The sequence below is a fragment of the Pipistrellus hanaki genome (assembly GCF_964339955.1).
Source record: "Pipistrellus hanaki genome assembly, chromosome: 7".
Classification (NCBI taxonomy): domain Eukaryota; kingdom Metazoa; phylum Chordata; class Mammalia; order Chiroptera; family Vespertilionidae; genus Pipistrellus; species Pipistrellus hanaki.
The window spans coordinates 48,573,811-48,862,168 of NC_140509.1; the positions used below are offsets into that span (position 1 = coordinate 48,573,811).

At 41.2% G+C, this 288,358-nt stretch overlaps 7 protein-coding genes across 25 annotated transcripts; 2 read left to right on the plus strand and 5 right to left on the minus strand.

The window, feature by feature from the left end:
- Nucleotides 1-24,397: 24,397 nt before the first annotated feature.
- FAXC (failed axon connections homolog, metaxin like GST domain containing) lies at nt 24,398-83,896 on the minus strand. Of its 3 annotated transcripts, none has more exons than XM_084889384.1 (8): nt 83,874-83,896; nt 83,019-83,140; nt 77,281-77,416; nt 68,723-68,919; nt 58,548-58,771; nt 47,232-47,348; nt 29,804-31,696; nt 24,398-29,057 (listed from the first exon to the last, which is right to left on the minus strand). In XM_084889384.1, exons 2-7 carry the CDS (start codon nt 83,123-83,125, stop codon nt 31,407-31,409), a joined length of 1,071 nt encoding a protein of 356 aa, XP_084745510.1. In that variant the 5' UTR covers nt 83,126-83,140; nt 83,874-83,896; the 3' UTR covers nt 24,398-29,057; nt 29,804-31,406. The 3 variants fall into 3 exon arrangements, with proteins under 3 accessions (XP_084745510.1, XP_084745509.1, XP_084745508.1); XM_084889383.1 differs by lacking the exon at nt 83,874-83,896 and adding an exon at nt 83,597-83,808; XM_084889382.1 differs by lacking the exon at nt 83,874-83,896 and having other exon boundaries at nt 24,404-29,057; nt 83,019-83,810.
- A 6,084-nt stretch (nt 83,897-89,980) lies between these two features.
- COQ3 (coenzyme Q3, methyltransferase) lies at nt 89,981-109,897 on the minus strand. Its single transcript, XM_084889385.1, has 7 exons — nt 109,742-109,897; nt 103,025-103,142; nt 100,245-100,397; nt 97,819-97,918; nt 96,318-96,560; nt 91,818-91,977; nt 89,981-90,320 (listed from the first exon to the last, which is right to left on the minus strand). Exons 1-7 carry the CDS (start codon nt 109,848-109,850, stop codon nt 90,157-90,159), a joined length of 1,047 nt encoding a protein of 348 aa, XP_084745511.1. The 5' UTR covers nt 109,851-109,897; the 3' UTR covers nt 89,981-90,156.
- A 2,648-nt stretch (nt 109,898-112,545) lies between these two features.
- PNISR (PNN interacting serine and arginine rich protein) lies at nt 112,546-143,024 on the minus strand. Of its 12 annotated transcripts, none has more exons than XR_014795466.1 (14): nt 142,901-143,024; nt 137,614-137,693; nt 135,852-135,966; nt 133,416-133,604; nt 131,837-132,060; nt 130,269-130,440; nt 128,456-128,646; nt 123,936-124,073; nt 118,606-118,705; nt 117,812-117,865; nt 116,582-116,752; nt 115,003-115,647; nt 114,206-114,323; nt 112,546-112,727 (listed from the first exon to the last, which is right to left on the minus strand). XR_014795466.1 is itself a non-coding variant. In XM_084889375.1 (13 exons), exons 3-13 carry the CDS (start codon nt 135,937-135,939, stop codon nt 114,293-114,295), a joined length of 2,445 nt encoding a protein of 814 aa, XP_084745501.1. In that variant the 5' UTR covers nt 135,940-135,944; nt 137,614-137,693; nt 142,905-143,024; the 3' UTR covers nt 113,984-114,292. The 12 variants fall into 12 exon arrangements, 10 of the variants coding, with proteins under 10 accessions (XP_084745501.1, XP_084745498.1, XP_084745499.1 ...); XR_014795467.1 differs by having other exon boundaries at nt 114,561-115,647; XM_084889375.1 differs by lacking the exon at nt 112,546-112,727 and having other exon boundaries at nt 113,984-114,323; nt 114,561-115,647; nt 135,852-135,944; nt 142,905-143,024.
- A 6,147-nt stretch (nt 143,025-149,171) lies between these two features.
- Nucleotides 149,172-203,511, minus strand: USP45 (ubiquitin specific peptidase 45). 5 transcript variants are annotated; one of them, XM_084889366.1, is made up of 18 exons: nt 203,173-203,511; nt 198,172-198,281; nt 196,624-196,793; nt 196,155-196,258; nt 193,661-193,761; nt 179,419-179,561; nt 178,928-179,023; nt 175,483-175,613; nt 173,127-173,214; nt 170,202-170,283; nt 167,771-167,862; nt 166,219-166,275; nt 165,752-165,844; nt 164,369-165,038; nt 161,603-161,700; nt 157,657-157,743; nt 154,262-154,415; nt 149,176-153,092 (listed from the first exon to the last, which is right to left on the minus strand). In XM_084889366.1, the coding sequence occupies exons 2-18, from the start codon at nt 198,269-198,271 to the stop codon at nt 152,962-152,964; spliced, it is 2,397 nt and encodes a 798-aa protein (XP_084745492.1). In that variant the 5' UTR covers nt 198,272-198,281; nt 203,173-203,511; the 3' UTR covers nt 149,176-152,961. The 5 variants fall into 5 exon arrangements, 3 of the variants coding, with proteins under 3 accessions (XP_084745493.1, XP_084745492.1, XP_084745491.1); XM_084889365.1 differs by having other exon boundaries at nt 165,752-165,895; XR_014795465.1 differs by lacking the exon at nt 161,603-161,700 and having other exon boundaries at nt 149,173-153,092; nt 165,752-165,895.
- Nucleotides 203,512-208,958: 5,447 nt separating this feature from the next.
- Nucleotides 208,959-214,509, plus strand: TSTD1 (thiosulfate sulfurtransferase like domain containing 1). Its single transcript, XM_084889388.1, is given in 6 exon segments — nt 208,959-209,027; nt 209,029-209,059; nt 212,859-213,032; nt 213,125-213,161; nt 213,163-213,282; nt 213,553-214,509. Coding segments are annotated over 6 exon segments (477 nt in total). The 5' UTR covers nt 208,959-208,985; the 3' UTR covers nt 213,626-214,509.
- A 1,887-nt stretch (nt 214,510-216,396) lies between these two features.
- CCNC (cyclin C) lies at nt 216,397-238,396 on the minus strand. Of its 2 annotated transcripts, XM_084889387.1 has the most exons (13): nt 238,134-238,396; nt 231,018-231,124; nt 230,096-230,180; nt 229,875-229,944; nt 225,552-225,603; nt 224,764-224,819; nt 223,883-223,918; nt 222,999-223,090; nt 222,318-222,385; nt 220,601-220,680; nt 219,023-219,141; nt 218,173-218,267; nt 216,397-217,629 (listed from the first exon to the last, which is right to left on the minus strand). In XM_084889387.1, the coding sequence occupies exons 1-12, from the start codon at nt 238,163-238,165 to the stop codon at nt 218,216-218,218; spliced, it is 849 nt and encodes a 282-aa protein (XP_084745513.1). In that variant the 5' UTR covers nt 238,166-238,396; the 3' UTR covers nt 216,397-217,629; nt 218,173-218,215. The 2 variants fall into 2 exon arrangements, with proteins under 2 accessions (XP_084745513.1, XP_084745512.1); XM_084889386.1 differs by lacking the exon at nt 218,173-218,267 and having other exon boundaries at nt 238,134-238,389.
- A 21,860-nt stretch (nt 238,397-260,256) lies between these two features.
- On the plus strand, nt 260,257-268,000 carry PRDM13 (PR/SET domain 13; the record flags this gene model as incomplete). Its single annotated transcript, XM_084890873.1, has 4 exons — nt 260,257-260,400; nt 261,806-261,937; nt 262,210-262,330; nt 266,226-268,000. 4 exons carry the CDS (start codon nt 260,257-260,259, stop codon nt 267,998-268,000), a joined length of 2,172 nt encoding a protein of 723 aa, XP_084746999.1.
- Between the last annotated feature and the right edge of the window lie 20,358 nt (nt 268,001-288,358).

Below are 288,358 nucleotides of genomic sequence, written 5' to 3' on the forward strand. Positions count from 1 at the left end.
GGTTGAACCCTTTTGATATAGTTAGCCTGCCCAAGCCTCAATTTCCTCATAAAATAATGCTCAAATACCACTTGGCCAGGCAGTGATGAATTTAAGCTGTGCGCAGAGCCCAGCACATTGCAGAGGGTAATAAATTGTTAATGACTGAAGGTCTCGAGAGGCTTAGCAGAGCGTCCATTGGTGCTTCCGAAATTTTAAAGCACATCTGGAAGCATCTTGGAATCCTGAGAAAATGCAGATTCTGGTTCAGTAAGTCTGGAATGGGGCCTAAGAGTCCCAACAAACTCGCAGTTGATACCGATATTGCTGGTACACTGACCAGCCTTGGAGTAGCAATGCTTTCCAGCTCTGGTTCTCAAACCTGAGTGCACCTTGCCAAGGAACTTTACAAAATCCTGGTGACCAGGTCTCACCCTGAGATGCTCATTTCGTTGATCTGGGGGTGTGGTCTGAGAAGTGGGTTGTTGTTTTTTAAGTTCCTTAGGTAATTCTGAGGTGCACCCATTTGAAAGCCACTATTTTATATAATACTAGAGGCCCAGGGCACAGATTCATGCACTGGTAGGGTCCCTCAGCCTGGCCTGCGGGGATTGGACCAAAACTCTCCAACATCCCCTGAGGGGTCCCAGATTGCAAGAGAGTGGTTCTCAGGTGATGTACCCTGGAATTGGGCTCCCATGTGCAACACCAGAGAACTGCAACTGCCAATTTGGCAGTTCCTGCATTGAGTGTCTGCCTCCTGGTGGTCAGTGCGCATCACAGCTACCAGTTGGATGGTCAAACAGTTGGCTGGTTGGCCAGTGAGTTAGGCTTTTATATATATATAGATGTGCTTAGTAAGCAGGACTTATTATAATATAAATTTGATGAGGGTCCAGATGATTATGACCATGCTTGAGTAACATATAACAGACTGTAATACTATTCCATAATAAGTAATATATACCATGTTGTAATAAAGAGCAGAGGAATCCATATAATTTAGCAGGTAGGTCTTAACAATTTTCAAAAAAAAAAAGCAGAAAATGAACCAACCAAAGTCTATGCAGATGTAGAATTTTCTGAACTTTAAATTTAATACTTTGAATGAATTATATGCAATACTTTTAAAAAGGTCCTTTTTTGTTGAAGGGTATCTGTACTCCAGTGCCAGGCGCGCCGAGCAAGGTTTCCGTCCTATCTTGTTAAGTAAAATGTTTGGGTTTCTTTTAACTGTGTTCTCATTTCCAACAGAGAGTGGAAGCACAAGACATATGATACAATAGGGAAAATGTCGAGGCAGCGTTTTCAAACGATCATCCAAATGTGAAGGGACATGCAGTTCAGAAGAAACAGAGTAAGATGATATTGCAAGGAGACAAGAGAGCAGGTGACGCAATCCGATGTGACGCTGACACGCCAGATCAAAGACTCTGGCGGGAGAGAAACATTTCATTTGGGAATCCAGTGGATTGTTATACAGTTGAGAGGAGGAGGACTGTGGAGATAATAGGCCTGGCTTTCAGCCACCACATCTAAGGACTTTGCCCAGAGGAACTATTCAAGTGCTCGCTCAGAACACACTGTCTGGACGCTTAAATGAAAGTGTCCGGGATTCCAGTGGCATCTTCTTGTCTTTAAATGTCACCACCTGAATGCTGGGACTTCCGACCTCCCAGAGAGCAGCACCCAGAGTCCAACAATCTTCCTCAGATGGACCAACCCCCAGTCCCGCGATGTTCATGCATTCTACCAGTTCACTGAGTGGAGCACTTAATTTGCAGTTTACACTTGCCTTTGTAATAACTTTCTATACATGCCACTAATTTTTTTATTATTTAAATTCTTTATTGTTGAAAGTATTACATATGTCTCCTTTTCCCCCCATTGACCTCTCGCCACCTGTCCCACTCCCCATACATGCCACTAATTTTTAAGTTAAAAAAAAAAATTTTCTTTTACCATATTTTCAGATTATTCAATGCCTTTTCATACTCTTTTAAATCAAATGATATTTAATGTCTTTTTAATTATTTAACTCTTTTATACCATTTTACTGTTTTGCAGAACAAATGTTCTACTTCAAAGGAAATCATGTTAAACAATTATTTGCAAAGCAGAACAATAATCACCTATTGAGTTCTGAAGAGAGGGTATGAAAGGCTTTCTCTCTTGTCTGGTCACTCTCAGAGGTTGCAAGACATTTTTTCTTTGCCACCATGACTTCTCCATCCATAAGTGTCTTAAAAATGTGAGTTTTTTTATAGCATGGTGCAAAAGTTCTCAGAAGAACACAACATTGAAATTTACCAAGACAAAAGCAAGAGTGGAATTACTATGAACTTAACTGTACAACTCGGAAGGACTTTGAATATATCTGGAACAATAGAATCATGTTTGCACTGAGCAGATCCTGAGTCTCATAAACGCTGTCCAAGGAATACCATGAAGTTAATAATTGAATTTAAAATGTTAAACTAATGGTGATCAGAATCATAAAAGAAAAAATGAAAAAATTGAATTGAATATTCTCTTGCATGCAGGCAAATAAGAAATCTCAATAAAGTACAACTAGGCAGAGCAGCTAGAAGGACCTAACATCAGGAAAGAATGGCCTGTGCCTGGATTCACTCTGTGGAGTTGAGTGATAGACATGGTTATAAGTGCTGAAAGAAAACACAAACTCCAAGGTGCAACATGGCCTCTAAGGGTACAGTCATAGGAGACAATGCCTGGCATATAGTAGGTACTCAGTAACTCCTGGAAGGAAAGATGAATGGGTAGGTGGATGGGTGGATGGATGGATGGATGGACGGACGGATAGATGGACGGACAGATGGATGTGTGAGTGGATGGATAGGTGGGTGGAGGGTGGATGAACGGCCATTCAGAATCAGGATCTAAAAAGAGATAGCATGTTATTAATACTTCTAAAGGCAGCAAATCAGGGGACATGAAGACAGATGAGAAATTCAGCAGCCATTTGCATCAGACATACCTATCAGTAGGTGGCAGGTATTCAGGGGCAGAGAACAGGAGAAATCTAAGTAGAGTAGAGCCTCCATCCATGAGACACCAAAATAAAAAGAAGATGGTTGAAACAAGAATTTATAACAGGAAAATAACACAAAAACTAAACTCACCAATGAGAAAACAATTGGGTCTTGAGTACTAGACAGAAGCTCAATTTTTCAGACTTAAGGCACGGAGTGAGATGGCTCAGGACTGGCACACAACTTCAACTGTCAGAACTGGGACATGAGGTCAAGACTGTCCTAGCACCAAAGGCCACTTGATGCTGCAGTTTGTAACTCCTTAAGCCCCTCCTACCTGGAAATGGGGCTAGTCCTTGAGCCCAGGACAGAGCTGAGACTACAGCTGCTCAGGAAGGCTCAGGCCTGGGAGAGGAGACAACAATGGCTGGAAATGGGATAACTTGGGAAGCAAACAGGACCTTAATGACTCTGGTAAAGAGAGAAGACTTGGGATTCCAGAAAAAATGCAAACATCAAATCCCATCAACCATTCCAACAATAGTGAAAACACCTCCTCTATGCAGAACAATAGCTCCATGGTTAAGAAGCTTGAATCTCATGTGGCCCCACTTCGATGTGATCCAATTACATGAGTAACCTCATGGTACTAATAAGCTAGTAACACAAGGCCACCAGCCATCAGCATCCCCTTACATAATTCCCATGCAAAAAGTCCCATCCCAGTCTTCCATCAGGAAAGGGAATCCCTGTGATTTAGAACAAACTGCTGACAAGAATATCAAGATTGAGCCTAGCCTGTTTGGCTTAATGGATAGCGTGTCGGCCTGAGGACTGAAGGTTCCCAGGTTTGATTCTGGCCAAGGGCACATGCCTGGGTTGTAGGCTTGATTCTCATTAGGGGGCATGCAAGAACCAGCTGATCAATGATTCTCTCTCATCATTGATGTTTCTATCTCTCTATCCCTCTCCTGTCCTCTCTGAAATCAATAAAAATATTTTTTAATAGATTGGCAAGGATGATGTGAAAAATATGCAAGGGTTTTCTTTTCCAAAATTAAAGCATAGACCATTCACTTGATTAGCAGAGCTTGTGCCATCCATTGAAAGGGATGGGCAGTGGTCCATCAGACTCACAGGAGTAAGGTTTCCCTTTCCAGCTCAGACCCATGTTGGCCTCAGCGGCTGAGCCTGTCTCTAACCAGAAAGACAAAGCAGAAGAGCTGAAGCCCTGACTCGGTGTGAGCAGTTTGCTTCTGCTGCTCATCAGCCTGCTGGTTCCGAAGCGCCTGCCCCACATCAGTATTCTGAAGGGGCCTCCGCTGCCTGGCATTGAGGTTGAGCAGTTGTTTTGGTTTCAGTCCATTCAATATTTTTAGCCCCCAGCATTGCCTCCAGCCACTTGCACTTGCTTAAGAGGATCATTTGCTACTGATGTTTGCTGGAAGCATCAGCAAGATGAGATGGCGTTGCCTTTGCTTAGCAAATAACCCCCGTTTCAAAGAACAGAGGCAGCTGCCTTGCAAACCCAGAGCCTCCATGGAGGATTCCGGAAGAAAGAATCGCCTCTCCAGAACCAGGGTCCATGGTGCCTCATCCCATAGAGCTGTGAAGCCCCATCCTGAAAGGAGGTGCTTCTCCCAAAGGCTGACTCACTGTCCTGGGAAAAACACCTCTCTGAATTCTGATCCTTCATAGCACAGCAGCCCCTGGCCTGTCTTTAAAGAATAGGGCTGCTTCCCCCACACCAGGAAGGTTCCTGTACCTTCCACACCAGGGCACCATGGTGCAGGCATGATGCCTGAAAGAGTACGACCCAGGGAGCTTGTCTTCTGCCGCACCCTCTACATTTTTCAAAGAAGAATTTATCTGGACAACTCAAGTCTCTTTCAGTGAAAAAACACCCACGGGTGTGAGGGCCCAGAGGATCGAGACCGAGCACCCTTATTCCATTCACCTGCACTTTGGGAGTCTGCACAGTCCTTTTCCTAACGTGAACCTCTAATGTAGCCCTCTTTTTCTGCTCTTTCTCCTTCTTTCCTTCATATCCTTCCTGTATTCCCAAATGGGAAAAGCAGGGCTTGGGGTAGGAAAAAGAGGCTAAAGAGATGGGTGAGGCTGGAAGGAGAGACCAATCCGATGAACTCTCTGCCGCTATGAGAGGCTAGCTGTGTCGGCAGGTCCTTCTAATTGTCACCCCGGCTGAACTTAGTAGGTGGTCTCTCCTCTGTAAGCTGTGGTTCCTCCGCTGGGAAACGGAAATGGTGCTGCCCATCTCACAGGGCTATGGAAGGAGTTAAACAATGCGATGTCCTCACAGAGCCCAAGCAGACAATAAACGCCAGCAGTTATCGCTGTTTAGGCCCGACAAGTCAGGCACAGCATCCTGTACAGTACCCCGCCACTACCTTCTCTGTAACCGGCGGCCACACACAGTACCACACACAGCTCAATGTCCTCAGACCAGGCAGACACAGCATTACCCCAACCTGGTGGCCTTTACCTGAGGCCCCTGGAGAGCAGGCAAACTGTTTCTATCAAGGCTGGTGAGCCCCAGAGGACCTACTAAGCTTTACCATGGGAGAAGACGGGCCTTTCAGCTAGCATGGAAATGAAACAAACATCCTTTTCAGGGTTCAAAACAACCAAGGACCTCTCCTTCCCATCTCATAACACCGCCCGGTTTTTGCAATTATGGGCGGGCTTCCAGGCGATGCTATAATTCTAAGGACAGACCGCATCAATATTTCTGATCCACCTAAAACCATGTAAGTGCCCAAGAAAATCCCTGCCCTTGTAAGATTTACAGACCAATTTTCTAAACCAAAGTGGTTTGCATAGGCTCTGGATAAGAATCTGAAATCATGTTTCCTTATCTACACTGGGCCACTTTAAAAGAAGGAGAAGATACAATATTAGCTTTCCAGGGAGTGGTTTGCAGCAATACAAGACCCAGGAAAACAATTATCTGGAAAATTAGTATTACAAATCAACAGTTCCTACACAAATAAAGACACGACACTGTTTCATAGAGTGTGGGAGTGTTCACCTGAAATAAGCATTATGATACAAAAAGCATCAATGGAACTCGAGTGGTATCATTTATTTGGACCCTGACTGCAATCTCCCAGGTTAGGACAGAAGGGATGTGCTAAAGGGAGATATTGTCTATCTGAACAGTGTCTGGGGTTGGCTGGGAGTCATAAATCTACAGGGGTGTTAACCTCCCATTACGGTCTGTATACAGTTCTCACCATGGAAGTGATGGTGGCCCTGGGTCCATCTATCTCAGATGAGATGGAGACATGGGCCTCCATACAGCTACAGTGGAGGCCATTGGTTTCTTGGGTATAATCTCCCCCTTAGTCAGCCAGGGTCGAGTGCCCCTAGGATTAATAGGATTTTATTGGGGGACTAGATATTCGTGGGATCAGAAGTAATTTCGCACTATGTAGAATGGTCACCATATTGAACAGAGAAAATAAAAGTCTTGCCATGTAAGAAAAAAATGAGAATAAGTGAGAAATAGTCTTTAGATAATTTTTTCCAAGTATTTCTCAGTTTCATTGACCATCCAAAGTCTTCAAACATCACCTTGATCTTTGAATGAATATTGGGCTATCATAGCACCTGTCCATAATCTCGAAGCAGTTTCAAAATTAACAAATTCCCTCTCCCATCCCCACCCTCTCCACTCCCCCCCCCCCACCACCACCCAAAGAATGAATCTCTGAGACCATTTTACAAGTCATGCTAGAAAAATAGAATTCCAATGCATGGGGAGAAGGGAAGTGTTGAACGAACAATATTTTAGAAAACATCTGAATTCATCTTGCCAAATTGCACCAAATAAACAGGCTAACTTGGGATATTTCCTTCCCACACAACTGCCTTCTGGAAGGGCATTGCCTCACCACCCTCCGTAGACCTGCTAGAGAAATGTTGGTAGGGCCACTCAGAGAAAAGTGACTTATTTAATATTTGCACCACCTAAAAGCCTCACCTGTTTTTCTTCATCCTGAAAATTTGTCTTTTTGCTCCTTTTCATTTGATCTTCCTTGGACAGGCAACATCAGCAATGCCTGGGGACTTGTTAGAATTGCAGACTCTCAGAGCCCACCCTACACTTCTAAATAGGAATCTGCATTTTATAGGGACCTCTATGTCATTTCCTTGCACATAAAGTTTGAGAAGCCTGTGCTACCTTATCCCCTCCCTATGTCTAAACCTACTAGGCCCTATTGAGTCCTTCCTCTTTTTGTTACTATTCCTAAAGTTTTTCTTTGTGGTCCTGATTCTGATTTTAGTCTCAATCTTTCCTCTGGTTCTATTCTGCATAGGTGTCAATGGGTATTTGCAATGAAAAGGGTTGGATCTCCCAGAATCAAAAAGCCCCAGTAACTTTTTCCTGATCACCCAATGTGCTCACATCTCGGGTCATAAAATTCCACTCACTTCCCAAAGCTGAAGGAAAAGCAGCACACTGCAGACTGATTTACTCTGCAACCATTGGCCATTAGGTCTCTGAGAGCAGCTGGGAGAGGCAGAGGAAAGGCCTGATTTGAGCTGATGGTTGAGAGATGATGGGTGATAAAACCAGCCAAGTGCAGCCAGTCAGCATCCCACCACCCACATAGCTCAACATAAAGCAGCGCAAAAAGAGAAAGCTCTACAAGAGGCCTGCCATGTCCCAGCATCTACTCCACATAAGACACATGGAGAATCAGTGGGGATGACTTAGCAGAATTATTGGCTGTAAAATACTCAGCACACAGTGTATGGTTGGCAATGCCCTGGGAAAAGTCACATATAAAAACCTACATCAAGATATAATCAACTAAAATTGGAGGAGTAATTAAAGCAATTAGAGTGTATTTATATGAAACTTAATGCTGCCATTAAAAATTATGTTTAGGAAGAATATTGATGGCACAGTAACTGCTCATAATGGCTCCTAGCTGAGTGATCTCGGACACATTACTTAAGCTTTCTTTGCTTCTGTTTCCTCGTCTGTAAGTGGAAATGACACCACTGTATTTTATTCATTTTAAGATGTATGGTTTCTCACATTTTAACATCTGGGGTGGGGATAGGGGAAAAAATCACAATTAGTTGGTAGTGATTTTTTTTCTTTATTTCTTAACATACGTAAAATGATGATGTATCGTAGAATCCATAGCCTCTTAGACTTGATGAAAACATAGCACCCACTGCATTAGATTGTTGTGAGGATTAAGAGTTCATATCGGTGAAAATTAAAACTACCCCACAAAGGGAAAGCACTCAACAAATGTTAGTGATAATTGCTACCAAGTGGGAGCACCTTCTGCACAGAGGCACAGAGGTGCTCAATGTGCTGGGAATGGTCAACTATCAGCTGCTGGAGAGGGCGAGCAGCACTGACAGGTGATCCCACCCAAAGCCAGTGCACTCCTCTCTTCATTTTGGTGCTTGGACTTCACATCATGCATCCCTTCTCCTCCTCAACAGCAGGCACCCTCAGCTCTGGCTGCCCAGAGGAATCACCTGGAGGGCTTTCTAAAATGTCAATGCCCGGGACAGCACCATATCCCCAAACACACACACAGACACCCACACACACACACACACACACACACACACACACACACACTGCTTTAGCTGGCCTGGGGAAAGCCCCTGGCATGGGGTTTTGTAAAGCTCCCTAGGTGATTCTGATGTGCAGCCACGTTGGAAAACTACTGCAAGGTCTTTGAGACTAAAGGCCTTTTTGGAAGAAAACCAATGTAACAGCACAGTTCAGGTCCTAGGGTCAGCCAAGCCTGGGTTTCTCTTCCTGTTCCTCTCCCTTGACAGAGTGAAAAATTACTTAACTTCTCCCAGCCTCGATTTCTTCATCTGCAAATTGGGAATAGTAGCTAATTCAAAGGGTCATTTACAGGACTCTGGAAATGAGCTGAGCATACACACTTAATTAATAAATTATTGTTATTAGTGCCATCTGATGGTCATTTGAGCATCTGCTTGCTAGTGGAGGTGTTTAATAAACATCTGATGATTTGAGTTGGAGGCCATAAAAATCCCCTCCCACAAGAGAAAGGGGCACAGAGAGGTGATCAGATGATCCCACATTAGGGCCGATCTCACCATGGAGCCGAGGCCTATGTGCGCCTCAATCCGTGGGAACACAGGAGTCATCCATCCCCTTCCTCACCAGCAAGAGAAAGTCTCTGCCCTGGAGGCACCCCAACCACGGTCAGTCTTCCGGGTCCGAAAATTGGCAACTGCACAGCATTTGCTGATTTGGTTAGAGGTGTAACCTGAAGAATCTTTCTGAACAGGGGAAGTTGAAACAAATATATATTTTCTTGAATTTTTATTTTTATAAAAGTAAAATGCAGGATTGGGATGTTCCTCTCCTCAGAAATAAATCCTGACCCTGAAAGGAGAGAAGGCCTAATCCCCACAGGCCTCCCTCCTCGTCCCACAAGCCTGGGCCTCGGAGCCACCAGCCAGGACTTGCCACACTCCAGCGATAAGCCGTGCTAACAAGGATACCTGGGAATTGTGCACCAGAAAGCTGCACAGGGGAATGAAACCCAGATCCCATTCCTCCCATCCGCATCAAGTATTTATTTCTTGCCTAAATAGAAGCTCTGTGGAAGAGAAACAAAGCTAGACTTGGAAGTCATTTGCTGCCCTCTTGTGGTGACTTGGTATCTTTCCCCACCAGATTCCAAGACAAGATGGTTTTAAGTGTGGGAAGTGGAGGGGTGTATACAAGGTGTCCAAAGCCCAGCTCACCTCAGCAAAGAACCTGGAAAATGTACACCTTTGCTTGCTCCTGACCATCCCATGTGTGTCCAAAAATCCACCTAGTTCTTCCGGGGGCTTGGTGTAGTCAAAGGAAGTCTGGGTAAGTCCTCAGCCTTGTAAGAAAAGAATGGAGAAAAAAAACAACAAAAGGTCTGACTTGCCATAGTCCTTATAACTTTCCAATGGCACAAATCTGGATTTGAACTGCTAGCTAACCCTGGACCAGCCAAGGGTGGTGGGGGTGGGAAGAGCTAGTAAAGATGGGTATTCAGGACTCCTCCTTGGGGTTATATCTTCTCTAGAGGAGCTAAACCCCTCATGAAATCCTGAACTAGATCAACCGTGAAAACAAGCCAGACTTTAGGGGGCAGGGAAGTGGGGATGAATCCACACGGAGTAGCCAGGAAGGAAGCAGATGCTGAGCCCCCAGCCAGCAGCCCGAGTCGCATCCCCCCTGGGCCAAACAAGACAGCCCTTTGCGAGCTAAAAGGACTACTTTTGTTTTTAGCAATGTTGGAAGATATCTTTCCTAGCTTGGAACATATCCAAGCTGTGTGTTGAAGTCAGTTTCTCTGGAGACCACCCTGTGCTAATGAAAGATTTACGATTTCCCTGTTAGCCGCCACATCATTTGCAACTTAGCTAGTGAAAGATAAATGAGCCAGGGTGGGGTTTTTTAATGATTGCATTCTTTTTTTTTTTTCTTTTTTTTTTTTTTTTTTAAATATATTTTATTGATTTTACACAGAGAGGAACTGAGAGGGACAGAGAGTTAGAAACGTCGATGAGAGAGAAACACCGACCAGCTGCCTCTTGCACACCCCCCACTGGGGATGTGCCCGCAACCAAGGTACATGCCCTTGACCGGAATCGAACCCGGGACCTTTCAGTCCGCAGGCCGACGCTCTATCCACTGAGCCAAACCGGTCCCGGCTGCATTCTTAATATATAGACAAAATTTCAGAAATCTTACAGGAACGCAGCAGAATAACCTAAGGAAATAGGGGAGCCTTACTAAAACAGTGTCTCATTTGTGATCCTTTTGTTGTCACATCATAATACAAAAGCTGCTAATACCATTGCTAAAGTAGAGGTTTTAAAGCAGCATTCATTCTGATCCCATGAGTATCCATGCTAGGAAAGCCTGTGTGATGAGCATCCTCCACCCCCAGGACCACTGTTGCTTTATTTCTAAGGCTGGTCCATGCAGAAATTAATCAATAATTTTTTTTTTCTCACTTGACTGATGGTCCTAGTATTGCAGAGATACCGCTCCATATTAATGATTCCTCCTCTTGAGGAATCGTTAAACATACATCTAATTGCATCACTTACCTACCTAGAATCTCTTGTGGCCCCACATATTCTAAAGCTAAACTAGTCAATATTGAGAGAAACCAAGATGGCGGCATAGGTAAACACCTAACTGTATCCTCACACAACAATTTCAATAAAATACAACTAAAATACAAAATGGACATTACCCAGAACTACAGGAAAGTCGACTGACTGGAAATTCTACGAGAAGGAAAGAGAAAACCAGAAGGAAAATCAGAGGAGCTGTAAAAGCCTAAAGTACAGAGACACGTTGCACACACAGAGAGGATGGAGCCAGAGGGGAGAAGAAGGCTGAGTGCCTGGCTGGCATTTCATAGAGGGAAGGAGATAAAAGCTCCGGACTGTGCTGAACCCCAGATCCGACAGCACTGAACCCCAGTTCTAGGCCAGACCCTGGGGACCCAGGCTCATAAAGAGGGAGCCTGGACTGTAAGGCGAAATCTTAGGGGAGCGGCGAAAGGCAGTCCCGGAGACATGCACATCATGTGCAAAGGATGGACCGTTGACTGCTGCTAGATTGCCCTGGCTGGAAGGAAACAAAAGCTCTGGACTGTGCTGAGCCCCAGTTCCAACTGCACTGAACCTCAGTTCTAGGCCAGACCTTGGAGACCCAGGCTCATACAAAGGGAGCCTGGGCTGTAAGGCAGAAACCCAGGGGAGAGGCGAAAGGAAGTCCTAGAAGCGGGCATATTGTGCACAGAGAACAAACAGTTGACTGTGCTGCTGGATTGCCCTAGCGGGAAGGAGACAAAAGCTCCAGACTGCTCAGAACCCCACTTCCAACCCCACTTCCAACTGAACTGAACCCCAGTTCCGGACTCATTAGGGGAGAGCCTAGACTGTTTGGTAGCAGGCGAACTTGCGGGCACCTTTCTCTCAGAGGTGCTTGCAGCGAGTACCAAAGGACACTGAGGAACACTGAGACTCAGGAGCCTCATAGGGCAGAGCTGACTGAAGCCAAGGCTGTAGGCTCCACCCTGAAACTCCACCCCATCCAAGCTGAACACAAAGACTTTTAAGGCTACCAATTCAGGGAAACAGTGAAAATGCCCAGACAAGAAAACAGATCACAAACGAAAGAAATGGAGGACAAAAAGCGACTGGATATAGAGTTCAAAACCACGCTTATAAGGTTTTTCAAGAATTTCCTAGAAAAGGCCGAAACCAGTTTGGCTCAATGGATAGAGCGTTGGCCTGCAGACTGAAAGGTCCCAGGTTCGATTCCGGTCAAGGGCATGTACCTTGGCTGCGGGCACATCCCCAGTAGGGGGTGTGCAAGAGGCAGCTGATCGATGATTCTCTCTCATCGATGTTTCTAACTCTCTATCCCTCTCTCTTCCTCTCTGTAAAAAATCAATAAAATATATTTAAAAAAAAAAAAAAAAAAAAAAGAATTTCCTAGAAAAGGCTGATAAAATAAATGAGACCTATGAGGATGTAAAAAGGGATCAACAAGAAATAAAGAATACATTGTCTGAAATAAAAAATATTATACAGAGTCCTAAAAACAGAATGGAAGATCGTGAGAATCAAGTCAAAAATTTGGAACATAAAGAGCCAGAAGACACTCCTCCACAGAAGCAAGAAGACAAGAGAATCCAGAAAGTTGAAGATAATGTAAGAAACCTCTGGGACAACTTCAAGCGAACCAACATCAGAATTATGGGGGTCCCAGAAGATGAGAGAGAGCAAGATACTGAAAACATACTGAAAGAAATAGTGACAGAAAACTTCCCCCACCTGGTGAAAGAATTAGACTTACAAGTCCAGGAAGTGCACAGAACCCCAAACAAAAGGAATCCAAAGAGGACCACACCAAGACACATCATAATTAAAATTCCAAGAGCAAAAGATAAAGAAAGAATATTAAAAGCAGCAAGAGAAAAGCAGGTAGTTACCTATAAAAGAGCACCCATACAATTGTCAGCTGATTTCTCAACAGAAACTATGCAGGCCAGACGGGAATGGCAAGAAATATTCAAGGTGATGAATAGCAAGAACCTACAGCCAAAAATAATCTACCCAACAAAGCTATCACTCAGAATCGAAGGCCAGATAAAGTGCTTCACAAATGAAAAAAAGCTAAAGGAGTTCATCACCACCAAACCAGAATTATATGAATTGCTGAAGGGGGTTCTTTCGGAAGAGAAAGAAAATAAAGACAAAAAGTATGAACAACAAATACGTAACTATCAATAAGTGAATCTAAAAACCAAGGAAATTAAAAAAATCGGATGAACAAAATTAACTGGTGAATATAATAGAATCAGAGTATGGAAGGGGGGTGAACTGATGATTTTCAGGGAAAAGGGGAGTGGGGTGTGTGAAAAGAGAATGAACATAAACTGTGCACCTATGGATGAGGACAATGGGGGATGGGGAAAGGCCAGAGGGTGGGGTGGGAACCTGGTGGAGGGGAGCAATGAAGGGGGGGGGGCGGGGAAATGAGGAACATTTGTAATAATCTGAACAATAAAGATTTATTTAAAAAAAAACAATAAAGCTAAACTAGCCAATATGGTCACCACCAGCCATGTGTGTCTATTTAAAACTTACATTTTAATTCATTAAAATGAAAGTCCCTCCATTGTACTAGCCATGTTTCAAGTGTTCAGTAGCCAAATGGCACATTCACCATGGTTTCTCCAGCTCCTATGATAATGACTCACACTTAGTAAACACATAAGTATTTGGTGACTAGTTAATGAGCAAATGAGGTCAGCCAAATTGTGGCAGAATCACTCCTACAATATAACTACGTTCTGCAGTGTCCTTAAACATCCCTCTAGTCCTGTGGTTACCCTTCAGCACTGTGTGGCTGAGACAATCCTGATCTTGCTCTCTTTGTGTAGCAATGAGGCTGCATTCTCACATGTTCCAGTAAACACTCTTCATTTGGCATCCTTTTTACACTTCACTATTCCCTTAGTCATTGAGGCTCACTAGCTTACATTTCTTCTTCGCTAGGAAGCCCAGGGCACAGGATCGTGGTGACTCTGTGTTTTATGTAACAAAACTTTGCATCACTGACTACATGACCCAGAGCAAAGTGATATATTTTGAGTGGGAAATTAGAACCAGGGATCTCAGAGGCACCAGAGTTGAATTAATTAGATTTTTTCACCAAAAATTTTAAAAGCTGAGTGGCCTTCTCTGGGTTTATTTTTAAGGAGAGGAACATCACAGCCCTGCACTTAGTACATATATATAAATAGTTAGTTAGTTAGTTAGTTAGTTAGTTAGTTAGTTTAGAGTTCCCTTGTTCTGAAAGATCCTTCAACTTGTGCATCTGACCCTAAGACTGGGAGAAACAATCTCTGAAAACATCATGAACAGCTCCCATAGAATTGCCCTTCCTGAGGTTTGCCTGTCCTGTTCTTTCTTTAGCTGTGTGAGACACAAAAGTTCTTCCAATTAATTCCTATTGCTTGCAATCAAACAAACTGATATAAGCTGAGGTATCCTCCATTCCACTCTATACCACGTGTCTCATCCCCTAACATTCTACCTGGCAGAGATCACTGGAACAATGTGGGCCCTGAGTCACAGCCAAAATAAAGGTACACGTTGGTCTAAGTTGGCTGCTGACCAGCAGAAGCTGTCGGTGCGTAAAGCCCAGGACCATGGGTGAATGTTACCACCTGGAAGAGCTAGATTGCTGGGGAGAAAATGCTCCAAAACCAAAATGATCAAATACTAATGGAACAGTGAGATTTAGACCTAAATAAATGTTCTAATCATCTACATAATCACATAGGAGCTGGGAATATCTGGATTCTTGGCTGTTCCATTGGGAAATGCATGAGGGTTTCAGCTGCATCTAATATCAAGATAAACTAACATTATATGAGCACAAGGGGGTGAGCACTAAGAAACTGACCAAGTTTCCAGATCATGATAGGTAATATCATGTCTGCGGGCATTAAATATTATGTGAAATGTTGTGGCTAAATCCATTGTCATCCAATAAGAATGGCTAGAGATCATGGAGAAGTGTCTAAAGTGGCGAGAAAAGTGTAAACCATGTGACATGGAGAACCATGAGCAGAACTGGGGATGACTGGTGTAGGGAACAAGAGGTTTAAGAGAGTCCAGTTGCCTTGTCACGTGTGTAAAATCAAGCACGTGAAAGAATGCCTTTCTTATAACTCCAGTGGAGAGAAGCAGGAACAGAGGCTGACAGTTACAGGGAGCAGGAGTCCATCTAAAGACGAGCTTTCTATAAGATTCTCCAATATAATAATGCACCTCACCAAGAAGTGGGAGATCCTCCCTGGGAGTGTTCTCCAACAGGCTAAATACTTCTGGATGTTTTAGAAAATGCTCTGCACTGGATGGGTGGCACCTCCATTCCTTTCAATACTAGGCTATGAGGTGTCTTGGGTGGACCCTATTCATCGCTGCCTGGTGCCTTGAGTGGGTAAGTTAATTTCCTTCAGTCTCACCTGTGAAAAGATGAGACTAAATTAGATGGTCTCCTGGTCTCTCGCACTGCAAGACTCTGTAACTTCCAGCAGAGCGGGAATATGACTCACGGAGAGTAGGGAAGAGGGTGGAGAGGAGAAAGGACTTCGAATTAGAGAAAGGAAGTAAAAGTTTCCATGAGGAAAGAAAAAGCATAAACTGAGTCATGTAACAGGAGAGAAAAGAGGGAATCAAAAAAGAAGAAAGAGAATGGGAAAGTTGTTCCTTCCCACCCCTCAACCCCCACCACCACCACCACCACCACCGTTCTTCCTCCATCTATTCAATAGCTCTTTCTATACCTTTTTTTATAGTTCAGCTATTCTGAGAGATTTTAACTGACATTGATGTAAAGCATTTGGCTAATAACATCGTTTTAACTCTCAAATCGATTTTATTTCTAAAGGTGTCTTTCCCCACACACACCCCCACACACACACACACACACACACACAAACAAACAAGGACTTCTCTGAGACCCACTGCGTTTTCCCTTTATAATCATCACATATTAAAGGTTTCCTGGAGCCTCCAAATTTTCTATTTATGCAGATTCTCCCATTCTGGATGCTAAAGGGACTTCCTGGCCATTAGGTGAGAATGAGCTACAACAGTGTTGCAGCAGGCTCAGCAAACAGCTCTGACTTTCAGGTGTCGTTACATGCAAGTTAAACTAAATGGATGAATTTTTAGCAGGAATAATGCAGTTCATGTTGACATTATTCACAGCTTTCCCAAGAAGACAGGTATTAATCAGACAACACTCATGTAGGTCTCAGTATATAAATATTTGGGCGTCTGGCTAAACAGTGCCCTAACCTTTAAAAGGCATATAGACCTTATGCTTTAAATAGGATCATTAGTATAAAGGGCAATTTAGGACAAATAAAAGGAAGAATTTGTTTGCACAAGAGTATGGATGCATACAAAACCCATTATTTCAAGAGTTTGAATAGCATGCAAATAACAATAAATCCCCAAGAATGATTTATTCTTTATTATTATTAGATAAGGCAGTAATAGCAAAGTCTGTGAATGCTTTCTCATACATATGTCTCCCCCCGCTCTATTTTCACTGTCCCCACCTGGGACAGCACACATTTATCCAAGCCTCAGAGAAAATTTTAAAAATATAGGAACTCAGGTGTTGTTTCTGAAAGTTTATCATCTAGAAAGTAAGACAGGACATGAACAGAAAAGCATATAAGCACATGCGTGGTGTTAAGAAACAGATGAGTAATGATTGCTTCAGAAATGAAGAAATGGGACCATTTCTCAGAGCAGGGAGACTTCCTGGAGAAGAATGAATTTGCTGTGGCCATAATGCACGGGATAGCACATAAGCCAACAGGATGGAACCCCACAAACCAAGACATGAAAGTGACCAGGACATGACAGAGTGCTGAGGAAGTCAGCTGTCTGGGGAGGGCACAGTTCTGCGAGGAAGCTCTACCAAGGACAGCAGAACAACGAGATGTTAAGGAACCAAATCTGAAAGCCCTTGACAAAGAGTTGAGACTATTCTGTAGAAGGTGAGGAGCCATCAGAGATATTTGAGCAAGTTCTAACAAGAAACAATAAGGACCCAAATTGAAATCAACAATGTGAATAGCAAAAGTAAATCAGGAGGGCAGCGTCAGCATTGAACATAATTCAGAAATTCTTATTACAATTGACTGCATGGAGTAATAACAGAACTGCAGCTGTTTTGAGGGGCTAAGGAGATATTCAGCTTCTCTCTCATTATGAGTAAGCAGGTAAACAATGAGGCTTACCTAAAACTTCATCCAACACTAGGAAAAAACTGCTCCACCGAGTAATTTTTCAGGAGCAGTTATATAAAAGTAACAAATTTCTAATTGTACTTGACATTGTAGTGTCTGCTATTAAGGTACTAAGAATCCTATATAATAAAACCCTAATATGCAAATTGACCAGACAGTAGAATGACCGGTTGCTGTGATGCACACTGACCACCAGGGAGCAGACACTCAATGCAGGACCTGCCCCCTGGTGGTCAGTGTGTGCTCCCACAGGGGGAGCTCTGCTCAGCCAGAAGCCAGGCTCATGGCTGGCGGGCCCAGACTGGGCTAAGGGACCCCCACTCCCTCCCCCAGTGCACCAATGTATATACGTGACAAAATAGGAGAGAGGGCTAAAAACAATAACATATTACTATGGATTCAAACTCCTAATGTCAGGAAAGAGTTGAAGCAGGCAGTAGAAAAGGTGAAAGAAGAAGACTTATCTCCTAGCTGTCAAATTTTCCTCCTCTTTTTGTGTGCAGAGGTCACGCTAACTCAGTACTGAAGAAAGTGCATCACTAACATCTCTTTGCTTCCTGTATGATGTGAAACTGATACTACAAGGAATAAACTTCCAAGACCCCAAAATAAAGTTACCCACAATGTTTTAAAGCACATAGTTTCATTAATAAGTTAAATATCCTGCAACACATAGAAACAATATAAGACGAAGAATAGGTGAATATACCTAACACGAGAGGCTCAAACAAAAGAACTTATTGGGCAGCATAAGAGCACAGGGTGGGGAAAACACAGTGCCAACGATTAGCAGGATTCGGGATTCAGATCCATGGGACATGTGTGTCAAAGAAACAAGAGCTATCTCAGCTACAGGGCTACAATTCCATCAAGGGATCTGAGGACAGCATGAACCACATGAGCCTCCAGAAATTACTACTCCATCCTTCAGCCACCTGTGGTTTGCTCCTTCGCATAGGCCCTATCTTGTCAAACTTTGGATATTTCTTTGCAATTTGACTTACATTTTACCCGAGAATCTGCCCATTCCTGTAACCAATCTTTATTGACCATTTACTACATGGACATGCCGTGATGTGGGGAGAAGTGGATACAGTCCTGGCCTCCAGCTGCTGCAGGCTTTATCCCCTGAAAGTTGTCCAACACCAGAAAGCAGACATCCCACATGTGCCAACTAGAATAAACACCCATCAAAAACAACAACAAAATACCATAGCCAGTTTAACTCAGTGGATAGAGCATTGGCCTGAGGACCAAAGGGCCCCGGGTTCGATTCCAGTCAAGGGCATGTACCTTGGTTGCAGGCTCCTCCCTGGCCTGGGCTCTAGTTGGAGCTTGTGCAGGAGGCAACCAATCGATGTGTTTCTCTCACATTGGTGTTTTTCTCTGTCTTTCCCTCTCTATTCCACTCTCCCTAAAAATCAATGGAAAAAAAATATTCTCGGGTGAGGACTAACAAAACAAAACAAAAACAAAAACAAAAACAAAAAAACACCTAAAACAAATGTCTAATGGAGATACAACCAGGGGCTTTGTTGGGGGCATGTGGTTCCCATAGTGCCCCATCCTTGTTGTACTGACTATACAGTTTCCAGGGCTCTACTCACAGGGAAAAGCAACTGCACAGTGACTTGGGGAAGTTGCTTTTAAGGAGAAAAGGGGCCCTAACCGGTTTGGCTCAGTGGATAGAGCGCTGGCCTGTGGACTGAGGGTCCCAGGTTCGATTCCAGTCAAGGGCATGTGCCTTGGTTGCGGCCACATCCCCAGTAGGGGGTGTGCAGGAGGCAGCTGATTGATGTTTCTAACTCTATCCCTCTCCCTTTCTGTAAAAAAATCAATAAAAAATATATATATATATATATATTTTTTTTAAAGGAGAAAAGGGTTGGTTTAGCTGATGCTAAGACATGAGGTAATACACCCAATCAACCCACACCTGCCTCCAAGAAGCTGATATAATGCCTCCCAGCCTTAACCCTTTTATAACACCTCTTTGTGTTCTTTATCCCTTGAAAGGAGTACAGCCGGTGGTATACAGTAGAGAAAAGCTAGACTCTTAAACTCAGACTCTCTGCATTTAAACCACTGCTCCTCGGTTCACTGAGCAGAGATCCCAGCAAGTGACTTCATCACTCTTTGCCTCAGTTTCCCCATCTGTAAACTGAGGATGAGGATGAGGATGAGGATGATGGTGATGAAGGTGGTGATGGTGGTAAAGATGATGGTGACGATGACAGTACCTATCTCACAGGTCGTCATGAGGAATAAATGAGTTAATAAGTGCAGGTTGCTTAGAACGGTAGTTAATATGTAGATGTTAGAGATTACTGGTTATATTGGTCAATAAACTCCTCTCTTCAGCACAATGAGAATCAACAAAGCAGGAGGTGGAATCTGGGTCTATAGGGAAGCAGTTTCAGCCTCAGGGCAAGAAGGAAGGACATCTGAGCTGGGAGGGATCTTAAAGATTAGCCTGCAAGGACTGCCCGTTTACATATGGGGCTACGAGGCGCATGGCACAGGCCTCATTGCCTCTAACAGGATCTTAAAGGCGAGTGATACACAAAAGCAAGGCACTGCTGAATTCTGTCCTCTCTCCAGCTTACTTCCTCAGTGGTGCCCTCAGGGCCCGTGGCTTCACAAGTTCCAGTCCTGCATCTCCACTACTGGATCCTCAAATTCAGTGTAACCCCCTCCTCATTTCCTACCTCTGGCAGGCATAGGGCCATGTCCCCATCTCCCAGGGTTACCTTCTTCATCTCTCTCCCAGCCCCCTTGTGCTCCCACATCCAGGAGTCCCAGTGTGCTCAATGGCTGCTCTTTCCCTCTCCCCATTCCCACCACCCAACTCCACCCCACCCCATGCCACCCTCACCCCCACCTTACCACCCAGCTTCCCCCTGAGACACTGAGGTCAGGTCCAGCGGCCGAGCTGCACCTCTCCTCTGACCAGCCCTGCATCCAGATTGCCGCCAGATGAGCCTCACTTACTCCCTCTTTCCACCTGCTCGTCCGCTGCTCAAAAGCCCTCCTCACCCCAAAGGGATGACTTCCCAACGGTGTGCCAGCGCCTCCGCCCCCTTCCTCCGCCTGCCATGCTTGTGCCGCAGCACAGCTGGACTGTTGGACATCCCTGAGCGTCCTTAAATTTTCTGCTCTTTTTTTTTTTTTTTTTTTTTTTTTTTTTTGTCGAATGCACGGCTAAAGTGGAGGCAGGCCTGCGAGGGTACAGACGGAAGCAGCTGGCTTCACGCAAAGAACACGTGGTTCCAAGAAGGTTGGGGCCGGGGCTGGGACTGCTCCCTTCCACGCGCAGCCCTTCCCCTACTCTCCTCCCTTTCAAGATGCCTGCGATGTGTTGTAACCGGGGCTTACCTGGCGGCATGGTGAGCACAGTGACCCAGGGTGCTGGCCCCGCCAGGTGGGCGAATCTCCAGCCCTAATGGCCCTCAACTGGAGAGGACCCTCAGTGCTCCCACAGGAGCAGTCCCCGAACTAGACCGCGTGCCTACCTTTTAGGTGTGCAGGGCAACAGCACAGGAACTGTCTCTTCGTTCCCAGAGTCCCCGCTCCTGCAGAGGCTTGGCTGCTCCCCTGGCGGGATTTACAAGAAAGGCCTGTGCCGAGGAGCAGCAGCCCCTCTGGTAAGGGTTCCATGGGTGCCCACAGCGCACCATCTACACACAGCCGGGCAGCCCCGGCAAACAAGGAGATTCCCTGTTTGCCTCTCCTTCAAGGACAGAAGGACAACAGCGTGGAAAATGAGGGCCTAGGGCAGCAAACATTTGTCTTAACAGCGCTGGAAAGGCAAATGGCCCCCTTCCCTGTGCCGCCCCCTTCTCCTCCCTCCACCCCCAACCCCGAGACCTGGGAGAACAATGCTTCCCGAGGGCCGGAGGCGTGGCTGGAGGGTCTGGAGCCACTTCAGCTGAAGGAGACATCGCTTTGTCCCAGAGCACTTCCAGTCGGGACCTGTGTTAATAAGCAGGACTGAATGGTTGGGATTTATTAGGTCAAGCGAGAAAGGGGATATAAAAAGGATTAAAAAAAAAAAACACCAAACTTGTATCTCTAGAATATAGGGTTAAGGGGCTCTCATTTTACACTTAATAGCTATTGCTATGGTTTGGGCAGTTGGTCATTCTGGGTGTTACCTTATCGTAATTTGCTCTAAATGGTAAGAAGCTAATATTCGAATAATAGCTGGTCCAAGTTGTAAATAGGATTTCAAACATACAGAATGCCTCAATCCCCACAGGCCCTATGCCCAGCTACCTTTGCGGTTCATGCATATATGTGTGAAATACTTAGTAATGAGATTCATATTTCCCAAACCTCTCTCTAACTCTCTAAACCCAAGATATTACTTGAGTATATTTTAGCCACGTTACTCTAATTGACCTCCCCAAGCCTCTCTCCTTATCTATAAAATGGGAATCGTAATCACTTGATTGAAGAGATGAGAAAACTAAGGGAGATAATATTTTTAGAATGGGAACTTGGTCTATTATCAGGCCTAGCTACCATGGGGAGTCTTAAAAACGTGGCCTGAACTCTCCTTCTCCTTTTCTTCCCTCTGCCATATCGCTCCTCAGAGAGCTTTGAGGGCAGCACGCTGGGCAGAGAGGGTAGGACAGCTTATTCAAAGTGCTTTTCCACTTTAAAAATATGTACTTGAAATTCTCTCAGGAAGTTATATGCCTAAAAAATTCATCACCTCTGTTCCACTTACACAAGAGCCTCATAACTAAAATATTCTCCCAATCATCTAAGAGACCATCATTTAACAGTATGTTTGATGCAGAAGTTTTATAGTTTCCTCCTGAGTGTAAAGTTTAAACATTCCAATTTGCAAAAGAGAAGTGAATTGGAATAAAGACACTCACAGAAAGCTATTTCATATCCATTAGTTATCATCTACACATCAAACACATACAACATGAAGACCAAATATACAGCATTTCCACATCTATATATAGTAATCAATGGAGTGCACAGTACAAATCTATCTTACAATAAAGTGTACAAGTTTAGGTATGGCTTTATAAATACTAACAGTAACTGTGCTAAAGGGACTCACAGGTCCAGAAGCAGACCCTGGGATGCCACCTCCACGTGAGACCCTCCTTCAGCAGATGCTAGTCATTGTGTTTGTGAAACAGATGGCGCAGGTCAATGGTTCTGGGCAGCGTCCACCCACCCGCCCACAAGCCGCTGAAATGTGGCTCCAGTACACCCGCAGTGGTCTTTCGGCCTCAGAGATCAGAAAATAAATCTGTCCATCTCCTACACATTTGAATACATGAGACTATAAACAAATAGAAAACAAACATATCAATGAGCTAATTTTGACCAGGGATTATCCAAATGTTTTTCACATTGGCACTCAAATTCTCAGGCAATACATCCAGCATTTGCATTATTTGTTTTCCCCCCTCCTTTCTTTTCTTGTTTTGCTTAAATCAGTGGATTGTGAAATCTTTCAGGAATTTTCAAGACATTCTAGAACAAGTGATCCCCAAAAAGAGAACTAAAATGAGATCTTGTAAAGGCAACATCTAATTTTTCTGGCTTCTCTTCCCCTGACCACAAATGCCTGTGTTAAGTAAAAATAATAAATGCCTTAACTAAAAGCATGCATCCACGTTTATTTTACATCCACTCTGCCACAAATGTTACATGCACACTCTTTATTCAGTTGCAGCCTTCCAGGTGCTACCTACATGCTTATCCTGCGTCTTTCTCTAAACTTTATGGCCGAGCACAGGAGAATATTCTTTGTAAATTTCTGTGTTCGCCGTGGCTTTCAGTGTACACAATATGTCAGTACAGCAGTATGGGCACATGTGTGCTTATGAGTAACTATGCGGAGGGACATGCTCAGGAAGTTTTACTGATGAGGTGAGTGAGCACAAGGATTCGGAGACCACTGGCTGCCTAGGGATGACTTGGGGTATCTCCAAACATTTTGGAGGATTCTTATATAAAAATCTACATGGCTTTGTACGTTTTATATTTATAAAATGGAAACTATGCCACAAACATTTTTGAAGACTAGAAGGAAGTGAACACTCTGGGGCAGGCCACTCAGCTGCTCCCCTGGTTTCTGGGAGTCGCTTCAGGTAGAATGATCTAAATATAACAAGACAAAGATCAGGTTGCTTCAATGCTCCCTGCCCCAGCCACCTGTATATCCATAGGCCCTCCTTCCTAAAGATTGCATTTGTTTTTTTATTTAAAGCCTGCCCTTTAGTAAGATGTCTCCATCTGGAAAACTTCAGTGTGCCTGACACACCTCTAGCCCAGCCATACCACCTGGTTGCATGAAGCCCCAGGATCTGTCATTTTCTTTGTCTCCTTCTATGCAGTGAAATTTGAATACAACCAAAGGAAAGACTGGGATCCTCACCTTCCCAACCAACACTGTCAAGAAGCCATCACCTTCTTCATCAACATTTGAGCTGTCAGACACCCTGTGTGATGCTGATCACTGGGAAAAACATATGTTTACAATAAGCATAATCCCATGAGACTGATTACGTGAAGTAAAATCACTTTGACAAGAGTCATACAAACATGTCACCCATGAAGCAGAAATCCCTCAAAATTTTGAGCACTGTCTTTAGTTTTATTGCTGCAAAATAATTTCAGATATAACTTGTTAAAGACAAAAATACAACTGTTTGGATATGGTGTATATTTTAATAAGCCAGATGTGAGATCTTGTTGAGGGACAGTGCAAGTATGAGAGAGTTCTTCCAATTCTGAATAACTATGAGAGGGGAAAAGTCGATAGATTGGGTTTTTGTTTTTGTTTTTTAAGAGGAGGGAGGTAGTACTAATGAATATCCAAAGCATTTCTCTTCTCTAGCCCTCCAGTGGGCAATTATATTATGTTCCCCTTTGCCATCTGTTTAGCCAATGCTCATTAACATGGCAATTCAGGAGCTGTTTTCAAAGCCATGGGGTAATTTTTAAAAATACTAAAAAAAAAAAAAAAAAAAAAAAAAGGGGGGGGGGTGTTAAATAAGTAAAAGTTACTCAATTGCAAAGCCATGGGGGAGGGGGGAAATGCTTGCCAATGGGGGGTGGGAGGTGAATCAGTCACAGTAACACTACTTTTCATAAATTAACTATTATCATAAATATATATTGCCCTACAATTATTAACTTGTTTCAAAAATATTTAAAGCTATAATTAGGGACAGCAGCAGTTTTTAAATATTCAAAAAGGACAGCAAGCTCATTGCTGAAATATTTAATTGTGTGCAGAACACCAAAGCACTGTGTCCATCTCTCGCTCGGGAAAACTTGTTTCCCCACTGGAATGACAGGGAGGGTTGGTACTGGCGAGACCACATCCACATTATTTGCTTTATTGTTGCAATGATCTCCTTTATTTGTGTACAAATTTATGATCTGAGGCAACAGTCCATCCATTTGAAATTTGAGCGCCTTAATTTGTCATGGTCCAGCCAATAGCAGTTTCAGAGAGCATTGGTTTGGGGACAAGTTCTCTGCTTTGGCAAGAGCCAGGATGATTGAAGTGGTCACAGTCAACCCCAAATCAGCTTTCCTTCCAGCTGCTTTTCCGTATTCTCTGTGACCACCTCTAAGGGGCGTGGCCCATATGTGGCTGGCTCCTAAATTTCTGGTGAAGAATTCAAATGTCAAAAATCCTGTCACTGGCAGGAGTTCTGCAGGCAAGGGGCACCTCCTGCTCCTCTCACCAAGGACCCTTTTGAACTTTGAGTTTCACCCAGACCACTGGAAGCAACGGAATAAAAGTCAAGCACTCCACAATCCCACACAATTGACCCCTAGACCTACTAAACTGAGTGGCCAGAGCTCAGCATTTAGACTCAGATGTATTTGCCATTGAATGTATTACCATCAGTTCTTATTTAACTTAAACAGCACTGCATGTAAAGGAGGACAAGCTGGATCATAGTCAGGAACAAATAAGTAACTTCACCCTGTAAAAAAGCAGAAAAAGAAGGAAGGAGGAAGAAGGAAAAAGAAAGAAGAAAAAGGAAGAGAAAAGAGAGAAGAGAGGAGGAGAGGGAGGAACCTAAGTCACCATCCTTTTATTGAAAATACACTCAACAATTGTCATAAGAATGGATGAATGAATGAATGAATGAATGAATGAATGAATGAACAAATGAATACAGGAAAGCCTGCGTGTGTAGACCTTTTTCCTGTGAGGAAAAAATCCAGCCGCTTCCCTCCACCTCAGCCCCTGCCAGTCAGCCTGCCCATGCAGAAGTGATGGGTTTCAGGGTTTAAATGAAGCTCGCCTGGCCCTGAACTGATTTTGATAAGTAGACCTTTTAGATGATTAAAAAATACATGACAATGGTGACAACAAAATCCTGTCACTTTCAAAATGCCTAATCTGTCAAAACAAAGATATTCTCTCAATTAATGTAAGCCAACTCTTCCTCCTTCCTGCCTTACCACTCAGAACATAATCAATGGGAATAATAATAGAGATTACTGTTTTATTTTTTGCTAATTCTCACCTGAGAATCCCCTCCCCCGCAATGATATTTAGAGAGTGGAACGGAGGGGTGGAGGAGAGAAACATTGATGCAAGAGAGACACATCAATTAGTTGCCTCCTACATGCACCCTGACCAGGACCAAGGATCAAACCCACAATCCAGGTACATGCCCTTGACCAGAGATCAAACCTCGACCCCTCAGTGAATGGGCCAACACTACCCACTGAGCACATGGGCCAGGGTGAGATTACTTTTGCTTGCATATCCCATTCCTATTTTTCTCCTCTCGGGATGTGTTTAAGGCAAGAAAGAACGAACACTAACAAGTTTTAAAAACTCTTTAGAAGAAAGCTTCTTCAGCTGGGGTCATTTGAACCCCTTAAGAAATCCACAGGTAATTTAAAAAGGTTTCTGGCCCTGACTGTTTTGTCTCAGTGGATAGAGTGTCAGCCTGTGGACTGAAGGGTCCAGGGTTTGATTCCGGTCAAGGGTATGTACCTTGGTTGTGGGCACATCCCCAGTGGGAGGTGTGCAGGAGGCAGCTGATTGATGTTTCTCTCTCACTGATGTTTCTGGTTCTCTATCCCTCTCCCTTCCTCTCTGTAAAAAAATCAATAAAACATATATTTAAAAATAAATAAATAAATAAATAAATAAAAATGTTTCTGAATCTCCTAAACTTATTATATAAATTACATATATTTACACGTGTGTATTTTTTTGGGAAAAGGGTATAGGACTTTCATTAGGTTAGCGATGGAGTGAGTCCCTGACACAAACATTCACTTGAAAGTACTACCTCCTAGCAGGGGCCCCTTTCTGAGCATACCTTCCCCCTGCAGCCTTCCAGGGAGGAAATGATGAATGTCGTGTTTCTAGATTATGAGCTGAGATGCCTTCTTGCAGAACCAAAAAAGCTGGGCCTTGACAAGTGGATATAGGTTTGGCCAGTGGAGAGGAAGGGCAGGCATTTCATGGCTTATAGGAAGGAGCCCCAGGAGACAAAGTGAATAAAGACCAAGCCAGTTTGGCTCAGTGGATAGAGAGTCAGCCTGCGGACCAAAGGGTCCTGGGTTTGATTCCGGTCAAGGGCACATACCTTGGTTGCAGGCTCCTCCCCGCCCCTAGCCTTAGGCAGGGTGTGTGCAGGAGGCAGCCAATCGATGTGTTTCTCTTACATCAATGTTTCTCTCCCTTTCCCTCTCTCATCCACTCTCTCTAAAAGATCAATGGAAAAATATCCTCTGGTGAGGATTAACAACAAAAAAAGAGGTGAGCAGACCAAGCCCTAAGGACTGACCCTCATACGGAAGCAGTATGGCACCCCACAAGGGCCAGAGCTTTTTACAAAGATTGACCTAGTGGGGATAGGGGGACTGGAGCAGGGAAGTGGCCCAGCACGTGCAAGAGGCTACTGCAGAGGTCTAGCCAGAAGAGAATGCCCTGACATGAAGGTGCCATGACCGTTCTGTTCACTACTCTAAATCCAGTGTGCATCCCAGGGTCAGGACAGGGCAGGTGTTCAGTGGATAGTGAGCATATGGGTGTGGATGCTTTAAAAGATGCATAACAAAGAATGAGGAGTACTGGTGACTTGGGTTCCATCTTGGTATCATTCAGAGCCTAGCGGTGCCTTGCACAGAGTGGATACTGAAGAAAGGTCTCCTGAATTGGCCTGGACCAGATTGAACAGACAGACCTGGGGAACAAGGGTGGGGGAGGAGTCCCGGCCCTCTCCAAGAGGCTGGGATGAGCTAGTTCTAGGGACATCTAGGAGTGACCTCTCAGAGAGTGTGTATTTAAAAGGAAATCAAGTCAAAGTGGTTAATGCCAAGAACCATCAAAGGCAAGGTGAAAGATCTGTTTCTGGTCCTGCCCTGCAAGTATTTGTGACACTGAGCCAATAATGCCCTCAGGGCTCTCTTGGAAGGAGCTTTCTAGAGATCATCCATGCCTAGCTATACATTTCTGTGATCCAACACTCACTCTCAAATAATCCAAGCAAGACAATGAGGCTAATCCTCAAGACTTCCTTTCTTGAACTCTAGCATATCCTATTACCCCGGTACCCATAGGAGGGGTTCACTGAGGACCAGACAGCTGCTGTGATTCATGACCCAGTTGCTCTAAGTCTGTGATCAGTCTTCTGGGTAGCCCGTGGCCTTGGTAATGTCACCATTCACAATTCATTATGTTACAACAGAATGTTAAACTCTAACAATATAGTTCAATTCTGCAATAAATTTATATTGTCCTTGTATCTACTCTGATTTGTACAAAACATACTACTGCTGCTCATTAATCCTGATGAGTCAGAACAGGGAGGGTGAAGAGATGTGGATAGACAGAACTTATGTTCACAATGAGAGGTGACACAGGACTGGTGGCCTCTGGGTCTTCTGTCCAACCAACACCATGTTAGCATTAAAGAGCCACTTCCTTAAGTTACCGTCCAGTAAAAAGAAACACAGAAGTTGAACAAGTGAGCCAGATGACCAAAATGTCCCCTAATTTTTTATGTTAATTTTTGTAATAAATAGCACCTGTTCATCAAATTGGAAACACTTCAAATCTGGATAGTTTAAGAATGAACCACATAAAATTAAAGCCCTCCCAATAAAAACTAAGTCATTACCCACCACAGTGATTTTGTCTTGGTTATTTCGTTGCCATAACATATACTGAGGGTAATGGGGGAGAGGGGGTTGGGGGGAGACCTTCTAGGATTCCAAATCAAATTACACCCACAAAATTGTTGATGCCCTAGTCATGAGCTGTCACGGCAGCACCCAAGCCTCCAGTACAATGTCCATTCAAGCTCCTATGGGAGTTACCTGGATAGACTAACTGTGACATAACTTCACTCTGAATGTTGGCTCTCCATGTACTTGCCCTCCAAGTACAAGACAATAAAGAACATATGTGCATCTACAGACTTGTAACTTAATCATTCTTGGAGTGAAGGTACATCCAACAATGCTATACAGAAAGGATAAATTATAGACAAAATTTCAAACACAAGTCTTTCCAGCTGAGGATGGAGAAAGGGCGACAGTCTTGGTGGAGCCAGGCCCACAGTCCACCTGTTCATCACATTCACATTTCCAGTAGCTTCCCTTGTCACACAGAACTGCCTCCAGCTGGCTTGAAGACATACTTGCTAGAGAAAAGAGAGGCAAACAGTCCTCCCAAATGATGCTGGAGACCGGAAAAAAAAACACACCAAACATAGGCTTATCCATTCTTATCTTCACCACATTCTCATTAGGCATCAAACAGTCCTCTCAAAAATGAATCATTTTGATAAGATATGAGCGACAAAGTTATCTGTAGAATAAGAATTTCTAACAGGCCGAAACCGGTTTGGCTCAGTGGTAGAGCGTCGGTCTGTGGACTGAAAGGTCCCAGGTTCAATTCTGGCCAAGGACATGTATATACATTGGTTGCAGGCACATCCCCGGTAGGGAGTATGCAAGAGGCAGCTGGTCGATGTTTCTCTCTCATCGACGTTTCTAGCTCTCTATCTTTCTCCCTTCCTCTCTGTAAAAAAAAAAAAAAAAAAAAAAAAAAAAAAAAAAAAAAAAAATCAATAAAAAAAATATTAAAAAAAAAAAAAAAATGAATTTCTAACAGGTATTTCAACATTTCTTCCTTGTTCCATATCTCCTAAACCAAGCATGTCAAACTCAAAGGCCAACACGGGCCAAATACAATAAATGAGGCCTGAGGGCTGAGACTGACATGCTTGCCCTACATAGTTGCTTAAATGGTAAACAGCTTCAAAACCTCGCCCTCTTTACCTCTGTGCATCCTCGGTATTTGAAGATTGTTTTTGCAAAAGCTATATTCAGAGAGTCCTTTTGAAGTAAAGTACATGAACTTCTCAGATGAAATTGCTGTCTTTCAAGAAGTGCCTCTTCCACCCCATAATGAATAGTCCTTACCTCACCAGTTGGTTGTGATCAGAAGCCAAGCAGTTTAGTTTCCAGCTGCAAATCTTAACACTGACTCTATTCGCCCAAATCCATGGCTGCCGCCCCAGGATCTTCACCCCAGATATCACTGGAAATGTCTTAAGTCAACATAGACTGTGTCTTCCAAGATGGAGGGCCTCCATAAATACAGAATTCATGGGCTCTCTGGGGAGGGCGGGAGTAGGGGAGGGAATGAATGGAAGATTCCTAAGAAACATTAAAATTTGTCCTCAGCACTGCGTTCCTCTCACTGGACAACAACCGAGAACACCAGAAAGGGTGCATTAACAAAAGTGCATAAAGTCTACACTGCACAAAGTGCTTTGACGCTTGTAACATGATCCTCTTTCTCCTTCCCCTTTTCAATACCTCTTGCGAGGTTTGTTTTCAAACAGACATCACAAGTTGGCTAGCTTCCGCTTACAAAAATCAATCAAATACGTTCCCTTCCCCTCCATTAAGCCCATCATATTCCTGAACTTTACCCCCGCCAAATAAATCAAACTCCTAATATTCAGGAATCAGCCAAGGGCACATCCCAGGGTGCGTTCAGGCAATGGAAGGAAGATGTTTCTGCAAACAGACAGAATTAAAGACCACCTGTAGCTGTGGATGATTTGTAAAAATGTGTCCAAGTTTTTCCTTCAACAAAAGATTTCAATTCAAGCAACGTCACCAAGAGGCACGATGACAGGGGCCTGGCTGTGTCTTGGTGTGTGTCATCGGATCGGCTTTTTGGAGGGACTGCAGTGGCTACTGCCTGGGTGTGGAATTCCTTTGCCCTCAAATCTTCAAATGTATGAAGAGCACAATAAAGAATAAAATGTTGTGTTTATGTCACACCTCTTCCAAGAGGTTTAGAGCGCCACATGGAACCCCACGAATCCTCACAACACCCCCGTGAGGTAGGTAGGTGGAGAGTATTGTTATCCCCACTTTACAGGTGGGGGGAAAGAGGCACACAAGAATAAGAGATTTGCCCCAAATCACACAGCTGGTCACTGGCAGGGCTTAGGATACAACGTATACTGATTAGCACCTGGCACAGTGCTTCGCACATAGTAGGTGTTCGCTGAATATCTATGGATTTTATTTGACTTATACCTCAACATACAATATACACACATAGAATACCGCCACAGAACATTCATCTCCTACAGCTTTCTTCTGACGACATCTCTCATTCCTTCAAGCCCTGGTGGATGGAGGATGTTCAAGAATTCATCTCACAACGAGGCCCTCAGGCTGGAGAGGATCGACCTACACTATCGGAGGGAAACCTGCCCTTGCACACCCGGTCCACCTCACAATATTAGTTTTCTAATGAAAACAAAAATGGATTTCAGGAGCCATGCTGACATTTTGTTTGCCTGTTAGTTTGCGAGGGAGCCATCTGAGCGGCTCTGTGTTCTGTGTGTACAAAAGAGAAGTAGGCTGCCCTCGGCCAGTTGCTTGTGAGAAGGGTGCCGGGCACGGAGACCTCCTCCCGGCCCCGGTGGCTCTCTCCCTGGGCACCCAGCCCGACTCAGGCGGCGGCGGCGGCAGCTCCAGCAGAACGGCCCGTGAAGCTGTGTCACTTGCAAGGTTCGTGCTCTATGTAGTCATCCATGTCCACGTCGGAATCAAAGAGCGAGTGTCCGGTGAAATCCGTGTCTGGGGTTCTGGAAAAACTGTTCTCTGCGCCCTCGTCCTCGAAGGTCTCTGTCCTTGAGTAAAGGCTGAAATCCAGCAGAGGCGTGTGGGTCTTGCTGCCCTCGCTGCTCTCCTCCGACTCGTAGATGGTGTTGTCGTCGTCGTGGTGCCACTCGGGCCAGAACTTCCTCCGGATCCTCTCGCAGTACATGGCCAGGTTGATGAGCTCACCTGCAGGGCGGCAAGGACAGCCAGGGTTAGCTCTCAGGGCCAGCCATCTGCCTGCGCTGGGCTTTCTGGGGAATGTGGGAGAATGGGGTGGGGTAGACATTAAAAATGTTTTCAAGCCCGGCCTGCATGGTTCAGTGGTTGGATGTTGACCCGTAGACCAGGAGATCACAGTTCAGTCACAGATCAATTGCCAGTCTGAGCCCAAACTCTGGGTTTGGGGCTCAGATCCCCGGTAGGGGGCATGCAGGAAGCAGCCGATCAAATGATTCCTTCTCATCAGTGTTGTTTCCGTCTCCCTCTCCCCCTCTCCCTCTTCCTCCCCCTCCTTTTTCTTCTCTCCCTCCCTCTTCCTCTCTCTCTCTCTAAAATCAATCAAATATGGTAGGAGGATCCAAGATGGCTGCTCGGGTATACACCTAGCCGCAGCAGCTCACAACAATTTCAAAGGAATACAACTAAAATGTAGAGTGGACATTGCCCAGAGCTACAGGTAGTCGACTGACTGAAAACTCTACAATAGGAAGGAGGGAGAAAACCAGAAGGAAAATCAGAGGAGCTGAAAAAAAGCCTAAGGTACGGAGACATGCTGCGCGCTCGCACGCACGCGCGCGCGGAGAGGTCGCAGCCGGAGAGGAGGAGAGGGCTGGGTGCTGCCTGGCGTTCCCTAGCAGGAAGGAAATAGAACCCCCAGCCTGGGCTGAACCCCCGAACCGGCAGCGCTGAGCCCCAAGTTATGTGCCAGACCCTGGGGACCCAGGCTCCGGCAGGGGGAGACAATCCCGGGGGATGGCGAAATGCGGGGCCCCCGGAGTCGCGCGCACATGGCGCGCAGAGGACTGAATGTTGACTCTGATGCTGGATTACCCTAGCCGGAAGAAACAAAGCCTCCGGCGGCAGCTCTGAGCCTCAGTCCAGACCTCCCCGAACTCCAGGTCTGGGCCAGTCCCTGGGGACCCAGGCTCGGGCAGGGGGAGACGGGGCTGTGAGGTGGAGTCCTGGGAGCGCGGCGAAAGGCCGAGCCCCCGGAGCCACGCACACTGTGCGCAGAGGACAGTCTGTTGACTCTGATCCTGGACTCCCCTAGTGGGAGGGAGAAAGAAAGCTCCAGACTGGAGGAACGCCACGAGGAGCAGGAGCCCCTGCCGGACACCGGCCAGCTGGGCGCCAGCAAGGAGCCGGGCGACGGGGCCCCCAGTGGGGGGGGTGCCCCTGAGCCTTCGACTGCTGAGCGCCGGCAACGGAGCCAAGGACGGGGGCTGCTTCCTGGGCGGCGCCGACCCCGGCAACAGGCTGGAGCAGCGCCGGAGCCCGCGGAGAACAAAGGGGTGCCACAGGCCAACCTGCTGAGCTCCCAGGACAAGGAGGAAGAAACCAAAGAAGTTCTCAATGTGAAGAAATCAAGTGAGAGCAAATGATAGTAAAATTACTTAAGAAAGAATACAAAGAAGATCTTGAAAAATCAAAGACTAAGTCAGAACTCAACGCACCAGCCAACATTGCAACATAAATGCGTTTTGTTGTTTTTTTTAAAAAAAAGAAAAAAAAAAAGAAGAGAAAAAAGGGACAGAATGTTGGAACAGCGGCGACCAGGCCTAGAGTGGCCAGGCACAAGGCAGTGGCAGCTGGGCCCGGAGCAGCAGTGGCCAGGCCCCAGAACAGCAGCAGCCAGAACAAGAGCATCAACGGCCAGCACTGGAGCAGCCAGACCTGGGGCAGTGGCAGCCAGGCCTGAGGCAGAGGCGGCCAAGCCCAGGGTGGCCAGTCCAGGAACACCCAGACACGGAGTGGCTGGGCCCGGAGAAGCCCGGCCCAGAGCAGCCGGGTTGGGAGCAGCCAGGCCCAGAACAGCAGTAGACAACCACGAAGAATCCAGGCTGGGAGCGGCCAGGCCCGGAGCAGCCGGGTCTTGTACGGCCAGGCCCGGAGCAACAGCTGCCAGGCTGGGAGCGGCCAGGCCCGGAGCAGCCGGGTCTGGTGCGACCAGGCCAGGAGCAGCGGCTGCCAGGCTGGGAGCGGCCAGGCCCGGAGCAGCCGGGTCTGGTGCGGCCAGGCCAGGAGCAGCGGCTGCCAGGCTGGGAGCGGCCAGGCCCGGAGCAGCCGGGTCTGGTGCGGCCAGGCCAGGAGCAATGGCTGCCAGGCTGGGAGCGGCCAGGCCCGGAGCGGCCCGGAGCGGCCGGGACCGGAGCAACCGGTCCCAGAGCAGCCGGGTCGGGTGCGGCCAGGCCTGTAGCAGCAACAGCCAAGTCCAGAGCAACTAGGTCGGGAGCGGCAGTGACCAGACCCGGAGCAGCTGGTTGTGGAACGAACCAGAGCAACAGAGGCCAGGCCCGGAGCAGCCAGGCCCGAAACAGCTCGCTCCTCGCCTGTACCTGCCCACGGCTGCCTCTCAGACATGGCTGGAAACTTTTGCGGGAACTTGAGGGTCTGCTGAATCAAGTGATGAAGGCTTAGATCTGGATGTGTTGAGTTAGTATAGCGCTGGGGTGTTGATCTGTAAGTGCCTTGGGTGGGGCCTGGATGAGGCTGGTTGACCTATTTGGAAATGTCTTTTGTGTGAAGTGTATCATTGGGCATGTGGAGGTATTATTGATATGAGATAATGCTAAGTAACAGATTTACTATCTGAAAAGGGATTTACTATCGGGGAAAGGGAGGGAGGAAGAGACTGAACATAAACTGTGCACCTATGGATGAGGACAATGGGGGATGGGGAGGGGGCGGAGGGTGGGGTGGGAACCTGGTGGAGGGGGGAAGAAATGAGGAACCTTTGTAATAATATGAACAATAAAGATTGATTTGAAAATAAATAAATAAAAAAAATAAATAAAAAAAATAAAAAATAAAAAAAATAAAAATCAATCAAATATACTTTAAAAAAATTTTCCCACAGAGGAACTGTCAAAATGTTTAGACTTTCTACACATAATAAGAAAGGTGAGTGGGGAAAGGTAAATTCAGCGAGGGGCTAGATGAAATTTAGGAGTGAGTTTAATGGTGATGAGAAATTGGGAATGGGTAGTTTATCTGAAATAGCAGCTAAACTACCATCATTTGGCTTTGTGAGGCATTTTATTATTTTATGTTTGCTTCAACTGGTTCATATGTAAATTAATTTATAGTCCATGAAAATATACCAACTGTCAATTGGATTAAACCAGCCAGAAGTAATCATTCATTCTATAAATATTTGTAGAGTTATTACAGGCTGAGCATCATGCCAAGTACCAAGTGGTTAACAAATGTTATGTTAGGAGGGAAACTTTGCTCTAAATAACCATCAAAAGGATAACTCAGAATTGTCTCTATGGATTTTTTTTTCATTTTTTAAATTACATTCCACAGCTGCACCCACGATTGGGTTCTCATTCAGTGACTGGACTACTTCTTCTCCACGTGAATCAAAGGAACATGGTTAAACTGCTAAAATCATCCAGGGATTTGTCTGAAACACAAGATAATATTTGGCTTTCCTTTTCTAATTTCAAGTAAGGAAGGAAGAGGGTGAGTTTTTGCCTTCAATCCACCAGGTGGCAACATTGCTTATAAACATGTAATTTGTCACTGTCTTATAGAACTTCATTGCCCTAAAAATATTCTTAGGATGTTTAGTTTTTAAAAGTTATATAATAAAGCCCAGCCAGCATGGCTCAGTGGTTGAGTGTTGAGCTATGATCCCAGGAGGTCATGGTTCAATTCCTGGTCAGGGTACATGTTAGGATTGTAGGCTCAATCCCCAGTGGGGTGTGCAGGAAGCACCTGATCAATGATTCCCCTTCATCACTGTTTTTATCTAGCTCTCCCTCAATTTACACTAATAAAAGAGAAACATGCAAATTACCATCACTCCACTACTCCCAACAGCCACTCAGAGTGAGTATGCATATTGACCTGAAAAGATGGCAGCAGTCCCACCCCCCCCAGATACTCCAGGCCTGTGGGAGTCGGAGAAGTTGGGTGCCAGTGCCTGAGGCTGACTGCAGCCAGGGAGACAAAGAATCCGCCTGCCCCGTGGTCCCAGGCCGCAGCCAGCTGGAGAAGTTGCCCACACTGCATCCCAGGGAAGACAGAGAAGCCGCCTGCCTGAGGTCCAGTGCCAGCCAGCATCTACGGCTGGCTACAGCCAGGTAGACAGAGCAGCCGCCCACCCTGCAGTCCGGGCACCAGTACCTACGGCTAGCTGTGGCCCAGAAGATAGAGAAGCTGCCCACCCTGCAGTCCCAGGCACCAGCACTTGCGGCTGTAGCCCAGGTGAAGCCACCTGCCCACCATCCCCTGTGGCTGCAGCCGGGCTGGGCACCTATGGCTGACCAGAGGGAGGGAAGCCCAAATCCCGGGTGCTTCTGGTCGGCTGGAGGAGGGAATCCTGGGTCCCGGATGCAGGGCCAAGGCAGAGGTGGTTAAGGCCAATCAAGCCAGCAGGGGAGCAGTTAGGGACAATCAGGCTGGCAGGTAGAAGCAGTTAAGTTATTGCCCTAACCTGTCTGCCTGATTGTCCCCAGTTAGGGACAATCAGGCAGACAGGTGAGCGGTTAAGAGCCAGCAGTTCTGGATTGTGAGAGGGATGTCTGACAGGGTGCAGGCCAACCAAAGGACTTGTATGCATGCAAATGAGCATAACCAATAGACACAGGATGGGGTGGGGTGGGTGGGAGGGCTTGTGCAAGGGGGTGGGGGCAGCTGAGGAGAGGTCAGTGGTGGGGGGGAGAGACTTATGTAATACATTTTTGACAATAAAGAATTTAAATTAAAAAATATATATTTAAAAGTTATATAAATATTAACTTATTGTGTAGATGGGTAATCCATATTTCATTGTAGAAAAATAGACAATATAAACAAAAAAATAAAAGAATTATCAATAATCCCATTTTCCATAATATTTTCATTTACATTCTTCCAGAATTATATATAGTATTTATATATATTTACATTTGCTGTATAACATTTACTACATATTTTGTTACCTAGCCTACTTTTTTCCACTTAACAAAGTACAATTAAAATCCCTCAATTTCACACTATCACCACCTTGATAATTGCATAGTATTTCATTATACAGATGTACCATAGTTTCACTTTGCTATTACCAATCTCCTATCACAGGCCAATTAGGTTGTTTCTGTATAAATAGTCTATTAATTATAGTCTATAACAACTCTATTTTATTTTCTATCAAAAAATAGCATATTCCCATTTTGGAAAATTAGAACTCTGTATTGAGGAACTATAAATCATAAAAAGGAAAACACAAAAGATATATAATCTTATCAATCCAAGATAACCACAATTAACATTTTGGTGTCATTTCCCTCAGTATTTTTTCCTATGTACTTATTGGCATTATTATTATGACTTAACTGTTACTTTCTGTTAGTATTAATCCAAACATTTTCCAATGTCATTAAAAATTTTCCAAAAAATTATTTATATATATATCAATTTCAGAGAGGAAGGTAAAGGGAGAAAGAAACATCAATGATGAGAGAGAATCATCTATCAGCTGCCTCCTGCATGCCTCACACTGGGGATCGAGCCTGAAACCTGGGTATGAGCCCTGACCGGGAATCAAACAATGATCTCTTGGTTCATAGGTCAATGAACTGAGCTGTGGCACCAACTGGGCGAAATTTTTCAAATCTTGATTGCTGTTCTGCTTAAATAAACACATATCCTCTACAAAGCACAATAAATCAAATCTCCCTGCTTCATGAAGCCTATAAACCAACTAGAGGCTCGATGCAAGAAATCTGTGCATGGGTAGGGTCCCTAGGCCTGGCCGGTGATCAGGGCCGATCTGTGGGCCCCCTGACCCCAGTGGCATCCACTCTGGCTGACTGGGGGCCTGTGGGCTGGGGGCAGCTCCTGCACTGAGCATCTGCCCCCTAGTGGTCAGTGCGCATCATAGTGACCAGTCATTCCACCTCTTGTTCCACCATTTGGTTGATTTGCATATTAGGCTTTTATTATTGTATATAGGATTTCTTGTATTGGTTCCAGGGTACCATTTTCAGTCCTATCAGATCATAATAGCTCAATTCACACTATATGAGTCCCTTCGGATTGCTCCCTACTCAAAGAATGTTATGGACACACTAAAGAGCCAGAAGCAGAAAAGCCAATCTCACTGTCCCCTTTGGAAAGACATACAAAACCTTCACCTATTTTCTCCCTCAAAGAAGCAGTCCTGAGACACACCTCACCAGGTACTGCTGCCAGTCACAGGTAATCAAGGGTTGGATAGAGATGGGGAAGCATCAGCAAGGAGGTGGTGGGGAGACATCACAAATGACTTACAGTCACTTCACAGCAGGCCCTGGGGGCAGCCCTGTGTGCCTTAATCAAGTGCATTCCCTAGGAGCTGAGAGAAAGTCATAATCTGGTCACAAGAGCCATAGGATCTACACCATCCCTGAGCATGTCCACTTCTTTGTGGCTATTCTTTCTACAGCCTTTTTCTTTACCTTCCTTCCCGAGACCTTCCCCTTCATGACTACAACATTAATAGCACTTCACGGTGCAATAATAAAAGTTATTAAGAATAGAAAATACAGCTGAAACCGGTTTGGCTCAGTGGATAGAGCATCAGCCTGCGTGGACTGAAGGGTCCCGGGTTCGATTCTGGTCAAGGGCATGTACCTTGGTTGCAGGCACATCCCCAGTAGGGGGCGTGCAAGAGGCAGCTGATCAATGACTCTCATCGATGTTTCTAACTCTCCATCTCTCTCCTTTCCTCTCTGCAAAAAATCAATAAAATATATATATTTTAAAGAATAGAAAATAAATATATAGTCCTTACTGTGTATCAGGCATTGTTTGATGTGCTTTTTTCATTTGTTGAAGTCATATTGACTCTTTTAGTCCTTGCAAAAAACGCTGTGTGAGGTAGGAAGCATTATTATCCCTATCTGTAATGGGAAAACTGCAACAGAGAGGTTAATTAACTTGACTTAGGTCAAGTTCTAGGTAGTGGCAGAGCCAGAATTCAAACTCAAGCATTCCCCAGGCTCTGAGCCCTTCCCTATGACTCTACTCTGCCCTTCTACTGGGGAGCTGACAGCCTGGCCTGGGAATTAACAGCTTTGCACCATCTGTCACAGAATATTTTTCTGTAATTCTTTCTGAGGTCTCAAAGAATTACAAGATGCTGCCTTCAAAATGACTTGTCAAGAACGAAGCGATTATTCTATCATGAAGTTAAGAAAGGGTTTGCTTTGATAAGCAAGGACTGGGAGCTCACACACCAATCCTGATAAAAAGAGTGAAAATCTGTAATTAAGTTCTACCTTTATCTCTCTTTGCCAATCCTTCCTGTGCCCAGATTTTCCATCAGTGGACCCACTCAACATGCCTACCAGCCAAAAGAATAGAAAAACTTGGCAGTATAAAAAGGTTCTGTATAGTGTGTGTGGAAGGGAAGGAAGAAAGGAGGGGAGGAGGGGCGGAGGGAGGGAGGAATGAAAATGTAAACTTTGTGAGACAATAGGAAAAGTACATTTTCAAAGTGTACGCAACAATCAAATAACAATTTCATCCACTGGTAAAAATTAAAGTCTGAACATCAAGGTAGAGATCAGGCATTGTACTACAAGGCTGGTGGAAGTCTAAACTGCCAAAACCTTTTTTGGAATGTAATCTGATGCTATCTGTTGAAATTTTAAACGAACATAGCAGACCATCTTTAGTACTCTATTCTACTAAAATAAGAGCATCAGTATGTAATGCTACACGTATTTGGATATTGAATACAGAATTGTGTCAATAAAAAAAGAAAGATGAAAAGAGTTTGAGTGTCCATCAATAGGAATTGATTGATAAAGTATAGTGTATAAATTCTATGGAATAATGTACAAATGTTAAAGAGACATGATAGTGTATTAAATTAAAAAATCAAGTTATAAAGTAATATGTGCAATGTAATGTCATTGTTTTAAAATAGTAAAAAGCAAATCAAATCAAATATATACATGTATATAAGTTTGTAGATTAAAAAGAAAGAAAGAAAGAAAGAAAGAAAGATAGAAAGAAAGAAAGAAAGAAAGAAAGAAAGAAAGAAAGACAGACAGAAAGAAAGAAAGAAAGAAAGAAAGAAAGAAAGAAAGACAGACAGACAGAAAGAAAGAAAGAAAGAAAGAAAGAAAGAAAGAAAGAAAGAAAGAAAGAAAGAAAGAAAGGCAGACAGAGAGGATTGACTCCAAATCCTTAATGCTGGTTATCCTGGGGCAGGGGGAGGGGAGGGCGGTATTGGATATGGATGAGGGAAAGTCAAAAATCTTTGGAAATATACCTGTATTTTTTTCAATGTATTATGCCAATCATGCATTACATTTTTAATTTAAAAATGAATAAAATAAATCAGTAAACTACTAATGAGTGATCAGCGATACTCTCAAACACCGAGACAGGACATTCAGCAGAAAGCCAAATGGCCCTCTAACCAGACAGAGCAAAAAAGAGCTCTTCTCTGGGCGTTTCTCAAACGGAACTGTCCCCCACCATTCTTTGAAAAAAGCGACTCCTTTTATTTTCCCGTGTCACTCCGATGTCTCTAATATTCAGAAACATTCTGTGCAATCTGATACTGAAGAGACTGGCAACCGCCCCCGAGCCCAAGCCTCGGTTTCCCCGGGCTGCCAATCCTGCATGGCAGGAGGGCAAGTGAGGAGAAGCCTGCCCATGTCTCCCAGCACCACCTGCCCAGCCCCGGGTCACTCACTAGCAAACAGCTGGAAAGCGTGGAGCCAGTGCCCACACACACTCAGCTGGTCTCCAGATATCTGCTCAGCATCGCCCGGGGCCACACCTGTGCAAGGTGCTGGCTGTGCTCTGGGTTGCTCCCATTAGCATTCTGTCACATGGGCAGGAAGGGCACTGAGATATCCTCCCAGAAAAGCCCTTAGCAAACTCGGATGCCCCAATGAGGACACTCCCGAATGAGGACAGCCCCTTGCCTCATCTCCTTGAAGCGAAAGGGAACTGATTCATATATTTCAAAATCCAAAAAAGTCCACGCAAGTCTTCTGAGCCAGCCCTTTGCTGGGACCTGAATGCCCCCACCTTTTCTGAACACTTCCGGATGGAGCACAGCGAGAGTGTGGACTCCTTTGTTTCTCAAGCATATCCATAACTTTTCCTACCTTTTAACCTGCCAGAGAATAAGCAAAAAACTAATGTCCACGTGCAATAAGTAACTGTTGGCAAAAGACTTGCTGATCAAGTCTTAGAACTTTTCTTAGAACCCAGAGTTGTATTTCTTACAGATTCAGAAAACCGGTGTTAGGTTGTGTGGTTTGGATATGGCTCTGCAGGGTGAGCAGAGGCATCGCAGAACCCATTCCCTTCTGTGGCTCCCCTTCCACTTTCCTGGGCGGCTCTCCAGTCTCTGTGTCTGTTTAAACAGGGCCCAAGCCCACACGCAATTCCCTAGTAAGTATACTCTGATCAATATATCAAATGTGACTCCTCATTAAGAGGGTTGCTGATAATAAAACAGAATTCTTGCCGAAACTGGTTTGGCTCAGTGGATAGAGCATCAGCCTGCGGACTCAAGGATCCCAGCATGTACCTTGGTTGCGGGCACATCCCCAGTAGGGGGTGTGCAGGAGGCAACTGACTGATGTTTCTCTCTCATCGATGTTTCTAACTCTCTATCCCTCTCCCTTCCTCTCTGAAAAATCAATAAAATATATTTAAAAATAAATAAAACTGAGAATTCTTTTTTGACTATAAAAATGGCAAGAATTTAAAAATAAACTATATGCAACTCTAATTGAGGAACAAAATTTGAAGTGTTTTCAAACATTTGTGAGAATATAAACTCCTAAGGTCTTTCTAGAAAGCAATTTAGCCATATAGACCAAGAGCTTATACCCTTTGAAACAGTAATTCCCCAACTTAAAATGTAAGGAAGTAGGCAGTGATAAGCAGGAGTATATATTTATATATTATTCACTATAAAATATTAGTAAAAATTATTTGAAATAAGCCACAAGTCAAAAAAAAAAAAAAAAAAGATTAATCAGGCTGGAATCCAAGATGGCTGCTCGGGTAGGCACCTAGCCGCAGCCGCACGCAACAATTTCAATAAAATACAACTAAAATATAAAATGGACATTACCCAGAACTACAGGAAAGTCAACTGACTGGAAATTCTACAACGAGAAGCAAGGAGAAAACCAGAAGGAAGCGCGGAAGAGCTGTAAAAGCCCAAGGTACAGAGACACGCGGCGCGCTGAGAGGACGGAGCCTGAGAGGAGGGAGGCCGAGTGCCTGGCTGGCGTTCCCTAGCGGGAAGGAGATAAACACTCCGACTGTGCTGGGCCCCCAACTGCTCTGAACCCCCGTTCTAGGCCAGACCCCGGGGACCCAGGCTCACACAGAGGGAGCCGGGCTGTAAGGCGGAACCCGGGGAAGCCGCGAAAGGAGGTCCCAGAGGCGCGCACACAGCGCGCAGAGAAGGGACGCTCAGCTGTGCCGTAGGACTGCCCTGGCGGGAAGGAGACAGGGGCTCCAGACTGCTCTGAACACCATCTCCAACTCCACTTCCAACTGAACTGAACCCCAGTTTCGGGCGCATTGCGGGAGAGCTTACACTGTTTGGTAGCAGGCGAAAATCGAGGGCACCTTTCTCTCAGAGGTGCTCGCAACAAGTACTGAAGGACCCTGAGTCTCAGCAGTCGCATAGGGCGGGGCTGACGGAAGCCGAGGCTGTAGGCTCCACCCTGAAACCCCGCCCCATCAGGAAAGCTGCCTGTGAAAATGCCTAAACCAAACAGATCACAAACGAAAGAAATGGAGGACAAAAAGCGACTGGATATAGAGTTCAAAAACACACTTATAAGGTTTTTCAAGAGACTCCTAGAAAAGGCCGATAAAATAAATGAGACCTATGAGGATATGAAAAGGGATCAACAAGAAATAAAGAATACATTGTCTGAAATAAAAAATATTATACAGAGTCCTAAAAACAGAAGGGAAGATCGCAAGAATCAAGTCAAAGATTTGGAACATAAAGAGCCAGAAGACACTCCTCTGCAGAAGCTAGAAGGCAAGAGAATCCAGAAAATTGAAGATAATGTAAGAAACCTCTGGGACAACTTCAAACTATCCAACATCAGAATCATGGGGGTCCCAGAAGATGAGAGAGAGCAAGATATCGAAAACATACTGAAAGAAATAGTGACAGAAAACTTCCCCCACCTGGGGAAAGAATTGGACTTACAAGTCCAGGAAGCACACAGAACTCCAAATAAGAGGAATCCAAAGAGGACCACACCAAGACAAATCATAATTAAGATTCCAAGAGCAAAGGACAAAGAGAGAATATTAAAAGCAGCAAGAGCTAAGCAGGTGGTTACCTATAAAGGAGCACCTATACGATTGTCAGCTGATTTCTCAACAGAAACCATGCAGGCCAGACGGGAATGGCAAGAAATATTCAAGGTGATGAATAGCAAGAACCTACAGCCAAAAATACTCTACCCAGCAAAGCTATCACTCAGAATCGAAGGTCAGATAAAGAGCTTCACTAATAAAAAAAAGCTAAAGGAGTTCATCACCACCAAACCAGAATTATATGAATTGCTGAAGGGGGTTCTTTCAGAAGAGAAAGTAAACAAAGATAAAAATTATGAACAACAAATACGTAACTATCAACAAGTGAATCTAAAAACCAAGGAAATTAAAAAAAAAAATCTGATGAACAATATTAACTGTTGAATATAATAGAATCAGAGGTATGGAAGGGGAGTGAACTGATGATTCTTGGGGAAAAGGGGAGAGGGGAATGTGGGAAGAGACTGAACATAAACTGTGCATCTATGGATGAGGACAATGGGGAGTGGGGAAAGGGCAGAGGGTGGGGTGGGAAGGGGGGGAAAGGAACACTTGTAATAATATGAACAATAAAAATTTATTTAAAAAAATAATAAAATAAAAATTGAAAAAAAAAAAAAGATTAATCACATACATTACAATGTAATCATAGGATAGGGTATTATACAACTACTAAATATATTGTTTTGAAGAATATGTAATAGCAACTTACATAGATAATTTAAAACTGCAGGTTATAATTGTATCTTATGATCTCAATTGTAATTATGATCTCAATTTTTTAAAATATGGACATACATGTACTTGATATAAGATGAGGACATATACTACAGCGTTAATAGCAGTTCTCTGTGAATGATAGGGTCACAAGCTGTTTTTTTATCTTTTTAACTTTCCTATCTTGTCTACATTTTCTCCAGTAAAAAAAAAAAAATAACATTTCATATCTTTATATCTAAAGAGATCTAGCTATATAAACAAATACATAAATATTTTAAGAATTGATGAATATTCATAATCTGTCCCTTTACTCACCTAAATTAAGAAACATTTCTCATTAGATGGTTCCAGAAGTAGCTTCTATAGCTAGGTATTGTCAATAATATCTAAAACCAAAAAGCTAATATGTATGCACTCACACACATGGGTGTTTCAAAGCTAAGGCAGAACACTGTCTGACCCAAACCATTCACACTGTGAGTTTGAGCCAGTTCTACATTATCCAGGCTCGACTGTTTCTAGATCTCCTTTCTCTCGTTACTTCTTGGGAAAGTCTCCATCATGGAAGAAGAAAAAAGAAAAAAAAAAGGCAGAGAAAGAAATTAAGACCAAATCAGCAGTGTGCCTGCATGTGCTTGGGTCCAAAGGCTTTGAAATGACCTAAATCTAATGACTAAACTGGGATTTGGAAACAAATTCTCTGCACTTGAATAATTCATGCTACACCCATCCCTGGGGAAAGCTGAAAGCTACTAACTTGTTTTAAGAATCGAAGTGCATGCAGCAGGGTGCCAGAAGTCCCTTGCAGATGATGGTGTAAGGTTCCCCCAAATGTATGTGTCACAGGGTAGGTGTCAAAATCAACCCTCCAGAAAAGGCTGATAAGTCCTCTAAAAAGAATACTAAATGCAGCAAGTCCTTCCAGAAAGGAATAGAGAGAGGAAAGGGCCAAGTCATAAATAAATTACAAAAGACACTTCATTTCTGCAAGAAGGGACAGACACTACAGGATCTGAGAACTCCACTGATGATGGATTCCTGAGTGCTTCTGACTAAATAATAGGTCTCTGCAACAGATGTGCATGGGCATATGCATAAGATGTGTGTCTGTGCGTGTGCATTTGTGCATGTGTGCATGGGTGAATATGCTTGGCTAGAAGTGTAAGTGTACTAGTATGTGTACAAGTGAGTGTGTACGGGGCATGTGGCGTGTGTGTATAGAAGTAAGTAGATGTGGGGGCTGTGCTAGTGGGTGCGTAAGGATGGTGTGATAGGGAATCAGAGGTAGGGAGTGGAAAATAATAATAAAAAAAAGTAAATGTTCTAATAAAACACACTCGTAAGTGAACTAAAAGGAATCAATACATTTTAGACCACTGTAGAAATTCTGATTAAAAAAGGGAAACTGATATTATAAAAGCTATAAATAACACCAATATGATAACATTCAAATTAGGTAAGTTCCAACACATCACAAAATAAGGACCATCTCTACGTTGATCATTTAGGAAATTTGATACCAATCCATACTCTCCCTAGCTCCACTCAGCTGAAGCCCAGAAGATCTTCAATCAGGCCTGAACCATTCCAGCCAAGCCTGGTCACGTGCCTGGAGCCCAAGCCTCACCAATAGCAGGATCTGGAGAGTGACTCCTATTACCAATAGCCTGGCCTGAACTTCTGCACATGCACATGAGTGCACATGAGTGTATGTGAGTACACACACACACACACACACACACACACAGCGACAGCCTTCACCAGCCACTCTCCCCACCCACCCACCCATGATCACTACACATGGCTGCTCTCCTGCCTCATGTTCATGTACAGTTGTGCCTCGCTTGGTTTCTTCCATCCTTCCACCCACACATCCAAAAATAATTGAGAGCATTCTATATACTACTCACTGGTGACCTCATCTACATGCCCAGCCTGCTCAGTTGGAGCATACACACCTGGATTAACTCTTGTCTACCTCCTTCCCCAAACCTAAATAGTGAACCTTGATCCCCACATCCCCAGCTCTCAGGTACTGCTTCAAACTGGAGATGTCTCTAAATAGTTCCCACTCAGCAATGCAAGGGAAGCCTCTCCCAGAGGCCCCCATTACCTTGTTTATCTCACCACCCCACTCCACCACACACAAACCACATGCACAAACACACATACACACATGTGCCAAGATTTGGTTTCTTGACATCAACCCAAGTTAAGCTGATGTTCCCTGCCCCCTTGCCAACATGAAATTTACTCCTGGCACCATCCCCACCCCCACCTCCACCCCCACAATGTATGTTCATCTCTAGCTCAGGTCCCACTCATCTCCACTTCTACCAGTCCAGTCTAGAATTATAATTCTGACAGGTATTACAGCCAAGATCATACAACAAAAATAAAAGACTGTGTTTCTTTAGTCAAAATGTACACATAATTATATATATATATATATATATATATATATAAGCCTAAGCAACTGTTATGACCGAACAACCAGAATGACTGTCAACCAGTCACTATGACACACACTGACCACCAGGAGGCAGACGCTCAACACAGGAACTGCCCCCTGGTGGTCAGTGTGCTCCCACGGCCAACCTCCCATGGCCCCTCCCCCTGGCTGGCCGGCCCCCATAGAACCCTGGTGCTAAGCCATGCCCAAAAACCATAGCCTCTTCTCCCAACCCTGTCAGAGCCTTCGGGCTGGGCTGGGACAGGGAACCGGGGGTGGATGGCAACAAACACGGCCCCTTTCCTGGGGGTTGGGGGGACAAGGGCCAGCTCCCTCCTCAGGGCCAACAGCCAACCTCCCAAGGTCCCTCCCCCGCAGCTGGCCAACCTCCCGCGGTTTCCCCCCACCATGCACAAATTAGTGCACAGGGCCTCTAGTATTAATATAAAACTTTGCATAGCACCAGACTCACAAACATTTATTGACACTTTCCTCATTGTCTGTCTGGATCTACAGACACTACTAAAATAGAAGAAAGGAGCACTTTGAACTCAAACGACACGGAATAGAGTACTTTCACCTACATGTGAAAAATCTAAGGTCAGGTGAGACAAGAGGAGCAGTGAGTCCATCAGCCCACTGTGCTCACTGCAGCAGTGGGCACACCAGAAAGTGGTAAACTACCACCGTCCCAAGGCAAATAATGAAGAGCAACAAGGCAAGGGCACGAGGCAGAAATCAAGCCCTATTTCAGCAGCACGTGTTAAGTCCCTTCATAGGGAGCTGGGAGAAAAGCCCCGATGTAGATATGGCAAGATTTTTGCCAGCTTTGCCAGAACACAACATGAACAAGACGGCAGATGAGAAGCCCAGCGTCTCCTCCACCCGTACAGAAAAGACCCTGGCCCTGGACACCCCCGCCTGGTGTCTCCATCCAGCCCCCAGGCATCAGCCTAGAATTCGCCACTGCATTACCCCTACCCTGCCCCCGCCCAGCAACTCCCAAAACCTGAAGAGGCTCGTAGTGCTTGCCTTTGATCAACCGCTCAGGCCTCGTCCCGGGTAAGGTCCACATTGCCTGTGCCAAGTGTCCGAAGACAGTGGCGTCGAGAGTGGAGAACTTGGGCCCCATGATGTACTTCTTATCACCTGCAGCAGACAGAACAGAGAGGTCACTGCTGGCCAGCGCTGCCCCACGCAGTCACAGGCACTCAGCACACTTGCATTATGTGCTCATTTAACTGTGAATCAAAAGCTCTGCATAGTCCAAATGCATGCACCCCTCTTTCCTTCAAAAAATGAGAAACAAAAGTAAAACGAATAGAACAATTGTGTGATATATCAACCCATACAATTGCAAAGCAGGGAAGTAACTGGCAAGATGTCAAGATAAACAGATTAGGGAGGAGGTTCATGGGGGGAAAAGGACAACAGATCACTCTCAGACCTCTTCTCCAACTCTAGTGACTGAAGCTTGAGAAACACCTGGAAGCTTGCTTAAACCATTTCAAAAGTAACCCAAGCCAAGCACACCAAGCTCATCACTCGCTTTATTAATTTAATACATTTCCTTGGGGACAATAAGAGGCCTAAGTTAAGAAGTTTGGAGGCAAGGTTTTCCATGATGCCTCCTTGGTGTTGGCAAGGTTCTCTCCACTAAGCACCAGCTCCATGGGAAACACCACAGAAGGAAAAGCTAGAAAACTACAGGCCCCGCCCAGTTTCACACTGCTGCTCCCACCTCTTTTTCCGCCCCTCCTGACCTAGGTCAGGCCTTGTCACCTTGACTATCACATCTGGCCTAGTTTGTCTCCTGGGCCACCGTGAGGTGCTGTAACATATAGAGGCAGCACAGGTGAACGTGATCCACCTAGTTCACTGTGGGAGACTGGTCTTTAACCTCTTAAAGCCTCCGTTTTCCCATCTGGGAAATGGAGATGATATTAGTGGTGCCCATTTCTCAGAGCTGCTGTGAGGAGTAAATACATAATGCACGTAGAGCACATAGCACCATAGCTGGGTGACTCAGTAAACATTAGCTCGATCGGCAGTCCATCCCATACTCCTGAACGTAACTCTAAGACACTCTTTCATTATATCCCTCCCTTTCACATATACCTTTAACGGTTTACAAAATGGGTTATAAAGTAAAAGTCCAAACTTAACTATGAATTCAAGCTCATTATACTCTGCCTTCAACCCATGTCTCAGTTTATTCCACATTCCTCCCTTTCTCTAATAAATCTAAGGAGCACCCCGCAGTCCCCAGGACACTTTATGCTTCCTACTGCTCATGCTGCACTTTCCCCTTTTCTGCTCCCCTAAAACCTATGTGCTCCCCACTTCCCTCCATATGATAAAGACTATCATCTTATGAGGTTCAGCTTCAAAGCTTTCTGTGATCACGTTATCTGGTGGCAACAGTAAATTTTAGTTCAGACAGCCCTGTGTTCAAATCTCACTTTTACACGTACAGCCTTATAGAATCTCATGTCATTTAATGCCAATTAACCTTAATTTCTTAAACCGTATATTGGTTGTTTTCATTTGTTCATTTTATCTTTCCAACTAAATGGTGAGCTCTTTGAAAGTAAGCTCTTATTTTTATTTAGCAAACTCTAGTACGGTGTTTCCTACCCACCAGGCATTGTTCTGCATGCCGTACTCTACAAATACCTGCCTGTTTCTCTGATCCTGAGTGGCAAGCTGAGAAAATTAAATACCCGATGACAACACATAGGCAAGCTAGGAGGGGAATGCAAGCTAACAGATCGATGCTATTATAAAGGTGTTGGTGAACCCTACGGTGGTAATCATATTGCAATATATACATATATCAAATCAACTAGGTGTATGGTCCAACTTACACAATATTATATATACATCAATTATATCTCAATTTCAAAAAACTAAAACAACAAGGAGCTGCAGGCTATTTTTAAAATTTTTATTTCTACTCTATTTTCCACAGGGACCAGGGAATAACCTACACTAGTACAACATGCTGAACCAACCGAATTGTCTTTTCTGGTGAAGACAAGCAAGTTGTCCGTGCTAGAGCCCTTTGCTCTGCCTAATATACCTCGTGGGCCATCATCTCGGCAATAAAGACCCCATGGAGCAACAGGAGGGCTGAACTGTGGACGTTTACAAAAAGATGCTTTTCCATGCGGAATACAGAATATAGAGGGAGCAGAAGTTTCAGGTTTTTAAAAGCCCAGCCAGAGTGGTTCAGTGGCTGAGCGTCAACCTATGAACCAAGAGGTCACAGTTCAATTCCTGATTAGGGCATATGCCTGGATTGCGGGCTCCATCTCCAGTGTGGGACATGCAGAAAGCAGCCAATCAGTGATTCTCTCTCATTGTTGATGTTTCTATCTCTCCCTCTCCATTCCTCTCTGAAATCAATAAAAATATTTTTTTAAACGTGCTAGCAAACAAAACCGATGAAATTTATCATTTGTGGGAATAGTGAATGGTAGATAGAAAATATGTGTATACACATACAACATTTATAAATTTAAAGACTATAAAAATATCCTGTTACTTAAAAAGTCCTTAAAGTACCCAATGGCAGGTAGCATTATAAAAACATTTTATTTTAAATAATTTTAGACTCACAGAAAAGTTATAAAGATAGCCGATGTGCTGTACACTTTTCAACCACCGTTTTCAAATATTAACATTTTATATAACCACAGTACATTTATCAAAACTAGGAAATTGACATTACTACAACATTATTAACTGCACTATAGACATCATTCAAATTTTATTAGTTTTTCAACTAATGTTCTTTTCCATTCTGGGATCCAGTCCATGAGCTCACATTGCATTTAGTTGTCATGCCTCCTTTCTCCTCGACCTGTGAAATTGCTCAGTCTTCCCTTCTTTTTCATAACCTTGAACTTTTAAAGAATACTGGTCAGTTCTTTTGTAAAAATGTTCATCAATCTGAGTTTGTCTAGACTTTTTATGATTAGACTAGAGGCCCAGTGCATGAAAATTCATGCACTGGAGGGGGGGTTCCCTCAGCCCAGCCTGCTGCCTCCCACAGTCTGGGAGCCCTCGGGGGCAGGAGGTCACCTGGTGATCAGGGAAAGGTGACACTCGCCGAAACCGGTTTGGCTCAGTGAATAGAGCGTCAGCCTGTGGACTGAAAGGTCCCGGGTTCAATTCCGGTCAAGGGCATGTACCTTAGTTGTGGACACATCCCCAGTAGGGGGTGTGCAAGAGGCAGCTGATCGATGATTCTCTCTCATCGATGTTTCTAACTCTCTATCCCTCTCATCCTCTCTGTAAAAAATCAATAAAATATAAAAATAAAAAAGAAAGGTGACACTCAATCACACCTCTGCTGCTGCCACTGCTGGCAGCACAAGTCTCGACCGGTCCAAGTTACCTGAGCCTCGGGTGGCCCTGGGCAGCTGGGCAGCCACCATTTGAGGCTTGCCTGCACCTCAGGCCAGCCCTGGGGGACTGGGGGACTGAAGGGACTGGGGAACTCCAGAGGCAAGTATGCAGAGTGGCTGGGCCCGCTTGGGGGTGACTACCACCCCAGCAGGGCTGAGGGGACTGGGCACCACCATCTTGTGGCTGTGGGTGCCGCCATCTCTGAGGGCATGGCAGTCAATTAGCATATTTCCTCCTTATTGGCTGTGGGTGCCACCATCTTTGTGACAGTGTGAGGTCAATTAGCATATTCCCTCTTTATTAGATAGGACTAGGTCATGTATTTTTTTTTATTGTTTAAAGTATTACAAATAGTTATACATATGTCTTCTTTTTTTCCCATTGACCTTCCCCTGGCCTCCCCTATCCCCCCTAGGTCATGTGTTTTGGATCAGATATCAAAGAAGCATTATTATACCCTTCTGTGGTGGTTAATGTTTTTTTTTTTTTTGTCAATTTGACTAGGCTATGAAGTGCTCAGTTCTTTGGTCAAACATTATTCTGGGTGCTTTTGTGAGGGTGTCTTGGATGAGATGAACATTTAAGTGGTAGACTGAGTAAAACAGATTTCCCTCTAATGTGGGTGGGCCTTGTCTGATGAGTTGAAGGTCTGACTAGAACAGAAAGGCTGACTCTCTTCCAAGCAAGAAAGAACCCGAACTGGGACGTGGGTTTTTCCTGCCTTCAGACTCAAACCACACCATCAGCTATCCTGGGTCCATGCTTGCCAACTCACCCTGCAGACCTTTGGACTGTCAGCTTCCATAATTGCATGAGCCAATTCCTTATACTAAATCTTTATACTAAATTTATTTTCTTGTAATCTATTAGTCTGTTTCTCTGGGAACCCTGACTAATACACCTTCTCAGAGCATCAAATCAGAGAGTCCATAATGTCCATGTCTTGTCACTGAAGATGTTAACCTTGACCATGTCATAAAGATAGTGTCTGTGAGGTTTCTTCACTGTCATGATACTATTTTTCCTTTTGCAATTAACAATCTTAGGAGAGATATTTTGAGACTGTATAAACCTCCTGTTTCTCCACAAACTTTAGCCCTTTGATGTTTTAACACCCATTGGTGGATGTTATCTGAAACAATTACTTCCGTAGTGTTTGCCTAATCAAGATTTTCTATTTATCTCTTTCCTTCTACAGGTATTGATTAAATGTCTACTGTTCACTTCATTCCTCATTTACTAATGTATTCAATTATTTATTTATGTTAAGTATGCACTTACAGATAATTATTTTATCCTGTGACTCATAATCCAGTACTCTTATTATTTATTTTGTTGCTCAAATTGTTCCAGCTTTGGCCTTCTGGACCTTGGCAGGAAGTGTTTTTAAGAGAGAACCTGCATTTAGATTTGACTGTTTAGAGACAGCCAAGCCAAGCTAAAGTCTCAAGTCTGAGCACACCAGGTTTTCCCAGTAGTTGTAGATCTCACAATCTGAGGGTTTTAGCAAAACCAAAGCATTAAGGGCACTTCCAAAGGGTTCTGAAAAAGCAGGCATGTCAAAGAATGTATGGCCATATTTCCTTTTCCTAGGAGCAGTAGCTGAACCACCCACTGGCTTCTGGAGGGATGAACAGAAGCAGCTGAGGAGAATCTGAGTACCTGTAACTCCCTGTCAGTCTCCAGGTTGGAAGTGTGGACTGGAACCTCTAGTGAGGGCAAATGAAGGCTGAATAAACCAGAAACACTGGTAGGTGAGGAACTCAGGATACATCAGGGGGATACCCTGAGGGATGGCTGAAGATGCAAGCCCAACTGAGAACAAGCAAGGTAAAGAGTTGATACACGCTGGGTTTGCTAAGCAGGGGAACCAAGGGAAGAAGAGGAGAAAAGCAAAGAGCAATATGTGCCTTAAAAGTCCCACTAGAGCCCTGGCTGGTGTGGCTCATTGGTTGAGCAGCATCCCATGCACCAAAAGACTGCCCATTTGATTCCCAGAAAAGGCACATACCTAGGTTGTGGATTTGATCCCCTGTTGGGACTGGAGTGCGTGGGGGGGGAGGGGCAACCAATTGATGTTTATTGCTCACATCAATCTCTCTCTCTAAAATCAAGAAACATCCTTAGGTGAGGATTTAAATATCCCATATAAGAAAGAGCTAATATGCTAATTAGACCATATAGCAGAACGAACGCCAGGATGACCTTCCGGACAAAGCCAGGGCTGCGAGGGCCAGCTGAGGCAGCCAGGACATTGAGGGCCAAGCCCCTGGCACAAATTTCATGCATCGGGCCTCTAGTATACATAATAATGTGAAAATGTGAAAGCATTTTGCAAGCTAGAAGGTGCTATTTTAATTTAGAGAATTATTGCATACTCATCACCAATAATCAGAACAGGTACTGCCTGTGGACAAAAGCAGTCCAACATCTCTCACAGTGTAGAAATCCCTTTTCCCACTTCCCTACCCCACATTCCTCAACCCCAGCCCACTAGGAACATCTCCATCACTTCGTGGGCAGGGCAAACTATTCTATGGTTAGATAGCTCCTGATACTGAGACAAAAACGTATCTTCTTAGAACTTTCACCATTGTGTGATCCTTTGGAATCACACAAAGAATGTATGGCCATATTTCCTATTCCTAGGAAAGTAAATCTCTACTAACATAGTTCTAAGTAAAAGTTGATTACTTGTTTTCACATATGTCACTGTGGAATAGTGGGTAAAACGCTTCTTTCCAAACACTGAAAATTGCTATAGAAATGAACCTCTGCATCGCATCTGCTTCCTCCATTATGAATTCTGTGCCCAGAATTTGTCACCATCAACTAATGGTCACTATCAGCTTCACTTAACACCATTTAGCTAAATTTTCAAGTTCTGTACATATAAAAGATTAAAAAAAAAAAAACTGGCTTTGCTAGAAAATATAAGTTCAAGAGAGAAATTAAAGAGAATAGTCATATTTTCAAGCACTCATTTTCTGTTAGTCTAAGAAACAAAGAGTAATTGTGTCTTTCACCTACACAGAGTCCCCTATACTAGAGCATGAATATGATTTTTAAACAGATAGTTTCAGTGAAGTTAATGTGGATACCATTCATATTTTAATTGTTCCTCTAATCTTTAATTAACTGGGAATTTTAGAAAAATTGACAAACAAAGGTTTTAAGTATTTTCCCCAATGACAGTACAGGGCACAGCAATCTTGCCAACCAACCTTCAAAGAACACACTCATTCATTAAGCTCTTATTCTACATGTGACTCTCTCAAAGCTACAGAAAAAAATAAAACCTACTTTCTATTCTCGCTTATACTCCTGATCAAACTCTCTTTATCAGAAATAATGTGACTGGCCACTTCCTTTAAAGAGCTCCTGTTCATATTCCCAGCATAGTCTAAAATCACTAAGTATGTCATTCTTTCAGCTGGGTAGGGGGGAGGAGGGAGTAATGGTAAGTAGTATCTTATATGTGAGGTTATTCATGGTCCTATGAATAAATCTCAGAATTAAAATCATTAACTTTGACAACTTTCTGCCATCTACTAGTTGCACCAATTGGCTCACACTCTGGGAAAGATAAAAGTGGGTGAGGGGGACAACAGAAGAAGACCCTAAATTTAACCTCTCTTCGGAGTTCATTATGGATGCAATTAGATATTCCTGCAATTTCCTATAAGATTCTCTAAAAGAACACACAAGAGAGAATTTTTTTTCAGCTTATATGAACTATCCTGATCCATTTCCCATCAAAACCAATCATCTCACCTCTTCCTCCCAGTCTTCTCTTTGACATCCCGGTTCTTACAATCCCCCTCTGATGAAACTCAGAAATACATACATTCCCCACTGCAAGGAACTGGTTGCCCTTGCTTCTCTGCACTTCAGTTCTCATGGCCACCTCCTGAAGTCCACTCAAATCCTCCAGGGGCATATATTATAATTTTAGAAAACTTTGCAACAAGTTGTGGAAAATGCACACAGGAAATCTAAATTAGGAAAGTATTTCTCAGGAGGAGGCAAATGTCTGCTCAGACTCACTTATTAATATAATTTAATAATATTAAACAACAGTTCCTGGCAGACTTAGAGAACATGTCTAATGATGACACAGTGTTACTGACCATTGACGATCAGCCTTCTTTTTTTATTTTTTAAAATTTTTATTGACTTTTAGAGAGAGAGGGAGAAAGAAACATCCTACCCGCAGTGGGGATTGAGCATGCAACCCAGGCATGTGTCCTGTCTAGGATTCAATTAAGCAACCTCTTGTTCTCAACCAACTGTGAGCTGGGAGAGCTATTTGTCGCTCTTCGTTAAGTTGATGCAATATTGTTATTTCTGTGTCTGACTACATATTTGACTGAAATGGTGAGATTTAAGGGTCTAAGTGTTATATGGGGGCTCATGGAATAGAGCATCTGGTCCATGGACTGATGGTTCATGGGTTCAATTCCAGTGAAGGGCATGTACCTCAGTTGCAGGCTTGATCCCTGGTGCCCTGAGCATGGCAGAGGCAACTAATCTACAATATATGTGTATCTCTCTCTGTCTTTCTCCCTCTTTTCCAAGCTCTCTAAAAATCAATGGGAAAATATCCTCAGGTGAATATTTGCAATAGCAAAAGTTATATAGAGCTCCCCTGTTTCATTTTCCCAAATACACCTCCTGAGAATAAAGAATGCAGAGCACTCAACTCAAACTACATGCCAGGAGAAGTTTTCCCCTTAATCTCATTTCTGCCTTGGCTGTCCTGTATTTGGGCAATCAGCTATTCTCTCTCTTTATCCAATAAAGACTATCTGGTAGTCCCCCAAAGTCTGGTATAGTTCATAAAACAACACATCAGACAGAACTCAATGTCATGTTGAAATTTAAGTTCAAACCCTTTTATAAGAAATGTATCCTTCCTTTAAGAAAGCTGAGTAGTAATATATTCTAATGGAAGGTGTGGGGTTTGGCCATCAGGGTCATGCAAACAGACTCCACATTTCCAAAGGATTTTTCTTTATTTTATGGATCCCAGGATCCTCATCCACTTTCAAACTTCTGAGCAGTTATCAAACCTGGTAAAGAACACTAGCTGGTTTGGCTTAGTGGATATAGCATCAGCCTGTGGGTTCCAGGTTCGATTTCAGTTAAGGATCAGTAGAGGGCGTGCAGAAGGCAATGATGCCTGGGTTGCAGGCTCGATCCTTAGTAGGGGGCGTGCAGGAAGCAATGATTCTTTTATCATTGATGTTTCTATCTCTCTTTTCCTCTCTGAAACCAATAAAAATATATATTTTTTGCCGAGACCGGTTTGGCTCAATGGATAGAGCGTCGGCTTGGGGACTGAAAGGTCCCGGGTTCGATTCCGGTCAAGGGCATGTACCTTGGTTGCGGGCATATCCCCAGTAGGGGGTGTGCAAGAGGCGGCTGATCGATGACTCTCTCATCGATGTTTCTAGCTCTCTATCTCTCTCTCCCTTCCTCTTTGTACAAAATCAATAAAATATATTTTAAATATATATATATATATATATATTTAAAAAAAAAAAAAAAAAAAAACAGGTAAAGATTTTTAATCATCAAAACTGTTTAGGACCTGCCCAGAGTGGTGAACCTTACTTATTTACTCAAGAGACACAGGCCTCTTGGGAAGAAATCAAATTGCTATCGACCTCATTACTTAACATGGAAGTCCTACACTTTCTCAAATCATATACCCATGAGTTTGCTGGGCATCAAATCAAAATTCTGTATGATTCTTCAAGTGTAGGACTTTTTTATCACCTACTGTGGGAGGCCTTATTTCCCTACTGAAAGCTATTATCCAAGTATTTGACTACTAAGTGGTTAAGAATGTTCTCTATAACTTTCCCCAGAGCAGGCTGCTTCCTCAAAGATTAGTGAATCCAGAAACAGAAAACTGTGTGCCACACTCCATAATCTTGAATAGATTCAGGTTTCTTCACAGCTAAGCTGAGAATAGTCCTGCCAGAACAGAATAGGTAGTAATATTTGTCTCTTGAGAGACTGAATGATAATATTCTACTTCTAAGTGATGTAAAAACTTTCATCTAAATAACGTGAGGCAAATGAAATCTGGTGCCCACCACCCACCTTGTGTGTGTGTGTGTGTGTGTGTGTGTGTGTGTGTGTATAATTGATTTCAGAAACGAAGGAATAGAAGGATAGAAACATCAATGATGACAGAGAATCACTAATCAGCTACCTCCTGCACCCCCCACACACTGGGGACTGAGCCCACAATCCAGGCATGTGTCCTGACCAGGAATTGAGCTGTGACCTCCTGGTTCATAGGTCAACGCTCAACCACTGAGCTATGCCAGCTGGGCAATTTCCCCAACTCTTGAACAATCCCAACAAAAAGTCATTTTGCATTTTGAGTCTCTTAGGCATTGGGCATTAAAAGCAATCTCTGTTCCTGGTGTAGGGAGAAGTAGATGATTTTTGCCTCATTTAGTAAGAAAAGCCATGATGTTCAGCCAAAGAGCCTCTCCCTTCCCAATGCAGAAAAAAAGTGCTTCTGTGGGAGAGTTCAGTTGGACCCCATACAGCACCTGACTCCAGCTCACTCAGCTTCTGAGCAGCCAGTTTCTCTTTGCAGAAGATAATCTAGATTGGTGATATCGTCTTGAATACTTGCCAGGTATTCAACCTAGCTATTAGCAATTCATTCACCTCCCATCTCCCCACAACTGGGGTGAGCATTTCCAAGTCATACATGCCAGAGAAACATTGACAGTCATCACTATTACAGCTAGCACCCTGCCCCCTGGTTCTCCCAACCAGAAATGCTCCAGAAAGGTCATGACCACCCCTCTCTGGTTAAGGAACCCCACTGTTACAATGTGAGCGATGAGCAGGATGTCACTGGCATAATCTCAATCTTAACTTCAAGGCTCCATGCCTGGCTTGTGAGGAAGGGAGGAAGCCAGGAGTGGACAGAACCATTGCTGAGGAGGAAACGGCCCTCGGCACACCTGCTCTGTGAGGCTGGGCGTCCAGTCTACCATTCCAATGGAACTCCAAGCTGAAGACTAATTCCACTCATATCTACATCAAGCAGGCCCATCTGGCTCAGGGAGGAAAAGCACCAAAAGATCTAGACAGTATCAATCTTGAAGCCAGGCGGTGCTTTTGAATGCCTGTTTAGAGTAGGAGCCCAGCCAGGCCCACCCCCACCCCGCACCACCATGTAACACAGCTGCCGAGAACCAGTGTGAGGGCTGAATGTGCCATTGGGATCCGCCCCTGCAGCTGGGGCTCAGGGGAGGATTCCAGGTCCAATAAGCATCTGGAATGTGGAGCAGGAAAGAGCCAGAGTGGATCACTCTGCAGGGATCAGATCACACCCAGCACAGCTCCCAGTTCCTAGGGCACCAGGAAGGGTTCAACAAAACAAACCCCAAACCCCACTTCCTAGAGATGAGGTCTCTAAGTTGCTCCAGAATGGAGATGAGGGTGCTGAGAGAGGGCCAGTGAACCCCATCCTCCCCAAACAAAACCAGTAGCCCGAAGGACCAGGTCCTACGACTAGTCACACAGAGAGCTTGGCTCCCTGTGCATGAGCTGTCCCCAGGAGAGGCCAGCATTTCACACGTAGAAGCTCCCAAGTTGAAATCATATTTACAAATCTTTATAGCTAAGACTCAAGTTCTGCCCAGTACAGAATCACATCCGCCCAGCCACCTGCAGCCAACAGGTGATTGAGGGTGGGTCACCCTGCTCTCAGCATCCTCACCCGCCCGTGGACACACACCGCTCTTCCCTTTTCCTAAGCCCGCGGTGGGACTGACACCTGCACGTGGAAGCAAAGGAACCAACCAGCATCAAGCTTTAAATCAGTAAGCCAACAGTGCTTTACCAATCATGCAAAAAAGTAAGGATAGAAAATATGGAATAGAAGGTGTGGTACGTTACCCAAAAGCCCCGCTAAAGACCGCATGTCCTTCTCCATCAGCATGTAAATCTCTTCCTCTGAGAAGCGGCCAATGCCGTGGCCGTGCATCTCGCGCTTCACAATTCCTTTCGTTATGTGGCACACGACCCACCTCAGCAGGTTGCTGAAGGGACCACCACCACTAAGGGAGAGCATCTTCCGGGTCTCATTGAGATTGTCCACCCACTGGCAATAAGCTAAAGTCCTGGAAGTGTGTGGAAACAAGTTACTACTGTGCATTAGATACATAGCAGCTCCACGGGTCTACTCCCCACGCATGGGTCAGGGTTTGGCACACTCTGGAGGAACCGAATCATTGCAGCTTTTCTGAAAAAGCATGGCAGGTGTTACACAGGCCCCGGTGGATGCTTGGACTCGGGGGCGCATTGGGAGACAGTAACAAACTCAGATAACAATGCCATGCTGCCATTCCACCAAACTCTCCTGCCTCCCCGCCAGCAGACCGTCCCTCTTGCCCACCCCAAGGCCATGCTTCTGCTTTCTCTTAGGCAACCCCACAGAAAACAAATAGAAACCCACTTTACAAGGTTTCTAGGCAGCACAGAGCGTATCTATGGGGGGCAATGGGAGGAGGTGGCAATGACTGGGGTGCTGGCTTCGTTCTCTTTCTTGATCAAAGCAATGGTTACACGGGTTATGTTCGGTTAATTAATCAAACTGCAAGTTTTTGTTTTGTATTCTTTGTGTATGTGCTTTATATTTCATGATAGCAAAGAATTGTTATTTTAAAGAAACCTTTTGCCTTTGCAACAGGATTAGGGAGTAGGTAAACCCGGTCATGTTCATAATAAACTATATAAATTATAAGTATTACATTAACAACTCGCTCTCCAAAAAGTTAACTCTGCTTCAGTCTGTTCTCTAGGACTCTGATGTGGATACAAATGCCAAAGGAACTTGGTGGAATCCTTTTCCACCTGCCCATGTGTTCTTATGTAACAGGTGGCTATTCACTGTTCATGTGTTATGCTGGCTGACACCCAGGCCTTGCTGATCTTGCTCTCTGTACTTGTGCAACTGCAGGAATGTCTTTATGGTTAACAGTGTTGGTAGACAGAAATTAAAGATTCCCACGAACCAGGAGATTGTGGTTCGATTCCTGGTCAAGGCACATGACTGGGTTGTGGGCTCCATCCCCAGTGTGGGGTGTGCAGGAGGCAGCCAATCAATGATTCTCTCTCATAGTTGATGTTTCTCTCTCTCCCTCTCCCTTCCTCTCTCTGAAATCAATATAAATATGTGTGTTGGGGGGTGGGGAGGTGTTAAAGAAATTAAAGGGTTTCCTACTGAAGACTGAGAAAAATATAGCTGTGGGCTACAGGCATAAGATATTTAGTTCTTCCTCAAAATGTGCAATAAAAGATGCATTAGCAGTCATCTCTACTCCTATGTTGGTTGATAATGCAGTAATTATTACTTAAAGATAATTAGAAGAGTAAAAAATATTTTTACAGAGAGAACACAAGGGATGATAGTAAATTGTAGCTACTTTCCACCTCAAGAAAAAAAAAATACATCTGAAAATAGGTCCTGAAATTCTGATCACTTTATATTGTTCTTCTTTATTTTTTTATTTTAGGGTTTGCTCTTCTACAAAATAAAGATTAGGGGGGGGAAACAAAAGCAAAAGATTTTTCTAAAAATTTTTAAGCATTCCTGATCTTTATTGAAAGGCCCTACAACCAATTTCAACATATTCTCTGTACTGCAACCATTTATTAACTGTTTGTTCATTTGTTTGTTTAATCCTCACCCAAGGATATTTTTCCATTGACTTTTAGAAGGAGTGGAAGAGAGAGGGAAAGACAGAGAGAAATATCAATGTGAGAGAAACTCATTGGTTGGTTGCCTCTGCAACACAGGTACATGCCCTTAACCAGAATCAAACCCGGGACCCTTCATTCTATAAGCCGACACTCTATCCACTGAGCCAAACTGGCTAGGGCTTTATTACCATTTTAAAGGAATGTTTAAAAATCTAGTTAGAAGGGTTTGTGTACCTCTTCTTTAAAAGTCTCTCAAAATAAACTATTGAGGAGTCAAGCAATGGACTTTGGTGAGAAAAGGAAAAAGTATATGGCAATGGTGACTAATCAATGAGTGCAGTCAGAAGAATCAATGGAGCTTCTATTATGAAAGAGCTCACATTTACTCAAGTACATTCTTTAAAACCATTCAAGCTAAATGCTTTTGCATTTGCTCTTCTTTGTACACCTGCAATTAAGTAATTAAGATGTCAATGTTCACGTTCTCTTAGAATAATTCGGCACATTCATTCTAATTGTACTACATCTAAATAAACGGGCTATATCATCCTTCATTATTTCGGAAGTCAGTGATCTGAGAATAAAATTAAATTATCCTTAATAAAAAAATGAGGGGAAAACACACACAAAACTAAATTATCCTAAATTAAGTTTGGCCAGATAATAATAGCAACCAGGAAGCACCTAAAGTGTCAAAATGAAGAATACTGTAGCTCTAAGCTGATAGGTTGACGTGGGGGGAATGCATTTTTTGTAGGCAAATTATATAGGTTTTGTCATAAGCAGAACGGTCCTAAAGGATGAGCAGAAGCTCCAAGCAGAGCAGAGGGAGAAGGTGGGTGCAGCAAGAGCCTTGGCTGGTGGGTGAGGCGAGAACTTCAGGGTGGGTTTGGGGCACAGGATGCCTGAGGAAGCGTGTAAGTGTTTGGGGGCTTGAAGGGGGGGCAGGGATCAGATAGGGATGGATCTGACGCGAAGGAGGCTAAGTTTGATGTTGAAAGCCAAGTTTAAACACGTAAAAGGTTTTAAGCAGACAAGAAACATGATCAGATTGATGGTGAAGGAAGGGGTGAAGGTAGAGAAATTGGCAGAGGAAGGCTGGCTAGAAGACCACGGCAAGACCAGACATGAAATGATGCACTGAACTAAGACAATGTCAAGGGGGTGGTGAACAGGGCACGCATAGGAAAATGCTGAGATATGAGGAAAAGGCCAATGGATATACAGGATGAGGTATAAGGAGGAACTAGGCCTCTTCTCCCAGGCTGATGGTTTTAGTGGAAGATATTGCTATTAGCCAATACTAGCGATACACGAGGTGGAATAGATGTCATTGATGAAAGATAAGCTAACTTGTTGCATCTGAAGGTTCCATGGAACCCCCTGAGTGAGGAGTCAAGCAGGTTGAGAACTCAGGAGACAGGTTTAGGTCCAGATAGAGAATCCGTGGGCACGGGCATCGGTGGCAGTTTAAAGCTGTGAGAGGAAATGAGGTTGCCTAAGGAAGTTTCCAGAGTAAGGAGTGGGGAAACCGCAGTTCAAGGGCAAGTGAGAAGAGGAGACACCCGGGCTGGAAGGGCCAGCTGGAGAGAAGCAGGGGCACCGCTTTCTCTGATTTAAACAGAAGTAGGGACACTGCCTGCAAGAGATGGGAAGCTGCAGAGAGGTTCAAGGCTCCTTCCTGATGACTTCCATCTCCTTTGTTGAGCAGGAGAGGAGGGCAGGTGCAGAAGATGAGGATGCAGCAATGGGGAAAGAGTTTTTGCAGACCAATGGGCAGAGCAGCTGGTGGGGGGTGGGACGGGCACCTGTCTGGACCACACAGCTGGGCAGGCAGGAGCTCCACCAATGCAAGGAAGACTGTAAGGTCAAATGCAGGAACACTAGGTTAATTCAGAATTTTATGGTTAAAAGTAACTTTAGAAACTGGTCTTTCCTGCCCTACTCTTGATTTCTTTCCTCTCTTTCATTCCCGGGGCCCCATATTATAGATGTGTGTTAGGGAAGAGAAGGCAATGAGGGCCAGGAAGGCTCTTTTAGGGTCAAGCCCTGTGACCTGTGTATGAACTTTAACTTCATGGATTCCTAAAGCAATTACTACAGGTCCAAGACATCACTGACACATGCTTCCATACCACAACCACGAATCCACCTCCTCTTACAACCATACTTCCTGGAAACTCTGTCCACATGGCAGGGCTCCCACTCCTTACACTCCACTGAAACCACCCTGCCCAAGTCCACAGCCCCTTCTTTTTTTTTTTTTTTTAATATATTTTATTGATTTTTTACAGAAAGGAAGGGAGAGGGATAGAGAGTTAGAAACATCGATGAGAGAGAATCATCGATCAGCTGCTTTTTGCATACCCCCCACTGGAGATGTGCCTACAACCAAGGTACATGCCCTTGCCCGGAATCGAACCCGGGACCCTTCAGTCCGCAGGCCGACGCTCTATCCACTGAGCCAAACCAGTTTCAGCCACAACCCCTTCTTCTTGCAAAATCCAAATCAAAATTCTTCCATATTTATCTTTAATTCTCTATCGATCCAACAATATTGGCACATTTCTTAGAATTCTTCCTTAACCTAGTATGTCTCCATTCCTTTTCCTTCCACCTCCTACATGTTCCCAAGATTTTACCTTTACTCCTATCTTTCTCACTCATGGAGCGATCTACTTCCCACCCATGATTTCAAACTGATGACTCCCAACTCCTGTCCTGAGATCCAGGGGCCCTCGGGAGGGATCCTCAGGAACCCAAAACCAACACTTCCACACTGGACTCATCATCTTCCTTCCTTTCCAATCTGCTTCTCCGCACCTGAGCCGGAAAGAAGCTCGGGAGCTCTTCCTCACTGCTCCCATCCCTCATTCCCGACAGCCAATCACCCTGGGAATTCGCCCTTTCCTCCAACTCAGTGATCACTGGAGTTCAGCCCTTCATCATTCTCAACCCTGAGGACAGAACCCTCCTAGCAGGTCTCCTGACATCCCCTCAAGGCCCTCCAGAAATCCCTTTACCACAAAGAGCTTCCTAAAACACAAACCGATCATGTATTAAAATGGCAATGCTTCTCAGAGTTACTCACTAAATCCCCATAGACCTTTGCTTGACACACCAGCCCCCTCCCACAGTCTGACCCACCCCCTGCATTGCCTCCCATGGGCCACCATACAGAATTACATGTGCCTCCCAAACCCCGCTTTTGTGCCTCTAAACTATTGCAGAGGCTGTTCCCTCTACCCGGATATCCTAATCTTTCCCCATCACCCAGCTTTTCTCCTGCCACTCTGACTGTCCCTAGATTCTGTTGTGACACCGGCTCTTCTGGGGAGCCTTCCTCTCATCCTCCAGCAGGTGCTGGCTGCCTTTCCTTGCTTGGTTCTTCAAACTCTTCCCGGCATTGACCATCACAAAGGCTCCCAGTCACCCGCCAGCCTGGGAGCCACTGGAGGACAGAGACACATCTCTTCACCTCACTCCCCCACCCCCGCCCACCCCCGCCTCTGGCATGGTGCCTGCCCATTGGATGAAAAAAGGCTTCGCTCCTGAGCCAGCCACTGCTCCGCAGTGTTTCTAAGGGATGACAGTATTTAAGTAGAAAAATGGAGAGCTGCAGAGCTATGGAGGATGAAGAAGAGGCTGCCACTGCTCTCTTCCGAGACCTGTGTCACTCTCCACTGGAGAGAGGGCGCTGCACAAGGAGCCATGAATTCTTAACTGGAGAGGCCGAGGGCAGCCAATCTGGAAAGGAGACCAGGCTAAGCAATTAAAGTAATTCATCATTGTCAGTGCCTCTTTCAGGAAGCTGATGCTCATGTTCTTTAGTGCAACTGATGGATCTGATCTGTTCTGCAAAATGGGGTCAAAGAGGTGTGTCCTTAAAAAAAATGATTATCTTAGAAGAATAAACCAGACTCTGACATTTTTTAAGGAGAGCAAGAGGACAGGAAAGAAAAACTGATCCTGGCTGTTTGAATGAAGATTTCTCTTGTTATAACCAAACGTGAGGCCTGGCCCACAGCAGAAACAAATTTCAGTATGTGGAAAACTACAAACCACTGTTTCGTGAGGAGTCCTTGCACGTGGCCTTCCTGACCATGAGTGAGGACGCCTTTCTTCAGATTGTGCTCTCCTTGCTGTAGTTTGCTTGTACCCTAAATGCTCATGGGTGCAGGAGCAGATTATAAGCTTCTATATTTTCACCCAAGTTTCACAGGCGTGAGATTAGCTCCTCCAAACAGGAGCCCTCACAACATCTAAAACTGGGAGGGAGGATATCAGAGAACACATCACTCGAGGTGTAATCAGGAGAGAGAATCTCTGGCTTTTAGAGAAGATCCTGGTTATAAATCATTTGATTAAAGCTTCCCACACACATACTCCCATTCATTTACAAATGCAAAATTGTAAAATTATGGCCAACCTAGAGTCAAACTTGGATTCCCTGTTCTAATGCCCATATACCAGTATTTATAGTTGATAATGTTATGACTAGATAGTTTGACAACCATACCCTACACACTTCCCTATGGAGTTGGAAGATTCTTAAGACACTAGCTGGTGTCCACAAGGGGGCAGTATGTCACACAGAAGAAGCCATGGTGTCTGTTACCAAAAATCAATTTCATTCCTGTAATTGGAACCCTGGGTCTCCCAGACTTCCCCTTCTATGGAATTGGGTCTGACTTTAGCATTCTATGGAACAAGGAAGATAAAAACCTGTCATCTTCCTTTATAAAGCCAGTGGAACATGATATGGGTTTTTTTTCAAGTGCAAGAAAAAAGCCACTTTCTAGCTGAACGGGCTTATTTGAGCAGACCTAAAACAGAGCTTCAGAATTATGTGATGTTACATAACAATAACAGCTTTCCACTGTCCTTGCTCTTCAGAAAAACCATACCTAGAGCATTTTTAAAGCTTCAGACCAAAGTAAACATATCTGAAAACTCCAGATAATTGAATCACATTAGTCAAACAACTGGCTCCACCTCTTCCACCAGGGTAAGTGCAGACACAGCCTGGGAGCTTATGGACTGCTAGAACTGAACAGGCTCTTGTGGAAAGCTCATACTTACACTGCTTTCCTACATACTGTAGTCCCCTATGCTGGCCCTAGTTTCTATGGGTGCACGTTTGGTGTTTTGCCTCTGAGACTACAAAATGGGAAGGAGGAGAGGAGCCCAACAGTGCAGAATCCATGGACTCTCGGTGTCACACATTTTCTCATCATGAGTGGGACAGGGTCTTTTTCTCCACTGGATTTAGAGCTTTCGGGAAAGGCTGCTCAACATCTCCCAAAGCAAGAAGTTGGCTACAGGTCTGGAAAGCTTATGAAACAGAGGAAGGTCTGTTTTTTCTTCTGCTACTAGGGACTTAAGGGAATTAGAGGAATTAGGATTTTCCTTTTTGAAAATTCACTGTATATTCGCATCTCAATCAAGACATGGCCTTCCACCTTAACTATTTCTTCCTCAAATTAACCTTTGAGGAGACACAAATGAGAAATATTGCCTAACCCAAAAAAAGTATTTTTCTAATTAAAAAGAGAAAAGAGTCTATGGATGATTCAAGCATTTGGAAGTTTGTGATCAGTAAAATTAAAATAGTTTCCTACCAGGATAGCACCTCCATACTCTCCCTCCCATCCCTTCCACAAGCACCCTTCCCTCCCCCACCTCACTACCCCCAGCAAGTATTAGCAGGGGCCCTTGTAGAGAGGTGGGGGAGGGAAGAGCAGAAGATGAACTTCTACCATGTAAATACGTACAAAACGTCCATACACACATAGCAAGAAGCAGTGACAAGTGGTACTTGGGAATCTTTCTGGATAAAAGCCTTTCTAACCCTCACCAGCGTGGCTCAGTGGATAGAGGGTCAGCCTGCACACCGAAGGCTCTTGGGTCCAATGCCCAGTCAAGGGCACAAACATACCTGGGTGCAGGTTAGCTCCCCTGCCCAGATGGGGCTGTGCAGAAGGCAACTGATGTGTCTCTCTCCTATCATTGTTTCTCTCTCTACCTTTCTCTTTCTCTTCCCTCTCTCTCCTCCCTCCTTTTCACTTAAAAAAAAAAATCAATGGAAAAAAATATCCTCAGGTGAATATTAACAAAACAAAAATATATATATTTTTTCTAACCCAGATATAAATTTTATGAACCACTACAGAAATCAAAGAGTTGTAACAAAATTACCAACCAATGTAAGGCTTCCCGCTTCTTTTCAGGCAGCTAACAGTGCTAGCTCTCCTAGGGCCCATCGGTCAAATGAATTAGGCTTGGGAGGGCCACATCAAAGGACCGCAGAGGGGCCTGGTGGCCCTGTGCTGCTGCTTCATTTCCCTCAAAGTAGGGACTGGAACCTGGCAAGCAGGCAAGACAGGCTCTGTCTACAGGCTATTCCTTGGGGCTAAGCATGGCATGCGTTTTGGTCCTGACTGCAGAACCCTGCACTCTGAGGTGGGAAGTCCAGCCGTTCTGGACAGATAGGTGTTCCTAAGGAAAGGCCTGGGTTCGTTCTGGAACCCAGCCTGTGCTTACTCCCACGCCGACCTGCACGGCTGCTGCCTCCCTCCTTGCTCTCTCCCCTTCTGACGTGGGGATCAGCCCTCCAGGAACTAAGAGCAGAAAGAGGAAAAGGAAAATAGAAGGGCACTTCAAACCCAAGAGATAGAACAACAAGTTTTCTAGTCAGAAAGAGAGCTGAATGGATGAAATAGGAAGGTGATGAGGAAGAGCCTTCCAGAGTCAACTCCACACTGAGGGTATCTCCCAGTGCAGGAGGGAAAAGCTACTGGGTGAGCTACTGGCCCAGAATAACAACTAATGCCAAAAAGTGGGCTTAACGATGCTTAATTAAATCTTAAATCTTTGGAACAGGATAACATTTGCAGAAATCAGAGAGAAAACTTATCTACTGGGGTAGGGAAAGGTGCTCCGACTTCCAAAAAATGGACGAAAGAAAAAGGATTTTTTAAAAACCCAGATGACAATAAAGCAAGAGGAACTGGGTCTGTTTAATTGGCTCAGTGTCACAGCCAGCACAAGGCCATGTGCAGAACGAGCCAGCACACAGCACGGTGTGTGTGATGCTCCGGACTCCGGAACACAAGCTAGCAGTCAGGCAGTCGGGCAGAGAGCGGTAGCATGCTTCCCTACTGAACACAGAGACACTCTTGTCCTCTGAGGAAAACGGACAACAATCCTACAATGCTTGTGTAATTTATTTCTCCTAAGACTTGTGCCCTGACTTCATTTTCTGTCTCCTGCCCTGGGTATCTGATGAATGTTATTTTAATGCAGCTGTTTGTATTGGTGAACAGCCCAGTCTATTAAAATATCTCCCTCACCTTAGTAAGTTCCAATCTAGATAAGAGGTCAGACAACGATAGCCCATAGGCTAAGAAATTTACATTTTAAAATAGTTGAGGCAAAATAATAATATTTTGCATTAAATGAAATTCAAATTTCAGTGCTTTTTCTGAGACAGAGTCATGCTGATCATTTGCATATCATCTATGGCCACTTTTCCACTCCAACATCAGGGCACAGTTCAGTACAGTTGACCCTTGAACAACATAGTTTTGAACTGCATGGGTCCACTTTTACGTGGATTTTTTGTTCAATAAATATGTACAATATTATAAATATATTTTCTTTTTCCCTTATGATTTTCTTAATACATTTTCTTTTCTCTAGCTTACTTTATTGTAAAAATGCAGTATATAATACATATAACATACAAAATATGTGTTAACTGGCTGTTCATGGTATCGGTAAGGCTTCCATCAACAGTAGGCTCGTAGTTGTAGTTTTTTAAGGTTTTTTTTTTAACATATTTTATTGATTTTTTTACAGAGAGGAAGGGAGAGAGATAGAGAACTAGAAACATCGATGAGAGAGAAACATCGATCAGCTGCCTCCTGCACACCAGCCACTGGGGATGTGCCAGAAACCAAGGTACATGCCCTTGACCGGAATCGAACCTGGGACCCTTCAGTCCGCAGGCCAACGCTCCATCCACTGAGCCAAACCGGCTTCGGCTGTAGTTAAGTTTTGAGGGAGTCAACCGTTACATGCAGATTTGGAACTCTATAGGGCATTGGTACCTCTAATCCCCACGTTGTTCAAAGGTCAACTGTAGTTTCTACGGAGACATATGGCACACAACGCCTAAGAAAGGTACTAGCTGGGCATCTACAGAAAATGTTTTAGAAACTTCACAGCCATAAGTTTGTCCCCTAAGTCAGCCAGAATGCAGAAAACTTTCACAAAGTTTTCTTTTCAAAAGGAAAGGCTTGGGGAGTATCTGAAAAGTAACCGAGAACTTGGCTTACTGGAAGGGTGGGGACAGGCCGGGCACTCACCAGTAGAAGTGCTCCTCCACCATCTTGGTCACCGCCCTGGAGATGGCTCTTTCCTGAGGCCCCAGGTTCTTGTTTAAGTTCACTCCAAGCTTCTCCTCCAGAAAGTCAATGATGAATTCTGTGCCAGAAACTTTTTCATGATTATATTCAATCCAAGGCATTTTCCCTTGAGCAGAGAGTTTTCCACCAAAATAATTCTAAGCAGAGTAAAGTTTAAAAGGAGAAAAGCAATGTTTTATTTACATTTCACTGTGTGATTAACAGAAGCAAATATCTCAACCATATATTTGATAGTAACTATACTACTCAAGTGAATATACTCAGCGTATAAAATCTTAAAGAGAATAAGTGGTTACTCTTTGGAAAAAAACACACCCAAGATTTACTGCACATGAAGATATTGCTCTTCTCCAATTAATTTTATCACGGGCTCTAGCTAATTGTTTAGAGAGAGAGAGACAAAAGAAAATAAAGCATATATCCATGCAAAGGCATGTACACAAATGTTCATAGAGGCTTTATTCGCAACTGTCAAACACCAGGCCGGGGGCGGGGGGGGGGGGGGGGGGGGGGTGTAGACAGCTCATCAAGAGGTAAATGAATAAGCAAATTCTGATATAAACTTGCAATAAAAAGGAATGAACTACTGATATACACATAAACACAGGTAAAGCTCAGTGTAAGAGGTAAAAAAAAAATAAAAGAGTACTTACTATAGGATTCCATTTGATAAAACTCTAAAGAATTTACACTGATCTATAGTGACAGAAAGCTGATCAGTGTTTACTCAGGAGGATAAGGGACGGAAAGTGGCAGGACAACAGAATTATAACAAGGCAAAAATAAATTTTTGGGTAATGGATACATCGCTATCTAGATTAGTTTTCATGAATATTTTCATATGCCAAAATTTGCCAAAGTATACATTTTAATATGTGCAATTTATAGCATGCCAATTATATCTCAACTAGAGGCTCGGTGCACAAATTCATGCACCAGTGGGGTCCCTTGGCCTAGCCTGTAGGATCAGGCTGAAACAGGCTCTCTGACATCTCCTGAGGGGTTCCAGATTGTGAGAGGGTGCAGGCCAGGCCAAGGGACCCCACTGGTGCATGATCAGGGCTGGGAAGGGACATGGTAGGTTGCCCATTGGGGGAGGGAACACAGAAGAGTCCCAGGGCATGTTTGGCCTGTCTCACTCAGTCCCAATCGGCTGGACCCCAGCAGCAAGCTTACCTACCAATCAGAGTGTCTTCCCCCTGGTGGTCAGTGCACCTCACAGCAAGTGGTTGAGCAGCCTTAGCATATCATTAGCATATTACGCTTTGATTGGTTGAATGACCAACCAGACACTTAGCATAGTAGGCTTTTATTATATAGGATAATGCTATTTATTTATTTTAAAATGTTGCATTTGATAAATTTTAAATATATTGGACTCTACATCTTTAAACTGTTTCTCTAAAGAAGGGGTCAGCAAACTTTTTTCTGTAAAGGGCTCAATAGTAAATTTTAGGCAGCCCATACGGTCTCTGTCACAACTCAACATTGCAGTTGTAGCTTGAAAGCAGCCATAGACAACACATAAATGAATATGAGTAGCAATAAAAAGTTGTTCACTGAAATGTGCATGTAATGTAATACAAAATATTCTTCCTCCTTTGACTTTGGCCCACAGACCTGCATGCTGTCCACCTCTGCTTTAGGAGAAGCTGCTTACCCTCATCACCACCTAGAGAAACAGCGTTAAACCTCTGTCACCACACCCATCAAGCCCCCGCACAGGAAGATCCTTCCTTGTACAGGTGCTTGATGACAGCAAACTCTGGGAGGGCCTCCTTCTAGGAGACCCCGGCCAAATCTCAAACTAGAAACAAAATTTTCCAAGAAAAAAAAAATTACCATTTGAGGTTTGTGTGAGAAGTTATTGGGATTAACGAAGATGATGATTGCTCTAATTGTTCTTACCTGGATCCTGCCAAGATTTGTGCGTGCCTTTCCCAAAAACCAAAGAGCACATCTCACCACAAGGGATAAAAAATATAGAATGTTACAAGATGTCTAAGTCAAGTCTCTCCGTGCCTAAGAATGATGCTTGTATGTTGAATATGGTATGTATGACCATTTACTTGGCCTCCAGTGAGATAACAGGGTTATGGCTAGAAATCATGAATCTCAAAGGCAGCTGTCCATTTGTGTCCATAAGGACTGGGTTTGGACTACGTTTGAGGGTCACAGGCTTCTCAGACCTCTGAGGAAATGTCACCTTTTTGGAAGGCTAAAAACCAGAGCGGGTGCTAGCTAATGGTGCTTCCTGCTAGCTTTAATGGAACGTATTGGAAACTAACTGGTCTCTGCCTCTTGGTATCAATACTTTATCCATTGCTTATTCTAAAGAACTTCATTCTGGGCCCAGCCTAGAAAAGGGGAGGTGATGGGGCTGCTGATAGCCATATTGCTTTTGGGCAACTAGGAAAACAAAACCTCCTCTGGAGGATACTGACTATGCCAGGGTTCACAGCCTGGCAAGTCCTCCCTGCCCCCACTCCTTCGCCAGGCACTGCTGTGGATAGATGTGCAAGACTATGGATAGATGCAGGGTCTTTTCCATGTACTTCAAATTTCTAAATATGATTATATTACTTTTAAAATAATTTCCTTAACTTCCATAAATATGTTAAAGAACACCTGGCCTAATCTTATTTAAGCAATTGGAGTCTGATTGACCCACTGAGGATAGTTTCTGAAAGCAATTTTGGGAAGTAAATCCTCTATATTTTTCTCAAGCTGATGTTTCCACTGTAAGTCTGTCCCTGGTGCGGTTAATATATCTACATTCACACTGCATAATTAGCACAGCAGTGAAAGCTATAGACTCCATCATCAATGTGTGACCTTGGACCTCCCTGAGTCTCCCTAATCCTCCATGGGCCTCAATTTCCTCCTCTAAAAAATAAGGAAAATATTATAACAGTTGCTAGAACCGAATGCACATTAAGTGTCTGACAAAGTGCCTTCATCATAAGGACTAACATCACCATTACCATTCTGTGATGGAGAATCTGAAACCTTAAAAGAAATCTCCAAGTTTTGGCATTCTGATTTGCTACACAGTCATGATGCCCCAAATTTTCAACTAAATTTACATCTATATATTTCAAAGCCTAATATGCAAAGTGTCCCCTTGGGAGTTCTATGAACTAGAAGTTGGATCGATCACTATGATGTGTGCTGACCAGCAGGGGGTGGCATGGAATGAAGGGAGGCCCTGGCCAGCAGCCAGCAGCTGATAGGGACCCTACCTGTGCACAAATTTCATGCACTGGGCCTCTATTCTATTATATTCCTTGAAGCTTTGCAACTATCTTGAAAGGTCTTCCATCAACTAAATTTGAAGTAACTTGAGCAACTTTTGTGGGTTACAACTCACTGAAAACAATCCATGCAGCTATTATTATATTATATATTATACAAAAATGTAATATTATAGTTTTATAGCATAATATCCTCATTTTTTGGATGTACACACTGAAATAGTGAGGGATTAGGTGTTATGATTTCTGCTGCCTATTCTTAAATGTTGCATTAAAAATATTGTCCATAAAGCTATGTTTTAACAGAATGGGGTTATGTTTGTTATAAGATATGTGTAGGCTAAGGTTTGTTAGCTTTGTGGTCTAAAGCAGCAGTCGCCAACCTTTCGGACCTCACAGACCACCAGTGGTGCTCGGACCACTGGTTGGCGACCGCTGGTCTAAAGTGTTTATCTCTCAAGTGGATTACTAAGTAGACCAAATCTTTTATTGCTGAAGTGTTCTGAGATACATGCTTAAAACAACTTTCATTCCCTAGGATCTACTTTTTAAGCATAACATCCCCTGTAGTTATCAACTGCATGCACAGTCTCTAGAAATCAGTGTGCTAAGCTGACCAACTTGGTGAGAGTAACTATCCACAGGGTTTGTCTCCAAATAAAAGTATTGTTTAGCGTGGCAAAATTATAGGCCACCCTAGGGATGTTGTAAAGCCGTTTGAAAGTAACTCAGAGCAAGTTAGAAATGTAGTGCTTAAGTCTCGTTCTGTTTTAAAAGACTGTGGCAAATACAGACAAATTAAAAAGAAAAAAAGATTATCCATAAGATATGTATAAAGAGAAATAAAGCAAAAAAGTCACCAACTGGTGAATCCAGGTGAAGGGCATATGGGTGTTCACTCTATTACTCTTTTAATTTGTCTGTAGCTTAGACAAAATTTTAAAGATTGGGATGCCACCCCAATAATTGCAATTTTAAAAAGTTAAAATAGATAGATAGATGATAGATAGATAGATAGATAGATAGATAGATAGATAGATAATCGATAAATAGATAGATAGAAAAAAAGGCAAGAGCAGCAAATAAACAGAACATCAAAAGTTAAAACTGATAGCCAGAGCAGTGAGTTCCAAAGAAGTCATTATCTCTTTAAAAAGAATTACTGTGTAAAATACATGCTTCATATACAATCAGCTATGTCAAATGATGTAAGTGTTTTCATGTATGTCTAGAGAAATGAATGGAAGGATGGTCCAAAATATCAGTGACAGCAACCTCTAGCTAGTAGGATGGCAGATTTTCCTTTTCCACTTATTGTTTTTTGTGCTGCTTGAAATCCTTATAAGGACTGTCCTATATCAAATACATGTAATCAGAAAAAATACAAAAGCTGTTTTCTTTCTTTTATTACCCATATCTGTGGGATCTCCCTATACATGTTTTGCAACTTCCTGTGAATCTTTAATTATTGCAAAATGAACACTTTTTTTAAAATGACCTATTGATATTTATATCTTGATTTTAAAAAGATAATAACTATGACCAACACATCAAGTTAAAAAAAAAAAAAAGCTTTGTGAGTGCCTACTGATGGTCATCAAATATTTATTCCAGTCTCACTTAGGTTAAAAAATAGAAACGTTTCAAATATAAAGCCATGCTCTTAGGAACATGGTATCCAAATACATTTCAAAAAGGCATAGGGCAAAGAAGGGGCCGAGGGTGGAGCCCCCTGGGAATAGGACAAACCTCTCTACTGATCCTCTGAGACATGGGCGCCTCCCACCATCACTTTCCAGGCACCACATCATCACAAACCCTTGCTGATGGCCCTTGGGCCTCGAGGCACTCGGGCAGGCACACCCTCTTCTAACACACAGAACCACTTTCCTTCCACCCAGATCTCTGCCCCAGGCCGAACACCCCTCCATTTATTTCCCAGAGAGACCTCACAGAAGAAAAAAACACTCCTATATCATTCCTTTTAAAACATGTAGCTATACTGAACAAGGAACAATAATTTTGGAAGTGGCTAAGTGTGGCCCTTCTCAAAGGCCTCGGTAAGAGCTCCAGGCTTCACAGTGAGGCATGTGTCCTGCTGATTCCATTATATGAACTGAAAAGCAGCGGCTCCAAAAAATGAACCAGGGTAGGCAGGTACGTAGGCTGCTGGTAAAGATGGGGCAGAGGCAGGAAAGAAAGGGCAGCCAGCCAGGCAGTGGCTGCCAACAGCAGGATCACTTCCTGGGTGGAGGCACACATGATCTTGGAAGCAGCCAGAAACTTGGAGCACAAGATTCAGGCTCTGACCCTCACTGCCATGGCTTAAGGGGGGAGCTTGTCTAGAGTGATGATGGAGCGGAGACAGGCAGCTGCAGGATAGCGTTCTCCTCCAATCAGCACCCCTCAGTGACACACATCTTTAGTGCCAACTGCCAACACCAGGCTGAACAGCGATCTTCAAACCTGATCCGCTGCATTTAGAGAATCCAAGCCTGGTCTGTTTCTATGGCTATTTTCTCCTCCATCGCTGGCTTAGAAAGTCCTGAGTACTTTTCTCCCTGCCTCTGTCTCCAGACTCACCCTTGCTTTTTGCCCCCAGTCATAAAGACCCCACACTTTCCCATATCCCCCAGAGTCCAGATTCGGTGCCACTCCACCATATTCCCAGGGAACCTCCAAAACAGCACTACCAAGCTGAGAGCATGACACTCCATCTCATCCCAGTGCAGGTGAGAAGGGTCCCCATCCCCTCCTCCGTAGAGAAACTGGCTCAGAAAGCACAGACCATGGGGAGTCAGGAGGCAGCCAACAGCTTGGCTGGGTGAGCTCTCTCTCCAACCTCCCTGCTGGTCTGTTTCCAGCCAATGACACCACCTCCTCTCAATGCGGCTACCTAGTAAGAGCTTAAAGGTGAATCCTGACCTGTGGGAGCCATGTGGAGGTGTGGCAGCAAACCAGAGGGACCACACTGGTCTGGAGAATGCCTGGGGTTCACCTCCTTCCCTTTCTTTAACCCCCTCCTAGGTACACAGCCTGCAGCCTGAGCTTTAGCCCTTGCTCAGTATAAATTCCCAGGCAAGGAAGCCGACATCTCCAGTGAAAGGAGATCTCAAACTAAAATAACTAGGCACCAGAGGAGTACAACCACGGTGCGAGAAGGGCAACAGACTCGGTATCTACAAGGTGAGGCAGACTTATTGGGACAGACCAAACATTTTTAATTAGCATAATAAATGTCCTCTAAGAGATAATGAAAGAGATTAGTAATACAAACCAAGGGGAACTATTAAGAAGAAAAAATGTAAAAGTTGAACACAATAGGATGAGAGGAATAGCACAATCGATTCAAGGAGAGAATAGAGTAATGGGACCCCAGAGAGGAATTATCCCAGAAGGAAGAAGAAGAGAATGAAGGGATACATTCTGAGATGCAGAAAATAAAAGCGGAGCCTTCAGTATTCAGAAAACACGAATAGGAAAGGATAAAGGGAAAATAAATAAAAAAGAAAAGAAATACTAGAAAACTAGTAATTCCCCAGAATTAAAAAGATTAAATACTTCAAATTAAATATTTGTAAAGGACCAAACAAGACACTAAAGACCCACACCAAGGCACATTGCAGTGAAATTTAAGAATGTCAAAATTAAACAAATACTCTAAAAGTTTCCAGAGGAAAATGAAAGAAAAGAGTCAGATTAACATCAGATTTTCCAATAGCAAACCGATGCAAAAAATAAAAGGCAACTGAGTTATATTGTCAAATTTTTATATAAAAAGGAAAATACAATTTTTAAACCACTGAAGGAAAAAAAAAAACTTTGATCACAGAATCATCCAATGCGGGGGCATAATGAAGCTCTCAAGCATGCAAAGCCACAGACTGCCACTGAAAGGATCACTCTGAAAATACTCATCAAGGAAGTACTCCATTAAAACGATAAACAAATCCTGTAGGATCAGAGATGGGAAATTAGGCTAGTCAAATAACTTAGTAAGGCCTGCTGTAAGGACTAAAACAAACAAACAAAAGAGATAATATTTCAAAACTTCTGCAAGTAGCAACACAGATGGGATGAGGGCTGGGAAGGAAGAGACCCAAGGTTCATGTGAACCTGCTAACACACTTGTATCATTAGAGGGCACATACAATGGGATACATTTAAGAAATAAATAGGGATAAATAGATAAAATTAGGATCTTAAGAGCAGCCACTATAGCAACAAAAATAGAATTTGTTTTAAATGACAAGGAAAAAAAAAATTATCCAATTGAAAGCAGGAAATGAGAAAAAGTAAAAATGAAGTAATAGTAAGGAGACAAGTATTAAATAAGATGTTAGAAATAAGTCTTAACAGCCCAACTGACGTGGCTCAGTGGTTGAGGGTGGACCTATGAACCAGGAGGTCACGATTCAGTTCCCGGTCTGGGAACATGCCCTGGTTGCGGGCTCAATCCCCTGTCTGGGGCACATAGGAGGCAGCTGGCCAATGATTCTCTCTCATCACTGATGTTTATCTCTCTCTCTTTCTCTCTCTCTCTTCCCCTTCATTTCGGAAATCAATAAAAATATATATATATTTTAAAGTAGCCATACACTAGACTAAAGGGTCAGTAATGTCACTAAAACTACCTGCTCTGACCATAAAATTGAAAAACAGCAACAAAAAATCAAAACCTTAAAAAAGTTGCAATTGGCTAGACCTTAGGTGAAAAGGAAAAACTTCAGGGAATTTTTTTTAAAAAATACACAGAATTGAATGACAATGAAAACACAACCTGTCAAATCTGTGAGACACAGCTCCAGCACTGAGAACAAAGTATGCCCTTAAACACACGCCTATGTTCCCTCTCCAATGCTGAAATGAGGCAGTGTTTCCCTGAAAGTCACCCAAACAAAACATGGAACCTGTGAAGAAATTCATTTCCCGGGTGCCTGCTGGGTGCTCTGCCCCCAGGATTCATGAGACAAAATGTAATGCTGTCAATAAATAGAAGTCTGAAGGATAAAACCACATCAGGCAATGAATGGTACACCCACCTGTATTAACAGCCTACCCAAACTATTAGCCAAATTATACTCTATTCAGGAAAAAAAAAAAAAAACATGGCCCTGACCCCTACAACAGTTCATGCTCGCCCCCTCTAGCAAAGAGTGCCAGCCCTTCCCACCACGTGAGATTGGGGACCGTGTCTAACAGATTTTGCTGTTACGAGAATAAAACGTATTTGCACACAAGTACCTGATAGGGTAAGTCAGCCATCCTTAAGTAAGTTTCCATCTTCAAACAGAAAGGAGACAAACTGGGGACACCATTGTTAGGTCTTGCAAACTGATGCAAAATGATAGCGTCTTTCGAGTCAATCTCTTGCTGTTTCCTGTTAAAACCAAAACAGAAATAAAGAACAATCCACGTGTTATACACTCAGTTCTCTTCGTTCCTCAGAGACGCCCTGCTGGGCTGTTGCTCCTCAAGAACAAGCAGATGTTTGTCTTGGGGCTTCCCTCACCCAGAGGCATGGAGCCACGGAAGAACCTTACAAGCTCCGATTTTACCGCGACCTCCAGGGCCCAGAAAAGTAACTACATATCAACCTCCTTCTGGTCCCTGTAGCTTACGGACAGGAAGAGAACTTTTGGGGACAGGTCCCCCTTCCCCCCTTACTGGCTATCTTTACCTGCCAGGAGACACAATGGATAAAGTTATATTCTGGGCTTATTATGTGCCAGGCATGGTTCTGAGGGCTTCACAGGCATCATCTCCTTTAACCTTCACAGTAACCCTATGAAGTAGATGCTTTTGTGATCCATAGAATGTTATGGATGAGGAAACTGAGGCACAGAGGATGAACTTGCCCAAAGCCACATCACTATGGCAGACGATAGACTGACCCAGGTAGTCAGAGCCTGTGTTCTTGAGGCTCTTCTTCGGCAAGGCCCTGGATAAACAAGCAGATTTCCTCGGCCCTGACCCACATCCGCAAGAGAGTCTGAGACGCCAAGCACTCTGATCCCTCTTCCAAACTAGCTGCCCCTCCCCTGGCCCTTCACCTGTGGAGCAGAGGGACTGGCTTCTGGGCTCTCTCATACTCTCCACCTTCCCAGGGTCCCTACTTTCACCACACAGCACCTATCTCAGTGCGCCTACCTTTGTCCCTTCTTCTGTCTCAGCCACACATCACCTATGTTTTCTTTGGCCACTTTTTTGGGTGGGGAGGACTTCCCTGGTACGGTTTTTCAATAGCCGCCATGAAGTAAAACAAATACTGGATTCCAAGTCTGGGCACGTGGGGTCAAGTCCACGTTCTGCTTCCTACTGACCTCTCCTCTTCTCCTCTCTCACAGAGATAGTGAGGAAAGTACCTATTCTGTATTGATTATCTTGAGAATTAAATAAGCTAATATCTATAAATATTTGGTGAGCTATCAAGCATATGTAGGAGGGATGGACATTACTCTTATTCAAAGAGATATGGTCCTATCCCCTTACACTACAAAACTTCATCATTTCACAGTTTCCCTCATACACCACAGGAACCTTCTGCAATTTCCATCTTTCACTCCACCTAACCACTTCCCACTCTTCCCCTTGGCCTTCCCTGAGCTTTGGTTCCATCACCTTATTCCTAGCTGGGTCCCTCAAGTACATTTATCCACCTAAGCAAGCAAGGACAAGCTCTTCGTATCACCATCACACAGATGGTCACCTACTTCGGCATCTCCGCTCAATATAACAACTGTTTTGGAGAAGTTTACCACTGAAATGCCCATTCCAGTTAGAAAGGTAAGAATGGCTCCTTTTTAAAACATTGGTCAAATGAATAAAAATGTTTGCTGCTTCCTGGCAATTTTTGCTATGAAACAAAGGTTTTCATTTAAAATGTATTTTTTACTGATTTTGTACAGAGAGGAAGGGCGAGAGATACAGAGTTAGAAACATCGATGAGAGAGAGTCATCGATCAGCTGCCTCTTGCACACCCCCTACTGGGGATATGCCCGCAACCAAGTACATGCCCTTGACCGGTCAAGGGCATGTACTTGGTTGCGGGCCCTTTCAGTCCCCAAGCCGACGCTCTATCCATTGAGCCAAACCAGTTTTGGCAAAAAGGTTTTCATTTAGATGAAACGTTTGGGAGGTCAGATATCAAAATTAAGGAGCCATTTAGACTATATTCCTAGAAAGTGCAAACTATAGATTTGACAACTAATTGATTTTGCCCACTCAAATAATTCAAATCATGGAGTGGTATTTTTATGTAAATTAGCTGGGCAAAAATATAAGGACTGAAAGGTTAAGAGGTAAATATAAAATCCCCTGAGCCAGAACAATCTAATTGTAATGGTTAACTTGGGCCATGTCATAAGAAGAATGGAAGTTAACTATGTGACAAGCATATATGCCAATGACTTTGTATACATGTATATCACATGATTTCAATAACACTTCAGAATGGATATTGCTACAGTTTAAATTTAGTTTCTTATACGATATTTATATTTTATAGTGGACAGGAAAACTGAAGCTCCGAGAGATTAATCACATGCCAAAGGACTACCAACTTGAGATCAAGTTGTTAACAGCTCCAGTCCCCAAGCTCTTAAGCACTTCAACCACACCAAAATGAACAATTCCTCACTTAGTAATATGAAACAGCCAGTTTGACTCAGACACTCAAGCCTAACTTTCTGATGAAAGTCTATAACGACTAATGTCCAACTTTTACTGTCCGCTCAACTATATGTCAAACATGATGCTAACTCACTTCATCAGCTCTAGGGAGAAGGCTACTATCATCATCTCTGTTTACAGATGAGAAAACCCAGCAGCCAAGAAGCCCACTCTCCAATCCAAGGTCACATGACTGATGAAAGCAGAGTAAATCTGAACCCACGCAGGCCCAGAGCCCGCCCTCCACACATCAGGAACCTCTCCTAACAGGATCAGAGAAGCAGGTGGCCTGTTTCCCAGAAGCTATATTTTATAAAGTGCCCTTATGACGAGGGTTTTATCAGAGAACACTTGTACAGCAGCAAGACTGGCCCCTACTCCCACAGTGAGCATGCCTCTGTGGACGGCTGCTGAGCTCTATAGGGAGATCAGAGTCTGACCTATGGGTTTCTCTGACTGCCTAAGTTTTCCAGGACAGGCTGAACAGTGGGCCTTACATGCAAATGAGCTACCAATAACAGTCATTATTTAGTCACTCAACTTACAAACAATACATTTCCAAATGCCACATTGAATTTAAGATAGCTGCTGGGCTGAAACCGGTTTGGCTCAGTGGATAGAGCATCGACCTGCAGACGGAAGGGTCCAAGGTTCAATTCCAGTCAGGGGCATGTGCCTTGATTGCGGGCACATCCCCAGTAGGAGGTGTGCAAGAGGCAGTTGATCAATGTTTCTCTCTCACTGATGTTTCTAACTTTCTCGATTCCTCTCTCTAAAAAATCAATAAAATATATATTTTTTTAAAAAAAAGATAGCTGCTGGGCTACCTCCACTGGGAGAAAGAAAAACACAGGGTTGGGACTATATTTGTTTAAAAATATTGTGGTGGGGAAAAATTCAAAACACCTACTTGGGTTATACTCATTAATGAAATTTTGTAAATAATTCTCACCCATCAACTTAACTTTCTGCTCTGGAGACACAGCCATGAATTAAGGTTAAGTCTATGCAGCAGCAAATCCAAGCAGGTGGTGACGACTATATGATTGCCAGTGAACTCAGACAGTATAGCCATTTCAAGGCATATTGTCCACTCACATATTTCATATTGTTTAGAGTTTTCCCTATAATACACAGACAGCTAACAATTTCCCTGTAAGCAGAGGTCTCTTTCATGTAACCTCTGAACCTCAGTCCCAGACCTCAGTTTTTCCCCCACTATCCCTCCATGCCCCAGAAGCTGTCAAAAATTCAGGTGCTTCCACAGGTATGTCTTCCCTGAGCTATGCCCCAATTCTCTACATTTCTCTTCCTCTCCCCCCATCAAAATCTACTTCACAATTGGTACTCTCTAAGGAGGCCATGGTAAATAAAAAAGTTCAGGCTCAACCCACACACATTCCCAGATTTGAATCTGGATCCTACTATTCTTACTGTGTGATCCAGGGCAAGCTGCTTACCCATCCTGGGCCACCATTTTGTTACCTATACAATGGGGATCAAGCATCCAATGCCAGTTGTGAGGAGGAGTAAATCTAATCACACAAGGAAAGCACTGCTATGCAAAGCCCCTACTGAGGACTCAGAAATGGGCAGCCACTTTTATTACTAGCATTAGAACAGGATTTTCCAACTCAATTTAAGTATCTGTCAAGAAACAAAAGTGAGTCAACCGAGGATTAAACACGCCTCAACTAAAAAGTATCCAGGCAGTCTCCTAAGCAGGGGAAGGACACACTTCTGTGCAAAGGCCTCTTCTTTGTCCAGCGACCACACCCACCAGGGCGTGGCCTGCTCCCAGGGTGAGCTCCCCGCTCCGCTATTTCTGCAAGGTCATTTAAGCGAAGGTTAGACTCCGTCCTGTGAAATGTGCCTTCACTCCCTTCACAAAGTGGGCGACTGGTGAGAAACCACGTGGTGTAGGGTCCTGAAAAGAGGGCTGGAGTATCATTGAGAAACAATGGGGTTACCGTTTAAATTACTGCACAAATGTTTCCGTTTTTCATACAGCTTGAAATAGAGTTCTAAAAGTAGCAAAAAACATAAAATAACCTAGAGAGATCATTTCACTTTACTTTTTTATTATTATTATTATTTCAACTAGACTAGATTCAAATACTGTGCTAAGTGAGAGCATTTAAGGTGCAAGATGGAAATAAAACTTCTCCATCATGACTAACTAATATGGACATACATTTCCCCAGACCTAAATGATTTCCCACCCTCTCGGAGACTAGAAGTATTCACAGGACCTGAGCTGGTCTGTCACAGTGTCCTCCTGGAATGCCTGCAGGCCTATGAAAGGTCACTGCCGCTGCCTCTGTTTACAACCTACTGTGTAGGACTCCCCCACGGGAAAAAGGCAGCGAGGGCACATTTCTCAGTGTTTAAAAGATACTGGCCGAGAGAGACATGCTGAGCTACTGAACATTGCTTGCTTCTGGTCATCTCCCAGTGATATGGGGTCCAGCACAGAGAAATGTTAAAGGTAAATTAAAGTAGCAATTACCCAAGCGACCCTCTCAGCAGTCTGTGGTTGTTATCCTACTCAAAGATCTCGTGTGGGGCAGGACGTGCCAACGGCAGGGCCTCCATTTTCTGCTCATTCCAAGTGAATCCTGTCCACATTCTGCGGCAGGCAGCCGGGCAACCGTCTGTGGCACTGGCTGACCCTCCTGTTCTTGACAAACACGCCCATGTGCTAGTCCTCTGTCTCCTATGGCTCACACAACAATAGCGTGTACACCCGAAGACGGCGCTTCGCTTTCACTAACAGATTAGCAGAGAACCGAGTGAAGGTTGCATCAAAGCTGCACAGCACTAGGCCTGGCCCTGCAGCCTTCACAGGAGCCCAGAGGTCTCCGGACCCTTTGCAATTTCAGCCTTTTCGGGATGTTAACATTGGGGCGGAAGGGGGGGGGGGGGGGGAGGAGCGGGGGAGTGTAGCATGGAAAACTAACCTCTAAGTAAAGCATAAGATTAGTGGTTAATGTTCCAGCATTATTATCTATAAATAAATAAGGTCTTTCATAAAAGTGTAGCTTCGTATTTCCACAGGGCCTAATTCTGTTGCTGTAAAACATTGCACTTAGGATCTTGCCAAAGACTCTTTGCTTTCAAGCACCGAAAAATCGGGAGACGAATGTTTTTTCCCTCCCAATACCAGTTCAATTCCATCAGCTCTGCACTGCCCCTCCAGGCCATGGTCACCTGAGCACCTGAGCGGCCAGCCGGAGGGTCCCCCCTCGCGCCAGCCCTGCCCAGGCCGGGGGCCCCTCTGCGCCCCGCGGGGGCCCTCTCGCCGGCTCACCTAATGACCAGCAGTTCGTGGAGCACATACGCAGCTGCGGCCAGCAAAGCGCCCCCGGTCAAGTAAAGTGTTTTCTTCCACCAGGGGTCGGAGCCCAGCCCCGCCATGATCCCACCGTAGTCCTGCAAAGGGAAAGCGACGATGTCCCCATCAAAGGAGAAGGGCTCCTCGGACCCGGCCCACCAGCCGAAGAAGGAGACGCTCTGGTTCCAGCTCAGATCCACCGCGCACGGCCGGGGCGAGGCAAAGCCCACCCCCCAGTGCATGCTGCGCGGCGGGCGGCGGGGCCCCTCCCGGGCGCATGGGAAGGGCCGCGCGGCCGGGCGGGCTCAGCGGCGGGCTGCGGGCGGCGGCGACCCGGGCGGAGGCTGCAGAGGAGGAGGAGGTGGAGAAGGAGGAGTTGAGAGGGCTCCGGCCGCGCCAGGAGGTCCCGATCGGCGGCACCCCAAGGCCCAGGGCGGCCGCCGGGCTCCCCCGCGCCGGCCTCTCCGAGCCTCCCTTTGTGTCGGCGCCGGGAGAAGGCCGCGTGATGTCATTGCTCCCCGGGGCAGGGAAACGGGCGGGATACAGTCACCTACCCCGCGCCCTGCCCCCGCCCCGCATCCCCGCGGCCCGGCGGCCTCCGCCCCGGCCCGAGCTGCAGGGCTGGGGCGCGCCGGACCGGCTCCGCGCCCTGCGCCCCGCGCCCCAGCCCCGGGAAGGCTCCGCCCGGGCAGGGCTGCGGGGGTGGCCGCAAACGCGGCTCCGCCCGGAGGAAGCTGCAGTCCGAGCCCGATCTCAGTCCCCCTCCATCCGCGCCTCCGCCTCCGCCCCCGCCCCTCCCGAGGGCCGAGCGCGGGGAGCGCAGGGACTCACCTGGGGCCGCGGGAGCGGGAACGCCCCCCTCTCCCCGCCCCTCCACTCCCCACCCCGCGGGGCCGGGCACCAAAGCCCGGAGCGAGGCGGGGAGTTAGATGGTGCTGGCGCTGTGCACTTGCACAGTTTGTAAAAACCCTCTCGTGGCGTTACACCGGCACTGAGGTCTTGTCCGTGTGCTCCTGGAAAGGTGTCTGGTGTCACAAATTAGAAAAATGTGCCCCAGAGATGTTCCTTCTGTGAGACGCAGCTTAAGCCTTTCTCTTGGAAATCATTATCAGGTAACTTGCTGGTGTGGGGTGTTTTCCCCTTCCCTTGGTACAGAAAAATCTGTCAAATTGTGTGTATGCTCAATTCTTTTCTTTGAACTTCATTTTTTTTTTTTAAGGCCTGTAAGTACAAATGATAGAATTGTGTTTCGTGGAAGTTTATGATATACACGCAAATTTTAGCACGAGCATGGGTCATTTAAAATTGTTTAGAGGAACTGGAAAAACCCAGAAGGAGTGTTATCTCTCAAGTAAGGAGAAAGGAGGGATATTACCTTCAGGCTTCTCATGAGGGCAGAGATTGTGGTGAAGGGAGTCCCTTTCCTTTCTAATGTGTATTCCCTACCACACCAGTCCTTAAAACGGGCAGTGAGAGGGGTCATACTGTTCAGAGTGGGCTTATTGCCAGCCCCAACGTGATAAAGGGAGGGGCTAGCCAGGCCGGTACCCAAGTGCCAGCACACGGGGGTCCCTAACACACTGTGTATGCATATATGATCTCTGGGGAACGAGCAGTGCATGGCTGGAAGCGAACCTTCCGTGGGCAGGTGGTAAGGAGTGGGACCCAAGGGCCTGCCAAGGAGGCTGCGAGGCCTGTCCATCAGAGGCAGAGGGGACAAGTTTGGGATGGGAGCAGAGGCACTCTGTGCTGAGAGGGGACAAAGCGCGCAGGCACCAGTGTTTCTCCATGCTTCTTCTTCTCCCACATAGCACTCAGCCTTTGCTCTCGTTAAATGCTGAGCCAATATCTATAGATATCAGTTTGCTATTTGGTACCGAATCATTTGCCTGAGTGTCTAGGTCCAGTCCTGGGAATTGGGCATAAATCCCCTTGAGCCTCTAGACTCCATTCTGGACACCGTTCCTTCTTTACACATTCTGAACTGTACAAAATCCAATGGCTACAAAGCCTCAAATGCCTCCCAGTTATACTGTCACCTTTTGAGAAACATAGATTCAGACATTTCCTCATACAGATATTGCTGTGCCCATACCACATGACTATGCAGCCTGGTCATGACAATATGAGAATCAGGAACATGGAAAGCAAAAAGGAGAATTCATAGTGGTAAACCCTATGCCCAGGAAACAAGGTAGAAACCTATCAGAGGAAGGTTGATATTTTAATCCCAGAGAGCCCCTGAAGGCAGAGGCCGTGGCCCACAGCTGCATCCTAGGATTATCAGACAGTCTTTGAGCAGTCCCTAGTCTTTGGTTCAAATATGGTTTCCATTTTCAGAGACACCCAAAAGTGAATGCCTGTAAGATACAAGTGTAGGTAAAAATAAACTCCCATAAGAGAAGCTAAACTATAGTCTTAAGCAATCCGATGCAGGCTAACAGTTAGCTTTTATATCATATCCATGGCATAGAATAGAGAAGATTATTAGAACTCGGGCTTGTAGAAAGGGGAAAGGAGGCAGAAGAGAAGACCTAAGAGTTGGGCAAAAGTTTGGTATGAGAATGTCAGGACAAAATTTAGAGAACAAAGAAAGCAGCTACCACTGTGAAGTCAAAGTAGTGATGCAAGCTCTAGCCAACTCTACGAAAGATCAGACTGAGCCCTGCATTGGAGCAGCTGCTCCACAAAGAGGTACAATGCAGCCTCAGAAAGAAAGAAGAGGAGTTCCAGTGGCACAGTCGGTTAGCGGGTTAGTGCGGTACTTACAGGAAAGAAGGAAGGCTGTGGCTCCAGCGGGGACTCAGCAGCAGGCCAGGGCTAGTGGTGTAATTAATAGCCAGATGAAACTCAACAGAACCGGGTTAGCAGAGGGTCTGAGGAGTCCAGCTCTTCAAAGAATTGCTCCTTAGAACCCCATGTAGAGTCAGATCCCAGGCCCAATCCCCTGGGTTCCTGTAGAGCGGCTGTGCAGGACCCTGCCCTGCAGGGTGAAGGGGAGGGAGCTGAGCATGTCTGTCATCCAGCTCCTCTCCTGGGTACCCACAGCTCGTGAGATGGAATGAGGACCTTGGGAGCCAGAGTGGACATCTTTACTCCCCACTTCACCCTCCTACCACTGCCACCATCTCTGGCAGCCTTGGTATCATGCCATTAGCTCAAAGCTAGAGGCATCTTTTTATTTTTTATTTTTCAAAGACTTTGTTTCACTAACTTTAATTGAGGTGTTACCAGACAAGAAAATGGAAGTCCTGTCTAGTGATTTTTCTTCAGTAACTTTTCAAAACAATCTGTATTAAATAAGTAGTATTGTCAACTCCACTTTACAAGTGAGGAAACTGAGGCTCAGAAGGTAAATTAGCAAGTTTACTTCCCAGAGCTACATAATGATAGAGCCAGCATTCAAACCCTATGTGTCTCCTCCAACAGCCTTAGTAGCTAAGATAGTTCTCGCACCAAGTTCTACAGTTGTGCTGGAGCGCTGTCCATGGTATTCTTTCTTTACACCATTCCTTCTTTACACATTCTGAACTGTGCAAAATCCAATGGCTATAAAGCCTCAAATGCCTACTGGTTATACTGTCACCTTTTGAGAAACATAGATTCAGACATTTCATCATACAGGTACATGCTATGCCTGTACCATGTGATTGTGCAGCCTGGTCATGACAATAGAACAAGAAACAACTAAATCAGTGCTTCCCAAACTCTAAAGAGCATAGGTATCAACTAGGGTCTGCTATGATGCTCAAACAATGGACAATTAGATGGGCACTTCTCAAACATTACGGTGCATGTTAGCCACTGGGGATCGTTATAAGGTGCAAATTCTGACTCGATAGTTCTGGGATGGGCTCTGAGATTCTGCATTTCTAACAAGCTTCCAGGTGAGATCAGACTACACTTTGATTAACAATAGTCTAGACCACTGGCTTATGAGGAGAATCAAAGACTCTACCCAAAGGGACCCCGCATGTTAGTTTTTAAGACAAATTATGGTTCTTATAAGTTTAGAATACAGACAGACAGATGAAAACATTGACTTGGTAGTAGAATCAGACATGGAAAGAAAATTAATCAAGACTCAAGAAGAGCAATTATAATAGACAGGAATGCGTATCACTTCTGAGAGGTCCTAGTCCTAGTGATAGATAGGAGCTGAGAGAGGAAAAGGAGATGGTGTGGTGTGTGTGTGTGTGTGTGGTGTTGTGTTTTTTTTTTTTTTGGGGGGGGGGGCGTGGTGTAAAGGAGAGGAGAGAAGACATAGAATCCTGGGGAATTAGTAAAATCATGGCACCTTTTCCAGATGCCAACACAACATAAATAAATAACACTGCTTTATAAATTTCATTGATCTTGGGAAAACATCTTTCACAAGAATGTATTCATGTTTCAAAATATAGCTTAAGAGTTTTAAATCCTTGGTGCTATGGTAATAAGTGGATGTGATGTTGGCACTATTGCTTGTTTTACATAATGAAATTTAAGATGCTATTTTATTCAAATCTCTCAATATTTTAAAAATAAACAATGTACTTGGTAATGCTACCCTGAATTTTATTGTAAAGTTTCTGCTTTCTTGACTTGACTTATGGAGAAGGGATCTAATATTTCCCTCTCCATGTATCCTGAATCCTAATTATGAATCCAGAGGTGACCTTGCCTATCTGCTTTCTGATTCACTGAACCTGGGCATTTTATAAATCATTATATAACCCTCAGTAAACATTTCCTACAAGACTGACTTCAGGCTAAGAAAAGGGATGCAAACAATAACCAGGCTGAGATGAGTGAGGGGCAATTGAAAAGGTGGGTAACAATTTGACATTTTGAGCTTCTGTAGTGTATTTGTTTGCTTGCACTGCCATAACAAAGTAGAACAGACTGGGTGGCGAAACAACAGAGATTTCCTCACTGTTCTGGAGGTCAGAAATCTAAGATCAAGGTGTTAGGAGCAGTGATTTCTTCTGGGCTTGTTGGTGGATATTTTTTTCTGTCTCTTCACATGGTTTTTGTCTGTGTCCTAATCGCCTCTTCTTATAAAGACACTACACTAATCATATTGGTTAAGGACTATCCTAATGACCTCATTGTACCTTCATTAGCTTTTTAAAGACACTATCTCCAAGTAAAGTAACATATTGAGGTACTGGGGATTAGGACTTCAAAATATGCATTTTAGGGAGACACAATTCAGCCCATAGCAGACAACCTATATAATGCCCAAGTGGAGATGCCCAGTGGCAACTGAGAATGTGAATTAGAAGAGATATGGGCCTGAGATTGAGATGGCTGGGGGTCATTAAAGCTATGGGACAGCCCTGCCAGCATGGCTCAGATGCCAGAGTTGTGAGCTGGACCCCCACTGTGGGGTGTGCAGGAAGCAGCCAATCAATGATTCTCTCTCATCAATGATGTTTCTATCTCTCTCCCTTTCCCTTTCCCTCTGAAATCAATAAAAATATACATGTTTTTAAAAGCTATGGGACATTCTCAGCAAAAAAAAAAATGTATTTTTTTCTTATTTCGGGGGCAGGAGTCCTGGAACCTTGGAAGCCTTTCTGTGCACCCCAGGTACAGTCTGCTTTAGTTAGGAAAAACCAGTGGAGATCTTGTGTTGTCAGTGAGTTCTGTGTCCATTAGATCCTGCCCGTCAACAAGAAACAAGGATTCAAAGCTAGCAAAGTGGAAACACCTGCTGTCCATATTGACCTTGGAACTCCCCACCCCCACTCTCAGTTCTGCCCACATCATCTTGAGAACATATCCTTTTCTTGGGTCCAACTGATGCCTTCTAGTTTCTAGATAGTGGATCATTTATTATTAGCATTGCATCTTTTTCTTGCTAGAATACAAGAAGTTTCTTGATCTCACAGTAAATTCCTTTGCTTGAATTTCATGCAAACCATCAGTGTCAGGGTGTTTTTTGGTTTGTCTTGTGTGTGTTTTTGACACAGAGAAGGCTTACATGCAATTTGCATCTTATTAATAATAGTCATATAAGAATTAACCAATGTCACCCCAATAGATTTAATAAAAGTATATAGTCAAATAAGAATTTCCTTCCTAATAAAGTCACACTGTAAGTTAAAAGCAATTGTGTGACTGTACTAACGCTTTCTTTTATTTAGTCTTGTTTCCTCATTATTTCCTATATCGACATTTACTTAGGAGTCTTAGATCTTCAGACCTACTTCTGTAAGCCTATAACAATGCAAGTATTTTTATGGAATTGCAGACACCTCACTAGTCCAGGTTTTAAAAACTTCCAGTGAAAAAATAAAAATAAAGTAAAAAATAAAATAAAAAATAAAAACTTCCAGTGAGCATGGCTTGACCCTCGTTACCCAGCAGTATCAGTATACCTCTACTTAATGCTCTCAGTGCTGTTTGTATTCCAGATCAGGTGGCTCAGAAGTCCTGTAGGTGCCCCTAGCACACATCAAAAAGACATTTCAAATACTGCCAATATTTTTTACTGTTTTGCTTGCCTGAGATATTTTTGATGTAGTATTTGAACTCAATACTTTTCTTCAATTTATCATTAATATGCAGGCAGGCAGGCAGGCAGGCGAGCAGTTAGGAGCCAGTGGTCCTGGATTGCAAGATGCAGTCGGACATTCCCCGAGGAGCCTTGGATTGGAGAGGGTGCAGACTGGGCTGAGGAGAAACACCCCCCACCCCCACCTGCACCTGGGCTTTTAATATACACACACACACACACACACACACACACACACACACACACACTCATGCACAGGGCTTCTAGTATATATATAATCTGTAAGATGGAGTGAATTCCTATAAATATGCCTAACCTATTTATTTAAGAAAGGCTAAGGAACCTAAACTCCTAAAGAACACAATACCAGGACAAAACTTTTTTATCCATAGAATAATTCCTTAAAAATAGCTGTTAGATAAAACAACAAAAACTGTTTTCCAAGGTTTTAGCTCATTTTATTGATTTTCTTTTCTGCATAACCTCTCTCAAAAATTAAACGCTGTATCTGTTGTTTTTGTAAACATCAGGCTTTCAGTCATGTTCCTAAGGTCCTTGGAAATATTCATTTCTTCAGCTCATCATGCACACTGGGTTGGTGGCGGCATCAGCTCAGAGCTTTTCTGCATCCCCCTTTAAAACAAGGTCAGAGGGCACCGGGTGCTCCTGCTTCACAGCGTGAGCGGCATAGTTAAGGCTGGTATTTCCACTCCAATGCCAATGGCCTGAGAAGGGGTTGTAGATCATTCCTGCCACAGTTTGAACTGACAGACCATCTGAAAAACATATCACAAAGAGTAGATTTAGTAAATATTTACCTTTCAAGAGCAGAGTCTCATGCAACTCTCCATGTTAAACAAAGACGTCTAACTCAGCAGGCAAAAACACTTGGTCACCACGTGCCGATCACTCCTTACTGCAGCACAGAACAGAAACCCCAAAGCTGACTGCCTGGCCTCAGGCCCAGCTCTGGCACCTAACAGATGATCCTGGGTAATTCATTTCACCTTTCTCAATGTCAGTTTTCTCACATGAACAGAACATATAACACAGAGTTGTCAGAATTAGATGAGATATGTGTATAAAGTAGCACAGCACTTGGAATTTGGTAAGTACTCAAACATTAACTGTTTTTGGAAAATACATACCTGCCAACAAGTGATTGTTCCTATAAAGCATCTTTAAAATATTTTTTCTACTCTGTTTTCAACAAAGTTACTTGCAAAAATCTTTAGAACTTACTATATTGCATTGGACTGACAATATTCCAAGTAAAATCAAGTTTATTGATATATTGTTTATGAACAAAAAACATGAGATGAGTCTAAGTACTTGACAGGAATATTAATTGCCAAATAAATGAACTAATAAACATTATTACTTAACAGCAATGTAACACATAAGTCTAATGTTCATTATGAGTAAAGCAGACCTAGGCATTGCAGGAAGTACAAAAAAGAGAGAGTTTAAAAAAAAAAAAAAAAAAAAAAAGGCCTAGTTTGACTTCAAGGACCTTACAGGCCAGAAAGGATCATAAAAACACCAAAATAAGTATAATATAAGGCATGCTATAAAAAGCATAAAATACATAAAACTTCACAAGGAAGTTCAAAATATATCTGAGTGTGGCACAGTGGTTGATCATTGACCTATGAGTCACTGGTTCGATTCCTGGTCAGGGCATATGCCTGGGTTATAGGCTTGATCCCCAATGTAAGGGGCATGCAGGAGGCAGCCGATAGATAGTTCTCTCTCATCACTGATGTTTCTCTCTCTTTCCCTCTTCCTTCCTCTCTAAAATCAATAAAAATATTTTAAAAAATTATATATATTAAATATTTTATAAATATTAAATATATAAAATTTTTAAATATATAATTAAATACACACACACACACACACATAGAAATCAGGAAAAATAATATGTACGATAAGCTAATTCAAGGAGGGCCTCATCAGGACAAACTGAGGATGTGTAAATAACAGATATTTGTACCTCATTCTTAAACACGTGAGGACTAAACAGCCAAAAGGCATTCACTGATCACCTATGATTTGCTTGGTTTTGGGTTAGGTGCCCCAGGTGAGAGAAAATGGTATCTAATACTTAATCCTAACTTCGAGGAGTTTATGGTCTAGTTGAGGAAATGAAACCAACATCCAAAGAACTGTGGCCTATTGAAGTGCTAGGTTGTGTGATTATTAATTATAGGTACATTAAACATTTAGCTAGGCCTTGAAAATTCTTAATTGGAAAAATTCTTAATACTTACTTGGTTCCAGAATGCTCTCTAGCTTTTCAGGTGAAACGAACTTCTCCCACGTATGAGTACCTTTTGGTACAATACCTGCAATTTGCTCTGAAAAAACAATTCCCAAGGCATAGGATAGCTGTGTTTTGTTGATTGTAGTAATAAATAAAGAACCACCAGGCTAAAAAGTAGAGAGAAAGAGAAGTAAAATTTTAAATGTCAGGAACATCAGTTAGGTAAAGGTTTCCCTTCCCCACCCTCTTCCTTTCTTCCAAATAATAATTTGCTTCTGTTGTTGTTAATCCTCACCTGAGGTTATTTTTTTCTTTGCTTTTCAGAGAGAGTAGAAGGGAGGGAGGGAGAGAGAGAAACATCGATGTGAGAGAGACATATTGACTGGTTGATCCCCCATGTGGGGATCAAACCTGCAACCCAAGTATGTGCCCTTAATTGGTTCAGTGAGCAGGCCAAAACTTTAACCACTGAGTCAGGGCCCTTCCAAATAATTTAAGTGCAGTTAAGATACATAAGCATGAATACAATATAATTTACTAAAATAGTATTTTTTCCCTTTGGAAATTCATTAATAAAGGCAGTCCACTGCCAATTCAGTCACTGAGTTTATGCAACAGTGCTTATAACTCTTAAAATCATATGATTTTATGTTTATATTATACTAGAGTCCAGATGCACAAGATTCATGCATGGGCGGGTATGTCCCTCAGCCCATCCTGCACCTTCTCCAATCTGGGACCCCACAAGGGATGTCCAACTGCCCGTTTAGGGATAGGGCCTAATCAGGCAGTTGGACATCCCTCTCACAATCCAGTACTGCTGGTCCCCAACTGTTTGCCTGCCTGCCTTCCTGATTGCCCCTAACTGCTTCTGCCTGCCAGCTTGATCATCCCCTAACCACTCCCCTGCCAACCTGATTGATGCCTAACTGCTCCCCTGCCAGCCTGTTTGCCCCTAACTGCCCTCCCCTGCAGGCCTGGTCACCCCCAACTGCTCTCCTGTACAGGCCTGGTCACCCCCAACTTCCCTCCTCTGCCAGCCTGGTCCCTCCTAACTGCCCTCCCCTGCTGGCCTGATTTCCCACAACTGCCCTCCCTTACAGACCTGGTCCCTCCCAACTGCCCTCCCCTGCTGGCTTGATTTCCCACAACTGCCCTCCTTTGTAGGCCTGGTCCCTCCAAACTGCCCTCTTTTGCGGGCCATCTTGTGTCCACACGGAGGCAGCCATCTTTGACCAAATGGGGCAGCCCATCTTTGACCACATGGGAGCAGCCAGCTTGTGTGTTGGAGTGATGGTCAATCTGCATATTACTCTTTTATTAGATAAGATAGAGGCCTGTGCATGGGTGGGGGCCAGCTGGTTTGCCCTGAAGGGTGTCCCAGATTAGGTTGGGGGTTCCCTTGGGGCATGGGGCAGCCTGGGCGAGGGGCCTGTGGTGGTTTGCAGACCAGCCACGCCCCCCAGCGGCCCAAGAAGAGGCCCTGGTATCTGGGATTTATTTATCTTCTATAATTGAAACTTTGTAGCCTTGAACGGAGCCAAGCCTCCTGCTTGCTCCATGGCCACAGCCATTTTTGTTGGGATTTATCTTCTATAATTGAAACTTTGTAACCTTGAGCAAAGGCCTAGGCTGGCAAGGGTATACTGAAAGTTGGCTTCCACTACTACCAGGGAAATCCAAGCCTTGCTCTGTGGCCACAGCCATCTTAGTTGGGTTAATTTGCATTCCCACTCCTGATTGGCTGGTGGGCGTGACTTGTGGGTGTGGCAGAGACACAGTCAATTTGCATATTACTCTTTTATTAGATAGGAGAATACATTGCTTTGTGTATATCAACTACTTAATAATAAAAATATAGAAATGAGCCGAGACCGGTTTGGCTCAGTGGATAGAGCATCGGCCTACAGACAGAAGGGTCCTGGATTCAATTCCGGTCACGGGCATGTGCCTTGGTTGCGGGCATATCCCCAGTGGGGAGTGTGCAAGAGGCAGCTGATTGGTGACTCTCTCTCATCGATGTTTCTAACAATCTCTCTCCCTTCCTCTCTGTAAAAAAATCAATAAAATATATATTTTAAAAATAAATAAATAAATATATAGAAATGAGATCAGGCTGCTCTTCCTTGTTACATGTCCACATTTATGTTTTAACATGTGTCAATACTGCTTTCCCTCCAGCTGCGTATTCTGTCCAACTTGTTTGGTACAGCTGACAGCTCCACATCTTGTGCAGGCAAGCAACGCCAGAAAGTGTTCTTTGAAAAGAACATTAATGATTAAGGCTTGGAAATTTTTCATTTTTATTTTCTTTCATTAGGATTAAGCAGTGATTTTCAACTGGTGTGCTGCAAGAATTTTTAAAACATGCAATTCCTGACTATGTAGTCAGGGGGACTGACTTCTTTTCCCTTCTAGGGGTGTCGAACTCAATCAGAGAAGGGGCCAAAATCTAAAATCCAGCCTAAATCGCTGGCCGAATGGTTTACTGAACAGTCATAAACTGACAATGTCATAAACTGACAGCGGAGTGCAGTGATGACAGCGCGGTGCGGGCCACATTGCAAGGCCTGGCGGGCTGGATTTGGCCCGCGGGCCTTGTGTTTGACACATGTGCCTTAGACTGTCAAATAGAAAAATGACAACAACCAACACAACAAGAGCCATCTGGTATGAATTAATCCAAAGTATCCCTTTTTTGTCAGATCAGCAAAAAAATATATTTTCTGGTGCACCATGAATTTTAGTAATTAGTCTATGTGTGCCATGAGATAAAAAAGATTAAAAATTGTTGGTATAGCCGAAACCGGTTTGGCTCAGTGGTAGAGTGTCGGTCTGCGGACTGAAAGGCCCCGGGTTCGATTCCGGTCAAGGGCATGTACCTTGGTTGCGGGCACATCCCCGGTAGGGGGTGTGCAAGAGGCAACTGGTCGATGTTTCTCTCTCATTGACGTTTCTAGCTCTCTATCTCTCTCCCTTCCTCTCTGTAAAAAATCAATAAAATATATTTTTTTAAAACATTGCTGGTATAAAGAATATGAAGAGGTCAAGATAAGCACTTAAGATAAATACAAGCCATTTATTAAACTGCTCAGTCTGCCATGTTTTAGTGACTATACTGATAGTGTTTCCTGTATTTATTCCCACGAATAGCAAGGACATTACCATCTCCTTCCTCCTTTATGCACTCTCAGTAGCCTGGTGAGGACAAAATGCCAAGAGTCTCTCCAAAATAATCATATGACTATATATGGGGTGGGACAAAGGTAAGTTTACAGTTATTGATATGTGAAAAATAATCCCAATGATTAATAAATAATAATACAATAATAAACTGTGTTTTGAAAACTCACAACTGTAAATCCACTTTCCCCCTACCTCATATGTACATGTATAAGAGAAAGAAAATATATCTCAAATACCACCCCAAACCAAAAATAGAAAAAAGAAGGTCCTGAAATATTGCCCAGTCCATTTAAATGAAAAACTGAAATATCAAACACTATTTTATCACACATTGTAACTTTTCTCTGTAAAACTCCAGTATTCTAAAACATATTCTTAAGAAGCACTTATATGTCAATTATATCTTAATAGAGCTAAAGGGGAAAACTGCTAAAAATAAGGGAAACTGGGTAAAATGTATATGGGAACACTTTACTATTTTTGCATCTCTTCTATAAATCTAAAATTATTCCAAAGAAAAACCATTTTTAAAAAGCTCTATTTAGGTAAGGGCTAAAACTAAGCATTGTATTCTTTTAGCTTTTGACCTCAGGGTGTTACCTCCTGAATATGTACATAACAGAGTCAATATAATAATAATAAAAATAAAAATAAAAATACTTTAGGGAAATTTATTAAAAGAAAATGTGAAATCATTTTCAGAGGACTAAGGCTGTGGAGAATTATAGAACAATAATAATAAGGGGAAAAAACAGATTTGGAATCAAAAGATGTAGCTTTAAACTGTACTTCAGTACCTAGTGACCTCCCAAATCCTGATCTTCACTGGTCAAAGGAACTCATAACAATGCCTGCTTACCTTCCTAACTTAGTTGGTCAGATCAAGTGAGGCCATCTGCATGAAGATTCTTTTAGAAGCTGAAAACTTAAACTTGTCACATATAGAGTGCCTAACAAATGCTATGTCAATTTATGCTGATAATGATGTTAATTGATTTTTAAATGTTAATCCAAACAAATTTTTTAGTAATTGTCATTCAATGTCTATTAGGTATTTAACTAGACTATATCAATGGGAAAATATCACTATAAATCTATTGGTTGTATTACAATGTTCAGCACCAACATTGTTCAAGCTCACTGGACATCAAGACGCTGGATCTGGAAAACCCTGGCACTGAGGGCGGGCTGAGAGGCAGAAGTAACCTCCAGCAGAAACACTGCCCCTAGTTCTGGTTCCCAGTATTATAAGCACTTATTGCTATGGCTACATATACACACTGAAAAGCAAAAGCAAACAAGTAAACTCCAAAAGTCTTACTTTTAACACTTGATAGCAGCACTGGATAAATGTTTCTAGGTCAATCACATGCTCTACAACTTCAGAAGCTACGACAGCATCAAATGCTTCTGCAGTCTCTTCCACAATCTCTTCCAGGGAACACGCTCTGTATTCCACCCTCTGATCCAGAACTGGATCAAATGATTTATGGCGCTGTGCTGTCTTAATGTTCTCATCCACAGGATCGATTCCAAGAACGGAAGCCCCTAGCCGCCCTAGAGGCTGACGGTATAAAAAAAAGTTACCCTCAGGAAGAATATGAAACAATGTTAGCAATAAAAAGCATATAAAAAAGGCAACAAGATTAACTATGAGGGGATAAATATTAGATATTTTTTATGGGAACATGGAAATTCATTATACTATTTTCTCTAGCTTGTACACGTTTGAAAATTTCCATAATAAAAAGCTTAAACATGGGAACAGTAATCACAACATAAAACTCATGAAGAACTACTTTCAAATAGTGAAAAAATCATCTGTATTTTCTAGGTACATTTAATATACAAACAGTACAGTGCTGATATATTTAAAGTGCAATAAACGTAACATATAAAAACAGCAAATCTGTATGATATTCAAACTGCCTAAGAAACAATTTTTTCTTGATAGCTTTTTTCTGTGACTAGAAATCATTCTTCATAGCTAAGTCTTCTTTCAACTTTTATATTCAATCACTTCCCAAGAAATGCTCACTTTTAAGCATACCCTTAATATTAATCAAAACTTGTATAGCTTTTACAACTCTTTAGTCAATAAGTCAAAAGTATAAATCAAATTATTTTAACTTTAGAGACATAAGACTTGCACTAACACACCGAGAAGATTGTAGAATACATATAGTAAAGTCTTACTCATTTATAACTTGGAATACCACCTATTCTTGAGTCTAATGGATGTATTTTCACATATTTTACATTTCCTGAAATTTTATAATTTATGTCAGAGAGAGCAGCCCACTGCCACATGAAGAACATGTTTTCTATGCATGTGGAACTTAGCTATGCATCTAAGGCCTGTCAGGCTCACTCCCAACTTGCTGTTAAGGACCTCGACAGACCACATCCCATTGATCCTTCTCTTAGATTTATATCCTATACAGTTGCTTAAAATATCTTTCAGAAATCAGATTATGATGCAGCATTGATAGGAGAATACAAAATAAAGCTTCAGTGCATAAATTTACAATAAGCTAAAGCAAATCTTCACAGACAGAATGAGTATTCTTCCAAGTACTCTAAAGCACCCGAGGAGGAAAAAGCCCTACCAGCAGGCAAAACTCTATTAGTTTTTAATATGGAAGCAAAGGCAAAGGATGGCTTATTATAGCACCCAAACAGTGGAAACTGCCTAATATCTTGGGATAGAAGAGACACCAAAATTTCAAAGCTTTTCTGAAAGAAAAGAAAAAAAAAATCCTCACTATATATAATTTTCTGAAATTTTTATATTTTTAAAGAAAACGTTGTGAATCACTTACTTCAGTTAACAATCCACCACCACAGCCAACATCAAGAATCTTCATCCCAGACAAAGGTTTTCCTGGCTGGTGATTAGCAATTGTTTTTAAAAGATTGTCTCTTTTTAAAAAATTCAAAACATATAAAATTATTGATCTTTATCAATCAAATTTTAAAAGTGCACATTTTTTCAATGACATTAAATTCTCATTTTAAAATGAATTATTCATTTTTTGGATAAACAGGTCTTTTGTTTTCAGAATTAAATAACTTTAATTTACAAGATATTTTTGTTTTTGTTTTAATATGTCTTTATTGAATTTTTTTAAGAGAGAGTAAGGAAGAGGGATAGAGATAAAACCTTGATAAGAGAGAGATATTGATTGGTTGCCTTCTACACACACCCCTTCCCTACCCAACCCCTACCTAGGGCTAGAGCTTGCAATCCAGGCAAGTGCCCTGACCAGGAATCAAACTGGGGACCTCTTGGTTCATTGGTCGATGCCCAACCACTGAGCACTACAGCCTGAGTTAATTTATAAGATATTTTTAATAATCAAAAGCCGGGGGTTTAAAGTAAAGTTCTTGAAATAGCATAGTATGCAAATTGTCCCCTTGATTGAGAGTTGTCTGAGAGTTTGACCAGGGTGTGGGGCCAGCCCAGGGAAGGGAGAGAGTACCCGGCTGGCAGCCACATATATTTCGTGCACTGGACCCCTAGTATAGCAATAATTATGACTTAATTGTTAGTTTAAACACTCATGATCTAAAGAAAAACTTTTAAAATAATCTAGTTTAGATTAACCTAATTTATTTGCTTGAGATATTATGTCACCTATTAACTACACTGTCAGTACTTGCTACATCCATTTCATGTCTGCAACAAATAGGTTATTTACAGGGCTTAGGAAAAGCAGATTTTCAGAATTGGCCTATATTACCTTCTATTATAAATTGAGTGTCTTTTAATCTTCTAACTTAATGATGTTTTCATGATCATGTAAATAGGCATCTAAATCAGATAAACTTAGAATTTAATACTTTTATCATACTTAGTCATACTTTTATCATACTTAGTCATACTTTACCACATATGCAAACATAAGCCCATGCACACTCTCGCACACACACACTCACACACTGATAATTATATACTTAACAGTATTGAAAACTAAACTTTTAAGTTGTGTTATACATAATAAAGATACCTTAGGATATCTGTTATTGCTATTAAAATTAATTGACTCCTAAGAATAACCTTGATAGTGGTCAAATAGATAACTTCAGAATGTTATAACATATTAAAAGGACCCATTTCAAATGAAATTCAATCTATTCTTCACACATCACCCAAAATGACTACCTTACACCATAATTTTGATCATATAATTCCCCTTTGTTGGCTTCTAATTATGCTCAGAATAAAATCTAAACTTCTAACCATAACTTGTACTACTGTGGGCGATCTTTTTTAGAATGGTCTAAATGATGGTGTCACGGTAGCCTGAATACAGTAGTTCTCAAGCTGAGAATATATGAGAATTATCTGACCCATCCCTGCAACCAAAGCAATAGGTCCAGGGTAAGAATTTTGCTTTTCTAACAAGTTCCCAGGTGATACTGATGTTGCTAGTCCAGGGCCTACACTTTTGAGAACCTCTGATCTAACCTAAAAACGACATACTGCTTCTCCCTGCATTAGTGTTTCCAAAAATTCAGTAATAATGAAAAGATGCCCACATTTCCCTTTGTGCTGCAATGATGAACCAGCAAAAGCCAATCAAGTCCCTGAGGGCAGTATGAGTCCGACATTCTGTATCTATCACAGTGCCCTGCCCACCTCAGCTGCTCAGAAATGTTTAATGAACAAATAAATGAATAAACATAAGAATGAATGAACAATTTCTTTATAAATGGAGTCTAATGAACCCTGGCCTTTACCTCTGACAGCAAACTAGAAGTTCCTAAAGTACGTGGACTATGTTTCAAATGATGAATGTCTTAGTAGCTTTTATAGTGTCTAGCCCCCAAGCTCTACCCAAGGTAAGTTCTTAATAAATATTTGTTGAATTGAACTATTTTAGGAGTAGTCCCTTTATCAGAACTGACTAATGGTCAAAGTTGTTATAAAATGATCTTGATTCCCTAGGACCCTACTTTCTTTTCAAGAGGATTTAATTCTAATAAACAAAATAATGTCTAAATATGCTTCAAGTTAATTTCCAAAAGCACCCTAGATCTTGGATGTTATTTAAAAATTAATGGTTTCAAATAATGGACATTGAAGAGAATCTCCCTAATTTCTAAATAATTTAAAATACAGCATTTTTGAACCTAGATATAAACCAAGAGAAAAATGAACTGAAAAAAAAAAAAAGAACTGAAAAGAAGATGAATTATTAAAAAGACTTGCATGTTAAAAGACTTAGAATTTCTGTAACGTTACCTAATAAATGGCACCCTTAGGTCATTCATAGAATGAAGAGGTGCATATACTCCTTGCTCATCCCACCACTTGTGAGCCAGGGCCAGGAAGGTTTTCATCTCATTGCTGTCTACAGTAGTTCGAGAAGTACTGTACAGTCTTGTCCAAGGGTATCTAAGAGGTCAAAAAGAAGAGCCAGGCAAAAACTGCTGGTTTTAAAAATGTAACATGAGTATAGTATATACAAAGATATTCTAATTTATAATTTATTAGATTCTAAATACATGTATTACTCATTTTTTATACTTCAAAACCAAGTTTCCTTATAATCACACTGCTTAAAATACATTTTATTCACAGATGAAACAATTAATTTGCTTTTGAAGTAAGTTACACTGAAAATGAAACCACAAAACTTGGCCTTCTGGGTCACATCCTATGTAATAAAAGCCCAGCGATCGAACAGTGGAACAACCAGAACAGGTCGACCAGTTGCTATGATGAGCACTGACCACCAGGGGGCAGACGCTCAACACAGGAGCTGCCCCTGGTGGTCAGTTGGCTCTCAGAGTGGGAGCAACGGTTGGCTGATTCCCCAACCAGTGGACGAATCCTGTGCATCTGGCCTCTAATTTAATAATAATATTAGTAGTAGTAATGATAGCAATAATCACTTATTGAGTACTTACTAAATGTTACTATTTAAGAATTCAACATATGTCAGATCATCTCACCTAATCTTCCCAGCAACTTTACAAGTAGATACATACTACTATAATTATCTCACTAGTAGATATTCTGCACTTGGGGGCTCCCTCAGTCCAGCCTGTGCCCTCTCACAGTCTGAGAGCCCTTGGGGAATGTCCAAGTGACGGCTTAGGCCTGCTCCCGCATCAGTCAGATATCCTTAATGCTCCCGACACTGCCACTGCACTCACCAGCCATGAGCCTGGCTTCTGGCTGAGCAGTGTTCCCCCTGTGGGAGCGCACTGACCACCAGGGGGCAACTCCTGCATTGAGCAACTGCCCCCTGGTGGTCAGTGCATGTCAAAACAACTGGTTATTCACCATCGGGCAGAAACAGTGCTGCTCTTTAAACTGGGAAATACAAGCTTCTGCTTGTTCTGAACTCCAGTTTCAGGTAAGACTCTGGGGACTCAGGCACATATGAGGTGAAACTGGACTGTCTGGCATCGGGACAGGAACATGAGGGCAGCTTACTCTTAAGGGTGCTCACAGAGATCACTGTTCCTGCCCAGGGGCACGGGACACAGAGAACCTGGGACTTCTCCGTTCAGGGCAGCCATTGCTGTTTGCTCCACCCTGGTGATTCCCAGAGACCCAGCCCCACACAATTTACAACCCCACCCACACTGTGAGCATTGGCTTTTGCATATGAATGGCCTGTCCTTTTGCCTAAAACAAACTTCAGCTGTGTCAGAGATTCCAAAAGAAGGCCCAATAGATCTTGCTTCACAACTAGGTCTCATCTGGGCACTTTCAAACACCATACAAAGAGGAGAAATCTACAGATGTCTCTGTAGCTCCTGCGGGGCAGCCCCAGACAGTGGCTGACCTTGCACCTCCTTGGAGATCCAAGAGCCAGTGTACCCAGTGGTGAGAGTGAGACCATACCAGATTACAACTGTTCACATCCATAAGAGACACACTCAAGGGGCAGACTCAGTGATCACCAAAGCCCTATTATAGCAAGTCCTGCCCCATAAGGGTGTCTCCTATGCAACAGATCTTTCAGCGTAGACACTGCTGGTCATCACAGCCAATTGGCCTGGGAGTCAATTCCTACCAGTGGTACCAACAGTAATCAAGGGTTAACTACAACAAGACTGAGCAAACAGCCCACAAAGAGGTTCACCAAAAGTGTTTACCTCTGGTGACTGGGGAGGCTGGGCCACTGGGCTCTATAGGACACCTACCACACAAGGCCACTCTATCAACTCAAGGAGACATAGCAACTACCCAGTACATAGAAACAAACACGGAATGCCAAAGGCAAAAGACAAAGAGAGAATATTTAAAGCAGCAAGAGAAAAACAGTTAGTTACCTACAAGGGAGTACCCATTCGACTGTCAGCTGATTTCTCAACAGAAACTATGCAGGCCAGGCGGGAACAGTAAGAAATGATGATGAATAGCAAGTGATGAAGAGCAAGAACCTACAACCAAGATTACTCTACCCAGCAAAGCTATCATTCAGAATTGAAGGTCAGGTAAAGAGCTTCACAGATAAGAAAAAACTAAAGGAGTTCATCACCACCACATCAGTATTATATGAAAGCTGAAGGGTATTCTCTAAGAAGAGGGGGAAAAAAGATAAAGATAAAAATTATGAACAACAAAGTGACAACAAATACAACAAGTGAATCTAAAAATCAAGTGAATAAAAAATCTGAAGAACAGAATAAATTGGTGAATATAATAGAATCAGGGGCATAAAAAGGGATTGGACTGACAATTCTTGGAGGGGGAGAGGAAGTGTGGGGGTAGGGTAAGAGATTGGACAAAAATATTACACCTATGGATGAGGACAATGGGAGGGGTAAGAGCATGGGGTGGGGTGGGAACTGGGTGGAGGGGAGCTATGGGGGGGAAAAAGAGGAACAACTGTAATAATCTGAACAATAAAGATTTATTTAAAAAACACAAGAATATGTAGATACATAAAAGTATCTTAAATCATGTGAGCTATTAAATACTGATTGTGTTATTAAACACAACCAATATAAAACTAATATTTACATAATTATGTAAATATTTGTCACAGTAATGAATAAACTTACCTGTAACTTTTCATTGTATTCAAGCAGGTAAAAGTCATTCTATAGGATTTGAACCACATGATCCTGTATTTACTGAAAACCCATGGTTTAATTTGTAGAGTCCAACTGAGCTGATTCTCTAGATTGGAAAAAAAAAAAAATGTTCAGAGAAAGCACAGTATGAATCCTTAATATACATGTACTTGAAGAAACTAAAAGGTTTTATTAATTTTGGATTTTATTCTAAAATATAAAATAAAGGTCTTGCATTCCACCATCTAACTCTAATCAGACATTTCTGAAATGATAGTATGCATATGTAAAAGTTTTTTCACACAATTAGTTTGTGCATCCACATTACATTGCACAAAATTATAAAAAAATGATATTCAAATTAAAACTATATTACATTTTAAGAGGAGACATGAAGACATCTGTATTTGTGTCAACTTTTAAATAGGGTCAAAAAACTACATTACCTTTTAAATTAAGGTAATACTTATTCTGAGATTATATGTCAAAACTAATTCAAATTCTGTCACTTCCATGTTAACTACAAAAAACGGACATATACATATGCTCAACACCCTTTACAGAAGATAAAACTGTTGTATAAAACATTTTAAAATAGCACTCATTGCCGAAAACAGTTTGGTTCAGTGGATAGAGCATTGGCCTGTGGACTCAAAGGCCCCAGGTTTGATTCCGGTAAAAGGCATGTACATTGGTTGTGGGCACATCCCCAGTAGGGTGTGTGCAGGAGGCAGCTGATTGATGTTTCTCTCTCATAGATGTTTCTGACTCTCTATCACCGTCCCTTACTCTCTGTAAAAAAATCAATAAAACGTATTTATAAATAAATAAATAAATAAATAAATAAATAAATAAATGGACTTATTTGAAAACAACAACAACAAACATTCCACCCAAACAAAAATAAAATGTATACTCTTTCAACTATGTATGGAGCATTCATAATAATAGACCATATCCTGGGATATAAAAGAAATGTTCACACCTTTAAGAGAAGTGAAATCATATAAACTATGTTCTCTGACTGTACTGGACTCAAACTAGAAATAAATAACAGAAAGATAACATGAAAGGAACAAAAACACTTAGGAATTAAACAACACAATTTTAAACAATCCATGTCAAGACAAAGTCTCAGGGAAACAAAAGTGAAATAAATTAAAAGACACAATATATAAAAATCTATAGACATAGTTAAAGCAGTATTTAAAGGGAAACTTATAGCACTAAATATGCATATTAGAAAAAAGGAAAGGTCTCAACAATCGAAATTACCACCTCAACAAACTAGAAAAAAGAAAGTAAAATAAACCCAAAGCAAGCAGACAAAAGAAAATAATGATAAAAGTAGATATTAATGCCCTAGCTGGTTTGGCTCAGTGGACAGAGCGTTGGCCTGTGGACTGAAGGGTCCCGGGCTGGATTCTGGTCAAGGGCACATGCTTGGGATTGTGGGCTTGATCCCCAGTAGGGGGTGTGCAGGAAGCAGCCAATCAATGATTCTCTCTCATCATTGATGTTTCCATCTTTCTGTCCCTTTCCCTTCCTCTCTGAAATCAATAAAAATGCATTTTTTAAAAAGGTACATACTGTACAATTCCATTTATATAACACTGTTGAAATGACAAAATTCTAGTAATAAAGAACAGATCAGGGATTGCCAAGGGTTAAGGTTGGAGTTAGGGTCTGACTGTAAAGGAGTGGTACCTCGAAATTTATTTGTGATTATGAAAGAGCTCTGTATCCTGATTATGGTAGTTGATACACAAATTTCTACATGTGGTTACACACAACCCCCCCCCCACACACACACACAAATGTAAATGTGGCAAAATCCAAATTAGTTTTGTACTTTAGTTAATTGTTTTATATTAATGTCAATTGTCATTTTAACCTAACAATGTATTATACAATAGTTAGATTAAGATGTTATCACTAAGAAATTGGTATAAGGCATATGGAAATTCTACTATCTTTGCAACTTCTTGTCTTAAATTATTTCAAAATAAAAATTTTATTGATTGATTTTAGAGAGAGAGAGGGGAAGAGGGAGAGAGGAATGTTGGGGAGAAAAAGAGGAAGGAAGAAATCATTTGCTGTTCCACAAATTTATGCATTCATTGGTTGAGTGTTCGTTTGTTTGTTGGTTGGTTGGTTGGTTTTTTAGTAATCCTCACCTGAGGATATTTTTCCATTGACTTTTAGAAAGAATGGAAAGGAGGGGGTTGGGGAAGGAAAGAAACATCTATGTGAGAGAGACACATTGGTTGCCTCCTGCACATGCCCAACTGGCACTAGGCAACAAGCCTGCAAACCAGCTATGTGCCCTTGACCAGTAACCAAACCCATGATCTTTGGATGCAGGTGGATGCTCTAACCACTGAGAAACAAGGGTCAGGGCCCATTGGTTGATTCTTGTATGTGCCCTGACAGGGGATTAAGCCCACAATCTTGGTGTGTAGGGATGATGCTCTAATCTGGCTGGGGCCAAGGTCAAAATAAAAAGTTTTAAATTAAAAGTACAAACCCTAGCTGGTTTGGCTCAGTGGATAGAGTGTTGGCCTGCAGACTGAAGGGTCCCGGTTAAAGGCCACATGCCCAGTTTACAGGCTCGATTCCCCAGTAAAGGGTTGTGCAGACAGTAGCCAATCAATGTTTCTTTCTCATCATTGATGTTTCTATATCTCTCTCCCTCTCCCTTCCTCTCTGAAATAAAAGTATATATTTAAAAAAAGTACAAAGACTCACTACAAAGCATCCTTCTTATCCCCTGACTCCAGTTATCCAGTCTCGATATCTGGAAGCAACCTGTTACTAATTTGTATGTAGGCTTCCAGCGATATTTTACACATATATAATTTTTATCAGTTTCTCTATTTTAATACAAAATATAAAACAGTACACACATTCTTCTACACCTTACTTCTTTTAACCTAACAATGTATTTTAGGAGGTTTTTTTCATAACAAAGAACATCCTTTTTGTAGGGCTGCATGGTAACCCATTACATGCGTGTCTCATAATTTAGTTGCACAGTCCCCTATTGATGGACATTTGTTTAGGTTATTTCTAATTTCTTGCTATTCCAAAAACATAAGACTGAATTACATAAGTAATTTCATATATGTATGCATGTATGTATATATGTACATAAGTAATTTCATATATGTATGCATAAGTACCCAGGAATCGTGTCAAATGGCATGTGCACTTACTCATTAGTAATTGCCACTGACAGATGTTTAAACCCAGATGAGAATTTCTAATGTTGGTTTCCCCGGTGATAACACATTGATAGTTCCCATGCACGGTATTATCAAACCTTTTTATCTTTGTTAATCTAATAGATGAAAATGGTGTCTCCAAGTAGTGCTAATTTATCATGAGTTTATGTCTTAAGTATAAGGGTGTGATGGTCTGAATGTTTGTGTCTTAACACCCCCCTCCCCCCAAGTTCATATTGTAACCCCCAAGGTGATGGCATTTGATGGGGCTTTTGCAAGGGGATTAGCTCATGAGGGTGGGGCCCTCATAACTGGTTTGGTGGCCTTATAAAAGAAATCCAAGAGGACAGAGCAAAGAGGCTCCATCTCTGAACCAGAAAGTGGGCTCTCACCAGACACAAAACCTTAGATTTCCTAGTCTTCAGAACTATTAAAAAAAAAATCTATAATTGCTAAGTCAGCCAGCCTGTGGTATTTTATTACAGCATTTCTAAGACAAATGGTTATTTGTATTTCATGTCTTGTCTTTATCTGCACTACCTACCTACCTGACCACCTTTTAAGACCCAGTTCAAATACAACCTCCTTTATGACTTTATGTAGATAAATGAGATATTAGATAATTATGTAAACTGTAACATATAGGTAAGGAATAAGGTATTATCATGAAACTGAGCCTTAGAGCCTTCCTGTTCTCTACTCAGTCATCACCCCTATCTCTTCCTCACCTCCCCTCTTACCTCATATCTGGCAAATTAGTTCCTCAGTCATTAGTATTGCCAGAATTCTCAAGGGCTTTAAAAAAACACCTCATCATAATTGAGAGAAACAATTCAGTTTGTATTAATAAGTAGGATGTTACCGTGTTTCCCCGAAAATAAGACATCCTCCGAAAATAAGACCTAGCGCATGGAAAGATAAGACATCTTCTGAAAATAAGACCTAGCGCAACTTTGGGAGAAAAAATTAATATAAGACACTGTCTTATTTTCGGGGAAACAGGATACCAATTCTTTCTCTACCAGAATCTGTGATTATTCTTGTATTTGAGATTTTAAAGTAATGGAGGGAAATTTCATTTACTTCAAAAGTCATTTATCCAGCACCTGTAAGGAATTGATAGTGAACAAAACCCATACTCTGCCAATATGTTAGGCCAGCAATCATCATTTATTATCTGGACTACTCTAAGGCCTCATGGAGCCTAGTCTTGCCTGTCTCTGTGCCACTACAACTGCCAAGGGTTAGTTCTTAATTTTTTAAAAAAAATATATATATTTTATTGATTCCAGAGAGGAAGAGAAAGGGAAAGATAGAAACATCAATAAGGGGAGAGAATCATCAACTGGCTGCCTCCTGCACAGTCCCCACTGGGGATCAAGCCTGCAACCCAGGCATGTGCCTTGAGTGGGGATCGATCTGTGACCTTCTGGTTCATAAGTCAACACTCAACCACTGAGCCACACCAGCTAGGCCAAGTGTTATTTCTTAAAAACAAGCCTAATTATGTTGCTTCTTCTGTCATTTCCCACTGTCCTCAAAATACTCAACCAAGGAGGTACACCTGGCCTTTCAGGACTTGTCATGGCCTAAAATGTCTCCTCTCTCATCTCTTATCACTCTCTGCCCATTTGCAGTCCTCCATCTGCACTACTTTTTAAGAAACACTTGGCCATTTCCCAGAAACCTCCTCACAGATATTCAAGCTGGTGCCTTTGGCCACTCTACCTGCTTCTAAAACTGGCCATCTCCTTCAAGACAACTCCCTACACACCTCTTTAAGAGGATTACCTGATCCCAAATATGTATTAGGTGCTCCTTCTATGTTCACTCCCAATATTTGGAAATAGTTATATTGTATTTTTTCTAAATTTCTGGTTATAAAAAATATTTTTACTGAAAAAAAAAAAAACAAAAAAAAACTTCCAAAAAGTATATGATTAAATGACAGGTCACCAGTCCACCAGATAGTAACTATTGATATTAACATTTTTATGTATCTTTATTCTCTATCTCCATCTACATAGCTCTAAGTTCATAATACACACTGATTTATAAGACTTTAATACTATATCCTAATAACTTTGCCAGGTGGATACACATTGACTTAAATCATTCCTTTTTATTTTTTAATCCTCACCCAAAAATATGGTTTTACTAGAGGCCTGGTGCACAAAATTCGTGCACTGGAGGCAGGGGCGGGGGTGGAGAATGGGGGTCCCTCAGCCCAGCCTGCACCTTCTCACAGTCTGGGACCCCTGGTTCCTTACCACCAGCCTGCAGTAGAGGCAGGAGACTCCCGCCACCACTGCTACACTCGCCAGCCAGGCTCCGGCTGCACTCAACAGCCATGAGCCCCTGGTGCCCGGCTTCTAGCTGAGCGGTGCTCCCGCTGTGGGATCACACTGACCACCAGGGGGCAGCTCCTGTGTTGAGCTTCTGGCCTTGGTGGTCAGTGCACATCAGAGCCACAGGACATCCCGATGGGTCAATTTGCATATTAGGGTTTTATTATATAGAATTGATTGGAGAGAGGAGGGGGGCGGGCAAGAGACAGAAATAGGGAGAGAGCTCCATTGGTTGCTTCCAATAGATGCCCCCACCAGGGATTGAGCCCAAAATCTAGGTATGTGCCCTGACCAGGAATCCAACCTGCAATCCTTTTGGGGTATAGGACTACACTTCAACCAAGCCACCCGGCCAGGGCTCAATCACCCTTTTTGTTGGCTAGACTAGTTTTCACTGTATGAGAGGACCAACGTTAACTCTATCGGTGGGCCTTTAAGTTTCCTTTTTTTGTTCATTATATCCTAATCTTAGTTGTATCCTAACATTTTTAGAGCCCCTTGAGCTATCATTCATTTTAAAATCCCCCGTGCCTGGCATACAGTATTTATTAAATGAGCTTCCTTAAAGAATGAACTTAGCTTTCTGGTTAACTTTGGGAGCAAATAATCTGTTTTCTACAAACATCAAGTGCGGTGCATTATTTTCTTAATCTCTGCCAGTAGTCTGTTGAATTAACCTATTAATCAAAAAGTGGTACAGCTGCCTTAAATTATTCCTGACGAGTGTAAGATAAGTGCAAACAGGACACCGTACAACGTTACTGTGTTCGATCACAGTAACGGAGCTGGCGTCCCTTCCCGCCGGGGGAGGAAGGCGCTCACCACGACCTTGGGGCTCCGCAGGGCAGCCCGGCTCCTAAGGAACTCCCACAACCGAGCGGAGGCCAAAGCCGCCGGCCCGCGCGGAGGCCGCGGCTGCGCTCCCCGCGGCAGGACGAGTCCTCGCTATTCCTCCCGGCCTCCGGGAAGGGAGGGCGGCAGCCGGCCGGCCACTCCGCGAACAGCGGGCCGGGCGGCAGGAAAGGGTCTCCCGGAGCCGCGCGGCCCAGCGCCGCCGGCCGCCCCCCGCGCCTGCGCACAACGGCGGGTCCGCGCGGTGGGCCAATGTTGGGGGGACCTCGGCACCTACTCACCCGCTGACGGGGCTAAGCGAGAAGAGGCGGCCTGTGCACCCCGGCACCCAGACTTAAACACTCCGAAAGGACGGCTCCCGCTGGAGCTCAGCTTGCGGACTACCCACATCGCCACAGAGGTTCCACGTCCTTTCCGGTCCCTCCGGTACAAGATCCCCAACAGAAAGGTTCCGAGATCCACTCTCGCGCAGTCAGGAGTCCATCTAATCACGGTTGCTCTTAGTGGATGTTTTATATAGCTATATTCACCCTCAACGGGTCAAATTGTGTATGCCATTAAACTATAGAATGTTTCTATTATCATAAACGAACTTAAAGACCTTTCTATTATACCTGTCCCTATATGACATCATAGCCAAAGTAGCCATCCATCATGTTACTACTTCGTGCTACGTCCTAACTTTTCTTTTATTCCCTGGTAGCTCTACTTCATATTTAACAGATGTCTCCTAGAGGATTTTTATACCCATTAGACATCTTAGAATCATGAAAGCATGGGAACACTTCTCTAAAGAAATAATTGTCAAGGTCAATGTCAGAGGGCCTCAAGTCTAAATTGAGTATTTCCTACAAGTGACCTGATAATATTCTAGACAAGGGCATACATTATATAGCAGGAGACTGTTAATTACCCAGGCTAGGCAAACTTCATTTAGATCAAGAATGGTGATTTGTAACATTACACCTCTAATTACATAAAAGCCTTTCCTTGGGTAAGAAAAATAAATTTCCAGCATTAAAGGTAAAAAAAAAAAAATCATTGTACATTTTCAAAGGGCTTTTTGAATTAGTGGAATTTACATAACTCAGTAATGGCCTTTCACTTATGGCTTCTTAGTAAAATATTGACCTCATTCTAAGAGTGGTTATGGACCTCAGCCATCTCTTCACAACTCCTCTCTCAAGATGGCAGAAAGCTCTGCATAAAAGATCCTTTAGCATGTGTTATTTGCTGGAGTAATAGACCAAGGGAAAAAAAACAAAGTGCATGATTAAGTTCTGAGCTTTATTTAAATGTACTTGCTTTTAATAACCACCTCACTGAGTTTCAGAAACCTTCCCATATTTTCAGTTCAACAAAAGCAATCAGTAATTTGTCAATCAAAAGCTTATTGAATACTCGCTAGTTTGACTTAGATAAGCAAAACTAGCTCATGTGGTTTTTCTCTACAAATGCAAAAGGCTTTCCCAGACACCTAAACCTGAGTTATTCTGAAAGGATTTGCAGTCGTTATATGGTACATAGCGATTGTTGGAGCTATGGTATCGCCCATAAATGTGTTGTCAACTAGTCTACAATTTTACTATAAAACTAAAAATCCTTAATAAACTTGAAATTCAATTTTATATAAACTCTTTTCATTCGTGTTAAGGGTAATGTGCTCCCTTACAGCTAAGTTTTATTCCTTTAAATTATATATTCCTTTAAAATGATATTTACCAGAGTTTAACTGGTAAATTTTAACATTTATAAAACTTCACCTAAATTGGTTAACTAGAATAATTTTTACTTACCATAATCAGAATGTGGCAGATTTAACCTGTGCATTTAGAGAACTCTATACCTGGTAAACCTTTATGGTATAAATGTAACTCAGACATGCCATGTTAGCCCTGGCTGTGTATTTCAGTGGATAGAGCTCCAGCCTACATACGGGTCTGAGAAGGGTCTTGAGGCATGCCCCTGGTCAAAAGCATGTACCTTGGTTGTGGGTTCAATCGCAGTTGGGCCCAATCAGACAAGCAATCGATGTTGATTTTTCTCTATCTGTCCTCCTCTCCTCCCCCTCCCTCCCACTCTGTCTGAAAATCAATGGGGAAAGTATCCTTTGGTGAGGATTTTAAAAAATTAAAAATAAAACTGATACAAACCTGCATAATACAGCATGAGCTACTTTAGGACTAATAAAAAGCTCATTTTTTTTTTCATTTTGGTTTAGACTTTGCAACCAAATTCTACTTAATATTGAAGAACTTAAGGGCTTTAAGTGTTAAAGATCTTGTAAATAATCTAATTCCACTCTTATATAGTTGAAGAAATTAAGGCCCATATTAAGTGATTTGCTCAAAATACATCAAGTATTAGAGCTAGGATAATCCAATATATTGCTATTTCCATTAACCATGTTTAGTAGACCATTTTAGAAACTTTGGTAAATTAAAATAGATTTTAATATATGTAACAGAAGAAAAACTCAGTTTAAATGAAAAAATTTCCAAAAGACATTATAGGAACTTTAGATTTTACATAATTCCTATGTAGAAAGAAACTATATTTGTGAAATTCATCTATTGTATAATAGAAAGATGCTAAAAAAGACATTTTACAATGGCAGAAAACATACACTGAGATTCCACACCAATTTTTATTTATATTTTGGGGCCTAAAACAAATTTTATAATTATTTCTTCCAAATTACATTTTATGCTCTTAATGGTGTGGTTCACCCCCATTCCACAATAACAAATATGATGAATACACTAGAAATGTGTTTTTTTTAATTCTTATGACAGTTTTTATTAACTAATCCAGACCAATGATTGTCTCAAAAGCTGTATCTATTAATTTTCTGGTGGTGTTATTTTGAAGATTTCATAATTAAATTATACATTTAATGAACTTATGTGTAAGTTTTAGCATTCACATCCCAAATCATGGAAGACCTATTTTATAAAATCTTACCATTCAAGGTAAACATACTTCATTACATGTCAATGAAATGATGAATTCTCTAAATTATCCATTAAAAAAAACAAATATCTATAACACTAATGTGTCTACTAATAATCACACACATCATGACTGTGTTTTTAAAAATAGCTACAGATTTAATAAGAGGCTTGCATATTATGGCAGAGTAAATAAAGCTTTCAAATACTGCTTTTGGCTCTAGTTCATATCTTGCCCAAAAATGTGCATATCATAGCCAGCAGAACTTTTCCGTAGAATTTTATTTTGAAAATATTATTTCACTTGAAGATTGATCTAAAAAACATTTTAAGATATGAAAATGTTATACAACTTATCTATTACAAATTAATTGAGTAATTCTACAATTAGGTATACCATGTTAGCTCACCTACATAAAAAATATTGCACACTTTCCTTTATTTTGTCTCCAGATGTGACTGATGTCTAAACTATATAGAATTCTAAACTATTTAAAAGTTATCCTGTGAAATGTCAACTTTATAAATATCAGAACTAAATGCACTGTAAAACAACCATTTTGGTAAACATGCATTTATTCACAGTTGATTTATTTCCTCTAGATAAACGCATAACTGCTCAAAATTATTTAAGAACTATGTAGAGGTACAAGAGCACACTATACAAATCTATTTCTATCTTTGTTTTGAGGAAATACTGATCTTGGCAAAATTCTGGCTTATTTTAAAATTAACTATTGCTGGTAAAAAGGCATACTTTAAAACATTTCTGTGACCTGCACCTGCTCTTTTTAAATTAAAATTTAAAAGCATTTGTTTTTAGAGACTTCTCTGATTTTTGTGGCATAAGTGAATAATCACATAAAAATGAACCCTGAAAGCAGCTGAGCATTAAAATACCTATAGAGCCTTCATTTTACTCATAAGTTATAACTGCCTTAAATTTCTAGACCACTCACTGAGCCTAATTTTAAGAAACAAAACAAAACCATTTTAAATTATGAGACTGACACAGCCTGCATAATAAACGTTTCTCCACAGAGCTGGTCATATACTTTAAAAAATATAAATATATTGAATTGTGAGTTTTATTTCTGTAATAACCCCAAAGTGTTTCAAATACACTTCTAAAATAGAAGTGGGTAACTGCAGAATATAGTTCCAGACTTGACTAATAGAGTCAAACATAATCATTCCTTATAATAACCCTAATAAGTACACTGGCTTGATTGAATCCAGCAATTTCATTTTACAGGAGTGAACCATACTTTATACACAAAGAGAATATATTACTTGAAAATCCCCTAAATAGGAAAAGTTTAGAAAGCTGTCTAATGATTCCAAATAAAAAGTAAATGTCTATTTCTGGCCCTCTTCCACACCCTTAAAGTTGGAATTTGACAAAAATCCATGGGTACAAATTTACAAACTTTGACAGACTATTGAGATAAAACCATTTTCTTTGGGGATATGGAAGGAAGTACCTTTAAAACTTGTTATACAAAGTTCCAGCTGCCTTTTTATAAAAGTACGTTCCTTAGATTAAAAAACATAAAATTAAGGTGCAAGAGGTTAACAAAAATGAACTAAAGAGCTTTATTGACATCACAGTACATTCAAGAATAATTTTAAGAATATTACAGCTGAAAGAGAATGGCATGTTTATAGTCTTATTGTGCACTATTTTTTGAAAAAAAAAAAAAGTAATACAAAGAAATCCTATTAACGGAGCAGCATTTGGAAAAAGTATACCTATTTACAGATTAAAAAAAAAAAAATTCTGGTTTCACCTACACAGCCACAATGTGCCTCTATAATGAGACAAGCCCTTAAAACTCATGGAATTTTTTAAACATCATGGCATTCTTGCCACATCATTCCTCAGCGTTTGCGACGAAGAGGGGTTGTTGATCTGAAAAGAAAAAAAAAAAGGGAAAGACAAAATTTAAAAATAAAAATGTATTTTAAACTAAAGAATCTAATTTTTAAATAACTAATATTATATTTCTAAAATTATTTAAGACTATGATCATTTATCAAGTACCAATCTGAGTTTATTAAAGAGAGAGAGAAAGGACACTTTCAACTTTGAATAAATTCAGTCAAATTTTTAAAAAAATCAGACAAAATACTTTAAAAAGTATACTACCTTGATCGGGACTTAGACTTGTGTTTGCGGCTTGCCTTCTTACCAGACCTTTGAGATTTCTCCATGGATCGCGATCGACTATGTTTAGGCTTCTTAGCCTTCTTTTCTTTGCTACTTCCTGGAGATTCAGAACTGCTCCTTCCACTAGAATCAGAGCCTGAATGTTTTTTACTATCTTTGGTAGTACTTTTCTTACTATCCTGTCTAGAATCATGTCTGATGATTTTAACAGATATAGAACCACTTCTAGAGAATGTTCTTTCACTTTCTCGTTTCCTTTTTAATCTATCATCCTGACCACTGAACTTAAAATCTTTTTCTTCCCTTTTTTGTTTCTCTTTTCTTTTATCCTGTTCACGCTCTCTTTCTTTGTCTTTCTTTTTCCTATCTTTATCTATACTTCGACTTCTCTCTTTTTTCCTCTCTTGTTCTTTAGCCTCACCTTTATGTTTATGACTGCTCCCACTAAGATTTCCACGTTGGTCATCAATTTTACGTCTATCTCGACTCCTACTGCGACTGGACCGATTGGTTCGCCTATCCCTTGAGCGACTTCTACTTCTACGTCTCTCTCGGGAAGGACTCCGATTTCTTCGTCTTTCTCTTTCAATGCTATTTCTATTAGATCTTCTCCTATCTCTAATCTTTACCCTAGCCCTATTGCTGTCTATTTTAACTCTGCGAGGGTAACTTCTACTCCTACTACGTCTAGCTTTAACTGTTGGAGATCTACTCCTACTATGTCTCTTTTTCCTTTTAGGAGAAGAAGATCGAGAAGATGTGCGACTACTACCTGAGCTAGAACTGTATGAAGAACTAGAGACAGTACTACTAGTACTACTAGTTCTGCTATTGCTACTAGAACTACCACTACTAGAACTTTCTGATCGGCTCCTTCCTTGTTTCTCTTTTTCTTTATGATCTTTTTTTGGTTCTAAAACTGATGTAGTTTCATTTGGAGTTCTTTTCTTTTCATTAACCATGTCACCGTCTGTTTCTCTTGCTTCTAGTAATGATAAACTATTTTGCTCTTTGTGTATAAATTCATTCATCTCTTTTGTAACCCTTTCAGCTTGTTGCTTTTCTTCTGAAATAGAAAAAAGACAAAAATATTAAGTCAAATGTACAATGAAAAACTCCCATGTTACCAGAATATAACAATAGAGCAAGCCATAGAAGCAATGTCAAATGTTCTAGTACTACATTAAAAAAGTAAAAATAAACTTAAAATTTTATTTTATAAACCCCATACCATAAAAAATATTATTATTATTTTGACATGTAATCAATTAAAATAAATATGGAAATATCTTTTTTTCATTAAAAGTCTTTGTAACTTAGTGCATATTTAATACCTACAGCACATCTCAACTTAGGTTAGTTAACCTCCTGAACAGTATAGCCACAGAGCACCAAGGTACAGAGGCACATATGAAGCAAGAAAAAAATTTCCCTTTTGTCCAATAAAGGTGCTAAGGTAATAAGTTATTGACATGGAGTTTTTGGCTGCAAACACTTAACAATTACCTTTCAAATTGTCCAAATAAGAATATTCCAAAAATAAATTCTCTATTATCCCTAGCATCATTATGTAAACTATTAATAATGGTACTCATTACAGTAATTTATATAAAAACTTTTTATATAAATTAAAAAACTCTATTATCTTTAACTATCCTAGCTATAAATTATTTTTTAATAGTTTTACAAATATATTACCTCCATTTCAAAACTTTTTTTAAAGAACTTTAACAAGAAATAAAAATACACTGAAATAGCTTAACTTATACCCCATGATAAAAGTTTACCTTTCCTAACCTATATATTTTCAATACTACAATTAACTTTGAGTTTATATTTGATAAAAATTACAAATAAGCCAAAATCCTTAGTTTCAGTTACGACTCATTTATTATTTATAATGTAGCCTCAATTCCATCCTTTGATACTTTAAGTTGTTTGAAAAATGTAAAGAAACACAAACAAAACTGAACAAAATTAGGGGAATGTAAAAGTTGTACCTTCCATCTGTTTATCATGTAATAGCTGCTGTTCTTTTTCTTTTCTCCAAAAAGCTTCCTGTTTTTGCCGGATTCGGTGCCGTAATTCCTCATCGTCAGTGTCAGATGACTCAGAGCCTCTGTCACTCCTTTCATCTTCACTGTCTCCTGATCCATAACCTCCCAGTCCACCTGTGTGCATAAAGCCCAGTCCATCATATGGAAAATTCTGTGCACTAAAAACGTTTTAAGGTCCAAGAAGAAAGCTCATTTCTTTACATTGCATTTTGTTGGAAGAATCTACTTATTCTGGGTGGGGAGAAGTATAAAATCCAATGCTTAAGAAGTTCATAAGAGCCCTCATGAAAATTGATACTTAGTATCTTACTCTTTCTGGAATATTTCATATATTTGTCACCATAAATGAATCGTGATAATGGTTTTGTTTTTACTGTCCATGCTAACCAATAAAACCATTTAATAGGGTAGTAACAAAGTCTCACTAAAGCATAATCAATTCAACTACCTTAAAATTTATGATGATCCTAAAAATAATTCTACAATTAACTTTTTCATTGTTCAAAGCTTAGAAATCCCCAGGTAGTATGCTAAGTATTTTTCCCCTTAAAAAAATTAGAATACTGTAATTCTGACTGTGCAGAAATGGTATGATGCTAAAACTACTCCCCACCCTGAAGTGATCTCAATAGTAATAACAAAATCACATGGGCATTTGGTTCTAGCCATTTTTGTTGATCCTCAGAAAGATTAATTTTTGAAATAATGTGGAAAAGGCAAATTCAAGCTTTTATATACTTGATAATATAGCATGCAAATAGAAAACTATGAACACATCACTATTATGGTAATATAAGCTAAACCCTTTCCTCTATAGTAAACCTAACTTGCTGCAACACAACCTAAATAAAGGTCCTTAAAACCATTAGTGGATAGGTTCCTCTCTAAGGCAACAATTTTGAAAGTGAGTTTAAATACTAGCATCGCTAAATTATAACTATTACAACTTGCCTCGCCTCATTAACTGTGAATTAGTCACCACTTTTACAATAATTCCACTGTGAATGCTTTAGTAAAAAAAAAAAAAAGGCAAACCTTTTAGAGACTGATATAACCCTAAGATCTCAGGTTTCATAAACTGAGTAGGAACAGTAGTTTCAAATAGAACATGTAGAGAGACAAGGTAAGTGTGATTTTTCCCTTTAAGGCCCTCTTACAAATAAGGACACTTACCGAGTCCAGTGAGGGAAGCCAGTGCACTGGACTGTGCCAGCTGTTTTGCAGGAGCTTTGTATCACATCAACAACAGGAACAACATGTTAACACAAATAGCCACGATTTCATAGTCATGAGAGTCTATGGTATTGTTAAATCTACTACTATTGCTGCTTCTTGGGGAGAGAAGAAACATTAAAAACATAACATTCATTTTAAACCAGTAGCAAGTCTGGCCTTGAAAGTATAATTCTGATGTGAGTTGAAATTTATTTGTAATGAGGAAAAATGTTGACAACATAACGGTATTTTTCTTTTTGAGATATGGCCCATAATTTAAATTTGCTTTCAGTCTATTTTTTTTAAGTGCTACTAAATATATGGGGGCTAGGTGGGAAAATCACTAACTAGCTCTGTAAGAATTATAGGAGGTAAACTGTGAAAACTCTGAAGGTTCATAATTCAATTCATTAGTAAAACTAAACTGCATTAGAAATTATACGCCAATACCATGGTATCTATAAAAAAAAAAAATCAGGTGAAATAAATTGAACATCATCAAGAATTTTCCAAAATATATTTTATAGAACAACAATGTAATTATGAATTTGTGCTCAGAGAAGTTGGACAAAACAAAAATATTTGTATAGTTGTAATATGGTATCTATAAATCTGAACTTTCCAAAAGAGTAAAACATGCAAGAAGAGAATATTTGAATATCTGCTACTATTTCAACAAGGACAACAAAAAAAGTCCAAAAGAGCCACCAAAACCATAACACCCCCAGAAAGCCAAAACACCCACAATATACCTTTTGTTGCTTTCCGGTGTGCATCTTTGGCTACATAATAAATTTCTTCATCTGTGACATCCAGTAGAATTTCAGTCAAAAGCATTTTTGTCAATAACATCTAAGGAATATATAATGTTTCTAATTAAATTATTATAGTTACTAATAATACAGTCTGACATTTTATTTATTTATTTATTTTTAAATATGTTTTTTATTGATTTTACAGAGAGGAATTGAGAGGTATAGAGAGTTAGAAACGTCAATGAGAGAGAAAAATTGACCAGCTGCCTCTTGCACACCCTCTACTGGGGATGTGCCCGCAACCAAGGTATGTGCCCTTGACCGGAATTGAACCCGGGACCCTTCAGTCTGCAGGCAGGCGCTCTATCCATTGAGCCAAACCGATTTTGGCAGTCTGGCATTTTAAAAAAATTAAAAGGCAAAGCTTTAGGGGGGAGGGGGCAATGGGAGGATAAGGACACATATGTAAAACCTTAATAAAGAAAAAAAACAAAAAACTAGCCTGTACTAGTGAAAAGAAAAAAAAAGGCAAAGCTTTATTTTCTAAAGCATTTCAGATCAGTCATTCCAACAAACAGAATATCGTGAAAATAATTCTAAATTACAAGAATTTTGCTGAGACCGGTTTGGCTCAATGGATAGAGCGTTGGCTTGGGGACTGAAGGGACCCGGGTTAGATTCCGGTCAAGGGCATGTACTTTGGTTGCGGGCATATCCCCAGTAGGGGGTGTGCAAGAGGCAGCTGATCGATGACTCTCTCCCATCGATGTTTCTAGCTTTCTATCTCTCTCCCTTCCTCTCTGTACAAAATCAATAAAATATATTAAAAAAATAAAAAAATAAAAATACAAAAATAAATACTCAAAAAAAAAAAAGAATTTTAACAAATTTCAAAATCATATGGATTAATAAATGAGTTTATTTCTTTTTTTTATTTTTTATTTTATTTTTTTTTGGTATTCTTTTTTTTTTATTTCTAATAAATTTTTATTGTTCATATTATTACAAGTGTTCCTTCCCCCCCCTTCCCACCCCACCCTCTGCCCTTTCCCCACTCCCCATTGTCCTCATCCATAGGTGCACAGTTTATGTTCAGTCTCTTCCCACATTCCCCTCTCCCCTTTTCCCCAAGAATCATCAGTTCACTCCCCTTCCATACCTCTGATTCTATTGTATTCAATAGTTACAATAATATTGTTCATCAGATTTTTTTTTTAATTTCCTTGGTTTTTAGATTCACTTGTTGATAGTTACGTATTTGTTGTTCATAATTTTTATCTTTATTTACTTTCTCTTCTGAAAGAACCCCCTTCAGCAATTCATATAATTCTGGTTTGGTGGTGATGAACTCCTTTAGCTTTTTCTTATTTGTGAAGCACTTTAACTGGCCTTCGATTCTGAGTGATAGCTTTGCTGGGTAGAGTATTTTTGGCTGTAGGTTCTTGCTATTCATCACCTTGAATATTTCTTGCCATTCCCGTCTGGCCTGCATGGTTTCTGTTGAGAAATCAGCTGACAGTCGTATAGGTGCTCCTTTATAGGTAACCACCTGCTTAGCTCTTGCTGCTTTTAATATTCTCTCTTTGTCCTTTGCTCTTGGAATCTTAATTATGATTTGTCTTGGTGTGGTCCTCTTTGGATTCCTCTTATTTGGAGTTCTGTGTGCTTCCTGGACTTGTAAGTCCAATTCTTTCCCCAGGTGGGGGAAGTTTTCTGTCACTATTTCTTTCAGTATGTTTTTGATATCTTGCTCTCTCTCATCTTCTGGGACCCCCATGATTCTGATGTTGGATAGTTTGGAGTTGTCCCAGAGGTTTCTTACATTATCTTCAATTTTCTGGATTCTCTTGCCTTCTAGCTTCTGCAGAGGAGTGTCTTCTGGCTCTTTATGTTCCAAATCTTTGACTTGATTCTTGCGATCTTCTATTCTGTTTTTAGGACTCTGTATAATATTTTTTATTTCAGACAATGTATTCTTTATTTCTTGTTGATCCCTTAGCATTTCTTGTTGATCCCTTTTCATATCCTCATAGGTCTCATTTATTTTATCGGCCTTTTCTAGGAGTCTCTTGAAAAACCTTATAAGTGTGGTTTTGAACTCTATATCCAGTCGCTTTTTGTCCTCCATTTCTTTCGTTTGTGATCTATTTGGTTTAGGCATTTTCGCAGGCAGTTTTCCTGATGGGGCAGGGTTTCAGGGTGGAGCCTACAGCCTCGGCTTCCGTCAGCCCCGCCCTATGCGACTCCTGAGACTCAGGGTCCTTCAGTACTTGTTGCAAGCACCTCTGAGAGAAAGGTGCCCTCGATTTTCGCCTGCTACCAAACAGTGTAAGCTCTCCCGCAATGGGCCCGAAACTGGGGTTCAGTTCAGTTGGAACTGGAGTTGGAGATGGCGTTCAGAGCAGTCTGGTGCCCCAGTCTCCTTCCCGCCAGGGCAGTCCTATGGCACAGCCGGCCGGCCCTTCTCTGCGCGCTGTGTGCGCGCCTCTGGGACCTCCTTTCGCCGCTTCCCCGGGTTCCGCCTTACAGCCCAGCTCCCTCTGGATGAGCCTGGGTCCCCAGGGTCTGGCCTAGAACGGGGGTTCAGAGCATTTGGGGGCCCAGCACAGTCCGAGTGTTTATCTCCTTCCCGCTAGGGAACGCCAGCCAGGCACTCGGCCTCCCTCCTCTCCGGCTCCGTCCTCTCCGCGCGCCGCGTGTCTCCGTACCTTGGGCTTTTACAGCTCCTCCGCGCTTCCTTCTGGTTTTCTCCTTGCTTCTCGTTGTAGAATTTCCCGTCAGTTGACTTTCCTGTAGTTCTGGGTAATGTCCATTTTATATTTTAGTTGTATTTTATTGAAATTGTTGCGTGCGGCTGCGGCTAGGTGCCTACCCGAGCAGCCATCTTGGATTCTCTGGCTAAATGAGTTTATTTCTATAGAGATACTAAATTATAACTCTAGGGACAAAACATTAAAAAAATCCCTATTAATAAAAATTTCCATTGGTGTTTTAAGTGGATAGACATATCCTTTCATTTAATACTATTAGTAAGCAACACAACACTAGCTTCTTAGTCACTTAGGAACTTAACCCTCAGCTCAAGGTAAAATTTGAGGAGAAAATAAGGAAAAGGCAGTTATTTCATTTTGTCAAATGAAGTTCTTTTTTTCTTGAGTGCTGCAATATAGGGTACAATAGACTTGAAACAGCTGGATTCTAACAATGGTTTGGCTATCAACAGCTCTTTCAAATGTAGACTATTTGTTCCTTTGCTTCTCTGGGCTCCAGATCATAGTACTAATCTCTTGAAATGAGAGTGCAGTAAAGCCGAATCTTCTAAACACATTCCAAAGATTACAGGTCTTTCAATATGAAAAACACAGCAGTTTAATATTCCTAATCTCAGAAAAGGAATAAACAGATATTAAAAGCTTTGAGAGAATTCTTACAATGAAGAAATACATTTACCTGTGTTTCCACCCCAGTGCTTCGTAAACTTATTCTATGAAGTCTTTTAATTTTTCCCATTATTCGAAAAACACACTTTAGCCCAGCCAGCATAACTCAATGGTTGAGCATCGACCTGTGAACCAGAAGGTCACAGTTCCATTCCCAGCCAGGGCATATGCCCGGGTTGCAGGCTTGATCCCCAGTGGAGGGTATGCAGGAGGCAGCCAATTAATAATATCATTGATATCTCTCTCTCTCCCTCCCTCTCTAAAATCAATAAAAATATACATATATTAAAAAATACACTTTAGAAAATAACAGACATATTGTCCCTTATAGTAAAACATTATTTAATTACAACATTGGTATAAGGAAGTGTGCTTAGGAATTGCTTTAAAGTTGTGATTTCATTTTAGATGCTATTGGATATTGCAGACATTATCGCCCAGGAAATATATATAAATACATATTTCATACTTGTTTCATTAGTTCTTAGTATAAACGCTTAAGATACCAACCAATAGTTTTTAAAAATTATACCAGGTGTAGCAGTTAATAATGTGGATTTTGTAATCCAAGAAAACATGATAATTTCAAGAGAAACTTCACAAGTGCTTTATTCAAAGTAATGTTCATCACTAGCTACACATTTTCCCATCTTTCAGGTAATTTGTGGATACCATCCCAATAGAACTTTTGTTTTGAGGCAAATCATTCAGAGACCCAGTTTTCCATTTCTTTGTGGTTTTGAAGTGCTGCTCAAAAAGTGCATGTACCATCAATTGGAACAAGTGGTGATCTGAAGGAGAAAGTTCTGGTGAATACAGCGGGTGAGTTAATACTTTCCAGGCAAGATCTTTTAACGTGTCTTTAACTGGTTTTGAAGTGTGTGATGGTGCATCATCATGAAGCAAAATTACTTTGCCATGTCTTCTGGCACATACTGGATGTTTCATGAACAAAGTGTGGTTCAAATCGATTACTTGTTGTTGGGAGTGATCAGTAGTAACTGTTAATACTGATCGCTACAGACAACAAATAATCAATTTGAACCACATAATATACCACACCTTTTTGATCCCACCAAACGCAGAGCATTGTCTTCTTTCCGAAGCGATTTTGCCTTGCAGTCGAAGTTGATGATTGACCTGGATCAATCCATGATTTTGTGAATTTGGGATTCTCAGAATAAATCCACTTTTCATCACCAATCTCAATTTGATGCAAAAAAGACTTTCTTTCCTGCTATTGAAAGCAACATTTTACTGATGACTGCAGTTTTCCATTTGTCTTTCATTCAGCTGATATGGCACCCATTTTCCTTCCTTTAAAATCTTTCCCATTGCTTGCAAATGATCAGAAATTGTTTGCTGAGCATTTAATCTTTCTGTAAGTTGTTTTTGAGTTTGACGCGCATCTTTATCCAATAATGCCTGTAATTGTTGCTCTTCAAATTTTTTCAGTTGACCTGGGCGATCTTTGTCTTTCACATCGAAATCATCACTTTTAAAGTGTTTAAGCCAGCGTTCACAAGTATCTTGAGATGGAGCATGTTCACCATATGCTTCCCAAAGTATAACCTTTTCTCCAAAATAAAGTAATGAACTAAAACTTCCCTAAAATGCTTTTTTGGCATAGAATTTGACATTTTTAAGCATAAAAATATCTATGATGTTAACACCTTCAGCAAATTTGACATGAAGTTTTGAAGCTTGCTGTCAATACAACAAAATAGCATACATATCAAATCGCATATATATCAACATTTGTGTAACTTCATCTATTGAAAAAAATCCAATTAACCGGTACACCTGGTAAACAAAATAAATCCTATAATATGTTCACATCAATTATACATCAAAACAATTTTAATAAAATAAATTTACATTTTTTACCATTTGATACTCTTTCTCTTCTTCAGTCATCTCTGGTTCACTTTGCTCTTCTTGAGGAACTGGAGATGGACTTCTGGTGACTTTTCCACTGCTTGCAGCCTCAACATTTTCAGTATCTTCATCTTCCTCATCACTATCCTAAAAAAAGTAATACTATGGGTAGCCCAAATTCATACTTATAATCAATCATTATCTTGAACATTCTATTTTAAAACCCTAAGTTAAAAAGTGTATGAGACAGCCCTGGCCAGTTTCCTCGATGGTTAGAGCATCAGTCTCTGGACCAAAGGGTTTCAGGTTCTATTCCCAGTCAAGGGCATGTACCTCATTTGCAGGCTCAATCCCCTGGGTCGGGCCATGTGCAGGAGGAAACCAGTAGATGTGTCTCTCTCACTATGCCCCCTCCTCTCTCTCTAAAAATTAGTGGAAAAAATATCCCTGGGCCACGATTTTTTTTTAAAAAAGTAATTGGTTTGGCTCAGTGGATAGAGTGTCAACCTGCGGAATGAAGGGTCCTGGGTTCGATTCTGGTCAGGGACATGTGCCTTGGTTGTGGGCACATCCCTAGTGGGAGGTGTGCAGGAGGCAGCTGATCGATGTTTCTCTCTCATCAATGTTTCTGATTCTCAATACCTCTCTGGAAAAAATCAATAAAATATATATATATTTTAAAAACAAGCATATGAGCCCGAGTTAAGTTTGGCTCAGTGGATAGAGCATCAGCCCATGGAATGAAGGGTCTCAGGTTTGATTCTGATCAAGGGCATATTCCTTGGTTGTAGGTTCGATCCCCAGCCTGACCAGGGCACAGTAGGCAAGCATTTGATGTGTCTCTCACATGGATGTTTCTCTGTCTCTCCCCCGCCCTTCCACTCTCCCCACCACACACACACAAACACACACACACAAACACACACACACACACACACACACACACAAAATCCTCTGGTGAAGATTAATCCAAAAAAAGGTGTATGAGAGAGATATATGAAAATGAAATTTCTCTCTAAGTTATATTTTTGCATGATAACTTTCATATGGTAATTTAATATTATCTGAGAGGAAATGTGATTATAAGATGGTTTAAAATTATTTTAATTATTTTATTAAATTTGCTTCTTTTTCTTAGTCAAATTTTTATTGATTTTATAAAGACAGGAAAAGGAAGGATAGAGAGAAACATCGATGAGAGAGAAACATCAATCAGCTGCCTCCTGCACACTCCCTATTAGTGACTGAGCCAGCAACCCTGACATATGCCTTTACCAGTAATGGATGTGTTGATGTTCAACCACTGAACCACACAAGCTAGACAAGCTATTTTTTTTTTAATCCTCACCTGAGGATATGATTTTAGAGAGAGAGGGAGAGAGAAAGAGAAATATCAATGTGAGAGATAAAAACATAAATCAGTTGCCTCCTGTATGCACCCCAAAAGGGGATCGAACCCACAATCTTTTGGTTCATGGGACAATGCTCCAACAACTTAGCCACCCAGCCTTAGTCAATTTTGACCTTTCTTTATAAATAGCACATCATGCCCAGAGACTGAATTAATATCCAATATATCTGATGGCTGGAATGAGTGGCTTGTAGAACTACTGGTAAATGAACCACAATCATATTATTCAGTGTTAATTTTACAGCCAAAAATATAAGCTATTAAACATAAGACGGGAAACCATAAAAATACTAGAGGAATCCACAGGCAGCAAAATCTCAGACATATGCCGAAAGAACTTCTCCACTGATAATGCCCCTAGGGCAATGGAAGCTAAAGAGAAAATAAACAAATGGGACTACATCAAAATAAAAAGCTTTTTTACATCAAAAGAAACTATCAACAAAACAAGAAAGCCCACTTTATGAGAGAAAATATTTGCAAACGTTATCACTGATAAAGGTTTAACTCCAACATCAATAGGCAGCTTATACAACTTAATAAAGGAAGATAAATGATCCAATAAAAAAATGGGCAACAGACCTAAATATCTTTTCTAAAGAAGACAGAAGGAAGACCAAGAGACACATGAAAACATGCTCAAAGTCACTAATTATCCGAGAGATGCAAATCAAAACAACAATGCAGTACCATCTCACACCTGTCAGAATGGCTATCATCAACAAAGGACAAGTGTGGATGTGGAGAAAAAGGAACCCTCGTGCACTGCTGGTAGGAATACAGACTGGTGCAACCACTGTGGAGAACAGTATGGAGTTTCCTCAAAAAACTGAAAATGGAACTCCCATTTGACCCAGTAATCCCATTAATAGGAATATATCCTAAGAAACTAGAAACACCAATCAGAAAGGATATATGCACCCCTATGTTCATAGCAGAACAATTTTCAATAGCTAGGATTAAAAAACAACCTAGGTGCCCGTCAGCAGATGATTGGATCAAAAAACTATGGTACATCTACACAATGGAATACTATGCTGCCATAAAAAAAGAAGGAATTCTTACCATTTGCAGCAACATGGATGGAATTGGAGGACATTATGCTAAGTGAAATAAGCCAGTCAATGAAAGAAAAATATATGTTCTCACTCATTTATGGATAATAAAGAACATTATAGAACATTATAAAGTGATGAACAAAAAGATAGATAGAGACAGTAAAGCATCAAACAGACTGTCAAATTACAGCGGGAAGGTTAGGGAGAGGTGGGGAGATAAGAGATCAACCGAAGGACTTGTATGCATGCATATGTGCAAAACCAATGGATGCAAAACTCTGGGGGATGAGGGCATGTATGGGAGTGGGGGCAATGGTAAGATATGTACACATATATCTTAATAAAAAAAAGAAAAAAGAAAAAAAAATATATATAAGCTATTTACCTAAAATCATGTGACTTAAAATGAAAAATCTGTAGTCAGTTTCCATATCTTGGCTAGCCCTAAAATGTAGAGAAATTTGCTTCTATCTAGCTATTTAATGGACAGATAGATGAGAAATAAGGTCTACTTCTGATGGAAGAAATGCCAGCAGTTGTTTCTGTCACTGTGTAGGTGTTGCTTTCAATATCTAAATAGAGTATCTTGCCCTAGCTGATTTGGCTCAGTGGATAGAGAGTCGGCCTACGAACTGAAAGGTCCCAGGTTTGATTCCAGTCAAGGGCACATGCCTGGATTGTGGACTCAATCCCCAGTGGGGGGGGGCCCTTGCAGGAGGCAGCTAATGATTCTCTCTCATCATTGATGTTTCTATCTTCCTCTTCCTTCCTCTCTGAAATCAATAAAAAAAATATATAAAACAACAAAAAAAAAACAGTGTATCTTAAAAAGGGGACTCTACTTTAGGCAAAGAAATGTTCCATAGTCACACTCAGCAATCCTACTAAGTAGAAGACAAGATGATCGGCTAAATACTACTATGGATCAGCCATTTGAACCAGAGAAGAATTCATGTAACACAAGCCCAAAGGCATCATCTGTAAGGAGAAGGATAATCTCCAAATCCAAACAATGTTTTGACACTTAAGAAAACCACCAAGCCTGGCCTGTGTGGCTTAGTGGTTGAGCTTTGACTTATGAACCAGGCAGTCAGGTTCAACCAGTCAGGGCACACACGCCTGGGTAGTGTGGGGCGTACAGGAGGCAGTGAATCAATGATTCTCTCTCATCACGGATGTTTCTGTTTCTTCCTCTCCCTCTCTCTAATCAATAAAAATATATTTTTAAAACAACAAAAATATACCACCAAGCCTGCAAATCCACTATTTCATGCAAAGATTTAAAGAACAAAATTTAAGGTCAACTCTTAGTAGTGGTAGTCTGTAGTTTCTTTATTTTATAACATCCAGAACAAAAACACATCTTTGGCATGGTTCTTTTGTAAAAATAAAAAGTAATTTATGGCTTTTTATTGAATTTAAGCATAATCAATATCTTCTTAAATCTGTAACCTTGCTGTTTTTAAGATTTATCTTTGAAGCAGAAAATAGCCTTCGGAGGAGGACCCTTTTCCTAAGTGGCATATCAGCCAGTGCTATAACTGTCCTACCAGCTAGGAGCACATTACTGCTAAATAAATAATTCCTATGCCACCTACGTGATGAAGATTTAAGTATTTAAAACAATGTTTCCTTCAGAGCTCATGTAAAAAAACTATAGACGGTATTATATCCTCTATTACAAGTATATATTTAAATGTTCAAAAAAAAGGCAGATTTCTTTCTCTAGTGCTGTATAAGTTCTGATTTATAAGCCACGACTTGGGAGTTAGTTATACCACAACAAAAGAATACAAATGTTTGTCAATGTAAGACCTATCTCACGTCCCACTGAATAATTTCTCTCCAGAATAAAATGTTTTATAAACTCCCTGTATACTTTCTCCTTATCCTGCCCTCAAAAACACATCTATAATATAAAAAAAATAATACCCAATATACTTACTGAAGGTAATCTTAGGGAAAATTACTTAATACTTTTCCACAGGCTAAAATACTTATTTCAATAACCTTTTCACATAGATACCAAATGGAGTTTCAGGTGAAGTGATTCTACTCACAAATTTACTTCTCTGAGGTAAACGAGGGCCATCACCTCCTTCAGCATCTTCTGTAGTCTTCTTTTCTTTTTTGGACAACTGTGAACGCTGTTGTTCCATTCTTTCTTTCTCCAACTTCTTTTGCTTTTCACGTTCCATTTTTTCAAGACCTTCCCGAATCCAAGCTGGAAGAGTCCTGCGTTTTACTGCATCTGTTTCACACGGGAAAAAGAAAATTTATAAGTCAGTTAAGTAAAAATATAACACATGAGTTCTTTATTCCTGAATTTCTAACTTGTGAAATTTTTGGAAAAAGAATACTGGTGCCATTTGAGCTTTATAATAAATACTAACATTCTCGAGCAAGACAGTGCTAATAAAAACAACCCACTAAACATCACACTTTAAAAAAAAAATCACTTTGCCGAAACCGGTTTGGCTCAATGGATAGAGCGTCGGCTTGGGGACTGAAAGGTCCCGGGTTCGATTCCGGTCAAGGGCATGTACCTTGGTTGCGGGCATATCCCCAGTAGGGGGTGTGCAAGAGGCAGCTGATCGATGACTCTCTCTCATCGATGTTTCTAACTCTCTATCTCTCTCCCTTCCTCTCTGTACAAAATCAATAAAAGATATTTAAAAAAAATAAATAAAAAAAATAAAAATTAAAAAAAATCACTTTTAATAGCAGCATAAGCATTGATTAATGTTTGTAATGTGCCAAGGCACTATGAAAGCACATTAAACTATCATCATCTCAATCCTAAAAAAGGCCCTAAATGATGACTATTACTTGGTCTCTTTTGCAAATGAGAAAACTGAAACTCAGCTATTAAGCGATGTGCTCAAGATTACAAAGCCAGTAAGCTGTGATATGGGCTACTTTAGAGCCAAACTTACATTACATTGCTTCTTAAAATATGAAGACAGAAGGGAGTCAAACAGAAGTCCATTTCACAAGTATACCATCTGGGATACTTTTTAATTTATTCCTTAAGTTATAAAAGCAGCAATAATCATCCTAAAATATCTACTTTGTGATAAAAGACTTAAATGTTCTGGTCCATTAAGTGCTGGATTTGGATTTCCAGATATATAACAAATACAAAATTTTTCATTGGGAATACGTTAGTCCTATTACTTAACAATTGAAATGTTCTGCAAAACACTTACGGAAAGTGAAATAATGAAAGGAAAATTAATCTTACAGCAGTGTACCAGATGAACTGAGAGTGGAAAGAATACAGAAAAAAAACTAGAGGCTTTTTTAAAAGGCAAAAATGCTCATATATCAGTATAATGTATCAAATTGTCAACATTGAAAAAAATCAAAATTCTATAGCCATGTTAACTTGATCTCATCACAAAAATCTATGTTTAAGGTAAAGTTTTATTTTAAATAAAATTATTCAAAGATTTTAATATTTTAGACAAAATCTCCTCTTTGAAATTTTAAAGTTTTCTGACTCTAAAATAATAGGGTTTTAAAGTGTCAATTCCTAGCCGAGACCGGTTTGGTTCAATGGACAGAGCGTCGGCTTGGGGATTGAAGGGTCCCGGGTTCGATTCCGGTCAAGGGCGTGTACCTTGGTTGCGGGCATATCCCCAGTAGGGGGTGTGCAAGAGGCAGCTGATCGATGACTCTCTCTCATCGATATTTCTAACTCTCTATCTCTCTCCTTTCCTCTCTGTAAAAAATCAATAAAATATATTAAAAATAAATAAAGTGTCAATTCCTAATATATCAGAGGTAGTAGAACAATTTAAGAAATTAAAACATCCTTTTAAAATGATCAAGAAAGCATGCTAATGTAGTTCACTAAACTTAAATAACTACCAATTTGTGGAGGCTCCTGCTTCACAGGAAGTGTAATAGGTGAACGCTGCCGATCCCTGAATGATGATGGCCTTTCTCTTCGATTCTGGGGAGGTGCTGGAGGTCCTGGAGGTCCTGGTTGCCAATAAGGAGGATGAAATCCACCTTGCGGTGGACCAAAAGCAGCCCCATGCTGAAAGAGTATTGCAGTTTATTTTTCTTCACATTAATACAATATACACTTTGGGATACACGTGTGTTATGAACTGGGACAGTAGAAATCCATGTGTGCAGCAAATCCAAAAACTCCATGGTTCTAATATCCACCAATATTTCTGTAGCCCCAAGAACCTAAGCTCACTTTTCTTAAGTAAAAGACTTTCTGCCTACATAAATTTGAGAGCCATCTAAAATCCTTCTAATACACTATTTTCAAGTACAGAAAATAATATATATGAACTTTTTCATTCTGAATCCATTTATAAATTAATCCTTTCACTACCAAGAAACCAAATAAATGTCAATTTTTCTGTAACCAGAAAGTTCAAAAAAATTTTTTTTTATCAATTCCAACTATTTCTTGTGAATGTAAGCTGTTTCTAAAACCTTGCAAGAAAGAAATATCTATTTTAAGTAAAGATAAAAGTTACTGAATCACTAAACTTCTTTTTTGTAATTTTGCCATTTTCGGAGGCATTCTAAGCCATTTGCCGACCTCTCTGCCTTGTTAGCAAGGGGATCTCCCAGGCAATGTGGTAGAAGCTCCCTGTCACAAAAAACTATCATATCTGCATACCAAGTATGAGTATGCAACAAGTAACTGAATATATGAATAAGATTACTACCTCAAGGTGAATATTGTTTATATTAATGTCTATTACTTATATAATTAGTGATATAATGTATTTTCAAAATTTTAAATTATGATAGCTTAGTTTATAAGGTAACAACTGCAATCAGTTATTTCAAAATGACACCTAGTACTATAATTTAAGAGTGGACCTTTGGTGAGTGGTAAGAAAAAAACAATGACACTATTCGCCATAGAGTTCTATGTCCCTAGGAATGAGTTAGATGCTACAAAAGAAATTATGTACAATTCTACTGACAAACATGTCATGTCAGAATGGAATAAAAAAGACAACACTACAAAAAGTCCTAACTTTACAGAGAAGGAATTGCATTTAGAAGATCTATATTCTTTAATTCTTAACCATAATCTATTATTATTGATAAATAATGTGTTCAACTACAGTGCATTTCCTAGACTTTATTGAACATTTAAATATTCCATTCTGAAATTATAAATTAGAAAATAAAACATCATATAACTATTTCATTTACACGTCTTTCATTTTATGTAAATTTCCCCTAACAATCCTTTATGCCATTTTCCTAAGCAAATCAGAAAATAAAACTCTTAATGTTTTAATTCTCAAAAGTTGATAACTTTTCTGAGACATAATATGCACTTATCTGTATAAAACTGAAAAGTGAAACACATATCTCAGGTACTCTTGATGAGACAAACTTCCAAAGAATGGATTATGTGCACATCTACAGTATTAAAGCAACAAAATATCTTTCACCTGATAGTCAAACTGGTTCACTGGGCCCACTGCAAAATTATCGGGTGGTCCACCAAAGTTGTGATTGTTCTGGTTAAATATATGCCTGTTGTCAGGGGCAAATTCCCCACTGTCCTGACTGTTGCTGTCTTCGGAAGGAGGAACAATGTCCATTGGGCCTGGTGTTGGTGGCATCCATGGCTGATCTGGAGGGGGATGTGGGGGTTGCTGATGCATTCCCCATTCTATTTAGAATTTAGGCATAAAAACATTCAATAGGGAATTATAACAAAATCAACACAAATTTTTAAGCTCTCAAGAAAGCTAAATTTTTCAGTAAAGAAATAAATATAAAATTTATGACTTCTTGGTCAAATTACTTTTGTATATCTTAAAAATAAGCAATGAATTAATAAATCATTCAAATGAGGTAACTCCACTCAATTCATATCCTAAATAAAAACAAATGCCCCAAATTATTTTTAATAGATGTAACACAACTCAAAACAATTTTTTTGTTGAAGTTTTCTATTTCTGTTCAGTAACAACACCATAAAAATAATGCCTAGGGATTTTTATATAATTTCTTTCTTCCATGAACACATTTATCCTCACAACACCCCTGTGAGGTAGGGGGAAATCAGGTATTATTTTTTTTGCCAATTTCAGGAAAGGAAATTGGGCACACAGAAATAAATCACTTGCCAGGGTCACAAAGAAAACCAGTAGAGCATAGTTGGGGAAGTGGATGCTAGGGTGAGTCATTTATAAACTTAGACCTGGGAACTAAAACATTTTCAAACTTGATAAAGTTTAGTTTAGTATAGCTTCAAGAAAATTAGAAATGAACTACATCACAGTATAAAATATTAGAATATTCATTATCCTTTTAAAAATGTTAGAGGATTACTTTCTGAGTTTTCCATTCTTATATTGAAAAACAAAAATAACTACTAATAGGGAAAGGAGAGATGAGTTTACCATCAGCACATTTAAACGTAAGATTCCTCTATAAATAAAGTGACTATTAAAAATAATTAATAGCACAAGTTTTGGAAAACTGAAATAGCATCAAGGAATCTAATCATACTGTGAAGTAAAAAAACAAGCAAGCAAACAAACAAAACAGATAAAAACTTATGGAAGATCTTCACTATCTGAAAAACAGGGAAGTAAATATGGGTGGATGGTAGGGGCAGAGTATATTTGACAGACTAATCTGTCACATAGTGACACAATTTTTCTTTAGGAACTAGACATGTTTTGCTCTGCCAGTCCTGCTTCTGAAAGGCCAGAGGTTGCAAGAGAGAGATCATAGAATGCTCTCTTCCCTAGATGCCAAGTGAGGTTTCCAGTGTTCCCAGCCCCTGTCAGCCTAGGAATGAAGAACCAAGAAAAGAATCAAACTGAGTGCCACAGTGCTAGCAGACTGAGTACAGAATTATTTTAACCACAAAATTTCAAGGTCAAATCTAATTTAAACTACCTATTCTTCAAGCATTGATTTCAAGAAGTCGTAAGACTAAGCAATTTAAACAATTTACTTTTAATCCTTGTATTTTAAAAATAATCCTAAAATTTGGAAAAATAAACAACAAACCTGGTTGCCACATCCTGTTAAAGTTTGAATCCCCTTGAAAATTCCCATGATTGTTTGGACCAGATTCCATTGTAGACATATCTTGTCCATTTGGCATCATTCCTGGTGGTTGTTCTACCATGCTTTGCTGTCCTGAAGCTTCTCTTTGCGCAATCCAAGCTTGAGCCAATGCAGCCCAATCAATCTGGCCTAATATAATATAATATAATATAATATAATATAATATAATATAGCAGAAGTGAACATTCAGAATGTAGAAGCTAAAAGAATAGTGCCTCTATGTAAACTAAGCATCTCAGTAATTTTCTCCTGGAGATTTTAAGTATTACCAAGTGTTATGGCTGAAAGGATGCTCAGATAACCTATATTCAGGCTACAAAATAAAACAAACCACTTAAGACTTTCTGAAAAGGATTCCATAAAAACACTCTTAACCAATAAATTTCTAATATTAACTCATAAGAAATTTATCCTCTGCACTTTGTTTACTGAGATACATACATATATATATATATATATATATATATATATATATATATATATATAATGTTTTTATTTGATTTTAGAGAGGGAGGAAGGGAGAGAAACATGAATCAGCTGCCTCCTACAGACCCCCTCACCGGGATTGAGCCCGAAACCCAGGCAGTGTCTTGACCCGGACCATCGACCTTTTGGTTGGTGCATGGGGTGATGCTCAACTAAGTGAGCCTCGCTAGCCAGGGCATTTAGTGAGTTTTTTACAGTCTTATTCCTTTTCTTTTTTTTTTTTTTTTTTTAAACAAATAATCAAACTCACTCATTTCTTCCTCAAATAGGTCCTCTTCAGGCCTACACTGGATTCTACAGATCTCAGATGAGTATAACTACCCCTATTCCTCCTCATAGTCACCCTTTTTTAGTTTTGGCTCCATTCCTAGTCAAAATACCTCTATTAACAACGTTATCAGTCATTCTTTACTCAAATTTAGTTCCCACTAATTTAAGGTCCTCCTTTATTTCTCAAATATCTGTATTTAACGTTTTAAGATCTAATATTATTAATAAAGGAAACAAAGTAAAATAAGATAATTTTCACATCTATTTAGTCAAGATTAAAAGTATTCTTATACATTTTTTAAAAATATTTTTTTTATTGCTCTCAGAGAGGGAGAGGGAGATAGAAACAATGATGAGAGAGAATCATTGATTGGCTGACCCTTCTGGGGATTGAGCCCACATGAGCATGAGCCCTGACTGGGAATCTAACTGTGACCTCCTGGTTCATAGGTCGATACTCAACCACTGAACCACATTGCTGGGCTTATTCTCATACATTTTGATGGAAACATAAATTGCCATAATCCTCATGAAGTTAAACTTGGCAGTATCTACCTAAAACTTTCCAAATATGCAACTGTGATCTTGAAAATAAAAATAATTGAACACATGAATAATGATATATATATAAAGTTATAATTATTTTCAAAAGTAAAAAACTAGCCGAAACCGGTTTGGCTCAGTGGATAGAGCATTGGTCTGTGGACTGAAGGTTCCAGGTTTGATTCCGGTCAAGGGCATGTACATTGGTTGCTGGCACATCCCCAGTAGGGGTTATGCAGGAGGCAGCTGGTCAATGTTTCTCTCTCATCGATGTTTCTAGTTCTCTATACCTCTCCCTTCCTCTCTGTAAAAAATCAATAAAATATATATATTTTTTTAAATAGTAAAAAACTATAACCCAGCCTGCGTGGCTTAATGGTTGAGCATTGACTCATGAACCAGGAAGTTACAGTTCAATTCCCGGTCAAGGCACATACATGGGTTGTAGGGTCAATCCCCAGTAGGGGCTGTGCAAGAGGCAGCCAATTGATGATTCTCTCTCATCACTGATGTTTCTATCTCTCTGAAATCAATAAAAATATATTTTAAATAATAAAAATGACAATCAACCAATCATCCAAAAGTGGACCAATTAAATTACAGTACATTCCTATAATATATAGCTATGCAGCTACTGAAAAAATAAGTTCAGATTAACCTAATAAAGGCAGGGCATTGGAAGGGATCATATCAATGAAACAAAACTGGCCATAAGTCAGTAACTATTAAAGCTAAGTAACAAATGGGGGTTCCCTATTCTCTTTTTCTACATCTGTATATGCTTGAAATGTTCCATAATAAAGAGAAATGATTTAGCATACCATTGGTTGACTATACTCTACACTGAATTATAACATTCAGAATTAAGAGAAGTATACTTTACTTAAATTACACGTTTAAGAAAGATTTTCTACTTTCTTAGAAAAAAAGAACTAAATCAGTTTTAAAGATTAAATACCACAAAATGATCCAATAAACCAATTCCATCCAATTCCATCTTTCTTAATCCCATTGAATTATTTCCCACTCTTCCACACCTCTCTCCTCGCCCACCCCAATTTCAGTTTATTTCCTTACTTGGATCCTGCTGGTGCTGGAATGACTGCATCCACTGCTGTTGGTTCAATGGCCATTGCTGCCAAGGCTGTCCTCCTTGATCCCACATCCTGACTTTAAAAATATATTTGATTTTCTATCTTCAACAAGATGAACATAGTTTAAAAATGAGAATAAGAGTTCTTTAATTTTAAAAACTCACACAGAAATTATTATACGACAATATATTTATGTGATCAGAGCTCTAAAATTCTGGTCAATAGGTTGCCAGAGGCAACTGGAATTTTTAGGTTGGCAAGCAAAAGTAGAAAATTTCATGTTAATACTGGTGTCAGAATTTGGTGGTAGGCAGGGCTCAAATCAATTTAACTCAAAAAGAAAATACTAATTTTTCCCAATAGAAATCTCTTGAAATATAATTATTTTTAATAAAAAAAAAAAAATGTGATTTCATCTCCCCCAACCAAGATTCCTTGAAGAGAGTAACCAAATAACTCTAATAATGAAGGAGAACTCTCCCTTATAAATAACCATGGCTAGTGAATGCTTAAGGTAAAATCAATTTAGAAAACTGCTATATTGCCAAACCTAATAGAACTGATTCAGACAATCTTAGAAGCATTGGAAAAATCACAAATTGGAAAGTTGACAAAATATCACCCTAAAGATTTAATAATCTGTAATAGTGCCTCCTCATAAGATACAATATTATATCCCCAGAATCATTTAAATAAATACTTTCACCAAAAATGTTTAATTGAATCCAACTGAGCTTTTCTATCTTACTTCTAGTGTGAAGGAACTATAAGGGGATAAAGGAATGAGATAAACAGTATCAAAGAAACAATCAGATAAATTCAGAGGGTAAGGTAATTTACGGGACCAGGTTTCTTAACATGAAAACAGCATGAAAAAGACTGGGGAAGAGAACATATATTAACAACTATTAAATCCAGATAATGGATATGGGGGAGAGGGTAATCACATTAGTTCACCTTTCTATAAACTAGTTTGAGAACTTTCATAACACAAATTTTAAATTTCTAAAAGTCTAGCATCTTTTACTTTATCCAACACTGACATAAAACCATCTTCAAGAACCAATGACACACGATAGGCAGCATATATTTCTTCAGTTTGTACCACAGGGCTTAGCATAAAATAGGGATTAAATAAATGTTTACTAAACAAATCCTCCTAGACTGACCCTTTCCTCCATAAACAACCTAAAAGCTTTGATATTGCAGGATTACAAAAAATAGAGAAGCCAGATAAGGAAGCAAGTCACACCGACTCAAGTGAGACAGTTGGCTATTATAACTCAGGCTCTTAAGAGTTTGCAACACTAGACTTTGTAGCATTTTTATAATTCTATCAATGGCAAATGCTGACTTCTCAATTGAAGAGCACTGTGAATTAGGGAAGATGATTTCGTTTGTTATCTTGACTTACTTAAAAATTAAGTGCACTTATCTTTTGGTTGCATGAATATAGTCTACAATAAAGGCATTATTAGCGTATGGCTAAGGAGACACTACACAGCAACCCAGTTGAAGCCAACTGAATTAGTTAAATATACTTATCTAATCTCTCTTGAGATTTTCATTCTTCTCCCTATTCCCCACCCCCTCTTCTTTTCCAACTACTACACCTTTAAAGCCCTTTAAAAACTAAATAACTCATTACAGCCCCTGAAAAGTAACTTCACTTATAACTTGAATTAAAAGGTAACAAATAAAAAAGGAAACAGCCCAAAGAATTATCAACTGATATTTTGACTGACCTTAGAGATTCACCTTCTGTTTAAAATTTAGACAGATTCAGACTACAGCTTGGAAGCATAGCAGCAAAATTACTTATGCCCTGAAAAAAAAAAAAAAAAGAATATAAGTTTGCTCTTAGATTATGAAAAATTAGAAAAGATACTTTAGAGATGTAACATGAAAATGTGATCATCTCCAAATTATTTTGGAACTTTTTCGTTTATTAACTATAATGAGAGGTATTTATTATTATAAGGTTAAGGGAAACGGGTACATCAGAAATGGAAAGGCAACACTTTTTTAACATTTTTTTCTTTCAAAATATCTTTTTTATTTACAATAAAATATCTCAATTTACTAACAATAACAAAACATTATCAAACCATTTAGGGATTGTCAAATATGCTGAGAAAAAAGGAACAAATATTTGAAAAGAAGGTCTCATCCACCTGGTATTAGCTTAAGTGTTACAAGTAAAGCAATAGAATGCATTAATTCAGATTTTCCTATGGAATTTTAAGTTTAAAATTAACAGTTGTAAGGTGAAAACAATCTGTCCCTCAAACAGATTCTTCCCGTTAGGACCACAGCTTTTCATAAGTTGATAGAAAGACAAATCTATTCATCTTTTATCTTCCATAAAGTACAGGACAGCTTTCTCCAGATAGCAATCACTAAACACCAAACAAATAAATGATCTATAGCTCCATCTTTCTGTCCACTTTCAATAAATTAAAGAGAAAAAGAAAAAAATCTACAGATTTTCTAAGATATGAAGAATCAAAGAAAGTTGATCAGCACAGTCCATAATGACTGGTATAAGCAATAACAATTATACAAATCATATAAATGTGAGACTTTGGGCAAATTTCCTCTGTGTCATTTTCTTATGAGGATCTGGAGTAATCTTCTGTTATCTAGTTCAAAAAAGGTACCTCTGATTATGAGAACAAAATTTAGAGTTATGCTGAATTTTGTAAAGTGACAGGTTTTAAGGAAAGATTTGGTATACTTGAATGTTTAATATAAAGTTGTATTTATGTTTCAGCATTTGAACAATGCTTGATAGTTTCATTAATTATCCTTAACTCAAGAAGAAAATTGTGATTTGATGGAAAGGATTTAAAGGCCCCACCCTGCCAGCGTGTCTCAGTCGTTGAGCATCGACCTATGAACCAACAGGTCATGGTTCCATTCCCGGTCAGGGCACATGCCTGGGTTGCAGTCTGTCCACAGGGTGGGACATTCGGGAGGCAGCCTATCAGTGATTCTCTCTCATCATTGATGTTTCTATCTCTCCTCCTCCCTTACACTCTGAAATCAATAAAAAAATATATTTAAAAAATAAAAAACAAAAGCCCTGCTCTTTCTTCCTTCATTTTCACCATAAAATCTACAACAAATGCAAAATCTGGAAAACAAAAGGAATATGAAGGCACACCTGGCAATAATAAAATATATATATATCAATTTAATTATGGTTTAGAGAAATAATATAGCCTTGTTATTGACTAAAAATGACATTTACATATTGGCTTAATAATGATTTGGGAAATAATAACTGTTAAAGATGGGTAATAAGTACATTAGGGTTTGTACTCTCTGAAAATTCCCACAATAAGTTAAAGATAATAAAGCATACTTGTTATAGAGAAACTTATATTGAATTTTCATGTGTTTTTGGTTTGTTTTTTGTCTTGGTTCACATAAGAATCTTCTGGAGGAATAGAGGAAATCTTATAATTATTAAAAAATTCCAGTGTTTTACCCATAGTATCATTTTCCTTTAGCCTTAATATAAAGATCCTTAGTCTCAACTTCTCAAGTTTGTAAGAATTTGTTTATTGTGGAGTCAGACTGTAAGTTTCCCCCTTTATGAGGTTTAATTAACTGCTATTTCCTTGGAAATAACTGGGATTTGGAAAGAAAAGAAAGATCAATAACCACTGTTTGCATCAGATCATCTAAGTTATCACACTAGGCTATAAAAATCTAGTTTATAGCTACTGTTTCCCCAAAAATAAGACATCCTCCGAAAATAAGACCTACTTACAGGTTTCCTTCTGAGTGAAATATAAGGCATCCCCCGAAAATTGACAACTACCGTACTACCGTACCGTATACAGGTAATAAATTTCCTTTATTTTTATTTAACAATAAATGTGTACCGTATTCTTCATGGAAAAATAAGACATCCCCTGAAAATAAGACCTAGCGCATCTTTGGGAGCAAAAATTAATATGACACTGTCCTATTTTTGGGGAAACAGGGTATGTCTAGTGTTATAGATTGAACTGTGCCCCCTGGGAAATATGCTTAAGTCCCTATCCTCACTCCCATAAACTATAAATGTAATCTATTTGGAAATAGGGACTTTGCAGATGTATTCATGTTAAAATGAGGTCATACTGGATTAAGGTGGGTCCTAATCCAATATGGCTGGTGTCCCTATAAGAACACACACCACCACCACCACCACCATGTAACTAACCAAAGGAGCAGAGACTGGACATACATATCTACAGCCAAGGATTGCTGGGAACCACCTGAAGAAGCTAGGAAGGATCCTCCCATACAGAAGAGGAGGAGAGGGAGGAGAAGAGAGTGAGAAAGGGACAGAGACAGAGACAGCAAGCCAGAATGGACAAACGTCTAGCCTGGAGAACTGTGAAATAATACATTTCTGCTGTTTTAGGCCCCCGAGTTTGTGGTAATTTGTTACAGCATCCCTAAGAAACTAATACAACCAGAAATAACCATCATTCATCATACCCATTTCTTAGATGACAATATATTAGAACACTGTGTTTTGAGGTTCTTAAAAATACCTGTTTAAATGACAATCACTGATTGTGTGATAAAATGAACATGTAATTTTTGTTGTTGTTAATCCTCACCAGAGGATATTTTTTGCATTGCTTTTTAGAGAGGGAGGGAGGGAGGGAGGGAGGGAGGGAGACAGACAGACAAGAGAGAGAGAAACATGGGTGTGAGACACATCAATTGGTTGCCTCTCACACAAGGATTGAACCTGCAACCCAGTTACTTGCCCTTGACCCAGAATCAAACCTGAAACCCTCCTATGCACCAAACCTGAAACTCTCCTGTACACAGGCCAACACTAACTGGCCAGGGTGAAAATGTAGTTTTAAAGCCATTAAACATCAATTGCAAAACCAAAGCTATATAGAAGCACATCTATCCTTTGATACACATGGTCAAATGTTTCTCACATCAAATATAAAGTTTAGAAGCTCCCAGTAATACGGACATAGGGAGGAGGCATTCATTCTGAGGTCTATATCTTTGGTTTGTAGATTTATGCCTCCTCCCTATGTCCACATCACTGGGGAGATGACAAGATCTCGGTTCTTGTCTTCTTGATAGAAAGGTTTCAATCAAGAATCAAAGTATAGGAAAGCAAGCAATAATTTATTGACCACAACAAAAACATACTTAGTACAGTGAAACAGGACCATTTCTCTTCTGGTTGCAAGTTTCATGGGTCTCTTAGAGGCTAGAGGATATGTGCCTGTGGGGGAAGTAAGGGGGAGGGAATGAATGAGTGTGCTCCTTGGAGGGAGAATGCACTCATCACCTTCATTTTCAGGAGTTTTTAAAGGATGGACATTTAGGGGAGAATCAACAGAATATTCATCAGCTTTATGCTGATGTACCAAAATGAGATTTATTCCCTTAATTTGTCTATCCTTGGGTGTGGTTGGAAAACTGCACTAATTGGATTTCTGTTACCTGTCTCCCTGAGTAAGATGATTTAAGCTATTTATCCTCTGGCTGGAGAGAAGTACAATTACTCTTAGGTGTCCACATTTTAGAGAAGATAGGATTTACTAGGGGCTGCAAACTGCTACCTACCTTAGTTTCCCTATTCCAGAATGTTCTTGCTTCTTACTATTTTACATCTTTACATGCTCTTCCCTCTTAATCTTCTTTTCTTGTAAGGATACCAGTCTTAATGGTTCGGACCTACCCTAATGATCTCATTTTATTTCTTTATAGACACTATCTGCATTGCTTTTCAGAGTGGAAAGGAAGGAGTGAAGCAAAGAAGAGAGAAGCATGAGTGTGAGACAGCGTCACATTCTGAGGTTCCAAAGTTAGAATTCCAACATGAATTTTGGAGAAATACAATTCAGCCTGTAACAGTCACTAAAAAACAAGAAAAGCCTGAGAAACAGTCACAACCAAGGAAAGACTAAAGACATGTAATAACTAAATGTAATATGGTATCCTAAATGGGGGTCTTGGGACACAAGAACGCTGGATTAAAACTTAGGAAACATGAATAAACATGGGCGTTAGTTAATAATGTGTCAATACTGTGTCCATTAATAATAACGTATCCACTAATTGTACAACAAATGTATCATGCTAACGTATAATGTTAATAACGAGAGAAACTGTGCGTGTGTGTGTGTGATTGGGGGTTTGGATTATTTAAATCAAAAACCGTTCTAAAAAAAAAAAAGCCTATTAGTATAAATAATAATAATTAATTATAGTTTCATGAACATCTTAAAAGAACTGACTTACTGTTGTTCCTTTCCCTGTAGCCCCAGGATGCTTTACAAAGCAGTCACACGAGTGAGGACTTATATAGTGTCCTGGTTTGTTTTTATTGCTTTTGCCTTGCTGCACTCCAATCAGAAGAGTTATTTTGCTCTTTCATGAACTAACCGCCGAGATTCGAAATTTGCCAAGTGCCCAAGATGTTCAGGTGACAACACCCACGACAGGATAATGCAGCTAAAATCCTGGACACTGCCTCCTTCCCTGGTGAAACTTAATACACACAATGCCCATCACTGGATAAAACAGGAATACAAACTAAGGAAGCTAATTATAGTTAACAGGACGCGTTCGCCCGTGGCTGCGCCTGCGTAGTCAGGGCTGCACAGCGCAAAAGGTCCAGGTCCGGGTCCTCCGCCCCCTCCGCCCCCCTCGCCGCCCGCTCCCCACGGAGGGCGCCCGCCGCGCACGCGCAGTGCTCAACGGCAGGTCTGGAGCCCGAGAATTAGTCCCTTCTCATCCGAGAAGAAAACTCTCCTGGTTAAAAGGAAGGGGTGGAGAGCGCTCTCTTTCATGGCAACATCTCCTTTTTATCGAGAGGGCCGGTTTGATTCACCAAGTCCGGCAGGCGCCGCGGCTTTAAGAGGGGATGGGGTTCCAGCGGTAGCGCCGTAAGCAGCCTACGTGTTTTAAGTTATGCTGCCTTCGCCGCAGAAACCAAGAAGTTTGTTAACGGCCCGGCGAGTCCCCCTGCGTAATCGTTTTCCCACCACTTACTCACTGTGATTCCGGAATACGGCTGCCGCCACCGTTCCTGTTAATACCTCCAACCCTTTCGCTGCTTCTACTTCTTCCCGAACAAGACAAGATGGCGCCCGAGTGGTCTCACCCGGAAGTGGTCATAACAACATCCGCCTGTCATCTGAAGCCGAACTGTTCCCGCCTCCAGGTCTCTGAGCACTGGACGGTGTCCGGTGTACGAGCTTCCGCGCCATGTTTGTTATGGGCAGTTACCACCTGGCCTCTGGCACACGCCGTGGAAGTGTCTGAACGTTCCTGTACATTCCCCTTAACGTCGCCAGCGCATACCCGGCCAGGAACTTAAGTATTTTCTACAGGGCGCCCTGCAATTTTTTTTTTTTTTTTTACTTTAGCAACGCGATCCTCCTCCAAGGGGAGGTATGTGCTTCCCTAGGAACACTTGAGCTTCAGACAAGAGGGGTGAGTTTGCGGCACTGGTGTCAGACTACGGAATGGCCGAAGGGTCAAACTGGAGAGCTGGCCGGTTGCTAGGTGCGCCTGGAGCTGCGGGCCGGCCTCGGGCGGGTGCAAATTCCTGGAGGACTGCGGCCTGGGGTCTCCCCGAGCGCCGCCGAGGGCTCCGCCTCCGGGGCCGGACCTTAGCGAAGTGGCCAGTCGGGAGGGTAGCGATGGCGGCGACCTCAGCTGACCCCGCCGCGGTCACTCTGTGTGTTTACCTCGAAACATGGCGCCCCCTTCCGGAGACGCTGGCCCAGCGCAACCTCACCCAGCAAGTCCCGAGGTCTCGCTCCTTCCCCCCGACCTTTAAGGAAAAGTGGCGGGGAAGTCCGGTTTGCATCTCTCAGCTGCAAGATGGCCCCCAGGAAGGGTTCATGCAAGGCAACTCTTCGGATGGGATACTGGATTCCATGTTGTTTTCATTTGAAACAGTGTCCAAGTATAAAAAGTATCGATTTCCAGGCTAGGGTCTACAAGTCACAAGGAAAACAAAAATGTTCCAGAAATGCAATATTCATTTCTCAACTAAATCTTGGAAAAAGACTTGTTGGGGAGTAGCATGAATGGAACATTTGTGTTACTGAAGAAAGTGCACCAAGTACCTAAATTGTTTCATTGAGGATTGTGCAAAAGAACTAGCAAATTGTAGTAGGAATAATGTAGCAAGAGTGCAAGAAGGTAAATATAAATGCCATTTACATAAAATTTAGGCTTCCTTAATAAAGCACATGAAACCAAGACACTCCTGGGTAAGATTTAGAATAAAGTCCTCAATAGCTAACTTCTGCTGGATCAAATCCAAGTGGCTCTCCAAATAAAACTTCATCTTGGGAGAAAAGGTCACTAATTACACCTGGCAACGCAATGCTGTGAAGGCCTGAAGATGCTACTGGAAATTCCATTTCTTGAAACCTTCCCCTAATTTACACTTAGCACACGCACACACACAGACTACACAACAGACTAGTACAACTTTAAAAATCACTTCATTAATCTCTGATTTTGCTCTGTGATTTTCTTTATTTTCCAAGTTTTTTGGATAGACCCTGATTTGCAAGTTTACTTTTCTCAGAAACATTCTAATAATAAAAATGTTCTTTCTCTGAAGACTGATTGCCAGTAAAACTTTCCTTCCTATAATCATCATGCAATTGTTTTCTTGTTTCCCTAGTAAAGTTGAAGCAATTTTCTGAAAGACTTATTTTTCATCTGTGCTTCCCAACTGGACAGCATACCACATAACCACATTTTTTTTCCATTTGTCAAATGATGAAAAACAATAACCCCAATATGGGCCAGTCATTTTGGACACTTATTGTTAAATTTTGTGCCCTGTGCCAGTTTCATGAGACACTCAGCAATCACTGTTTGCCAGACCAGGAAATGGTTTTACACTCCCATTTCCCTTTCCCTCACCACTGTCATCTAGGATTTCCCTGTAATGGTAAGATCTGAAGGAGACATCAGGCACATATATGCATTTCAACACCAAACTTTCTCAGGATGTTTTTGTGTTCAAGTGTGAGAACAGCTGTCATGTATACGATCTGCTGCAGACTGGTCACTGTGCACCTTGACCAGAAAGTGCTTAGCAGCCTCATCTTGCCAGTCTTGACTGGCGCTCTCTTTTATGACCAACAATCATCAGGCTTTACAAATTAAATTTCTTATCTTCTCCTGTTTGCAAAGTGTTTGAAGGAGAAAATTCAAGGGGAGGATATGTTCAAGTTAATACTTTGCATTATGGAAACACGTTATCCTCAAGATAAAATGAAAAAAAAAATGTTAAATACGGTGAGATATTGAAGATAAAGAATTAGGACATATTCCTGCTTCTCCTGAGTTAAACCTTTATAGTGTTAAGATCCATATCACATCCCTTATAAAATTTAAGAATAAGTATTATTTAAAGCTGTGGTATATACATGCACTAGAATATTATTCAGCCTTAAAAGGAATGAAATTCTCATACATGCTATGACACGGATGAACCTTGAAAAGGTTATGCTAAATGAAACAAGGCAGACAAAAGGACATATGCTGTATAATTTCACTTATATGTGGTACCTAGGAAAGACAGTTTCACAGAGAGAGAAAGTAGAATAACGGTTGCTGGGAGTTGAAGGAAAAGGGCAACAGGGAGTTATTTAATGGGTACAGAGTTTCTGTATGGGATTAGGAAAGGATTGGTGATATTTACATAACATTGTGAATGTACTTAATGCCACTGAAGCATATACTTAAAATGCTTAAAATAGTAAATTTTATTATATATTTTTACCACAATAAACCATATAATGGAGGATAAGAACTATTTCAAATTACAACTCTTGTAATTCTTAAGTACTGTTGTTATGTAAGCATCTCCTAGAAAGTAGTATCTAGCAGTATGAGGAGGATATAAAATAATAATTACTTCAGTTATTTAACAATGAACCAAACTGGTAATGGGCATTTGGCCCAGACTGGAGAAAGTAAGGTAAACCTACTGTATGTTCACTGACATATTCTTACCTTAGATCTTTTGTGATTCAAGCTTCTGCACTACTTTTGTACTTATTTCGCTTTTATAATGTCATAAGACATTGTTAGTGTTCACTCATATCTGATTCTCATAGCATTTTTCTAAGCCCCTTTAAAGTGAGGGAGGAATTGGTGAGTTAGCTCTGGCCAATAAGCTGTGGTTTAAGTGATGACTGTCATTTCTGGATCCGAGGCACTGCAACATCAACCAAGAAGGCTGTTCCATATAATGCAGCTCCGGGTTGGAATATTCTCTCTCAGTCTGGATCACTGAGTTATATCATGGAAAATATTGGCCAGAAAGAGCCCCAAATCAGCAAAAGGCTGCAATGATCACAAAATAAGCTGCTAAGATTCCGAAATAATTTGGTAATACAGCCTAAGCCGAGGCTCCCCTGACAAATACACATATTGGTAATGGGAGTTGGGTGCTGCTCAAAGAACCGAAGCTACGTGGCATTAGCTTAGAGGTGGTTTGGTATACATAGCTACTACCGGAGGCTAGAAACATGGCGCTTCACATTATGCAGTGGATTTGAGGTAACTCTAACCCACGACAACCTGGTAGGGAGAAAATGTACCTAGTGAGTTTCGAACTAAAGGGAAAAGTTGAATAATAAGAGTGTGTGTGGGGTGCTATTGGACACATTTGGCACATTTATTATAAAACTGGAGCTCAGAAAGAATGATTTGTGAAACCTGAAACTACGGAAGAGGTGACCAGAAATTCTGAGCCTCATATGGTTGTGATTTTCACCTCCAAGCAGTGAAAATTCATAACTATGGGTGTAGACTTCATTTTTATTTTGGAAAAAAACTTCAATGGATTAATTAAGGGTGTGGAACCTTAATTTTTTTTCTTCACTTGGAAAAAAAGTGCCTGAAGATGAAAATGTGGTTAAGAGGATGGCTCTCCCTTTAAAACTTACAGACAGAATATACCTGCCAAAAAGTCAGGAGAGATGGAGGTAGGAAATCAGAAAAATATAGCCAACCCAAGAACTACTTGTCTTAAAAAAAAAAAAAATGGTATGGTTATTGGCATGTAAATCTGACTGAAAGCAGAAAAAGGCCTACTTTAAGAGTTGTACTGAAAAATAAATTTAACCTTGGCTAAAAGAACTTGTGACTGTTTTGAACTTAAAAAAACACACACACACACACACACACACACACACACACACACAAAAAAAAAAAAAAAAAAAAAAAAACATGTGCAGAAACCGGTTTGGCTCAGTGGATAGAGCATCAGCCTGTGGACAAAAGAGTCCCAGGTTTGATTCCAGTCAAGGGCATGTGCCTTGCTTGCGGGCACATCCCTAGTGGTGGGTGTGCAGGAGGCAGCTGGTCAATGTTTCTTTCTCATCGATGTTTCTGGATTTCTATCCCTCTCCCTTCCTCTCTGTAAAAAAATCAATAAAATGTATATTAAAAAAAAAAAACATGAAAAAACAACTTCCCCAATTATCTAGGAAATAGACTGAATTACTAGTAAAGCTATGTATTTCCCAAGGACAGCATATTCCTCAAACTGCCATTTAGATATAGTCAAGGAGGAGAATAAAAACTGATCCTTCCAGAAGGTGGAATATGGAATCAAAGAGAACAATGGAGAAGGGAATTCTTAGTGAACAAAAATGGACCTTCCCCAGAACCAGAGTAAGAGACCCTGATAACATTTCTGTTCTTCCCCGTCTGAGTGAGAATATTTATTGTGGTCATGTTCCACCCCTGCACAGAAAGTATATGGGAAAACAGAGCATACCCTTTTGGTTTCTGGGTCTCCAGACCAGTGGAAACAACATCCAGAACAGAGGTAGCTTCCCTAAAGCACCTGAACTTAGCAAATAAAACTGCCTGGATGGGACTTTGTGTTTGTTTTTTTTAATATGTTTTGATTTTGAGAAAGGGAAAGAAATAGAAAGATCGATGAGAAACATCATTGTTCAGCTGCCTCCTGCAAACCCCCCGCCCCCGCTTTGAGGATCCAGCCTGCAACCTGGGCCATGTGCCCTGACCAGGATCCGAACCTGTGACCTTTTGGTTCATGGGTCAAAGCTCGGCCACTGAGCACACCGGCCAGGCTGGATGCGACTTTGGGGCTATACCCCATAAAAATGGAGTCACCATGTTCCATGTGTAGAAAGAAGAGCTGAGTATTTAGTGACTCTTCCCATACTTTTTTCCTGAACCCATGGAAGACCTACTTTTTCCTACCCCATCCCTACTTGCAATTAGGCAGAGACTTGTGACTGCTTCTGGCCAGTGGTTGTTTGGAGACACCTCCAAGATGAAGAATTTAATCGTTGGTGCAAGACATTTTAATGCTCACTTTCCCTGCCAGAGTGTGAGGCCTGGTGTTGAAATGGTAAGAGCCACAATCAGCCTGGATTACGGTCACCAGTTGGAAAATAGGTGCCTTTACAATTGCCAAGACTCACAGTGAACTCCGGGGTGAGAAATAAACTTCTGTTGTGTGAAGCCACTGGGATGTTTGGTTATTTGCTAATGTGGCATAAGCAGCCTATCTACATATCAATGGGAATACAAACATTTTGGATATTTCTGCTTGAGTGCAACTTTAAAAATGTATGAAAATACATTTTTCAGGGAACTCGTGAACCTCTAAAATTACATATGGAAATCTGCATATATTTTTTTGAGAATTTTCCTTCCCATCTTCTAGGAGAGGGCTCCCCAGTTAAAGCCCTCCTCTTCCCAACACTCAGTTCCCTTCCGGGTTAGCCGGACCTTAATTCCTATATGGCTTTATGGGTAATATTGCTTGAATTTTCTCCACATCATTTGCCATTTGATATATCTTTTCCTTACCCTTCATTTCTTAGGATGTCTACTACCTCCCTTCTTGGGATTTCTATCTCCTGTGTTTAGTGGTATATTCCCAATGCCTACTACACAGCAGGTATTCAATAAATACTAAGTTATTAAACAAATGAAAGATGGACTATAACTTTCCTCATAATCTCAAAGAGCTATATGACCCAAAAAAGGTAAAACACAGTTAAACAAAATATTACCTAATTTATTATCCTGCCTAAATAACACAAACATTTCCAGAAACATCTGAAAGGATGAAGACTCACCTTTGGTAGACAATGAAATCTGAGTAAAAGTATCATTTAAGATACTTTATTCTGAAACCAAGAATTTCTAAAATACAAAGAATATTTGAATTTAGCTAAGTAAGTAAATATAATGTTGATAGGTAAGATATTCTACTCAGTAATGTGCATTGCAAAAAACTCCAGGACCAATCTTGAAGTATAAAGTAAATAAGAATTTAATATTTATTATGCATGCTTATACAGGAACATCAAAGTAATACTCAATAAGTTAGTTGTTTTCTAAAAACACTGCAAAAAAAAAAAGTAAAGATAAAACCGTAGGAATGATATATTACCCAAGGCTACTCAAAATTAAAAATATAGTTATCCATCTTTAAATAGATTTGAATTGATGAATTTTCACATTAACCAATACATTTTAAATATCTAAAAATAGTATTTCTTTATACACTATATATAGATGCTCAATTTTATTGCACATAACATATTTGGTTTAGGCTTATATATCAGGTAATATGCAGATAAATAAATTATGAATATGAATTTAAGAAATGTAGGCAGGATGTTATTTTATACTACAAAAAATAAAAGTGATACATTATACAGCTTAACCCTCAGGAAATTTTATTTAGCTATTGTATAAAATCTCTGAGTAAAGTCACATGCAAGCTAAGAGCTACTAAATATTATATTGCAAAATAGCTCTGTTGGCAAATTTAAAATAAAACAGATATCAGCTTACTACCCTTAGAACTGACACCAACTACCAACTCCCTTGGTCACCCAAAAGGCGGTCTTCACTTCAGGTTTAAAAATATTAAATGACAAAATCTTAACTATAGACACATACATGGTTGTCAAAAATATTCATGTAATTGGCACAATCGAAATTTTATTTTAAATATGGAAAAAATAGGGGAAATTGGGATTAGACATACCTTCTAAACCAGTTTCTAAATAAAGCTAGTAAAATACCTGTTTAACTTATTAAATTCATTAGGCTAAGCACTTATAGTTGGTATTTTGAAGATCTGTAAACATTCTCACTTATTTGTACTGTTTCCTGAGGTCATCTGGAAACTATCGCTAATATAATAGCTTCATAGTCTTGTACCCCTACAAATGTGCTTTGGAAATATTCAAAATAAAAACAAAAATGTTAATGCAGACCCATGTATAACTTAAAATACTTTCTCTTTTTACAAGAGCTATGATTAGAAAATTATTAGGTTTCAAAATTAAATTTATTCCATTATCAACAGACATGGAAAAGCATTCATAAATTCTAGACCATAAAAAGTAGATTTTAGAATTAGCTCATTTAACATTATGGAAATGGAAATAAAAGTATTCTATTTGTATGTTACTTATGAGATAATGTCTAAAACCTATATAGGTCTCTCCATTTTAAAATATGTTAAAATTGTGTCAGCAAGGTGCCTGATCCACAGTGGATGTTCAATAAATATATACATAATGAATAAATGTGAAGTTAAGCATAAAAATTACCACAGTACTTCAGTTCAAAGTAATGTTCTGCAGCTACAATGTCTCACTCACTCAATGAAAAATCAGTTGTCACTGGTACTCAGAATAAAACTTAAAATATCCATTTGATAAATACAGCACTGATGTATTTCTTGGCATCCTATCAATGAAAGGAGGAAGTAGGCACTTTCCTTGATTCTGGGCCTTAACTATCACTCACCATCTCTGACTTTAGCTGTGTAAGGGATAAGCCAAAGGGCAACAGAAAAGAATTCTCTCTCCTTCTTTCCTTTCCTCTCTTCCTCTCCCTTCCCTTCCTTATCTACCTTTCTTCGTGCTTCCCTCTCTTTCTTCTATCAATGATACAAGAAGCAGGTGACCATCCAATGGAAAATGCAAGCCTCGTAGTAGTATCGTTTCCAGGAACAAAATTAGGTGACAATATTTACATTTGGGGGAGTGGATGGTAATTGTCATTACCAAGTTGGCTGACACGGATAGAGATTTAACTAGTATTTCTCAAAAAAATTCACTGCTCTGCTACTGATTTCTTCAATGTTAATTAATTACAATTAAACAGAAATACTAATTTAAACACTGTTTAAACTACCTTTTATAAGACTAACAACCTGAGTTTGCAGATTAACATATAATATAAAGATATATTTCCCATCATTTTACTGTTAAAAATCAAGAAAAATACTATTAAAATTACAACAGCTTAAAAATAGAATTTGTGCCATGACAATTTTTTAAGTTCTGCATTTTATATATTATCACAATTCCATTCATCCATGTATCAAAAGGCAGCACTGGTAACTCTGATAATGTTATATACTCACACATTAAAAAGAACCAATGCCTTGGTTAAATACTTCCACAATGATCTCCAGCCACTATTCTTTTCCTCACTTCCCAAAAGAAGAACTAACTGGGAGTAGGCACTTATCCAGCACCTTCCTGTAGTATCATTTGTTGGCACTAATGATTAGTATGCAATTATGTATTTTGACTCAATCAAGTGACACCAAAATTGCAATTATTTTTTAAAATTTAAGCCCAAGCAGTAGTAATATTTTCATGCCACATTTTGACAGCTTAATTTGTATTATAGGGGGAAAACTATCATTTCTTTACTATTATTTAATTATTTAAAAAGAAAATCAGAAATGCCAACTTCATGCCCCATTAAAAGCTTTACTCAGTTGAACTTATTAATGATGTTTGCTGAATACAAAGTGACCACAAAACCCTAATACCATGATTTATGTTTACTGATCTACAAAATTATAAATGTATCATACTACCCTGTTAAATATAATAAGAATATAATTATCATTTACAATTTTAATTAGGTAATTTATATTTCAAAAATATCCTATGATCTCATATGGATTAACAACTTCTATTTATCAATTCTGAATGTAACAATTATCTATAATTATACTTTGACCTTGGCTAATCACTTGCAACTCCACTAATAGGTTACAAATAATATGTAGATAAAATATTTCAATATTTTTCTTGTTCTCAAAACAGCAAAGCTGTAAGCTAATCAATATATTGATTGTAAATTCATATTATTTAAGTTACAGTGATACCTTTTTATGTCTGAAATCATACAAAATATGAAAAGATCACTATGCCAACTGTGTAAATGTATGTAATAGCAATGTTTCCCATACAGCAACATACATATACCACTGGATAGTCCTGAGATGATTTTGAGTGAATTGCTACATGAATGAACAATTTTTATTTTATAGTTATATATTTATTTTAAGTTTATTAGAGAAAATAAAACTAGCACATAAACGGGGCTACAGTTAAAAACTAAGGTTAAAAATTATAAGTAAATAATGGCACAAGAGATACATATATATCAGAAAGTTGGTATGTGACTCACATTTGGGTAACACTTTTGTTTTGTTATTGTGTTTTTTATTGATTTTAGAGAGAGAGGGAGAGAAAAAGAAATAAACATTGATCGGCTGCCTCTGGTATGCACCCCAAACGGGTATCGATGCTATAACCTAGGTATGTGCCTGACCAGGAATCGAACTCTCAGTCTTTTGGTGTATGGGATGATGCTCCAGCCCACCAAGCACCCGGCCAGGGCTGGATAACAGTTTTAAGGAAGGATCCGACTTAGCCAGCATCATTTATGAATGTCTGTAATAATAGGCGACATCATAAAGGAATTTCCTCTACTACTGTAAATTCTAGTTTTGTTCCAGAACATTTTAAAACATGTGTTTATATTTGTTTAAAAAATATAAATTTGAAAGCACTGACTAAATTTAAGTTACTTTAAAAGGATTCACCCAAATAGTAAAAATGTCCAAGAGCATTTGAGGGACATGCTATTCCTATAGGAGAGAATAAACTACAAAGGCACAGTGCATATTATAGCTATCTATCATTACAACATTTAAACAAAAGTAATCTAAATAATCATTAACCTTAATAATTAACAACTAGTTAAAATATTCTTTCATAGAAAAGCAGGTACGCTTGTGCACTAAGTGCTCTTGCTTCTGGAACCTCCTGCACACGAGTGTCACTGACATGGAACCACTGGCCTGCCGATTCACTATCTGGTTCTTTCAAACCTAGCAAAACAAAAAGAAGTATAATTTTACAATAAGTGTGTTTTTTCTTTATATTATAAGTAATAACATATCACAAACTAGATTTATTTAGTGTTAGATCTTACTGCATAAGTCTATTCTTCCTAAATGAACTAACTCTTTAAAGCATTAATAATAGTATCATTTTACTTGAAAAATCTAGTGAAATATTAGATAGCCTTGTAAATATTTATTATTTCAGGAAAATAATTTTCACTAAAAGAGATAAAAAACAAAGTTAGTTTGCTGATCCATAAGCAAAGTTAGCAAAATTTCAACTCCAACTATATCCTGAGAACTGGTGTCTTCAGAAATTTTGTTATCCTATATAATAAAGAGGTAATATGCAAATTGACTATCACACCCTCACAAAGGTGGCTGCCTATCACCAGGCTGGCAGGGGGTTTAGTGACTGAACAGCAGGCTGCTTAAGGCGACCATGTCAGCAGGGGGTCCGTGAGAAGCAACCAGGCCAGCAGAGGCACAGTTGGGGGTGACCATCTGGTGTGGGGAGAGGGGCAGTTGGAGGCAACAAGGCTGATAGGGGAGGCAATTGGGGGCAGGGGGCTGTTGGGGGCGAGTAGGCTGGCAAGGGGGGCAGTTGGGGGCAAGCAGAACAGGGGGGAGGGGGCTGTTGGGGATGAGCAGGCCAGCAGGCAGAGTGGTTGGGGCAATCAGGCAGGTAGACAAGTAAGCGGTTAGGAGCCAGGGGTCCTGGATTGTGAGAGGAATGTCTGACTGCTGGTTTAGGCCAATCCTCCAGGGATCCCTGTGGGATCGAGCCTAAATCAGCAGTTGGACATTCCCAAAGGGGTTCCAGACAAGAGAGAGTGCAGGCCGAGCTGAGGGACACCCCCCCCCCCACGTGCACAAATTTCGTGCATCAGGCCACTAGTTATTAAATAAAATGCCACCTCACCGCAGTACATGACGTAACACCTTGAAAAATGGTGCCACTTTACATCACCTAGAAGGGCACAGTCTTAGGATATTTAAGATTCTTTAAGATTATCTAGTACTCTTAAGTGTATTTCTCACACACTAATAAAGTGAGTCCACATGAGTCATCCATGAAATAACTTATCTCTTCCAGGAAAGAAAGAATAAATTCTTTCGTTTTTAAGAATAAAAGTAAACTTAGGATAACATACCAGGTACACTTTTCTTTCCAGTAATCTGTTCCAATAACTTCCTAGAGGGGGTTCTCACTTTCACATACGCAGTGTAGTGGCCTCCTTGCATTGAGCCATTATGTTCCACTATGCCGTACAGGCCGTAGAGAACTTTCTCTCCCGCACTTACGTTCTTCAGACAAAAGTAAGTTAGTAATGTTAGTGAAATGCTATTATAAGGAAAATTAAGTCAAATGTACATCCTGCTTAACATAAGAAAATAGCACATTAAAAATACACTGAGATACTTTTCTGCACATATTACACTGACAAAACACAAATGCTTCACAACAGCCTCTGCTGGGTGGGCTGTGGGGAAGAGAACTCACACACCTGCAGGTGGGAATGGAAAGGGGTCCAGCCTCTATGCTGGCATACTTAATGTTACCAAGCTAAATTACTTTTTAACATAACCACAATTCCACTTTCACACTAAACCAAGTAAACAATTTCTTCATGTCATCTAGAGTCTATATTTCTAATTATATCGTAAATGAAAAATAAGAAATCTTAAATGAATTCTTATTCAACTAATTAAAATCCAACTACCCAACATGTGTTACTCTTGGCTTTATCAATTCTGTTTCTAGGATTCTCTCTCACAGGTACATAAGCAAAATGTAAAAAGATATGCACCACATGACTAATTGCATAATTATTTGTACTATCAAAAATTGGAATAGGTCTAAATGTCTATTAATTGGGGACTGGTTGAATAAACTATGATGCATCCATATAACAGAGTGTTATGCTGCTTTAAAAGTGGAATGCAGACTATCTCTAAATACTGCTTTGAAATAATCTCCAGAATGTAATGGTAAGAATAGGAAAAAAAAAAACATATTATAAGTTATGGTTACTTAACAGGAGAAATTTAACAATGGTTATCTAGAAAGGGAGGGAAGAAACAGATGGAACAGATGGAGAAAAGCTACACTTGTTTAAATTTACTTTGCTTTGTACATTTGATACATTTGACTTTGGAACTGTGTAATTATTTTATGTAATTATGAAATAAAATTTGAAAATTTTAAATTTAAAAAAAGTCCCTAAAAATCAAAATAAAAAAATTAAGCAAGTGAAGAATATATCCAGTTGGTGGCATAGTCACTCAGAGAGGAACCACAAGGGTTAGGTAAAAAAATACCCAGAAGCCAATTTGAAGTGGCTTTCAGTAGCCAACAATTAGACAAATATATTAGAGCATGAATAAAAGAAAAATGTAGTAAATTAAAACTTATCTGATGTGTTTAAAACCATGAACTCATAATGATAAATTAATCACAGTTTAAGAATTCTAGTGAATTCATTATTCTGAAAATTAGTTTAAAAGGGAGACAGGAAAAGAACTGAGGATTTACCCTGTCTTTTCTATAAGAACTATACCATAAGATGACTAAATAGATGAAAGGAATACCTCTTTTTTTTTTTTTTTTAATATATTTTATTGATTTTTTTTTTTTAACAGAGAGAAAGGGAGAGAGATAGAGAGCTAGAAACGTCGATGAGAGAGAAACATCGACCAGCTGCCTCTTGCACACCCTCTACCGGGGATGTGCCTGCAACCAAGGTACATGCCCTTGACCGGAATCGAACCTGGGACCTTTCAGTCCGCAGACCGACACTCTATCCACTGAGCCAAACCGGCTTTGGCTGGAATACCTCTTTATATAAAGGTTATCTAGTTAATGAAGAAGGAATGAGAAAATTAGAATATCACCATTCTGTAATTCTTAATGAACTCATAATCTAACATTGAGCATCATTGGCCACTATCACAAAAATATAATTGTCATTCTGGGCCACCTGACTAAATACTCCCCATGAAATAGACTTGCCAGAAAAAAATAAATAAGAAATACCAAACCTGAATCTGTTCAAGCTTCTCCAGATCCAACTATTCAACTGCCTACTTGTAGTAAAAAAAAAAAAGAGGAGAGCCCTGGCCAGTTTGGTTCAATGAATAGAGCATCAGCCTGCTGACTAAAGGGTCTCTGGTTCGATCCCAGTCAAAGGCACATGTCCGGGATGCAGGCTTGATCCCCAGTAGGGGGCATGCAGGAGGCAGTCAATCAATGATTCTCTCTCATCATTGATGTTTCTATCTCTCTCACCCTGTCCCTTCCTCTCTGAAATCAATAAAAAATACATATTTAAAAAATAAATAAAGCCGAGACCAGTTTGGCTCAGCGGTAGAGCGTCGGTCTGCGGACTGCAAGGTCCCAGGTTTGATTCCGGTCAAGGGCATGTACCCTGGTTGCGGGCACATCCCCAGTAGGGGGTGTGCAGGAGGCAGCTGATCAATGATTCTCTCTCATCGATGTTTCTAACTCTCTATCCCTCTCTCTTCCTCTCTGTAAAAAATCAATAAAATATATTTTAAACAAAAAATAAAAATAAAAAATAAATAAATAAATAAATAAATAAATAAATAAAGAGGATAGAGGAATAGTCATTAAAATCTAAATTTTGGGAAACTACATGAAAGATGGTCTAGTTTCTTCAACAAATAAATTACAAAGAGGGAAGAGAAGGGAAGAGAGATGGGAGAGAGGGAACTGTATATTAAAAGAGACTAAAAGACATTATCCAATTATAATGTGTAGTCTTTAGTTGGATAGGAATTCATTTAAGATTTTTTATTTTTTATTTACAATATAATTAGAAATATAGGCTCTAGATGATATGAAGAAATTGTTTATTTGGTTTAGTGTAAAAGCGGTATTGTGGTTATGTTAAAAAGGAGGAGTGATTCTTATCTTTTAGAAATATATAGTGAAATATTTATGAATCAAATGATGCTTTAAAATACAATAATATAGGGTTGGTAGATGAGTTTGTGGATGGGGCAGGACTGGCCATGTATCTGAAGTTTTAAGCCGAGGTGATGGGTGCGAGAGGTTCATTGTCTGTCTTGTCTAATTCTCTATGTGTTGGAAATTCTCCATAATAGGTACTTTCAAAAATATGTTTTCATAAATTTGATACAGAGCTTGTTAAGTCTTATTTTTTAAGGCATTATCAAATTCTAATACTGAGTGTTAATAACAGACAGATAGTGCTGATATTCCACAGATGAACTGGATTCACTGAAAAATTGCATTTAAGACGTTTTTGTTTTTGTTGCTTTACCTAATCATAAAATCTTATTGTCAAAAATGTATATTTTTGTTTTGATTGATCAATATATTAAAAATATTAAGTTCAATAAGTATTCTCTTATATACCATAAAACTTAGACTGCTAACCAGTAATCATGAACAGGAGCTTAGTTTTTTAATAAAAGAAAGAAAAGTATGGCACAACAAACAATCATAGAATACTTTAAGCATATTATTTGCAAGTCAATTAAATATTTTAATAATATACTGCACCTTACAATTAGCAGAACAGAATGGTGCTAAATCAAGTACAACTGGAAAATCTACATGTCTGCTTACTTTGCGAAGAGTTGATCCAGCCTAAAAAGACCAAAAATAAAAAAAAATTTAATGTGACAAACTCAATCTAAATTAGTGTTTGTTAATTAAAACTAAAAAGGGGAATCCTATTTTTTTTTCATAGCTATAAAAACATGATTAATGAATAGTCCAAAATTGATATATGACTAAATTTTTAACTTTTAATTAGGTTTCATGAACTGTTATTGCAAATATATTTTTATGCATATTTTTAGTATAAACAATATGGGAATAAATATTTTCACTATGGCTTTTCAACACTTGGAGAAAAATAAATTGTGGCTTTTCAACACTAAAATAAATTCAATGTGATAAAAACTAAGCTATTTCATAAGCTATTTCAAAAGATATTCAGCTGAAGAGTCAGAGGCCTGGTGTCCTAGCCCTGACTTAACACCTAATTTGACTCTAGGCTACCTCATCTACATCAAGGCAGAAAATGGGTATAAATGGTTTAGATTAGATCCTTTTCTGTTTTAAAATTCAGTGATATTTAATCCTTAAAACAAAAAGCCTGAATTTCAATACTTTAATCATTTTATCAATAAAAGTAAATGTTATATATTATATAAATCAAAGTGAACCTTCATGTTGTCAAATAAGCTCTACTCCTTTCTCTATTTTTAATTCTTAAAGGCAGTACTTGAAAAAATGCACACTTTGCACTATTTAATGACAGTTAAAAACTAGCTGATATACTACTGTCAAAGGTATTGGAGAGGAAACCCACAAATAGAAACTATTGGAATCAGAAAATGCAGAAATCTGAATTATATGAGTAGACAAAAACTAACCAATACAACTTTCCATGCAAAACTTTCATGACTTACTCCAAGGGCATAATTTTAAAAGAAAAAAAACTTATTTTTTGACCAAAATATACCAACTTCCTGATTTGTATCTTCAAGTGATGTCTAGAAGACTTAACCTGATATCTGATGTGAAATTATGAGGTCATGCCCCAGGAATAATTATTTAATCTGTTTTCAATTTTTTGGCCTTGTTTTTTCTCATCAGATGACCTCCATAAGCATTCAATACCAACACTGCCAGAGACCCTTTCAGGCTAACGTGACCTCCCCAGATAGTATGTTGCTGTTGAAAAACTGCCCCATAATATGAAAGACTCTATAAAGGGCTTTAATTTAAGATGAATCTCTCTTTTTTTTTAACTTAACAGTAGACATACAATATTATATTAGTTTGAGGTATACAACATAGTTATTGGAATATTTATGTGGTATCTACCCCAATAAATCTAGTAACTATCTTTAATCTTCTTTTCTAGGGGATGAGTTTTGGAAAATACCTTGGCTTATATTTGGGCATATGCAGCCTCCTGTCTTTTTAAAATTTTTTCTTTTAACTGAGTATGATAAGTATTTTTCCCATGTCATTAAGATATAAATATGATATCCTGCATATTGAACAACTGTGCCAGGCCTCACAGCTGGCACGATCTATAATGACCAAGATACAAATTTTTACGTTTATCTCCATTTCCTTGGAATAGGTTCTTAGAAATGGAATTACTTAGTCAAAAGTAATACTTTTGTTCAAAATGTTTTATTCAAAACATCCCTTAATATCCTTGAACTATATTATTAAATTACTTTCTAGGTGTATCCAACTTACACTCCCACTGTTGGAACAAGAAAATGCCTATATCTCGCTTCATCCTTAACACAACCACATCTGGGCCAATTTGAACAGGTTAAAAAAAGAATTCTGCTGTCATTTTATTTTGCATTTGTTTTCCTGGAAAGGATGGACTTTTTCTTCATATTTTCTTGGAATCTTTGCTTTTTCTACGAACTGTCAATTCATGTTCTTTACCATTTTTCTAATAAGGTCTTGATATTTTTATTTTTGATTTTTAAGAGCTATTTACATATTTACAATGCTAATCGTTTGCCATATTTATGACAAAGCCCTCTCTCCTTTCAGTGCTGTGGATGTTTCATATACAGCTCTGAAGTTACTACAGAGAAATAGGCTTTCAAAGACAATAAAATACTAGAAACAGAGACATTGTCTAGATCCTGCTCCCTAAAATTCCCAGTCCTGGGAATGAGAATGTGCTTTGCTAACATTACATTTAGCCTGAGAGCAAGAAAGGACCAAGAAGTCTGTAAATATTTCCTTTTAAGGCATGAATTCTTTCTGTACCTTGTTTCTAAATAGGGATACAATGACCACATATTAAACAACTGGCACATCATGCAATTAGCTTCTCAGATCTGGCATGACCTCTTTGCTCACACAGTCACTGCAGACAACCACCTGCCATCAGGCATTCTGTTGGAGGGAGAAATGATACACCTGCTCTACAGGGCCATTTCATTTCTGTTAAGTTTCTAGAATCCTGGCTATAGAAAATCAAGAGCTTAACATAATCTTTCTTTGAATAGGATGAAAGTGTAGAGGAAAATCTCTTCTTGCCCATCTATGGCCCACCTGAAATGTTGCAGATATACTAGTATATGATCAAAGCTTCCAATCTTTTTCCTTGAAATTTCTTTCCTGAGTTTTATACTTAGAAAACCTTCCCAAACAGAAGTCAGGTTGGTATTTAAGTTTTCTTTTAGTCTTTTGATAACTTGTTTCATACAATTTTAAAAAATCATCTGGAGATCAACCAAGATGGCGGCCTAGGTAAGCGCCTAAACTGCACAATAATTTCAAAATAACAACTAAAAGACAGAACGGATATCATCCAAAACCACAGGAAAGCTGGCTGAGTGGGAAATCTACAACTAGAAAGAAGGAGAGAGGCTCACAGATCAGGGGGAGCCGCAAAGCGCTGAGGTAGGGAGATGCACTCAGAGAGAAAGGAAGGGGTGTGGGAGCTGCAGGAAGAAACTGGACTAAAATCGTACACCTATGGATGAGGACAAGGGGGGCGGGGGGAAAGTAAGGGCAGAAGGTGGGGTGGAAACCGGGTGGAAGGGAGCTATGGGGGGATAAAGGAGAAACAATTGTAATAATCTGAGCAATAAAGATTGATTAAATTTTAAAAAAATCATCTGATTTTCACTTATTCATTCTTCCAGAGAAATGTTAGAATCATTTTATCAAATGCAAAAAAAAAAAAAAAAAAAGAGTCAAAGCATTGAATTAAAAATGCACACAGACTGGCCGATGTGGCTCAGTGGATCTAGCATCATCCCATGCACCAAGAGGTCATTGGTTCCATTCCAGATCAGGGCACAGGCCTGAGTTGTGGGCTTGATTCCCAGTAGGGGGCATGTAGGAGGCACCAGATCCATGTTTCTCTCTTACGTAGGTCTTTTTCTTCCTCTCCCTTCCTCTTTGTCTAAAATAAATACTTATTTAAAAAAAAAAAAATACACACACTAAAAGAGGAGAAAAATCTGCTTCAATGAAAATATTTAGGTTCTCATTGTAGAGTCCTACAGTAATGGAAACTGCCTTATACTAGTCCTTTTTGTACTCAGGACTAGTCAGCCATGGCCAGACCTCACAGCCCTCTCACTAGGATCAAAAGAACTCAGAAAGGTATGTGCACTTTGTTATTTTTTTTACTTCCAAGTGTCCCTCCCCCCCTCCCCTCTATCCCCCCCCCCCCCCAAGGGTTTTAAAAAATTCTTATTTTCCATCGACAAACACACACATGCCATTTGGGTTCCTACCACCTAAATCTTTAAACACTGTGAATTAAACTATTTTAATTAGAAAAGTCTGGTAAACTATTATTGCTGAAAAAGCAGTAAATCCCATATGACAAATATTTAAATTCAGTAAATTAGTGCCTAATCCTTGACAGTATTTTACAAGATTTAGGGCTCTATAAAACATCTGATGGAAATTACTCTAGTGCTACTAAAGGAACTTTTACCTGATGGAATCTTTTAAGGTGGAGTATTAGGATAACTGGAACAGCAGAAATAAGCAACTGCTTCCTGGCATTAGTATAAACCCCTTCTGCTTTCTTTTCTGTATAAAATATAATAAATTTATTTGTAAGGTTCTATTTCATACCAATGGAATCTACCACATAACAGTCAACATTTATATAGAAGCATCACATTTTTTTAAAATATTAAAAAAGAAAATAGAATTAACTATTAATATGTGTAGCTATAGGGATGAATCTCAAAGCATTATGTGGCAAAGAGGCTAGAGACAAAAGCCTGTATATTATATTATCCATTTTTTATGATATCCTGGAGAAGGCAAAACTATTGGGAGAAGAATCAGATTAGTAAATGCAGGGATTAGGGAATGGGAGAGGAGATTAACTACAAAGGAGCACAAGAAAACATTTTGGGGCAATGAAAATGTTTTATACCTTGGTGGTAGTTACAGGACTGAATTTGAATATGACCAATTGCATATTTAACTTGGGTTAATATAAACTGGTATTTCTTCCTTCTCCCATTTAGATATTTTCTTAATTACTAGTGTATTAAACACATCTTTGTTCTGATGTGTGTGTGTGTTTTCTGATGTGTGTGTGTGTTTTTTAAGATATTTTATTGATTTTACAGAGAGGAAGGGAGAGGGATAGAGTTAGAAACATCAATCAGCTGCCTCCTGCACATCCCCTACTGGGGATGTGCCCACAACCAACATACATGCCCTTAACTGGAATCAAACCTGAGACCCTTCAGTCTACAGGCCGACGCTCTATCCACTGAGCCAAACTGGTTAGGACTGTTCTGATGTTTTGACAACTGGGGTCTTGCTGACACTGGAAGGAAGGCCTTTCCCAGAGCTAATTGCTAGAGATAGTAAATATTAAATGCGTCTTTTATATGCAAACCAACCAATCCAAAACATACATCCCAACTATCTCCTTTACCTAGCCTGCAATCCACTTGCTCTAATCCTACCATGACCAAGTTCTAGACAACTAGCGACAGTCCCTATAACCCAGGGCCCACTAAATTATTCAAAACTAGTCAGTCTTAAACCTGTTTATCATGCCTTGCCTATTCCTTCCCTTGGAAACCATAATAAAATCTCTTGCCCTAGTTTCCCGCTGGCTGTCTCCGCTTCCTGCCTAACCTTGGTGCTTCCCCGTGTGCCCTCTCTTCTTGGGAACTGTAAGAAACAAAGCATCCTCAGTGATAACCGTATCCTGATCTGTTGGCCTCACAATTCCTGAATAAAAATAAAATCTATATTTTGAATGAAAGTAGTCACTAGGAATGAGTATTCTCTCCATTTAGTCAAGGCTAGAGGTACACTAAAAATTTCTTGACAAGTCCCCCCTTTTCCCAGGCAACTAAATATAGATATTATGTTGCTAGTTTTAAAATATACAATTATTTAAAACCTTCAAATTTATATCTTACTAGAGGCCCAGTGCACAAAATTTGTACACGAGGGTGCGGTGGGGGGGGGGGGGGGGGGCAGGTGGAAGGTCCTCAGCCCAGCCTGCATCCTCTCCAATTCCGGACCCTTTGGAGGATGTCCGACTGCTGGTTTAGGCCCGATCCCCGTGGGGCCTAAACCAGCAGTCAAACATCCCTCTCACAATCCGGGACCACTTGCTTCTAACTGTTCACCTGCCTGCCTGCATGATCGCCACTAACTGCTTTCTTGACTGTCTGATCATCCCTAACCGGCTCTGCCTTGGCCCCCACCACCGTGGCTTTGTCTGAAAGACATCCAGTCTATCCAGTCTAATTAGCATATTACCCTTTTATTAGTATAGGCTATGACTTCACTAGAAGCCAGGTGCACGGATTTGTGCACCAGTGGGGTCCCTTGGCCTGGCCGGTACCCTCTCTCAATCTGGAACCCCTTGGGGGATGTCAGACTGCTGGTTTTGGCTCGATCCCTGCAGGCCAGGCCAAGGGACCCTACCGGTGCATAAATTCATGCACCTCTAGTACGCATATAAGATCTTTGGTTAATCTCCTCCTCCCCCCCCCCCCGTCCCCTCTGAGATTCATCAGTCTGTTCCATGTTTCCATGCCTGTGTGTGAAGTGTCTGCCCCATGGTGGTTAGTGTGCGCATAATTACCGGTTGAACGGTTGCTTAGGCTTTTATATATAAACTAGAAGCCTGATGTACAAAGATTCGTTCCAGAATGGGCCTTCCTTTACCTGGCTGCTGGCACAGCTTTCGCTCTGGCCGGAGCTGCCTTTTGACCTTCCTACTCTGCTCAGAGGCCCAAAGCGGCCAGGTATGCAAATGAACTATCATCTTTGTTGGGTTAATTTGCATACTCACTCCTAATTGGCTGTGGGTGTCACGAAGGTACAGTCAATTAGCATGTTTGTCTATTATTAGGTAAGATATTAGATTAATGGAATTTGGGAAAATTCTCTAAGTTTTAGAGAAATTTCTTCTGGAAAGATTTCAGGTAGCTAGTCCGCTGAAATAAGATTATGTGGATTTGCATTTTCAGGGCAGAGATGGATAGTTCCTGTTCTTTAATTTATTTCAACAAAAATCTATTGAACATTCATTCTGCCCAGTCAGTGTCTGCAGCGCTAAAGTACAAATATACAAATACGAAAAAGACAATCCCTGCCCTCAGGCAGCTCAAGTATAGAGACAGGTTCTTAGGTTCTTCTCTTTGGGATCTAATGCCAACTAGTCACTGACTATCAGATAATCCGTGAATAAAAAATAAAGCTAAACATTTACCTACAGAACTGGTTTCCCTTTGGTACTTCTGTTTCTTTTCAGTACAATTCTCACATAGAAGCTTGTTATTCCCCATTAATAACTCCATAGATGTGAACTGGTAGAGACAGGACTGAATTGAACATTCTTTAGAAGTAGTTATATAGCTCTGAGAAAGGGTCTGAAAAGCATTTTGTGGACTATGAGACATTGTATGCTTCTCCTCTGGAAAATATAAATTATTTGGGAGATTTAGTGGCTGATTTTCTCCAGCAAAATCTCTATCTCCAGGAACAGTGCTGTTTAAATGAAGTTCAGATATAGCTTTAGCCATTCCTCCATCATCACTATCAGTCTTCTTGGTGGGCAGTTCTCTTGTTGATGGATGGTGATGTCCATTTGTGTGCACATAGCATCCACTACGGGATCTCGGCAACAGAGTTTGCCTAGAAGCACTTTCTGATTCTGAGGCTTCACTGTCAGCATCAACACCACTTTCACAATGGCTAGCTTCCTTCTCACTACCATCAGTAGGGTTTTCAGCCAGATTTGAGTCAGTATTCATGATTTTTGCAAATGCTGAGGAATCCCCATTCACTTCCATGTTTCCATTTTTCAGGTACATGTCAACAGTTTTATCATCTCCAGATGAAAATTTCCTTGCACGTTTTCTGCCATGAATTAGCTGACTCTGTAAGTTGACAATATTTTTAGAGAAAAGAATCTTGTGACTTTACTGAAAATAAATGCCAGTAATTAAATGTCCCACAATTATTAAATAAATACTCTAGTATTTCTAGTATATCTAAATCCCTTCCTATATCTACATAAACTATAACCAATAGAAGATACACTAACAAATAGTTCTAATTTAAAAATAAACTTTTACACAAGAAATCAACAACAGAAACCTATTTATGGAGAAGAGAAGAGGACTTGTGCGAACAGCACAGATATTGAAGAGGCATGAAATCAAATGCACTCCATAGCTCTTTTTTTAGATCTTGAATTCAAATAGACTTTAAAAAGCAAAACCAAAAAACAAGTATTTATGAGACAGTTGCAGAAATTTAAATAATGACTAGATATTGGTGCTATTACAAAGTTATTAATATTTTAGGTATGATAATGGTACTGTGGTTATGTATTTTAAAAGAGTATCTATTTGATCTCCATACTGAAATATGTGATATATTTGGGATTTATTCCAAAATAATTTGGGGGAGGTGGGGAGAATATAAGATATAGATAAAATCTGATTAGCCATGAGCTGATAACTATAAATTTGAGAACTACTTACATGGAAGTTTATCATACTATTTTCTCTACTTCTGTATATTTTTAAAATTTTTCATAATAATAAGTTTAAAAAAGCAGATGCCTCACAAATACACATCGTCTTACCTTATCTATAGATGGAGACTGCTTCCTGGTGTCTCTAGGTTGGTGATTATTTTCTATAGTAACAGGGCCACTATATTGGCCATTCTGTGTCTCCTGTAAAATTCTATATTTACTAATTCTTCCCCATAATACAGGCTTTGAAACCTATATAGATGACATGTACATAACACAAAACTTCCTTAGGAAATAAATTCTGGATGTAATCTACTTTTTAAAATTTGTAACTCATTTGAAATATAATTTCCTTAACTTTAACTCTCAAAATATATAGCATAAGGATTTAAATTCCTTGAGAATAAGAATGATCTCATACATTATGCATGCATACACAAACCCCAATATTAACTGTACAAACTCAACTATTGTATATAAAAAATAATGATTCTCAGATCAGATAACATATTCAATAAATGTCTAAATAAAATGAATATCCTTCACAAAAGACTTAAGGTTTTTTTTCTCCTTACCCTTTCTTCTATTATAGGAAGTGAAATATCAATGAAAGGATCTTTCACCGTGGAGATCTTAAAAGAAAAAAAACAAACAAACATATTGAGAACTTCAGGTAGAATTCTAATACAGACAATGTAGTTTTGTAAAGGCTAGAGGAATCAAATGTCCCAGGCAACTTAAAATTTTAAGTTAAAAAAACATTCCTGGATATAAACTGATGAATAAAAAGATAGATACAGAGACAGTAAAGCAACAAACAGACTTTCAAATTACAGTGGGGAGGGTAGGGAGATATGGGGGAGATAAGAGATCAAACGAAGGATTTGTATGCATGCATATAAGCAAAACCAATGAACAAAAAACTCTGGGGAGGAAGGGCATGTATAGGAGTTGGGGGGAGGGCAACAGTAAGATATGTACACATATAATACCTTAATAAAAAAAAATATTCCTGAAACAAACAGCAATTTAATTGGGTAGAGCAGTAGGTACTGTTAATCAAAACAAAATATCTAAAAACTTTAATAAATGCAGCCCTGTTGAATTTTATGTTGTCATTATCATAATATCAGTAATGTTTAAAGTAACTTTTAAATAGAATATGTTTAATAATAATGATTAACTAAAAACATAAAATTATTTTTGGTGAAATTAGTGCTATAACATAAAATATGAAAAAGGCAGAAAGTTTGTGTTTTGTAGATTCTTTAGGGTAATTCTAAAAGATACCCTTGGCTTGTGAGAGAGAAATCAACTTTTATGTAAAATATACTACAGAAGTAGGTAATACTCTGACACAGTCTGTGCTTCAATGCGACAGATTAGGAGATATAATATGTAATTCTAATTGAATAAAACTAGAGAAGATAGAAAAATAATCCATAGTCTGGAACAACAAAATGTACATAAAGACTCTCTCTTTTATAAGAAAATCTGACAAAAGTGTAAACCCATCATAATCCAAGTTATCCGCTTTCAGAAGTATTCCTTAGCAAGCAACTGAAAGCCTATAAAAATGTATATGCCTTTAAATTGTAAAAGAACAGATGGCATTCCATTCCACCAAATAAAAAGTATCACTAATTTAAAGATGAGTCAAGTCTACTTAATCAAATAAAATGAAATAAACTTCAAGTCATAAAAAATAAACTTTAAATCCAATGTGCTAGATCATCCTGGGTTATGTTAATACATTAAGTTATTTCTAATAGAATTACATTTTAGAGCCATGCATACATAGTTACATAATATAGCTATTCTCTTCACAGAACTTTATTTTATTTCCAACTAACAAGTAGCTTACACATTCAAACATATTACAATGACCTAACAGAACTTCACAGGTTTCTTGGGAGGAAAAATAAAATAACACGTTTATTTTTAAACATTATAGATTATGTTTACTTTCTAAGAGTGAAGGATATATTTTTAGAAGATTTTCAAAAACTATTAGTCACCTGTCACAAATAAAAGTAAATGTCTGCTGAAGATTATATGTGAAAGAAAATAATCAAAAAGCTGGGATTGTAATCTAGTCCATGCAAAAGTGAATTTCAAAGTACCTACTTTTGCACATTCTTCACACATGAGGGTGCTAGTTAATTCACCAATAAAGATCCGATCTATGAAGTTCATTTTCACACCTTCGCTTCCATATGCTGTAAAAATAATACTTTTTAATGCAAAAACATGTCAACCATCAACCTTACATTGTAACATGGTTGTTGTTGTTGTTGTTTTTCTCTGTTGATTCAAAAGAAATCTAAGGCAGATGTCCAGTGCTACATTTAATAATGTATTCTCCTATATGACATTATAATGTCTCTCTCTTTTACAGTTCTGTAGAGAAAATGTGACTAGCAATGATAGTATTTTCAGAAATAACTGTTCGTAAGGTAAAATAAAAGGAGCAGTAACTACGACTCATACTACATCTCAACTGCTCCCATTAAATTCTTTAAAGCCTCTGTGCCTGACCCAGGGTAGAGGGATGGGAAAGGAGATTATGCTTTTAGGGCTACAGCTGCTAGGACCCCAACTATGGAAATAACAGAGTATAAAAGACAAGTAAACACAACATAGTGTAAAGAATTAATATGGTGGGTGAGGGCATGTGCTGGGGGGTATGGGAGGCCAGGGGAAGGTCAATGGGGAAAAAAAGGAGACATATGTACTACTATTAGTAATACTTTAAACAATAAATCTTTCAAAAAATAAAAAAGTAAAAGAGAATTAATATGGCAGTAAATAACTCAGTCACATGCATAACTGCTCAGTTATATTAAAATTGTCAGAATTATTCTGTTTGAAAAATCTATAATAATAAAAGCATAATATGCTAATTAGACCAGAGGACCTTCCGGATGAAGCCGGGGCTTCAGGGAAGCTGGTCCCAGCAGCTAGAGGAAGGAAGGCCTACTCTTGCACGAATTTCATGCATCAAGCCTCTAGTATTTATATATCAAGGAAAATTATGCCTATAATTTGCTTCAAAATAATCTGGAGTTGGGAGAAAATAGAAGAAACATTATGCTCTAGGAATTGAATGAAATAATTAGGGTGATGAGTACATGGATACATGGAGCTTCATATACTATTCCCTCCACTTAACAGAAGTTTGACATTTTCCACAGTAAACATGGGGAGAAATATATTAACAAATCTATTCACTTCTATATTTTTTTAGGTCTCTACCTTCTAAAACATTGTATTTTCTGCAATGAATGACAGAGAAGACATATTGGGCTATATAAATAAACATTTATTAATTATATTTGAGACATTATAGTAAACTAAGATGTTTCATTAAGAAAAATTGTACAAGGGATTAATAGAAAAGATTACAAAACTGGAAAGAAAAGCTGGGCAGTTATTCTAAACATGCTCTAGATGGCACTATCTCAAAACAAAAGAACATGCTTGAAAATCTACGTTTAAAAATACCTGAACCCTTAAAACTGCATATAAAATTCGGCATATATAATCACAACATATATTTGTTTATATAGATCTATAGGGTGTACAAATAATACTAAGAAAAGTAAAAGTTAGAAAAGAGAATGAATAAAATACAAAATATTTTTAGTGTCTACTAAAAATGATGCCTTTATACTACCATTAGTTAACATCTCAAGACAGAATACACATTTAGGACATGGTAAATCACTAATAACATAGACTATAAACCCACACTTAAATACTTATGTGACCACTTTGATTAGATAATCATGTTTTTGCCTCACATTTTGGTTGAGGAAGAAATAACACTAGGAGTAAAGTAGACATGTGCACTTGACCTGTCAGTACTCCTTCAATAAACGTTTCCGTCGGGACCGGTTTGGCTCAATGGATAGAGCGTCGGCTTGGGGACTGAAGGGTCCCGGGTTCGATTCCGGTCAAGGACATGTACCTTGGTTGCGGGCATATCCCCAGTGGGGGGTGTGCAAGAGGCAGCTGATCGATGACTCTCTCTCATTGATGTTTCTAACTCTCTATCTCTCTCCCATCCTCTCTGTACAAAATCAATAAAAATATTTTTAAAAAATTAAAAAATAAAAAAAAAATAAACGTTTCCTTGCAGGAATCTTTGCAGCACTTAAGCCTTGTCAAGTTAGATTTAGATAATATCCATGAGTTCACTCATCCAAGCACACCTCAACTGCAAAATAGACTACTATGATAAAATTAAACTTCCAAATAAGGATGCTACCTTTAGCCACCTTTCTAGTCTCCCTTAGAACCTCCTATTAAGGGCAATAGTGTCAATTTGTATGTGATATTACTTTTATTTTTTTTTTAATTCACATGGATAAATTCTAACATTTTCTTTCTATGACCCACTAGACTATCTTGCAGCCACTAGAATAAGTATATCTTCATTTTAAGGCATCTGCTTTACAGCATTCATTCACATAATGCTCAGTTCTTTTCCCCCTGTAAAGAAACTTTAAATACTTTACTGTAGAATAAAATTTTAACAGTGAGAGAGTCAACATACCTTTGACTTTTTTCCTAGTTTCATCATCAGCAGTTTTAGTTGTTGGATTGTTAAATGCTTTTAGAATGCTAGCTTGTATTCTCTATAAAACAAAGTTAATAAGAATTTATTAAAATCTATTATTTTAAAGCAGTATTCTGTGTTCTTTTAAATATCATCTGTTTTAGTAACAGTTAACTCTGGCCTCATCTTAATAAGAGAAGGACTTTCAAACAGCAAGGTACACTGGATCTCAGTTCCTTAGTCTATAAAATAAAATGACTGAATTTTAAAAAATTAAATCTGGTCCTAAAATTCCATGAATGAACAATTTTCTTACTTGAGAGAGAATATGGAATTACAGAAAAGTTCCTATGTTTAGGTTCTTTCTTGGGTTCAAAGGTGTTTTTCAGTCTACAATAAGCAAGCAGCCTAGTCTCATCATTCTTATAGGTTTAGAGTAACTCGTCCCACTTTTCCCTTCTCTCCCCTTTTCTCTCCATTTGTCTCCCTCTCCTCCCTCTGTCCCACTGTGTTCCTAAAAATTATGTAGTTCTTAATCAGGACAAAATGTAACAAATAAAGCATATGAAATTTCTTGTCTATGAAGAAAACCTTAATAGATAAGAAGCTCTTAAACTCACATTGGCTTCCACACAGATTATTTTATTTATCGCCGGGACCAGTTTGGCTCAGTGGATAGAGCGTCGGCCTGCGGACTGAAAGGTCCCGGGTTCGATTCCGGTCAAGGGCATATACCTTGGTTGCGGGCACATCCCCAGTAGGGGGTGTGCAAGAGGCAGCTGGTCGATGTTTCTCTCTCATCGACGTTTCTAACTCTCTGTCCCTCTCAATTCCTCTCTGTGTAAAATCAATAAAATATATTTAAAAAAAAAAAAAGAATGCAAAAAAAACTTAGTTTAGTTAGCTGAAGTATTGTGCCTTTTAAAAATCCTATCCAATAATGTATTAAAGTGGTATGTCTTTGAAAAGATAATAAAAAGATAACATTTCTTTAGTGATAGCTCAAATTAAAAGGGGAAAAATTAAGCATATATATTTGTAACTTGAAAAGGCTGATTATAAAAGAAATTCTTATAGTAAATTTGATTTTATTTGCACATAAAAATTTACGAGCTTTTGCACAAATGATCCCTTTAGTGGTCCATTCAATAAGAGTATGTGATAGTCCTGACCTTTATAGTTGTAAGAAAAAGACTTTGATGAAACAATATGAAAGGAGATCAGTAGTTTGTAATCATTACTAAAAGATTCTGGTGGCAGACCTAACGGTGTAGCCTTTCTTCAATTAAAAAACACATGGCAGTGGCAAATGACAACAGCAACACACCTAACAGCTGTGGGTTCCCAGGCCAGACAATGCAGCTCCTGCCTGGGTACCACTGTAATAGACTGGCCTTGCTCACAGGACTGAGCAGATCCACACACTTGACATTTTAATTTTGCCACGCCGTCTAAAACCCTCACAGAGGAAAAAAGATGAGAGCAAAAAAACCAATGTTTTTTGCTATATTGCCTGAGTTTTTAAGATACTGTGAATCCCAATGTACCATTTTGACAAAACAGTAATTTAATTTGAAACAAAGAAGATCATCCTACGGTATATTAATAAAAGCCTAATATGCAAATTGTCCCCTCGGTGATCATTCGACCGCTCACTATGACATGTGCTGACCATCACAGGGTGGCGGAGAACATGGTGGGTGTCAGCGATGCAGCACTGGCAGTGGGTGGCAGTGGAGGCACTGCCGGCCCCAATACGCCCTAATGAGAGCAGGACTGCGGTGAGATGGTGGAGCAGGTGAGTGGGCAGCACCAGGCTAAGCTGGGTGCGAGCGGGTGCTGAGGTGCTGCCTGGAGCCCAGGTGAACCTGCCCTTCCACACCAGACACTCATGCTTCAATTGCTGGCCAGGCCTAGGGACCGCACCCATGCATGAATTTTGTGCACCGGGCCTCTAGTCAAGTAATAGAAGGGAAATAGAATAAATGATAGGGATGGATTTTGTTGTTTTATTTGTGATAATGACAGAGAAAAACAATGTAAAGACATAAATTTTAATTCCATTTACAATGATTCATAATTATCATGTAGTAAACAATCCCAGCTATATCCCCCTTCACCTGGACTCTTAGATCCATTTCCTTTATTTAAGCTAGTTTTTTTTTTTTAATTTTTTTTTAAAATATATTTTTATTGATTTTGTACAGAGAGGAAGGGAGAGAGATAGAGAGTCAGAAACATCGATGAGAGAGAGTCATCGATCAGCTGCCTCTTGCACACCCCCCACTGGGGATATGCCCGCAGCCAAGGTACATGCCCTTGACCGGAATCGAACCCGGGACCTTTCAGTCCCCAAGCCGATGCTCTATCCATTGAGCCAAACCGGTCCCGGCTATTTAAGCTAGTTTTAATTGATTTCTGTTCGTTATAGCCAAAGAACATTAACTAATAAAGAATAGGGGTTGTGATAGAGTGAAAGAAAATAACCTTATAGAACGGTAAAAAAAAAGAGAGAGAGAGAGAGAGAGAGAGAGAGAGAGAGAGAGAGAGAGAAAGAGAGAGAGAAGAAATAGAATAGTAAGAAAAAAAAATCAGCCGAAACCGGTTTAGCTCAGTGGATAGAGCGTCGGCTTGGGGACTGAAAGGTCCCGGGTTCGATTCCGGTCAAGGGCATGTACCTTGGTTGCGGGCATATCCCCAGTAGGGAGTGTGCAAGAGGCAGCTGATCGATGACTCTCTCTCATCAATGTTTCTAACTCTCTATCCCTCTCCCTTTCTCTCTATACAAAATCAATAAAATATATTAAAAAAAAAATCAAGTTAACCTCCTAACTGCACATAAAAATTATAGTAGAAATGAAATCCTTCAGTTTTGTACCCTCTTCTTAAAGAGTATGTGTGATAAACATAAAGAAACCCGACCTTTGTTTCTTCAGTCCTCACTGAATCCAGCAGATAATGCAGGAGCTCCTGACTGTCCTGTTGCTGAAAATCTTTAAATCGGGGGGCCCTATGATTTAAAAACAGCAGGAAAGAAAAAAAGATCATTTCATCAACAATATATTACTAATATTTAAATCACTTTACAATAACATATAGCCAAAGATTCAATTTACTTCTTTACTGACAACGGAGTAAGTTCTCAATTTTCTAGATGTAGGAATAAGTACATACATTAAAGTTAAGTCATGACCTTTATGGTATGTGTTTATTTCCAAGCACTCAAATACTTTGTGTATATATATATATATATATATATATATATATATATATATATATATGTATATGTATATGTATATGTATATGTATATGTATATGTATATATGTATATATATGAGGCCCAGTGCACAAATTCATGCACTGGTGGGGTCCTTTGGCCTGGCCTGTGCTCTCACAATCCAGGAACCCTCGGGGGATGTTGGACTGCTGGTTTCGGCCAGATCCCCACAGGCCAGGCCAAGGGACCCCACCGATGCACAAATCCGGGCACTGGGCCTCTAGTATGCATATAAGATCTTTGGTTAATCTCTTCCCGGCTTTCCCCTTTCCCTCTTCCCCCTTCCCTCTGAGATTCATCAGTCTGTTCCATGTTTCCATGCCTGTGCATTAAGTGCCTGCCCCCTGGTGGTCAGTGCGCATCATAGCTACTGGTCAAATAGTGAAACAGTGGTTCAGTCGCTTAGGCTTATATATATATATGTGTGTGTGTGTGTGTGTGTGTGTGTGTGTGTGTGTGTGTGTATGTATATATTTAAGTTATTTTTATTGTTTCAATAAAACAGGATGTGAGAGGGAGAGAAAGATAGAAACATCAATGGTGAGAATCATTGATCAGCTGCCTCCTGCAGGATCAAGCCCCCAACATGGGCATGTGCCCTGATGGGGAATTGAGCCATGACCTTCTGGTTCATAGATTGAGGCTCAACCACTGAGCCATGCCAGCCGGGCAAACATTTTATTTTTAAACATTTTGTAACATCTTGAGAAATTCACTTAAACTATTTGCCTCAAAGCTCATCTTTTAAGATAAAGAAATTAGGTTAGATGATCTATTATAGCACCTTTTAAGTTCTTACAATTCTCTAATTTTCGTATTTTATTGTGTTACATGATGGGCTTCTTTTTATTTTAAAAAAAATCTTTATTATTGCGAGTATTATAGATGTCCCCTTTTACCCCTCCATTGCCCCTTTTACCTGATCCCAACCCAGTTCAAGGCCTTCACCATCCTATTGTTTGTGTCCATAGGTAATGCATAATCATGGGCTTCTGAGTTAAAACAGACGTCTAAGTGAATCCTGGCTTTGTCACATGAAATGGGGTAAAGTACTCAACTGCTATGAGTCTCAGTTTCCTTACATATAAAATGGGAATAAATAATCACTTCTTCAGAGTTTTATAAGATATAATTTACCAGTCCTGCTGGCTGGCTTAGTGGTTGAGAATCGTCTGGATCAGGGCACTTGCCCAGGTTGCGGGCTCAATCCCCAGTGTGGGGTATGCAGGAGGAGGCCCATCAATTATTCTATTTCACTTTCCTCCCTTCCTCTCTGAAATCAATAAAAATATATATATATATTTAAAATGATATAATTTCCATAGACCACAGAGCTGCAACTAAACTATGTTAATTCTTCCTCTTGGTATCTAGGCAATAATAGCAATCCTATATAATAAAGAGGTAATATGCAAATTGACCATCACACCCTTGCAAAAGATGGCCATCCCCATGTGGTCACAAGATGGCCACCCCTTGTAGTCACAAGATGGTCACCACAAGATGGCCAGCAGGGGAGGGCAGTTAGAGGCAACCAGCAGGGGAGGGCAGTTAGGGGTGACCAGGTCAGCAGGGGAGGGCAGTTAGAGGTAACCAGGATGGCAGGGGAGGGCAGTTGAGGGCAATTGGGCTGGCAGGGGAGGGCAGTTGGGGGCAATCAGGCCAGTAGGGGAGCAGTTAGGCATCGATCAGGCTGGCAGAGGAGCGGTTAGGGGGTGATCAGGCTGGCAGGCAGAAGTGGTTAGGGGCAATCAGGAAGGCAAGCAGGTGAGCAGTTGGGAGCCAGCAGTCCTGGATTTTGAGAGGGCAGTCAGACATCCCCGAAGGGGTCCCAAATTAGAGAGGATGCAAGCTAAGCTGAGGAACATCCCCACGCCAGTGCACAAATTTCATGCACCAGGCCTCTAGTGTTGCAGTAAGACTGAAAGTACTCATATTAAGTATAAACAATAGCATTTTGTAACTTATGATTACTTATATTAACAATGTAGGTGCACCCACTTCTGACAAAGCTGACTGAAGAGAGCTTTAGGAGACAGCGATCCTCTGTCAGTTTCCTTCATGCTATGAAGAAACAGGACCAAGGCTGAGGTCAGTGGTCCAGGGCTTGAAAGTTCCACCATTAATGGATCCTTTAAAAACATGATTAACTCTATGTCAGAAATATATATTATTTTTAATCAAACAGTTCTATTTTGTTTCAGTGATGACAACTAAAATTCCCTCAACAGTATTAAGAAACTTTAGTCCCTCATTTATAATATAAAAATGAAAATTAGAAATGCTTTATCTTGAAAAACACAAGTATTCTCATATCATCTGCCCTTTACTAGTACTTAATAAAACTATTAGCTTAAGAATGAAATCACCGGAGAATCCAAGATGGCTGCTCGGGTAGGCAACTAGCCGCAGCCGCACACAACAATTTCAATAAAATACAATTAAATATAAAATGGACATTACCCAGAACTACAGGAAAGTCGACTGACTGGAAATCCTACAACAAGCAGCAAGGAGAAAACCAGAAGGAAGCGCGGAGAAGCTGTAAAAGCCTAAGGTACGGAGACACGCGGCGCGCGGAGAGGACGGAGCCGGAGAGGAGGGAGGCCGAGTGCCTGGCGGGCGTTCTCAAGCGGGAAGCAGAGAAAAGCTCCGATTGTGCTGGGCCCCCAACTGCTCTGAACCCCAATTCTAGGCCAGACCCTGGGGACCCAGGCTCACCCATAGGGAGCTGGGCTGTAAGGTGGAACTCCAGGGAATGGCGAGAGGAGGTCCCGGAGGCGCGCACAGTGCGCGCAGAGAAGGGCCGGCCAGCTGTGCCGCGGGATTGCCCTGATGGGAAGGAGACAGGGGCTCCAGACTGCTCTGAACGCCACCTCCAACTCCACTTCCAACTGAACTGAACCCCAATACCGGACTCATTGGGGGAGAGCATAGACAGTTTGGCAGCAGGCGAAAATTGAGGGCACCTTTCTCTCAGAGGCGCTTGCAACAAGTACTGAAGGACCCTGAGTCTTAGGAGTCGCATAGGGCGGGGCTGACAGAAGCCAAGGCTGTAGGCTCCACCCTGAAACCCGCCCCATCAGGAAAGCTGCCTGCGAAAATGCCTAAACCAAATAGATCACAAACGAAAGAAATGGAGGACAAAAAGCGAATGGATATAGAGTTCAAAACCACACTTATAAGGTTTTTCAAGAGTCTCCTAGAAAAGGCCGATAAAATAAATGAGACCTATGAGGATATGAAAAGGGATCAACAAGAAATGCTAAGGGATCAACAAGAAATAAAGAATACATTGTCTGAAATAAAAAATATTTTACAGAGTCCTAAAAACAGAATAGAAGATCGCAAGAATCAAGTCAAAGATTTGGAACATAAAGAGCCAGAAGACACTCCTCTGCAGAAGCTAGAAGGCAAGAGAATCCAGAAAATTGAAGATGATGTAAGAAACCTCTGGGACAACTTCAAACGATCCAACATCAGAATTATGGGGGTCCCAGAAGATGAAAGAGAGCAAGATATCGAAAACATACTGAAAGAAATAGTGACAGAAAACTTCCCCCACCTGGTGAAAGAATTGGACTTACAAGTCCAGGAAGCACACAGAACTCCAAATAAAAGGAATCCGAAGAGGACCACACCAAGACAAATCATAATTAAGATACCAAGAGCAAAAGACAAAGAGAGAATATTAAAAGCAGCAAGAGCTAAGCAGGTAGTTACCTATAAAGGAGCACCTATACGATTGTCAGCTGATTTCTCAACAGAAACCATGCAGGCGAGATGGGAATGGCAAGAAATATTCAAGGTGATGAATAGTAAGAACCTACAGCCAAAGATAATCTATCCAGCAAAGCTATCACTCAGATTCGAAGGTCAGATAAAGAGCTTCACTAATAAAAAAAAGCTAAAGGAGTTCATCACCACCAAACCAGAATTATATGAATTGCTGAAGGGGGTTCTTTCAGAAGAGAAAGTAAATAAAGATAAAAATTATGAACAACAAATACGTAACTATCAACAAGTGAATCTAAAAACCAAGGAAACTAAAAAAAAAAAATCTGAGGAACAATATTAACTGTTGAATATAATAGAATCAGAGGTATGGAAGGGGAGTGAACTGATGATTCTTGGGGAAAAGGGGAGAGAGAGATGTGGGAAGAGACTGAACATAAATTGTGCACCTATGGATGAGGACAATGGGGGGTGGGGAAAGGACAGAGGGTGGGTTGAGAAGGGGGGGGAAAGGAACATTTGTAATAATATGAACAATAAAAATTTATTAAAAAAAAAAAAAAAAAAAAAAAGAATGAAATCACCAATTTTTAGTTGCTTATAACTGTCCCTTAATGTGCTCTCCTAAAAGTAAAATTCTTCATCTACTTGATATTTGTACATTTTCACAAATAATCATAAATTGTATTTATATTAGTAAAAGTCCATACCCTTCTTTCCCCCAAATATCTTACTGTTAAATAAGGAATGGGGGAAATTGGTATACCATCTCTCTCTCTCTCTTTTAAAGGAGGGAGACAAAAAGCTGGGCAAAAGTAGCTTAAACTGGTGAAGGATCAATGCACTTTATTCTAGAATTTCTATCCCATGTTTTGTTTTCTAAAACGTTATTTTCCCCAATAACACCCCTCTCGTTACGCATAATGAGTAAAAAAGCAGATCCCAAATATAATCCTCGAATATTATAGCATGTTATCTTCCAGGATAACTGCAACCTGGGTATGTAACCTGACCTGGAATTGAACCCACCCCCTTTTGGTGCATGGGGACGGGGAGCCATCCTGGCCAGAACTCACCTTGCTTTAGAAGAGGGCATTGGGATCTATCATAAAAATGTTAAGGGGCTGAACTGGCAATGAATTTATAGTCTGATTTTTCAATAATATTGTCTTTCAAAACTGTCTCCTTGGAAGAAAAAAAATCTTAGATTACTAAAGTGGGCTAAGAAATTTTAGAACTTTCTTAAGTATTTTTGAAAACCATATAATGAACTATTCATTCATTCTTTCTTCTTCTAAAACACACACACACACACACACACACACACTCAATTGCTAATCATTACCAATGTTAATGCCCTCCAGCCAAAGACCACCAGGAACACACCTGCAGTTGAACAAGGTGGGTTTACTACTTGATGCACTGAGGGAGAACATGAACCATGGGTTCATTAGCTTAAAAACCTATAATCAGATTAGGCTTAAAAAAAACCTTAGATGTTCACTATTAAAAGTAATCTATCTTTAAAAAACAAAAATGCTATATTTAAGCAAATGGCACCAGTAACTACAAAACAGGAGCCCTAGACATTTTACTCAACACAAGTCAAACTCCCTGCCCGAGCTGGTGTGGCTCAGTTGGTTGAGGGTCACTCCAAAGGGACGCTGGTTCATCTCACAAGAGCTCTTATCCAGATAGTTACATTTCTTACCATCTGAGAGTCTGACGAAGGGAAAATCTCGAGTACTGTACCATTTTCTTTGATCTCATTCATCAGTTCAATAAGAATGTAAGACTGTGCCAAGTTCTAAAAGAAAACAAAAGTAAAGTCTTCTGATTCAGCTATACTATGCCTCTGATCTTATGGAACAAATTACTCTTTCTAAGTTTCAAATTTCATCTTGCATAGGAAACGTTTTTTAACTTAAAAAAATTTGTTGAGTACATTTTACATTTAATAAATGTCATGGTTACTGACAGAGCCATGGTAAAACACAGAGAAGACATCTAAGAAGCATGATGGAAATGGAAGGTGTATGTATAATATGTGTATGACGATGGCTAAAGATAGCCTAAAACAAAGAGAAAACAAGTTTCTAGATGAATATGTAGTAGTCATTAGACAGGTTACAGGTGTGCAAACAAATATAAATTAATTAAAATGATCTTTGACATTTTACAAAGCTTTCGGATGCCTCTTACCTGCATAACCGCATTAAAAAAGCAAGTATTTCCTAAATTCGTAATTCCTTTTACAGATAAAACACTGTTGACTTTTTTTCCCTTCTTTTTTTCATCTGTTTCATGTTTTTCTTCACAAAATTTTATAATTCTAGAAAATGCATCTAAGTTAGAGAAAACATAATTGACATGAAATGTAAAATTAAGTACATATCATTTGACATTATTTAAATACATTATTTGAGCCGAGACCGGTTTGGCTCAATGGATAGAGCGTTGGCTTGGGGACTGAAGGGTCCCGGGTTCGATTCCGGTCAAGGGCATGTACCTTGGTTGCGGGCATATCCCCGGTAGGGGGTGTGCAGGAGGCAGCTGATCGATGACTCTCTCTCATCGATGTTTCTAACTCTCTATCTCTCTCCTTTCCTCTCTGTACAAAATCAATAAAATATATTAATTAAAAAAATAAATAAATAAATAAATACATTATTTGACATTAAATAAGCTGTTTCCCCTGAATCAGTACTCCTAAAGGACAGGAACACAAACAAATAACTGTCTTGAGTTTTGTAATTTACTGCTAACGCACTTCATTTTAATTCATGTTAATATACACATCTGTACCTCACACCGCATTGCAGAGTAAGCTCCAGATTAATTGAAGAACTAAATATGAAAGAGTAAAGTTAAAACATGAGTACAAAAGATCCAGATCTTGGTTTCTAAATACCATCCCTTACTAAAAGAAATGTAGACTCCTTGAAGAAAAGGCTGATTCTTAACCTGGGGCAGTAAAGAGGCCAAATGAGTCTACCACGTTATTGTGCCAAAAAATAAGGAAGTACTTTCAAAAATGATGAATATGTCAAAATACACAGTTGCCATTTCTAATAGGTTCCCACGAGTACAATGTGGGACAGTTTGAATATAAAACTAAAAAAGGGCACTAGCAGATTATTATTCACTGGATAAAATGAAAGTGATTCTGAACTGATAATAAATTTTAAAGTGGGAATGAAAGGGAGAAAATTTCCTTACAAGCGAATGCCAACTAATAAAAGAAATTATGAAATTAGAAAATCACTATACAATGGCAATTTTTTTTGTATTCTTGCAACTTTTCTATATTCGAAAATGTCAAATAAAAAGTTAAAAATTAACATAATTATAATATAAAACCTAATTGTATAGTACATTAAATCCATGTTTTGTGTTTACGAACTTTTGTATAATTAATGCAAATTTGAAAATTATAGTATAATGTTTAATAACAATATGAAAATGAAGAACAATTCCTAACACTCACGAACTAATAAAATTATACCTATTTAACAGCAAATTATTTTCTGAATCATTATTATTTGAAATTTGACAGGAAAGTCCCAGGTTCTCAAATCCTTTGGTTTCAACTGAATGTTCTTTTAAATCCCTTTCAGTCCTCAGATTGTGTAGTTCTTTACAATTATATATAGTACTTTACTCATCTAATATTGACATGCTGCCTTGCATTGCCAATTAACTGCTAAATGCTTGGCTGTTTGACCCTATAATCAGATGAATGCTCCTTCTTCCACAGGGGTGTGATGTTGGGGAGAACATACATAATAAAAAGTTGCCCTAGCCGGTTTTGCTCAGGGGATAGAGTGTCAGCCTGCGGACTGAAGAGTTCCAGGTTCGATTCTGGCCAAGGGCATAAGCCTGGGCTGTGGGCTGGATCCCCAGTGAGTGGCTTGCAGGAGGCAGCTGATCAATGATTCTCTCTCATCATTGATGTTTCTATCTCTTTATCCCTCTCTAAAATCAATAAAAATATGAAAAAGTCAATATAAATGAAAACCTACAAGATTAAACAGCAAATAGAGTAGACTTGTTGCATTCCATGTGTCTGATGAGTTCCCCATCCTGCCCTCTGTACAGAAGCATTATGGGAGATGAACAGAGTTGGAGGTGGCCCTGTTCTCAGGACAGGAGCAAGAAACCACCATGAAAAGAAACTTTAATCTTGGATGCTGGCAGACCGAACAAATACACATGCTATTGGTTCAAACAAAGCTTGACTTGGCACCTTTGACTTTTGGTCCCCACCCCCCCAAAAAAATAAGGCCTCAATAGATGGGGCTCCAGTATCAAGGGAGGTTATTAACACATTTTCTCATGTACTTGTCATAAGGATTAAACGAACTGCTATTTGCAAAGTCATTGCCATAGTAAGCACTCTGTGTGTGAAAAACAGTCCAGAACGCCCATCAAAAATTATTTGTGACAGAATTCGTATCTTCATGAGCTATTCTTCATGTTTACTGCTTATCTGCTCTCACTTTTTTTCTTCTCTTTAATTATTCCCTGTACTTTCTGAGTTTTTTCCCCCTCTAGTTTATTTATCCCTTATTTCTAACTGGATTTTCTGAATTGTTAATATAAGTTTTGCCTTTTATATTGACTTTGTGGTTTTCATAATTTCTTGGTTTTGCCCACAATCACAATGGTAGCCTTTTCATTATAAATTTATTGTCATTTACCACCTAATTTCTCTTCAGTGATTTATGTACAATGAGAAAAGTTATAAAATATAGTAGGGCAGCAATCTTACAAATTTGGGTATATGCAATCCTGAACAAATATGGCTCTTCAAAAGTATTTCCTTTAGTTAACATTCTTAATAAATGTTGCCATATTTTTTAGCTTATTAACATGAAAACAGAGTGATTAGGGGAACTAAACTATATAGATTATATTAACTATATATAAATAGATTACATATTTAACACATATTTCTTATTCACTTGGGAAAATACTTCCAGAAACTATATTTTAATCTTATAAAAACATCGCATTTTTAAACCATAACATGCAAATTACTTATGTATCTGTGTACTACATTTACCCATTAAATTTCAAAACATCTGGGATAACATCCTAAAGTAAACAATGTTCATAAGACCAGCTGGACAAAACTACAGGCAAAAAAAAAGCATAAACATATGGAAAAACAGATTTTACTCTTCCCTTCAGCAGTAAGGGATGACAAATGTCGAACCCAGATATATCCACGCTTCACTGTGTGATGCTTTTCAGCACCACCTGGCTCTCCATGCAGGGCCACCAAATATGGACAGCACTGCCAGAGAGAACATATCCACAGGGCAGTGGCAATAAAAATAGTTTACTTCATGATTAAATACCCTGTTTCCCTGAAAATAAGACAGTGTCTTATATTAATTTTTGCTCCCAAAGATGTGCTAGGTCTTATTTTCAGGGGATGTCTTATTTTTTCCATGAAGAAGAATACGGTACACATTTATTGTTAAATGAAAATAAAGGAAATTTATTACCTGTATACGGTACGGTAGTACAGTAGTTGTCAACACAAACCAGACAAACTGTGAATCCTACAGTATCAAGAATTTACTCATTTATTCAATGACAATCATGTCATCATCTTCTGGAACATCATCATAACAATCCAATTCCTGAATTTCCTGGTGAATTTCTTGTGACTCCATTTCTTTCAGAATCAGTGGACCAAATCTCTCATGTTTAGCAATAGCATTCTGAGACAGAGCCTAGGGGGGCCTTATTTTTGGGGGGATGTCTTATATTTCACTTATTAGGAAACCTGTAAGTAGGTCTTATTTTCGGAGGATGTCTTATTTTCGGGAAACACGGTAGCTACTTCACACAAGTGTCAAGGGTCTATTTGTTGACTTTTACTTATAAGTCTGTGAGAACATATTCAAAATTAATTATGCTATTGAACTTGAATATTAAATATACCAGATAATTTAATGAAAAAATAAAACATTTTCTAATAATTATTTACATTTGTTTTATCTAAAGTGCAAGTTTTACGAACAAAAACAGATCCAGAGACAGAGAAGCATCGATCAGACCATCAAACCTCAGAGGGAAGATAAGGGAGGGTGGGGGAAGGGGGGAAGATCAACCAAAGGACTTGTATGCATGCATATAAGCCTAACCAATGGACACAGACACTAGGGGGTGAGGGCATGAATGGGGGTGAGGGGGGGAATGGGGGATTAAGGGCACATATGTATATACCTTAATCAATAAAGAAATTTAAAAAATAAAATAAAGTGCAAGTTTACTAAATAGCACATTTATAAAATAAAATGCAAGTTTACTAAATAGCACATTTATAAAATGTAACCATTCAAATTCAATTGGTTTAACAAATGTCCATTGAACCACCTCAACTGCTTAGGATTTATGGCTTCAGTATAAGATAGTGAACAGCACAGAGATAGTAAGCCTTAAACACATGAGAATATCTTAGTAAAACTTTAGAAACTAAGCCTACAGGAACACTTACTCACTAAGAAACTGTCAACTTGAAAGTTTAAGATTCTAGATTAAAACTAGAGTGTCTGAGAATCAATTTCTCAATTACCTGACATACAAACACGTATATTTTAGTAAAAAGCAATTTATTACTTCTACTAAAGAATGATTTCTGATCATTTTGTTTTGAGAGACAACAAAGCTTTCTCAATCTAGCAGTGATTCTAAATCCTATTCACTTAAGGACTCTTTCTTCATAAACACAGAACCAAATGCACCAAGAACTCAACTTCAAAATGTTTTAAAGTATAGCATAATTAATAAGACAAAGCTGCAACAGCAATAACAAAAAAGGACTAATTATACAAAATTCTGATTACCATTTGTTTTGTTCTCAAGTTTTACCTGAAGGCACGACATAGCTATGATTAGAAAGAATTTCAGGGTTAGAAGATTATTTTATTAAAAGGGATTTACTCTATCTCACCTCTATATTACCAACACTGTCATCAGATACTGCACGTGTGTAATCAAGTAACATAGACACCAGAATGTAAAGAACATTGAGAGAAAACTTCAGGCATTCTAGGTAAAAGTTTTAAAGCTCTTTTATGTCTCTGCAGTTTGTTTACCTTTAAGCCTATAATCTCAGTACTCACAGCTGCTAGTTATTTGATTAACCTGCTATGGTTTTATACATACTCAGGTATTACAATAAAACTGGATAAAGCACCAGCAAAGTACAACACCCCTCCCCACAAAAAAAAAAAAAAAAAAAGAAAAGAAAAGAAAAAAGAAAAAGAAAGAAAGATTAATGGACCTGGCAGACATTAAGAACTTCATTATTGCCGAAACCAGTTTGGCTCAGTGGATAGAGCGTTGGCCTGCGGACTGAGGGGTCCCAGGTTCGATTCTGGTCAAGGGCATGTACCTTGGTTGCGGGCACATCCCCAGTAGGGGATGTGCAAGAGGCAGCTGATCGATGATTCTCTCTCATCGATGTTTCTAACTCTCTATCCCTCTCTCTTTCTATCTGTAAAAAATCAATAAAATATATATTTTTTTAAAAAAAGAAAGAACTTCATTATTATCCAAAACCCTCTAAAAATTGTCAACAAATTAAATAGGGGAAAAGGATGCTTTTGTCAACTGAAGCTTTTGTATAATCTTTCTGGAAGGTAGTTTAGCAACAGTAATCAAAATTTAAGATATGTTTATAAATTGGCCAGAAATCCCCCCAAATTTAACCTACAGAAATAAAAGAACAAGTACATAGAGATGCAGTTTTTTCTTATCATGGGAGAAAATTGAAAACAACCAATAGTGGATTTGCAGCCAAGTAATATTAAGTGTCTCTTTTCTCAAAGGTATAAATATTTGTACATTACTTTGGTTAAACCAGAAGGGGAACAATGGTGCTTCCCAAATTTCCCAGAGGCATGGGAAAAGTAAACTTACTTCGTTGCTTGCTTATTTAAAAAAAAAAAAAAAAGTTTGGGAACATTATCTCCTCTGATAATTGTCCCCAATGCAGAGATATGAAATCAGCTGGTAGTAATAGAGAGTAGATTCAAACCCCAGCAGGCTGGCTTCAGAATCTGCACACTTAAACATTACGATCTACTATTTTTCTTTATAATAATGGTTGATAGGGTTAATATGTGTGATAATTTAAGATACCACTGAAATTCTAGTGATGATATATGAAAGAAAAAGCCACTATTCTTAAGCAAAGCAGGATATACTGGGTATTTTTGGTGTGTGAATTTATAGCTATATTAAAGTTTATGGCAGCCCTCTTCAAATGGGCCTCAAAAGAATTAAGCCCTAATGCCCTAGGCACCCAATGTAGGCAATTAACTTCTCCTTATGTATCCAGATGAATAGTAGTTAAGGGGACATCATGGGGAGAACTGAGAAAACAGTCACTCAAATAATTCTCTATGCTCTGTAGTTCAAACAAGGAATCCCAGATTTAAATCTCTACAGGTAACAGTGAGTTGTTTTTTGAAAGTCCGATACCTTTTTGTTTCTAACCCCTTTTATAAAGGGGAATAATATTTTTAGTATTTATTTTTTAAATGCATATTTCTTAGTCTTACAACTGTCACTTTTAAGCAGAATAAAATATTACTTTTTTTAATAAAAAGGTAGTTATTACATTCAAATTGTCTGTGAAAGGACATTATTTATCTTCAGATATACTGTTTCAGATCCCAAACATACCATTTACTTTCCTATTAAAAAAAAAAAAAAAAAAAAGGCAGCAAACTTAAAAAAAAAAAAATCAACGTAAGTCATTATTTTTATACCAAAAGCATAAGTTTAATGAATTTAACGGAATATTTCTCTTTTTAAGCTCTTTGAAAATGACATCCCATCAGTATTTAAATTATGGGCCAAATTCATTGCTTTAGGGAAAAAATGTAGATTGTCAATTACCTGTCTTGTTCACAAACAGCAAACCAATATTTGACAATATTATTTCATCAGGAATTCCTGTTTTTGGTAAGTATTTGTAGAATACTTACTGACATTTACAAGACTATCGAAGTACAAATGAGCCTTTCAGTGATATCGATTCACTTTTTAATAATACATATTTCTGGGTGGGTCTCACAAGAAAGTTTTCTTGCTCTTTTGCAATTTTGTGTTATATATGAGGATTTTATTGGTTGTTTTAGTTTTCTGGTATGTTTGGAGGGATTTTTTTTTAAAAAATATATTTTATTGATTTTGTACAGAGAGGAAGGAAGAGGGATAGAGAGTTAGAAACATCGATGAGAGAGTCATCGATCAGCTGCCTCCTGCACACCCCCCACTGGGGATATGCCCGCAACCAAGGTACATGCCCTTGACCGGAATCGAACCCAGGACCCTTCAGTCCCCAAGCCGACGCTCTATCCATTGAGCCAAACCGGTTTTGGCAGGATTTTTTTTTTTTTTTTTAGCAAATCATAGCATCAGATGTGAAATCCACACAGCTGTAAGCATTCTTCTGGGAACCTGCATTAGGATTCCCTCAACTGTCTAATGCAATTACCTAAACCAGTCATGTAGCATTAATGGAATTTGCTCATTTCTACAGCTGAAGAGAAGTTTAATCTTCAAAAAGGAAAAACTTGCTGCCCCACAACTCCTCTACCTTGGAACCAAACAATAATTATCCCACCTGTTTATTCCCAAAATGCCATTAACCAATAGAATTCTTTATTTGATCATGTCTTAAACTGATATTGCCACATGAATGGGCAGGTATACATACAAAGGCATTCCTATCTATCTCCACACTGTAGACAAAAAAATTTTTCTAAAATACAAAACTAATCATCCATATCCCCACCTAAAATTAGTGGTTCCTCACTGCCTTCAGGATAAACTACACTTACAAGGCCCTTTAATATCTTCCTACTCACCTTTAGGGTCTCCCCTCTCACCATCCCCCAATACACAAAACTCAACCTTGCAGCTCTATAAAATTGCCTGAACCTATCAAGCTCCCTCATCAGAGAGCTATTCCTCTCCCTGAAACACATAACCCCGTGCCTCTTTGCCTAGCTCATTTCTAGACATCTTTCAGCTCTTGGCTTAGAAAGTCTTCCTCTAAATAAAATGTCCCTCCAGTCTAGGTTAGAGACTACTCCCAAGTGCTCTCACAGCCCTTGCACTTATTCCTTCACAGCACTATTTAAACAGGTTTACCAATATCCCTTACCGGACCAAAAGATCAATAACAGCAGGAACTGAGAGATAAATCTGTCTCGTTCATTACTGAATTTCATATATGGACATTTTTACATATCTAGCACAATGATTGGCTAGAAGTGCAAATGTATATTAAAAAAAAGAATGAATAAATGAATGAATAAATCATTTGATATTAATATTCAGCAGTTACTTTGCTCAAAATGCAATGTTTATCTACTTCCCCAGTATAAACTGATTACATCCTAGTTCAGTTCAATCCAACAAGTATTTACTTCTTAGCCACATCAAAAAGAATATAAGCCAGGGTACAATCCTCAAGGAACTTACAGTTTTATAAATAAGTCACACAAACACATGAGCTACTACTAGTAAACACCACAAAACCCTATATTATTTCATTCTAAGATACAAGAAATGAGATATGACAAAGGATTTGGTGAGCTTTAGGGCAGGTAAAGCTGAAGACAGAAAATAGAAATGTGCTAACTCAGCAGTTCTGAAAGCAAATCTGAAAACAACCTCCTGAAGACACATAATCCTCCTTTCGGGGTCCATAAGGTCAAAAGTACTTTATAAGACTGTGATGTTAGTTGCTTTTTAAAAAAACTTTTTACTTCTATTCATTCTCAATTATATCAATAATACAATGCACACCCTAGCTAGTTTGGCTCAGTGGATACAGCGTTGGCCTGAGGACTAAAAGGCCCCAGGTTCGATTCCGGTGAAGGGCACCTGCCCAGGTTGCAGGCTCTTTCCCTCCCAGTAGTGGGTGTGCAGGAGGCAGCCAATCAATGACTCTCTCTCACCATTGATGTTTCTATCTCTCTCCCTTCCTCTCTGAAATCTATTTTAAAAAATTAATAATACAATGCAGGATTCTAGAGGCTACACGCCATGTGATAGCACATTGAATGCAGAAGTAGGTATGAGAATCCAGCTGTTTTCTATTAAGCCAACCATTAAAGAGATTTGTAAAAATGTAAAATTATGCCACTTATTACATTTGTATTATTTTGAAAAAAATAGTTCTTTCTTAAAAATGTTATTTGTGTTCAAATGTCTTGAAATTATTGCTAATTTTCAGTGAATTAATATTTTCATTTTCTTAGTTTTAATTTCTATTATGATAAGTATTGATTTATAACCTCTCTAACCAAAGCTCTTTTAAGTCCTCAATAATATCTTAAGAGTCTAATGGGCTACCAACCCAAAAGCTAAGGTCCACCGAGCTAGTTGTTTTTAAGAGATGGATGGGATACCAGCCTAGAGTCTCTGTGTAGAGAAGCTGATTTAGATATTAGGCATTCGCTCAGGCACTGCATAACTTAAAAACATGTTTAAAGTTCAAGTATAGACTTTCCTCTCAGTAGAGTTATTTTTACTTAGTGCAAAACATAAAAAAATTTTTAATATAATTTTTATTCTTCCACCTAAATACAATATATAGGTTCATATTTTTTTGTATTACATATATGGACATGTTTACATTTCTAGTCTTCACAATGATAATTTAAAATTGCTGCATAATCATATCCAGCATTCTTACAAACCTCAATAGCAAGTTTCACATTTGTTTTTTAAAGCATTTTATAAAAATTACTAAAACTTCATGCAAGAAAGAATAGGGAAAATTACTATCCCAAGAAACTTACTTCTAGAATACCAGGGGATCTTATGTTATATCAAACTTGCCTGAGACATACTCCTTTAGCTTGGAAAGCAAATATAATTCCATTTTGCCCGAGAACTTCTGGAAACCTTGAATTCAGAACTACATCTCTCTCCAGCTTTGAAAGCTCTACACGCTCTCAAATTCCTTCAAGAACCTGTTTCCCATCATCTCAGGTGCTACCCATGGTTCCATAAACACAATTCAAGCTTGCATGGGTCCTTTCCACACCTGAAATAACTTTTACCTAATCTGGACCCATCCAAAGGTCATCCTTTAAAGGTCAAGGCCAACGTGAAAGCCAACTCATCCCAGATTTCTGAATTTCTTTCAACTGAATGTTACATCCTTCTTTGAATATCTAAAGGACTTTGTTTAAACATCTCTCAAAATTCAAATTAAACTCTGCTTTCATTATCATCACTTTTAAAAAATATATATTTTTTATTTTTATTTTGAGAGAGGAGGGAAAGGGAATAAGAAAAACATAGATCAACTGCCTCCTGCACACCACATTATCCATATTTTTTATCTCACCACCTCTTTTAGATCTTAAACTTCTTTAGGGCAGGAACTGTTTTATCAATTTCTATTTCTTGAAGCCCATGGGAAAGAGGGAAAAAGTGCTGTGGAAAATGAGGCTCAGACAAACTATAATCTACCCCACATCACATAGCTGGTGATTGAAAGAGTTCAATTTTAATGCCAGACTGCTTGACTAAAAGCCCATGTGCTTTCTACCATATTATCCCAATCTCCCTTTGTTACATCCCTTACAACAATAAATATTCAAGAAGTGTATAAAATTAAGTGAAATCAGACTTACTTTGTTCTTTTTTAAAAATATATTTTAATATATTTTATAGAATTTTCTATTTCTTTTTAAAAAAATATATTTTATTGATTTTTTACAGAGAGGAAGGGAGAGAGACAGAGAGCTAGAAACGTCGATGAGAGAGAAACATCGACCAGCTGCCTCTTACACACCCCCTACCGAGGATGTGCCCACAACCAATCAACGTACATGCCCCTGACCAGAATCGAACCTGGGACCTTTCAGTCCGCAGACCGACGCTCTACCACTGAGCCAAACCGGTTTCGGCCTGACTTTGTTCTTAATCTTAAGGAATCTCTTAGGTGAAAAATACAGAAAAAATGATTTCTACAATCATACTTTTGCCACCCTTACCATCATACCCCCATATATATTATTATGGCCAACAGAACACATTTCATGTGCAGTTTTCAGAAGACAGCACTGAGACCCACATCTCTGTTCCTCAAGTATTAAATGTTAACCAACACCATATTTTTCCTGATTCTTTTTTTTTTTTTAATATTTTATTGATTTTTCACAGAGAGGAAGAGAGAGGGATAGAGAGTTAGAAACATTGATGAGAGAGAATCATCGATCAGCTGCCCCTTGAACACCCCCTACTGGGATGTGCCCGCAACCAAGGTACATGCCCTTGACCGGAATCGAACCTGGGACCCTTCAGTCCGCAGGCCGACGCTCTGTCCACTGAGCCAAACCGGTCCCGGCTCTGGTTCTTAATTTGAGCATAATTGGAGATAACAGAATAAGATTTCAATAAGTGTTTGTTGGATAAATGTGATAAAATTAATAATTTCTTCTACTGTCCAGGAACCTGAATTTACTTTCTCTAGTTCCTCCTCTAATTTCTTCACCATTACTATCTCAGAGCAATAATAGTTAACAAATACAATATACACTGAGTGGCCAGATTATTATGATCTCTGAACACATAATAATCTGGCCACTCAGTGTATATCCTATATAATAAAAGGCTAATATGCAAATTGTCCCCTCCATCAGGAGTTCGACCAGCAGGCAGGCCAGCCAACTGCCCATGTCCCCTCACCCTGGCCAGGCTGGCCAGACCCCGCTCATGCACGAATTCATGCATTGGACCTCTAATATATATACACTGAGTGGCCAGATTATTATTCATTCAGAGATCATAATAATCTGGCCACTCAGTGTATATTGGGCTACAGAAAATATGGCTAACAACTATATGTTTATGCTAGAGGCCTGGTGCACAAAAATTTGTGCACTGGGGAGGGGGGGGGGGGCGCGGGAAGGTCCCCTCAGTCTGGCCTGCGCCCTCTTGAAGTAAAGAACCCCGTGAGGGATATCCACTTGCCATCTTAGCCTGCTCCCCGGGGGATTGGGCCTAAACTGGCAGTCAGACATCCCTCTGGCAGCCTGGGAGCCTTCGGGGGATGTCTGACTGTTGGCTTAGGCCCGCTCCCCACGGGCATTGGCCTTGGCGGGATGGTGGAGCAGGTGAGCAGCGGTGCCAGACCAAAGTAGGGCGCTGGTCACTGTCATCAAGGTGAGCCTCTGGTCGTTACTGAAAATTCTTTGCTCCTGTGCACTCATACCTGCTGCCCGCACCAGCCCCGAACACTTGGCACCATCAGTGAGTGTGAGTGGCGGCTGCAGACCCTGATCGCCCTTGAAGGCTTCTCCACCTCCCCCTACTCCAGAGGAGCGATTGGGACAGTAGCTGCCACTCACACCTGCTGACAGCGCCGGCCCTGCTCGCTGCTGGTGTTGGCCACAATTGCTCCATGCTGTCAGCGGGTACAAGCAGGGCTGGCACCATCAGCGCATAGGAGTGGTGGCAGCAGTGGGAGCAGGGCTGCCAGTAGAAAGGGGACCAGGGGCTGTAGCAGGAGGGGCCAGGAGGAGGCAAGGAGGATGGGCCAACACCTGCCCCTGTGCCCACCACAGCCTTGCACCCCACAGTTATTTTCAAGGTGCACAAATTTGTGCACTGAGCCCCTAGTACCAAATAAAGTATAAAACCTAGCATGTGGCAGGGACTTAATATTTTTGAATGAAGAAACTGTTTCCCTATTACTCTTAATTTATAGTAACATATATTATATATTGCTTATATGTTAAATAACAAAATATATAATATATAATACATCGCCCAGCTGGTGTTGCTCAGTGGTCAAGTGTCAACCCATGAGCCAGGAGGTCAAGTTTCAATTCCCAGTCAGGGAACATGCCCAGGTTACAGGCTCCATCTCCAATAGGGGGTGTGCAGGAAGTAGTCGATTGAAGATTCTTTCTTATCATTGATATTTCTATCTCTCTCCCTCCCCTTTCCTCTCTCTGAAATCAATAAAAATATATATGTAATACATTACTATTATATAATAAAGAACTTGCCTGCCTTTGCCCCAGGTTCCTGAGAAGTACCCACTAAATCCTTGGATATTTAGAGTAATTGATAGTTTTATGTTAACAAATTAACAAGGTGTCTTTTATACTCCTTATGGGTGCTCAGACAGTTTATGCTAATGAAATGACTCAGGATCAGAGCCAGTCTAGCCAGAAAGGCCAACCTTGTGATTAGAGGTTTGATGCCCTGGAGACTGAGTAAAATCATGTAGCAAAAGCTTATTCAATGAAATTCTAATAAAAACTCTGGACATCAAAGCTCTGGTGAGCTTCCATGGTTTACAATACTCTGTGCACTTAACACATCAGTGTGTCAGGAAGATGATGCATCCCGACTCCACAGGAAGAAGATACAGAAGCTGCATGTTTAGGACCTTCCCAGACCCTCTCTATGTGTCTTTTTTTTTTTTTTTTTTTTGGTGGCTAGTCCTTATTTGTAGTTTTTTGTTTGTTTGTTTGTTTTTCTATAATAAAACTGTAATTGTAAGGTTAGCACTTTCCTGAGTTCTCTGAGTCATTGTAGTAAATTATTGAACCTAAGAGGGTAGTAGGAACCCCTGAATTTTTAGGCAGTTGTTCAGAAATGTGGATGGCTTGATAACTCCTGAGCTTGAGAATGGAGTGTGAAGTGAGGGTGTTTTGTGGGGGCACTGAGCCCTTAATCTGTCTAACTCCAGGTAGTTAGTGTCAGGACTGCAGTATAATTACATCACAAGTAACAGATATCATTTTGTAAATAAGCGCCAGGCATTAAACCAGTATTTTTACATACATGATTTCTAAATCTTTAGAAAACATTTCTAAGTCTCGCAACAACTGCACATGATAGAATTACTGTCCTAATTTTTAAAAAAATATATTTTATTGATTTTTCTACAGAGAGGAAGGGAGAGGAATAGAAAGCTAGAAACATCGATGAGAGAAAAACATCGATCAGCTGCCTCCTGCACACACCCCACCGGGGATGTGCCCGCAACCAAGGCACATGCCCCTGACCAGAATCGAACCCGGGACCCTTCAGTCCGCAAGCTGACGCTCTATCCACTGAGCCAAACCGGTTTTGGCATTATCCTAATTTTTTAAGTAAGAAAACTAAGGAGTAAAAGCTATAGAGACAGTGGAGCCAAAACTCAGACTCAGCACTGTCTGACTCAAAAGCCCAGCATCTAGTCACTATCCTCACCAGCTTCTCATTACTGGTTACATATCGTAAATACAACACAAGGTAGCTATGGAAGAATGCATGGCACCTGAACTGAGAGGTAACTGTAAAATCTAAGGTACTCTGTATGAATTTACAAACTCTTTATATGAAATATAAAACAGTGTAATTTAATACAAATTTCTTTAGCAATTGCTTAACTTACTTGTTTGCGTTTTGGAAACATGTTTCTGGAGAAAATCAACTATCTGAGCCAAAATCTTCTTATGACAATGTGTTGATAATTTTTCATCACACTCGTAACACCTGAAAACATAGAACATTTAAGCAAATTCTGCAAGTATCTTCAATAATTTTGCACATGAGGTAATAAAGTTGGCACTTACCAGCTTTTGTCTTTCTATTATGAGAGTAAGGGAGGTAGGTGCAAAGGGTGAGGCACCAGGAAAATCAAGAGAAATAAGCGGTGGACAGTTAATACAGAGTCTTATTATTCAATTAAAGTTTTGGTAGTTTATCCTAAGTGCAATGGAACACCATGAGGTGTTTTCAAGCAGGAAAGTGATATTATCCACTTTAAATTTAAAAACATCACTCTAACTATTATCAAATTATAGTTTATCAGTAATAGAAGCAGATCAGAGGATCTTGAACACAATGAACAGATTTATCTTATATATTTTCAGGTATAGACATGAGAAGGGAGAATTGTGTAAGAGTATGTCAGTGATTCTCAAACGGGAGCAATTTTGTCCTCAGAGGACATTTGGCAATATTTTGAGACCATTTTGGTTGTTACATTGGGGAAGCTGCTACTGACATCCGTGGGTAGAGAGGCCAGAAATGCTGCTAAACATCCTCTATCTCTAGGACAGTCCTGGACAGTACAGGACAGGCCCCTTACAACCAAGAATTATCAGCCCAAATGACACTTGTACTGAGATTGAGAAATACTGGTTTAAGTAAAACAAGACTAGCTGAGAGTTAGTAATATTTAAAGCTGGGTGATGGATGTAGAGGAAAAATTCATTTTAGTATTTGTCTACTATTGTTAAAAGGTTAAAAAATAAAACAAGATAAAAAGGGAAGAAAATAAAAACTGCCAGGCTTCTGACTTGAATACTTAGTTCCACTTATAGAGATGGAGAAGACTGGATGAGATTAGTATTTTATTTTGTTTGAGGTCTATTTGGGAAGAGTGGGTTCAGTAATGATTTCTAAAAATGCATACCTTTTCAGAAAACCAACCTCCACTAAGTTTACTCATTAATGCATACAGTATTAATAAAGGTTTCTTCTATATATTATCATTACCTATTCCCTTTATCTTCATGAGATCCAAAGATCAAATAAAAATATGTGTTTGAAAGCAATGAAAATTTGATAAGTCTAATGTGTTATACCAACACTAACTTATATATTCACAATCTTCTTTCTTATAATTATTAGTGGTTCTATGATCAATGACTGTAAACTAGATTTAGGTTCCTTTCCTAAATAATACTTACAGTCAAATATTTACTGAGTGTCCCCTCTCTCACGTGTACACAAAAATATATACATAGATAAATCCATGAAGGAAATGAGTCACAGAAAACATCCCCAAATGTCTTTTCAATAAGAATTTAATTATAGTTACCAGGCTTACATGATAGATGCTCTATGTTTACGAATGTAACAATTATAAAAAATAATAAAATATAATTTCTCATTTTAAAGATGTTGAAATGTCGCCAAAACCGGTTTGGCTCAGTGGTAGAGCATCGGTCTGCGGACTGAAAGGTCCCAGGTTCGATTCCGGTCAAGGGCATGTACATTGGTTGCGGGCACATCCCCGGTAGGGGGTGTGCAAAAGGCAGCTGGTTGGTGTTTCTCTCTCACCGACGTTTCTAGCTCTCTATGTCTCTCCCTTCTTCTCTGTAAAAAATCAATAAAATATATTAAAATAAATAAATAAATAAAGATGTTGAAATGTCAAGAAATTTTTACTGACATTGCAATTTAATGTTTACTTGTTATAAAATACTAGAGACCCAGTGCACAAAATTCGTGCATGGGTGCAATCCCTAGGCCTGACCGGTGATGGAAGCGCAAGCATCTGGCATAGAAGTACAGGTCCCAGAAAATTCATTCAAGGAACCCTAGAAGTCTATAAATTCTAGTTGGAACATTTTTGTTGTAAAATACAAGGAAAGCATTTCAATAGTGTTCACTTACACCACTAAAGCTGTGTGGTATGCTGAGAAGAGACTAGGCACTAAAAAAAAAAGACTTGTTTCAGTGCCTGGATTTTTATTGTGTAACCACAGAAAGGTAAATGATATTCAGTGTCCTTATGCATAAAGTGAGGGAACTGAACTTGATTTCTAAGTAAGGTTTCATAGTATATTCTCTAAGAAGTTCCCTTTTACCCACAGAGCATCACCATACATTTGACTGTTTCAAGCTCCTTCCTCCTCTAGAACTCGGGATTCTGTATTAGCACGTTCATTACGAAAAAGTGACTGGAAAAAATTTTTCTAATTTCTTTATTATTTAAATTTTATATTCATGAGTAATTATTTTCTTAAATTATTCCATAGGTTACATTCAGGCTAAAAAGCATAAGTTGGTATAACATCTTTAATTATTTTGCCCATAAAGCTAAAAAAAAATATTTTTTTTGTAATGGACATAAGTACTAACAAAATCTAACTTACCATATAATCCATGAGCTCAGACTAATTATAATACAGTGCAGCTCTGTTCTCCAACTCTTGAAGTGCTTCAGTGAATGCTGGCTTTCTGAGTTTTTACCACATCCCTGAAGGGGAACAGATTGCTGTTTTGATTTACATACATATTTGTTTCTAAATCAACCAAAACTTAAATCATACTTGAACTCAAAAATCATAAAATACAAATAAGTAAAAGAAGGTCTAGATATGAGAACTATTTCGAGTGGAATGGATTCCTTTTCAAGTTCTTATAAATTACACATGATTACTTTCTGAACACAACACCTTTCACTTTACCTTAAACATTTCTAAGACATTTCTTAGAGAGTTCTTTCAAAACATGGAATAAATGTATCTTAAGTTTTAAGCATTACTGACAATCCAACTCAAAATAATCATTAAGGAAAATATTTAAGACAAACTCCCACATTAAAAATAAAAACTTTCTCACCTGAAAACCACACTTGAGGCACAACCAAATCTCAGAAGAAAGTACTGGCTGTTCATCATGGAATCTTCTTTCTTTTAAACATTCTGAGCAAACTGACCACAGATTCTCAGCTATTGCCTTTTTCACATGATTCACACTGACAGCATGACTTACATGTTGACAAGTAAAACCTATAGAATAAAACAAAACAAAATTTGAGCATTTTCTTTGCTAAACCAAAGTGCAGTCATCAATAAGCAAATCCACTAATATTAAAATGCTGTAAAAAGCACTGAGATTGAAAAAAAGAACAAAATAACTCATAAAGGATACATATTGCATATTCCATTTATAAAATATTTGTGAAATAACATAATTACAGAGTTCGAAAACAGTTTAGTGGTTACCAAAGGCTGCAGATGGGGAGAAACTCAGAGTTATGGCTGTAGACAGGTATCAACTTTGGGTGGTGATTTAACAGTCATGTATCTTGATTGTGGTGATTATAGAAAGCTGTACATGTAATAAAATTGCCCGCAACCCTAGCATGTGCCCTTGACCAGCCCGGGAAGTTCAGTCCACAGGCTGACACTCTATCCACTGAGCCAAACCAACTAGGGCTTAAAAACATCTTTTTAAATGAAGAGCTGAACTAACTGGTAAGAAAGTAAAGAAAATCCTCCGAGGCCAAAACGAAGGCATGAGGCTAACACAAATGCTAAAGCCAGCAGCTCCCCAGGGTGGTCTGCCCACCTCAGTGGCATCATTTTTTTTGGGGGGGGAAGACCAGCAACCTGACTCTGTACCTAGTTAATTAATATCTCTAATGCACATTCCTGTTAGCCTATAGTCCAGTCACTGCCCCTTCCTTAATTATCTGGTCTTGCAAGACCTATTTACCTAAATACTCCCACTTTACAGAGGCCATAAACCATGAACAGTACACAACCCTCGGAGGGAGTTATCATTGCTGGCACCAGGCCAGGCCTTTAGGTGTGGTCTCACAGCCCCCATCCCAACACATGGGGCTTTGTGCAAAGCCTGATAAAGATCCAGGAGTCTGATCCATATCTGGGGGACAAAGAAACCAAAGGGTATAAAGAGAAAGCTTCCTCCATATTGGTTTGCTCAGGATTTGGAAACAGGCTCCCCTGAGTCACGATACTAGTACCTCTGGAAATAAATGGGTTTTTCCTGTATCTCCAAGGCCTCCTGTGTGAGTATTTTCCGGTCGCCTGGTAAAATCTGTAACTACGTGAAGCATGAGAAACAGGGCAAGGACAAAAATAAGCTACTTCTGATTACTTTATAAACTAAACAAAATATTAATAAAAACACCAATAGCAGTTTTTGAAACTAGACAAGCTGATTTTTATGTTCACACTGAAAAGAATAAAAACAAAGAGAAAATATTTCATTAATTAAAAGTATATGTTTAACCACTATGCTGTACATTTGAAACTAATATAAAATAATATTGAATGTAAACTGTAATTTAAAAATGAAATAAAAAACGTATGTTGTTATATCTTTTCTATAACATTATTTAGGAGGCCAGTTACAACGTACCAGCAATGTCGTCTGAAGAGTCTTCATCATGAGGTATAGTCGGCCTTTTACTCCTTTTGGCTTTCTCAGATAAAACTTTGGATGGCTCTTTCACCCGCATCTGTTATTTACTGAAAAAGGTTAGGGGGGGAGGGGGGGATGAGTATACGTAATCTAATCCTCAAAAATAAAATTATATGTATTATACTTTATGCATATTAAAATTGAAATTACTATCATTTTAATTGGTCTACTAAATCAACGGAGGAAGAGGGGAGAGTCAGATGGAACCAAAACTTCTTTATTAAACCAACATGAAGTGGCACTTTATATTGACTTTTACCAACTACTCCCTAGATATATGCTATGTAGGTGAATGAAAAACTAAAGTTTCAATCAAGGGAGCAAGTGCTGCTTCTAAGTCAGGTGCTCCCTTGCCCTTTCTCCTGTCTCACTAGCTAGGAGATAGTAGGAGTTGGTAAAGCTACAATGGCCCAGGGATGGAAGCCATGTGCCAAGCACAGTAGAGCTACCCCACCTTTCTGTGTGACCTAGTGCTATGCTACTGAGAGAGAAATAAATTTCTACCTTTCCCCCACTTTTTATTTTATTTTTTAAATTATTTTTTAAAATATATTTTTTTATTGATTTCACAGAGGAAAGGAGAGGAAGGGAGAGAAACATCAATGATGAAAGAGAATCATTGATCAGCTGCTTCCTGCAGCCTCACCAGGAATCAAGCTCACAACCCAGGCATGTGCCCTGACCAGGAATCAAACCTGCTCAACCACTGAGCCACACTGGCCTAACTCCGACTTTTTTTTTTTTTTTTTTTTTTTTTAAATATATTTTATTGATTTTTTACAGAGAGGAAAGGAAAGGGATAGAGAGTCAGAAACATCAATGAGAGAGAACCATCGACCAGTTGCCTCCTGCATACCCCCTACTGAGGATGTGCCTGCAACCAAGGTACATGCCCTTGACCAGAATGGAACCTGAGACTTTTCAGTCCGCAGGCCGACGCTCTATCCACTGAGCCAAACCGGTTTCAGCTCCCACTTTTTTTAATTATGAAAAGTCTTAAACTTCCACAAAAACTAAAAGAACAATATAATGAATACCCATATACTATCTATATTCCACCTAAAACATTTTGCCATACTTATTTTATCTAAATACCAATGTACATATAGACATATATACCTGTGTGTTTGTTTGTTTTTTTTAATATATTTTTATTGATTTCAGAGAGGAAGGGAGAGGGAGAGAGAAACATCAATGATGAGAGAGGAAAAAAAATTATGAGAGAATTGATTGGCTGCCTCCTGCACACCCCCTATTGGGGATCGAGCCCACAGCCCAGGCATGAGCCCCTGACAGGAATCGAACCTGGTACCCTTCAGTCCGCAGGGTGGAGCTCTATCCACTGAGCCAAACCAGCCAGGGCTGTATGTTTGTTTTTGCTGAACTATCTGAATGTTGCAGACAGCATGTATCACTTAAGAATAACAATATTCTCCTATATGATCACATCATAATCACATCTCAGAAAATCAACATGTTTAATTTCTTCCACTGACCCAAAAGTGTCTTCTATACTGGTTTTTTGAATAAGAATTCAATCAAGGCTTTTGTATTGATTATGTCGCTTTAGTGCTTAATTGACAACTGTTTTTCCCATAAAAGATGGAAGTTAACAGTGCCCTACTTTCCTAAGACACTGGCTTTTTAAAGAGATCAGGGCATTGCATGAGTCATCTTGGAGGTTTTGCTAAAATGTAGATTTTGATTAAACAAGGCTGTCACAGGACCTGAGATTCTGCCTGCTTTGCAAGCTCCCAATGGGAAGTCAATGCTGGTGGTCCAGTTTCAATAGCAAAACTATAATACCCCACAATGAATTTGACTCTTCCCTCGTGGTGTTATTTAACTCTATCTCTTATATTTCTTTAAAACTCAGTTAATTCTAAAGATTTTAGATACAAGTTATGTAATTTTTTTAAACCAATATATTTTGGAGTATTTATTAAAGTAGCTTAGCCTAAATCCTTCCTGGTATCACCTTGCCCCATGGCTGAGCTACTGTAATATTCATGATTATTTATTTACGTATTTGCTTTTATTGATCAAGGTGAAAGAATCTTTCAACGCAGTAATAAATTCTGAATCTTGATTTAGTTCTATTATGTCCCACAGTAGGGAGCTTTTGTGAGTCATTTTACAATTAATTTCTTTAAGTCCAAGGGTCACTATATTGAACTGAGTTGCAAAAAATTAAGGCCTCAAAGTCACAGACATGCACACAGCCTTTGAGTTCCTTGATCACTTCATTTCTTTTCTTTTTTTCTTCTTCTTTTTTGTATAGCAAAGGTGGAAATTTATTGAAGAACATGTACAGATTCCCACGTGGGTAAGGGAAAGAATCTCACAGCACAAACTCCCACGTGGGGAGGGGAAAAGGGTCCCCTTAATCACTTCATTTCTGACTGCCTTTTACCTCCAACTTCCTCATCTGCTTAGCCCCACAGTCCCGCCTTGCAAAATCACTAACTCAAGTACCCCATCCTCAGGTCACAACTTCAAGTTCTTCCAGCTTCCTTGCCCAGCCTCTCCTACTCTCCTTGAGTGACCAGGCTCACAGGAGATTGCATCTCAACAAGTGCTCCCAGGATCACTTCAGAGGGCAGGAAAAGGAGACATGCAAATGGGAGTACTGATTCTTCAAGCGTCACTTGGAAGTGACACACGTCATGTCTGCTCTTATTTTACTGGGCTAAACAAGTCAGATGGCAACTCATTTCAAGCAGACATAGAGAGGGGGGATGTTAGTGTAGACAAAGAATGCAGCCTTATCATGTTCCCAGGAGGAACAGAATATGTGTACGTAGCCCAGATGAGTACATTACCACTCTCACAAAACCCCAATCCTAGATGAACACAATTAACCACTTTCTCAATGTCTGCATCCAAATGGCAGGAGAATCTTGTAAGAAAACAGAGTGGGTCCACTAAATTCACACACAATCTCAAATGGATGAAGACATGCCATTGTCTACTATACTTTCTGCTCAGCTTATCTATCTTCTCACAGCCATTTGAAACCTTTTTCACTCTCCGAAACCTCTAACTCTTCCATCTCCCTACTACTAAAAATAAAGTCTAGTTTTCTACTTACTGAAAGAGACATAATCAGATGGCAAATCTGATCTTTTCACCCCAAACATACAAATTTACCTCCAACTATGCTAAGTTGATGCCAAAAAAAAAATAGACATAACTAAAAGAATCCAGGAAAAGTGGCCCATAACTATACAGATAAACTCTCAATAAAGAAGAACATTAACACATATGCTGGCAGAATTTTAAAAAAAAAAGAACCGGGTACTTTATCTAAAATCTATAAAAGACAGACTTTTTTGTTTTTTCCCAAAAACACTGACTCAAACTTAACTTGGCAATGTCAATTTCCAGTGATTTTCATGACATATACAATATGCCTACACCTTCTATTCAATAGTATCATTTTGGACAGTAACCCACTATTCAGCAATCACTTATCTGTATATGTTTCTTTTTTCAATTTTCCTTTAGAGCAAAAATACTTTCTATCATCTATTACTGGAGCTTCAAATACTTTCTTATCATCAATATTGTGTCTGGGGTGTTCCAAGACCACCCTCACATTTGGAGATTCACTAGAGGGACTCACAAAACTCAGCATATACAGCAGTTAGTTGTACTCATAGCTAACATTTACTAGGGCAACGTAGTATGAAAATACCGTCTGATCATAATGAAAAAAGACACAGCCGAAGGCTGGAGGAATCCATGTGTAGGTTCCCTATGCTCTCTCCTTCCCAGAAGGAATCAAACCCAAGCAAAACATCTGTGCAATGTTTTTGCCCAGGGAAGCCCATCACAGACTCGCAGGCCCAGGATTTCTATGGGAGCCGGTAACTTCAGCACAACCACATGGCAAGGCATAAACCATATTGTTGCCAGATACCAAACAAGCGCTCATCTTGCAGGAGCCTTTCTAAAAATTCGGCAAGCTCAGGCCTCCGGCGCTCTTTTCAGCACCAATGCTTTCGGACCATTTTTCTCACGTGGTTGTTTCCCAACCAAAGTTTTTAGTTATCAACTTCAGCATTACTCTAAGATCTGTCCTTATCTTTATTGTAGGATGTACAACTAAGTTGTTTAGCAATGTTTGATTTTTTTAAAGCAGGTTATGCAAAAAATAAAAAGCCTGTATTCCTTTTTTTTTTTTTTTTTTTTTTTAATCTGTTTTTTCTTGCTCTTGGGCCATTATTTTCAGCGGCGGAGGCGAGGTTGGGGGAGGGAGGAGAAATTGGGACACGACTCTCCCTTTAGATTCCAGGCTCCAAGAGATGAACAGCGCTTACAAGGTTTTACTGAGCATCGCACTCGGTTCCAAGCTCGTCTACGCCCACTGAATCCTCACTGCCACCCACTGGGACAGGTTACTATTATTTCGCCCAGTTTACACCTGAAGAAACTGGGGTACACAGAGACTAAGTGAGGGGCAGGGTTCCCGGAGCCGGGAGGTGGTGGGCGGGGATCTGGACCCGGGCAGTCCGCCTCCAAGGCTCCCAACCCAGAGCGGTGCAGCCAGAGACCCTGTGACACGCGGCCCCCCCGGTCACGACCACAAACACCCCAAGTTTCCTTAGAGGAAATGCGTCCTAGAGGAGAGGATGCCGGAGGGAGGCCGGGCCAGATGGGTGCCGGGCTGCCGCGCACCCGATCGAGGTGAGGCGGGGACCCGGCCCCTCTCCCACCAGGACGCCCCGGCCCCTCCGGCCGCCGCCCGGACCCGGGCCCGCTCAGCCGCGATCCCCGGCCCTGGAGGACACCCGGCGGCCCCACCCCGCCCCCCGCGATCGGCAGGACGGGAGGGCGCAGGGGGCCTCTCCCCCAGGCCCACCACTCCCCTGGGGGTCAGGGTCGCAGAAACCAAGACTGAGCGGCTGCGACCCCAGCGCCGCAGCCGCAACTCACCTGCCAGGCCGGGCCTCCGGGTCCACACCAGACGGGACTGCGCCTGCGCGGCCGTCCTGTCAGAGGGGGCGGGCCGGGGGCGGGGCCTTGGATGGGCGGGGGCGGGGCCAAGGTCTGGGTGGGCGGGGACCTCCGCGGGGAGCCGCGCACCCGAGCGGGACGGGGACCGGGCGGGCGGGGCTCGGTAAGGCCTGCGTTCCCTTCTTGGGCAGAGCCCGGTAGGTGCCCACTGATCTTACAATAATAGCGCCGGACTCCCGTTTGGATTCGAATAGAAGCCTCGGGGTTACATCTCCCTTGTTGCTGCGCACCTGCTGGGACAGCCTCCTCCCTTCCTCCGCACACATTGCACCATCAAGCCCCATGTGACACCCGTCATAGGTCACCTTGCCTTTTTTTTTTTTTTTTTTTTTTTTTTTTTTATGATGGTTGTCTTATCTTTCTTATTTCCTTACTGGTCAGGGAACGTCTTGATCTACTCCTATACCTCTTGGAATTTAGGTTACCCGTGAAAGTGGTCTGCATATTGCATATGCTTAGGAATAAGTAGCTGGCTTGAAAATATTTCGATTGAACTTTGAAGCAAGGGAGCAGAAGCCCCAGGTTCTATCCCTCCCCTCCCCTTCTTTCTAGGTTAGGGAGCTACGGGTTGACTTGTGGCTAGACACCTGCCCCCTTACTGACTGACACACACTCCCCTCCTCTCCCCTCACACCCCCCCCCCCCCCCCCCATTTATTGGGGTAAGAAATAGTTGAGATAGTCCTAGCGGATTTGGCTCAGTAGGTAGAGCCTCTGGACTGTAGGGTCCAGGGTACCGTTCTGGTCAAGGGCGCATGTGCAATCCCCAGTAGGGGACATGCAGGAGGCAGCGGATCAATGATCCTCTCTCATCACTAATGTTTCTCTCTCTCCCTCGCCCTTCCTCTCTGAAACCAATAAGAATATATATTTTAAAAAATAGTTGAGACAAATGAAAACTAGTTTCAGCCAGGGTTAGCAGTCATCTTGACCTACATCTTAGTTTTGGGGCCTAGTTTTGAGGCCGCTCTGCCCTCCAGACACCTCTCCCCCTCCTCCCCCTCCCCAATCCGGAGAAGAGGGACTGAGATGAGCTGCACAAGTAACACCCGGCCTTTCACCCCCAGCGTCAGAGACTACTAGCCACCTCCATTCCCTCCCCTGGCGATGATAGAAACCTCCACCGGGACTCCAAGGGTGTGACTCACTTCCTGAGTTGGCCTGCACTCTACTCCTTCTTGAGAGTGTACTGTCACCTTAAGAAGTCTTATGTGCTTTGTTTAATCTCTCTGTCTGGCTCTTGGATTTTTTCCTGCCCAGTGACAAGAACCTGGACACCGTCACTGGGGTGAGGACTCCTTGGCCTCCCTGTGAGTCCTCCGGCATCAGAATGTGGAGCTTATCCATTAATGCTAGTTATGGATAAGCTCTACAATTCTTGCCGTCTTTCCAAGTTCTTCAGCATGGGTCAGGTTTGGCTTTAGGAATAGAGCCTTGGATTAAGAGTCAAAAGATATTAGAGATAAACCAAAAAATAACAACAAAACTCCAATTCATTTCCTATGAAATAAAAATTATTTCCATGTAGAGAATTTGGTTAGGGAGATTACTAAATGTTTACATTGTGTATGAAAACCATATTTTTATGTAATTATCATTTGTGAAAAGAGAACACAGATTCCATTAAAGTCTACACTCTATTTCACACTTGATTTTTTTTTTCCACCTGACCATATATCTTGACATATTTCCACTGTAGCCTCATTCTTTTATCAGGACTTCAGTGAATGGGTGTATCACCTGTTTTTCCCTCTCCAATTATTCCCTTATTAATGTACATTTTTCCTTGCCTGTTTGTGGAAATGTTTTCTGTAGATAGACTATTAACAGTGGAAATGCTGAGCCAACAGATTGATTTCAATTTTAATTTTTGATAGGAACTCTTTTGGGAAAAGTTGCATGAAAGGCAAAACATTTCCTAATTCTTCACTTGATTAAAAAAAAATATCTAGGGGTGTGAAGTGGATTTAGAAAGAAATGAGAAAAACCCCAACTCTTTTTTTTTTTTAAATATATTTTATTGATTTTTCACAGAGAGGAAGGGAGAGAGATAGAGAGTTAGAAACATCGATGAGAGAGAAACATCGACCAGCTGCCTCTTGCACACCCCCTACCGGGGATGTGCCCGCAACCAATGCACATGCCCTTGACCGGAATCGAACCTGGGACCTTTCAGTCCGCAGACCGACGCTCTACCGCTGAGCTAAACCGGTTTCGGCCCCAACTCTTTTTAAAAATAATATATTTTATTGATTTTTTTACAGAGAGGAAGGGAGAGAGATAGAGTTAGAAACATCTATGGGAGTCATAGATCAGCTGCCTCTTGCACGCCCCCTACTGAGGATGTGTCTGCAACCAAGGTACATGCCTTTGACCAGAATCGAACCCGGGACCCTTCAGTTCACAGGCTGACGCTCTATCCACTGAGCCAAACGGATATCTTTTTAATAATCGCTTCCTTCCCACTTGTCTTATGCCCCCCCTCAAAAAAAAAAAAAAAAGGAGCAAAGAAAAAAGAGAAAAGAAAATGAGTTGTTTGAAAATTAATGGTTCATATCAACTTAGCATTAGTAGTACTTTCCCAGAAAGTTACAGGATTTATTCCCTTTCATCCCACTTTAAGCCTCGCTAACTCTCTCTGAAGGAAGAGCTTTGACACTCGTCTGAGGAGCAATCTCTTTTGACAAGAGCTTTATGCTCTAAGAACTCTTAAATAAACCAAGTTTGGCACTGTGCTAGATATGAAAGCACACATTCACCTTTTCAGAAGAAAAACCTTATAGAAACATATTTCTCAAATAATTAGTCATAAACATTAGAAAAAAATTGTTTAGTAACATGTTTTATTGTTTAATCACATTTAATGATTTATGTTAAAAAGCATAAATCATTAAATGTGATTCATGCAGGCATGTACATTGTTTTCATGGCTGGTTCCATACAACCCGTAGTTTATAATGCACATTCAAGCCAGCGTGGGGATGCCATTTCAGATGAATCTGAAATATATAATGACATTTTGGTTCAAAGTTAATCCACCAAATAGATTACACAGAGGCTATGGTTAAGATCCAAATGATTTTCGAAAAACATAATTGTAAGTGATGTTATTGGCATAGAAATCTGAAGTGGTTTTAATATTTATTAAATAATTAAAAATTGAACAATTGAGAAGTACATGTTTAATGAAATTAACATGGGAAGGCATTTATAAAGATACTGGTACTTGGACACTACTAATAAGTCCATTTTAAAAAAATATATTTTATTGATTTTTTACAGAGAGGAGGGGAGAGAGATAGAAAGCTAGAAACTTCAATGAGAGAGAAACATTGACCAGCCGCCTCCTGCACACCCCCTACCGGGGATGTGCCCGCAACCAATGTACATGCCCTTCCCTTGACCGGAATCGAACCCGGGACCTTTCAGTCCGCAGACCGACGCTCTATCCACTGAGCCAAACCGGTTTTGGCTAATAAGTCCATTTAGACATTAATTTTTAAATTCCTACTGTTAATAAATTCACATTAAGACATTTGTATTGTCTTAAGCCAGTAAACTTGTGGCGATGTGTTACAGTAGCAATTGGAAATTAACACATTTTTTAAAAGTAGTTGCACCTAACCCTGACAAAGTTATCACCAAATATAATCAAATATCATCAAGTGGTGGGGACAAAATGACAGCATGAGGTTATCTTAACACTCAAATCAGTTGAACTATTGGAGCCAAGAGCAATTCTGAGAAAAACCTCCATGTAGGTTGCTTTAATCTATAATATTAGAATCCTGTTAAAGCAAATTGGAGCAATATATTTAAATCTTTAAATATTATCTTTGGTATATTTCTTACTTTCTACAGTTTTTTTGCTTTTATTAATGCAATTTATTTGCTTACTTATTTATTTTTAATTTATCTTTATTGTTTTAAGTAGTATTACAGATGCTCCCCTCTTCCCCCCATAGACCCCTTCCCTCAACCCATGCCCAACCTCTCCCCAGGTCTTCACTGCACTATTGTCTGTCCATGGGTTATACATGTATTTACTTTCTACTTTTAAACTTTCTTAATCAAAATTAACTTTATTTATCCTTAATGAAAACTAAATTAGTTTCTTTCCAAAGTATTTTCTTTTTTTAAATGTTTTTACTGATTTCAGAAGGCGGAAGAGGAAGGGATAGAAACTTCTAGGGCTGCCTTCTACTGGGGGTGTCCCCACAAGCCCAGCATGTACCCTGGCCGGGAATCCAAGCAGGTCTTCCTGGTTCCTAGGTGACGCTCAACCACTAAGCCACACCAGCCCGTTTCCAAAGGATTTCATTTATTTACTTATTTATTTGTTTGTTATTTATTTATTTACTTATTTATTTTTAATAAATATTTATTGTTCAGATTATTACAATTGTTTCTCCCTCCCCCCCCCCATAGCTCCCCTCCACCTAGTCCCCACCCCACCCTCTGCCCTTACCTTTCCCCCACTCCCCTCTGTCCTCATCCATAGGTATATGATTTTTGGATTTTAAATGCTCAAGTAGGACACGTTTGGGTCAGCGATTAGGCCTTGTGGTACTACCCGGCCCGGCTGGCACCTGGCTGGGGGCGCTCAGGAGCCCTCGCGGTGGGCGGGGGCGCGGGTGGAGGAGGAGGAGGAGGAGGAGGGACGGGAGGAGGAGGAGGAGGCGGGGGGGGGGAGGAGGGGGAGGAGGAGGAGGAGGAGGCGGAGGCGGCGGCGGGAAGGAGGAGGAGGAGGAGGAGGAGGAGCAGCCGGGGCGGGGGGGGGGGGGAGGAGGAGGAGGAGGAGGAGGAGGAGGAGGGGAGGCGGCGGGGCAGGGGGAGGAGGAGGCGGAGGAGGAGGAGGAGGAGGTGGGGCAGGGGGGAGGAGGAGGAGGAGGAGGAGGAGGAGGAGGAGGAGGGGGAGGCGGCGGGGCAGGGGGAGGAGGAGGCGGAGGAGGAGGAGGAGGAGGTGGGGCAGGGGGGAGGAGGAGGAGGAGGAGAGGAGGAGGAGGAGGAGGAGGGGGAGGCGGCGGGGGGGAGGAGGAGGCGGAGGAGGAGGAGGAGGAGGAGGAGCCGGGGCGGGAGGAGGAGGAGGAGGAGGGGGAGGAGGGGGAGGAGGAGGAGAAGGAGGGGCGGGAGGAGGAGGAGGAGGAGGAGGAGGAGGCGGAGGAGGAGGAGGAGGAGGAGGAGGGGGGAGGCGGCGGGGCAGGGGGAGGAGGAGGCGGAGGAGGGAGGAGGAGGAGGTGGGGCAGGGGGGAGGAGGAGGAGGAGGAGGAGGAGGAGGAGGTGGGGCAGGGGGGAGGAGGAGGCGGAGGAGGAGGAGGAGGAGGAGGAGGGGGAGGCGGCGGGGCAGGGGGAGGAGGAGGCGGAGGAGGAGGAGGAGGAGGTGGGGCAGGGGGGAGGAGGAGGCGGAGGAGGAGGAGCAGCCGGGGCGGGGGGGAGGGGGGGGAGGGAGGAGGAGGAGGAGGAGGAGGAGGAGGAGGAGGGGGAGGCGCGGCGGGGCAGGGGGAGGAGGAGGAGGAGGAGGAGGAGGAGGAGGAGGAGGAGGAGGAGGTGGGGCAGGGGGGAGGAGGAGGAGGAGGAGGAGGAGGAGGAGGAGGAGGGAGCCGGGGCAGGGGGGGGAGGAGGAGGAGGAGGAGGAGCCGGGGCGGGGGGGGGGGGAGAGGAGGAGGAGGAGGCGGAGGCGGGGCGGGGCGGGGGGAGGAAGTGGTCAGCAGTCCCCGCCGCGCCGCCGCCGCGATGCCCCTGCAGAGGCTGCTGCTCCGGGGAGCGCGCCGCGCGGGCCTTCGGGCCCGCGGAGCCCGCGCTGTGGGGTGAGCCAGGCGGCCGGTGCGGGGAGGAGAGCCGGACCCGGGTGCCAGGGAAGGGAGGGGCCGGGAAGGGGAAGTATGGGACGGCAGGGGCCTCGCCTCTTTGTACTTCCCTGGAAAGGGACACGGGTCACTGGCACCTGGGCTCCAGTTCTTGCTCCTGCAGATCCCGGGCTCCTGGGGCCGGGCTGCCCCGGGGGACGCAGGGGGAGGAGGAGACCTTGCTCCGGGAGCTCCGTGGGGAGGCATTTGGGAAACACGCCGGTGCCTGTGATAAAGGGAATTCGCCCGCCTCCCCTGTTGACCGGCTGGAGAGCAGCGCTGACAGCTAGGTTCACCTGGAGTCACAGCAAGTCAGAGCCATGAAGCCACCACCCTGAATTCACAGATGGCGAAGGAGAAGGCAGGGCAAAGGCAGTGAGTGGTGTTAGGTCTGGAACCCAGAGCAAGCCTCCATTCCTTCTCTTTGCTTTCTATGCTGCCTCTCCTTTGGCAACAACTGTTACTGGTGCACGCGGGTACCGGGGCGGGCATGCACTGACTCCCTCCTCCCTCTCCTCCCCTCCCCTCCTCCTCTCCTCCCCATCCCCCCCCCCCCCCCCAAGTTTTTCATTTTAACTGTTGGACATCCTTCAGTTTACGATCTGTTGTTTTGTACCCTATGGAGGTTCTTTGTAGTTTGTTTTTATCTTTGTTCAACAATTTATTGAGCACCTTCCCAGCCAGGCCTCTGGGGATACAGCCTCTGCACTTCTCTACCATTTGGGGATAGACAGACAGGTACACAGTCAACACACACAGCCCGGTCTAGCGAGACTGCAATGGAAAGCACAACTGACGCTGCCAGAGTTGGGGAAAGTTCGAGAAAAGGTGCCTTTTCATTTAAAAGTTCTTGTAATAATACATGATGATAGTTTATGTTAAATCAATAAAGCACAGCATACGTCTCCTTTATACAACCTCCTCATCTCACTCTCTCCCCAGATATGGTTTTTATCAATCTTTCTAAACAGTTTCTATGAGTATACATACATAAATATACACATAAAATACTACATATATGCCTGGCCAGCATGGCTCAGTGGTTAAGGATAATAAGTTTTGATGTAATGATGTTTTACTATTTATTACTTTTTTGGCAAAAAAAATGTTTTAATCATATATTTATAGAAATTCTACTTAGATTGTATCTTGGAAATAGTATACGGTAACTTGTTTATTGTATAAAACAATATAAATCAGAAACTTAGGCTAAAAAAAAATAGAACTTGAAAAGATTGAGAATCATTAGCTCAAATAGCTAGGCAAGTGGCATTAAAACCACATACACACTCCTGCTCTTCTTTGCTCAAGCTCTGCTTCACAGAAGGCTTCTATGTTTATCTGTTCTGTATATAAACAAATGAGGAGAAAGTACTGAGTTTTTCTCTCCGTTTTTAAAGCTAGGGTTTCTTGGCATATGAACTTTCAAAATCATTTCCTGGGGTACTGACATCACCCATATCTGTAGTCCACAAGTAATAGCTACAGCACCAGAATTTGCTAAGACACATGTTGGAATGTCAGGTGATCCTACCCTTCACAACCATCTAAGTTCAGAGATGACCAATGTTGGAAGAACAGGAACGATGAGCTAGGAAAGCAGTGGTGGTGAGTGGCTCTCTCCTATGAAGATCAGGTCATCAGATCAAAACACTCACCCCCATCCCTGCCTTCACTAACCTGTGGATATTTCACAGTAGACATCAGGGTTGAAGATGCTGGTTGGTAGGACAGGGCTGATGCCTGACAGGTAGGATTTTATTTTCTGTCTCTTTTTAATAGTGCCAATTCCCTAATTTTAAAAATGTTTATTCAATTTATCTAATCTGAAAACCCCCAACACATTCCACCTATTTTTCTTCTCCTTACCCTGCCCCTCCCCCCCAACCCCATCCTCAGCCCACAGCTGGCAACCAACAAACTGTATCTACGAGCTTGTTATATGTATATTAGAGGCCTGGTGCATAAAACTCGTGCATGGGGTGTGTGTGTGTGTGTGTGTGTGTGTGTGTGTGTGTGTCTCAGCCCAGCCTACACCCTCTCCAATCTGGAACATCCCTCTCACAATCCAGGACTGCTGACTCCCAACTGCTCGCCTGCCTGGTTGCCCCTAACTGCTTCTGCTTGCCAGCCTGATCACCCCTAACCACTCCCCTGCCAGCCTGATTGACACGACTGCTCCCCCTGCTGGCCCGATTGTCCCTAACTGCCCTCCCCTACCAGCTGGTTGCCCCCTAACTGTCCTTTTCTGCTGGCCTGGTCACCCCTAACTGCCCTCCCTGCAGGCCTGATCGTATACAACTGCCTTCTCTTGCAGGCCATCTTGTGTCCACATGGGGCAGCCATCTTTGTGTTGGAGTGACAGTCAATTTGCATATTTACTCTTTTATTAGATAGGATTATTCCACATATAAGACACAGTATACAGTATTTGTATTTCTCTTTCTGGCTTATTTCACTTTGTGTAGTCTGAAGTCCATCCATGTTACATATGGCAAGATTTCATTCTTTTTATGGCCGGGTAATATTCCATTACATATATACATATGTGTGTGTGTGTGTGTGTGTGTGTGTGTATCACAATTTCTTCATTCATTTATCTATTGATGGGCACTTAGATTATCTTGGCTATTGTAAATGCTGCAGTGAGTATGCAGGTGCATATATCTTTGAAGTGCTATCTTTGTATTGGTTTTTTTTTTTTTTGATGAATACCCAGAAATGGAATTGCTGAATACAGTGGAAGAAACAATCACCTCTCCCAGCTTGAAGGAGTGGCCTCCTCATTCTGTCTTGCATTCAGCACAGCCTCAGCTTTTGGTTGACTCTCAAACTTTGTGCTTGTCCAAGCAGCCAAGTACATCTTTAATAGCTCCCGTAGTTGAACATATGCCAAGACCTGTCAGTGTCCCAAAAGGGTGGATCTCAGGCTGACTGGATGCCATAGCCTCAGGCATCAGCTTTGTATGCAGATGTACACAGTCATGTGGGACTGAATGAGTAAGCCCCACTGGCCACCAGAGCCCGGCAACAGAAATCGGGACTTGTATATTTTTATATAGCTGGAGGGGTAGGTAATTGGGGCTGTGGAGGAATGAGGATAAGGTTTGAAAAATTATGCTGCAGACTATTATTTCTGGGTGTTTGCCTAATGATGAATTTGTTTCCATCATTCCTTCTACATTTATCAATTGAAGGAATCCCTTCTCCCACTTATTTATTCAATTATATCCTTATATCAGTATGGACTGATAGAATTTATTTTTTATTTTGTCTTATGGGTTATTTATCCATTACCTTATTAGGCTGCCAATTATTTAACAGAAGACAGAAACGGTACCATTAAGTACTTACAAGTGCTTTCAAATGTAAATTCCCCATATCTAACGTGACTTATCTTAATTTATAAGGAGAAATGGTATTAAAATTTTAATATTGTAAACTTAGATCAGGGTAAGATTTACATATTATTCACACAATTCAGTTGCCAAATGCTTTGTGTATTTACAAGTCCTCCTTACCCCCACCCCAATTAAGGGCTTGGAGGGAGTAGAATATGAAGCTGGCACAAGGCTAGCAATTAAGGTAAGAGCTATATCTTCCTGCTCAGTCAGTCTGTGTGCAAAGTATGTCCACTAAATATAGTTTAGTAAAGTCAAAAGATCGAGTAGTTAGCTGACTGGAATCAGGGGGAAAATTCCTTCAGAGACTAGTAAGTGATACCATTTTGAAGGCACCTATATTATTTTATTCTTTCCAGGTTTGAACTCATTAAAAGGAAACTGTCACAATTTTTGTACTGCTGTACATAAAGATGTAACTTATGAGGAACTGAAAAACCTCTTGAATTCCAAGAAAATTATGTTAATTGATGTTAGAAACGCATCGAAATCCCTTGAAAATGGAAAAATCCCTGGGTCAATCAATATACCATGTAAGTGACACGTATCTTAATCTGATTAATTAAAAAAAAAATAGATATTCAGCCAGTTTACTGTAGATAAAATTTGAGATTCTTTCTTTCAGTGAAGGAGGTAGGTGAAGCTCTACAAATGAACCCAGAGACTTCAGGGAGAGTATAATGAAATAAAGCCATCCAAATCTGATAATCTCATGTTTTCCTGTGGAGCTGGAATGAGAAGCAAGAAGGCTCTGGACATAGCATTATCTCTGGGCTTTACCAAGTATGTAGATGAAGGTTAACAGTGGATTCAAGAACATATACCGTAATGTTTCATATGTATTGTGTTATTGGTCTACTGAATTTCTTTAGTAATGTCAGAATAGCAAGAGGAAGAGCCTCTATCTTTTCATAATGCTCAAAAGCAACACAATCTTTTAAATAGGAAACAGTATGGTGAATAGCCATCGCATCTCTCAATCTCTAGTTTCCATCAATCTTGTTTTATGAAGCAGGAAAAAAATGTTTACAGCACTAACTGATGTGTTTTTAGGTCTCAACACTATGCTGGAGGATGGAAGGAATGGTCTACCTATGAACATACAGAGAAGAAACAAGGAAACTGACGTTTGGAATACAAGCTGCTCTTGCCTTATGTACATGCAGCCTACAGTCATGGAATGAGCAAAAGAATAAAAATCTAACTCTGGCACCACTGGCTAATGGGGAGGGGATTTTGTATAAGTCAATTAATTGTTGAATCTTTTTCTCAACTGTAAATTGAGAATACCACTTCCCACCCTGGCCTGGTAACTCAGTTGATTATTGCATTGTCCCATATGCCAAGGTTGTGGATTTGATCCCTGGACAGGGCACATACAAGAATCAATCAATGAATGCATAAGTAAGTGGAACAAACTGATGTTTCGCTCTTTCTACAAAAAAATAAAAATAAAAAAGAGACTACTACTTCCCCTACTTGCACAGGCTATTGAGGACTGAGATACTATTAGTGACTTGCCATGGAAATATAAGGGTTGGGACTCCAGGAATTAATTTTTAAATAGGTTACTAGAGTTCAGTAGTATTTCAAAAAACCAAATTACTATTTGGATTGTCTAATCATGTATATATGCATTAGTATACCAATCAGAGGCTATACATTAGACCAGATTAATAAACAGACGGCCTTAAAATACCAAGAATCTGGAATCCTCATTAAGTAGTTGAAATAATAAACAATGGAAACAGCATCCAAACACTTATGGCAGTGTTGTGAATAGCATGGTAGTGATAAAATTTTCAGTTTAAAAATAGGAATCAAAATCAGAACAGTGGTTGCTTCTATTGAGGAAAGGAGAGTAACTAGAAAGGAGGGAGATTTCTAGGGTAATAGAAATGTCATATCTTGATGTGTTGGTACATACATTACCAAGACACATTGAAGTGGGCATATACAAGTGAAAATATACATTTTCTGTATCATTAAAAAATACATATATACCAGTGACCCGGTGCATGAAATTTGTGCAGGGGGGCCGGGGGTGGGGTGGTGTTGCTCAGCCCGGTCTGCACCCTCTCCAATCTAGGACCCCTTGAAGAATATCCTACTGCAAGATTACAGGGATTGGGCCTAAAACGGCAATAGGACATCCCTCTCACAATCCGGGACTGCTGGCTCCAGCCGCTTACCCGCTTACCTGGCTGCCTGCCAGCCTGCCAGCCCCCCAAATGCCCCCCCCCCCCCCCCCCCCCCCCGCTGATCTGCTCACCCCCACCTCTCCTCCCCACAGGCCTGCTTGCCCCCAACTGCCCCCTGCTGGCCTGCTCACTACAAACTGCCTGCTCCTGCTGTCCTGATCACCTCCAACTGACCCCCACTGGTGGCTTGCTCATCTCCAACTGGCACCCCTGCTGGTCTGCTTATCCCCAATGGCCCACCCCTTACCAGACTGACTGATCACCTACAACTGCCGGCCCATTCTGGTCCCATTCTGGCCTGACCCCCCCACCCGGCGACCAAAGCTCGCAGCTCCTTCTTTTATTCTTTCTGAGCACATTCTTGAGCAGAGGCCAGGGCCAGCTGGAAGCAAGTATCTGGGATTTATATTCTGCAATTGAAACTTTGTAACCTTGAGTGGAGGCCAGAGACAGTCAGAGCAGGCTGGAAGCTTGGCTTCCTCCATCGCTGGGGACAACCCAAGCCTCTTGCTCACTTCAGCTCCATGGCTGCCGCCATCTTGGTTGGATCAATTTGCATACTTGCACCTGATTGGCTGGTGGGCGTGGATTGTGGGCATGGCAGAGGTACAGTTAATTTGCATGTTTCTTTTATTATTATAGACACTAATAAAAGTATAATATGCAAATTGACCATCACTCCAACATAACAAAGATGGCTGCACCCATGTGGGCACAAGATGGCCACCACAAAGATGGCCAGCAGGGGAGGGCAGTTGGGAGGGACCAGACCTGCAGGGGAGAGCAGTTAGGGGGGACCAGGCCAGCAGAGGAGGGAAGTTGGGGGCGACCGGGCTGCAGGGAAGGGCAGTTGGGGAAGACCCAGGCTTGCAGGGGAGGAGTTAGGAGTGACCAGGCGAGCAGGGGAGGACAGTTAGGGGCAATCAGGCTGGCAGGGAAGCAGTTAGGCATCAATCAGGCTGGCAGGGGAGTGGTTAGGGGGTGATCAGGCTGGCAGGCAAAAGCAGTTAGGGGCAATCAGGAAGGCAGGCAGGCGAGCAGTTGGGAGCCAACAGTCCTGGATTGTGAGAAGCATGTCCGACTGCCTGTTTAGGCCCGATCCTACTTGGATTGGGCCTAAACGGGCAGTTAGACATCCGTCAAGGGGACCCTGATTGGAAAGGTGCAGGCTGGGCTGAGGGACACACACCCCATGAACAAATTTCATGCACTGGGCCTCTAGTGTATGTGTGTGCGTGTGTGTGTATATATATACTTAACCACTATGATGAGTATATTCCTTAGCAATGCCTTACAACTGTTAGTGCACTAATGGTAAAATATTTGTGCTTTCTTCCAGCTGTTTAAACCAGTGATTATGATATATAATCACTCAGCTCTTCCAACACAAGCCCAATCTTAGTTCTTTCAGACCAGAGGGAAGCCTTTTTCTTCTATCTATCTTATCTCACCATGAGACCTTTATTTGTCACTGATACCGACTTTATACATAATCTCCCTTTTCAGATTCTCTGCTACTCTCCACAACAAAAGCCCTCTTAGCACAAGTGAATAATATTTAGCCTTAATTTTAAACCTTTTGAAATTACCCACTTGATTAACTATAGGCTTTAATACTTATCTAAAGAAGAAGGACTCATCACAGAAAACAACATAAGGCAGATTAAAAAAGATAAATATTCAAGACACTGGTCAATATAGCTGGAGAATGTACTTTTATTTTTGCAGTTTTATACTAGGAAATCAACATTTAATTTCATTGTTCACAATTGATTCATAAAACTTTTTAATCCTTAAATTGTACATCAATATCCTATGACTCTAAATTTTGTAACTCTCCTTCAAGTCTGAAGAAAATGATTAATTTATTAATTTCCACAGACAGCACAGTCCCACTGACATAACATTTAATCTTAAATCTTACGCTCTTATGAGAATTAAGAATGGCCAGTGCCTAACTGGCTTGAAACCTGATTGTGTTCCTGGCTCAGGATACCTGTAATAAATTTGTAAATCCACACTAAGACATAAAAATAAACTAGAGTGTGTATGTCATATAAAAAACTTTTCACAGTAGAGTAAAAATTAACATTAAAATGTTATCAAATTTCAACCATTTTATATTTTATCCAATTAGCTTTCTAAATGTCTGATTAAACTGAGTCAAATGTAAATAACTTCATGTAGATTTTTTTTAAAAAGTTTGCCCAGCATTTCAAAATGGTTACACAATTAATAAAACTTTTAAAATGTCAAAGTATGCTATACATATTGCACTTTTCTGCGAGGCTGGGCTAGTATCTTCCATGGCAAGATACTAAAACTACTGAATAAAATACACTTTAAAAACCAATAGGTACTTGATTAATTTCCCTGAAATTATCAATATCATTATCAAAATCTTCCAGGATTTTGTAAGATTTGATTCCTTAAATACAGTTTTAAAGTTTAAGTTAAGAAGGGGGAAACCCCTTATATAGTTCACTTTTTATGTCCTTTTTTGGTCCTTCAATGACCAAAGAGAATTTTAAACAAATTATGCTTCATGATCCCTGGCTTAATAAAAAACTACAATTATTATTATTATCCAAATTAAGAAAAATTATGCTAAGCAAAAGCTATTAATTTTGAAATGTCTGTCTGTAGGTCCCCTTAGAACTTTTCCAAACTTTAAAAAATCAAGAGCCTTTAATCAATTATGTACTAGAATCAAATTAGGTAAGGAAAACCTTATTTTGCAAAAATAAAATCACTTCCCAATATGCTTGACAGAAACAAGCTATTCGTGTTCATTTGTGTTCCATTGAAGACATTACTGAAATCTGTCCAATGGTTTATTTCCAACTGGTCCACTACGGAATTCTTCGGAATGTTTTAAGATTGGCTGTAGCTAGAATTCTGACTTCCATTTGGACCCTGCTCTCCTTCACTGTTCAAGTGGGGAAGAAAGAGATTGTATACCAATTAAAAGATTCATTTTCCACATGCTGATAAGCCTACTAATAACTTTAACATTAGTTATTCTGTAGTACAAACTTACAAAACAAAGACATTCCCAATTGTAAGACACAGATGTAGAAAAATTAAATCCAGAAGACTAACATTTGGTTTCATATTTTTATTCTTATATAACTTAGTGCCCTCACACATAACAAGCATTCTGGAAGTTAGTGTCCATATACATTCAAAAAATTTAAATTAGGGTATGGGATTTCATTGTCATTACAGGTATCACTCAACATATAGATTAGAGCTTCTGAACAAATTTCCTATAAAATTAAATCTTACACATAAAATCTTATTTCTACTAACCAACTATGAAAATCAAGAAGTATTCTCCACCCAAAAAAATTACCATCCAAAGGCATACTAAAGTCATATGTAAACACAGCAAACCTTTATAAATAAAAATATGGTAATTCCCAGGAAAACGCTGAATATTCAAAATAAAAATAACTAAAACTGAAAATACCAGTATCTGTGGCAATAGGATTATTGCCTTATCTTGTCCACCATCATCTTGCAGCTTCAGGCCCTGCCACTATTGGAGAATCACTCAGGGAATTTCTGCAAAAAATGCATCCAAAGGTAGCTGTTTCCCAACAGTGACATTAACTTATCAAACCTACAAATCCTTCTCAATGTTTGATAAATATAAGTTAATTAAGATGGGCACTATTTGTTTATTCCATTCTGACCTTGATTCCTACCCCAATGATCTGATGTACAGTGAAAGCTAAGAACCACTAAACTAAATGAACAGATCCTATTAATAACAAAAGCCCCCTTAGCACAAGTGATTCATATTTAACAAGATTATATTTATTGGGGGGTCATTTGGGGCACTCAAAAGTTAAACTTTTAAAAATCTTTATAATATCAGATCAATAATCTAATTCATAAAACAGGATAACAGCCAGTTATGGGAAAAAATAAAACAAAAATGATGACAAAAAAAAAAAAAAGATGACATGGAGTCACACTGACTAAGGAATACTAAGGAATTCTTTATCTCTGAATTTCTGATAAACTGGCCTAATTCTTTCCTTTTTAAATTGTGTATAGTATCTAGCCATATGTTGAGGGATACCTGTAATAGACCTGCCATTGCATTAGGAAAAGTTACTAACAGATGATCCAATTAATATTTTAAAATGAGACATTCTCAATCTATCAAGTCAGAAATTTAAAAAAATTAATATTTACTGTGAAGTTTGGGGAGAAATTTTAAGGAAAAAAACCAATGTAATCTATGAAACAATGTGATAATATGTATGAAATATATAATTAAATGGAATCTATAATTAAAGTTTACAAAGTACCTGTTTGGAGGAGGTTTTGGTTTTGGCATCTTGCTAAGAATAGTTGCCATCTCTTTTCTCTCATCAAAATTCTTCCACTGTTCATATAGTTTTAAAATAACCCTGATTATTTCCAATATCTAGAAGAAAATATTTAAAAAGTTATCAGTGCCAAAGTAAAGCAACATCTAGCATATAAAGAATACACATCAGAAATTACTCAGAAAGAGTGAAAAGACAGAGTGTCTGTTCTTAAGTATTCAGGCTAGACAATCCTGATAAATTAGTATTTGTATCACAATGCTATTGGGCTTTTCCTTCTGGCCTCTCATCTATTAACATATATGCCCTGTCCATCCTTATCCACCTTTCTGCAGTTAGTTTCCTTCCATCTGCTGATATCTAAACCAAAACAAAATAGTGAGGTACTAGAAATAGAGGTCTACATCATGAACTTTATCACTACACAGTAGTTTCAAACAATTTAATGGAAAGTAATGCAAAAAGATATTGTTTTGATTTTGTTAACTATGGTAAACAAGGTGCTAAAAAATTGCCAGCTACAAATCTGTCATATCCAGTTTCCAAATTAACTCTTTCTTTCTCACCTGAGTAGACCTAACCTTGAATTAATTGTAACACTACCAACATTTTAACAGGAAAGATAGAAAAAAGGGCAAAAACTGCTTTGCCAGGAAATAGCCTGTGACCCGTAAGTTTATAGTACTACTAGAGGCCTGGTGCACAAAATTTGTGCACTTGGGGTGGGGGGCGGTCCCTCAGCCTGACTTGTGACCTCTAGCAGTCCCGGGAGCCTTCGGGGGAAGTCCAACTGCTGAGAAGGCAAGAGAGTCTCCCACCACAGCTACTGTGCTCGCTAGCCATGAGCCAGACTTCTAGCTGAGCAGTGCTCCCCCTGTGGGTGTACACTGACCATCAGTGGGCAGTTTCTGCATTGAGCATCTGCCCCCTGGTGGTCAGTGTGCATCATAGCAACTGGTTTTTCTGCCATAGGGCCGAAGCCAGTTCTCCAAAATCCCCCGAGGGATCCCAGATGGCAATAGGGCGCAGGCCAGGCAGAGGGAGGTTGGCCAGCCAGGAAGGGACCGTGGGAGGGCTCCAGAGCATGTCTGGCCCACCTTGCTCAGTCCTGATCAGCTGGACCCTAGCTGCAAGCTAACCTCCCAGACCGTCTGCCCACTAGTGGTCATTGCACATCATAGCGAATGTTTGAGAGGCCTTAGCATATCATTAGCATATTACGCTTTGATTGAACTGATGATGGGACAACTGGACACTTAGCATATTAGGCTTTTATTATATAGGATTTTGTGTTCACTAGGTAGCTTTTAAAATAATCCTGGAGATGAGAGGCTGCTCTTCAACTAATCAAACTAAAAGTTTACCATTCTGCTTAAGCCTAAAATGAAAAGAGAAAGAGAACCTTAGTCTCCTTGCTAAACATGTTCCTTCTTTTTTAGTTTTATTTTTTACCAAAAACTTTTTTAGCCTGATCTGAGCCTTAAGATTTTAGTAAATATGACATTAACTTTAAAATATTCAAGTTTATATTCCACTAAGGGAATTTTTAAAGAATACCTTCTCCATATCCACAGAAAGCTCAGCAAACCACTGTCTGGCATCTTTCTGCTGTACAACACAGGCTACATGTAGGCAAGCTGGAAAGAAAATAGAGACAAAGGCCCATGCTTAACTTATAAACTTGCAATGTATGGACTCAGAACTAAAGTTAAAAATTTCTCTTATTTTTCATGTATATTTTCCAATATTCTTTTTTTTATTTTTTAAACATTTTATTTTATTTTATTTTATTGAATTTTTACAGAGAGGAGGAGCAAGGGATAGAGAGTTTGAAACATTGATGAAGAGAGTCATCGATCAGCTGCCTCCTGCACACCCCCCATTGGGGATGTGCCTGCCACCAAAGCACATACCCTTGACCAGAATCGAACCTTGGACCCTTAAGTCTGCAGGCCAACGCTCTATCCACTGAGCCAAACCGGTTTCGGCTCCAATATTCTTTTAAAAAACTTCATAGATTCGCTGAAACCGGTTTGACTCAGTGGATAGAGCGTCGGCCTGCGAACTGAAAGGTTATATTTTAAGGTTATAATTTTTCCACAATTATAAAGGTCCCAGGTTCGATTCTGGTCAAGGGCATGTACATTGGTTGTGGGCACATCCTCGGTGGGGGGTGTGCAGGAGGCAGCTGGTCGATGTTTCTAGCTCTCTATCCCTCTCTCCCTTCCTCTCTGTAAAAAAAAATCAATAAAATATATTAAAAAAAACACACAACTTCATAGATTCATATAATAGTTACCATTGACTATGCCATCAATTTAACCTCATACAGACAGAAAAAATTATCCTACCTAATAAAATAGTAATATTAGTTATTAGTATATAAAATTAGGTGAAAACTGGGCACATTCCCATTAATTCTAAAATGTTTTAAAGCAAGATTTGCTTACAATTAACAGGTTATTTTTGTCATTAATGGTTATTCTAAATAAATTTAGTGAAATTAAACTTCGAAATATGTAAGTATAACCTATGTGCTACCTGTGATATAAGAAGGATAAGAAACATTAACATTAAAGGAATAATTTAAAAAAGAGAAAACAGTAAGCCTGGACTGTTAAAGAATGAGGGCAGTGATCAAGAGGCTAGAATCATGGAATCAAGAGAGAAAAGAACTGGAACAAAAAGTAGTAAGTGCTTAATATAAAGCAGACAATATTTGGTTTTCTATAAGGTATCACATTTAATTCTTACAACAAATCTGTATGGAGCTGTTAGTATCCCCACATTTTACAATTTAGAAAACAAACTAAGAAAAGTTTGGTAATTTTTCCACAATTATAAAGGGAGCAAAGTTTAAACCTTGGGTCATCTGATTCCAAGACTGTGTTCTAACCCATTACAGTACTGCCTTCCACAGATAATAGAATGGTAGCTAATTTATCCCTCCTAAGAGGCGTTAAGGACCACAGAGGCTCCTTTACTCAACCTCTGAGGACTTTATTCTGAACTTTTCTCCCTAACCAAACACTGATTAAAATTACTTTAAATGATTTTTTTTAAAAAACTTAACAAAAAATAAGGGTGTGTGAAGGGGGACAATAATCTTGATTTGTGGCATTTCAGTTCATATTATTGAAAACTTACATGCAAGGATTAGTCTATTACTTCATGAAATACAAAAACAAAAGTACTATAGGGTGAAATTTCTTTTAGGATGACCTAAATAGGTTTATAACAATTTAACTAATAAAGGTAACCCACACTTACATACCTAAAGCTATCATGAAAGGAGGATACAGTAGGCAAAGATCCGTTCTGTAGGTATCATTCACTATCCTCCTATAGAAATGTAAACCATATTATTACTGAAAGCAGAACTACCTCATGATTATACATTTCCCTCCAGAGAGGGCTGTATTTCCCATCTTTGCACACAATATTTCTCTTTTAAATTACTGAAACACAGATATAAAGGTGAAAAATGTCATGGGGAAAAGATGGATACATGAATGATTCAATAAATAAGCATGTTTTAATGAATAAAATGAGAGCTAAATATATTTTAAAATTTAAAACCTCACAATAAATTTTAAAGATTTTTTCTAATTTTTTAAAAATTAGAATATCAGATAGAAAACCAGAAATCACACAATGAATATGTACACTGAATACTACCAGAAAGTATTCTGATAATTTTAAAGGTAACTGACTTTTTATGTAAACAATCTATTTTTCATAATAATCAAATTTTAATAGAAATATTCATCAAATTGATAAAAAATTTATTATTTGTACCAATATAGTTATTAAAATTAAATAAGATTTTTTTTTTCAACATAAAATATCTTGGGGCACTACTTTAATTACTTTAAAAATACTAAACTTAATACTTAGTCATTAATCTTCCTAGCTAATAACAAGTTATACTATGAATAACTTTTGTTCTAATTACCATGCAAGAGGAAGTAACATGTCTTCTTGGCCCATGTCCTGCACATACTGGAGCAAAGGTCTGTAAGGATGATACACTATCAAGCAACAATCCTAGAAACAGTTTAAAAAATGTGTATGTATAAAAACAGATTTTATTACAACACAAACCCTTATCATTACCCTACTGATTTATAATTATGTATTTCTCTAACTCATGCTTGCTTTCCTCTTATTGTCTTAAAAAACCAGTATGGTAGCCCTAAACTACTATAATAGAGAAGACAGTGCTCTCTCTGAAATATACCTTGGCAAATCGGTTGGCAGTCAGTCAGCATCCACTCCCTTAGAGACTCAAAGTGTCACATCTGCAACACACTGAAACCTCTTATTAGCCTATAAATCCGTAATTCCCACCTGGAGGATCAGAATTCTGCCAAAGACATAACCTATCTTTAAATAACACCACACACATACACAAATTGTGCACATAATTGACTGGTTTAATGTCCTGATCAGTTTGCTTTTATATTATAGTTACTATAGAACAGAAAAACATTCCCACCCTTAGTAGGCTATACAAACTCTTTACAGGCTTCCAAGAGGATCCAGGTGATGATGCTACTACCCTGTTTCCCCGAAAATAAGACAGGGTCTTAATTTTTTCTCCCAAAGTTGCGCTAGGTCTTATTTTCAGGGGATGTCTTATCTTTCCATGCGCTAGGTCTTATTTTCGGAGGATGTCTTATTTTCGGGGAAACACGGTAGGTACTATGATTTCACCATCATGTATCACATCACTTAGATGGTTTTAAAATGCATCTCCCTATAAATATTTCTTTAAATAATTTCTAACTTCAATACATAAGTTTTATTCTATTCATCACAGGGAAGAAATATACTTACCATTAGTTCTAAAAGATAGAATTCACATTCTAATATCTGTTTAAAAAAGATTATAAATGTCAACATTAAGTAAAATTAGATGAATCTACTTATTCTAACAATTTATAGGCATAGTAATTTATCACAGATTTTTACTAAAAAATTTTAAATCAACAAAATAGAGTAACTCATATTATAGTTAACTTATGCAATAAAATGATTACTACATAATGCATGCGATTATGATTATAATGCATTTTAATCCCTAAAAAAAACCCAGCCTCATACATATCCTTATACCTATTTTTATTTAAAATATCCTATATAAACTTCAGATTTTACAATATACAAAAATGCAATTATCTTAAATGTTATTGTTATTATATTATAAACAAGGAAAAGGAAAGAATGCTAAAAAATGAAACAACAAAAAAAGTTAAATGGAATTAAGAATTCTCTTGCAAGGTGGAAAAGAACATGCCTATAAAAAATGTCAATAGAGATTTATCTTCTAACACAATGTGGAATTTCAAATATGATTTTCATACTATTCCATAGTATTCCATAGTAGCTCCAACTGCACGTTGGCATCATCTGGGAGCTTTTAGGAATACCAGTCTCCAGACCTCAAGACTGAAAATCTTCATTTAGTTGGTCTGGAGAGGTCCTGACATCAGTATTATTAGGTTCTCAAAGTGTTTTAACAGACACCCGAGGTTTATAACCACTGCTATGAAGTATTTTTAAAAATAATAGAAACAATTTAGCATTAATTTAGAATTAAAGTCTATATTGTAGTATTTAAAACTACCATTTTAGATTATTCAGTTTATTTTAATGTAAAATGGAGCTAGTTTATAAGCAACTTTGACAAACAGTTTTACTTGGTACAATATACTTACATGGTTCATCCTATAAGGAAATTCCTTTGGAAAGGCATATGAAAATCTAGTTTTTACTGGAGGAAACAAAAAAAAACAACAACCAAATAACAGTAAATGAGAAAATGAATTATCCCCAAATTTCTTTAATATTTTGTATAGTACTAAAGGTAGGGCTAAATCATTTTTAGTAGGGAGCTTGGAGACACTTAGAAGCCCCAGGCACCCATCCATATTATAATTACAGAGCCTCAATTAAATAATGCTATAACCAAATATGAAAATATATTTTTTTAGGAATAACTTTTTATCCCTGACTAATATGACTCAGTGGATAGAGTGTCGGCCCGTGAACTGAAAGGTCCAAGGTTCGATTCCAGTGAAGGGCAGGTACCTTGGTGGTGGGCACATCCCCAGTAGGAGGTGTGCAAGAGGCAGCTGATTGGATGTTTCTTTCCCATGGATGTTTCTAACTCTCTGTCCCTCTCCTTTCCTCTTTGTGGAAAAATCAATAAAATATGGGTGTTTGTTTTTTAAAAAGAACTTTTTTATCCAATATCCTTAACCCAAACCTTCTATGTGATCGTTTAACTTAGAAGGAATCTGTTCACAAATTTACATTTATATCATTGGCTTCACATTTCTAAGAGGATGTTTTATGGGTACATTTACAACTAGAATGTCTAAGATTAAATTCTTTTCAAAACACACTTATAAGTTCACAAGTCTTATAAACTGAAAAACATCTATGCCCTATGGGGCTCTCCTAAGAATTACATCCTTAAAGCAGATATACTTTTTGCACTTACATACAGAAGTAGCAGCAGCAGTCAGTCTTGTATTTGAGACAACTCCAAATTCCTAGAGAGGAAAAAAAAAGTGGACAAGATCAGGTACATAGAAAGCCAATGAACCCAAGGGTATCTGAAATCTATTTAAAACAGAATATTTCCTGTGTTTCCCCCATGTTTATAATTTATTTATTTTTAATCCTCACCTAAAGACATTTTTTTCCAATGATTTTTAGAGAGAGTGGAAGGGAGGGAGGAGACAGAGAGAAAATCATGTGAGAAACATTGATGAGAGAGACACATCAACTGGTTGCCACTGGCAGGTGTCCCAACCAGGACTAGTATGGAGCCTACAACTGAGATATGTGCCCTTCACTGGAATTGAACCTGCAACCCTAGAGGACCAACACTCTAAGCACTGAGCCAAATCGGCCAGGGCTCCCCCCATGTTTATATTGTCTATTCAGCTTCTACCTACTTGAGGTATGATGCACTTAAATCTCTAAATGTATTACCTTTCTTTAAAATTGCTACAATTTAAGATAAGTGTTTAAATAATCTATACTAATAAAAGGGTAATATGCTAATTAGACGCCATTCAGGACATCCTTCCCAACATTGGGGGGAGGGGTGTGTGTGGCTGGCCTGCAAATTGCCTGCGGCCCCTCACCCTGACCTGGGGCCCCCTTCAGGGCAGGCCAGCTGGCCCCAACCCGTGCAGCAGGCCTCTATCCTATAGAATAAAAGGGTAATATGCAAATTGACCCTAATGGCAGAACAAACGCTGGACCAGTCACTATGAGGCACACTAACCACCTCTTGGTTCCTTTCCCCGGCTGGTAGGCTCTGATTGCCTGATGGCCACCCATGGTGGGTGCGGGAGGGTAAGAGGGTATAAACAACCGACCTTTTGGTTCCTTCCCTTGGCTGTCAGCCTGATCTCGATAGCAAATGGGGAGCCACAGGTGGGTGGTGGGGCCAGCTGCCGGCAGCTGGGGAAGATGACCCTGATTGCAGGTCAGACCTAGGGACTATACCCATGCACAAATTTTGTGGCCGGCCTCTTGTTTTAACTGAACATCACTGAAAGATACCAGATTAGAAATCAGAGACATGATAGTTTTCTGCACTCAAATTAGCTTCCAAGATTTTTTAGATTTTATCCTTAACTGAAAAAATATTAAGTGTTCTTCTTATTCAGTTGGACTAACAGATATTTCATGCCATTTAATAATAAAGCAGTTGAATTTCTGAAGAAAATAAACTTTAATATCACCAAAAGACCACACAATTATTCTTTTTGGAACAGCAAGAAAAGAATGAATGATACAAGACTTGCAATGTCAGTTCCCATTTCTTCTTTGAGTTTAATATACCACCATTGTAAAAATGACTAAAATTTATGAGGTGATCCACCTTACATATATTGCCTCATTTAATTTAATCAACCTAATAAGATTACTAAAGACTTCATTTCATTTAAAAAAAAAAATTAAGAATTGGTTCCTTAACCAACAAAGAAACTAAACTAAATCTATTCAAATACCTTCAACCTATATCCTTATCCTTGGGCAATGGGGGGACAGACGGGGCATGTATGTGTGTATATATATTTATATTCACACTATATTCACATTTAAACTCAAACTATAATAACTAAGATTAAAAAGTAAACACCTGAGACATCTCCTTAAGTACCATTTCCATTCAATTTCTACTGGACAAAACAAAGAAATATTTGGTCATAAAGATGAAAAAAAATAATGCTATAACCAAATATGAAGATACATTTTTTTAGAGAATAATTTTTTATTATTTTTTGGATAAAAATAATTACACACACACACACACACACACACACACACACACACGATTGATTTTAGAAAGGAAGGGAGAGGAAGAGATAACAAAGATAACAACATCAATGACGAGAAAGAATCATCAATCAATTGCCTTTTGCATGCCCCCTACTGACACTGAGCCCAAAACCAGGGCAATGTGCTTGACCAGGAATTGAACCTTGACCTTCTGGTTCGTAAGTTGAGGCTCAACCACTGAGCCACACCAGCTGGGCCAGTGGTCAGCAAACCACGGCTTGCAAGCCACATGCGGCTCTTTGGCCCCTAGAGTGTGGCTCTTCCACAAAATACCATGTGTGGGCACGTAAGTACAGTGCGATTGAAACTTTGTGGCCCACGCGCAGAAGTCGGTTTTTGGCTCTCAAAAAAAATTTCAATCGTTGTACTGTTGATATTTGGCTCTGTGGACTAATAAGTTTGCAGACCACTGAGCTGGGATATCCAAAATTCTTAAGGCGAAAATTTTCACTCAATAAATTATAAAATAGGGTTCTATTTAGAAAATCATATAACAAAAAAAAATAAAAAGAACCAAAACCAGTTTGGCTCAGTGGATAGAGCACCAGCCTGTGGACTGAAAGGTTCCAGGTTCATGTATCTTGGTTGTGGGCATATCCCCAGTGTGTGTGTGTGTGTGTGTGTGTGGTGCAGGAGGCAGCTGATTGATGTTTCTCTCTCATCAATGTTTTTAACTCTCTATCCCTTGCCCTTCCTCTCTGTAAAAAAATCAATAAAATATATATATATATATATATATATATATATATATATATATATATATATATATATATATATTTTTTTTTTTTTAAGACAAATTAAGAGCGGAAGTTTATAAAATTTTGTCTAGGTTCTCACACTGATTTGTGCTTCAAATACATTAAATTACATGATAATACTTGGAAAAAAATCACTCCACAATACAGGCCTTTTATAAACATTTTGTCTTCCATTGAAGAACTTAACAACAGCTAAGCTGGTTCTGCTTCCTTAAACTATCACTTACAATTAGAAAACCTTAAACTTCTAGAAAGCTTGTATTAATGTAATTTTTAATAGCATCAACTCTCATTATTTTAGGTAATAGGTAGGAAAGATACCTATTACCTAAATAATGGCTAAAATAAAATTCAAAATGAGTATTAAAAAGAATGTGAACTTAGTTAAAATTATATTCAATATTCAATACAATTACTATTCTAAAGATGTAAGCTAAAAACAGAAACATAACATAAAAGTTTCATAATGCTAAAGACTACATAGATTATGTAGACCAGTCAAAATCTGTTATAATTGTCTGGATTTTACCTTACTAAAAAGGTAAATAAGGTGGCCAAAGATTTGGTTTCAGCTGCCAAGTTTTCATCTCTTTTCTCTCTCCCTCACCTAATGTATCTACTCTCACTGCCAAAATGATTCCTCATTAGAATCTACCCCCAATCCTTGCCTTTCCCTTGCTTTCCCTATGGGTTGGTAGGAAGCCAATCAATCATCAAGAGGCAGGAAGGGAATACAGTATGACATAGAAATCAAATGGAGAGATACTGTCGAGTTAAGGTTAAGAACTTGTGGCACTTATGGAATACTACTTCATGCCAAACAATAAATGTCTTAGGGGCAGTACAGCAAAGCAGTTATGTGCATGGGATTATGAGCTAGACTCCCAGGATTCAAATAATTAGCTTTGCTGCTTACCAGCTCCAGGATCTTAGGCAAGTTTCTTAATCTCTCTGCCACTCAATTTTCTCATTTATATATCTACTAGAGACCCAGTGGATGAAAATTCATGCACTTGGGGGGGGGGGGGGGGGTGTCCCTCAGCCTGGCCTGCATCCTCTTCACAGTCCAGGACCCCTTGGGGGATGTCCACCTGCTGGCTTAGGCCCGTTCCCCAGGGGACTGGGCCTAAGCTGGCAGTCAGACATCCCTCTGTCAGCCCAGGAGCCTTTGGGCGATGTCCAATTAACGGCTTAGGCCTGCTTTTACATCCTTAGCACTGCTGCGGAGGCGGGAGAGGATCCTGCCACCACCACTGTGCTGTCCAGCCATGAGCCAGCTTCTGGCTAAGCAGCGCACTCCACGTGGAAGTGCACTGACCACCAAGGGGCAGCTTCTGTGTTGAGCATCTGTCCCCTGGTGGTCAGTGTGCGTCATATAGACCAGTCATTCCCGGGTCATTCCGTTGTTAGGGTCAATTTGCATACTACCCTTTTATTATATAGGATATATCTCTTTGTTATGAAAATTTAGTCAGTTAGTTATAAAAGGACTTAAAATAGCACTTGATACACAGTAAGTGCTATATAACTTTTTGTTAAATAAATATATGAATAACATATGTGTATATTTCTTTGATTTTGGTACAAATTTCAATATTTTGCATAAATCACCATCTATTATTATTTTTACATAGGTAATGTGAAAACTGGGGATTAGCCAACACACATTGATTATACTTAATGAAAAATAGAAAACTATTTCATACCTCTACTTTGGATGCCAAAAACACACACGTAGGAGCCATTAATACAGGATCTATACTTTTCAGAGAATACCTTAAAAACAGTAAAACAAAGTTACATGTAGAAAAAACACTGGAAAAAATTAAGGTAACTATGGCAAACACATGATTTATCTATACTAAGGTTCATCAAAATTACATAAGTTTCAAATAAGTATAATATTCCCAAAATGAAACAGTCCTACCTGGCATAGAATCTCTTGAAATAGACTGTAGCAGTGGCAATAACTTGTTGTCTTAATTTAAGATGTTCACCTAATGCTTGGATAACTAAAAAGAAAAAGTTTTCAATGTATTTTCTGATATCCATGTGATTAAATCATAACTATTCATTTTTAACATAGAGGAAAAACCTACACGTCCTATAAAGCTCTACTTGGGTAACAGTGCTAATACTAGAATTTACAAAATTATATGGATATGCATAAATAAAAGCAAAAAATTGAATTGCTCTACAGCAAACACTATTCTTGTATTAAAAAGGTTGAAAGATAGGAATTTCTCCTCTACCTTCTAAGAATTTCAATGCCTCTCATTATTTTTAGAACATGAAAAGATAAATACCTATCAAACTCACTATAACTACCAACTTATAAAATTTACTTACAAATCCATAATGAATTCTCAAAACAAGAGCTAGGTTTGCAGAAGAGTGAACAGAAGGTTAGAAAGATCATGTGACAAAGCTACCATATAGCAGAACAAGAATCTTTTACCTCTAAATCCCCTTCTCTCCAAAGCAAACTTATAAGAGAGGAATGCCCAATATAGGATGTCAATCCAAAGAATCATTTATCCTCAAAATAATCTGCTCTAGCTAATCTTAAATTGAGTTTAATAATGCATCATAAAGGCTTAGAAAGAATAACGAATACTTTGAAACTGTCTTGAACGTTTCTGACATTAAGATTCAAAAACGAAAGAAAAAAAAAAGATTAAAAAACGACTTTACTTAGATCACTTAAAAAAAAGATGAGTATTAGTAGTAAAAAGGTTACATGTATAAATAAAAATGTTAAGTAGGGACTAAAACAGCTCATCACAAATTACTGCACAAAAATATTTTAATTCAGAGGTACCATTTCAACTAATTAAAATTTTTCTTACCATTTGTAAAAAATATTTGTAATTTCCAATATTCTTCTTCTGAGAGAAACTTTAAGTCCTTTTGGCGTTCCTTCAACAGATCTTGTTCATCCAAAATCCATTGCAAACTAGAAGAAGCAAAGATGTTAAACATGCTATAGAAAATCAATGAAGAGATAGAAAATATTCTAAGATCAAACAAGTTATTAACATTCTGAGAAATACAAAGTACACATAACCCTGAAAAACATTATTTTCCACATTTCTTGAAATTCACAACACTGAGACTTATTTTGCTAATAATTGTAAACATGCCTTGAATTTTTGTTTAAATCTTTCCTCTCTTCCTTCTCAGTCTCTCTGTCACTAGTTTAATATTTTCATTGATACTAAGATTCTGATAAAAAGATGCATTTTACAATCAGTAGTGCCTCAGCCTTTTAAGTGGTCCTACTTTTATTCTTTCTTAGTAATACATACAATAATGGTGAAGTTATTTGGCACCAACTGATGGTACCTTAGATTTGATAAAGTACATCTTTTATCAGTTGTTCATGTTAATTGGAATATTTAATTTTCCTACCTCACCATTTCAAACATGTTAAAAGCTGCTTCAGAATTTATTCACTGACAGCCTCCTTCCTCTTGCCTAGTCTACTATTTTTAAAATATTAGGTCTAGTAATAATTAATGTCGTTTTCTAATATATTTTTTTTAAATCGAATTTATTTAAACAATACAACAAAATTTAATCAACAATATAGTTGCCGTTGTTTTCTACTACTTGTGCCCAACGCTCAGGAAGCATTTTAATCCCTCTGTTGTAAAATTTTTGTGATTTTGATGCAAAAAATTCGGTCAATGCATTTTTGAGGCATTCTTCATTATTAAATTTTTTTCCAAGAAGAAAGTTTTGCAAAGAACGAAACAAATGGTAATCGGAAGGGGCAATATCAGGAGAATATGCAGGTTGAGGGAGAACTTCCCATTCCAACTGGCGCAGTTTTTCAGCAGTGATTCTTGCAGTATGCGGTCGTGCGTTATCGTGGTGAAGAATTACGCCCTTCCGATTAATCAGCGCGGGTTCTTTTTCTCTTAAAGCTTGGGCTAACCTTTCCAATTGGGCACTATACACTGCACTTGTAATGGTTTGGTTAGATGGTAAAAGTTCATAATGAAGAATTCCTTTAAAATTCCACCAAACATAAAACATCACTTTTTTCCCATGCAAGTCAGGTTTTGGCGTGGGCTGCGGAGCCTCATTTTTGTCCAACCATTGAGGCCGCCTTTTCAAATTAACATACAGCACCCATTCTTCATCTCCGGTAACAATTTGCTCTAAAAACGGCAAACGGTTTTGACGAGAGAGGAGCGAACTGCAAATTGTGACTCTTTGATTACGGTTGTTGTTGGTCAACTCATGAGGAACCCATTTTCCAAACTTTTGGACTTTGCCAAGTGCACGCAATTGACTGGAAATTGTTTTTTTGTGAACAATTTAAAGTTGTCGCAAGCTCTTGTTGGGTAATTTGAGGATTTTGCACCAAAAGAGCTTGAAGAGCTTCTTGATCAAAATTGGACACACGGCCTCGACCACTCTTGTCATCTAACGAAAAATTTCCCTCGTGAAATTTCTCAAACCAACGCTGGCATTTTCTGGTGCTAACTGCATCTTGACCAAGAGCACTACAGATGTTTTTTGCAGCCTCACTTGCTTTTCTTCCTAATTGGAACTCGTAAAGCATGCAGTGCCGAATATGCTCTTCATCCGCCATCTTCTTAGCCCTAGTTTTGCAACAAAAACCAAACCAAACACAAACTTTTTCAAGCAAAACTTGTTAATTGCACTTCACACGTTCTGTAGATACCACGTGTTTGAAGGTTATGTCAACACCAAGCAAGATTTTAAACGAATGTTTAAAAACGACATTAATTATTACTAGACCCGATATATATATATTTTATTGATTTTCTTACAAAGAGGAAGGGAGAGGGATAGAGAGTTTTGAAACATGGATTGAGAGAAAAACATCGATCAGCTGCCTCCTGCACACCCCCTCCTGGAGATGTGCCTGCAACCAAGGTACAAGCCCTTAACCGGAATCGAACCTGGGACCCTTAAGTCCACAGGCCGATGCTCTATCCACTGAGCCAAACTGGCTAGGGTTTCTTACCACAAAATAGACTTCACAGAACAAAGGCCATAGCAAGAGATAAAGAAGCCACTTCATAATACTAAAGGATTATGATTCAACAAAAAAAATGATTCAACAAAAAAATATAATCCTTGCAAACATATATGCACCCAATATAGGAGAACCCAAGTACATTAAAAAACTCTTCACGGACTTAAAGGGAGAGATTAACAGCAATATAGTCATAGTGGGGGACTTTTAACACCCCCACTAACATCACTGGATCGATCTCCCCAACAAAAAATCAACAAGGAAACAGTGGCTTTAAGTGACACACTTGATCAGATAGATCTAACTGATAGCTAGCATCTTTTTGGATTACAATGGCATGAAGTTAGATATCAACTATAATACAAAAACTCAAAAACCCTCAAATACATGAATGCTAAATCGTATGCCATTAAACAATGAATGGATTACCAAAGATCAAGCAAGAAATTAAAAACTTCCTGGAAACAAATGAAAATGAACACAGAACTACCCAAAACCTATGAGACATGGCGAAAGTAGTCATGAAAAAGTACATAGCACTACAGGCCTATCTCAAGAAACAAGAAAAAGGTCTAATGAAATATCTAACACTACAACTACATAAATTAGAAAGAGGACACAAAGAAAAGCCCAGAGGAAGCAGAAGGAAGAAAATAATAAAGATCAGAGCAGAAATAAATGACATAGAGACAAAAACCAACAACAACAGTACAAAAGATCAATAAATCCAAGAGCTGGTTCTTTGAAATGTTATTATAATAATTTTATATTTGAAAAGTGAAAGAAAAAACACACAATTATTTTTTACAAAACACTAGTGGCCCAGTGCACAAATTCATGCACACTGAAATGAAATTAATTAGAAGAAATATTTTAATATTACTATTGGCCCTTTCTCTATAATAGAAGTGTCAACCAAATTCACAATCAACAATGACAGATCAAAACAGATGCACGACTGGTGCCAGTGAGAGCTTTATACGTTCTGTGCATGCGCAAGTCAAACTAGCCTTTTATCTATATACTAGAGGCCCAATGCATGAAATTTGTGCAAGAGAAGGGCTTCCTTCCCAGCTGCTGGCATCTGGGCTTCCCTCTGGCTACCGGCAGGCAGCCAGGACCTGGACTTCCCTCACAGCCCCGGCTTCATCCAGAAGGTCATCTGGCCTAATTAGCATATTATCCTATCTAATAAAAGAGTAATATGCAAATTGACCACCACTCAAGATGGCTGCCCCATGTGGTAACAAAACAGCTACCCCCATGTGGACACAAGATGACCACCACAAGATGGCCAGCAAAGGAGGGAAATTGGGAGCGACTGGGCCTGCAGGGAAGGGCAGTTGGAGGGGACCCAGGCCTGCAGGGGAGAGTAGTTGGGGGAGGTCCAGGCCTGCAGGGGAGGGCAGTTAGGGGTGACCAAGCCTGTAAGGGAGGGCAGTTAGGGGCAATCAGGCTGGCAGGAGAGCAGTTAGGCATCAATCAGGCTGGTAGGGGAGTGGTTAGGGGGTGATCAGGCTGGCAGGCAGAAGCAGTTAGGGGAAATCAGGAAGGCAGGCAGGAGAGCAGTTGGGAGCCAGCAGTCCTGGATTGTGAGAGGGATGTTTCAGATTGGAGAGGGTGCAGGCTGGTCTGAGGGACACCACCCATGCACGAATTTTGTGCACTGGGCCTCTAGTATATATAATAAAAGCCTAAGCAACTGTTGACCAGTGGAATGACCAGAATGACCAGTCTCTATGATGCATACTGACCTTCAGGGGGCAGACGCTCCATGCTAGCGCTGCCCCCTGGTAGTCAGTGTGCTCCCACAGGGGCAGCACAGCTCAGCCAGAAGCCTGGCTCATGACTGGTGAGCACAGCCGCGGTGGCAGCAGCCTCTCCCACCTCAGTGGCAGCACTAAGGAGCAGTGAGCCGAACAAGAAGCAGTGAGCAGGCAGGCGGTAAGGAGCAAGGGGTTCCAGACTGGGTGCAGGCCAGGCTATGGCCCCCCCCTCCCCCACCGTGCATGAATTTCATGCACTAGGCCTCTAGTTATAGACATAAAAGCCAAGGGACCGGAAGGACCGGAATGAGGCACACTGTAGTGGCCATTGGCCCCTCCAACCTCCCGCAGCTCCTCCCCTGGCCACTCCTGCCCGATTGACCCCCTACATCCCAATTGGGGGCAGGGCCAGCCAGCCAACTGCCATGGCCCCTCCCCTATGCCCCGCCACCCCCCGCTGGCCCAGTTCTGATCGACCCCCATTGAGGAAGGCTGGCCAGACCCCAATGCACGAATTTGTGCACCTGGCCTCTAGTATCCTAGATAATAAAATCGTAACATGCAAATAATCCGAACAGCAGAGTGACCATCACTATGACGCACACTGACCACCAGGGGACAGATGTTCAATGCAGGACACTCGGGCAGAAGCCAAGCTCACAGCTGGCAAGCCCAGCAGTAGGGGAGGGAGCCTCCCCGGCCTCCGAAGCAGCGCTAAGCACAGCCAGCTGGGCTCATGCCTGGTGAGCGCAGCAGTGATGGCGGGAGCCTCTCCCGCCTCCGCTGCAGGCGGGCGGTAAGGAATGAGGGGTCCCGGAGTGCACGAACCCCAGACTGCGAGAGGGATGTCTGCCTAACAGCCATCCCCCCCGAGGGGTCCCGGACTGCAAGAGGGCGCAGGCCAGGGTGAGGGACCCTCCCCTCAGTGTAAGAATCTTGTGTACTGGGCCTCTAGTACATAGAATAAACCTGCTTAATTAATTAGACTTGCTTTCTGATTTAGCTTAACTTTTTGCAGCCCACTGAAGCACCCCAACTTCTCTTTTAGGTATTTGTCAGCAACACAGCAGTAAATATCAACAGGAAGCAGATTATTATTATAGATCATGCAGGGAGAACAAAAGGTAAAATATTTAACTGCAGCAGGGTTTGACTATATTTTGCACAGTGAGAAAACCTGAAGACATTTTCAAGGTCCACCATTTCTTACTTCTTTTCAGTCTGGTCAAGTTTCTAAATTTTATAAATCTCTGTTTTCCAGCTAATGTAAAGAAAATAGGATTCCACTGAGTCTCCTATTTACTTCCAGGACTTCTGTGAGGATCAAATGAGATGAAGCCTGGGAAAATGCTTCACAGACATTTGGTTAAAGTGTAAAATGTTTCCATCTGGCTATAAAGCCAGTCATGTTCTCGGGCTGAAGAAACTGCAAGGAGGCTAGTAGTCGCTAGAGAGAGGAAGCTGGGCATTGCTATGTGACGTCATTACCTGACAGATACTTAGCATATTAACCTTTTAAATAGATATCCTGACCCTAGTTTGACAAGCATTCTCATTATGGCATAATGCTTATCAAAACAGGGGCATGATCTTTATTTTTTTTAAGTTGAAAAATCTCTATAAATTCTGACAAACAACTGTCTATTCTGTCACCTTCTTTCAGTTTCTCAGAATACCTGTTCTCCACTACCTAAATCTCCTGTATTTTATTTTTGCCAAATAAATATTTCAGGGAGTGAAACAGTATAAAATAAAACTATCATACGTAAAGTTTTTATAGCATTTCATCTCCACAGAACCCTTTACAACAAAAGGAAAACCTGCTTTCCTGAAAATAGGTATCCATGCCAATTGTTCTTTTTTCATGCAAAGGGCTGCAATCCAATCTTTTCATGGGATCAAAATTTAAGTTATAATTACTAATGCCCTCTTGGCACTAGAAAGTATTTACACTAAGATATAGTCTTTATCAGGTTATATTCATCTTTCACTTGTCTAGTCAAAGTTCAATTAGTCCCATCACAACAAATATATTAAGGGGAAATGTTTTCATTTATAGCTCTTCCATGGTCACTGACAAGAAACAAAAACTCATTTATGAACAAGGTTAAGGAAATGGGCAACGTCGCTGACAAACACACTCTTAAAGTACAAGGCGCAGACGATGAATGAAGTCAATTTTGAGAGCACCTGCCCTATACCGTACCAACATAAAACTCCACGTGGACATCAAATATTGGCAGGAAGCGGTTCATGAGAGGAAACAAAGCCTGACTCCTCCTCGGGATAACATGAAATCCACTCCAGGCAGGAGGTGAGTGACAAAAGACTAGGTAGGATCCCGAATCCATGAACAAGATCCCAGGCAAAAGGTGAGCCACCACTGTCCTGCAGAGCCAGCGTCCCAGTGCTGAACTGTGCCCCCACATTTCCCATACCTATGCCTTCCCAGCCCAGCCCAGCCCACCCCCTTCCAGACTAGCTAATCCAAGAATCCTAGCCGAAATCGGTGTGGCTCAGTGGATAGAGCGTCGGCCTGCGCACTGAAAGGTCCCAGGTTGGATTCCGGTCAAGGGCATGCACCTTGGTTGTGGGCATATCCCCAGTAGATGTGCAGGAGGCAGCTGATGGATGTTTCTCTCTCATTGATGTTTCTAACTATCTCTCTCCCTTCCTCTCTGTAAAATATCAATAAGATATATATGTGTGTGTGTGTGTGTGTGCATGTGTGTGTGTGTGTGTATATATATACACACACACACTATCTCTCTCCCTTCCTCTCTGTAAAATATCAATAAGATATATATGTGTGTGTGTGTGTGTGTGTGTGTGTGTGTATACACACACACACACACACACACACACACACACACATATTTTTTTAAAGAAAAAGAATCCTAGACCTTCCCACCTCGGAGACAGAGGCCCCTTCCCCCACCCTTCCTGCTCACAGATCCAGATCCAGCCCCGACCCACCCCCCTCCCCGCGCCCCCAACCCGGCCAAACGGAGAGATGGAGTTGGCGGCGGAGAAGGACGCGCCCCGCTTCCGGCCGCCACCGGCTCCCCGGAGACCCGCGGCGTCCGGGACCGGGGCGAGGATCTAGGCCACGGGGAGCTGCAGGCCCCGTCCTCTCCACCCCCACCCAGCAGCCAGCCCCAGCGAGAAGGCGGACGATCACTTACTAATGGGAGCTCTGCCAAAAGTTCCCTGCCATGGGACACAGCTCGCCCTGATAAGAAAGCACCAGCCGGCGGAGCGGCGCGCGGAGCGACCATAGACCCAGCCCGCCCGGCCCCCGCGCTCCTCGATCGGACCGGCTCCGCTCCGCCGCGACGGAGGCGAAAGGAAGAGGGTGGCACCCCGGTGCCTTTTGACGCCGGCCGGCAACCTCTACTGTGCAAAGCCGTTCCTGTGGATTAAAGTTCCGGCCCGCCCCGCCGTGGGGGAGGAAGCCGGCTGGGAGGAGACCGCCTCTGGTCCAGATAGGGGATGGGAACCGGTGCTCACGGAGGGAGGAAGGGAGGGAGGCAGGCTCTCGCGAGAGCTTGGCGCCGGTGCCGGCCTGGAGACCGTGCAGCTCGGGTTTCTGGGGGCAGCAAGCATTCGCTGGGTTTGGATGCAATGCTCCTCGGGCTTTGTTATTCCATGGTCCATAGTACAGCCTCCAAAGCAGCATGGTGGCATCGAATGCAAGGTTTTCTGACTTCACAATTGGGAAGAGAAAGAGATTATTTTGGCCTTAAGGATGCGTTCTTTTGGAGTGAAGCAGAACATTTAGAGCGATTTCTAAATGGAGTGGAGTTCTTTTGGAGTGAAGCAGAACATTTAGAGCGATAGTACTTAAGAGAAAGCATTTTTCACACTGTGGGGTGGAGACCAATTAGGATGCGGTGAAATGAGTATAATAAGCATGTTCCTAAATGAAAGAAAAAATCAGGTATATTAGAAATAGCAAGGCTATTATTTAAAATTTTTGACTGTTAATATACATGTACTACATTAATGTATCATACGATTTCACTTATATGTGAATAAAATAAAGGAGCAAATAAAATAGACACAGAGAACAGATGTTTGGTTGCCAGAGGTGGGGGTAAGGGGACTGGGTGGAAAAGGTAAAGGGATTAAGAAGTACAGATGGACATTATAAACTGATTAACAAAATGATAGATAAAGCAACAGACTGTCATATTACAGAGGGGAGAGTAGGGAGATATTGGGGAGATAAGAGATCAACCGAAGGACTTGTATCCATGCATATAAGCGTAACCAATGGACACAAAACTAGGGAGGGGAGGGTATGTATGTGTGTGTGTGTGGGGGCAATGATAAGATATGTACACATATAAAACCTTAATTAAAAAAAAGAAGAAAAAAGTACAGATTGGCAGTTACAAAATAGTCACTGGGATGTAAAGTACTGCACAGGGAATATAGTCAATAATAATGTAATAACTATGTGTGGTGCCAGGTGGGTACTGGAAATACCCAGGGGAACAGTTTGTAAAGTATATGATTGTCTAACCATTACGCTGTACACCTGAAACGAATACAAAATAATATGGAATGTAAACTGCAATTGAAAAATAAAAGTTAAATTAAAAGGTGTAACATGCATCTTAGTAGCTTACCATAAAAGTATTTTATATCACGTCATTCCCATAAAGTCCCATAAAGTCAGATGTGGGTTAGATTGTTCTCCTTGATAGTTGCCCTCCAGATCTTCAAGAATCTAGTATGTTTCCATCTTTCAACTACTCCATCTTGGTTCTTTGCCTTCAGGCTTAAAATCCTTCTAGAAAGAGTGCCCAAAACTTTCACGGGCTCTTAATTAGCCTTAAGAGACTTGAACCGGAAACACACCATCACTTCCTCTCTTCTCATTGACCAGAACAGGCACATTCTTCTCACTTGAATGCAAGGCAGGTGAGAGATGTAGAGGCATCCATAGTATATTTGATGAACACTGCTGTCAGCTATGCTGCCAATCCCAGTCAAAAAAGTTTGAAAGGCAGTAAATAGCTTAAGAAACACCAGGCCCGAGGCTACCTCACATTGGTTTGGAATTTCTTCAACTCTCAGCGGCTGCCAGTCTGACATCCTCCAGAAGATAAGGAAGGGTACAAGTTAACATAACTAAATGTTTTGTTCTGTGTGCCCCCATTTCACTATTTTTAGCACGAGGCTAGCATTGTTTCATACCTAATTCTGCACTCTTCTTCCCACAAAACTATGAGCTTTTTCATCTTTTTTTTTTTTTTTTTTTTTTTAAATATTAGTTCACAGTGTAAAGCATAGCAGGCGCTGGTATTTGTGGGACTGGATGCCTAGAGAAAAACAATATAACATGGACACAAAGTTAGGTGGAAAGGTATTTAGAATGCAAAAAGGAATCATAACAAATTATTAGAGCCTTGAAGATTTAGGTCCTTTTGTGAACTCTTTTAGGCAACTTATCAGACATACTACATAGAAATACTCTTGTCTCAACCTGGTTTCTACTTTGCACCCAGAACAGCAAATGCCCAGCAGCTCCCGATGCTCCCAGTGGCTGCAAAAGCCAGGGGCCTGACGCTTAGGCTTCATTTGCTTCAGATTAAGTTATCTCTGAGGGGACTTTTTAGAGGCAGGTTAAATTCAATGACTTGAGCTAAAAGCTAACTTCATTTTAAGGTATCTGATGGAATTGAGCAATTTACAAAAGCTGTTAATGTCTACATATCCCAGCTTACCTGGATGCAAAAGACTATGGGCCACGTGGTTTTGGTTCTTTTGGCTGATATAGTTCTTAAACTTTTCTTCATAATTTTAGGGATATTGCATCTCAGTCCTCACTACCTTCATAATTTAAACATACTGGAAGCAATCAATCTTGTCCCTTCTAAATTTTCATTTACCTTATGCTTTTCAAATAGGGAAATGATCAATAAATTATTGATACTAATGTTGATTCTCCTGTGACACACACACACAAAAGCAATTTACCCTTTTTCCTACCATACTTTCTCCAGTGGCATAAATACTACTTCTCAGAAACTAAAGCCTAGAAATTTAGTGGTTTTATCAAGCACCCTTAGCTAGTTAATGGCAAAAACAGCTAGGATTCAGTTCTGTTTCCCAATGCAATGAACTTTTCACCCAACTATCGATATATAGCTTCAATAAAACTCTGACTAAATAACTGTAAACATATTATTCTAGGTTTGTAGTAAAAATTTCTTCTCCCAAACACTATTACTGAAGACAATCTTCTCACTTTTAATTAAATTATCATATGCTTTGGTACTAACAGTCATTATTGTGAAAATATTATCTCCTCTATCTAGTAATTTATTGTGCCTCCTTTATTTCAATTCTAGACACCCATGCTTGTTGAAGATGACTAAACCTCTAAACCTTCTGGTAAACTGTACTAGTTAGGAACTCAGTCTCTAAACTACTTGTAAACTGATGAGTTCATGGAATAGATCTGTCACTTACTAGTTATGTAGCCTTAGTCAGCATAGACTGCTGTAACAGAATACCATAGTCTGGATGGCTTAACCAACAGACATTTATTTCTTACAGTTCTGGAGACTGAGAGGTCCAAGATCAAGGTACCCGGTAATTCAATTTCTGGTGAGAACTATCTGCTTGGTGTGCAGATGGCTGGCTTTCTGCTGAGTCCTTACATGGCAAAAAAGAGAGAGAGAGAGAGAGAGAGAGAGAGAGAGAGAGAGAGAGAGAGAGAGAATAAGGAACCAATCCCATCATGAGGCATCACTCTCATAATCTCATCTAAATCTAACTAACTCCCAAAGGTTCCATCTCCAAATATCACATTGGGGTATTAGGCCTTCAACATACCGTGTTTCCCCGAAAATAAGACATCCTCTGAAAATAAGACCTACTTACAGGTTTCCCTTCTGAGTGAAATATAAGGCATCCCCCAAAAAATAAGTCCGCCCCCCCACCAGGCTAAACATGAGAGATTTGGTCCACTGATTCTGAAAGAAATGGAGTCACAAGAAATTCACCAGGAAATTCAGGAATTGGATTGCTATGATGATGTTCCAGAAGATGATGACATGATTGTCATTGAATAAATGAGTAAATTCTTGATACTGTAGGATTCACAGTTTGTCTGGTTTGTGTTGACAACTACCGTACTACCATACCTTATACAGGTAATAAATTTCCTTTATTTTCATTTAACAATAAATGTGTACCGTATTCTTCTTCATGGAAAAATAAGACTTCCCCTGAAAATAAGACGTAGCGCATCTTTGGGAGCAAAAATTAATATAAGACACTGTCTTATTTTTGGGGAAACAGGATATGAATTGGTTTGGGGGTCGGGGGGAGGAGAGGAGAAGACAACACACTTTCAATCTCTATCAGTAACATTGGTCAAACTTCTTAGCCAGTCTGAACCTCAGTTTTTTTCATCTGTAAAACAGGGATAATCATATTCCTAAATCATAGGTCTGGTGAGGTTTAAATAAACCTTAAATGAAATTAGAATAGTGCCTGATACATGGTAAGAGCTCCATAACTCTTTTCTCTTACCCTTAGCTTCTATTATTTAAAACAAGTTTAGATTTTACAATCTGGATAATAGAGTTCTGTTTTCACAGATAAGGAACATGGTGTCACCTTGATACAAAGACAGATGTGCTTACTCTACCACTTAGCACCAGCCCTTGACACTTTAACGCATTTGTACTCTGCAGGGAACAATAATTAAATAATTGTTGATTTATAGTGTTCCAGTGTACTTGTGCCATTGGGCATTTGTTCTGCTCTGTACACTTCCAGGTCTGAGATCTCTAGACAGTTTGGGGGATTCTGGAATTCACTTTCTAGATTCTGTTATCCTGGAATGGCCTTTGATAGAACACAACGTATCAATAAGAAGCTTAAGAGATACAGCCCAGTATTCTTATTGTCTGAAGATTCTAAAGACCAAGGAATGCCCCATTTCCAAGAAGACACCCTAGCTAGAACAACAACAAAAAAAGTGAAAATATTAGTAAAATTAGTAAGTCCAATCAAGGTGATCCAGGTGGATTGCAACAAAAAGTTTACACTAATTTATTGCATTATTTTGCAACAATAGAAAATATTTAAGGAAGGAAAATTTATGGAATAAATGAATGGAGGTCAGAAAAGTCAAATTTGGCAGGGTGCCTATTTGAGTTTTCTATTGCTGCTATAATAAATTATCATAAACTTAGAGTTTTAAAACAACACAATTTATTATCAAGTAATTCTGAAAGTCAGAAGCCCAGAATGGGCCTACAGAAATCTTTATTCAGCTACAATTTTCTTATCTTCTTGATGTATGAAATCTATTAGCTACCTGAAATGTCACCATGGTTAATAATAGTTACATGTATGTATTTAAACTTATTAACAAGCCTTTTAAGTGAGTATTCTTATGATCATGCTTTTATGGATGAAAAAACTTGGGATCAAGGTTAAATAATGAGCCCACATCTATAAATGTAGTATGGTGAAGTAGGATGCAGTAACAGCCTATGTGCCTGGAGTGTGTATAACTTCACATCATACTCATAATGCCAAGAAGGCACAAACTAGCTATGTGACAAGGCTGAACATATTAAGGAGTAATAAATATCATACTTCCACAGGCTATCCTATAGTACTGAGTACTTAGTTACTAGAGGTTTCTCAATAAGTGCTTATTACAAAAAAAATTTTTTAAGTGTCCTTGCTGAAATATAATTACTATTTAGGAATGGTGGGAAGAGTATTAAGCTAAGCATCAGACCCAGATGCTATCAAGGACTCTTCCATTAACTAACCATTGGGCATCAGACAAATAATTATCTGAGTCTTCATTTGAAAATCAGAATAAGAATGCCTGCTGAGCCTACTTCCCACATTTAGAATCATCTATGAAAATATGATCTGTTGGAACAAATGAAAGGCTTTACAATCTCATATTCTAAGTTCAGAGAAGCCCATTAGATAGGGAACCACTCCTTTGGAAAAAGCAATTCAACCTTTACTACAGACTTGATTATAGTATAGACCTAGTTCAACATCCCACCGTGTTTGACTAAGAACTTGGAAATCCTTTATTCGATTTCCAGAGGCCCAGTGCATGAAATTCATGCATGGATAGGGTCCCTAATGGCTGCTGGCTGCTGGCTGGGGCCTCCCTCGGCCTCCCCCGCCCCCACTTCCTGCCGCCACCACTGCCGCCGTCCAAGGCCAGCCGATTTGAGAGTCCACAGGCAGTTGGCCAGCTGGCCCCACCTCCTGGTCAAATTCTTGGTGGAACTCCTAGTTAAGGGGACAACTTGCATATTAGGCTTTTACTATATAGGATAATTTTCTGAACCATTCTGACTTCTTCATTTGATTTTTCACCCCTCAACTCAAACTAATCATCTTCCTTTTCAAAGTCATTTTCTGTAGCTGAAGAGAAAAAGTATACTGTCCAGCCGAGACCGGTTTGGCTCAAGGATAGAGTGTCGGCTTGGGGACTGAAGGGTCCCGGGTTCGATTCCGGTCAAGGGCATGTACCTTGGTTGCGGGCATATCCCCAGTAGGGGGTGTGCAAGAGGCAGCTGATCGATGACTCTCTCTCATCGATGTTTCTAACTCTATCTCTCTCCCTTCCTCTCTGTACAAAATCAATAAAATATATTTAAAAAAAAAAAAAAAAAAAAGTATACTGTCCAGAGGTTAGATCCTGGGGCATTATATTCAAAGAACAAAGAAATCTTATGTATCCTTTTCTTATGCCAGGCTAGATTTAAATTTTTCTACATATTATGAAGTTTTTACATCTTAAAATTTTTTTTTCTGTCTAGAGAGAGACTGCCCCTTCCAGAGGTAGCCAATGTCTGAAGCATGTCTTCGATATGCAAACTAACCAATCCAGAGCCATACCTCCTCTCTCTGACCCATATATTCCAGGAGACAATATTCCTCTGCCTTAATCATTCCAGGGCCAGATGTCAGGCAACAAGGTACCACTCCTACAGCCCCAAATCCAAGGAAATTATTCAATGGCCAATCCTAGACTATTCATCCTCCCCTACTTTACCATTCCCACAGAAGCCCCAATATTCTGGCCTAAACATATTGCTTGTTCCTGCCTTTGCTTCTTACCAAAACCTGTGTCTCTCCCAACAATGGTGGCAGTGCCTGGCGCATAGTGGGCACTCAACAATGATGTTCTTCCCCTGTCCCTGTGTGGCAATTCCTGGGCAGCTATACCAGTTAACTTTTTTTCAATGACTTTGTAAATTAAGAGCTAAGCACAGAATACAGGCCCAGCCAGTTCTTTTAAAAGCCAGAAGCTAACGTAGCTAAAAGGGAAGTGGAGTAGTTAGTATTATCAAGATTTCTACTTCAGGGTGATGTGGTCAGGATGTACTCGTTTTATGATTCTAATTTCTTTAATTGGTAGTCCTTGATCTAAGTTAAAAAGAGCTAAGAGTTGCTATGACTTGAACAATGTTTCTTTGTGAAAAGAGAAATGGATTCTAAGATTAGCCCCACCATTCTTTTTGTTTTTAATCTTTCGATTGCCTGTGTTCTTCCTTCTCCTCATTCCTTCCCCCTCCCCCCCACACCTTATTTATTTAGCTTTTGTTCTCTTTGGGTGTTGTTCAATGAGACCAGACTGGTGGATTATGTATAGATCTTAAAATATATAAAACACACTGAATACTTTAGTCCATTTGGGCTGCTATGACAAAATATCATAAAATGGGTGGCTTAATAACAACTATTATTTCTTACAGTTCTGGAAGCTAAGTCCAAGATCAAGACCCCAGTGGAGAGCCCACTTCCCAAGATCAAGACCCCAGGGAGAGCCCAACTCCCCCTCTGACCCTTTAGGAATTATAGTTAGTGAAGGTCATCTGTAAGAAGACTGAGATCTTGGGACCCTGGACAGAACTTCATCTAAGAAAGGCCAAAAAGAAACTGCTTCTAGATATGAGCCTGGATTATAAACAGCTAGTGTTTTTATCTCTCACAGGCATGCCTCCCCTCTCTATGAGCTCTGTTGTTGTTTTTTTGTTTTGTTTGTTTGTTTTTGTACTCTATAAAACTTTGTGTTTGGAAAGTCTGGGTGGTGGCAAAACAATAACTGGCTGCTATTAGTTAGGCTCTGTCTGCAGTCCAGATGGGTCTTAGTGGGACAACTTCACCAGTGGCAGGCAGCTGGTTCAGTGATAAACCTCACTGGTCAGTCACCACCAGTGCTCATGTAAATCCTATAGATCTATATCTTCCACAACTACTCCTCAAGGTTATTTCTTTGGAATTCATGAATAATAGCTGAGGTTTTCTGGGACTTCATCACTTTGCATAACACGGGTTCACTGACAGTGGGCCTCCCAGGCCCAAAGAGGAAGGGATCTCTCTGGGGTCTCTTCTATAAGAACACTAATCCCATTAATGAGGACTTCACCCTTATAACCTAAGTACCTCCTAAAGGTCCCCCTGCTAAAACCATCACATTGAGCAATGGGATTCAACATATACATTTTTAAAAATATATCTTATTGATTTTTTACAGAGAGGAAGGGAGAGGGATAGAGAGTTAGAAATATCGATGAGAGAGAAACATTAATCAGCTGCATCCTGCACACCCCCTACTGGGAATGTGCCAGCAACCAAGGTACATGCCCTTGACCAGAATCTAACCTGGGACCCTTGAGTCCCCAGGCCGACGCTCTATCCACTGAATTAAACCGGTTAGAGCAACAGCATATACATTTTGAGGACAAAAACATTTGGGCCACAGCACTGAAAATAAGTAGGTAAAGAATGTAGGCAGCCGAAACCAGTTTGGCTCAGTGGATAGAGCGTCGGCCTGCAGACTGGAAGGTCCCAGGTTCGATTCTGGTCAAGGGTATGTACCTTGGTTGCGGGCACATCCGCGCTGGGGGGTGTGCAGGAGGCGGCTGGTCGATGTTTCTCTCTCATCGACATTTCTGGCTCTCTATCCCTCTCCCTTCCTCTCTGTGGAAAATCAATAAAATATATATATTTTAAAAGAATGTATGCAATATTTTTTATGCTTATAGAACACAGAGCTGATACTACAGGAAGCCCCTCCAATCATCCCTTACCTTATTCTCTCACCCTCGAGACACATGGAAGAGGGAGGGGGTTGTTCTAGTTCTGTGGTAGGCAGTTAGACAGACATGAACAGAACAAGGATGATGGGCCGGATACAGATGGCACCAGGGCGAAAACAGTTGTAGAGTGGGGCCTCACCCCCAGGGTGACCTTTTCTCCCTGACGTATTGTTGGTCAGGTGGTTGGATCCCCGAACCTTTCCTCCCTGTAAGTAACATCTAGTGGGCAGTTGTATTTCAGTTCCAGGTCCAGAAAAGCAGGCAAAACAGACCAGTGACCCCATGGCTGACCTCAGGATCAGCTACATGGAATAATGACCCCCTACCCTGGGCCCATCAATCAATCACTGGCGACCAACCCCGAAATGACATACCTGGAAAGCTGCTGAATATTCTATTGAGATCTTCCCCTGAGACATCCCCTAAAAAATGCCACCCTTAAAACCCGGAGTGGCTCAGTGGTTGAGCATAGACCTATGAACCAGGATTCAGGGTTAGATCCTCTGTCAAGGCCGAGGATTGCAGGCTCATTTCCAGTGTGGGGCATGTAGGAGGCAGCCAATCAATGATCCCCTCTCATCATTGATGTTTCTTTCTTTTTTACAAAAAAATATATTTTATTGAATTTTTACAGAGGAAGGAAGAGGGATAGAGAGTTAGAAACATCGATGAGAGAGAAACACCTATTAGCTGTTTCCTGCACACTCCCCACTATGTATGTGCCCGCAACCAAGGTACATGGCCTTGATCAGAATCAAATCTGGGACCCTTGAGTCTGCAGGCCGATGCTCTATCCACTGAGCCAAACCAGTTAGGGCTCATCATTGATATTTCTAATTTTTCCTTCTCCTTCCTCTCTGAATCGATAAAAATGTATTTAAAAAAAAAATACTCTTAGGACAGAAGACCCTGAACTCTGCTCTTCCACCAGACTCCTCCCCCTCTCCACCCACCCAGGATCATCACCCCTTACCTTCCTCGTTTCTAAGCTCCAAGGGGCCTTCCTTTGCCTCTTTAACTTGTTTCCGGAGCCATTTCTCCTATGAATTCTACCTCTGTGATTTTCTAAATAAATGTTCTCTTACAGTTTGATTCCTTCCTAGGCAAAACTCCAGTACTGAGGTTACTGAACTCAGGTCCTGTGGTCTGACCCCACCGTCTAACACCTGGTGTCCTCCCGCAGCCGCCTTCCTGGCCCCTTCGCGTCCTTTTTGAGGTGACTCAGGGAAGGTGGCCCAGAGGTGGCATTTCTTTTCTACAGCTGCTCTTGATACCTGACTCTTTTTATGTATCCAGCCGACTGGAAATGTAAAGTCGCCGAAGCTAGATGCCTTGTCGGTGTTCACGATTGTGGCCGTGCCTGGCGCAGAGTGGGCGCTCAACAGACACTTGTTAAATGGATGAACCATTGTGTTACTGAGCACTGCTGGGTGCTGGGTACAGCTCACTCCAGGAGCTGAAACTAGGGAGGTTAATGACCGACTGCAGCCCTCAACCCGACCCGCTAGGAGGGAACCGAGTAGAGACCAGCGCAAGGTAGAGTCTGTTCCTGCGGGGCTCAGGCTTCTCGCGGCTCATCTGCAGCTCCAGCGACAGACCCGGGAGCGCACCGAACGCCAGATGAGTCCTCCCGGCGGATTCGCCCCGGGCATTCCGCTCCCATTCCCAGACGCTCCCGGTGCTCCGGGCCCGCAGCGCACACCTGCCGACCTCCTGCGCCCAGCTGGGGCTCAGGCCTGCGGGAGGCCGGGAGCGAGGAGCCCTGCCCCCATCCATCCCCGGCAGAGGGCCTACAGAGCAGGGGCCCTCAAAAACAGACAGCCTGCTCTGACCGGTTTGGCTCAGTGGATGGAGCCTCGGACTGCAGACTCAAGGGTCCCGGGTTCCGGGTTGGATTGCGGTCAAGGGCATGTGCCTTGGCTGTGGGCACATCCCGGGTGGGGGTTGTGCGGGAGGCAGCTGATGGATGTTTCTCTCTCATTGATGTTTCTGACTCTCTTTTCCTCTCACTTCCTCTCTGTAAAAAATCAATAAAATATATTAAAACAAACAAACAAACAAACAAACGCCTGCGGATTGCTTCCCGCAGCTTCGCACACTCCGCTCTTCGGCTGACGCGGGGACCCGGGTTTGGAGCCCAGGGAGGGGCGTGGAGCGCCACCTGGAGGGCGGCAGCGGCGCAGCGTGGCCTTGCCTTCCAGCCCAGCGGGCAGGGTCCAATCTGCGAGAACTACCCAAGCTTCAGCGTTTACTGCAGCCAGAGAAACCCGCGTGCCCAGGGGCAGTCTCACGGGCGCAATTCTAGGAATATCTTGACATTCCTCTCATCCTAAACTCTGAACAGGCATGAGAGACCGAGAAGAGGGAGCGTGCTGCCTCGTTGAAGCTGGGGGTGGGAGTGGAGGTGTGGGAGCAGCAGTTATAACAGCCACGAAGGTGTGTGTGCCTCCCTTTGCTCCCAGAGTCAGCCTATGCCAGCCGGCTCCTCCGGGACACCCGGGAACCTAGTAACCGTCTTTTACTCAGGCAAAGAGCTGTGGAGCCCTGCTACCGCTGCCCCACTTCCCCAAACACTGGCAAGCCCTGCCCCTGCGGTGAGGTGAGTTTGGGGGTGCAGGGGGTAGGGAGGACCAGCCCAGGAGGAATTCATCTCCCAGAGGAATATCGCATCTGTACTCTCCTGTCACTTGTGTTTTATTTAAAGATAATGTTAGACTTCACTAGATATTTCAACTGATAACTTCAACCACAAATTTTTCTAGAAGAAACAATCCTTCTTGATAAGCGTGTTTTCTTGTTTGTGTTTCATAATATACAGTATCAAATTGCCACTATGGATACAGGAAACCAATCACTGCCTTTACAACCACAGCCATCAAATTTCTGTATTTTTCCTTAGGATATGAATATTTACATTGACCACTGTTTTATTTCACTTGTGGACAATGTAACTCTACAATAACTCATGAACTAAGTGGCATAGGTGTTTCCACACTCAAACCTTTAAAAAAGTAACAAATAATCCTGATAAAAATCATCTTTAGTGCCTTAGGGTTGGTCTATTTTCTCCCAAGCATCAAAACCTTGGCCTGAAATGGAACTGCCATTTGACCCAGTGATCCCACTTCTAGGAATATATCCCAAGAAAACAGAAACACCAATCAGAAAGGATATATGCACCCTTATGTTCCTAGCAGCACAATTTACCATAGCTAAGATTTGGAAACAGCCCAAGTGCCCATCAGCAGATGAGTGGATTAGAAAACTGTGGTATATCTAACAATGGAATACCATGCTGAAGTAAAAAAGAAGGAATTTTTACCATTTGCAACAGCATGGATAGAACTCGAGAGCATTATGCTAAGTGAAGCAAGCCAGTCAGTGAAAGAAAAATACCACATGATCTCACTCACTTACGGATAATAAAGAACATTATAACCTGATGAACAAAAAGATAGCTACAGAGGCAGAGAAGTATAGAACAGACTGTCAAATTACAGCGGGAAGGCTGGGGAGGGTTGTGGCGGGGAGGTAAGAGATCAACAGAAGGATTTGTATGCATGCATGTAAGCATAACCAAGGGATGCAAGACACTGGGAGGGAGAGGTGGTGAGGGCATATGGGGGGTGGGTGGTGGGTGTAGGGGACGCCAGGGAAGGTCAATGGGAGGGGGAGAAGACATATGTACTACTATTTGTAATACTTAATAATAATAATAATAATAATAATAATAATAATAATAATAAAACACCTTGGCCTGAGTCCCAAACTTGACCCTAGGACCATGCAAGCCAAGTGGACAACCTTTCCCGTGTGTCAGCGTACCTTCCTTTGTAAGGGTCACCAAGCTCTCCAGATTCTTTGAAAACCGCCGGTGTAACAGTAGCCTTGCGGCTTGTGCAGACGTGGGGGGAAGAGTATTTCCGAAGGGCCCAGGGAGGCCTCAGGATAAATGCTCATTGGAAACCACTAACGATGTGTAAATTAACGTAGGGTGCTCACACTAAGAGGCCGCTTACCCAGACGTTTGCCTCTCTTTTATTATCATTTATGTGTGTATCAGTAAAAAGCATTTGGCGATATTCTTTCAAAAGGACTCTCTTGGGAATGCGACGCCACCCCAGCTGTGCGAGCCATGGGACCGAAGGACAGACTCCCTGCGTTTTGCCTTCGAAAGTAAAGCGGGGATCTGGAGAGGCGGGCGTCGAATGGGTGTCCGCCTGCCCTGGCCGGGGGTGGGGGGGTCGAGTTAGGGGGGGGGGGTGGCCCCTGGAACCCGCCCTGACACTCGCTGGGGACACGGCCACAGGGAAGGGGGAAGGTCTGAGCGCAGGTCTGGGGACAGCTTTCCTCTCCATCTCCGCAGGAAAACAGCCCTGCGGGCCGGTGGGGAGTCCAACCCCAGAGGAGAGCAGAATGGCCCCGCGCCCCGTTTTCCAAGCCCCAGAGAAGGCCCACAGCCTCTCCTCTGCGCGCGCCGGGCTTAGGGGAGGCTCGCCTGCCAAGTCGGCTCCCCAACTTAGCCCTCCTGCGGAGACCCTGCGGTCCCCCGCGCCCCCAGTCCCGATTGGGACCCCCCCCCCCCCCTTCCGCAGCAGAGGTCCCTAGCGTTGGCTCTCTGCCTGGTCCTCTTCTGCATCTGCGCTTCTACCCGGCGGCCAAGGTCAGAGTTTTGCGAGGGGCCTGAGGAACCCAATGGGGCGCAGGGGGAGTCTCACACGGCATTCCTTTCTCACCTCTGTATTCGTTGCTCTCTACACCGGACCATCAGTTGGATGGAGTGAAGTAAAATCTTACGCCCTGAGCAGTCATTTCTTGCCTAAGATGACCCATTTAATCATTGGAAAACCCAGCTCATTTCATTGCTCCAGAGAGAGGAATCTTTTGGAGATCGCAGTACTCACTGTAACATTTGGTATCTCCTTTTATAAAACAGAGCGGGGGGGTGGACTAGATTATTATTAAGGCCTTCAGTTTTGTGGTTTGGTGAGAGAGGAGGGGGACTAGTATTAGGGACTGCCTGTTGAGCCTGTCTCCCATGGTGCTAGAAGTTTGCAAAGATATGTTATCAACCATCCTGATTTAACTAATTTAACTCAGCAGCTGTCTCCTCTTCTTTCCTGCACCATCAATATTTTCTTCATTACCATCATCATACAAGCCTGTTGGTAAATATCTACTAACCATTTAAAACTTATTTTTTTAAAAAATATATTTTTTTATTGATTTCAGAGAGGAAGGAAGAGGGAGAATGAAATAGAAACATCCATGATGAGAGAGAATCATGGATCAGCTGCCTCCTGCAAGGCCCCCAATGGGGTTCGAGCCCATAACCAGGACATGTGCCCTTGACCAGAATCAACTTGGGACCTTTCAGTTCACAGGCTGACCCACTATTCACTGAGCCAAATCAGCTAGGGCAAAAACTTCTTGATCCCATTTCCTCCTCCAATTGATACCCTATTTCTCTAGTTCCATTTATATAAAAACTCATTTAAATAGTAGCTTATAGTTACTGTCCCCACCTCCTCTTTTCTCATTCTCCTTGAACCCAGCTCCTTTCAGATTTTCACCCCATCCTTCAGATGGAAACTTCTGGTGAAGTCAGCATTGACTGCCACATCTGCCACATGTGGCCACCACATCTAATGGTCAACTCCTAAAACCTTATCTTACTTGACTTCTCAGCAGCACTTGTCAGAGATGAGCATTCTTTTAGAAAGAAACCTCACTTGACTTCAAGGATGCAATTTCTTTAGTTCTACTTCACAGGTTGCCCCTTCTGTCTTCTCTGAGGACTCCTTCTCACCTCTCTGACTTCTAAATGTTGAAATGCTCCAGGACTCAATCCTTGGGTTTTTTATCTCTAAATGAAAAACAGTCCTTTAATAGTCTCATCCATTATCATGACTTTGTTAAGGATATATTTTTATTTATTTATTTATATATCATTATCAAGGATATATATATTTCTATATCCACAGTGATTTTTTAGAGAAAATAGAAGATGGTGGGAGCGAGAGAACATTGGTTAGAATATTGGCCTTCCATCTGCATGCAGGCCAGTGTTCTAACTACTGAGTGAAACCTGCCACGGCCATTATCATGACTTTGAATACATACTCCAATTTATATCTCTAGTATATCTTTATATTCTAAATATATACATTCCAGCTTCCTCAACTATTTTACTTGAATGCTAATAGATATTTCAAATTTAATACAGGCTTATGTTTCTCTTCAAATTTGCTGCTCTTTCAGTCCTTTTCATCTTAGTAAATGACAAATCCACACTAACAATTTTCTTATGTCGAAAACCTAGCATTCACCCCTGATTCCTCTTTTGACACCCCAACCCAATCCTTTGTCCCCTTTAGCAGTCAATGTGATCCTTCCAAAGTAAAATTCCAATTGTGCTCCACCCTTGTTCAAAGCCCTGTGATGATTGCCCATATCGCCAGAATAAAATCCAGTCTTTAAGATGATTCAAAGGACCCTTCATGAATAGGCCCTATCATTTCTCTCTCCTCTCCTCTCCTACGACTATTCCCCTCACATACTCTGTTCCAGTCACACAGGCCTCCTTGTTATACCTGGAATTTACTGGGCACACTTCTACCTCAGGGCCTTTCCGAAGCCCCTTCCTTCCTTTTTTTTTTTTTTTTTTTTTTTTTTAAATATATTTTATTGATTTTGTACAGAGAGGACGAGAGAGGGATAGAGAGTTAGAAACATCGATGAGAGAGAAACATTGATCAGCTGCCTCCTGCACACCCCCCACTGGGGATGTGCCTGCAACCAAGGTACATGCCCTTGACCGGAATCGAACCCGGGACCCTTCAGTCCCCAAGCCGACGCTCTATCCATTGAGCCAAATCTGTTTCGGCTCCCTTACTTCCTTTTGAGTATCAAAAGTTCTACACAGAAGGGGCAACCTGTGAAGTAGTATCAAACATCATCTATCAGAGAGAACTTTTCTAGCCATCCATTTAAAATGGCACCCTCCTTCATCAGTCTTTCACCATTTACCTTGTTTTATTCTTTTTCACCCCATTTATCACCTCAGACATTATTTAATTATCTAAAGGCAGAACTGCTCTAAGTTGGGTAACTCAATGGCTCACAATGACAAGTCTCTGGCCTCCTTAGCATGTTAATTTCTGCTCTCAGGTTTGTTCTTTCATGATTGATTGCTATTACTCTATGAATCTCATCCTCACACAATATTCAAAGAGAAGTAATGGAGACTCGTTCCTTTTGGACACTACTTTTTAAAGACCAGGATAAACCTTTCCCATGTATCTCCAGAATACTTTTCCTCATGTCTTTTTTACCAGAATTGTCTCACATGCCCATTGCTTAACCACTCACAAGAAGAAAGGAACTGCCATGATTGAATGAAGATTCACTTCCTGGGAGTTATAGGGACTTAGCATTCCTAAAGCCCTTGACCAATTTTATACACAAACTAGAGTCCTAGTGAATGGATTTGTGCAACAGTGGGGTCCCTCAGCTTAACCTGTGGGGACTGGGCTGAAACCAGCTCTCTGACATCCCCTGAGGAGTCCCGGATTGTGAGAGGGCACAAGTCAGGCCAAGGGGCCCCACTGGTGCATGATTGGGGTTGGGGAGGGATTGAGGGAGGGCTCCAGGGTGTGTCTGGCCTTTTTTGCCTAGTCAGGAATGGCCAGACTCCAGTAGCAAGCTAATCTACCAGTCAGAGAGTCTTCCCCCTGGTGGTCAGTGTGTGTCAAAGCAACTTGTCGAATGGTCAAATGAACAGTAGGACACTTAGCATATTAGGCTTTTATTATATAGGGTATACTCAGGATTCTGTTAGCAAAAAAGAAGTGGGGCCCGGCCAGTGGTTGAGTGGCTCAGTGGTTGAGTGTCAACCTGTGAACTAGGAGGTCATGGTTCGATTCTGGGCACATGCCTGGGTTTTGGGCTCGATTCCTCATGTGAGGTATACAGGAGGCAGCCAATCAATGACTTTCTCTTCATTGATAGTTCTCTCTCTTCCCCTCTCTTCCTCTTTGAAATCAGTAAAAATATTCTTTAAAGAAAAAAGTGAGGACAATGGCTGTTGGATAAACACATTAATAGTTTTTTCTACACTTGTGATTAATCAAAATCTCCATTTTGTTGCCATTTCTTTTCTAAAATAGGTTGCCCTCTCACATTTCTACAGCTGATCATTTGAATTAAGGCAATCTCCCATTGTTTTTTTACAGAGAGGAAGGGAGAGGGATAGAAACATCAATGAGAGAGAAACATCAATCAGCTGCCTCCTGCATACCCCCCGCCCCCCTGGAGATGTGCCCGCAATCAAGGTACATGCCCTTGACTAGAATCGAACCTGGGACCTTTGAGTCCACAGGCTGGTGCTCTATCCACTGAGCTAAACCAGTTTTGGCTGATTTTTTTATTTATTTATTTTTTTTTATTTTTATTTTTTAGCTTTTAAAAGGCCTTGGCACCTTCACCTGTCATTACAGGGTGGAGAATTACAAGAGACTATATATCCACATACACAGTTTGAATGTATACAAATATTTATCCTATGCTCCTGTTTTAACATAGAGTATGTATATTCTACACACACACACAAACACAAAGCAGGAAATATTTTCATTGACTTAGTGGTTGTGAAGTTCTCTTTAACATACAAAAGAAGATACTTTTGTTTCTTTCTCCCCTACCCCCCCCTCTCCCCCCCCCCCCCCCCCCGCCCGCCGGCCCAATTCAAATACCAAATTGTTCTTATTATTGCCCCAAGAGAGGGTACATTCTTGGGGGGAGGGGGTGGGAGGCAGAGATAAAGAAGAAAGAAAAGCCAAGCTCTTCAAGGGGAAGGGAAAAAAACCGTCTGGGAATCTCAAGAACATCTTTATTTCGCCTTTTAACTCCCCGCCTTTCTGATTAAAGAGTTCAGGCCCGCTCCCCCGGCCCGCGTTCAATTATCCCCCAGCATCCTTTCTCTGGAGCTGTCACCACCACTTGCTGAACCGCGGGCCCCACCGCGAGCCATTAGCCCGGCTCTTTTCCGTTTCGCCTTTCTTTCCTCAGTTTCTCCCAGCGCGCTTTATAAATCTCCCTTGGAAGGAGGAGTGTCCAAAGCGGGTGGAAGCCTGCACACAATGCAACCTGAGAATTTCTGTCACTCTCTGCATATGCTCCTAAGTGCTTTAATCCCAATTAGGGGCGGCTGACACACGGTCCTATTCATTCCCATCGGCTCTTGAATACATTTGCCTAGAAATGAACTTCACAAACAGAGGCGCTCCTAAATGTGCCCAGCAGCAAGGAAAATCGAATTGAGCGCGGGCTCCTTCGGCGGCGGCGCTCAATGTGGAGGTGCCCCAGACATTGCCATTCAGCAACACGCTCGCTGACTTTTCTTTGCACCACGTCAACCGAAAAGAACCAAGAAGTAAGTTGGGGAACTCCGGTTAAAAGGCAACTTGAGAGGAACTCTGAATATATTTGCCGAGCCGCTCCCAATGAAGGACTTATTAAAAAAACAACACACACACACACACACACACACACACCCCAAAAAGGCACCATAAAACCCACCAGCGGCGTCCGGGCTGCTTCCGGAGGCGCGATCGAACCTCCCGGCCGCGGTGCACCCACCGGCCCCGCCATTACCGGGGAACACGGCCCCGCGGCCGGCGTGTCTGTCATCTGGTGGCGTTCCCAGAGCCGCCCGGAGCCGCCGCCCGTTCAGGCCCGGCCTTAATGTCCCACCCGCGCCTCCGGGGCCGCGCAGCTGGTGGGGGATGCGGCCCGGGCCATCGCAGACCCCAACTCCTTCTTGCGCGTCTCCAGCCCCTCCCCTCCCTCCCCTCCCAGACTGTCCCAGACTCCAAGCACCTCCAACTCCGGGTGCGGCATCTGCGCACCGCCAGAGTCGGGGCGGGAGGTGAGAGACGGAGAGGGGGTTTTTGACTCTCTGAGCCCTAGGGCCACCCCCTGGTCCCCACCTGAGGCTCCAGAGCTTTCCGTCCCCGGGGCCCGCAGCCCTGGCGAAAGGTGATCCGAAAGGAGCGGCTGATCGCAGCCCCGAATTTTCTCGAGGCGGAGTCCCGGAAGGTCACACGTGTGCCCGGCGGGCTGCAGGGGAGCCCGGCGCGTGCACGCAGCCGGGCTGGCGGCGGGAGGCGGCTCCGAGAGGCGCCCCTCCGCGGGCTGCTGCGCGGAGGATCCGCCGCACCGGGGCCGCGGGTTCCGGGACACGGGTCTTGCCTGCGTGGTCCCGCGGTGGGCAGAGCTGGGCGACCTTCTCTCCCCCCCCTCCCCAACCGCTTCTCCCCGCAGGTCTGTGCAGAAGGGATTTCGCTTTAACGGGGGCCTCTGGACGCCCATTTTTAAGTCCATAAAAAAAAAAAAAAAGCCAAGTGGAATGTTTTGATTGAGTCTCAACATTGTCTCTGAATAAGGCGGAGACCATGTAATTAATGTGTCTTTTTAATAAGGGACAATACGGCCGTTCAAGCTATTTAATTTCATTTAATTTTCCATCCCATTTGCTGCACAGCCCGCCTTTACTTTTTAACACCCAGCCTTTCAACGGCCCATCTTGCTCCACTGGGCACATTAGATTGGTTTCACCCCTTGCTTTTTTAGGGGAGGAGAAATAAAAGAAAATGTGTTCCTTTCCTCCTTTGTGGACAATTTATTTCACTTGGGGAACTTCAACGCGGAGCCACAGGACAGAAGAGGCCTGGGCGAGCTGGTGTGAATGCCTCTGATGCAGTTCCTTTCTTCTCTCGGGGCTGGGAACCAGCCACAATCGGCCATATTAATAAATAACTTTCCTCACAGTCGGCCTTTACATGGTCCTATTGATAAAATTGTTCGCGTGTCGTTCACGCTTTTTCACTCATTAAGGAGGTCCAGGGAGGAGCCGGGACCCAGGCCCCGCTCGCCCCTTTCCCGCTCACGGAGCTGGTAATTTAAACTGGGTGTCATCCCGGAGTCGCCAGGCCAGAGGTTAGAGGGACATGTTCATGGCTTAAATTTATTGGCCTCGACTCTGCTGAGCGGTTTCCTCTCCTCCTCCCCTCCCCAGGCTTTTGCCATTCATGGGCCCCAGGATCAAAGGCTCCCTCCTCTCCTCTCTGCCCAAGCAGCCTTGGCGGCTGGCAGAGGGGTATTTGGGGAGGTCCAAGGACAAACCAGCAGCGTCTGGGCAGGGTGTGGCCGCAGGGTCAGAGGCCCGCCAGCGGCTCTCTGCTCGGCCCCAGCAGCTGGGTCTACACATACCTTGGCGTTAGCACCTGAGGCTGGCCAACCACGTGTCCCATAGACCTGGCCTGGATTCCCCCATTAAGCAAACCACATGTTTTGGAGCGTCCCAAACCCATTCACTCTACCCATCATGGCTATTGACCTTCACAAGCTGAGTGGGTGGCAGCCTCGTGGTTCATCATCATTCCCATTTTAAGGATTAGGAGATTGAGGCTGAGTCCTGAGTGACAGAGCACAGACTTAATGACCCCAGTCTCAGGACCGTGTCCAGTATTGTGACCTCGGGCCTCACTCGGAGCTTCTCTGAGGGCCTCGTGGGACAAACTGCGGAGGTACAGGCGTCGCCACCTCCGTCCTGCCACCTTCGTTCGTCAGCCAAGCAGTCAGCAGCTGGAGTAGGACACCTTCCTCGGGCAGGGGAGAGCCCGTGGGGAATCTGAGCGGGGCTGCTCCCATTCAGACAGTGGTTGGGGCCAACTGCACCAGCCAGACACCCAGAGCCCCCTGGCCTCGCCTGGAATTCTGCGTCAGGCGCAGAAGTTCATAGGATTTGGGGAGATGTGCCAGGGATTAGCAAAGCATGGCGGGTGGAGCAGAACTGATGAACTAGATTCCTTGGCTATCTCTTAGGAAAACAAATGTCCCCACACCAATCGGGAGTCTTTCCTAAGAGAAAACCAGGAGCGCTCCGATTTAACTCCGAAGTACCTGTTCTCCAAGTCCTACACTGGTCTAAAGGCGGGGGTTTCTAACACTCACCTCAACTCCTCCCCTCCCACCTTTGATAGAGGTTGTTGTTGATTTTTTAAAAGAAAACTTTGGTTTTTTGGTTCTTAGGAAGTTAGACCCAAGGACTTCTCCCATTTTAAACTTAAAAGCAAACCAGGATTTGATGCAGTTGTTTGGTCTGTGTGTGTGTGTGTGTGTGTGTGTGTGTGTATGTGTGTGTGGTGAGGGGGCATGATTAAAACACACACAGCGGGCAGAAGCGGATGCTGTCAGCGTATGGGGATACCACGCAAAGCTGGGTCCTTGCGGCTGCTTCCCATTCTCCGGAGGAGTGCAGGCCCCATACCCAGAGCAATGATGCACAGCTGACCTGTCTCTCCAAACTGCTGCAAACGCTTCACCTTTGAGGGCGAAACCGGACAGAGGGAACATAAAGCTGTTCTAAACAGATGACTGGCCTGAACCCAACCCCCTGAAATGGTAATATGGCCGTTATTTAAAAAGTGTAGGTATTTTCTGGTGTTTTCCCATCAAGTACCTGCCTAATTTCTGTATGGCACACGCCAGAAATCAATAGAAGTTAACAAGTCCTCCAAACAGTCCCCATCTCTTTGTTTAATCCCCTTTACAATAAAGCCAAGGGGAGAGAATGAAGAATCTTTGAAGTAGTCCAGGGCTCAAAGGAATCAGCCAAGTAGACTTAAAGTAGTCACTTATTTCCCAAAACTGGTTTGTCGGTCGCACAATACAAGGAAGCAAAATTTATGGAGAAATTATACAGTGGATTTGTCACTTAAAATATCGTAACTGTCTCGGGGACAATGCCCCATGCTGAGGATTAATGGTCCCGCCGGACCTTTGATTCACCAGCGCCTTTTCTTCGCCCTTGACAAATTGGGTTTTTAGGAATGGGAAGGTCGCCGGGACCATTGTGCGCCAGCCATTCAGAGGGCTCGATTATGCAGGGGGCTGAGGGAACCGCTCCATGTGACCCTCTCTCGGGTGGGGACTCCGCAGCTGCTCCGCCGCGCAACTCTCTCACCAAACTCCTCCGAGCCCAAAGGCGCCCGCCCCCATTGAAAAGGCGAAGGCGCGGCGCGGGCCCCGCAGCGTCACTCGGGGGCGGAGGACGCACGTCGGGGCGCTGCTCCCCGGCTGGCGCGCCACTCGGGCTCTGTCACCCGAGCCCCGAGGAGGACCCGGAGCAGCGATGCTCGGAGCGACCCGCGCCCCGGCCGCCAGCGTGAGCGCTGACTGCTGCATCCCCGCCGGCCTACGCCTGGGGCCGGTGCCGGGAACTTTCAAGCTGGGCAAGTACCTGTCCGACCGCAGGGAGCCCGGGCCCAAGAAAAAGGTATTAGCCATTCTGACCTTGGACCCTTGTCCTTGTCCTTCGCTTCCCTTTGCCCCGGCCTCGGAAGCGGGTAGATGGGAAAGGGGTGATGGAGAGCTCGTTACCTGCGAACTCTGCCAGGTGGGAGGGCACTCCGATGACTGCGATGACTGCCCGAAAGTCGCAGTCCCTGAGAGCTGAACGTGGGCCGGGCTGAAGGAAGAGGACGTGGCTGAGAGGAGACAGCCCCGGGTGGGGGGACAGGGGCTTTTTGCGTGCCCGTGGGGACCACTCGGAACCCGCGGTTCTCCGCAGCTCTGGGGTCTCAGCAGGGTCGCGGATGTCCCTGGCCTCTTTCCGCAGATTTTTTACAACGCTCAGGGCGTTGTGGATTTTGGTTACCTCTTTCCTTCAATATGCTTATTTGAGGCTTAAATTGACCTTAGCATAATTTAATCTCATCTCCGAAAAAAATGATCCTTGGGAAACTCTCAGTTCCCAGACCCTCCCCACATTTCTCTTTCCTCGGATGCCTGCTTGTGGGGTTGGGGTAATGGATGGAGGGTTAGCTTTGACGCAGGACTGTGAGAGCCCAGGGTCACAACGGGGAGGTGTCAAGGCGAACCCACCAGCTTTCACTCCCCATCAACATGGCAAAAGCTGACCAGAGAGGAGTTTTGGAGGCCCCTGCCCGCCCCCAGGCGCCCGGGGCAGCATAGTTCTGAGAACAGCCCCCAGGAAATGAAGGTGGTGGCGGTGGGGGTGTGTGGGGTGGGGAGGGGGTGGGCCAGGACCCTAGCGCTGGCTGGCCGCTGCCTGGAGCTTCCCTGTAAGAAATCCCTCAGGTGCTCAGCCAGCGGGACGCGCCCCCGGCTGGCTGCTCACCCGGCGTCCTCTCCTCCGTGGTCCAAAGCCGGGTTTGCCGCGCACTAAGCCTTTAAATGCGCTTTAATTGCTTGTAAATGGTTAGCCTCTCTGTTCAAACATTTTCGCTGCTTGGGTCGCCGGCACCTCCGTGCAGTGCAGGGGGGATAGGGGTGGGCTGGAGAGGGACTGGGGGACACGGACTCCCAAACATCACTCCCCTGGTCATTGGGCTGCTCTCAGAACCACGGGAGGAAGAGCTAGCGTGGGGGTGGGGGTGTCTTGGTATAAAAACGCGCCCAGGCGCTCCGGAGAGGTTGTGCTCACCCCTAGTGTGGCCAAGGTGGGCGAGAGGGGGGGCTGTTATCCTAGACAACCTCCCCTCTCCCCCCCTCTCCCAAGCAAAGGTCCTAAGTCATTACCCTCCTCCCAGCAGCCCGCAGCGATCTGGCCAAAGGGAACACAACCATGTTCCAGAACAGGGTGGGGCGGGGATGGACTTGCCTTCTGGGCTGTGGGCCTGGCTGTGGCGCGGGAAGAACCACCACTGCTTGTGTTGCAGGTGCGCATGGTGAGAGGGGAGCTGGTGGACGAATCGGGGGGCTCCCCTCTGGAGTGGATAGGGTTAATCCGGGCAGCCAGGAACCCCCAGGAACAGACTCTGGAAGCTATTGCAGACTTACCCGGAGGACAGGTACTGTGGGCTTCCCACTGCCAATTCCATCTACCTGACCGCCACCAATGTTAGGAGCAAAGCGCTTCAGCTCCAACTCTCATTTAACCGTCCCAGGTGGATACTATCATTTTCCCCGATTGAGGAATGAGGGAAGCGAGATTCAGAGAGGTCCTATAGTTTTTCCAAGGTCACACAGGGTCTGAACCGGGATTCAAACCTTTCCTGCCAGTTGTGCTTTTGACCGATTACCTAGGAAATGACAGCAAGCTGTCCTGTTCCTTGCATCCCAGATCTTCTACCGAGCGCTGAGAGATGTCCAGCCAGGGGAGGAGCTGACCGTGTGGTATTCCAACTCTTTGGCTCAGTGGTTTGACATCCCTACAATTGCAACTCCGACACACGACGAGAAAGGTATGCCTCTGAGAGGGCCTGAGAATGGTACGCCTCTGAGAGGGCCTTTAAGACAGACTGGGTGGGCAAGAGTCCACCCCTCCCCGGTCTTTGGGAGCCCTCCCCAGACTTGAAAAGCCTTTCTCTTGCTTTGTGTAAATTATGAACTTCATGGGCATCATCGTTCCTATTGCATATCCAAATAGACAATTATTTACTCAATTAAGAACCAGTAGCCCCAATTGGTATGGCTCAGCAAATAGATTATCCACCCTCAGACTGTAGGGTCCCAGCTTCGATTCTGATAAAGAGCACAGGTACCTTGGTTGCAGGCTCAGTCCCTGGCCCTGGCTGGGCGCATGCGGAAGGCAACCAATCCATGTGTCTCTCACATTGATATTTCTCTCTCCACCTTCCTTCCACTCTCTCTAAAAATCAATGGAAACATATCCTTGAGTAAGGGTTAAACAAACAAATAAAAAGAATCAATAAAGAACCTGTGACATATTTTTAGGGTGATCACATCATGAGCTCCAGAAAGCACAAACCTAGAATGCTTTTAGAAGGTGGAAGGCATCTCTTCTCCCCCGGTTAGAAGGAGAATAATGTATTTCTGCAGCATTTTAGAAGCATTACGGTACTTACAGCTGGTCAGTTGGCAAGTACTGAGGCTCTTCCATTTAAATGGTATTTATGCACTTTCCTCTCCCTACTTAAATTGAATTTGGGATGTATCCCAGTTTCTTCTCAGATTTATTTGATCCCTTCCAAAGCCAAGAGTGGATTTTATGCAAATTAAGGTGCAGTAACTAAAGAGAAAACATTTCAAAACTTTCCCCAAACACTGAAGAACACTTCCTGTGGAAAAAGCTGGGAGGTGTTAAAGTAGTTAAGATCCAAAAACTCCCTTTTAATGCTTCCATGACTTTTTCCCTTGCCAATTGTTTATCTGTAATTTTCTCTGAAGACTCAGTTAATATTTAAAGTCAACATGATACATGCTTTGAAATATTTTAGCATGCTTTCCTCCTGAACTGTTTGTTCAGTCTCATATTTTTATAAATAGGGTTAAAGAAAGGAATCTGAATGTGGGAATTAAGAAACACTTCATCAACAAGGCAGAATAAGTTCATTCAAACAATGAATTGCTTCACTTCAGTGTATCTCTGTCTTCTGTAAATTAATTTATTGATTTTTTTGTGGGTAAATTTGTATGTACAGTGTTCATAAAAATTATCCTCAAGTAGTTTGTTACTTGCATCAGATTATATTAAATTTTCTTGTCAAATTCTTCCTGTGAAAGAGAAACATGACCAGAGCCCTATAGTGGAGAACTTAAAAATCTGGAACTACAAACCAATTCTGAGGGCTACTGGCCTCTAGGGGCCATGCATTTTTGCACAAAACAGCATTCCTCTGGAACCCTAAAATAGGATAAAGGCAACTTGTTTGAGTGTTGGCCCTCATGCTTTCCTTTCAGCCAATAGAGCTACAAATGTCATAAAGTAACAGATGCCGAAATAGACACCATGTTCCTTTGGGCGAATGTATGGGTTATTTTGAATCCTGACTTCCCACCTTTGAGATGCTTGAAAGTTTTTTTTTTTTTTTTTTTTTTTTTTTTTTGAGATGCATGAAATCTGGACAACCTTAGGGTTACATAAAGGAGAGCAGGAGAGGTCACTTCTGAAGTATGTTAGATACTTTTGGCATAGGTTGGATTTCAGAGTCCAGAGAACATATATCAGTTGGTTAGGATCAACTGAAAAAGAAATATATTGGAACTGAAAACATACATTTGCTTATGTCTTAAAAAGAGGAAGAAATAAGTAGGGATGGCTGCTATTGGTCCAATATTCACTAATTCCAGTGAATTTCAATTCCTTAGTAAGATTAAAGAAAATACTGACCCTTTGTTTTAGGAACAAAGCTTACTTGGCTTTGCATTGTGCTGAGTCATTCTGGGCATCCCCTGAAAACTCTTTTAAAAAGTGGATAGAGAGTGGGTCTTCGGACTGAAAGGTCCCAGGTTTGATTCTGGTCAAGGGCATGTACCTTGGTTGGGGCAATCCCCGGTAGGGGGTGTGCAGGAGGCAGCTGATTGATGATTCTCTCTCATCGATGTTTCTAACTCTCTATCCCTTTCTCCTCCTCTCTGTAATATATATATATATTTTAAAGTGGTGAGGAGAGGGAGGTTCTCAACTTAAGAGAAGGGAGTTATTTAAAAGATTAAATCAGCATACCTACCAAGAGAACCCAGGTCTCTTCTCTCTTTCCTTCAAGATTTATTTTACATGGTTGTTCAATACAATGTAACAGAAATGTTGAAAAAATCTTATCCAAGTCTTTATCCTACCCAATTGGGATAGGATCTGAAATCAAATCCTCCCCCTCCCTTTTTCTTTCTGCTCTCCCTGTGGCTTCAGCTGGAATAAACTGCTTCTTACTTGAATTTTCACTTTAGTTATCTGGGGGGTACTACTTGCTTTGGGCAAAGCCAGAAGTAAAATACACGAAGGGAGGAAGATCTATATCCCGCCCCTCCATTACTATTTTGTAGTAATGTTTTAGAAAGTTGTGCTTCTTAACTGCATGGAGGGAAAATTTAGCTCTTCCATTACATTTATTGAGACTGACATTTACTTTGTATACTTCCTTTGTGGCTTAGCTAACTTTCTTTTCCATATCAATCCTTCCCTTCAGTATGATCAATAAATGCTATTACCAATAACATTTAAAAAGACATCCAATTGCAAATCATTGCTCACTGTACAGAGGCAACATGACCTTTTTGAATGAATATTAACTACCACCATGGGGTCAGAATCTGTTTCATACATGTACCTCTTGATTGTGTTCACAGGCCCTGCGATAAAATAAAAACAGCTAATGTTCATAATATTAAACACACAAAAAATATGTGACAACAAAACATGTACACAGATCCTAGTAGACAACTGTGCACTTATTAAAGGACTTCACTAAGTTTGGATTTGTGTAGCTATCTAGGAATTAATTAATTAAAAAACCGACAACATAATGCAACATTACCCTTCTGTTTTTAGAACATCAGGACATGGGACTTTTTCTTTTCTCCCATCAAATTAAGTGGGGTTAAAGAGGAAATAAAGATACAAATAATTTAGAAGAATAGTGAATCATAGTCCCTATGTGGTCCTTCAGTTGGTCACGCTCCAGGAAAACCTCAGGCAAAGTGTTTAAGGCTGGGAGGGGGTGCAGAGGGTGGGCCGTGGGCATAAAAGACATTGTTCTATGAAAAGGGATGATTACATATGGCCCATACATACAGGATATTGTCTCGCCTGGTAATGAGGCGCTCACGACCATTAGATTGTTCTTTGTTTAGTTTATCCAAACTCCTTGACATACGCCACCTATTTTGCAAAAGCCAACAGATGGGCCCAGGCACAGCATAGCCTCAACACTTGATTTAAAGCAACAGCTGCTCTCTGCTCTGTCTCTTCCCTGGCCAGTCTGCCCGGGCTCTGCTCTCCCGATGATTTGCTCCGATGGCCCATGGCCTCCAGAGAAAGCCTTCGTTGGAAACGCCCAAATCACCTCTCTTGGCCTCTAAGTAGTTCCAGAGGGTGAAGATGACGACAAAGTTGGCCATTTAGGGTTCCTTGGGATCTTGCTCTAGGGAGGCTACCGAACTCAATTATTTCCGGGGATCCAGAATACTGCTTCCCCCCATACAATGCTGGGTTTTGCCTTGGGTGCGCCGGCGCTTTCTATCCTGCTTGTTCGCCTCTCACAGGGACGCTTTTCTCTCTCTCTCTCTCTCTCTCTCTCTCTCTCTCTCTCTCTCTCTCTCTCTCTCTCTCTCTCTCTCTCTCTCTCTCTCTCTCTCTCTCTCTCTCTCTCTCTCTCTCTCTCTCTCTCTCTCGCCCAGGGGAGGAGCGCTACATCTGCTGGTATTGCTGGAGGACTTTCAGATACCCCAACAGCCTGAAGGCGCACCTGCGCTTCCACTGCGTGCCCAGCAGCAGCGCGGGCCGCGCCTACCTGCACCCGGAGCACGCGCCTCGCCAGGGCGCAGCCCCCGCCACCGATGGCCTGTGCCTCCCTCCGAAGCACCCGGTGCCCCACTTCGTCGGGGCCGCCCTGGCGGGCACTCTGCGGCCCCCTCCGCAGGCGCCGCCGCCCATCCAGGCCTGCGGAGCCAGGGAGAGCGTCAAGCGCGAGGCCACCTCTGCGCTCCCGGCCACCTCCCCGCCCCCCGCCAAGTGGGGGCCGTCCAAAAAGGGCAAGGAGCCCCCGGACCGCGCCCTGGACGCGAGCGAGGCCGCCCGGGGGCAAGGCCACTTCCTGGGCATCCTGGGGGGCTCCCCAGCGGGGGGCGGCGGCGGCCTGGCCTTCTACCCGGGCGTGCGCTCGGCTTTCAGACCCGCCAGTTTGGCCAGGACTGCAGCCGCCACCGCGCTGGGCGGCGACGCCTCCCGGGAGGAGGGCGGGGGCAAACCCGGGGCGGGTCTGCTGGGAGGGGGCCGCGCGGGAGGGCGCCCGGGAAGCAGGGAGAACCCGGCGGCGGCGGCGGCGGCGGCAGGAGGTTTGGGCCATCACCATCACCATCACCACGCTCACCACCACCACCACCACCACCCCAAGTGCCTGCTCGCGGGGGACCCGCCGCTGCTGCCGCCCCCGCCCGGTTTGCCCTGTTCCGAGGCGCTGCGCATCCCACTACTCCCGGGTCCCCCGGAGGAGGCGTCCGCCTTCAAGCACGTGGAGCGAGCCCCGCCCGCCGCGCTGCCCGGAGCCCGGTGCGCGCCGCTGCCCCCGCCGACGGGTTTGCACCTCGATCGCTGCGCGCTGCCGGCCCTGGGTGCGAGCGGGCTCAAAGCCTACCCCGCGGGCGAGTGCAGCCACCTACCCGCCGCCGTCATGCCCGCCTTCACCGTCTACAACGGGGAGCTCCTGTACGGCTCGCCGGCCGCCGCCGCGGCCGCCGCCTACTACCCGCTCAGACTGCACTTGGGCGGGCTGCTCAAGGTCCCCGAGTCCCTCTCCTACTTCGGCGGGCCCGCGGCCGCCGCGGCCACCCTGAGCCCCGCCGAGCTGGGCTCCTTGGCCAGCATCGACCGGGAGATCGCCATGCACACGCACCAGCTCTCCGAGCTGGCGGCCGGCAAAGGCCGCGGCCGCCTGGACGCGGGGCCGCTGCCGCCCGCCGTGGTGGCGTCGGGGGGCGCGGGGGCCGCGGGCGGCGGCGGCGGCGGGGGCGGCGGCGCGGGCAAGCCCAAGGCGGGCCACCTGTGCCTCTACTGCGGCAAGCTGTACTCGCGCAAGTACGGGCTCAAGATCCACATGCGGACGCACACGGGCTACAAGCCGCTCAAGTGCAAGGTGTGCCTGCGGCCCTTCGGCGACCCCAGCAACCTCAACAAGCACATCCGGCTGCACGCCGAGGGCCACACGCCCTACCGCTGCGAGTTCTGCGGCAAGGTGCTGGTGCGCCGCCGCGACCTGGAGCGCCACGTCAAGTCCCGCCACCCCGGCCAGGGCCTGCTCGCCAAGGCGGGCGACGGCCCTCCGGGCGCCGAGCCGGACTACCACCCCCTGGACCCGGGCGAGCCCAAGAGCGACAACGACAGCGACGTGGACGTCTGCTTCGCGGACGACCAGAGCGACCCTGAGGCTGGGGGTGGCGGTGAGCGCGTCTCCTAACCAGGGTCCCTCCCGGGAAAAGTGTGTGTTGGGATAGTGGACAGAGAGCAGTGGGGGTTCTATTCTGGAGGGAGAAGAACTCCTGATGGCGGGAACTGGTTGACAAAGTCTTTTTTTTCAGAGGTTTAGAGGTGGCTGCAAGAAACCTGGCCCCCTGGGCAGCCTTGGGGGCTGGGTCCTGGCGCGCTCCAAGCCTCTGGACCCTGCCCAGGCCAATTGCTCTCGAAGTTTAGGATCACATTAAAGTAAGATTCTTTCCAAAAATCAGGACTTTAAAAAACAACAACAACAACAAAAAAACTCCGCGGCACGTGGAACAAATCGTTAAAAATCGGGACCGTCCCGCTGGTCATTTTACTAAAGTGAAAGTCACTGCACCCTTGAGGGCGCTGATTTTAACTGCCACGTATTTTTAATTTTTTTGTTTGTTTTGTTTTCTGTGCCCTTTGGAACGAGGTTTTAAGTGTGTGTATTAGCATTTCGCTGCCTAGACAAAAGAGTAACAATTGGGTAGGTGTGGCATCCGTACACTTGTTTCCATTTCCTCTGTTCTGTCAAAAACTTCTTGGCGCTTTGAATATATTTTGGTAGCAGGTGTACAAATTGGTAAAGTTGCAATTATTTATAAGAGAATAATGACAAATGTAAAATATCTAAAGCATGCATTTAAGAGCATGCAAAGTATAATTTTAAAGAGAATCTCCTATTTGGTAGAGTACAAATGTGATGTATGTTGCTTTGTAATGAATGATGTACGGTGGATTCAGTATTTCATCTTGGTTCAAGTTTGTGCAATCTTTAATAAAAATAAAGATACAAATGAGAGTTGTTCACGTAATGATTTCGGCAGATTCTTTAAAAAATAGTTTAGGTTGCAGACAGTTTTCAAAGAGACGCCATCATTAAACAAATCGTGCAACACTTGAATACTTTGATTATTCATAGAATAAATGTTAAATAGTGTTGTAATAGGGAAATATACCATTTTTAATATGTGCATTTCACAGTCTCCCAGATAGAAGGCAGGAAAATTGTTTTCTAAAATCATTTTTAATCATGTTAAAACCTTTAGGTTTATGGGAAGAAGCTAATGACTTTCAAGAAACATATATTTCTTTGTCAAAAAGAATTATGAAACTGTAGAATCTTTTTGTTATGTACCATTTTGACAGAACTTTCATCATTGGGAAGCAAAACAAAACAAAAACAAACAAAAGGAAACTTGCTTTTATGATTCACACATTTTAATGGTCATACAACAAATACCAATGGAGGAGGATCTATTTTTAAAAATATATTTTATTGATTTTTTTACAGAGAAAGAAGGGAGAGAGATAGAGAGTTAGAAATATCGATCAGCTGCCTCCTGCACACCTCCTACTTGGGGATGTGCCTGCAACCAAAGTACCTGCCCTTGACCGAATGCCCTTCACAAGAACCAAACTCAGGACCTTTCAGTCCACAGGCTGAAGCTCTATCCACTGAGCCAAACCGGTTTTGGCAAGAAGGATCTATTTTTATTGGATATGCTAATCTATTTGCTCTATGTAGGTTTCTTTTCCCCCATGTACTCCTTCCAATAACCTCATGCTGTGATAAAGGTCCTATTTTACAGAAGTGAAAATATACTCTTCAAGTCACTGGGAGGCCCATAGTTAGAACAGCAAAGTTAGAAGCAGCGACTTTATCTAAGGGCATAAAAATGAATGCTAGCTAATGGAGGCCATCCATTATATAATTCTGTGAGTTAAAATTGGAAAGTACTCTTTCCTCTTTCTCCCTCCTCCCACCCTCTTCATACACTGGGGGAGGATTGCTCTGCAGTTGTACAGGAAGTGTAGGATTTGCCATTCCCTCAGCTAAGGGCAGGATGTATACTAAGAGCCCAGTCTGCAGCGCTCTTCCCAGAGGATGGTGGGAAGATTCTAATAAGTTGTGAGAGGTTCTGAGTATGTTCCCTGATGATTTAAATCAGTTAAACATGTCCTATATTTTTGGAATCTAGTGTAGGGCAGCACCCGACTATCTCTCAGTTGGGAACATGGGCTCAGTCATTGGGTGGCTGACAGGGACTTTTTCCGACTCATCACAGCAGGAGGCATGGATTGGGGGGAGGGTATTTGATTTGGTGGTGAGAAAACTTTTGCTGGAAATTAGTGTGTGTGTGTGTGCGCGCGCACACGTGTGCGTGTCAACTGACCAGAAAATGTTTTCCTTTGTAAAAGGAAGCCTAAAGAGAAACAAAAATATGTGGATTAACATATGGTGACAATAATATGACATTTATTGAGGACTTATTTTGTTCCAGATCCTTATGCTATTTGCAATTCCTTCTTCTCCACAGATGATTATTGTGGGCTTGTCCCTCCAGTTTCAGTGATGGCTCCGCCATACAGAACATATGGAGGTGAACCCAAGCATCTGTCTGTTCAGCCTGAGTTCCAGGGACCAGGGCTTCTCACCACCTGCTTAGGATCATGATCCTGCCCGTTGAAGCAATCATTACTTAAAACCAAATCTACCCTCACAGAGAAATATTGGAAAACTTTTCTGAAGTCAGATGGTGTTAGGCATCAGGGAAAGTGGAAAAGGCTGCCTGGATTTGAAACATAGGAACATTTTTTTTTAATGCTTCACTAGTGTGTGTGTCATCCTTGTGCAGAGGGCGTGTTAATCTTCTCCGTACCATTCCAATTTTAGTATATGTGCTGCTGAAGTGAGCACAGGAGAAGTTTTTATCAGTTTTGAAAATCATGTTTTCTTTTCCTATTTCCTAGCTTAGTACTAAGTCTTATAACTCTTGTTATGTGGAAATAGATTTTAATTTTTTTAAAAAAATATATATTTTATTGATTTTGTACAGAGAGGAAGGGAGAGAGATAGAGAGTTAGAATCACCAATGAGAGAGAGTCATCGATCAGCTGCCTCTTGCACACCCCCTACTGGGGATATGCCCGCAACCAAGGTACATGCCCTTGACCGGAATTGAACCGGGACCTTCCAGTCCCCAAGCCAACACTCTATCCACTGAGCCAAACCGGTTTCGGCTGGAAATAGATTTTAAAGAAATACATTAAAAATAGTTTGGTGAAAGGAAATACATTTAGATGGATCAAGATTTAATCAAGCAAACACTCTCTAGCCTTCTGTTTTCCCCTTTATAAATTGATATTTGTATGTTATAAAAAATAAAAATTGAACATAGATTTAAAAGACTCTTAATCACAAGTCATTTGTAACTCTCCATAGGTTGTCAGATAACCTTTAAGTCCATAGATGTGCACACTCACACGTAAGTAATGCAATTACTTATTTCAATTGCAAAAGTCAAATCAGTGATATAAAATCAGTAACAATATTACTTACTTCAAATGGTTCAGTTGAATTAATGTTTCTCAGATCATTTCTGTCATCTTCTATCCCCTTTTCTCCACTCCCACCATCAACCCTCAACATTTCTCATCCTGGTGACCACAGGTAACTTTGAGGGTTTATGCTAAAGCCACTAGAAATTTCTGAGATTTTAACGGAATATTTTGTACCAAAAGATTAAAAAAAAAAAAAGGGATTCATGCCTTTTAGAAGAGAAAGACTCTAGATTGTTCAGGCCTGGTTAATTTGGATGTTAAAATAAATCATAAAGAGGTGAGTTAGGCTTGCCTTCACCACTTTCTCACTTGACTTCTTGGGCCAATCTCTCTATTGCTTCAATGGTCTCATGGGTAAAGCCGGTGAAAATAAACAACAGGGAAGTTGTGAAGAGTAAATGAGTTTATGCCAGTAAACTGCTTAGAATCAAGCCTGACACATATTAAGCTCTCAATCAATGCAGTGAGAGTAGACATCAGGAGAGAAGGAGAAGGGAGAGAGGGAAAGAAGAGAAGAGGAGAGAAAGAGTAGAGAGAAAGAGACACAGGTTATAAAATGAAGAGGAGGAAGGAGATGGAGAAGAGAAATGGAGGGAAGAGAAGTGAGTCTGTGCAGAGAGGCTGGTGTGTGTGTGGAGGGCTCCCCTCCTCCCTATTCAGACCACTCAGAGCTAGGAGTAAGGTTAACATTGGGTAGGGTCCAGCGTTTTCTTTTAACATCAAACAAGTTTTTTTTTTTTTTTTAAAGTTATAAACCATTATAATCTTATGGGCCCAGGAGCTATACTCCAAATGCTAGCTGCCCTCCCTAAGGGTAGCTTAGTTGGTGAGAAATTTGTCCAATACTCCAAAGTTGTGGTTTGGATCCCAGGTCAGGGCACATACAAGCAACATGCAACAAGTGCATAAATAAGTGTGACAACAGACTGACTTCTCATCTCATCTCATCTGTCTCTCATCAAAAAGTAATAAAATAAAACAACTCTAGCAACTCTGTGACTTCATTTTGAGGACATCAAGGAACAAGATAAAAGTTGCCTCCCTTTTATACAAGCATTAACATCTTTTTTGCAAGGACCCTCCTGTCCCTTTGGTTTATTTCCAGTGCCGGATAAAAACACACATGCATTACAGTAAGGACAGCCCTTTCATACTTCAGCTAAAGAGAAACTTTTTCAGGTCCCTTACGAGGCTATCTTTCTATTTTGACCTCGGACACGGATTCAATTGGTTCACAGAGATTAAGTGAACCGGAAGAAGAATGCTCTCCATCGGTTTTCACTGATTTTTGAAATACGCGAGAGTGAAGAGTTTCAAAGGAAAAACGCAGCAGAGGTGAGCGCGGGTACACTTTTCCGGAGCCCAGCGGAGAGCAGAGCGCATGGTGAGCGCTCCAAGTCCTCCAGCTTCTCTGGAGAAAGCTCCTTTGTGCCATCACCTGTCCAGACTCGAAGGCCAGGAGGCGGGTGGCTGGGGCTCCAGGTTAGAGCTGCAGCTCAGGCGCTTTGGGGGTGCGGGTGCTGGGCTCCCAGAGCGGAGAGAAGAGGGCGGTGATGGGCCGCGAGCCTCTTTGGTCCGAGAGATCGCATGCACTCATCTTTCCAAGCCTGGGCTGCTATGGAGGGGCGGCCGCGCTGCCCCTTGGGAGCCCCTAGCCCAGTGGCGGCATCGGTTTGGGCTCCTGCTCCGGTGTCACCCAGTCCTGTAGGGCTCTCCTGGGTCACAGCTTGGCTCTCCCTGGGAACTAGGGGTTTTGGGGGCTGGGTTGGGGCAGGGATTTGGTAGCCACCCTGGTGTTTAAGTGTACAACAGTCCGGAGCCCTGCAGAGGAGGGAGACCAGGAAACCGCCCTCCTCCCCGCCTCCCACTCCCCACTCTCCACTCTCCTCCCCACCTCCCTCCCCACCCCGCGCCCCGCTAGTCCTTGTTTAAAGCTCTTTGCCCGGCTGCAGCGGGGAGCTGCGGCACTGGTGCGGGTGCCCTGGCCATCTGCTGCTTCCCCAAAGGGAAGGGGCAGAGGCGCTGGCGCCGCTGGGAAGTCAGACTTGACCCTTGGCCACCCAGGTGTGTGCTGTGAAGGGGAGCGCTCACCAGAGGCGGGGCCCGCCCCATTTAGTTCCAGAAGGAGCGTGGCGCTCGCTCTGGGCTGGGTGACCTTCCTACAAAGGATGAAAGGAGCGCTTCTGTTGCCTGCGATTGTAGTTTAATTCAAATGAGGTGTAACTGGTTGTAGACAGACAACTTGTCAATGCCTGTGGCTTGCAAACCATCCGAGCCCGGGGTCCCTTCAAAAAGGGACCGAGGTTGGGTGGACTGAATATGTGCGTGTGAACCCTTTGAAGACACTGACTTTATTTCAAGTACAATTTGCTTTAATTGTTTTCATTTGAGCTTTTTATGCAAGTAGGTAAAAACTAAGGCGCAAGTTATCAAAGAATATAAAAGTGATAGCATCGAGACAGATTTTTGGCATTCACAAACAGATTAAGAGAGCCATTTTTATGTAGAATGAGGAACTTTTATAAAAAATATATTAGAGTGCTAGGCGGTTTATCTCAATGGATAGAGCGTTGGTGTGCAGATTGTAAGGTTCCAGCTTCCATCCTGGTGAAGAGCGGTGGGTAGCCCAGTTCCTGGCTTGATCCCCAGCTATCCCCAACCGGTGTGGGCTCTCTCACTTTACTGTGTCTCTCTCTCTCTGTCTCTCCTCCCTCCCTTGCACTATCTCTAAAAAAATCAATAGAAAAATATCCTCAGGTGATGATTAACAACAACAAAATGATAGATAACCAAATATCATGAGTATTCTCTACTTTTTTTTTTTTCTACACACATATGCTTTTGCAAAATTCAGTATTGTAGGAAATGGCTGCAATAACACATTTCCCATTCTTCTTTAAAAACTTTAAAAATTTTTGATTGATTTCAGAGAGGAAGGGAGAGGGAGAAAGAGAGCTAGAAACATCAATGATGAGAGAGAATCATTGATCGGCTGCCTCCTGCACGCTCCCTACTAGAGATCAAGCCTGAAACCTGGGCATATGCCCTTGACCAGAATTGAACCAGGGATCAGTTAACAGGTCGACACTCAATTCACTGAGCAAACCAGCCAGGGCAACACATTTTCTATTCTCAATGTTGGCAGTACAGTACATGTTTCTGAAAGTAACTTTAATCAGAGAACTATTTAAATTCCAATGTTCCATGGCAAGTTACATTTGAACGGAAGACACTCAATTCCAGTGATTTGTGCTGAAAGCCTCAAGTGGAAATGTCTTATGTGACAGGAGATGCAGTGAAGACAGATGCAATAGCAGATGGCTTTACATAAGAACATAATGAAGGTCAAAGATAGTTTGTAATCCTTAAAAAAATAATCCCTGACAACAGGCAGAAAGATGAGCTTTCATACTTGACACTGAGCAGTTGATTCCTGAATTATCACCTTCAGGTAAATGGAGACATGACCAGGTCAGGTTTAAGCTCACTTGAGTGCATTGGACCATACCAGAACACATCTGTGAGCAACAAAATGCTTTCAGGTATGCTACAAGTCAATTCAATGAGAAATGAGTCAATGGAGTATGTCACACTTTATAAACTTATTTGTGCTATTCAGAAAGCTGAAGAAAGAAATGCCTTAGCAACCAAGAAGATGTAGGGAAAAGAAAGTATATACATTAGGTGATGTGCTCTCTCTCTCTCTCTCTCTCTCTCTCTCTCTCTCTCTCTCTCACACACACACACACACACACACACACACACACACGCGTGCACACATGCTTTTTTGATTATTTAAAGCTAACATGCTGAAATGTGGTCTCAGAGAACTGGCTTTGCCAGTTACAGGTGTTTGTACATATACTGTGCCCTATGTTGTTTCCCAAATCAATTTGTTTATTATTGTCTTGAATAGGTAGTTTGGGACTTCATAATATTCACATTGGCCAATATCCTCCTCCTCAAGTGAGAAAAAATAGCTTTGCCTTGAGGTTTCCTTGACAGCACTCATTTAATTAAATCTCCATTATCTATTTGATCTTTACAACAACCTATTTTACAGGGAAGGAACTAAGGTTTACATTGCACAGCTAGCTAGAAATATTTCCAAGATTTATTCCTAGACCTGTAGACTCCCACAGCCTCACTCTCAAAATGCTGCTATATGTTCTCTTTAAAACACTGTCATCTGATATCGGAAGTGTTCAGAAATTCAGTTTGTATTCTTTACAGCTAGATCCAGCTTTAAAGGACAAAGATGAGCTAAGCTGAAAAATCAATGGATTCTGAGACTTTTTCAGCTGTTCATTCTGGCTTGTTAGGTACTTGACATTATTGGAATTCTGGTAACTCTCTATAAGGCTGAGTTCAGGTCAGTATATCCTGGCTTGGTCTTATTAAACACAAAGATATGTATATAAGGGTGAGTCTAGAATGATCTACTTGTGGTCCTAACAATCCTAGAAAGAAAGGTATGACAGTTGGATTCTGTTGCCAGAGAATCACCCAATTGCCAAACTAGGACCTAGAACATTTTCCAGTCTCCTAGCCTTCTTTGGGACTGATTGCCTGTGGTATAGTTGTTAATTTTCAAACTTTCCCCCCTCATGCAGTAGACTGGATTCCTGGGAGTCTGGGCCAGGCAAGGTACAGGGGTGGTACTGGGTTGGCCTAAAACTGCTCTGCTGATGGTAAGAGCTGAGGGTAATCAGGAAGAGAGAAATACAGGGGCAAAATCAAAACAGAATACCAGACACATTATCATGTGGAAAGAGCCAGGCTGTGGCAGAATCCCAGTCCATACCAGGCAGCAGAATGAAACCAAATTAGAATAAGAAGGTTGAAATAGAATTAAAGGGGGTGGAGAAGGAGTGAGACCTTGAACAGCTAGAACCTGGCATTTAAGAAATAAAGTTAATTTTCTTTTTTATTTTATTTTTTTTTAAGTATATCTTTTTTTTTAAATATGTTTTATTGATTTTGTACAGAGAGGAAGGGAGAGAGATAGAGAGCTAGAAACATCGATGAGAGAGAGAGTCATTGACCAGCTGCCTCTTTGCACACCCTCTACTGGGGATGTGCCCACAACCAAGGTACATGCCCTTGACTGGAATCGAACCTGGGACCTTTCAGTCCCCAAGCCGACGCTCTATCCATTGAGCCAAACCAGTCTTAGCTAGTTTTCTTTTTTAAATAGGTAATATGCTCACCTATTCAAAGATAACTGTATGAATAGATTTATATTTAGGAGTATTAATTCAATATCTCATTTCTATACACTCCGTCCACCCAGAGGCAATGACCAGAGATAGCTTTGTTATGAAACTTCCTGGAACGAGTTCCTTCCAAGATATGTACCTAATATTGTATTCTTTTTAAAAAAGTGGTCTCTCTGCCTCCCTCCCCGCCAAATCCTATGAGTGTCAGAACCTACAAAATCTGCATCTGTACTTTGTAACCACTTGTTTTAGTATCACAGTGCTTCTTTTTGTCAGTATAAACACCCAATAATGGATATATATATATATATATATATATATATATATATATATATATAAATATAATTATCTACCCTGGAGATAATGGATATATATATATATATATATATATATATATATATATATATAATTATCTATCCTGGAGGTCTTTCCAGAACAGTCCAAAGGGAGCTGTTTTTATTTTCATTTACTGCTGCATAATCTTCTATTGTGTAGACATACATAGATTATTTAGCCAATTTTTCTCTTGGTAGATATTCGGGTTGTTTTCTATAAAGAATGCTTCAATGAATAACTTGTGCTAAGTGATTTTGTAGGTAGGGTGCAGGTATTTTCAAGTGTCATTGCTCTGATTGCAGTGGGGAGGTGGTTAGTGAAAACTCTGAGCTGGGCACAGGAGTGTCAGAACCAGAGTAGCCTCCAGGAGATGGACAACTGACTGTCTGCTCTTGCTCTCCGTGGTTGCAGATCTCAGACTCACACCTTTAGCTCTTTACCATATTCTGCAACAGGGAGACGAAAATGGAGCCTCTATCTCCTTATGTTTTTGTTCTTTTGGGAAATTGGTAAAGAATCTGTGGGAGACCTTAGCTGTAGAACTTTACTTCTCCATGGTAGGCAACATGGAAATCCGAATGTTAGCCTAACATGGAAAATGTGTGTTGTGTGTGGAGGCATTTGAACTTTTAAAGTCCTCTTCTATCAACACTAGCATCAAATTTTGATTTCCTTATGATGTGTATTATTAAAAAGTACCTTATTTAAACCCACTTTTGGGATTATGATTCAGACGTGTAACTGGATGACTGGAGTGTGGGCCTATGGTAAGTAGCAGGTACAGAGCATAACTTGCACCAGCTGTAAAATAGTGCCAAGCACTCCAGTAGGGAAACAAATGAATGCAAATGAGATGCACTTGGCCATGGAACAGAGATGAAAATGACATTCACTTGTAAATGAGTTTTCTGTGTTTGATGTAAATAGAATGGCATGTATTTTGTAGGAAGACCTCTGTGACCTTAGGATAGTTGTTGAATTCATTACACGGGGCTGCACGTGTTTCTGACATTTTGTCATTATTAGTGTATCTCATGATCTAACAATCTCTAGGTTTTTAATTTATGTAGCAGCATTTCCATGATTTTCTGGAAATGGTCTGAGAGTTAAGGTAAGCTGCTCATCACTGAGAGATTTAATGTCTCGGAATAAAACTTGAATTTGGCACCTTGTGCTCAGATAAGGGCATGGCTAATCAGATGGAGCTCAGGAGCAAGAGGAAGGAGATACACTTCTCAGATTTCCTGTTATTGTTAGACATGGTCCCAGCCTAGAGATTTGCTCATACATTAGACTTTTGTGACTAGCATGCACAGAACTTTCCTTTCTCAACCTTATTCATCTTTCAACCCTCACTTAAAATTTCCCCTCTTCTTGGTAGCCTTCCCTGAGTGTCCCAGTCCACGGTGGTCTTTTCCTTTTCTGAATTCCCACAGCAGATGATTCATGATACTTGTTTTGTTAAATGCATATATTGGGCATGGATTATGCTATTTTCTTTTAAAATATCCTTGGCATTAATATTATACTTTAGACATAAGTATTCAACAAGTATTCCAGAATTAATTGGTTAAAACAGACTGAGTTCCTCATTCTTCTGAACTCCCTGATGAAGCACTAAGACCTGTTACATGCCAGGCACTGTACTTACTGGGGACACAGGATGTTTAAGATGACCTCAAGCTGCTCATGGTTCAGTGTAAGAGGCAAACAGGAGCAAAATTGATAACATGATGTGCTAGGTATAATGATGGAAATAAGTGCAGAAGAATACTGCCTCAGTCAGAGAGAGAAGAGAATGAAGGTGGGGAAGGAGTTAAATGGGAAAAAAAAAGATTTCCCAGAGGTGATACCTGTGCTGAGTCTTAAAAAATAGGTAGGAATCACCTAGGTCTAGGGTAAAGAGATGGAAGGACATTGCCAAGAGATGGGATAGAATGAATGAAGAGACCGAGTGGAGAAGCAGCATGGGTGTAAGTGAGAAGTTCCAGGCAGTGCAGTGTTGCTCAGAGACAGAGTGCCAGTCAGGCAGGAGGTATTGCTGAGATGAGGGTCCCTTTCTGAGGTGGGGTGCAGGTATTTTCAGGTGGTGCAGTGGTTAAGAGGGCTTTAGAGCTAGGTAGAGCTAAGTTTGCATCCTGGCTCTGCATCATTCTATTGTAGCTGTGGGAACTTGGTCAAATGGCTAACCCTCTATAGACCTAGTCTCCTCATTTATACAATGGGAACAACAACAGCATTACATTTAAAGTCTTCTTGAGAGAGTTAATTTAAGTAATCTTTTTTTAAAAAAATATATTTTATTGATTTTGTACAGAGAGGAAGGGAGAGAGATAGAGAGTTAGAAACATCGATGAGAGAGAGTCATCGACCAGCTGCCTCTTGCACACCCCCTACTGGGGATATGCCCGCAACCAAGGTACATGCCCTTGACCGGAATCGTACCCGAGACCCTTCAGTCCCCAAGCCAACGCTCTATCCATTGAGCCAAACCGGTCTCGGCTAATTTAAGTAATCTTTACAAAGAGCTTAGCACAAGGCAAACATGCAAAGCATGTTGGCTAAATGTTTCTGAGAGACTGGGGAGTTGTGTAGGGACCACAACTGGAAGGTGTAAGCTGACATCCATGGGTAGTTTGCATGGCAAGAGGACTGCTGTTTGGAGGCAGGGAGATCAGTTAGGAGGCAGTGCATTTCAGCATTTCAGCTGATAGATGATGAGGAACAGTGGTAATAGAGATGGAGAGGAGAGGATAGAGTTAAGTATCTGTCAGGTAACTTTGACAGGATTTTGTGAGTAGGAGTGTGAGAGAATGAGAAGTCAAGTGTATTAATGATAAGATAGTTACAAGTGTTCAGTACTACCACACTCTGTCAGTGAGCTATTGCAAATGCACTTTAGGTCATGGGGAGCAGGTTCTATTTTGTTGATAAATATGGCCTAAAAAGCGGGTGGGGGGGGGAGGGGGGGAGACTGATGCATTTGAATACAGGATGTCCCAAAAACTGTATGCACACTTTAACAGCTGGTAGCTCAATTTTGAAAATGAAATGTATTTTAATAAACACTGCCTTTATAATTTCACAAAGTGTGTGGATACATTTTTTTTGGGACACCCTATATATATAAATAACAAAAATGTCTGTTATACTCTTATAGAAACAAAACTCAGGTAAAATAAAACGGGGATATTTATATAACAGAAGGTAATAGCAATATACAAATAACTCATTAATATTTATGAGAAAGCTTTGTGATTTTAGTAACTAAATGGCAAATAAAAAGAATTAACCAAGTTGCTGGTAAACAAAGATGTACAAACATGTTCCTTCTCATAGAAATCAAAGATATGCACATTAAGATATTATTAAATATAAATATAAAAATTAGATAAAAATTAAAAAAATGCTAGCAATGTTCTGAAACTAATAGACTTGTGCTCAGAACTCATATTTTTTTATTTTTTAAAAATATATTTTATTGATTTTTTACAGAGAGGAAGAGAGACTGATAAGAGAGTTAGAAACATCAATGAGAGAAGAATCATCGATCAGCTGCCTCTTGTACACCGTCTGATGGGGATGTGCCCGCAACCAAGGTACATGCCCTTGACCGGAATCGAACCCGGGACCTTTCAGTCCGCAGGCCCACGCTCTATCCACTGCGTCAAACCAGTTTCGGCAAAACTCATATTTTTGAGGACTTATTCCAGAGAAACAACTTAGCAGCTATATGCACATGGTTTTTCATTACAGCATTAAATCTGATTGGAAAAAAGGAAACTAACTGCAAAATTAAGGTATGGTTTTTATTTAGGGAGCATCAATATTATGGCATACTATGAAGTAATGTTAAAATAATTATTAAGATAAAAGAGTAGAAAACTCTTTATGAAAATAGTAAATAAGGAAAACTGAATAAAATGATTGTTTATTATGATTACAGATACTAAAGAGTATGTGCTTGTTTAGATAAAGACTGGAAAGTACTCAGAGGGAAGGCAGGGTGAGGGTGTAGGAGAGAGAGATTAACCGGGGAACTTACATGCATAGTCCATGGACACAGACAATAATGTGGTGAAGGCCTGGGCATAGGTAGGTGTGGGATGGAGGGGGTCAGTGGGGGAAAATAAAAGGGGGACATCTATAATACTTTCAACAATAAAGATAAATTAATTAAAGAGACTGGAAAGTAATATGCAAAACATGAAAGTAGTTGTGCTGGGCTTATGCATGTTTTCATGTGCACTACACTGCCCTTTTTTGATTTTAATTAAGCATATCTATTTCCAACATCATTTAGCAATTGGTAACATTTTGCTGTTTTTCACTGCTGAAGTATTTTAAGGTGCATTATAGTTGTCATGACATATTACCCTTAATAGTGTAAAATCAAGAATATTTTCCTCCATAACCGTAGTCTCATAGTCACTTGAAGCAAAGTTAACAATTCCTTAATATTTAGTACCCAGTCCACATTCGTGTTTTTCCCAATTTACATTTCCTTTTTAAATGAAATAATTTGATAACTGCCTGGTCCAGTGCGACTGCTCACTGCCGGGTGGAGAGTGGCTGGTGCCATGGCCGGGAATGTTCCCAGGATGGCCTGCGAGTGACGGGCCATCAGCCCTCTGGGCCTCTGCATGGAGCCCTAGGAGGAGGACAGCTGGCTCAGAGATGGTCGGCTCCATCTGCAAGTAGCGCTGCCTCTTTTTCCCTGCCCTCTGCTCCTGGGAGTGGGGGCACAGGCTCCGAGACCCTTGGAGCCAGCTGGCAAGGAGGAGTGGGAAACCAGCCAGCAGGTCTGTGCTCCGGGTGGGGAACTTTGGCTTGCTGTCTTTGTCAAGCCAGCTGTGGAAGGCCCTGAGATTTCACACAACCCTCCCTACCCGGTTTGGTGCTGCCAGCTCCTGAACACCTGGCTGAGTTGCTGGTTTACCTTCTCTATGGTTTGTGCAGAGAACTGCCTCTTTTCATTAGCTGGATCTTCCGAATTAAATCAGGCCTTAAAAAAATCGATGATGAGGGATATGACTACCTAATAAAGTGATTAAGGCTGTACTGTAATTTCTGTAAAGACCAGACCAGACCAAACCAAACCAATCCAAACCACACCAACAGAGAACATTTACTCTGGAAGTGTTCCAGAACTCCCCAAATTATAAAGAATGATAAAATGAGGCTCCTAATGTTTTACCAATCTCATGTCATTTGCTTTTGCTTAAGTATTTTAAGTTTCAAGCATTATGTCAATTTTCCTCTTATAATAATACCTTACACCTGGAAGAATTGAGAGTTAATCCCTAATATCATCTAATATCCAGTCTATGTTGGAATTTCTCCAGTCATCTTAAAAATGTCTTTTTACAGTTGAATTTGTTTGGATTGGCACTAAACAGAATGCTTTGATTCATGTTTCTAAAGTCCTTTTGCATTTGTAATGTTCCTTCTCCTTCCACCCTCTCCACTCCTCATCACTTTCATTTGTTGAAGAAACCCGGTCATTTGTTCCTTATAATTTCCCACATTCTGAATCTGCCTTTTGCCTGACTGTGCCTCCATTGTGCTATTTAACACATTCCTCTACATGCCCCCTCATGTTTTCTGCAAATTAATAGTTACATCTAAAGGATTGATTAGACTATGGTTCAGTGTTTTTATTTGAGAAAGAAGGCGAGAATAATTTATAGGTGATGTTACATACTTCTGATTGTATCATATCATGAGGCATGCCATGTGTGCATGCCCCACTTTTGGTGATGTTAAGATTGATTATTGGATTCAGGTATAGTCATTATCTTGACAGCCATTGATGCAACTTTTTTGACAGCCATTGATGTAACTTGCTTAGATCCATTCTTTCTTTGGGTGTGCAAAATACTACAATATTTTTCTAATTCTGCCATTTGTCTGCATTTATTTCTTTTGTTACTTTTCAGTCAGATCTCTGGTTAATCAGCCAGTTCACTTCCCCTTCCCTAGGAGCAAGCTGTGGCTAGGTTCTTGGCACTGCCGTGTCTTGGCTGCTCTACTTCTGATGCTGTTTTGAGAAATAGCCTGGAATCAGGGTTGCAGAGGGAGATTTCTCCCTTCCTTTGCTGTTAACTTTTGAGGCAATGACAATTATAAACAGTGTCAGCTTTATGCCCTGGCAGTTTTGATAATGGTGTGGTATGATTTGAGAGAGCTAAAAGGTCAGCCTGATGAAAATATTTTCCTCTTTTCCTGCTATATAGTGTCTGACACCTCCAACAGTGGTATTCTCCCTTAAGGGCCTTGTGCTACTAGTGAATTGTGGCCAGGTTAAGGTATGATGCTATCTGGATGTAAGGAGGAGAGGAGCAAGGACCAGCACATTAATGAACACATTAGCAGGAATTTATCTTATCGTTAACTGCTTCCCACCTGTTGTCTCCATTGTTGGGTCTGGAACTGGTAGCTGGGAATGGAACAAGGGTTTATTAACTGGGATGAGGGAAGGAGGCTTTCATGGGTATAAATGGTGTGCATACCTGGGGTTTTGTTCAGGTTTTTATTTTTTTTTTAAATTCTCTCTTTTTATTTACTTTTATTTTTATGATTTGCTCACCCCAGTGACCAGACATTACACCCATCCAACATCACGCCTAGTTATTGCAATATTATTGATATATTCCTTATGCTGTACTTTACACCCCCATGACTATTCTGTAATAACCAATCTGTGCTTCTTAATTCCTTTACCCTTTTTATGCACCTTAACCTCCCTCCCATCTGGCACGTGGTTCAGGTTTTTATACGGGGATCTTTAAGAATAGAGACTGTTGAGGGGGTAGAAGGCACAGGAAGAAAAATGTTGAAAGTCATGAGAAAACAAAGAAATGCTTTATACTTTTGCTGAGGTGACTCCACTGAGCTCTCAAAGTAGCCTAGAAAGTAAAAACAGGACTCTGTTTCCTTTTCTTTACTGTCGTGTTGGCTGGGAAGCATGAAACAGCGGGATTCTGGGTTCTAGGGGTGTTTTCCTTATAGGTCAGCATCAATAAAGAACAGTAAGCCAGAAAGCAGAAATTACACAAGATGGAGGGCTTGAAGGAGTATGTGAGAAATGGGACAAATCAATTTTTCAAAAGGTGAAAAATGCCAGGCTGATGCCGTGTGCAATGAAGAAAGTTTGGTTTGGCAGTTTAGAGAAACAGGCCATTTTCCCTTTCCACCTACTCAACAACCAGTTCTAACAAGGAAGTTTCAGTATTTTTATCTTTTATAATTGCAGAAACAGTAGCCCATTTATTTCTAATAATGTTGCTGAAAAATACCAGTAATTATATAATGACGGCAGAAATCACATTTTTAAGTAAATGAAGAGGGAAATAATTTTTTTCTTATTATATGTCCCCAATTTATATGTAATTACCAGCTATGAAAGAACCTTCCTGGTATGCCTAATAACCACCTTTTGTCCTTGCATGAAAAGTCGAGGTTTTTTTTTTTTTTATTCAAGGTTTTGTTCTGCTCAGCTTATTTGTGGCTAGTTGGGGAGATAGAGGCAGCTGTTTTATGACATGTCTCACAGGCCTTCCTCAGACCAGCGAGTGGATTGCTCTGGAAACCAGCTGGCCATGTTCATTGCCTGTCAGGCCCAGTGCAAGCAAACTGAATTCAGACAAACCAGTGGATATCTGCCAGTACACGGAGAAGTGGCTCTTGATCAAAAAACATGGTCACTTTAAGCCAACAATTTCTAATTACCTGCAACTCTTCTGATTGGTAGATAATAACGCATGATATGTAAACATGTATGTTTTTTCCCCATTAACTTTGGCTTATTGGTTGTTTCCTTTTTTTATGAACCATCCTTTGGAAAAAAAAAAAAAGGCAGGAAATTGAAGAGAGGAAAATAAAACAGCTTTCTCTTCCTTTTAGTGATAGTGTCAGGTGGTTATACATCTACTGTTTATGCATTGCAATAGCAGTAATATAATAATTTTTCTTTTACTTCAATAAACTTTTGGTCTTTTCTATTTTTATAGCTTTATTGTCTTTCTATAACTAAATAGTTACTATTCTTTTTTTTTGTTGTTGTTGTATTTAGTATTGTAGGTTTGGTTATCATATACCATAGGGTCTTCATTAAATTCTTTCTAATGTTTTCTAAACTTTCACATGAAAAAATATTGATATGTGGAATAATACAGACTATAATATCTTTGTATATGCATGTATAGTATTACTTATAATAATAGAAAGAATGTGTACAAATGTTGTAAAGTTTTACATTCATTCATTTGTGGGTTCTTTTGTTCATTCATTCACTCGTTCATGAAACATGCATTGAGTCACTGTATAGTCATAAAAGCTACAAAGATGGGTGATTCAAAGGTCACATTGGCTGCTGAGTGGAGAAAGTATTGTGGAGCAAGGCAAGAGTGGAATCAGAAAGGCTATCTGGGAGTTGTTAAGTAATAGACCCAGGCAGGTAAACAAGGATTTCAAAGTCCCATTGGAGTGCAAAAGGAGGAGAGACTAACCAATGTATAACACAGTGAAAATGCTGATTTATTTTCAGAGCAAGATGAGGGAGATTTTCATTTGTTCCACTTGTGTGAGATATCAGGACAAATGGATCCAGGAATGGAGCGTGCTTGTGTAGACAGTGCTTGGGAGCCAGGATAAGCACACGTGCTCCTGATTTAGCATGAAATGAGTAGGTGACCCAGAGAGAGGAACCTTAGCTCCCTCCACTTGGTCTCTCGTTACCTTGGACACATCATAATGTCACTGTGCCACCTCATCACTGGAGCAGGCGTAGGACTGGGTTTACAGAAGGGAAGATGAATGAGGTTGATGCGGCTGCAGGGAGACTGAGGCATGGACTGATGTTTACTAATGCTGCCACCTCTGCTTAGAATGCTTTCTATTTGCTCAGTGCAGAGAGAGGTCCAGCTCAAATATTATATTTTTTGGTAAAGTCTTTCTAGATTTTTTTTGCAATAATAATTGTTCTTAATGCATTTTGCACATATCAATATTATCATATTTATAACACATTCAACTCTTTGTTTATGAATCTGTCATCTTTTTAAAAAAATATATTTTATTGATTTTGTACAGAGAGTTAGAAACATCGATGAGAGAGAGTCATCGATCAGCTGCCTCTTGCACACCCCCTACTGGGGATATGCCCGCAACCAAGGTACGTGCCCTTGACCAGAATCGAACCCGGGACCCTTCAGTCCCCAAGCCAACGCTCTATCCATTGAGCCAAACCGGTCCCAGCATGAATCTGTCATCTTTATTAAAATGTGAGCTCTGCTAGGACTGAAGCTATACATCATTTTAAAAATCCAAAATACCATTCATTGCAACAGAAAGTTAGTAGGCAATTAATATATATTTTAAGAATGAAATTAATGAATCAGTATGTAGTTGTTCTGGCAAATGTTTTTCTACGGGGTGATAACGCTTTTTGTTTTTGTTATTTCATTCATTTAACAAATAATAATAATAGTAGCAAGCGGCGTTCCAGACACTGTCCTAAGCTCTTTATACTAGTATTAACTAATTTGATCCTAATAATTATCCTGAGTTAGGTAATACTATTATTCTCCACTTTGCTGATGATAAAACATAATAAGGCATAAATTTATATTTGTTCCCAGTCGGCATTCATTCGTTTTAGAGCCCTGGCCTGTGTGCTCAGTGGTTGGAGTGTCGGCCCACACCCCAGAGTCATGGGTTCAATTCCCAGTAAATGGCACATACCTGGGTTGCAGGTTCGAACCCTGGTCCCAGTCAGAGCATGTGCACCTGGAGTCCGCAGAGATGAGGACAGTTAGGGCTGTGTAAGTCAAGGCAAGGACAGCGACTTCAGTTCTAACTGTGGTAGGAAGCAATTCGAATGTTTTAGGCAGGGTGTTGTTGTTTTAAAAAGACCATGTTGGCTGCTGGGAGGAGAAGGTACTGTGGAGTGAGGCAAGAGTGGAATCAGATAGGCTATCTGGGAAGAGAAGGGAGCATTTCCAGGGAGAGATGATGCTGGCTTGAACTCTAGTGTTAGCAGCGGAGGTGGTGACAAGTGGTTGGATGCTGGTGTATGTTTTGGAGACAGGGTCAAAGCACTTGCTGATGGATTTCATGTTGGAGGTGAAGGGAGATGAATTAATGTTAACTTTCAGATTTTAAGTGTGCAAACTGGGGTGGTTGGTGCTGTGACTGAGATGGAGAAAGCCTGGGGAGGAGCAGCTGGGTAAATGGGGAAGCGGGAGCTCTTCATGATTATGATTTTTCCTGAAGAGTTTAGCAACAGTAGAAGATTAAGTGAATGAGAGTGAATGGATTATATTAGTTCAGTCTTTGCAAAGGGAGTTGAGGAGCTGCATGGGGAAGGAGTTTGTATAGGTCATGTACTTGGGGAAGAAGTAAGAGTTGAGGGGTCTCAGCACAATGCAATCAAGAGTGCATGTGTGCTTAGGTTGTGTGAAGTTGGAAGGATAAGGATGGGAGGTATTTGAGATTTTAGATGTGGACCTTTTCTGGTTGATGATAAGATCCAAGATATGGTCATGGATGTGAACTGCTGAACTACAACAAAGGTAACATTTTTGGGATTTAAAACATTAAGGAAATGTGTTACTGTTGGAAACATATTCCCCTCCCTCCCCCTCCCCCCACTGCCCCCAAGAAAATGATATCGAAGTCCCAAAGAATGATGAAAGGATCCAAGGCAGAGGAAAGAAAGTAAACAGGTGCCAATATCGTGGGAGGAAAGACCTGGAGGTTGGCAGATGACCCTCATAGGAGATTTAGAGGGCGGTACAGAGGCATGGCATAGCTTTCAGAGACTTGTGCAGAAGTGGAGTTGTGTGAATGCTGGAGAGGGCAGGAGAATTCTGTCCCCAGATCTTTTGGAACAGCCAAGGGATTATTCTTAAAAAAAAAAAAAAAAAAAAAAAAAGAGCCCTCAGGGGTGCTGAGCCCTGGGATAGTGGGAGGCCTAGATTTCAGTGAATTCTAGAGGCACAGGGAGCACTCAGTGAAAGGTTCAGGGTGCAGGAGGACCCTGATGAAGGAATGTGGCTTAAGGATTGCGATGTAGAATGACAGCAGAGGAATAAACAGTGGCGAAGTGTTAGAGAGGTGGTAAGTCTGCAGGAAGAGATGGGAAGAGGATCGATTACCAGAGAGACTTGCAGTTGGGACAGTAATAAAAGTCACACAATTTCTGCATAAGATTATACAATAACTTGGAAGCGAAGTTGTTTGCTACAACCTATTAGTATTAAAATCTTAGTTCCACACCACAGATTACTTGTTAAATTACCTTTCCATTCAATCAGAAATGCCATAACCAACATACCCAATTAACAGACCAGTAATGGGACAAAGTGACTCTTGTCCCCCCAATGAAATGCTCTTAGGATGACCCAAAGGCAACCACATAGTACTCCTGCCCC

What these genes read in the sequence shown, in the direction of transcription:
- FAXC (XM_084889382.1), bottom strand. Translation starts at nt 83,284, where the DNA reads ATGCACTGGGGGGTGGGCTTTGCCTCGCCCCGGCCGTGCGCGGTGGAT. An exon ending in CACGAACTGCTGGTCATTAG is followed by an intron (nt 77,417 to 83,018) that starts GTGAGCCGGCGA and finishes TGGTTTTAACAG; the next exon opens with GAAACAGCAAGAGATTGACT. An exon ending in GTGGAGGAGCACTTCTACTG is followed by an intron (nt 58,772 to 68,722) that starts GTGAGTGCCCGG and finishes ACACACTTCCAG; the next exon opens with GACTTTAGCTTATTGCCAGT.
- COQ3 (XM_084889385.1), bottom strand. Translation starts at nt 109,850, where the DNA reads ATGTGGGTAGTCCGCAAGCTGAGCTCCAGCGGGAGCCGTCCTTTCGGA. An exon ending in GCTGCTATCAAGTGTTAAAA is followed by an intron (nt 91,978 to 96,317) that starts GTAAGACTTTTG and finishes TCTACTTTTTAG; the next exon opens with CCTGGTGGTTCTTTATTTAT. An exon ending in AGAGAGCATTCTGGAACCAA is followed by an intron (nt 90,321 to 91,817) that starts GTAAGTATTAAG and finishes TATGTTTTTCAG; the next exon opens with ATGGTCTGTCAGTTCAAACT.
- PNISR (XM_084889375.1), bottom strand. Translation starts at nt 135,939, where the DNA reads ATGTGGGATCAAGGAGGACAGCCTTGGCAGCAATGGCCATTGAACCAA. An exon ending in GCAGGAGCCTCCACAAATTG is followed by an intron (nt 128,647 to 130,268) that starts GTAGTTATTTAA and finishes CGTGTGAAACAG; the next exon opens with ATGCAGTAAAACGCAGGACT. An exon ending in AAGAGAAAGAGTATCAAATG is followed by an intron (nt 118,706 to 123,935) that starts GTAAAAAATGTA and finishes TATATTCCTTAG; the next exon opens with ATGTTATTGACAAAAATGCT.
- USP45 (XM_084889365.1), bottom strand. Translation starts at nt 198,271, where the DNA reads ATGCGGGTGAAAGAGCCATCCAAAGTTTTATCTGAGAAAGCCAAAAGG. An exon ending in CTCTTCAGACGACATTGCTG is followed by an intron (nt 196,794 to 198,171) that starts GTACGTTGTAAC and finishes TTTATTCTATAG; the next exon opens with GTTTTACTTGTCAACATGTA. An exon ending in TGAGGACTGAAGAAACAAAG is followed by an intron (nt 170,284 to 173,126) that starts GTCGGGTTTCTT and finishes TTTGTTTTATAG; the next exon opens with AGAATACAAGCTAGCATTCT.
- CCNC (XM_084889386.1), bottom strand. Translation starts at nt 238,165, where the DNA reads ATGGCAGGGAACTTTTGGCAGAGCTCCCATTA. An exon ending in TCTATCTTTTAGAACTAATG is followed by an intron (nt 223,091 to 223,882) that starts GTAAGTATATTT and finishes AACTGTTTCTAG; the next exon opens with GATTGTTGCTTGATAGTGTA. An exon ending in CCAAAACCTCCTCCAAACAG is followed by an intron (nt 217,630 to 219,022) that starts GTACTTTGTAAA and finishes CCACTTGAACAG; the next exon opens with TGAAGGAGAGCAGGGTCCAA.